General features: G+C 40.8%; 1 protein-coding gene across 2 annotated transcripts; it reads right to left on the bottom strand.

Moving 5' to 3' along the window:
• Positions 1-213: 213 nt before the first annotated feature.
• On the bottom strand, positions 214-179,094 carry KCNJ6 (potassium inwardly rectifying channel subfamily J member 6). Of its 2 annotated transcripts, XM_061453598.1 has the most exons (4): positions 178,439-179,094; positions 117,933-117,981; positions 42,487-43,407; positions 214-3,594 (listed from the first exon to the last, which is right to left on the bottom strand). In XM_061453598.1, exons 2-4 carry the CDS (start codon positions 117,955-117,957, stop codon positions 3,269-3,271), a joined length of 1,272 nt encoding a protein of 423 aa, XP_061309582.1. In that variant the 5' UTR covers positions 117,958-117,981; positions 178,439-179,094; the 3' UTR covers positions 214-3,268. The 2 variants fall into 2 exon arrangements, with proteins under 2 accessions (XP_061309582.1, XP_061309583.1); XM_061453599.1 differs by lacking the exon at positions 117,933-117,981 and having other exon boundaries at positions 178,439-179,093.
• Positions 179,095-201,907: the final 22,813 nt, after the last annotated feature.

The following is a 201,907-nucleotide window of genomic DNA, read 5'->3' as shown; positions in this document are numbered from 1 at the left end:
AATGGGTCTTGGACTAATTACGTAGCCAATTATATTAAGATGTCGCAGTATTCATCTTCCTTAAATGTGATTTGCCAAAAAATTCCCATAGGGCACTGATATTTCATAGTAATATTGATTGGCACTGATATTTCATAGCATTTCATTACTTTAGCATAAGATGAAGTTCCCAGGTTAAGTAATTTACTGTTAATGAAAACACCACTCGGTATATACGGCTTGAAAATCCATTGTTAATTAACAGCATTCAATTCTTAATTTTCTTTTTACCAGTTCAGTTGAAATCATTGACACAAAATACATTGTTAAACTGCTTAATCAATCATTGTAGAAAAATAGAGGTGTTTGATAGGGACATTCTAGTACAAAGTTTACGTGAAGCTTCCCCGTTGAAAGCTTTGGAGGCTTCTATTTTGTTTTAAAGCTTATGTTACAAAAATGAGATTTCATAAACTTTACAGTCCTTACTACATTAATACCAAAGACAATAAAATACAGGGAGGGGGGAGAGAGAGAAAGAGACAAACACACACACACCTTAAGCTTTAAGTGCCCTATTCACAAAATTATAGCTTACACATGCACATGCCCCAGTGGCGGAAAGTCTGGTTTTTGTGCTAAAGGACACAAAAAAGGTTTAATTAGGGCCCTGAGCTGCTGTTTTAATTAACACAAACTTTTGTTAAACTGCAGCAATGAATCATAGAGTGGCCCAGTAAATTACAAGAGCGAAAAGCAGGTTTATCCTCAGAGGAATGCTTTGCTCTCAGCTCATGCACCTTTTGCTAGGACAGACATGCGTGGGCTGCTGGTGGCTACCGATGCCGTGTTACCCCTGACTCCTCTGCTGTAAGGCTTCTGTCTTCCAGTGGAGCTGTGGAGACACCCTTTGTTAAAAACAGTACCCCTCATGGGTAGCCTTATGGGTGGACTGTGATGGATGAACTGGAACACCTGGCAGCTGCTGATGCTGGGGAAGAAGAATGAGCTTTGAAAGGTCTGTAGCCAGATGAGTGCTATCTCACAGATATTAAGTGTAAGTAACCTTTACCAAGTTAATGGAATCAGCCATCCTGGGTGGAGGGAACAAAAATCTATATTCTGCACCATTCCTTACATCATGCTGCTTTGTGAAAGCCTTTTAGGGAAAATATCGAGCTGAAACCATCCAGCCTGATCTGCCAGTCCCTAGTGTGCAAGCCTTTTCCCACAATCTACTCTGACTGCTTCAGCACGAAGCACAGCTAGAGGATCTGAAAGAAACTCCCACTGATTAGCCACACTCTGTGAAAATTAGAATGGGGCAGTTGTTTCCAGAAAAAAAAGAAAGAAAAAAGAAAATAGGTGTGAATTTAATGTGAAAGCTGTATCACAGTGCAAATTTTCCACCTGCCCACCAAGTTTCTCCTGAGGTTATGTTGTTTTTTTGCTCTTCTATTTTAGCATAAACGTTTCTGTACAAAAATGCTTCGGATTCTCTTCAGTGTGTTCTTTCCTTCTGGAGTAGACAGATATAAAAAGAAAAACAAAATTAAGGCTGCTGCAGCTTCTTCTCCTTTGCTGACAGAAATACTCTTTGTGATGGGCCTAAGCGAAAGCCCACCGAAAGCGATGCTTTTTCAGCAGGTAGTATTTTATGCATGCTGGGCCTGACTTGAGCGGTCCTTAGCACTGGGCAATGCCACACTGTGTGAGCAGCCCCTTAGGGAGCATGTCCGTGGAACTGTGACTGTACACCTCAGCTCCCCGCTCGTGTGAATGTTGTGTGTAAGCTATGCAAATTACCACTGCCCTGTTAATTTTAAAGTTGTCAAATGTACAGGATTTACACTGATTTACAACAGCCAAGGAGCTAACTTAAGGTGAAGAAAGTCATTAGGGAACTACTCTCCTGAGCATGGGTGGCAGGAACCTTGTGTTTATCTGAGAAACCCTGTTGAGGCATGTACCAAGGGATGTCACACCATTTGTGACTCTTCAGGACTGGCCAAGCACCGGTGCTGCCAACAAGTGAATTTCATTGATTTTGGCTTCAGATGAAACTCAGTTGTTTCGTTCGCAGCTGGGTAGCTAAAATCTACTTGCTAAGGTGCAACATTTGGTTTTCAATGGCTTGTGTTGTTCTGTGTAGCAAACTACTCTGCTGAAATCCCATAGGTAGGTGGGGAGAAGGGATTAGTTTCCCTAGATATTGCACATAAAGGATAACACCTCCACATGAAACATGCTCGCTATATTAAGAATATATAAGAAATTCTGGTTTGCCATTGAGTTTGCCACAGCCTAAATTTTAGGTTGAACTGCCAAAAAAAGAACCAGAAATGGTTTGCCTTATTTGTAAACATTTTCACAGTATATGAGTAATTTGTAATTACTAATAAATTATAAATTTATCTACCCTGCCCTCTCCCAGACCTATGGCTTTTTAGAGTCAGTGAAACGATCTGTTTGGCAAACAGTGAGGTACTCTAAATAGCTGCCAGTCTGGTACACTGAAGAAAATGTCATGCACTAGGAGAGCCATAGATAGGGGAAAAAAGTCAATGTTACACTCCAAATATTTGAAGAGAAATGCCTACTTGATTGGTAGTTAGTTTTTGCATCCCAATACTTCTAGAAGTCTGTTTCTAAACCTACATTAATTACACATCTGTGTACATTATTTAGAAGTTCTTTACTACAGTACTTTTGTACATGCTGTGTTTATTACTAAATGTAAAGAGAAAGTAATTACATAAGGCATATGTACAGTATTAGGTTGGGTTGCAGATCCTTCTGCTCACCTTCATCTTAAAGCTGCAAGGCCCATTTCATAGAGGCTTGTCACCGAGTTTAGGAAACTGTCCTGAAATGCATAAAAACTGGAACCAAGGCCCATTACTTTGATGAGCATTAACTAGTCTTTCCTTTTAAATCCCTTGTATATATTTCCATTGCTTTTGGGTTTTTTAGTTTTTGTTGGTGTGAATAAGCCTGGATGTCTGAACACAGAGAGGTGCCGAGGAAGTCAGGAGTCATTATCAGGGTGGGGATTGAGATTCCACCATAAGTAATGGGTATTGCAGCTTTAACCCATGCCTTTGCTTAGTCTGTGAATCTCTTGTTTAAACTGGGCAGGTAGATATTTCACAACTTAAGTATTTATTTTCCCAGACTTCAGAATAACAAGGAAGAAAAAAGAAAAATAAAAGGCATGTTGGAGAAAGAAAAAGGGAGCAGAGAAGGAGAAGATAAAGGAGGTGGTGTGGCCTTTATGCTTCTGGTGGTTCTACACTTTGGACTCATTCTCCAAGTTGGCCACGTCACCGTTTCTTTCATTCTGTTCTTCTTGACTCTTTTCTTCCTCTTCAGTTTCCAGCTCAGCATGCTGGTCCAGCTTGCTGGAAACTGACCATGTCAGGGGTAGTTCTGCTCGGCTGGCCATCTCTGCCAGCTCTTTGGCACTGTAAACTGGTGTGTTGGTCTCATATGTTTCATGAAAACTGTTGTAGTCTACTTCATAAAATCCATCCTCCAGAGTGAGGACAGGGGTGAAACGGTAACCCCACAGGATCTCACTCGTAATGTATGAACTTCGAGCTTGGCAGGTCATTCCTGTAACAGAGAAGGAAGAAGTGCTGTAATAAGGACCCACTGCTTTCCCAAATCTCTATTTTTTTCATAAAGAAATAGAACTGTATATAAAGACGCACATGCCAGAAAAGAATTAGGTTTGACATCATATAAGGTTGAGCTTAGAAAGCAGTTTTACAGTGTGTAACCTATTTGATGTTCTTTCCTTCTGTGCATGCACATAATCACAAGTGGTGAGACTGTGACCAGAGGTTAACATTTCTTTATTAAATGCAGTTCTGCTTTCTGTATCTCACCAATGAGTAACTCACCCTCTGATGAGTCTCAGTTTATTGAGAGATCACGTAACTTGCACCCTGTCATCCATCAGCTCCCTGGCATGTAACAAACCCATGCTGCCACGTTCAGTGCTTGCCCAGGCTAACTGAGGAACTTATACAGAAGCTTTTCTCTACTGCAGCCAACCTATGAGCCTGTGATCCATGGGTTGACTTTGCTCCTCTAGAGGTTGCGCCTGTCTTTTAGTTATGCTGCTTGAAGATTTGGGCTAGTGGCCAATGCACAAACAGTGAAACTGCTGAAGGACATTGTGATAGTGTGTGGATTCAGATAAATGGGACTAACTTCTTTGGTATCTTCCTTCACAGCTCTGCTGGACCTCACTCTGGAAGCTGCTATAGGGCAAAAAGATCTGTAAGATGCTACCTTTTGTTAAGAGGCATAGAGATAGACAGGTAGTTTTTCCAAGCTCAGAATGTAGTCCAGAGTGTCCTCTGGGTGAAGAAACACCTGGCCATGACACAGACCTGGTACTTGAAGAATCTGTCCCATCTCAGTCAAACAACTCAGGGAAGCACTACAATCATAGAATTATAGAATGGTTTGGGTTGGAAAAGACCTTAAGCTCATCTAGTTCCAACCCCCTTGCCATGGGCAGGGACATCTCACACTAAACCATCTCACCCAAGGCTCTGTCCAACCTGGCCTTGAACACTGCCAGGGATGGAGCATTTACCACTTACTTGGGCAACCCATTCCAGTGCCTCACCACCCTCACAGTAAAGAACTTCTTCCTTATATCCAATCCAAACCTCCCCTGTTTAAGTTTCAGCCCATTGCCCCTTATCCTATCACTACAGTCCCTAATGAAGAGTCCCTCCCCGGCATCCCTACAGGCCCCCTTCAGATACTGGAAGGCTGCAATGAGGTCTCCACGCAGCCTTCTCTTCTCCAGACTGAACAGCCCCAACTTTCTCAGCCTGTCTTCATACAGGAGGTGCTCTAGCCCCAGTATCATTCTCATGGCCCCTATCCATTCTCTCCATGTACTCCCACTTTGCTGACAGCATGTTTTTGCCTCTCAAATTCACTTCTCCTGACCCTTTTCCTAGTCTGCTGGGTGTCCCCTTTCACTTCTAAGCATTAAGGTAGCAGGAAACAGGTTAACCAAAGAAGTGGTGAATGGAGCATCCCTGGCAGTGTTCAAGGCCAGGTTGGACAGAGCCTTGTGTGACATGGTTTAGTGCAAGGTGCCCCTGCCCATGGCAGGGGGATTGGAACTAGATGATCTTAACGTCCTTTCCAACCCTAACTATTCTATGATTCTATGTGATGATTTTCCTTTAATTATTTGCACACAATTAATTATGTATTACTAAGCAAACTTCAGCTGAACAGTAAATGTTGAGTACTTAGTAAATCGAGTTACGTAACCCCAGGACAAGCCTGCCACACATCACTTATTTAGAAGGTAATCATAAGCAATCAAAAAAAAAATGTTTAATTTGAGGGGCACAAATGGCAGTCTGTAGAAGTGCACATTGTTTCTCTGCACTGCTGGCATCCTGGAAAGTCATACTGGGAGTCCCAGGAAGAGCAAACATTGATAGTTTAATGTCTCAGATATTTTTCAGGGCTGTGCAAACTGCTCTGGATAATTCTGCCCTCATTCTCTTGAGCTTCCTCTCCTAGCTCAGACAGCTTGCTTCTGAGTGAAAACCATTGTTTATTGGTACTCTGTCTTTTTCACTTATGACAATATGTTTAGAAAGACATTTACCAGCTTATACCATACTGCAGTACTTCAGCCCTTCTTCAGCTTTTCCCTCCACTCACTGCAGTGCCTCAGACCCTCTGGAGTGGTGACTGTCAGGGAAAGCTTAAGTATGAAAACTGCTGCACTGAACCTACCTGCCATAGCCAGGCAGAAATGCCACTGCACTCCTACTGTGTTCACTGATCTTAATTTCTCTTTCCTTATGCCTGGCAGAAATACTCAAGCCTTCATTTCTCTCAGGGTTGCAGGACAAGACATGTTCACATTTCAATTCTCAACTAATGCACAAATAGAAATAGAAAGATCTCTTTTTCTGTTCCTATCACAGGTGGGAAGGACAGAAGGACATGAAACTGATGAAACTGTATGACAGAAATAATCTCTTGTGAGATTTCCTGTGTGATTTTTAGTCTAAAGGAGATCTTTTTCTTTGTTTTTTCCCCCCACAAAATGATGGAGGGAGAGGAACTTGGCATCTTACAGAGCACTATAGATATGAGAAACAACTAGTGTGGCAGCTTTCCCAAAGGGAGATTTGCTTTTCACACCATTCTTCTGCACAGACCCAGCAGTTTGGGTGCAGTACTTGGTAGGATCTTCTCACCCTGGCAGAGGGGCACCAGTGGTCTGGGAAGCAGAGAGGGCCAGCAGCAGCCAGTGTGGCCATGTCCTCCCTGCTGCCTCAGGCACCTCCATGGGCTGGTGTCTGACCAGCTCCTTTGCTGCTCCTCGGTGCTGCATGAAGACCAGTGATTCTGGATGTGTTTCCCCAAAGGAATGTGCCATTCCTAAGACTCATGCTCCTCTAATCCCTCGCTCTGCTGCTGAAATTCAACTTCAAAGTGAGTGGAAAATTTGGAATTTTCATTTCAAGGGCAACTATATTAAATAAAGAAATAAAAAAAAAATAATGTTGAGGCCCCTTTGAAGCAGTATTGCTTTCCTGTGCTCAGACCAAGTACCCAGGGATCCTGCTGCTTTGGTTGGGAAAAATTTGTTTGACTGGTGGGAAAAAGCAGGGCGATTTTCTGCAGAAGTCAAGAAGATTAATTGAATTACGTTAGACTTAGAGCTCATTAAAAACAAACCCTCATCTGAAATCTTGACCTGTCTCCGTTTTTAATTTAGTCTCCCATTCAGGAATGATTTAATACCCATTTCTTTTCCACGGCAAGATGAAATACTTTCAGAGCTAGAATAAAAGAGTTAGGATTTTTCAAGCAAGAAAGTTGATCAAGAGAAAGACCTTAGCTGGTGAGGGATGTGTGTATGACAGAGACCTTATATGCTCTCTAAAGGCTGGGTAAGCTAATACAGAAAGAATGTGTAAGTGGATCACAAGGATTCCAGATTAAAATGTGCCACAGTTGTGCAGACCCTTGAAGTGATTGTCACTGTGCCTGCGCAGCTTTGGAAGCAAAGCAGATTAATTTCTGCATTTCTGCATGGGGCGGCTTTACCAGCCCCTGCCTGTGCTGGCTCAGACATCCTTCAGCTCCTCAAACATCAGATCTTCTTCTCTGCATTTAAGTTCTTGCTATTGTTTGCGTGTTATTGTTTCATATATTATTGCCTAATTTACATGTTTCATTGTATTCTATGGTTTTAATTGTCCTGTAAAAGGAAATGTGACTTTTTTTATTCCCTGTAAGTTCTGGACATGCTTTTGGTTGACAGGGGAGGCTGCATCTTCAGTGAAGACATTTTAGGCTTTAGGTTTTCAAGCACTGTGAGATTTATTCAGTGATTGTGTGGTTTACATGTAGCCACAGATCTGTTACACAATGGCTGTAAAAATGATTGCGGTTTGACATTTTGACTAGTGTCTCATTTTAATTGGATCCCTTCAGGGCAGAGGAGAGCCGGGGAGCCTTTGGAGCTACTTAGCTCAGCATTAATTGGACCTTTTCAAAACAAGCTGAGAAATTAAGACACCCAAATAATTCATTCTACATTAATTAAAACTATAACTGGAAGGAACGGGCAATCGGAGAAGGAGCGTCGGACTCCAGCGGAAACCTCAGGGCTGCGATGGGCAGGGAGCCGGCGCAGCGGGTGGTGAGGGAGGAGCGTTCCCGCTGGGCCGGGCAGCTGCTTGCCCCTGCACGTCCCCGCACGGCGGCTCTGCAGCTGCCTGCACCATCTGTCCCTGCTGCCTGGCGCGGTGGGACGGCCGCGGCAGGGTTAGGTTGCAGGGCCATGAGGCTTGCGCTTGCACCTGTTCACCTTGCTGTGTGCTGTGTCTTAAACACTTCGCGAGGTGATGAGACCTCCGATGGTTGCCCTTTGCTGCTGTCTCACTCCCTTAAACAAGAAGCGTTTTTAATGAGCGGTGACGAGCTTTTGTCTGTGTTGCAGCTTCCTGTTAGGTCTTAATGACAGCGTTGCTGTCTGTTTTGTGTTTGCACAGGCGAGGTAACCACGACTGAGTGTTGTGCAAATAGTTGATCGCTGGGCAAATTACCTGAGTAAGAAAATCAATTGCCATCTTACTTCACTGTAGGTTGTTTTCTTATTATGTCTGATGTTCAGTTAGATCTGTATGGGATCTACCCACACACTGTAAGAGTTGCCACTTCTCTGTGAAAGATACCCACCGAGGTAGGCACAGTTCCTATCGCTCCTTTGTTCCCATTCCTGGGTCAGAACTATGCAAGGCGAGTGGTAAACTGAATTTTGGTCCTTGTTATATCAAGAGAGGCAAACTAAATTATGGGCATTGCGTGAAGGAGGCTTTTGTTTTTAATTGAAGCAACCAAGCTAACCCGGCAACATTTTAGTTGTTTCGCTTTCAAATAGGAACAAAAAAGTTGCTGCTAACAGCGCTGGGATTAGCTGCATGTATCTCAAATCAGCAATTAGTTACTACTTTGGATAGTCTCATTACCACACAAACAGTGTAATTTAAACTTTAATTTATCATCTAAATACTTATTATTCATATTCAACAGGTGAGGAGCTGAACTGCACAGAGACATGAGCAATGCTGCAGAGTGAAGAGTGGCTTGTGAGCAGGAGCCAGCATGCCAAGCCACTTTGTCTGCATGGAATTTGACACACAGCTGGGCTCCTGCTGCAAGGTGCCCGTGCTGGGGTGGGGATGCTGTAGAGGGCTTGGTCACATATCATAGAAACACAGAATGATTTGGGTTGAAGGGACCTTAAAGCTCATCCAGTTCCACCCCCCTGCCATGTGCAGGGACACCTTCCACTAGACCAGGTTGCTCCAAGCCCTGTCCAGCCTGACATCCATGACATTATATGATGTGTTTGTTTCAGCAATAAGTCAGGACCAGGCTCTGGTTCATGGTAACATGTGGGCTGTTCCTCTCCAGAGTGCAGGCTGCAGTGGCTCCCTCTGCCTGGCTGAGGGCATGGACACTATTTTGGTGTACCCCATCAGCAATTTTCCTTGCAGCTAGAGTGAAAGGTTTTATTGAGGTTAATATCTGCACCATGCAGCCTAAGAAAATGAGAGAATAATTCCCCTAAGCTGTTGCTGATAGGTGGGTACGGTTACAACCCCACCTTTGACTGATGAGAGATAGTATCAAAGTTGATGTCACCTCCAGATTCATTACTCTTGGAAAGTCGACCTGTGCAGTTATTTTGAGGTTACAACTTGTTCATGATGTCTACTGCTGTTTAGGCTTATGCTTTGCACTTACAGTGCTACAAGGGTTTGGTGTGGTGACCCAGAGTGACTTGATGCATTTTCTCACAGTGCACTTAATTTAAGATTTCATGGTAGCTTACACAATAATATGCTGCGTCATGCACTCTTACCATATATTATTTCACTTTGTGATGGGAGTCGTCAAAAATAAAATGCTGTTAAAAGTCAGGGGGGAAAGGGTACTTCAAAATCACAGCATCTAATACATATTTGGGCTGAAATACAGTGATTTTCAGTTCCACATCAGTCTACTGCAGATGACACAGTGACACCCTCATTCAGCTTTTATTTTACTAGAGGAAGTCTTCCTTATAACAGGACTTTTTATTTTCAAATTTCACTCCTGACAGGACTGCAAATGAAATGAAAGGGGCAAGAATTATGGCGCATTGCTGACTGCATCTCTTTGGCTGACAGCCACAATGTCAGGCTGATTTCGAGGTTCAGCAATTTCCTTCTCACCCTTCACAGAATCAGGCAGACAAAACTGAATGGGATATCTCATAAGAACACTGGTTTTCAATCACTGCATGGGAAATTTCCTTCACAGTTCAACCTGGAGTAAGACTTCAGCAGCAGGGGACCCAACCGCACACAGAAAACAGTGGTGTCTCCATTTCTGGGGTGAGTGGAGTTTCACTCATGTACAGAATTTGGTCTGGGGTGTCTAGCTGGGAGCTAAGATTTCCATATGCATGTGCGATGCTCCTATTATATTTCTTTCACACTGGCTTTATTCATAGCATCCTTTGCTAAGGTATCACTAAGGTAGAGGTTTTGATCTACTTCATCAAAAGGTTCATTTTTATCATCAGAATCTTTAAAACTCAAACCAGACATGTAGGAGATTCTATGGCTCTGGAGATTAATTCCTACAGCCTCTGTGTCAGTGCTCATGATGAAACTATTTTGCTGTAGGAATTATGAAGGGGGGGGGGGGGGGGGGGGTGCTGACCTGTAGCGTTCAGGCTGACTTTTGTACTTTGCCTGAGGCGAGGGTGAGAAGGTGGGGGAATTTTATTTAAACACTGTGATGATGGTGCTAATACTGAGTTAATTAGATCAATGTGCACCTTGCATCTGAAACTTCAGTATGGGGCTCAGAAAAGCTGCAGTGACTTTTTAGGCTAGTTAAGTATCGCAGAGCAGTACACGACAAGGCAGGGAGATGGTCTCTGCCAAGATGACCTTTTGGTCTCACATATTTGGTGCGAGATTTGTCAGTCTGCTATTTTTAGATGTTAAGAGGAATGAGAAAGCAATGTGTGCTATTAATAACAACCAAAAGGGTAGGAGTCAAGAGCTCCTGATTGACACCTTGGTTCTCCTGCAGACATTGTGTGGGCTTTGGCAAATTACTTTGCTTTGCTGGATGTGTTTAACTGGCATGCCGCAAGGGATATGCTGGGATTTAAAGGCAGTAGATGTGCTTGCTGTACATCCTCTTCCTCGTTTAGACACTCACTGTCAAATTCGTACTAAACAATTCTCCCTGGTGTGAAAATTATTGCCTCAAAAAAGGGCAGAGATTTAGCACAAAATTTTCATAGTGCCACCAAGTTATTGTCAGAATCATCAGTTGTCATTGCTGGAAAATGATGCAAATACCGCAGAATAATAGATTGGTTAGGTTAGGAAGGGACCTTAAAGATCATTTGGTTCCAACCCCCTGCTGTGGGCAGTGACACCTTTTACTAGTCCGGGTTGCTCCAAGCCTTGTCCAACCTGGCCTGGAACACTGCCAGGGATGGGGCAGCCACAACTCCTCTGTGCCAGTGTCTCATAATCCTCACAGTAAAGGATTAATTCCTAATATCTAATCTCAATCTATCCTTTTTCATTTTAAAGCCATTCCCTCTTGTGCTGTCACTACATGCCCTTACTCTGGTAAGATATTTTTCCCCTCCTTTTTGAATTTAGGTACATCTGACAAGAAATCAGGCAGGTTGTTACCCTTATTTGAGTAAAAATCCCATAAATACATATCTAAACTTTCACTCAGAGCTAGCAAAGGGGAATACCCTGGGGTTCTGATAACTTGATTCAGAACACACCTGGAAATTGGCTGCTTATCTCATGCTGAGAAATGTGAGGATTTTAATGTATCTTTGCTTCAGCATTCCTGGGAATCTGTGCATGACAGCCTCGTGTTGTGGGTTGTGAACGGTGTGTGTGTCTTCTCCATGCCCCAGCTACATCAGAGCATGGCCACTCTAGGCTTTGGGGCAGCAACTGGAGAGAGGAATTTGTGTGTGAATGGGAGAGAAAGGGAGGGGAGACAGATGTTTTTGTCTTACGAGAATAGAAAGAACTAACTTTCACTGTTACTTTCTTTTTGTTTTGTTTTTCCCTTTTTAATGTTAATACCGGTTCTTTTTTTTCTTTCTTTTTTTTTTTTTTTTCTGTAAATGATTCCAGTGATTTGGTATTTCTATTTTTGTATTTCTTATTTAATCAGACCAAGAAGCTGATCACTGTATTTGAAATTCTATAGCTTTGATCTAATTCCATCTGTGAATTCTGATCAGAGGTCTTTGTGGTAGCTGCTGTCTTCATCTCACAGCTGACGACGGGACCAGTGACAAGCTTCACATCAGAAAATGTAAGTTGCCATGGAGTGGGCTGGAGCAGCTGGCCTGACCACGAGCAGTGGTAATAAAATCATATCCCCCATGGAAGGAGGCATATATTATTAGGTCATGTTTGCGTAACAGCGGATTATGCATGGGAAAGTGAGCTGATGAGAAGCCATAATTTCAATCCAGTGAGACTTTCTGACACACCAAAATCTACTTCTTTCTAAACAAGATGAAAACCAATAACAAGTATGGAAAAAATGGAATTGCTATTAAGTTAAATTCTAAATGAAGTTTTAACTTGGATGGGTCAAAGCATCTGTTTTCAGTCTGACTTCTTCAACTGTGATATCCTGTACAATGCAGCATCTAAATTAGTAAAAGATGGCCATGTTTTAGTCTTTTTTTTCAAAATATTTAAAAAAATGCACATTCCCCCTATGCCTGAAGATTTCAAAGCCAGCAAAATTATATTTTCCAGTGGAAAAATGCTGAGTTATAAATGTTTGATTTACTTGGTTCGTATTTCTCCTATCAGGAATTAAATATACTTGAGTATTTTTGTGTCTAATTTCTCGCTTTTTAAGTGCATGTAGCTTAGTCTGAGAAATGGTACACGATAAGGCAGAAAAGCTTGACTGGTTCAATCTCAAATGTGCTGCCGTGTTTTGCTAACAGTACTACATATACTGTCAATAAACAGCTTCTCAAAGATATTGTACAATTACAATTCAGCCAGCAGTTAACCTTCATTTAGCCTTACATTCAGGCCATGCCCAGCACATCAAGCTGCCTGATGCGGATGAATTTTAATCATTTTTTTTCAGCTGCACTTTTTCAGTTGGATGATGATTACATTCTTCTGTGGACTAAACCTGTGAAATTTGATACATCAAATAACACAGTATCTGATAGAGAGAGAAGCTTGTTTCAGAACTGGCACTTGGAGCCCTTGGGAACGGGAAACCCAATTCAGTGAAACTGGAACATGAAGTACCAGGATTTTGTACCCTACTCTGTGTCTGACTGTTGGGCTACATTTATAGATCCGGTGGTTTCTCAAACATTGAATCAGCACACACAAGTGCTGTATTTTTCCTAACAGGTATCCACCACAGGAGGATATAGGGAAATTTTGTCTACAAGAAGCTGCAGTACATGGTTTTATCTGTGATGGCTCTGCTTTCAGAATGCTGCAGACTTGTCATAACCTCTTAAAAATACATTGCTGTTAATCTGTGGGCTTCCTCCTGAATTCTGGCCTGCAGATGGGATGACTTCCTCTGGTGTGCAGGCAGTCTGCTCTGCAATTTCCTGCTAAATGGCTGGGAGCCGGCAGCGGGCTTCAGCTGAGCCGCCTGCTGCTGCCTCACTGGAGAAAGGTCTTGGCAGGACTCTTCACTAAATAGTACAACCTGACCCACCAGAGCAGAGGTAAGACATGGAGCAGAGGGGATCCTCAGTGGCAGGGTGTGTGAAGACCCCCGGGAGTACCTCCTGGCTAACAGTGCCGTTTATGATTTTGGACCTCTTGAACTCTCCTGCTAGCTTGCTTCCTTAACAGAGAGGATGTCAAGCCAGCAAGAATCACAGCCCTTGCAGGAGTTTATGTTGGCTCATAAGCAGCATCTTTAATTCTTATACCAGAGAAGCTCAGGAAATACATAGTTTACATAAATACTTCAGTTTAGTTATCTCAGCCTTGAAAGCACTTTGGGCTCAATCTGTTTTATGGTCTCTCCAGTCACTAGGTTCACTGCTGCTGGGGAAAAACATCTCAGAAAAGCGCCATGAGAAGAGAGGATGTGGGACTCCCAGCCACACACTGGTGGCCAGCGATACAGGTCCCCTGCCCTTTCCCGCACCTTTTGTGAATGGGTGGAGGTCCCCAGGAAGACTTAGTTTTAGATAAAAGAGGGTGAAGAAGGAGCTGCTTGAGCTGCTGCATTACCCATCTTGGTAAATAAACCAGTAGAAGAGCTTCTGTTCTTCCCTGTTCAGCATAAACCCATAAAAAGGTCTAAATGAGATCAGTATCTCCAAAGCAGGTTCCTCTCTCTGCGCTCCTTGCTGGGGAGGCAGGAGATGGGAACGGGACAGGTACAGATTACAGGCAGGAAATGAAGAAAATAAAATGCACCCTCTAACACTTCCAAGCTTCACAGTTTGATAAAGCACTATGTCTTTTTGAAAACTCCACCTTTGATACGCAGTTTAGATGGGAACTGCTTCTTCTCCAAGGTGTTCAGGCTACATTGCAAGACACACCTGATCAGATGCACCTACAGCAAGCTTCCCAGGAAGGTATTAGTAGAACTGGATGCTTTGCAGGTTGCTTGCTCGCTCAACTGTTGAGAATACAGACCCTAAATGAACTTGGCCTTCGAAAGCTGCAAAGACATTGTTTATGTGAGAGCTCTTCCAAGATGTCGTCCTCTAAGACGCATGCACAGAGAACCAATCTTTTCTGGAGAAACACAAATGACTGCTATATTGGCTCCGTTCTACATGATGCACAGCATAGGCAAGCTTCTTAAGGAACATGTATTTAGCACACAGTCATGGCTGGGGCTGAGACTAGAACACAGCATGTTTGGGCACTGCTGAAATCCCACATCAGCATTAAAGCCAAGGGGTAGCTGGGGGAAAAACCCCTTTAGTCAGAATGGTGCTTGCTGTGAAAGAAGCATTTTCTGTAACAGCTTGTACCTGCTGCACACTTGTGCTGTCATGACAGTGAGAGAAACATTTAATTAAAATAGATGTGTGATCTATTTCACCTCTTGCTGTGCAGGCTTCTTAAACATGTAATTCGAGTCTGCATGTTTGGATGGCTTTTGTTTCTCTTCTTAAAATGCTACTTACAAAGAGAACAGAACACCCAAGGTTTGCTCTATTCTGAACTTTACCGACTTAGAGCTCTTTATAAAAATGTCACATTTTACTGCGGAAATGTGTGTGAACCCAGGACTGAAGACAAACCAGTGTGACATGCAGCGTGGCATGGTGTAAAATTCAGGAAATAAGGACGTTCGCTAGCTTTTTGACAACAAAATCAATGACTCACCCACAAAGCATTCTGGTGGTTGTTTCTAGGTTTGTGGCTAATGGCATTGCTGAAGCCTGCTTTAGTTGTGAAATCAGAGGAGGAGATGAAAGAGAGTTCAGGATAAAACACTTGTTTCTGCCAGGCAGATGTTGGTGATGGTTGGAAATGCAACACAAATAAAGAGAAATCATGTTCTGTCCAAAATCACTTGGATTTTTTTGTAAGCGACAAAACATTCCAGTGGGGTTGCCTGGGCAGTTTCGTAAGGGTGCATCCTTTTAGGTAGGCTGGAAACCAAGATAAACGTGAGTAGGTGGTACTTGCTTTTAGAAGAGACAACTTGTAGAAATATTTCTTTCTAAAGACATCTGAGTTTCAGAGATTCTATTTTTGATTTATATTTCACCCAAATGAGTACCAAAAGGACTGATGTAGAGGCACTCCATGTTTTTCAGAAGAAAGCTCTAAATCCTGATGAATTTAGCTACTATTTGAGAAGGCTAGCTACTATCACACATCAGCCTACCAAAAGCAGCTAAGCATGGGGATGTGTGAGAGCTGGATTGCTTCAGCTCTGTAGCACTGGCTAATAACGGAACAGCTGCTTTCTTTAGCCAAGCAAACAAGGAAACATCCTTTTCTCTGAGCATTTTCGACAAAGTTCAGCTGCTTGAAGGTGTTGCTCTTTGGTGATGGTGGCTGAACCTGTGCTTAATTCAGCTGGCAGCTCCCTCTCTTCTCTCTGGAGGTTTAAGCACGGGCCTGCCTCTAGCCCCGTTCCCACTGCTGTGCCCTGCTGGCAATACAGCACTTGGCAGGTGGAGAAATTTTGCTCATATACTTTGAAGTATATGAGCAAAATTCCCTGGTTTTGGACATCTTCAGTGCAAGAGCTGAAGGGGAGCAGTGCTGTGGTCCTGACTGCAGGATCCCCATGCTGTACATGACCCAGAGCTAACTTACCTGCTCTGGGAGGAGGAGGAGAAATATCTGGGCTAGTTTTGTTAGCATTTCAAATTATGGGTTTTGATAGTAGACCTTACACCCTTTCATTATCTTAATGGGAGAGAGTTTAAGCAACCAAATATTTGTTCATGCTATGTAGTAGCTACTGTGATCGGTCAGCTCCTTTATAAAAATATTTTTAAGGGGAACTGTTAAACACACTAAGCTTAAAAACTAATCTGTCATAATAACAAACTTTTAATTAAAATTGAAATTAGGTTTATTGATTCAGATATTGCTATCTTTATCATAAGAATCAGCCAATCCCAGACTTCATGCAGCTCTGATTTTTGATGAACTTTTCCAGGCCTTCTAGCAGTTATGCAGAGAAAATAATCTGCACTGTTAAAATCCTCCCACTGAATAGCAAGTGGGTTTTGATTTTCTCCTTTTTTTTTTTTATTCAGTTCATAGGATGAGACTTATTAAGTTGATGCTTTCAGGTTAATAATGTTGGCTATCTGACAACTTTAGCAGCATATTTTTTGAAATGCAAGACTGAGCAAAAACTGCCTGCCTCAGGGAATGAGATGCAAAATATTTCACTTCTGAAACACTGTTTAATATTCAAGTTATGTCAAAATTTGTATCCATATTTTAGCTGCTTGGCATCCTGGCTGATAATAGGTGCTATTAATGTACCTGTTGGTAGATCAATGGTCATTTTAGAAAAATTAGTACTTCACTTGGTTTTAACTGACTTTGGTTTTATTTGAGGTGGTGAGGAAGAAGCTGATTCTGATCTTTAGTTACTGCCTAGGATTTAGCAATGAGTCCAATAAAGGAGAATAGCAGCAGTAGAGCTGGGATTTTAGGAAAGCCTCAGTACTACTCTCCTGACATTTCTGTTCTGGGAAAAAACAGAACCAACACACTTCAAGCCCAAGCTTTTTAATTCTAGCACTTTCCTCAATGCCTGAATTTGTGTAAGGGGGGGGGGGGAGGCAAGAAAACAGCAAAAAGCTCTTTTGCTCTCTTCCTTGATCATGTGTTGTAAATATTTAAACTGTTTCTGGGAAGAGCATAGACAAATCAGTCCATGACAATATGTGTCTGATTTTGCCATGAACATTTCCAACTAGTGATAGAGCAAAGAAATTCCGAGTTTCTTTGACAGTTGCACCTCATTTATGGAAGCAACAAAAGTCATTGGGACTTTTTAGCACCCCCAAATTCTCCTTAGTTTAACAATATTAAACTGGTAGAGAAAAATTGGTTGTTTTAGTAAGAAAAAAATGACGTACTTGAGAAAACGGGGCTATGTAGGAGAAAGCTACCTGAGAAAGAAAGAAGAGGGTGGTCACACTCAAAATTGCACAGTAAGAGTACTTGAGGCAGCACAGAGGAGTCTGAAACAAAATGTCTGGGCTTTCAAAACAAGAAGCAACTTGTATAGAAACCTCCACAATGTCAGCTTCTCCTGAGTAATTAATTTCTGTTCAACAGTGAGGATGGGTTTGGCGTTCAGCAAAAATGCTAAGTTTATTTGTCCTGCAACGCAAAGCGCTTGTTTGGCAAAGGGGTGTTTGCCTCAGGGTGTTGTAGCACCGGAGGAAAGCTGACTGGGTACAGAGGACATGAGCTGCTCCTGTCCTCCCTGGCCGTGAGCACTTGAAGTGCTTTCAGCTTTACGGCTGTGGGTTGTTTCATTCCTCTCTTTCAGTCATGAGGTGGCACTCTTCCACCAGAAGAGATAGCTTACAAAGAGTTTGAAATGCGCAAATATCTCTAAGAAAAAAACAGCAATGCCTGGAAAATATTGTTGAGAAATTATTGCAGCAATTATTTTTTAAATGTCTGGGCTGATCAGACACCAGCAGGAACATAGTATTTGAAGGAGATACCTTGCTGAACTCCCTTTGAGATAGAGGTTAGCAGCTTACTTGGCTTTCTTTTGACTCCCATACACATTTGAGACATTTCTGGACACCAGCTGCAGACTATATTCTTCTTCATGACAAGCACAATTACACAGTCTCTTTCTTGCAGCTTTTATTACTGCTGCCAGACCACTGCTAATTTTGAGCACTTCGTTGGTACATGCTTTGTACAACGAGCACTTGGCAAAAACTAGACATCCTTCACTCTGATGGTATCCCACCTCTCAGAAAATAAACTAGACCAAGCTTCCCATTTCAGAAGTGAACAGGGTTAAAAAAACCAAACCCAGGCATTTGTGGCCAAAGAGCTCTGTCTCTAACATCGCATATGAGTGTTTAATGTGAGGGTTTAAAAAAAATGTATGCCGTAGCAAGTGGAAAACACTGTGCTAGATTCTAGTCTCATCCATCAGCAGTTCAAACTAGCAGCATCTTCCGTCAGGACATAGCTATTCCAGACTGTGGACCTGACTCAGATCTCCGCAGTTTTACACCTCCATGGCATCCTTGCTAAGTCCCAAGCAATCTAGCAGATGTATACTTGTGAGGCAGAATCCTCCGGCTCCTGCCGTGCTCCTAAGGCACACTTAACCTCCAGAATGGGAAAGAGAAAGAAAACTTGACATGGCCTCTTTGAAACTTCACTGACCCCTTCTCTCCATGCTTCTGGTGAACCAGGCTTTGGTAGTAAGGGAGCTCAGAGATGGCTTTAAAGCTAGTCATACTTCCTTCAAATAGTGTAAATCACAGCACTTGAGAGGAATAATGCAGGAGTTTGGAGAGAAGGCAGGCTGATGAAGGCAATGTGAGTTTGAGAGTAGCTCAAGAAAGTATCACAAGAATGCTGAATCCAGCCATCTCTGTGCCATGCAGTGAGTCCTTCTCTCTCCTCCCACCATGAGAAAAAATTTCCCTGGCTTCCAAATGAAATCCACTGCCACTGCCTGCCCACTGCCTGCACTTTGTATTTACTCCAGGCAGAGCTTTTTCAACCTGAGAGATAAAGGAAGTAAAAATTCTGCACAAGGCACTTTATTATCTAGGCAAAACTGGGAGGTGCCTCTGGGACAGGTGGCAGATTGATAGGGCCACATTGGTTTCTTCCCCTTGATTCCTCAAAGAGCACCTGAGGATCTGGGCCCTGATGTGAATAAGTGTTCATCACCCCTCCAAGGCTGAACTCCTGCCTGGTTAATCTGAGATCTACATAGACAGAGGTGTCTTGAAGAATAAGGACTCTTAATCTTCAAGGGAAAGAAAAAGGAGGAAAACCCTGCAATCATTTATTCCCAGCATGCATGTGAATACTGGAAATTAAGTGAAAGATGTACATGCACCTGAAAAAGCCCAAACCCTGACATTGCACATTGGTTTAAGAAGCAGCTACAGAGCTGCCACATGCTGGGTCCTGTGTCCATAGAGCATTAGCTGCTGCTCATTTGGTATAACCTGGATTATTTGCTTCTTGTGTTTCCTATCAATTTTTAAATTACATTTTATTCTGATTTTACTGGAAATGGAGGTCAATATAAATACAATAATGCAAGTGCAGAATGTATTATGCCAATACATCTGCATCAAAACCCAGAATCACAGTGGGGAATGAATTACTGAGGCTCAGAAAGGATAGTATAAGTAATGTTTGGGTCTTATTTCCTGTGACTTTTTATATGAAAGTCTCAAAGGAAAGGAAATAGTATTATTTTTGTTTTTCCAATGGGGAAATTAAGGCAGATAATAGTGACTTACCCTAAGGCCTTGTAGAACATGTGTAGCAAAGTAAGGTGAGGATACATACATTTTGATAGTAATTTAAGCCATACTGTCTGTCTGCTGTCCTTTGACATAAACCAGGAGGATTTTCTGGCCTAAAGCAATGATTCAGTTTTCATGGAGTGCTAAAGTTTCAGAAGAGCATTTTTTTCAGGTCCTGTTGTTTCAACACAAGGCAAACTTCTGCTTATTACCAGGATCTGAGCAGAGCTCAAAATCTTTCATAAGATCAATTCTCTCCTTTGCTTTAACCAGCGCAGGGTATGGATGACAAAACTGGAGAGCTCGTTTTGGGAACAGAAGGTGGAAGAGATAAATAATGCCATAGAATGTGAACGTGTTTTCCTGGAGTCACAATTGCTCTTCCTCATCCTTTTCCTGTTCTCTGTGCAGTGGAGATCTTCTCTTCTTTTGATCATGATTGAAAAATTTCTACCATCAAAATAATGGAGATTTTGCCTGCTGGTTCTCTGATGACATGAGGCTGTGACATGCTCAGACGTACGAACACATACACAGATAAAATGTACAACGATACCGAAGTCCGTGATTTTGTGGTTCTCCTATACCCAGAATAGCAAAGCTTTGATGTGTGAGCCTTGGAAATCCTCAGTCCCTTCGAATACTTAATGGCATAAGTTGATTATCATCAAATGGAAATTACTTCTGCTGTATGATGGGAGGAGAAGAAAATTTAACTGGCAGCAGTGAGAAGACAATTAACAAACTTCAGAGAAGCACTGGGACAGTTAAGAAAATAATTGGGAAGTGATGGATAGATCAGGCTATTATAAGCATATGGTGAAACCGAACAACAAATCACCACAAAATACTGTGGTATGATGGGATTAAATCAGCAAACAATGTCAGTGAAGTTCTGTTACACCATCTCAGTGAAGAAATGCTCAAGTTCTACATTTTTGGGAAAGTATAATGGCCCTTCCTCCCTCTTCCCATACACAAAAACATTCATAGCGCAGAAAGCTTCACTTGATTTCCAGTTTGGGAAAATGCTGTACCAAACATCATAATTCTTTTTCTGCACAGTTTACCAGGGTTCCATTACATGTTTTGGCTGCAAGAAAGCACTGTAATAAATGATAGCTCTTTCATCCTTTTGGCAGTATACAGTCCAGCCATCAGTCTTGTAAATGTTCCCATAACCATTGAAAAGTTGAAATAATTTGGAATTGCGGCTTAACACATTATTAATCACAGAGCAAAGGGTTTGCTCTGACTTCACGGGGCATACTAATGCAAAAAATGCTATGATCCTCCCAGATGCCAGCTCAGGGATAAAAGCACAGCTAATCATATGCTACTCCCCTGATTGAATACAGGCTTCAAACCCAGCATTTCAGGGAGCATTCCTCAGATTTTGGTCAAGTATGAAGGTTTTAATTTAATGAATCCCTCTGTGCAGTTGGCCAGGTTGTATGCCAGTGTGGGTATGTGTCTGTGAGTGAAAGAGAAGTTGATTGATATCTTGTTTACTTTCCTGACCGATAATGAGAAAGAGAAATACGATATGGTTTCCTTGTGAATTGACTGCTTTAGCTGTGATGTGTGCATCTTGGGCTAACCAGTGATCCCATTTTTGCAGGTTTTCAACCAGCCAGCTGATGGGTCCAAAGCCAATGACAAGGTGATGGCCTAATATAAGCTTTGTAAGAGTCTAAAGTATCTTTTTGCTGCATTTCTTGGTGTTTGGAAGGGAGTGGTTCAAGTCTGGATGAGAGTTGCAAAAGTCTCTGTGGGAATGAGGATTCTCTTCAAGATCCCTGAGCTTTGGGAAATTTCTCATTTTTTTTTGTGTGACTGCTTAATCACATGAGTGTTTCTGAATCCAAGTGTGCCATATGGAGTGACAACAAAAGAACTCGTTCAAAGGAAATCAGCCCAAGGTAATGAAGCTGCTGTTAATATCTAAAATGTATAATTCAGCTCCACGAACTCTGCAATACCTAGCAACAATATCACAATAGCTCTCCACTGCATACAGTGCTATGTTCAAGCCACATCAGGCAGGCCTGCTGCTGTTTGGGTTATTGTTGTACTTTGAACTAAATTGCTGTAACAAATATCACAAAAGAAGGAGCACAATCAGAGGCCTGAAACTGCAAAACTCCTGAATAATGCTGTAGCTTGTGGCTCTGTTGCTGACAGGAGAAAGATAGAGATTAAGATGGCAGCTGCAGAAGAAAATTCACTTCACAGACTTCTTACACTGTCATATCTAAGAAAGAAAGCTACAAGTATAGCTGATGAGGTATGATGCTTTAGAGGAGGACAGTTTGGATTTGCAAGCAGCTTTGAATGCCTTGTTTTCCCACAAGTGTTGCCATCTCCCTTGATAAGCTAATTTTAAAAGTTAATAGACTAGATCGTTCCATGTGTTAATGCTGCATTGTACTGCTTCAGTGGTGTGAAAGAGCACTAAAGCAGTCTCCTTCTGTTGCTGGAGGTTTTTCCCTGTCCCAGGGAACTGCAGGGCAATATGGGTCAGCCAGAAGGGATCTTCCTGGAGCCCTGGTATGTCTGGAGCAAAGGCTTCTGGGGAAGAAGTAGGATGAGAGGTGTAACCATACACCCTGAGTCTGAGTCACTACTGCTTTGGAACTGTGGGCTGACAGCAAAAATAATTTTACAAGCTATTGATAGGCAATATATTCCCAAGACTGGAAGCGCATTGAAAGACTTCAAGTGGTGTTATGCATTGCCACCGTTCCTCCACACAGTCACGACATGTGGGTCCTTGTTACTTTGGGCTGCCTACTTGGAAGAAGGCCTAAAAAGCAGTGAGGGGTAAATGATTCCTTGCAACTGATTGCCTCAGCTACGACTGAAGAGTCAGTTCCTTTATTTTGGTGTGGGTTGCACCTTCTGGCCCATGGCTCTGGTCAATGAACACTGTGCCGAGTTAGGCACCAGCTGTTCTGGCATCTGAGGGGGATACTGACCCAGTGGGGCATTGGTGCATCTACTGTGCAAAGGGGAGACTAAACTAAAGGCTAAGTCTGTGGGTTGTAGCATCTACCCAAACCCTTCAGTGCACCCACTTACTAACTCCATGCTTATGAGATTCAAACCAGGGGTTTTGGAAGATTTTTGTAGATACCCTGGAAAACCACAGGGTGCAGCAGCAATTGTGTCCGTTAAACCAGCATCAACTGTGACAACATTTCTCAGAAAGAAGAAGAGGCTGGCAGGAGGCAGTAAACAGCTTTAGCTGTCCAGTTTTAATCTGCTGTTTGAAGTCCATCTGACTCGAAAACACGGAGAGACACTGAAGGAGGGACTGAATGGATGGAGGGACCCCTGAGCCCCACTGTGTTTGCCTTACCCTTCTAATGAGAACACAAGCCCACAGGAAACCAACATGAGCAGGGCATCTATAAAAGGAAACAGCAGTGAATAGGCAATCAGAGTGGTCACTGTTACAACTTGGTGCCATCACATAGCAATAGTTTAAACTTCCTACAGCTTAATTCTGTCATCATTCAAGAGCCTAGACAGGCTTCCTGCTCTTCTGATACAGACTGGATGTTTTCCACTCATGAGCTTAAGGTTATTGCTGTTTTTCACTTGAAGGAACCTATTTTATTTAAATTTCTCCAGATCTAGACATATGGACTGGTCTTAAGCACAGCTGATGGCTCTCAAATGGCCTGACTTTGGGCCTATATAGTTCATCTCCAACCTGGGAAATGCAATGAAGTTTAGCAAGGCATAAAACCATGGGCCAAATCTATGCTGAAGCACTTCCAGAGACACATCTTACCTATCATTTCATCTCTACAACAAGAATAAAAACCTATGCTTATTTTCAAGGTGCTTATTACCTGAGAGCAGAATAACTATAGACCATTTCCTTCCTGGGGAAGGATAGTCCAAATGGAGCTTTCCTATTTTTACAGAGGCAAGAAACTGAGGAATAAACTCCAATGACAACTAAAACTCAGTAGTTTTCATTTGAAGTGCCAGACAGGCATTTTTGACCTTGTCTTTTTAATGCAAATACAGAAGAGCACGGATCAAAGAACCAGACATCACATCTGACATACTCTTCTTCTCATGTAGAGAGGCTATAGACCACTTCTGATACATTTCAGTTGTGCTGCATAAAATCTTTAGACAATTCAGCAGCAGAGATCTGTCTGAGAATGGGAGAAAAAAGAACTCCCTGTGTAGACAGTAATGAGACCAAGAGGCAACACTTCTTCCTAGGAAAAGCATCACCTACTAAAGGAATCTTCCTTCTTGGGGCAATCAGCAAGGGCCAGTGGTACAGCGGTACAGTGCCCAGGACTGAGAAATCTGAGGGACAGAATTGCAACTTGATGGTCAAGAGCATCTTTTCTTTTCCCCTGGGTACATGAGCTGCTGGGACAGGACAAAAGTACAGGCCTGAATTTTCCCTTTCTGTTCCTTTTGCTATAAGCGTGAGGAAGCAGAGTCAACTGGGTCGCCCATGAGTGGAGTGGATGCCTCAGTGGGAGAAGCCTTCAGGGGCCATGGCCATCTAAGCACGTGGAGTGTAGGGCTGATTCTTTGTTTTGCATTAGGTTTTGATACATTGTACTGCTTGAGGGGACAAAACCTCTATGCTAACCCATAGATTGCTGCGAACCCACTCCCATGCAGCACTTTCCTGAAGGACTGCCATGCAAGGAGCAGCACAAATTGCATCCAGGCTGAGCAAAAAATCTGTGTGACGGAAAACTGAAGCTGTAGATAATTGTCTCGAATAGGAGCAGACATGCCCTTTCTGCCTCATAGGTTAGTACAGCTTCATGGTGTGTCATGGAGAACTTGAGGAAGACGTTTTGATTCCAGAAAGTATTACTTTTAAGTCTCAGTGTTTTACGGCAGCATGGAGAAGCATAACTGTAAGGGTGTACCTGTAGGTTGTCAGTACCGGAACACAACCTAGGATGTGAATAGCAATAGCTGGAAAAATTTTGAACTGTGCACATCAGTACGAGCTACAGGAGCAGAGCAAGCTTCACATGTTCAAGTGATGTGAATAAATTTTCGTGTCCTGAGCCATTCTGGTCCTGATACTGGTAACAGTCCTGCTACCAGTTGTACAATTAACTCAGCATTTTCAGGTGGTCAACTCAGGTAAATCTGTGCTGAATGTAAATCTGACCTCTGTGTGGCAGATTTGTCTTAAGGGAGGGCAGTCGGGAAGATAGAAAACTTTACTTTTTCCTTTTGTCTATTCTTTTCTCTCTTGCCTTGTCAAAAAGTGACAGATACCTGTATGTGAAACTGACACACCATCAAATATAATCTTTAGCTGAATGAAGGCTGTAATTTGATTAAAGGGCTCTGAGAGATTTCGAAACAATGATAGCTCTTAAGAATGAACCTGGAGGATTTCATTCATTAGCAGTGTAGGTACTGCATAATACAGTTTTCATAAACCTTTCCTACTGTAACAGCTGGAACTTCTCTCTGTCTACTCATCCTGCTGGATTCAGAGGGACTGAACAGAGCTGAAAGATCTTGCGAAAGGGCAGCTAATGAAGTAAACTTCAGGGAGGTTGGATTCAGCAGTGATTTGACAGCTGCTAAGTAATCTGTGTGGAAAAGAATCTGAAACCCACAAAACAGAACTGGTTTGAGATTAATTTCTCAGCCAGTAGCTCAGGTCAGAGTCACAAAATTGAAAACACCCTGTCATTTGACAAAGTCTATACTTATGTATGGGGGCTGATATAAATGTAGTTGGAACTCAGTAAAGCTTATTAAATTCCATGATGCTGTCAGCACAGGTACAAAGCTTGAGCTGAAAAGCTGTAGGTCAGAATTGATGATTTTTCACTTGTGCTTCCCCAGAAAACATTACAATTTTTTTTTTCTGTGTCCCATATGAGCGGCTTAGCAGCTGTGTAGGGATCAGGCATGTGGATCAGACATAATTGCTCTTAGCTCTAGTAGATCAGGTTCACTTGGACTGGTTTGTAGACGGGTAGACAGCATGGTTTCCAGGGGAAACCTGGGTTCATACATCGTCCAATGTCTTTAATGTTTTGGTTAGAAGACTTTGGACACAAGCAAGCCAAAATAAATTATTATTATTATAAATAAAATTATTATTACATATTAAAATAGCCGAGTATTTTCCCGTTCATCCAGCACCATGAAGGACACACAGAGGAAAGATTTTCAGTTTCTTTCTGATGGAGCCAGGGTTAGATCACTGGGTTCACTTCTTTGGAGACAGCCAAAAAATTGTGCTAAGGAAAGGTGTCTTCAGGCCCCAGACAGAATGAAGACCCAATCCTCTGGTAGAAAGGAGGGAATCTCTTTTTCGTTCCTGAAACTCTACTTCAGTAGCACCCACACACTGTTCCTTGGACTGGAAACTTAATAACTTCACTCGAAAATCATGCCTTTTTGATGGCAGTGGAAATAACATGACTTTTAAACAAGTAGAGGAGACTGTCATTGAAGTCGAGCCAGTTACGTGGGAGTCAGATGATTAAGGTAGATCAGATGTAGGAGGGAAGAAATACTATCATCTGGAAAAAAATACTGTATTTTGAACAGGTTTAACGTTCTCTTCCAGGAGAGTAAGGTTGTTATTATTAAGTGCATTACCAACATTAGATGCAGGGCTAGATTACCTCTTGACGTGCCTTCTCTGTAATTGTTCACATCCATGCAAATTGCCTGCAAAATTAGTCTAAGTTGTTACTGAGTTGTACAGTTCAAGTATAGGGGAAATGTGTGTTCGCTTTATCAGACACAAAATCAAAGAGGTAGAGGGTGAGGTGAGAGGGAGTTCCTCTCTCATCCAGGTCATGCCACTGTCTGTCTGTTGTAATACAACGGCCCAGAGATTTATTTTCTGATCCAGTCATAAGGTCTGTTTCATTCTTGTTGGCCAGACCCGAGTCCTAGCTCAAGGCTGCACAATGCTGTTCCCTTTTCGGGGTGGGGTGGGGGGCACGCAGTGTTGCTGTCGCATGGGAAACTTCCCTTTCCAGGGTTCTTGGGCTTTGAGTCATGTGGGGGTCTCAAACTGGCCTCTGACATTGCAGCCCAGCAGGCTGAGAGAGTGTGCTGCAAACAGCCCTTTAATTTATGGCTTGGCTTACGGCACGTGCTTAGCACTTACCCAGAGCTGGCACGAGTGCAGGCAGCCAAGTGCAGCAAGGGCAGCTGGAGGGCAGAGGCAGCATTGCTGGGTGAGCGCGATGCTGTGTGTGAGCTGCAGCAGCTGGGAAACGGCTGATGCTGAAAGGTCTGTTTTTCTGAAGCAGGAGAATAGAAGCTTCACCTCTGAAGCTTCAGTCCCTCTGCTCCTCTCACTGCTGCCCACTGAAGAAGTCTTAATTTTGCAGCATGGCTTCTTCACTGGGCTTGTTCCTAGTTTCTCTTTGTGGGACTAACCCAAAGCCAAAATGAGGTCAAAAGGCTTGGATCTGAACACTTTTTTCCCCCTCACATCTTATCCCAATGTGGAAGAGAAGAACAGAATGCACAGTTTGAGAGTGCAGATTTAGAGCTTGAAGTATTTATATTTAGGCTTGAAGTACTGCTCACATGGTACTTTTTTTTTTTAATCAAATGCTCTTGCATTCAATTACTCCAACACAAGAAAGAGAGGAGGAAGCAGAAAACCTGCTTTGAAAACCTAATAAATACAGTATCTGAGATAGATTTAGTGTATTATCTTATGTTCTGGATGCAATAAAATCTCAGTGTTGTGATTATGCAAATGTAATAAGCCCTGGTGACTTGACTCAAAGCAACAACATTCTTTCTGTTGATTTCAGTGGACTCAGGGTGTTCTCACCCACACTGGCAACTCCTTCCACTTAGGGTCTCAGGACTCTAAACAAGTGCCCTCTGGATGGCAGCCCATAGGGGTACCTTGAAAAAGGCTGTGTTTTATTATCAAAATTATTTTGTGCTGTAAACAAAACTTCTTCACAAGCAAATTTCCTTCTCCTTGACAAACTTATACAACTTTCAAACTGGTAGAAAAATTATATTAACTGTAATATATGCTCTAAATACTTTATGCCAGGTTGCAGAAAGCAGCTACTTTCTTTCTTAGCACAATTACTGGTCTGTGATGGAGGAGTTAATTGACCCTTAACTAATAACCAGAATGACAATGAATGTAGAAATCGGCCTCTGAGCTTGCAAGATGTTCTGTGTTAGCAAGTATATTTTGATTTGTATCAATGCCTCTGCTTTTCCTTAATCTTTCTTTCCACAAATGTAAACCCTATATCCATAAAATGAATGAAAAGACCACGTTCCTCATGTGTTACTTTGCCTGGGATTTGGGTGACCATGTATAGGTGAGTGGCCTCTGCACAAACACTTTCCCTGGTATTTATTGCGATCTTACAAACTCAGTGTTTTTTAACAATCTGTGGTTAAAAAATTGATTGAGAAAATTGCATTTCTTCCTTGGCAGGTTACAGCTGTTTTCAGGGTCCCTTTAGCACCAGGCCTTTCAGACTCATGTTAATGGAATTTCAATATGTTACAGTCTGGAGAACAGAAGCGTGCTACCCCTGTGCAAATATTACTTTTACAAGATTATCTAGGCTAAGCTTATTGTAATTTCATGACTTACATAGAAAATACAGTTGCTGTGTATTACCACTACCTGCTTGGAATATCCTTTTTATATCAGCATGGCTTCATCATTCAGTTGTAATGTGATGCTACAGGGTGTCACGATAAAGACATTATAACACATATAAATGCCAATATGGATTTATAAGACAACCTGCGATGTTTTGCTTTCACAGCACTGAGTGCTAATCTTACTGACAGTTTACCTCTTCCTGCTCTGTGTTATTTTCTTCTCCTTTTGCTTAAACAGTCTACAGGTATGTTATGTACAGGTATGTATGTTTGTCCATTTAAGTGAGTTATGTCCATCCTCAAATGAAATGGCTATTAAATTTCTTTAAAATTGAATTTTCCTTATTTTCTTAACTTCTGCATAGCTGGAATAGTGGAGATAAAGCATTCTGTATCCTATGTTTTTACATGGGAAGGTATCTGGCCGAAGTATACTGCTCTCCTGGTAGGTAATGATAGCTTTGTCCTAGCTTTTTGGGGGAAATGAGGTTGAAGGATGCTACTGAAGGGCAGACTGCAGCTGCTTCAAAGTTACCTGGGCCTCCATGGGTGATGTGATACCTCCTGCATCCCTGCAGGACAGTGCACACTTTTCTTGTGTCTTTACATCCTGCCAGGTGCCTGGAAACAAACTTAGTGTCCTGCTGAGGGACTGGGCTGCGAAGAGCGGGAGAAGTGTCTGGCTGTCTGACATAGAAGGTGTCCATAAAAATTGGGTAACATCACTCTCAATATCTGTTGAATAGACTGCTGAGAGTCAAACCAGACCTTGAAAACTTGCCTTGGGGAGGATGACAATCTGAGCCTCTGTTCTCCTGTTCAGGCTGCTGTATTCTGCCTTGCTCAGCTCCCTTCAGGTCACAAGCCATCAGCCTTTCTGTGACTACAAAACTATGTGTTTTAGCACCAATGCATTGAATGATCTGTCTCATATTTCCACCAAATGAACCATGAAAGCAGTGGTTCATATTCAGTGGAAAGAGCATTGGATATTTATACATTTAGGTTTTGGCTATTACTTTTTGCTCTGCCTTCATTTTTCTGAAGTTCAGAGGCTCTGGGGTGCTTTTAGACTAGGTAATTTTGGAGATGACAGAAGAAACAACTCATACCAGAAGCCAGTTTAGCAGAGCATGGACAGACATAATGAATTAACTTATATATTTTGTTTATATTTTCATCCAGCCATTTTATACACATGCACACACATACATATTATACCCATATTAATGTATAAGATGGGGTATTGACATAGCAAGTTAAAGGCATCGTTCATTATCTACACCTAAAGGCCTTTTAAGTGCCATGAGCCATCCCTCCACTTTGTTGCAATTCCTTACACCTGTCTTCCTCAGTCACACAAACCTCCTTTCAACTTGCTGCAAATCCGCCTACAACTTTTCACCTCTAGCTTGGCCCCGATATTGCAAACTGGAGATTTACATTAGTGTTTCGTCCCCAAAAAACAGAATGTGGTAATTTTGTGTTCCCTCCACATGGGTTTTTATGTCTCAGTGGAGCATTGCATAAAGCTGGAAATCAAAACTCACTGAAGAATGTGGGAATGGGAGAATCACAGCACTAGGTGACCATGCCCTGACTATTCTGCAGCCTGCAGGTGGAAGATATTGTATGAGTTGCTGGGTAAAAATTATTATGACTATTTATAACTTTCGTTCTGTTTTGTTTTGGTTGCTTTGTAGACATCAGTAAAACTTGGCTGCTGTCTTTTTGGCATCACAGGTTGGGCTGTTGGGCTCTTCAGAACACTGTTTGAAATATTAAGATTGTCTGCCTATTGGGTCTGCTGAAAAAAAAGTGGGAATATGAAAAAATAGGAAGGAGAAGAGCATGGCAATGCTGGAACAGTGATGTCCAGACCTCATATTATAAACAGGGCTCATGCTCAAGATAGTTCCTTGCTTCTGAAGGAAAAAGAATTCCAAAAAATTTCCAGGAGAACTCCTGGAGATATTTTACTTTTTTTTTTTCGATATTTACTTAGTGTAATGAAAAGAGTTCTGAGATAGAGCTGATCTCTGTCTTGGCTGCCATAAAGATGATGAGCCTTGATATCTGTGTGTGTTTACAAGAGTCCCTAGCTCTCTGTTCTAGTTCTGTTATCTTTTAAATGAAATCATCATGACGTATTTGTAATGGACCTGCTATACCTGATGAAACAGTAGCTCTTGGTTCCTTTTTCTGTAATAGATTATGCACTAAACTCCATATGACAGATGGAAAGTGTGGTAGGAGGCTGTGAATTTAGTACATAAGTAAGGGAGATAGAATAAGATGTATTTTAAAGGACCAAGCATTTTCATACATAGCAGTGTTTGTGTTTGCCGTGAACAGTTTGTATGATGAAATATTCAAGATTTGTTGGGGCTGTCTTTGTGGAACAGCTTGTTCCATCTGTACTCAGAAGAATGATGGCTGTGGAGAACAACTGCAGGAGTGCTGCAATACGGCATGCCTGAGGGAAAGATACCCAGTCTGATACCATCGTTCTTCCCATATGTATGGAGTCTCTTCAAATGTCATGAAGTCCCCTTTTAGTAGCCAAAACTCCCAGTAAGAGTACTTTATCTAGATCATAAACATCTGCTTCTAATCTTTCATTTGCTTTTTAATTAGTCTTAATTGCTTCTTCTCTGAGGCCATTAGGGAGTTGACAGGCATTGCACAGCTCAATTTATTCCTTTAGGGTCCTAATTCAAAGGCCGCCAGAGACTGAGATCTACTCCACAGGTTTGGGAGAGCTTTGGATCAGGTTCAAAAATATATATTAAACATTTGATACACACTGGTAGATGTTCCTGAACTAGATTTCTATCACTGATAGCTTTTGAATACTTGAACTGTATTTTATATTGCTTTGGAGGGTAAAGGAAGGCAGATGTAGCAAGGTTAAGATTCATGTCTTAGGTCTTAAACCCTGGATCTTGACTAATTTAACAGGATTTTAAAATCCTGTTTTACTTGTGTTCAAGCCCTGGGGGAAGAGTCTTAAAGAGGAATTTGAGTCCAGTTATAAAATAAGCTGCTCTAGAGCGCAGACAGGCAACTTTCATTCAACTGTTTCTAATTCAACTGTAAGTTGGAAAATGAGTAATGGATCTATTTGGAAAGCTTTCTCTTGAAAGGACTTAGACCTTTGTCTCATTATTCTCTGCTACAGAAAGGGAATTAAAAAAGCACAATTTAATTGTAAAATCGGAAAGGGGAACAGAGCAGTTGTTCTTCAGTGAAAGAACCTGGAGGAGGCCAGTTGTGAAGGGTGGGGTTGTGCTCATTCTGCACTAGCTGCTATGATACCTTCCTTGCCCTGATATCAATCCCTTTCTCTTGGTGTTGGCTGCCCTTCCTGCCCTGCCCCAAACTGTAGACTGTGGTGGAAGTGCTGTGAGAGACCTCTTTGCTGTGGTCTCAACACACAAACATACTGGTACTTCCAGCTTGTATTTCTGAAATGAATACTCTGCAAAGATGCTCTGGAAAGGTTCGAGTTGCTGTAATAAGGGCACACAACATGAGACCAGGTCAATCACCCACAAAGCCTTGTGATCAGTAAGGTGATCAGTCAGGTGCTGGCAAAGAGTGGGACAGTTGTGTTGTGAAGGCAGATGCTGGCCTCTGTTTTCTCAAAAAAGCCTGCCCTTGCCTCAAGGCAGGAAAAGGGCATTTTCCTCAGACTGCAAATCTAACCCTCCCTGCTTCACAGCTGTATAGACATGTCTACTGTCTTTGAAGATTTTTGGCCAGACAAGAATCCCTGACTGACTCAAAACCTTTGGCTTTGGATTCTTCTACACTTTTTCACAGCATCTGTCATGGTTTTATTGGCAGATAGAAAATCATTGCTGCACTTAGATCTGAAAAAGCAGCTCATTTGTTGTATTCTCACTGTAAAAAGAGACTAATGGAAAAAGAATCTGAAAATTATGGAAAGAGAAGGGGTATTTTCCCATCCTGGAGATCTAAGGGTAATAAATTAATACTTATGCAAGGGTGAAAAAAAAAAAAGGAACCTAACAGCTGATTAAAAGAAGTGCCAGCATAATTTAGCTGGACTGGCTGAGTCATAGATCTTTTTTCTTATGGTGGTGCCTGGCAGCTCATAGTCAGATTGATTTTATTCCTTTAGTGGTAAATCCATGTCTCTTCAGTTCATATTAGCCCGCATCAGCCAGAAACGTGGAATAGAAGTTGTCAGCTCTGATGTGCCTTAGGGCTTCCTCCAAAGACAAACTTAAACGTTTTGACTCTGTTGCTAGATACAAGGCTGCCAGTTGTGGTGATGATGATGATGATGGTGACAAGGATGACGATAACAATAATGATAACAATGGTAATGGAGCAATTGCTTGTAACTGGATTTTGTGTTGGCAGTGTGAATCACACAAAGCCCATCCAATGGACAAAGAGGCAGACGATCATAGCAATGTTGGATGCCCATCTCAATCTCACTGTCTAGAGGGGCAGAAAAATGTAAAAGAGAGTGACTGTGGCCAGGGAAATGGGACAAAATCCAAGACAAGGAGGGAATGCTGTGAGTTAGTGCAATCTTTGGATCACTCTTCAAAGACTGGTTGTCTGATGGAGCGCAGGCTTACAAGTTTAAAATTTCCTGTTCCATTAGACCTCCTGGAGTAAAGCTTGGTTGCACATGCTGCCTGCCTGCTGACATCAGTGAAGTCATGCTCCTTACCCAGTTCTGCCTCCCCTCTCTGAAGCAGTACTGTCTCCAGTGGTTCAATGGTGGCCACAGAGCAGCTTTCAAGTATATATACCACAATTTCTTAAATGGTGATGTGTGAGAACAATGAAAGCTGTTAGCTGTTACTCATTTTTCAAAGCCATTCAGTTCTTCACATCTATAAAATACTAGGAGGAGCTGGCTTTGAGTTTTATAATTACAGGCTAATTTAGGCTGGAAGGGATCTATGGAGTCATCTGGCCCTACCTACTGCACAAAGCACAGCCAAAGATTTCGAGTTGCTCAGGGCTTATACAGTCAAGTTACGGATATTTCCCTGGTGATCCTTCTGGGTCCCTGTTTCAGGATCTTACCAGCTTTATGGAAAAAAAAAAAAATTATTTCCTAGTGCCTAATTAGAATTACCTGCATTACAGCTTGTGCATGTTGCCTCTTGTCCTATCACCCTGCCCTTCTGAGATGTGCCAGCTTCCATCTTCTCGGTAATCTCCCACTGGGGTGTTCAGACAGCGGTAAGATTCCCTTGCACTGACTCTTATCCAGGCTGAACAGTTCCAGCTCCTGCCACGTCTCCTTGTGTGTGTCCTATGCTCCAGCATCTGACTGTCTTGGTGGTCCTGTTGGACTTGTTCCACTAAGTCTGTATCTATCTTATACTGGGGAGCCTTGAACTAAACACAGCACACAGGAGGTGGCCTCACTATTGGTAAACAGAGAGGAACAGTCACTTTTCTCAAGCTTAAGGGTATACTCTTACTAACACAGCCCAGCATGTAGCTGGCCTTATTCACCAAAAGGACTTCTTTGGGTATGTGTCATTGACTTGCTGGGTAGCTTGTAGCTGTAGCTTAGTAGTTGTAGTTTAATGAATTGCTTAGAACTGGTTTTGCAAAGAATTTCACTCATTTTACTCCAATGAATTTAGTGTTGGCAGCCGTGTTCATTGCCTTTGTGAACCTGAACCCATTCATCTTCTTCGGAAGCCTGTGCCTAAAGGCAGAGGTAGGCAGTGGTGTTCCCAACTTTTTTCCTCAGCTTGTCTTTTTCCTCCTTTATTCTCACTATCCCTTTGGTGACATCAGAGACATGCTGGCCTTTTCCAACTCTGTTTAGTAGCAGCTATGACTTCAGTAACAAATCTCTGGGGCTTTGGATCCCCTATTGGCCTTAGCCAGTGCTGTGAACTGTCCTGAAGCAGATGTCTTAGCTGCCTTGTCCCTTTCCCTTGCTATGACAGTGGCCTCTACTCACACTGACCTAACTATGCAGTTGCCCTCTTCTAGTGCTCATGGTGTGAGATCAAGACCTGATCAGGTCTGTCTGGGGAAAATACTTGTACAGTTCATGGCTTTGTAAAGTTAAACTGCTGGGAGGAGCCTGAGAAACTACAACCTGGTATCCTTTGCAGGGCAGAAAATATCCAAGAGTGTGTGTTACCCTTCCCATTATTTATTTCTGGGAGGTAGGGGGGGCTGATGCAAATATTCCCCCTGAATTGGTTTTCTAAATAAAATTTTCTCATTCCTTAGTAATCTCAAGTGGGTTTCTTATAGCCAGTGAAATTTTTTTTTCTGAGGATCTCTTTCATTTTTGCTTTGTTTTCATGTTTTGAATGTTTCTTTAAATTGAGTTTCTTTATTGGCTAAGGTTCAAGAATGGAATGCCTGAAATGTAAAAATCCTATATTTATTAAAATCCTGTTTTTCAAATGAAAGAATAATTCCATTCCACAGAAATACCAGCAAATGAAAACTCAAACCCAGGAAACACAGAAATCTCAGAAAGCATTGTGACTTTTTCTTGAATTCTCTTGAGACTGGTGGGAATGCAGAGAGAGAGTGAGGTAGCAAGAGCATGAGGCTGATCACACGAGCTGTTTGTACTTTTCGTATTTGTTATCACAGTGGCTGCCTCATCACTCCTGGAAGATCCTCTCTCTTTCTCTCTCTTCTGCCAATACAGCAGGCTTGCAGAAGTGAGGAGTGGAGTACAACCACAAAAATGAGATGTGGGTTGCTTGCCAGTTGTACAGATCGCTACAGGTGGAAATGCTTTTATGCCAAAATCAACTTTGTAATAATAAACTGTAGGTGTTCAGCATCACTTATGAGGACATTAGCACCTTGTTAAATTAACCTGAGAGCATGCTGCACTGGAATATGACTATTTGATAATGTATTCTTGGGTTGAAGCTCTGGATTGTCTTCTGCCTTTAGGGAAAAGGTCAGGCCAGCCTCTCTCCAGGTGGGCAGCAGAGATTAATGCTGCCATCTGCTGCAGCTGGGAGTGCTGGTAAATGGGTGGCTGCTCAGGCTAAGTAGTCTGTGTGTATATGCTGTAACCGGTGCTTCTGCTCCTGCTTGGACTCAGACTCACCAGTGTTGTGGTAGTTTGCTGCTTTTCAGTGACACAAGTGAGCAGCTCCCTGAGCCCTCTTTGCCTACATGGATATACTAGAGTTCAGAAGGGTGGTGAAAAACTGGCAAAGCATGTCAGTGAGTCCAAATTTGTGTTTGATTTTCCTTCAAATGCCAAGATTGAAACCGCTGAGACCATTGTAATTCTTGTAATTTGTTTCTGCTGGAACCCCTTGAGGACTTCTTTGTAGTGGCCTTGGGAAGCCCAGAAGATATGCCATAATGGGAGTTCTTAGTGCTGGCAATGGCTTTCTATGATATGTAGCATATACTTGTAAGTCTTCTCTGTTTCATGTACTTTATGTAGCCAGTGGGGTCAGCTGCAGTCTGTAGCCTTGTTCTTTTTAATCTGTCAAACATTTACTTTGAATTTCTGGTTTAGTTAACAGCTTTGCTTGCTTATTCTTCAATCTTTGAGGTCACTTTTGACTTTATAGTTACTGCTCTATTCAGTTTGGTGAAAGCTTCCTGCTGATGGTGAATAATCTATCTGCTTACATTCATTAGAAACCAGTGTAAATACTTGCAACTTTAGAAGGGCCTTGCTGTTATCAAGGAGCGTAATGCTTATCCTTTGTTACAGTTCAGTAATTGTAGAGACAGAACAGGAGGAAACAATATTATATAGTTGGAAGTAAATAAGCACCAAGGGGAGAAGTGAGATCTTTTCGAGATAATGGTAAGAAGAGTTTGCCAAAAATATTTCCAATGGCTTTGAACTGCAGGCTAGTTAAGTGTGCTTCATATCTGGAGATCAAACATGAGTGAATAAGGTAATCAACATGAAAGAATCAGTTCATTTTGGCAAAAGTTTCAGGGGTGAGACACTGCCCTGACCCAACTCAGTGTGTGCCTTGGGATTTCAGCACAGGGGCTTATTAGCAGCCTTCAGATTAGTAGCAGCCTTGGATGGCCAAAAGCAGAAGTCTAAAATTAGAAATGCTAACTATACTTCTCCTTTCAAAAAAAAAAAAAAAAGCCATTTCAGCGCTGACCCTTTGTTGACACCGTTCCAAGTGGACAAACTGAGCATGCTTCAGTTCATAGCTATTGTCTTGGAAAATGCTCAGAGATGTAAAAGGTACTTCATTGTCCTGAAGCACTTCTCAGGAGGGCTCAGAAATCATGTCTCCACTTTGTAAGCAGGTAAAAAATATTCAGTGAGCTAATACTGCCTGCGGAATCCTTTGACCTGGATAATGCTGCTGTGCCCTCTGCAGAGAATCATCCATTTGTTTTTGCAAAGTGGAGCTCTTTGTGATGGAGTCTGTGTGGGTGCTGGGGACACAGGCACTTCCCAGTGCTGCTCAGCCTCTACTTTCTTGGTTCCTCCAGTTATACCTCAATGTCTGAGCTGGATCTGGAGACCCAGCTACTCCACACTATCACCTTCACAGATGCCTTGCTTCTGGACTAAAACTGCTGGAAAACACAGTTGCTTGAAGCCATGCTGGAAGCAACAGTATTTGTTGAGTGTCTGCCATAGCAGGGTTTTGGGGGGAGTCGCCTGGTGGTGGGCAGTAAAGTCAGGGCTTGTCAATGAGGCTTCCTACTGTGCCCTTCTGCTAGGGGAACATAAAGCAGAACTTTGAGATCCTGTCACTCCTCTGGCCTTGGAGATCATGAGTCCTACAAGAGATAATGTGTGCAGCCTGACGAGTGAGAAGGATTGGTGAACCTAGATGGCCATGTCTAGCATCTAGCACACAGAGATATTAAAAATTTTAAAACAGAAAGAAAACCTAAAGACTGGAGAACCATTGCATTCTGACCATTCCTGAAATGATGATGATCCATCTTAAACCAGAAACCATTTATTCTTAGCCCTGTTTAAATTGCATTTCATGCAATGTATGTTGGTCACATGCCGGAGCCCAAAAATCAAATCTGCTTTCACCACTTGTGTTGCAGGAGCACTTGGGTGTGAGAAATCCAGGTTCTTTTTTTCCTGTGGTCTACATCCCCTTAAGAAGCAATTTGAGAGCATAAACATCTCTTCTTTGAAGAGCGGAAAAAACCCTTTAGTAGAAAATCTGTAATCGGAGCAATGCTTATTTGGAGAGAGAGCAAAATCTGTTGAGATGTTTTGAGTGGCTGGAACTGTTAACATACATGGCAGAGGGAGATATTTACTAGGTTTGAGCAAGGATAAGGGGTAAATATGGAAATTCATCCAGGAGAAATAAAAAAGACAATAGGTCAGTCAGTCAAAGGGGCTGTAGTGAAGAGTGGGAACAGCTTTATATAATGTTTGTCTAGTTGATAGCATCATCTACTATATAAGTAACCATCTATGTGAACATTTTATTATTTTCTATACACATTTTCCACAGCTGGCAAGCGTATTTGTTTGCATATCTATAAACCAATCTGCAAATACTGCTCTCAAGTTACCCGTGTGTCAGAATTATAAATGCACACTATTACAAGTTTATTTGTAACATAATCCGTATGAGCCCAGTTATATGTCTAGTTTTGTGGCTTATTTTTTGACAGTGTAGATAAGTTTCTTTCCTTGGTACTATTTCAATTTTCGTGTTTTTATTTTTGGGGAGCGGGAATGGCCAGAGCATCATCTAGTGCACCCTGCTGGCCATATACAGCTTCTCAAAGTCTGAGGGCCTTGCTGGCTTGAGTAGTTTGAAAAACTTCATATTCTTTTAATGTGTTAGAAAATACTGTTTTCTGTAGAACAGTGCAGGTTTAGAGGGGGTATTTAAATCAGGCTGCTTATGATTCAGGAAAGATGTTACCAACAAGGCTATGGGCTATTCAAGATACTTCTCTTTTTGTTTTTCCTTTTGTAAATCCCTCTCTCTGAGTGTCTCAGTTTCTTTCTCAGGTTCTGCAGATATTGTAACGTACCTCATTTTTCCACCTGATCTTCCCAGATTTAAAAGACTTACCTTTTCTTGGTCTCAATTTATTTCCTGTATTGGAATTATAATTTTGGAAGTCTTGTATAATTTTTTATAATAACTAGTTTGCTTATGATGCTATGAGATCCCTTAAAACCAAATTTCAGTAGTGAAAAAGGTTTGAGTTTGAAGCCTTTCATTAAAAAGGGGCTATTAAGTTATAATAAAAACTTCTTACTTGTAGATTTTTGTTTACAGTTTAAAACAAATAAGTTCTTCAAATTCAAGCTTTTGTGCCTGCTGTTTAGGGAGGCAGGGTTCTGGATCTTTGAGCCTAAGCTTCTTTGTTGGTCTAAGGAGAAAAACCAAAAATCAACATTTTCTCAAATTCCACCATTATAAATGTGGATATTCTAACAACTGTCTTAATTGTTCTCTAACAAATCTCTTAAGTGGTCTCCATAAAATAATATTAAAACAGTTGTGGCACTTTAAAATAAGACAACTATTTTGAGTGGCAAATATCAAACACTATTGAACTGACGTCAGTGTGTTAGCCATGTTTTTTCCAGTTCTTTTTGCATTTGTTACAGCTCTCCCCTAAGGAGTGGAGGGATGCCAGAATCCTGCTTTTTAGTGCTGAGTGTGGGACCAGAGCTTTTGCTGGTATTGGGCTATTCTGTTAGTGCCACAGCTGTAGTCTGACACTAAAAGAAGCATAAGTGCCTCAGAAATGGCTTCCTTGTTGAAGGTGAATGTTGCTCTACTTTTTGCAGAGTTAGTATAAATCCTTGCATTACACTGGAACTCCTACCTGTTGTTAGTATGGTAGGAAATGGAATGAGGGCTGCAAAACATGGAAACAACTGATGTGTCCTTCAGGTGTGGTGACATCTGGCTGGACTTTTGCCACCCGTTCATGAAGGCTCACTGGTTGCTTCATGGCAGCCTAACATACTTCACACCATGATTGGGCGTTTTGGACACTTGAGAGATGTACATCAGTATCAGCAAAACCACACGAGTAAATCTTTGCAAGAGTGTTATCCTTTGAACTCAAGGGGATATTTTTGAATGTCATTGTAACTAAATACAGAAAATTGCACATTGGAAGGATTCATAATGAACATTTTTAAAAACTAGTTTTATTCTGAGTTTTTGCTGATGCTGTATGAAATAGTCAGGTTGACTTCATGTCTTATTGAAAGTGCCTTGTTGAAAATTCTGCCCTCAAAGTAATCTTCATAGGAGAATGAATGTGAATAGTTGAAGTGTAGTCATACTTTCTAGGCTCATATTTTGCTTATCTGCTTTGGTGAAGACATACGTACTTCTTTTGCATCTCGGAAAGATATCGTAATGCTTCAAAGGAGAATTAGGGGGTTCTTGATCTGATTTTTCTGCTGAATTTAATTTGGTTAATTATTTCAACTTCAATAAAATGCATTATTCTTCATTTCCTGTCCTAACATGCAATGCAGAGTTCACTGCATTGATACTACATAAACAGCAGTGTTTCATACTACAGGTAGATATGATTTTGGAGCCCTTGAGGTAGAAAGCATAATATATGTATAAAATGATATCATCTGCTCAGTAAAAGTTTAAGCAGAATAACATCAATAAACAGTAAAAGGAATAGCAAATGTTTATACTTAGCATTTTCCACTGTATTACTTCTCATTAAAGGCATAAATATTGTCAGAGTGGGGAAAATCTGAAAATAGAGAAAGGATTGTTTTCACTGGTCAAACTTGAGAGTTGTTTTCCTGATGAATAGCATAAGTTAATGATTCCCATCTGGTTTTGACCCACGAGCAGTGATGCTGAACAGTGATATTGCTATAGCTGAGGTCACAGTTTCTTAGTCTAAGGTTTAATATTTTTGTATGCCATGACTTGGACCGGTATTGGCAGGTATGATGGGTAGCGTACCGTTTGCTCTGCAGAGCTGGAGATTGCTGCTGTAAGCAACTGCTTTTGATGCTTTTACTCTACATAGGGTATAGGAAGGAAATTTGAATGTATGATGGCCCAAGTTTGCTTTCAGCATTTTCCCTATTGTAACTGAAATTATATATCTATGGTTGTAAATTCAAAGAGGGAAAATATCTGTAATTGGTGGAAAGTGGGTCTGATTGCACCTTCAACAAAAATAAACCAATGCATGTGGGCAAAGCACAGAACAAGTGGCTACTTACACAAACATGCTTTAGAAATTGTCCTGGTAATTGACATTAATCGTTCTGATGCCATAGTTAAGTGGCATTATTTGATGCCCTCACTCATATTGCATGCAACTGGAGAGCCAACCCAAACAGAACAAAATGGAGAAGCTTAAAATGGTAAATGAAGCTACCTATCCAGTGCCAGGGTAACACCTTAGTCCCAGATGGCTTCAGTGGGCTTTCAAATCACTGCATCCAGTTTCTTTGTTAATATGGACTCTTCTAGCATTGTAACTTAAATTTTGCCAGACCAAGCAGTCTGAGAGGTAGCCCCCTTTGGTGAAGGATGATAATGACCAAGGGAAAAATGTCTTGAGAATCAGAGCAGCTAAGGAGAGCCCAGAGAGCCGTGTGAGTGGTGTGCAGGGGTGAAAACGGGGTAAGGAAGGAAGGACTAAACAATAAAGAGGAACGAGGCTTAAGACAGCTAAACTACATTTGATGCACTGCAGAAGTATACTGTCTTTTGATCACATAGGTATTTTCTGTGAGATTTTTTAAAATCTTCTACTACTTGCCAATCATTTTTCTAGAAAAGATGGAGTTCAGTAAACATGAAAATACCCACCACTCTGTGGGATGTCAGGTTCATTTAGCTGCAACTCAGAAATTTCAAATGGTTTCAGTTGGTAATTGCAAACAGCAATTTCCTCATTGTCTCACCCAAAGGTGATGCAGAAGTTTGAAATCTTGTGCCTACTGTGAGTATCAGAAACACCAATTTCATCTTGATTTCTCTCCAGTATCACCTACTTCCTGCAAAATCTGGAAGCCTTGCATTTACCACTTCAAATTCTCTGCCAAGTTCCTTTCAAATATTTTTTTGCTCCATTTTTGTCTCACACGTTTATTATATGGTGACAAATGCAGTTTTCTTCTGACACCACATAATAGATGTGTGAAACACACACACATGTTCTAGTAAAAGACTGCTCTTTATTTCCTGGCTCCAGTTGCAAAACATGAGTCAGGGTTAGAAAGGTTGTACCTCTGTCAGAGATGTGTAATCCACATCCTCAAAATTCCCTAGCTTTTGCTACAGTAGTGGTGAAAAATGGAAAATCTTGTTCTTCTATTCCTATACTGTTTCTTCCTCCCCAAGCATATCTTTTCTTCATTTTCTAATCACCATTCCCTTTCATTGATTACATTTACTCACTTCAGAGGGTGTCAGTAACAGGAAAAAAATAATTCCTAGAACAAGAATATCAGCATTCTGACTGCTGGAAATACAGCAGCCTTAGAGAACATATACTCACACTATTTTCTGGCTTTAATGCAGAGCAGAAACATTATTAGTCCCTTTGCTGTGAATTCCAGGCATTGTTTTCTCTGCATCAAGTGATATCCGATGTTCTGCTGTGTAATTTTAGGTAATGACCAAATAGCCTTTCAACAAGTCTCTGCTGACATAACATACCATATCTGTTTTTATCAGCTTTAAGTGTTCTGTAAACTTCTGTAGTGTGTAGGGTGCCTCGGTGAAATACGAAACCAGCAGATCTTTTGTGCACTAAGGTGGAATAACCCCCATGTTAGAAGTTAAAACAAAACCAAGCAAACAAGCAAGCAAAAAGAGAAAACTGAACACATTATCACTTCCTACAGGATCCAAATAGGCTAGGAATTTCACATGGCAGGCAGTTATTCTGCAGTTACCCATGGGTGATTGAAAGCAGCAGGAACTATGGTGCTTCCAAAAAACGGGGATTTGTATTGATTTTGTTTTTCTAAACCATTTTATCCCATAAGGTCCTAGTAGTTGGGTTGCTCCTGAGTAGAATGACAAATAACTGGGTGACATGCTGTGAAAAATTTTGAAAATGAGAAAGGCTATCCCATTTTCCAAACAGAGCAGAAACAACAGTAATTCCATTAGGCAAGATGGAACAGACAATTAAACTGGGCATGCTTTTAATTTTGAAGCTAACCAGATAACTGATGCTTTTTTCAAAAGTAATGACTATTGAAGTGATTCTTTTAAAGTGAAGCACAACCACTGTTTTCCTTACTAAAATTAAAGCATTTACCTTATACAAAGTATAAGAAATGTTACCTGTTGCCTCCACCATTCCTTCTAGGATTACAACAATTTCTAGCTCCTCTTTGGGCAACTGGGCTTTGGAAATCTCCCAGAAAGGACTCTGCTGGTTAATTTCATGGCTGATGATCAGTGGTGAAACCAAAAAGAGACGATCATCCCCTGTGTAATAACCTACGTTGATATCTGTCTGGTTGAGTGGTATAAATTCCCCCTCCTTTGTCTGTTTGGATTTGATCAACTTGGCTCGTATTGATGCCTCTACAATGTGTGAATTCCTAAGGTCTCCTACTCGGAACATCAGACACAGCTTTCCATCCCGCATGGAAATAACTGCGTTTGTAGAAAAAACCAAGGTTTCTGCCCTCTTCTTGGGTTGGGATATTTTCACAAACATGCAGCCAACCATGAAAGCGTTGACGATAGAACCTAAAACAGACTGCACTAAAAGCAGAATAATTCCCTCGGGACACTTGTCCGTGATGACCCGGTAACCATACCCAATGGTGGTTTCTGTCTCGATTGAGAATAAAAAGGCTGAGACAAACCCATTGAGGTTGCTGACGCATGGGGTCCACGTGCTGTCCCCTATGTGATCCATATCTCCTCGCATGTAGGCAATTAGCCACCATATCATTCCAAAGAAGAGCCAGGTCACAGTGTAAACCATGACAAAAATCAACAGGTTGAACCTCCACTTGAGATCGACTAAGGTAGTGAAGATGTCAGTCAAGTAACGATAAGTCTCTCTGACATTCCCATGGTGGACGTTGCATTTCCCATCTTTCCTAACATACCTCTGGATTTTTCTCTTGGCACAATCTTTATTTATATTTTTTGGCAGATCCTCTCTAGCTTGTTTGGGCAACTTTGGCTGATGAATAGCGACAGGGCTCTCTATGTCCTGCTCCATTGAGTCTTCTTCCAGTACGTTAGCTGCCATGAAAAACAAACAAGAAAAAGGCAGGCGTTATTTTTCTTATTATTTCTCTATGTCAACACACAGCTTCTTTTGGTAGTACCGGCATTGCTAGTAATTAGCTAGTAATCAATAAAATTATTACCCTCATTCTTTGCTCACCTACTGAATGCACAACAGAAAAGCCAAATGATGCCAAGCATCCTCAATTTATTGCTAAATAGAAATACTATGAAGGAAATGTCTCATTTCCTATCTATTAGGTCATCCTTTCTACACCCATATTTAAATTCTGCAAGATGTGTTTAAGCAGATCTTTCTTCCCCCCCCCCCCCCCCCCCCCCCTTAACAGTTTAATATATGAGATTTCTTATGCACCAAGTAAGATCTTCTAGGAGATAGCAGATATAAATGAGGAAATGGATTCACTTGGGGGCTTTAGCCAACAAGATGAGCAGAGAAAATGAACAATTGTTGAGCTGTTTTTTCTATCAATTGCAAATATAAAATAAGAAGTTTATAAAAAAAACAAGAAACATCAGTTTTAAGAAAGAACAATCCTACTCTTGTTGGAGGAAAGGCAGGCTCCAGAGTAATATATAACAAGAGCAATTCAAGCACATTTCCATAGAAAATCAATGTCTCGCTGATACTGAGACAGGGAATTGTGTGTCCTTCTCCCAGCAATGTAAAACATAGAGTACTTCATAACGTGATTTCATTTTAATTCAGTGTGCCTGTGGCCTTTGATTCAAATGTACCTTTTTCTCTAACTGTGTGGGCCTAAACAGCATTCCTCTGTAAGTGTCTTTACAAGTATTTAGAACCTCAAAATGCCTGTAACTGCGTTTCTTTTTAACTTTAGTTTCCCAGCATTTTGAGATAAATAGCTTCATTATCTTTATGTGCAAGAAAAAAAAAGAGCATACTGGGGAGGAGAGTGGTTTAATCAAATGTGTTTTGCATGAAGCTGAGGACATGGGGAGGTCTGGAGTAACTGCTGCCTTTTACTGGAAAACCTTCTGCTCTCTAGGACTTGCTCCTGCAGGAATTTCAGCTCCTGAACTCCTAATTTTTTCCTTTCTGGCTAACTGCTTCTGCCACCAGGCTGTGAAGGGAAAAAGCTTCTGCTGGTTCCGCCTAGATGCTTGACTCTGAATATAGCGGCACTGATATGATGTTGTACCATCGGTTTATGGAGATGCTCCTCCTGAGCAGTCAGGGCTTTGACCTGTGTGTTGTCAGTGCTGTGAGTGGCGACCTTCAAGCAGAAAGCTGTGAGCAAGCAACCTTGGTTGGGAAGTACTTCATTTCCCCAAGAGCTGGTTGCCTCTTGCCTGGCTGGGAAATGGAGGCATAAACCCATCAAAGCTCCTGCTTGACACAGCAGTCCTGTCTCTGGCACTGGAGAGGCTTGAGTGTGTCCACCTGGCACTGCCCTGGGCAGTAGAGCGAAATGCTTTTGCATGGAGGAGCTCAGGGGAAGCCTGAGCTCTGGTCCAGAGGGTTACACGAGGAGTGCTTTTGGTGGGTCAGTATAGCCTAAAGAACATTTTAGTCTCTGACTCTTAGAGATCTGTGCTACATAGCAGATCACCTGTGAAGTATTATAGCACCTGTAGCTTTTTCAAGATGTGCGGGCTCATCCCTGTGGAGAAAGATCACGGACCCTTGTAAAGTTTTAGGGATGACTGAAATACTCAGGAAAAAAGAAAGTGTTGAAAACTGGTTGTTTTTCTTGGCTAGCTCCATTGACAGCCAAGCTTCTCTTCAGCCCACAGCCTTTTCTGTGTTGCAAGAAGGGCTCTGGCCTGACTCTCTTAACAGTAGCATTAAAACTTGATAGCAGTACTGTGTTTTAAGACTGTGTGCTCCATCCTGTGTCATCTCTTCAGTCTGCTGCTGCCTCTAAATAGAGCATTATTCAGGCTGATGGTAGTGACAGAGCTGGAAGTTGTGTCACAAGGCAGTCAGTTCTGAATGAACTTAACCCAGTTCGTGACAGTGTGCCTACTTGCATTATCACTAATGCTATATAATGCATGACGAAATCAACACAGTAAAAAGACATTGCAGGAACCTTGTGAGGCAGACTTAAACCAAAGTCAGAAAATTTGAAGTTAAGGCTTCACACTTTACGCTTAACTCTCTATTGTGCCTAAGGGGATTTCAGTCCACAGGAGCTATCACATCACGCAGTAATAGACCCCTCAAATAATTATGAACAGCCTATGAAGGCTCTGGCTTTTGAGACCTGAATGGACTGTATGTTGGACTAGTAATGCTGGTTTAATGTGGTTCATTAAAACATTTGAATGTTTTACTTTACCCTCCCAGTTAGAGCCTAGCATGAACTCAGAGACAGGGTGCAAGCATCCCCTGTTGCTTTTGAGAATATACCTTACTTGTAACCTTGCTGTTAAAGCCAACCATATACTAGACCTCCCTGTCTGAGCATCTCTTACCAGAAACAGAAAAGCGTACTAAAAACCATAGCAGGGCTGAGAGGGGACACAGATGCTGGTTTTATTACTGGCATTAGGAGAAATCTGAAGGGACATGCCCATGCAGGGATGCCTACCAGTCACGTGCTGCACAAGTGTAGCCTGCTTTTCATGCAGCATATATTTCCTATAGAAGTACTTCCTAACAGCGAAGCACCTTTTTATTCATACAATGAATTTTACTGATGCTTTCAAAATGTTTTGTCTTGATTTCAAGCCCTTGTGCATTGCAACCAACCTTTCCCGTCTTTCACAGTACATGAGCTGACCCATAGAGAGAGGTAAGGGCCACATTTTCTCAAGTGGCCATAGGTTTTGTAGCAGGAGCAAGGAGCTGCTGTGCTCTCCAGCACATGGTGGTGGGCCGTCACTGTAAACAGGCTTCAGAGACCTGCCCCTTCCAACCTGGAAGGAGTTTTCTTAACCCTGAGAGGTCACACCAGAGCTGACTGCCGTCTGGGTATACAAGAGAGCAGCTTTCGACAACCAAAACCAGTGACTACATTTAACCAAAGTCTCTCTCAGTACAGCATCTTGCTAGCACATGTTAATCTCCCTGGGGGCATCTGACCATTTCATAAACTCTTCAGGCTCTTTCCAGTGCTGTCATTTCCTAACTCTGAAGCAGCCTCTGAGAGGGAAAATCAAGGTCAAGTTTTTAGTCTTTCTCTTTACGCAAGACTCTGTTTTACTTTTTTCCTCACCTAAGTTATCCTGCTGTGCGACTCAACAAATACCTCTATGGGGAGGTCTCTAGATCAGAGTCACGGCCTGTCACCGTCTCCTGGTCTGAGTTCTCACTCCAGAGGAACCTTGGGAGCAGCAGTTTCTGAAAAAAGTGATCCAAGGATTGTGCATCTGTGTGTTTCCATGGAAATGCCTGATGAATAAGTTTTAAACACATGGCAGGATCCCTGTTCACCACTAAGACTGAGGAACGGCTACATATTGTCAATGCCTTTGCCACAAAACACTTCAACTAATTATATTTTTGCTTGATATAAAACCAATTAGCTTATGCTGTTTATATAATTTAATTTTCTTTTCAGTTATATAATGGCTGTCATGGTTCCAGGAACAGAGGATAGCAGCTATCTCACTTGAGAGCTATTTTTACTCTCTTTGCTTTTCTTCATGACAAAAATATATACATAATATTAACCTGCACTGAAAAAAATTAAAAGAGATACCAAAGAAAAAGTCCCTAGTTTGGAACAGTTACCTCTCTCCCAACAAACATTTTGTGTGTTTGAACACACAGGTCAGGTAGAAATACGGTGCCAATTTAGGCCAATGTAGACTATTCTGATCAAAGCATTTGCTTCAGTGAGTCTTTTAGTCAAATGTTTATATGATGTATGAGATTTTAGTGACTTATTTTCCAACAAATCAAAAGGAGTGCTCCTATATAAGCCCCTGAATAGTTCACTTGTGTTTATCATAGCAGTATGTACTGGCTATGGCTATATTAACAAATTGAATGTGCCCAGGCCTATTCTTCAGCATGGAGGCTAAATGGAGGGATGCAGCCCACACTTATTATTGAACGTCTGTTGTTTTCAAAGCAGGGTAGTCTCATACAATCTGCTTATTAGGAATAGTCTGAGTCCCATGCTAACACCTGAAATGTAGCCAGAAATAGAGTGTACTAAGTTCTGCACTGGTCAAAACCATGCCAGGAGCTTTTCTAGGAATTTTACCCCACAGGGTGTTGCGTGCCAGTGCATGGGAACATTTTATTTTCCAGTAAAGATGGAACCAGTGTTGTGGCCCTGGTGTTGTCTGTTCCAGAACAGCATTGTACAGGCACAATCCAGTGTTTCCAAGCACATATTTTTATTTAGAGTCTGTCAAATAGCACGAGTCCAGTGTCAACACAAACCATGAAACGCAGAGAAGATGCTCTCATGACTTCCATGGCTCTGAATGTAACATATTGTTATAATCGAAAAGTAATCATTTTATCATTGACATTGTGATTTTTTTGTACTTTGGTAGTGCTTCAGAAATCTTGTCATCGTACTGTACAAATATAAAAGCAAAAGGATGTATTTAAAGGGCAAACGTGTCTGATTTAAATACTTGCAGCCTGTTTTCATTGTATACTGTATTAGAGTTGTAGGATGATCTGCAAAATAATTAGGATTTTCAACATAGAATATTGCATTTTATAACTGACCTTTTCATAGCAGAAACTGATATAGAGTTCAGTGAATGTTTCGCTGTACTTTAGTAGACTGATTTTATCTCTTGTAACACAGTTGTGAGTGGCTTGTATACAAATTCACTGAAAATTCACTAAAAAAATATAATTATAATCTACAAATTGTTCTCAAGGGCTTTATTGCGCATATAAAAACGTCAAGCAGACATCATTTTGACTGTGATTTCTGACTGCATGCATGTCATACCCCACTTTCCTGATAGGATGAGTTTAACTTTTTAGTTACTTGTATGTTTGCATTTGTAAGATCTGAGCTTGCCTTTTAGAATCATAGAATAGAATCATAGAATAGTTAGGGTTGGAAAGGACCTTAAGATCATAAAGTTCCAACCCCCGTGCCATGGGCAGGGACACCTCACACTAAAACATATCACTGTTTTGTGAACTGTCTTCAGTATTCACCTCTCATTTGCTGTGATTACAAGCCTCCCTGACATTGAACTCATCTGTGGAATATTTGGCAGTACCATGTGGCTGTTTCTGTTCCCTGGTGTCTCTAAGAAGTTGTCAGGCTTTGACATCAGGAGAAGGCAGCATAGCACAAGACATTTTCTGCATTGTTTATTACTGTTTTAAGTCTGTGTCTTTCTGTTTCTTTTCTTGCTTGTGATGCAAGGAGAAGTCGGAGAGAGATCGCAGACGGGTGGGTTCTGAAATGCTTTGCCTGAACTCTGGCTGGTATTAGTCACTGTTTCCGAGATTTCTAAAATCTTACGTCTGATGAGCACTGAGGGCACAGGAGCAGATATTCTTAGAATAGAGGGGGATTTGCCTGTTTGATGAACACAGCCTGTATCACTCTCAGTGAGACCAGGTAATCCATACTGCAAGACACCGTGTACTACCACTAGATATGAGGAGAAAGAGTCTTGTTTACATAAGAAAAATGGAGTCTTTTTTGACCAGCTAACAACTGTAAGCAGTCATTATCACAAAATGCAGGTTTTCTTCTGAAAAAGAAAGAAATTAAGATCTGCTCCTGTGATGTTGAAATCAATACAAGATTATCTATTCACTTGTCTGGGAATATCGTCTAGTCCTCATTTTGAAATGTTGAAATGTTCAATCAACACTGACTTGGTAAATTTCTTCAAGAGCCAAATTACTTATTTGCACCCATAGAATCATAAATATAATTTCAGAGAGAGCATGCGTGTGATTTAAATTTATTTCAGAAGCAGTTTTCACTAGAAAAGAAATGCAAATTGAAGTATGTTTCTGATTAGAAAAGAGGCTGTAAAGATGATACCTTTTTTCACCCTACCTGCTTCATCGTTGCCTTCTAACCCAACTTGATAAAAGCAATGTTCTACTATTTTAATTCTTTTCTTTTAGTTTTTAATCCTGTATAGCTGCAAAAAATCAGCTTGGGTACATTTTGCCTCTATGCAGTACAAACATATCCATTCATTTCTGATTCTTGGCCCTTTTATTATGAAGGGTGGAAAAGGAAACTGATACGTGAACTAAAAAAATCCACAACTCCGTTTTTGGTAGTCATTTAACCTTGTAGTTTTTGTCTTGAATTCTAACCAATTTTGCTACAGAATTTACCACTGAAGGCTCCAGGATGCCATTTTTACCTTTAGCTTTGCTAAACCTAGCTTCGTTTGAAGCACAGGGAAGTCAAAACAGCCTCAGCTTTGTTACATATATGGAGCAGTGTAAAAAGGCTACACATTCTGGTCGTGCAAAGATGTGGAGACAGTTAATTATCAACGTCTTTGCCTTCCTATAAGCTGAGGATCTCAAACTGGGTTATGAAACTTGTTTATTACCTGAAATCTGACTGCTTGGAGTCAATGTTAATTCAGAGCCATCCCTAGTGCAAATGCCTGTCATCAAAAATAGATTTCTAGAATAAGGAGAGTTCGCTGCTTGCATCTGATTAGTCTAGATATAAATGATATTTGCTGGAGATTTGGCTTCCAGAAAACCTCAAGAGGTTCAGAGCAGGTAGGGCTTCTCTTGAAAGCCTATGTTTTTGAGGTCAGCATACATGTTACTCATTCACTCTCTTATGTGTGTGGTGACTGTGACTGATGTTCAGAGTGTTTGGGAGGGAGCCAGTTAAGTGCAGTCTAGATGCTATTCTTTTGAGCAGAATCAGCATTTGTATGGGCTATTGCTGATATTGCACATGTACTTTGACTTGTGCCATGTTCTTACTCATCATATTCCTCTGTACAAGTAATCTCTGTCACTAGCTATATGTTAAATTAAGAATATCTTCCAATCCCTTATGGCAGATAGTCTATCACCCTTGTCTAGTGCTCACTACTTCTTCACGCTCCACCTCCTCACTTTTTTTCTCATCAGAAAGGCCACAAAAAAAAGGTGTTTTCACCTTAAGCAGGTAATGAATAAGAAAGTCTGAGTATGACAAACCAGAAGAGCTACAAAAAGGAAAGTAACAGATTCTCCACGCAGTTCCAGATAATGTTGAACAAGGGAGATTAAGTTCAACATTATGGTGGAAGCAACGGTTACACTGAAAATCATGACCTACGAGTGGAAGACTAGATAATGGAGGACTACCAGAAAGACAGAATGAAGACTCCTGACCATGGTAAGTGTGCAATACTGGCAGTAAAATCAAAGACTCTCTCATACAATTACTCATAGCAGTGTACAAAGAAGTCAAAGAGGTACTCTATCTCTTTTGAAAAAAGTGAGACCTCAGCCTTTTGCTATAATGCTCTTATCCTATTCACAACCAAGGCAGAAAACAGCTTCCTCAGATGCACTGTTTCTTCTGAGAAGCTGAGAAAGATAAAAAGGATGCATTTTTTGCACTTGGAAAATGCATAATATTGTCTCTTCTGCTGCAAGCAGTGGACAAGGTCAGTGCCAGAGACAGCCCAGGTGTCCCACCCTGAGTCATCACATCCAGCAACATTAGACCTTGGCTCATGTCTAGTATTTCCATGTGGCAAAACTACTGACAACTGCTGTAGTAGGGATAATAGGGATCATTAATGATTCACAGTGTTGACAGGCCTTAATAGCTGCAAATACTGGCCACGTGCTTGCTTTCTGGTGCCTCTGCATCAGATATACGTCTCCCTGAGCTGCTGTAACATGTCATTGTCTGATGTGCCCCTGAGAGATTTCTTTTTGCAGTTACTCAACTCCAGGTATTTCTGCCAGTTACTGTCATGTGTACTAAGCAAAAACCTTTTACTTGTCAGTTGCACCATTTCTTCAGATATTTACCAAGATCTCAGCTTTTCATCTCTATGGGAAGTACCAGGAAAATAAGACAGCATGAAGGAAATATACTCACCTGAGTGTTATCAGTTTTAAACTGGTTTACACACTCTAACTGCTAGAAATAAAAAATAAATAGATTTTCAACCTGCTTAAAATCAGAGAATATTTTGGGTTGGAAGGGACCTCTAAAGGACAACCTCCCTGCTCAGCACAGGACTAACTTCAAAGTTAGATTACATTGCTCAAAGCAAGGATGGGAGTTTCCACAGCCTCTCTGGGCCCTGATAGATGCTGTACCTCTAGCATTAAGAACTTTTGGGGCTTTTTGGTTATATACTATTGGAACTTCCATCACTGCACCTTGTTCCCATTGCTCCTTGCTTTGCCCCATGCACCTGTGAGAAGAGTATGACTTCTCTTCGGCTTTTCTTTTTCATCTGAGCTGTTGACTTACAGCCTTCCAGGACAGTTGTGTGAGGCCTGGTTAAATTCTGGTTCCTCCACATATTTCCTTCATTGATTACTTCGAAAAAAGAGTATTCTCAAGTTTTACAGGAAGAGATAAAGAGAATCAGGTCCTTCTTCACATGTTTTATTTCTGTTTGGTTATTTTTTTCCCCATTAAAATTTTCCCAACTGAAAACTCTGGAAACAAAAATTAGCTATCAGCTGACCCTTTCTTATAGATAATACTGACTCATTTAATTCTGCACCTGTAATGTCACTGGCATCAAGAGAATGCTTCTGGTTGTTTCTGGAAGCTGAAGTGTAAATAGGAGCTTGGCTGGCCTGTCCAGTGCTGATAATCTGTACTGCTAAATGTTAGCAGGCTACAAGCCCTGGCTTCACATCATGTCAGCTAATGTTCTGAGACAATACATGGGAATGATTTGGGACAACATGTGCCAGGCTCTGCTCCCATTAGGCAACATGGATAAGATTGCATCAGGTTTGGCTTCTTTCACTGTCATTTGCCCAATGTATCAGCAGACCCTGCTTCCTCAGACCTCTCCACAGGCCCTCATGCCGCCTCTGTGTCAAGCAAAGTGCACCACAGACCTTATGTTATTTCAGATAATTTGAAGTGGAAAAAAAAAATACTGTCAGTATACTTACTATGCCTTAAAACCAAGAGACATAAAGTCTACACAAGACTCAGGGCCATGTGCTCTGTGAAATGGTGTGGACATCCTGTGCCATTTTCTCTCAAGGATGCAGACCAGTCCCTGGCCTGGTTTTATTTAGAATTGTAGATGCAGTCAGATAGGTGACGGGCATGTTGCATATTCCAGTATGTGAAAAGTTTACAGATCAAGGCAGGAAACTGTTGCCTTTGTCAAAGTCTATCTGTCCAGTTATGTCACTAGAAAGGAGAGAACTAGACCCTCACAGAAGAAGTTGATACCACCTGTTTTCCCACTTTCATGTTGGCAGAAGAAGAAAGCCCTTTTTTCTCCTTACTGTTTCCTATGCCAACTCTATTCCCGTTCTTTTTAGCTCCCCTTTCTGAAGTAAGGTTGGCTTTACTTGAATCTTCCTCCTTGGGATAGACAAATACAATTTTTGCCTGCATTGCTGAACAACCTGGAGACAACTTTGTGTCTGAATATTCATAGAGCTCCTTGAGCAGGTGTTGGAACCATCTTGACTAATGCACTGACATACTCTGACAGCTTGCTTTGCTTTGATCAATGAACTATCATAAATTTAAGGCATAAGAAAAATGGAGAAGGATATTTTTGTCAGAAAGGAAGGACTTGAATCAATCAATATGCTGTACCAGTCAACTAAAGCCAGTAACTTACGTAACAGAGTAAGCCTGAATACCAAGCACAAGAACTTCTAGTACTTACCTAGAGAAATGAGCAGAAGATGCTATATATTGATATTGATCTTGTACCTGATCAGTTTAAGGTTAGGGGATCTGAGATAACTTTGAGTCCTTACTTCTTCTCTGCAAAACATCACCTAAACCGAGTAAAATTTCCCTAGGTCAAGATGGTCATTCACTGTGGAAACCACCTGTCAATGGTGCTCTGGGTAGTGTGTGTGTGTGTGTGTGTGTGTGTGTGTGTGTACTACAATGCAAAGTAGCACACACACACCCAGGCACCCAGGAGCCTGTCTCTCTTCATGACTGTTACTTTGCAGATGATTTTGCCCATTGGCAGTTTTCTTGTGAAGCAAAAGGCTTTGGGGGAGCAGTTTGAATACCACTGGTACAGACAAGGCATTTAAGCTAGAAAGAACTATCACTTGCTATGTCTGCTTTTTTTAAATCAAGAAATATGACTGCAGAGAACAGAGCAACTTTGAAGTACGGATACCTGATTCCTCCTACCGCTCAATTCTAAAAAGAAGAATGAAAAAAATGTCACAAACTTCCTTCCTTAAATTATGCTTCCCCACTCAGTTTACATGCAGCTGCACACCAAACAGGTTGCCCTCAGGTCACAGATATTACCTAAGTGTATTTATTAGTTTTCCTTCTGCTATTGCATAAAGTTGCATGAAGCTACAGAAGAAGCTGAGAAGACTGGAGAAATTGAAACAGACAAGGACTATTTTTTTTAGGGTTGTTTTTTTTTTTTTCACCTGGTAATAGAAATTTATTTCTTGAAAACTTCTTTGCAGTCAAAGGAGGATTCCAGTGGCTTTTACTTCTGAGCAATGCATGTCAGAAAAGCAAGGCACTCTTCTCTTCTGAAAATCTGTCAGGATTTTAACTTTTGCACACATTTTTGAGAAGAAAAATTACTACATTTTTTCTGATAGATGTTGTTTCACATTTCTGTGATTGCTGCCATTTGTCATAGTGGTGACTTGGTGGATGTACACAGTTTTCTGTCATTTGAGGTGAATGACATTGTCTATTTGGCTTAACATACAAAACCAAGCTCCTACATTCAAACATTGCCTCAAAGACAGCAACGTCTTAGAGACCAGGCAATTATCCCTCTTACAATTATTTAGTTTATCAGAACAGCTGTCATGTTCTTTCCATCCCACTCCTCTTCCATTTCTTACTGCAGATGATACTGGGATTCTGGCTGCTTTCTTTAAGCTAAATAATTAGGTCATCACTAGCTTCTTCCCCTTTTCCTGCCAAAAGAAGTCACAGTGAAATAGAAGGACCTACTTTCTTGCTACTGACTTCCCATTTTTACTTTGTGCATTTTATAGACTGTAGAGAAAAAAAATAACTGAGAAATAAGGCTAGAAGTGACATTTAAAAAGACATTTAGAAAAAATAAATATTTCAAAACCTCCATAATTACAGCTGGATCAATGTTTTGTTTCAGGTTGTGGTATTTTGATAACCTGAAAAAGTACAGAACAGTACTTTAGCCACGTTTCCTAAGGAAATGTGCCTTATCCATCGCTCTGTCTGGCCTCCACCCAATCACGTTTGAAACTTTGGCTGATATTTAGGTTTTTAGATTTCTTTGAGATCTTCAGTTAGATTCTGAAAGGTAGGCATAGCAGCATTTGATGGTGTGTGGATGTCTCAGAAAAGCTAAATTCCTACCAGTGTTGTGAAAACAGACTGAATTAACCACACTGTCAGGTGCTAACGAATCTATATAACAGGGAGCTGCTAGAAATGTTTCTTCTTCATGAGCGCTGCTTCTCCCAAAGCTACAGTCAAATATTTTTTCAAATAGCTATTCCACTCAATGTCCCTGTGAAGTATCTTCAAAAAATTTGCTCCTGTTTTATGTTGAGCCTGAAGGGTTGTGTGCTTTTATTTCCAGGCAGTGAGACTGCAGCTACAGGCTGGATCTCCCTAATGCTCATATCTGATAGAAAAAATTCCACATTCAGCAACAGGTTTGTATAAGTCAGAGCTTGTGGCTTTGTGTACAAAGCAAATTGAATGCAAAAAACCAAAACTGACTCAACTACTTCTTTTCAGTTTTTTTTTCCACCAATAAATTTTTTAGTTGAATTGAAACAAAAGATTGAGAGAACATGTGTCTGGTTTCGTTCAATCCAGATTTTTTTCTTAATCTTTGTTGAATTTGAAAGAAAAAACAATATAACCTTTCTGCAATAAGTATCAGCTATACAGTATTTATACCCATCTACATATAAACTTGTTAAAATACATATTCAGGCAAGTACGATATAAGACCCAGCATGACTAAAAATTGAAGTGAAAACCACAAAAAATTTTTCCATGTCAACAAATAGCAACGTTTTGTCGTGAAATAAACAATTCAGTGGTATCTAAACTACCATTTAATGTTATTTCACTTAAACTACATAATAAATAGGTCTATAAATTTGTTCAAAAAGAAGAATCAAAGACATTGCTGTGAAATTGCTGTAATTGCTATTACCTTTTTCTATAGGGAAATAGGTAACAACAAAAGTACTCTAACCACTGAAACATTTTATAAATTGCATTCAATTTAACTAACAAAATTTCCAAAATGCTGTCTGAAGGAAAAGACATTCGATTTCAGGCTTTCAAAAATGGGATATTTTGTCTATGAAATATTGAAGTTTAGGAGCTTTTAGCAACAGATTGAGAATTTAAATTTTCACAGTAAAATTTTACCTAGCTTTAGGAAGCAAAGTTGTTTGAAAGGATAACCTCAAAATTGAGGGCTTATATGAAAGACTTTGTAATGTCTATTTTGGGTGACATAGGGGTTTTATTTGTTTTTCTTTCTTCTTAAAAAATATGTAAAAGTCTTTTTGATTTGCTTTTCATTTTTTTCTAAATTTTTTTCTGATATGAAAATAACCCATCATTCACCAGGATTGTCCCATGCACAAGTCACTAGGTCACCAGTTTCCTCTCTGAAAGTAAAATACTTTGAGAGGTAACCAGAACCTTTCCGAAAGAGTAGGAAGACTTGACTGCTGAGCTCTCATTTATCACTCCTGGCTAGTTTACAGTATCCAGTTTCTGCAAATATGTTACAAGGTCTTCATGTCATTTGATTTTTAATGTAGAGTTTCATACAAAAAATACTACTTTGGATTTAAATTTTCCTTCAACAGTATGTATGGAACTTATCAGAACAGGCTGAACTGGTATTAAGTTTTTTAAATAATTGACTTTTTAGATGGTACGTTAGCCTTCAGATAGCAGAGCCCATATATCCTTATTGGAGCTAGCAAAGCTCAGCATGAGCACAAATAATTCAAAGCTTTCATAGCATTTAGAATCTTGAGAGAGAATAGTAGTTCTGCTTTTCATGTATCTCCTGATTTGCATAGGGAGAAAATCTATCCCTGAAAGGTATGAACTATCTTTCAGTGATTTGCTCATAGACATCAGAAATCCAGATTGCTCTTGTTAGAGCTACTGCATGAAACAATAAATATGCTGGAATAAAATGTGAATTCTATGTCTTTTTTAGTCAGGTGTACATAGTTGAACACACTTAAAGACACAGTTGGTAAAGGAGCTGACCTTTTAAAGAGAAAACAGCTCCCATGCAGTAAACAAAAGTATTGAGCCCACAAAAGATAGCTTTGATACATGAATAGACTGGTAACAAGAACACACTTCTTGTGCATCCAAAAGCAAAATTAAAGGGAAAACTGAGATGGTAAAAATAGAGCTTGGCTGCTTCAGAGTGGCTTTCCATGCATGAAATGAGTGGAATATTTGCAAACAAATTAGCTTGTGTATAGGGTAGGTTTCTGGTTTTCTTCTGTTTAAAACTAATTCAAAGACCATTTGTGAGGCTGAGGCCACTGGCAGAAGGGTGGTAATAGTGTGCCAGGAATTATGCAAGATTTCACCTGCCTGCCCTGGTGCCTAAGTTTCCCAGCAGCTCAAGCATCATGGGGACCCACCTGGCTAGTCCAAAGGATGTGACTAGTGGCTTTGTAGCTGCCCAGGCTTTCTCAGCAGGCACAGTTTCAAGAAAGGGCTTCCAGATCAGAGCACATGAAGTGGCAGAGATACACATGATTCATTTTTAATGAAACAACAAAAGCTTTAAAGGGCCTTCCCTAAAAGTCTAATTGTCCTATGCTGGTGTGTGTGTCAACTTGGGAGCATCAGAGGACATGGGTGTGTGGGAAAGAAATGAGGATCCTGGGATGTCAGGGGTGGGGGAATGGTAGGCAGGCAGAGTGAAATATCTGGGGACTTGCATGGGTATGTTTAAGCTGGCAGAAAAAGGAAGTGCAGGCAGCTAGTGAGAAAGGAAGAAGGAGACACTACTGCATCAGAGGTAAGGGACCAGATTTGTATTTGAGACAGTGATGGGAAAGAGTCTGCAGTATTCAGACTTGCTTGGGTTTGTGCGTAGGATGAGATTCACTTGTAGTCTTACAGAGAACACTTGTTTCACTGCTTTCAAACCTGGATACAAAACAGTCCCTTTATGCTTGAGCTTTAGCTTCCGTCTCTTTTGTCCAGGACAAATGGTGATGGGATGAATTATGATAGGACAAGGAAAAAGATGTGGCAATTCCTTTCAGTGGGCTGCCCAAAATCTGGCTTAAATCCTTGAATTTCAAATGGGGTCTTAGCTGGTAACGGATACCTCGGGACTTGATGTGCCAACTATGAAGACAGAGTAGCTGCATAGCTCCCCTGGCATCCCATGAATGGCCGAAATGAATCTTAATATTCTTTATCTGAGACCTGAGCCCAAGGGCTGCTTGGCTTCCAAACAGGGAAAATAAATAAAAAAAAGATAGTTACAGCTTTGTTTGTTCTCAGGGCCAGGAACCACCTTCTAAAACCAGGTAACATCGTATTGTACTGTGTGCATGCATGGTCCCTGGACCACAGGAGGCCATGGAAGAACTGGAGAAGGTAGCTGAGATGGGCAGCCAAAGGGGTGGAGAAGTTCCAGCATCTGCCACACAAAGAGACGGTTAAAAATAAAAGCCTGGATTCTTAAGTCAAAAGAGGGTAAAGGCCAAGAAGAATGGCATGGAGATGGAGAATCCCAGTGTTCTGTGGATCTTGCATAACTAGTAGGAGATTGTTTTTAAATGAGTTACAGGAAAGTATTTCTTTAACAGCCGGTAGTGGCTTCAGAAGCTTGTTGCCCTTGGGAGGCTATGCAGTTGGACAATATCAGAAAGTTCAAAAGCGGTTTGGCAAGCCCATAGACAATGGTCTTCAGTAGACACTGAAAGGATGGGGCAGGGATGCTCCCTCCAAGAGGTCTAACACAGGAAGTAGGGTTGTGGGGGAGTAGGTGGACTGCTAGGCTTACGTGCTCCCACTATCATGGCATAGTACAGCACTTTTCTTCTTATATTCTCTCATGCATAATATGCATGTTTCTCTTTCTGAAGTCATTGACATCCTCCGAGGTTAAGGGGCAGGGGGATGGGTTCATAAGAAGTGGACAGATGCTAAAAAGGATGTTTTATCCCTGTCCTGATAGAATGAACAACAATCCTGATGAACAGCTTTGGTGTTCATGTAAATGCTGTGATCAGTTGACATCAGAGGTGATAGGGCTTTAAGTCACTGCTATAAAACCGTTTCTGAATTCAAATACAGAGTCTTAAACTTATTTTTTTCCTTAGCCTTGCTAGTTTCCAAGGAGATCTAACCATGTAGATTCTTTGCAAAGGTGGTAATTAGCCAGCAATGAACAAGATGGACACAAAAGACTTCTTGGCAAAAATCAAAATTTCAAAGCAGTTCTTTCTTCTAATGGCCAGTATGCAGAAGCAATCTGATCTGTTCTTTTCACACTTTGAACAGGCATCCTCATTTGCCTTCAGAGTATGGTTTTGTAAACAACTGGCTTTCAGATTGGTGGTTGAACAGAAAAATAAAAAACGTCCTCAGATTGATTTAGATGGGAGATTTCTTCAGAATATCTGGCAATTAAAAATAGGATCTAACAAATTATTCTGCCTGCCTATAAACTATAATAGCTTGGATTTATAACTCAATGTTCAGAAAAATCATAGAGTCACAAGGCAGGGAGGAGCAAAGGCAGGTGTCATTCTTTAAACATGATCCTTTTTTAATGCTACTCACACTTGGCCATTACATAGGGTGAGGAGTCTTGGATTTGCCTTTGTGTAAGGCAAAGACAGGATTTGAGCTTGGGCTGTCCTTCATGCCGGATTCTTACTATGGGTGTTGGGAGTGAAGAAGGGTGAGGAATAGGTAAGAGGGGTCTTAATTCTTACTGACTCTCTTGGGAATGCAACCTGCATTTCTTTATTAATTTAACCCACAAATATAACACTGTTTTTGTAAATAATAGCTATATTTTCCTCCTTAGGAAAAATTAAACCAATATTTAGTTAAAAATATGTATCCAGTTTGGCCCAAATTTAAACATTTTCATGTAGACTACTTAAACCATAATTTGTTCAGTGAATATTTGCCACTAAAATGCCTCATAGCCAATGTTTCAATGTAAATTTCAGGCACATCTAGGTTGGTGCTAAATGAGAAGCTTTAGAAGAAAAGTTCTTTGCAATATCAATTGTGGAAAGGTCAGTATGGCTGAGAGTTACCCAGATACAACCTTTTGGTAGAAAAGTAGAAAGTCTGTCAGTTTACTCTACCCTTGTCACTTTGAGAAATAGACCGGATTGGACAGAGCCTTGGGTGACGTGGTTTAGTGTGAGGTGAGGGGGGGTTGGAACTTGATGATCTTAAGGTCCTTTCCAACCCTAACTATTCTATGATTCTATGATAACTAGTATTACAGTTTTTATAAAGACTGGATTAAGATTTTGAGCTCATCTCTGACTTTCACACCTCCCATGTATCCCACTACCTTATTTTTGTTAACAAATGCATACTTATTTCCATTTCCACAGAGTATGTGGGAGTCATGTGTGAAACTGATAATGAGGACCTGAGATACATGGAATACAAAACAATAAATATGCATTCAGGAAGAGTGGGTGATATGCACAGGAACCTCTTTCTTATCTGTATATAAACACATTTTTTTTTTCCATTCCAGATACTGAGCTCTGAAATGGTGACTAAACCCTTTGCTTGGGGCTATTACTCCCCCTTCAGCTTGTGCAACTGATATTTTGTTCTGGAAGGCCAGGGCATGAAGCCGTATCGGACATTTTTATCTGATACTTCCTCAGGCAGGCAACAGGGAGCAGTAGCAGAGTAAGCATTTCTTTCTGCCTGATGTGTTTGTTTGCTGGACCTACTGTTTTTCTCTAAAGCCTGAGAGAGTGGTGAGTTTGTAAATCAGCATTCCTGGAGGAACCTGAAATGATCAGCAGCACTACAATGAAGTAGAAAAAGCACTGCTTTCTCTAGTTAGACTTCTTCTCTTGCATTGAAGGGTGCCAGAGGTAGCAAGTACTATTTGCCTCTTCACATACACAACACTGGGAAGGTGGCCTGGATAAGGGTATTATAGTAATGCAACAAGACATTCACTCTCTTGACACATCTGTTGGAATAAAAAAGGTAATGGCATAATTTCTGTGGACTTTTGCCTAAGAAGATATATTATTCTCCTCACATTTCTCATTTTTGGGTACGTACAGGGACCTTAAAAAGAGCTTTATCTGAGGGTCCTAGACAACCTTCTTTGAGATGTGGTAAATAGGAGATTTGCAACAAAGAGACTTGCTGCTGCATAGTCATCTAACTCTCTAGGGAGTCAGTCATCACCTCCAAAACAGAAAGAATGTGACTTACAGACCTTCAGAAAGAACAAGGAAATGTATAACAACCCACACTGGGTGTTCCTTCTGCAGGTACCAAATAAGCTGAAAATCCATTTCTAAGTTAATCTTCAGTTTGAGTCTGAGTACAAAAAAGCTGATGCCCTGAACTGCCACAGGACTGCCTCCAGTGCACAACACATGAGGCACTACACCTTCACCATGTTAATATATTTATTATCACTGTCTCAGCTAACAAATCTGTCAAGCCATTTAAAACAGCTGACTGTGATAGATGTTTATTGGTTACAAGTGATTTCAGCATTTCATGGCTGACCTAAGCATAAGCAATCAGATTGTAATACTGTTCATATGTAAATTAAGTACAAGTTCCTATTGTAGGGATGCTGTGGCTAAATGGGCAACCTCTTGCTTTTCATCTGTGATCAATTTTAACAGATTGTCTGACTTGCTTGCTTTCACTTTCCTTCTCTTCCAATTACGTTGATTATTTGTTTTTATATTTAGCATTAGTATGCCTTGTTTGGTAAAGCTTCTCTGTCAAATCTATAAGGAACACTGATGTGCTGGTAAGTATGTTTGTAGGAGGCAGCAATGTATTATGTTATCTCCAGATTGGTAGGGGAAAGGCAGTGCACTTTCTTTGGCAGGCCAAACACTTTTCATCTTCTGTGGTGTTATCCTAGGAACTTTGATGCAAATAAGGGTGGTCCTGAATCTCCTCTAAGAGAAGTCATAGTTTAGTCAAGAAATTCAGGTGAAATTTCAGGGGCCATACTAGGCTGTGCATTTGATTTAGTGATTTTAAAGGACCTTTTTGATCAGCATTTGTTCTCCTCTCATAAAACTGTCACTGTTTTCATAGAATCTTAGAATAGTTATGGTTGGAAAGGACCTCAAGGTCATCTAGTTCCAACCTTCTGGAACTAGAAGAACTAGAAAGTTTCAGTCCTTCTGTTCCATTCTCTTCCTACTTGTAATAAGAAGAAACTGTTGGCTTCTGGTCAAGTGACTTTGAGCTGGAGAACAGGCCTGTATCCATAGGAGGGAACACTTACACACTGTTTTCCTATGTAAAGACAGGATCAGTGGATAAAATAGGGGACTGGCAAATCTGCAGCATGGGTTCTCCGACCTGGCAAAACACTTAGGCTTGGATCAAGTACTGGCCTCGAATCCTGCTTTACTTAAATGCTCAAATTCTTTTCAGAAAGCACAGCATGGACACTTTGTAATGGTGGCACCTACATGCTTTTGTCCAAGTGGCTGTTGCTGAAGTGGGCCTGGTGCTTTCATAAGGGGGTACAGAGAAGATACCTGGCTGTAATGCAGTGTGGTTTGACGTTGGCAACTGAGAGCCAGCAATTTCAGAAAAGAGGTAAACAGCTCTGAGCTGTAACACTCCTGGTTTGGGAGAGTATTTTTTACAAGATGCAACTGCAGAGGAGAAAGAATGTACAAGCTGTCTCTGTAATGCAGTTAAATCCAGGACACATTATTTCCTACGACTGAGGCTCTGCCAAGCTCCCTGCTGTGGGGTTATTTGGGTGCTATTTAGGACTCCTGGGCTCTCTGTGCCTGCTAACTTGAAGCAGTGCATGCAGAGAGGGTTGCCAGGGAGAAGGTGTGGGAAGCTGCTTCCCCACAGGACTAATGCATGCAGGGAGTTTGCATAGCAGGAGGACTCAGGGGAAGACAGTATTCCATTAGTGCCTGGATGCTGAAAAGTAAGGTCTGCCAGTAAGGCACAAGGGGGAGAAGGGTGGGTAGGGAAAAAAAAAATACTGTGTTGGTGAAGAGATTTTGGATTTATCTGGTTTTCCCTGTGAGTCTGTTCAGAGTCATATGTACAGATGGGAGGACAGGGGAAAGGCAGCTCACGTAGCATTTTGTGCTGGCAGGGCAGCCCAGCCTGCTTAAAGAGTGGTGGGTCTTCATTTCTGTAAGTGTTAGCCTAGAAGGGTTTTGTAGCTCCAAACCCAGCTCACTCTGGAAAAGGAAAACAAAATTTGTTGTTAAATGGTGAAAATAACTTTCCTGTATCCAGGAAAAGAGAAGAAAAGAGACCTGAAACATACTTTGTAGAGTCCTCTAGGACAGTTGGTACCTGAAAACTCCCTGCTTTTTAGCTTTGATATGAGAAGATAACGTGGGAGCCTGCTTTGGATTTATGCTTGCTAATATACTTTGTGGGATTATATAGCTTTAATAAATCCACTTTGATGAGGGCAATCAGACTTCCTGCAAGTTGCGAATTCTACAGAAACTTCTTCTATGGAAAGGAATATTAAAAGTATTGAAGGCATTTAATTTTTCTCCTGACCCTTGCAAACAGCAGTATGAAAGAAGTGTGATGATCACTCTGTTGGCAAGGGATATTATTAGCATTTGCTTACACTCATAGTTTCTGCTTTGTATGAAGTGGAGGATGTATGGTAACTCCATGGAATGTCAAAATGGGATGCTTTGAAAATGGAGAGAATCTGTTGTTATAAATGAAGGGATTCAAAGAAAAACAATAAGTAGAGTTTAATAGTTGTGGGAGATAATAATATGTTAGTTGCAATGGAATGAAGCAGCAGAGAAGACTTAGACAAGTTGTGTTTTGGGGTTTGTTTTTTATTTCTTTTCACTAGGCTTTTCATCCTCAATAACTTATCTGTCTAAAATAAAAGAGGAATACAATTAATTTCAAGGTTGTGCCGCCATGTCACTAAATGCAAAACACAGTCTGGATATTCTGTTTTCTTTTTCCCTTGTAATTTTTCTTTGCATTTTTATAGCTCTTTCTGATTTTTAGTGTTTTACAGCACAGGTTTTGGTTACAAAAATGGTGGAAAGCAGTACCATCTTATGTTTTCACAGTCTTTTCTGAATTTTGCACTATTCTCACATGTTTTCAAGGCAGTTGCCAAGGTGCCAGTCTGGCTAAAGTAATTTATCAGTACAAGCACCCTGAACACTTCAAGTTATCAGATATTCAACTTTCCTCACCAAATATGCTAAATAATCCAGCAACTATTGAGCTTCCCACTTGTGAGTAGAAAAGCACAGCTTTGAAATAGTCTTAAATTTCTGGGTTACAGACAGTGTTAATCATGAAGGAAAAAATGAGTAACAGCCAATGATAAATCAGGGAAGCCATAGTGGAGATGTTGCTCTGCATTTTAAGATACAGTTTACAACCCAGGCTCTGTCTAAACAATGTCTTTCAGCATTCAGTACGTAGCATTAACATAATTATTCACACCAAGGTAGTTGTTAAGACTATCAATATTACCTCTACTTTCTATTGTGGAATTAGTCAGCCTGTTACAGCATTTCAGATGAAGCAGTTGGCAGCTTTTTATCGAGCACTAACCTAGTGCGCACAAATTCAGTCACCTCCTACCAGCTGTACTCTTCTAAGTCATTCTTTTTCAGTAAACAAAAATAATAATCCTTTGCTGCATACAAGCTCTATCTTTTTTTTCCACCCTAAATAACATTTTCTAGACGGACCCCTCTCCCAGAAGCTCCCTTAGTAGGGATTCCTTTTGGACTGAAGTTAAACAGGACATTGTACTCAAGTGGATGTGTAATGGTCTGTTTCAGACTGGGGTGGGTACCAGGGGAGAAGAACAGGCCTGAATGCAAAACTGTCAGGAATCAGATATCTGAAAATCTTACTGATTAAATGAAAAGCTGAAAACCATGGATTTTTTTTTTTGTTTTGCTGAGATTGCATTCTGTAGTAAGCGGTCCAATGCAATGGAGAAATATTTTGCAGTTGTGAAGCCTACTGTACAGAAAGAGGGTTTTTAGGGAAACCCAAATAACTGTCTTCAAAGAAGCTGCTAGGAAGGGAAGAACATGACTTATGCCATGCAGAGAGTAAGAACTCAGGTGCACTTGGCTGTCACTGGGACACTTCCAGGCAAGAGTTGCATTTGTCAAAACCAGCATTTTTGGGAGAAAGTCCCGTGATCTGAAAATTTTCCCTAAGACTGAAGGTTTACTCAAGAGTTACTGATCATTGCTTTGCTTCTCTGATGCTTCCTCCTTCTCTGATAGCATTTTAAATATTTTTAGCTTTGTTTCGGGTGACCCTAAAGAAATTAAAACTTTCCTATTGTAAAATTAGAGAGTTCAAAGTTTTCATATTGCTACAGTTTTATTTGCTGTGACTATTTGTACATCACTTTCATATTACTACTTTTTCCAGAATTTTCCTTAAAGTTTTGTGTTTTCAAGCACATCCAGCGCTCTTCTTCTGTTACAGCTTCCAGCACTATCAGACCTGATTAGCTGTGTATATCTGGAAACACATTGACTGCAGAAGGCAGAAGGTGAACTACAATTTTCATGGCAATTGTAAGATTATTCTTGGGAATAAATGTATGCTTTTGTTGTTAAACCAAAACTTCACCCTATCACTTTTTATTCATTTGGTTTTTTTTTATTGCTTGAATTGGAGGGAAGAACTTGGGAGAAGGAGGCAGCTCAATTATGATTTCTCTTGTCTGAGGAAAATGCAGAGCTTCCTCCAGCTAGAAGATGGAGCTTTAGTGTGAATTTAATTATCACACTCCGCTCCCAAGAGCGTTCTCTCTGCAGAAGAGCAAGGCTGGACCTTTTTTTACTCTTTTTTTAAACAAGAGTACTTTTGCTTCCCTGATCTGCATATTTGAAAGTTAAAACTGCATCACTGAGAAGGACAGTCTGAAGGTTGTGTGCAGGAACTTACTTTTGAAATAGAGCATTTCTATATGGTCTCTGTGTTTTCTATTCTGCCCTTCCAAGTGTTCTCTTATAAATGGTTTTTATATGCGGAGTACGGCTTTCTGTTCGTTTAGTCATGTACTGCGCTGGCCGAGTGTCTCCTGTCCCCTCTAGTGGATGGACGGTGCAAAAAAAAAACCCCAACCCTGTCTGTAATCCATGTTTTTAATGCCGCTTTTCTAGTTTTTGCAGTAAACCTCTTATGTCAGATATTTACTTGGGCTCTTTGCCCATTTGTGGAACTTCTTACAGCTGGTAAGGAAAGCCCCAAGTGGAAAATGAATATGCAGCTGAGCCAGAGATGATATGTTGTATGAGGTGTTTTTTATTCAGCAAAGAGCTAGATTTCTTCCAAGACTATTTCAGAAAGGGAGCAGAAGATAATTTCTGGGGCAGAATTTGATAATTTCCCTTCATTTTCTACTCACAAACATCCATCTCATGAATTCTTGGTACTCATGCTGGAAAGTGTTTGATAAATATTTCTGAGATTTTCTTCCCTTTCCACTTTCCTTTGATGAACTGGTATGAGGGAGTTTGCTGGAAATATTCAGTATGTTGCATTTGAAATCTGGGCTTGGTTCTCCAGCTGGGAATAGTCACACAAATCCCACGACATTGCTGCTGTTCCATGGCTAGATGGATTGGAGAACACATGGAAGCTCTGAATTTGTCACTTGGGGCCATCAGTGTGGCTGACAGCCCTGAGGTGCATTCATGCAGTGTAGTGACAGTGACCTGCTGCATGGGGACACCAGCCTGGCTCCTGAAAGAGCTGCTGGTGTATTAGTGCAGTGCTGTGCCTGAACCCTAATCCAGGGGGACCACCTCCTGCTCATGGACATCTTGCCTTACACCTGTACCTCTCCAGCTGTGTGACACTGCCCCTGGACATCCCCTGAGAATGTATGGGAGAGCACAGCTCTCCAAAGGGATCAACCTGCCTTTGGCCTTGGAGCTGCCTGAGAGATAGTTTGTTTTCATGGATACGCCTATGAGAAACTGCACATTCAGAAGGAGAAATGCAAAGAGAGATTTATGTTAAAAATCTTGGTTTCTGAACATTGGCATTGTTCTGTGAGAGCGGGTTATTGCAAGGTGCTCATGATGCTGCAGGGTGTCTTGCTCTCGTGTTTGCCATTTTGGTATGAAGGTTAGGTCTCATCCTCTAGAAAGGGTTTTGAGAGTACTTTCTCATAGCTGTGGTGAGCCAATAAGATTCACACAATAGAGCTTTCTTTGCAGGGATATTTAAGTCACTTGACAGTGAAGCCCTTTCTGAGAAGTGTCTGATGAGTCTTTTTATTTAAAGAATTATTTCATTTGCTCTTAACATACTTTAACCTCAGGATGATGTTTGCAAAAATACAGGCTATAAAAAGGAATAACAAACCAGCTATTAACTGGTTGTAACCAATGATTAAGAAAAGCTTGCACAGCTCACTTTCAAGCAGATTATTCAATGCTCAGAATATATATATATCCTGTTTATATACAGAGTGCTAAATATATATATTTATATATAAATATATATATATGATTCTATATATCAAAATATTCTGCTGCATTTATGTATTTCCTTATATTGGGAAGATAGAATGTGTTGAATAAATTACATCAAAGATTTTTGTCTATTTGCCAAGTTCTAGGGGACCAAATGAAGGATGCTGTCGTTAACTTTATGACATTCACCTTGGCACTGCTTGAGGACCAATGTCAGCTGCCTACCCAAACAATAGTTTGAATATTGCAAGTAAATTCAACTCTTAATTCAAACAATATTACCTTTTGGTTGCAGAACTTTATCAAGGCACCTTAACAATGGATATTTTCCTAACACATAAAAATCTAGAAACATAGAAGGGTGTAAATTAGAAAGACAAAAGAAATGAAGTGAATATGCTCTGTTATTACAGATTTCTAGCAAGGTTGTTTTTTTTTTTCTGATAATGATTTAACAAATAATGAAGCTGAGTCTGTTCGAAATATTGGACAAACATGAAGAAAATTTTCTACTTTGATTCAGTTTAGAAGTAAAACCCATTATGTTCAGGTTGTTCTCCTTCTTGCATTTTGGTTTTTGAATCTTTAGGTTGCCTCTGCAGTCATAGCAGAGAAGAAACTCCCCTTTTGTATCGAGATTCTCACATAACACATGATTCCAGAAGGTGAAAAATACCTGCGGTGTTCAAAGACTTGTAGGCAGCACAGAGAAAATAGCCTTTCAGTAGTATTTTGCCTGCTTTCACTGCCTTCTCAGGCTCCCTGTGCTGAGTCATAGAAACCTGAATATGTCCCTGCCTGATGCCCCCATCTGGACTTTAATTTTCATTCATTCTGTAATATGCATTATGTGAATGATTGAAAAAGAAATAATAGAGGCGCTTCATAAAGTTTTGTTTCTAAGCATGGTTGGCTTGCATCTGCAATAGGAAGTACTTAACAGGTATCCTCTCACCACCAAAAAGCATCCTTAAATTTTAGCACGAGCTTATTGTAAAAGCGTGGTAAGAGGACTTTGAAATTGCTAATCTACAAAAGTGAGATTAAATGCTTTTCATCATATCTTTGGTTTTGTTATCCAGTTGCCTACAAAGTCAAGAAAACCTTTGAAGTATGTTTTATCATGCATTGGAACTTGGCAGGCAGGTGTAATTAACTTAGGACTGCTATCAACATACATATTTAAAATGAGCTGATTGTTTTCAAAGCTGTAAATTACAAACTTAAAGCTAGAAGCCACAGACTCCATGGAATCCAAAAGCACCTGAGTCAACAGAGATGTAAAGTCAAATGAACATTTCTTCATTTTGATTGTCCCTTGCATGCAATTGCCTGAGCAACTGAGGTTGTTCCCGCTGTCTTTGGAATCCTGTAATGAGGTGCAGTTGTCAAGGCTTAAGAAACAAAGCAGAACGCCCCAATCTCCAAGAAAGTGAAAGTTGAAAAAACAAAAGGATTTTAACACTGAAAACAGTTGAAGCTCTTATTTCAGCTCTGTGTCTGTCCTCCCAACATGGGAGGACATGGAAATGATTTGTGGTCATGATGATAGTTTTAGTAGGTCTTGTAGCTGTTCATCTGCTACCTGCCAACACAAGAATCACTAAATGTGTTTCTTTTAGTGATTGCAGTCCTGCAATCCAACACTGCACGTGGAATTTACTACAGCTGCAGTGTGAGTTACATGCCTTGCTCTTATTTGTTATGGGTTAAGCACTCTTCAATGATGGGTCAGAAAGACTCTGAAAACCACCTGACTTTCCCAGAAAGTGCTTTCATTTCAGATTTCCCAAGAGAAGTAGCCTAGCTCTAGGTATATTAGAGGCATCTTATAAAATCTCTGCAAGACACTTGTTGACTTTTGTGCACCTTTGCAGACCTCAACTTCAACCCATGGCTGTTTAAAGACTTGCAGGTCTTTAAAGCTAAAGCTAAAAAGCTAGCCAATTTGTGGGAACAATTGCAAAGGAACACTTTGTGTTTCATGACAGCTTCTGCAGGTTTTAAAACAGCTTCTGAGATTGTGAAGTTTTTCTTCTGCACTGAAGGAAAACCAGATACTTTACAGAATGCTTTTATGAAAAAGATCTGTGGAAAACATACCTTTTTGTCTTGGCAGAATCAGAATTTTCAACCTGGCTTCCCTTCTGCAGTTCCTCTGACTTGATAGCCTAGTTCAAAGCCTTACAAATCCCTTCTCAGTGGTGGTTTTCCTGAAACTGGAACCCACCTTGCTAAGCATTTTGGCTTTCAAAGAAAAATGTTTTTCAACACGTTTTTTTTTTTGTCAGAACCATTCCAACACATTCTATTTCCTGGGGCACCTGGCCTCTTCTCCACTATCAAGCTATGCGTGGAAACAATGTAAGGTATAGGTACTGGCTGGGCTGTATGATTTTTCTCTGACTCTCCTCATGCCCATTTACTTGAAGCAGGAAGCTACTACAGGAAACATAGGGTGGGATAAAGATTTTGTGCAAACTGCGTAGAAGGCACTGAAGTTTTGCACATCTCTGTTGAGCTAGCCTGGGCTCTGGGAGAAGAGCCTAAGGAGAAAACTGGTGAGGAGGAGCAAGACACCTGCTTGAGTGTGAGAAGTGCAAGTGTTTCCACAGCTTTATTTTTTTCCCCATGTCTTTTCTATCTCATATTTAATCAAGCTGTTACTAACATCAAGCTGTTTTGTCTTTTCACGTGAGAAGTAGCATATTGTACCATAGTTTTGAGAGATAGCCAAGTTCTGAGACAGGGCAGTGCTTGGAAACATTGTCTTCCATCCAGGAACTGCCAGCTGTTGTGCCCTATATCAAGACTAAACTAACAACTGGGGAGCAAGGGACTGAAGGAAGAAATTTTCTGGGACAAGTAGGCTAATCAGTCGAGAGTTGAGATTTTCTGGGTTACCTCTGATATGAGAAGGCACTAATGTGACAATTAAGCATTGAGCAGCCTTTGATCTGTGAGTCAGTTATTCAGTATACTTGGCCCAATGAGGGCACATCTGCTCCTCTTTGATCCACAGGGCAGACTCTGATCTGATGATCTGCTTTCCCCAGGGCTGCATGTCTAGCTGCAATCCGTTAAGTGGACACAAGATAGTTGCCTTAGCAAAGACTGGGAACTCTGTAAAAACATGGCAGTTTATTGACAACGGATGTATTTGCCAATCTGATTTGTTATCAAGGCTACCCAGAAAACTATAGTGTGTGCAGCACACATTAGGCATGAAATAAAGCAGAAAAATGATGTTGTTGAATGACACATGAAGTCCAGATCAGTCTATTTTCTATTCTAGCTGGGCCACTAACACTTCCCATTTGTCACATACGCTCTTTCAACCCATTCAGTCTAGGACCTGCTGACACCTGTCACATCCCTGATGACAACATTCAGATGGATTGATCTGTTTTCTTTCAGCAGATACCCACATGGGCATGATCCCACTGCGTTGTGCTGCCTTCTCCATCTCTCTTACTCTTCTTCACCTTCCTTCTCCCCAGAATAGCCCCTTTTATTTGCTCCTATGGAAAATATAGAAGTTGTTCTAAATAAAGCGTATCTAAATTTGCTCTGTTTGGTCCTACCCTTCTGTGAAGAGGGGATGAATTAGGGGTTGTTTATACCCTGAAATAAAACCAGAAGAATTTACTGATTTTTATTGCTTGTACTGCAGTGACTCAATGTATCAGGACAAAATGCTATTTAGAGAAATGAGAGGAATGGATACTTCAGTGACAGCATTGATTTTGGTCTAATGCAGACTAATATCTAATGCTGGCACAGTGCAAATCACAGCCAAATGAGATTTTCACTTGCTGCAACATAAAATTATCAAAAAGCAGGACTCATTAAATGCATTAACATGTATTAATACGACTGTGATTCTGTCTGCACTCCACAGGGCTCATGGAGAATATGTTAAACTGTCCTCTCCCCTGTCTCCTTAAGCAGACATTTCTTACTTAAAGAAGAGCAAGTAAATAAAGACCAGAGCTCCTGTTTCTAACTTCCGTGTTAAATACCAGTTCTGACTCTGGCTCCATTTGCCCAAAGCCAAAACTGGATCTATATTTCACAGTTAGTCTCGGGAAGAGAAGGCTCCAGAGAGACCTTATCGTGGCCTTTCAATATATAAAGGAGGTTTATAGGAAAGATGTAGAGAGACTTTTTAACAAGGTCTGTAGTGATGGGACAAGGCACATTGATTTTGTACTGAAAGAGGGTAGATTTACATTGGACAAAAGGAAAATTTTTTTTACGGTGAGGGAGGTGAAACACTGGAAGAGGTTGCCCGGAGAAGTTGTAAATGCCCCTTGCCTGGAAGTGTTCAGACTTAGCGTGGCTTTGAGCAGCCTCATCCTGTCCATGGCACGGGGCTGAACTAGATGATTTTTGAAGGTGCTTTCAGAACCAAACTATTCTATAATTTCTTTTCCTTTCCTTTGGGTGCTGTTTGACAGCATGTAACTTAGCCAAACCTCACCAGCCATCCATGGCTAACACAGTGTGTTTGCAAAACTAAATAAGAATCTTCCCCAGGTCCATATGAAAGACTAACCTAAAGGTTGTTTCAGTTCACGGTCACATATGCAATTCATGTGCTGTTGAGATCCAACATAGTCATGAATGCATTCTGTAATTCCAGGAAGGAATTAAAAAGGCATAATGTTAACCAGGACAGCAGCAACAGTATAACTAGTATAGTCCTGCCTTTTGACTTAAAGTCTCATACTCCAGATATAAATCACAGACTCATAATATAGCTTGTGTTGGAAAGGACCTTTAAAGGTCATCTAGTCCAATCCTCCTGCAATGAGCAGGAGCATCTTCACTGGGTCAGATTGTTCAGAGCTCCATCCAACCTGACCTTGAACCCTTCTCTGGACCCACTCCAACAGGTCCATGTCTTTCCTGTTTTGAGGGCTCCAGAGCTGAACGCAGTAGTGCAGGTGGGGTCTCACCAGAGCAGAGAGGCAGAAACACCTCTCTCATCCTGCTAGCCTCACTTTTGATGCAGCTCAGGATGCGGTTGGCTTTCTGGGCTGTGAGTGCAGGCTGCCAGCTCACATCCAGCTTTTCATCCACCAGTACCCCAAAGTCTTTTTCCACAGGGCTACTCTCAATCTTTTCATCCCCCAGCCTGCATCAGTACTGGGGCTTGCCCCGACCCAGGTGCAGGACCTTGCATTTGGCTTTGTTGAACATCATGAATTTCATGTGGGCTCATTTCTGGAGTTTGTCCATGTCCCTTTGAATAGTAAACAGGACTCTTAAATGAGATTCCTCTTCTGATCAAGACCATGAATAGCAATGATTCAGTTGGTGAAAGTGATTTTAAATTTTTGGATTCTCTAATGAGAAGTGGGTATAATTTTGAACACTGGCGTTTTCTGGAATCTGGGTAAGCATATGTGAAGGTGTTTTCTAGAGGACAGTAGGAATAACCAGAGGGGCTGAAACACTCAGTGAATTCTAGCCTCAGAAGTTTCCTGGGTTTAAGGCTATTAATGTAAAATTTCAGATTTCTGGTGGACTCAAGTTCTGATCAAATCTGTATAAACCCTGTAATCATGGGTAACAGTGACTCTGGCTCTTAGTAACAGGTTCACAGAAGCACAAGAAAAAAAAAAAGTGAAAGAAAGCAGGACAATAAAAGAAAACGGGAGAGTAAAGAAATTAAGTAGATGCTTTCTTTCTTCCTGGAGCTGCAATGTTAGGGCTTCCCAAAGAAAATACGAACAAAACAACATAAGTCCTTCATTTGTAGCAAAACTAGTCTGCATCCTAATCTCCTGGGGTTTCCAACAGACTCCCCAACTTTTTTAAAAGCCTTCTCAAGACATAGATGAATTTCTATCATGCTATACTGCAAGACAGACATTTTAAAGATTTAGGTCTCCCAGCCATTGCCTGCTTTTTTGGGGAAATCTCTCTTTTGCACATTGGTAGTTCATTGCACAGCTGGAGTGCCTTTGGCAAATGAAAGGTTTATAGTGACTCTGCTGGAGTTGTGCATTTTCTATGGCTGAAACCATGGGGAGCACAAAGCAGCTCTTAGCACTCTCCTGCTGCACAAGTATTTGCAGACTGCTGGGGTAGAGGGAGCTCCACATAGACAACTGAGAGAGGGGAAAACTGATGTGAGAGGAACCACTAAGCTCCTGCAGCTGGGAGCAACTTTAGGAGAAACTGTGGTAAGGGTCTAACTGCAGGTCCTTCACTTCCACACATGGACACTGCTGACAGCCAACTCATGGCTGTCCTTGTTGCTGAAGGTGCATATGGGGTACCACCACCTAGGAGATTGTTGGAGGAGCCCTGCCCTATTGCTGAGGCCAAAGGGGCCATGGCTGTGGTTTGAAACCTGCACGGCTGGGGCTCCGTAGCCTGGGGAGTACCAACCATATCAGCTTCAAAGTGTGGGTTCCCCTTATGCAGACCTGCTTTTTTGCACTGCATTAAAGACCTCCTCTTCACCATGCTTAGAGCATGATGCAATGAACACAACCCCCCATGTAGTCATGAAGGTATGACAGTAACACAACAACCTTTCAACCTGCTGGCCTGAGTTAATAATGGAATAAAATATAAGTAACTCTCTTGGTGTGAAAGTGTGCGTTAAGGTGAGTTAAGCATGCGCCAAAGTCTGTCATTCTTAAAAGGGCGGAGAAAATGAAATAGCATAAGGGATGAATCTCTGGCTGTTAGCTACTGTCTTCACTACAGCTCTGTTGATTTATGTTAACTAGAGATGTCATGCAAGGTATGTTGCTGAGAGTACTGTGGGAAGAAGAAAATTCAGATTTCAAGTGAAGAGAGAGCTCTATGCTTTTAATTTAAGCAATCAACAGCAGATGCTTTTAATGATTTATTTTTTTTCTGGTTCTTAAAGTTGGCAAGATCCAAATTCTGTATGGCCCATCAGCATAATAGCCTCAAATAAAGCTGGGGGAAAGGTCTACAGTCATAACAGAAATAGAATAAAATAGAATCATTAAGGCCCATGCCAGACAATCAGAAGCTATTTCCACTGAAAATCAATTCACAGTGGTACCAGAAATACTGAACATGCCTTGCTCTATCCCACTGAAGTGTGTGCAAGTTCCTGCACTGTCAGATTTACTGCCTTTGTTGTTCAGTAGGGTGCTGAGCTGAAAGTGCTTTTTTATCACAATTTAAAAAATAGACATTTAAGTACTATCTGGCATGCACCTTTCTTTGCTTGCCTTTACAAATCTATCAACGTCAGCTTTAAATATTGCTTGAATTAGAACAAATATATGTGTATATAGATATAGATCCTCTTTTATTTTTCTGTTTCATAAAAGAGGATAAAACAAAATTCCCCTGCAAAAGTGGTATTTTGAGTATCCTAAGGGCAACATGATAAGGAAATCACCTTTTCTTCAAATAAGCTAACAAAACAATTAATTTTGTGATATGAATGAGGTTTCTAGCAAAAATAAATGTGCTAATAATTTGTAAATCTGCACCTGCCAGATGCTATCATGAAATATGCACTTTGTTTAATTGAGAAAGGATGTTGCAGTGTTTGAAGAAGTACCTTGATTTTGTTGGAAGCTGACCTATGTTTTAGAAATGGACAAGAACCTGCTTTTTATCACAAATTACCAGATCCTTATGTAACTCATCTCAGCTAAAGTTATAACATCTGTATGCCAGAAGAAAGTCCCTTGAAATCTTTTCATGGATTGCTCACAGCTTTTCACCTCTCAGTGGTGCCAAGACTGAAAATAAAATTAGAGTAAAATTCACATCTTCCATGGTGATAGACTCCAGCTATTATTGGCCACTGCCATTATGATACTCAAGAGTACAACAGACTGAAGGCATCTGGAATGCAATTTGTTTCATTTCAGCAAGGGTGGTTACAAAGAGCACATCTCCAGATGTAAAAGTCAGCCATTGCTAGGTACATTTTTGGGGTGTAGTCTGAATGTTTCATGCTCGGTGATATCAGGGGAGTTCTGAATTGTGGTAAAAGGGACTCCCTTCTACCATCTTTTCTGAGTCTTTCTTGCTGAGGTGCTGACTCAGCTTCTTGTTGCTGTTTGATACCCTGATTTCTGTAATGTGCCTCTGATCCCTGTCTTTGCCTTGTGTCTGGACTGCACTACACGGACATGAAAGTCACCTATCACAGACTACATGCATTCGTGCACACATTTAATGTAAGATGGCTACACCTAGCTTGTTTGTACTGAATGCTGCCTCCTTCTCCAGATGGACAAACCTGCAGGTGACAGAAACCTGCTAGCTAAATGCTTTCCAGCCAGGTAACCATGTCAGCAGCTGCAAACCGAGACATTTGCTCGGTGGATCTACCTAGTGAAGATACACCTCTCATGATTTTTAGCCGCTTTACACAAGTGGACAGAGTGTTGTGAGCTCTTACAAACAAGGTTCGGGTTCTGTGGTCTGCAGGGTCAGAGCAGCACCTGGTGGGTGAGAGGGGAAGGGCTTCTCTGCCTCAGCAGGGTTGTGCTATATGGGGCTGGCATGCTGTATTGCACAGTACGGTGGCGAGGAGTGAAATCCCCCTCCATAGGCCAGTGCCTGAATACCTTTACGCGTTTTCCTGCTCTTGTTTTTCTCCTGATGCCAACAGTCTGATCTGACAAGCAGGCTTCCCTTTGATGTGGAGAACTGCTTGCTGGCTACCTGCTCGCCTTCCCCTATGTCTTCGCCTATGAAAGATACATTCTTCTCTTCTTTTGTGCCCAGATGTGCATACATACTCTTTGATTGCCAAAACTTTCCTGCATTCAATGGTTAGATCAGTTCCCAGATGTTTATTTGCATGTATATGTACATCTCAGCACTCCTCCCTCAACTTTTGTAAAAACATATAAATATTTGAAACAGAAAACCATGAATGTAATTTCCCCACTTTTGTTATTTTTAAGAAGTGCTTCAAATACTGCAGTGTGTGGGGAAAAAACAAAAACCAGCAGAAGCCACACTAAGATGTAGCCTTATTACTTGTGCCTTAATAGGAAAGGACTGTACTACTTTTAACTTCAAAAGGAGTTCAGTGTTATGTTCCTTCAGCATATGGAGGGTTTGTTTGATACCGACTTGATTAGGAATCTCTTGGGATCTATTCCACATCCTGCCCATTTGTTTCCTTTGACAGATATTGTACATGATGCCGCTCCCTTCCCCCTGGAAATGGCTCATTGCCCTCTGTCTGAACTGCTTTACAAGGACCGTTGTAGGGAGTGGGTGGTAAAGATGACAAAGCCTGCTGTGCATGCCAAGCAGTGGATGGTTCTTATAGGGAAAAAAATGCAGCCTGCAGACACCCTGCCTCCAAGTCTGACATCAGAAGCAGCTTTTCCCCTTATCTCCCAGCACTTACAAATATGCTGTTAGAAATATATTTTGTGTGAAGTGCTGGGTTTGAAAGCTGAGACAGGTGCAAGAAAGGATGAGATGCATGGGCAATTTAGGAGGTATAGTACACATGGGTACAAAAAGAAACAGTTCAGCAAAAGAGCCGGCTTTCTATTTTGGGGTTTTGTTGCTTTTTTGTGTCTCCTTCATTCTGAGATAGCACTTGGATGTATGTCTTCTTTGTTCATAATACTGGCAACTTTCTGGCTTGCATAGAAATCAGAATCAGAAACAAGAAGAAATTAGGGGACTGGCAAGGTTGGGAGCCATAAAAGAAACCTAAACAGGAAAAGGGTGACTTACTATTAACAGGGTGGGAAATTGTTCTTGATGTTACCCTTGCATGGGAGGTAAGATGACTTCACATTGCCTGTGGAATGTAATTATATCTTCTAATAGATCAACTCACATAATTGGGGTCAAAACCAACCAACCAAACACACACACACCCCACCGCCCCCCACCCCCCCCAGTGTTTTTAGGCTTCTCTTAGTTTGGAAATGGAGTGTAGGAGGAATGCATTAGCAAAGTAATAACCCCTCTACAGGGGTGAAATATTCTTGCAAGTATTATACAGAACTTTTGGTCTCTTCTGGTCTTAAAAGCAGTAGAGAAAGTAGGAAAAAATTTCCACTTTCTAACACAGGAGAGTCTGTATTGCTTGCTGATATAAAGGTATGGATTTATCGAGAAGGGTAAGCAACACAGAGCTGTAGCATGATCTGCACAGCACATGTGGTTTCAAGCTGGTCTTGTTGCACAAGATTCCCCTCTTTCACCTTGACCCCACCAGGGCTGCCCCCAGCCCCTACCTGCGCCGCCCCTAGCCCCTACCAGTGCCTGAATGATGCAGATCTGTAAAATTACACAAGTGTCTCTCTTTTCTGTGGCCAGTTTTTGTTTTGCTTTTTCGCCAGGATTGTTGAGGAGTTTCCTTTAATGGAAGGATGTGGGTGTCTTTGAAATTGTTTTATTTTACTTATATGGTGCGAGTCATGTGAAACCTCTTAACTCAGTTCTTGTCCTTGCTGTCCTTTTTACCAGTCCTCAGTCATTTGCTTAAAGTCCTATACTGCAAGTAAGACCCTCATGGGTCTGTATGATACAAGAAAGCAGTCTGTGAAAATTGTCTTATGGGGAAATAAGAGAGGGATGGGGTGACCTCTGTAGGCTCTTTCAGCAAAAGAGCTACAGCTGTTCAAGACTTTGCTTAGGCTTATTCAGTCACCACACCCTTGATCAAGGACGAGATGTCTTCACTTTGGTGTGGTTTTACTGTGTGATTTTTCTCATATGTATTGCTGTCCATCTGATGACATATGGCATCCTCATGATGCTTCACGTGACAAACTTGATATGAAGATAATGCACGCTGGCTGAAAGACTAGGATGTGCAGAGCAGAGCCATGGCCGAATGGGTTTGGAACATATAGACAGGTACTGTCTATGTCTACAGTCCAGAAATATATGTAAGCATAATTTCCAGAGTGGCTGGAAAAGTAACCAGTGGAAACGGACCTCAGCGTGTTAGTTTACAGCTGGCTGAATATGAGCCAGCAGTGTGTCCAGGTGGCCAGGAAGGCTAAGAGCATCTTAGTTTGTATCAGAAATAATGTGGCCAGCAAGACTAAGAAAGGGATTGTCCCCCTGTCCTCGGCACTGGTGAGGCCTCACCTTGAATACTGTGTTCAGTTTCGTGCCCCTTGTTAAAAGAATGACATGAGGTGCTGGACCATGTCCAGACTAGGACATCAAAGCTGGTTTAGGGTCTAGAGATCACATCTTATAAGGAATGGCTGAGGAAACTGTGTTTATTTAGCCTAAAGAAAAGGAGATTTGGGGAGACCTTATGTTCTCTATAACTACCTGAAAGGAGATAGTAGAGAGGTGGTTGACAGTCTCTTTTCCTAGGTTAAAAAGCAGTAGGATGAGAATAAACAGCCTCAAGTTGTGCCGGGGGGGTTTAGATTGGATACTAGGAAAAATGCCTTCACTGAAAGGGTTGCTAAGCCTTGGAACAGGCTGCCAGGGAAGTGGATATCATCCCTGGAAGTGTTTAAAAAATGTGTAGATGTGGTGCTCAGCTTAAACATGGTTTAGCAGTGGACTTAACTATGTTAGGTTTATGGTTTAACTCGATGATCTTAAAGGTCTTTTCCAACTTAAATGATTCTATTATTCTATTTTTAGAACTCAGTATCAACAGGTTGTTTGTACAGTCAAAGAAGAGAGTTCAGCACCATCTGGGGGGATGATTTGGCCTATGTGTCTGGATAATCTTTCAATGGGCTGTCTCCTTTCCTTTGTCTAAGAGGGGGATGGCCATGCTTCTTCTAATGCAGCCCCCTCTGGTAGGTACTAAAGCTATGTATGATGAAAACAGGTCTATGAGCTCTGCTTTTAAATCTACACTGCATAAGTAGAGTAATCTCCCTTCCTACCAATCTGTTTTGGCTTGCTGAATTCAGTAGGGGTTGGCATGGATGCAGGAGCCAACATGAACAGAACAATTTACAGGGTCACCACCCAAATTATTCTTGATATAGGGAAGAAGAAGATATTAGGAGGGAGGAGGCAAGAGGATGAAAAAAAATGCATGGTTTTAGTGTAATGTAACCAATTATTTTAGGATACAGTTGAACCATTAATTGCACCTGGGTGTTAACTGACAGAGAGATATTCTTTGGTAAAATAATTCTCTACTGTCATTTCTCTTTTTGCTGCCATGCTTTCAAGCCTAGCTCAGTTATCTATTATTTCACACTATTACTAAGGTCAGCCTCTTCAACAGAGTGCAAATTTCTGTCAGCTTTCTTTTGTCTTACTGTGGCTCTGCAGCAAAGCCCATGAGGATGTCAGTAATTCTGTCTGCTGAGCTGTGGGTAAATGCTCTGCAAGAAAGAAAGTGTAAAGCCACATTGGATAACAAGAATGAGACAAAATACCGAATACCTTCCAGTCAAGTGAACACTACACATATTTATGCACTGAATGAGACAAGACCCATGAAACAAGAGAAAATGGTTTTGGTAATTAAATGCTCTTCCATAATGTATGTGCTCAGCATCGGGAATGTGAAGTTTTCCTGGACCTTTGGAATAAGCACATTTCTTAATTTCTCTTCATTTCTCACTGCCACATCCAGTAAAATGCTTCAACTCAAGCTGACCCTCAGCACGGAAAATTTCAGGCCAAGCAGTTATTCTGATGGGAGTTAAAACAAGCTGGAAGTGTTGCTGTAATGGGAATTATAAGGCAACTTTAACAATAGGTGATACAGCTGGGAACAAGTAGGTTAATTTGGCCACATTGAAACCCACTGTGAAGCTGAATAAATGTCTGTAACTTCATGTCTTTGCCTGAATGCTAGATTGGGGGTTAGAATGGAAAGTCCCAATATTTTCTTGCTCTCAGACAAGCAGCAATGTCACATTTTCTCCCTCTTTCAGCCTGAAGAAATACGTAATAGCAGAGGGCAAAATATCAAGCTGTAAACAGAACCACTGAATCTTTTGTCCAATACATTATCTGTGAGCTACAAGTTAGGAAACGCCAGTGTGAAAATTTCAGCTGTCACAGCATCCTGAGTTGCCTGTCAATCTGCTGGCCTGGAGTAGCCTCTGAGCAGAAAAACAGCAAACAAGAGGCTGCTGCAGATTAGTGGAGGACATGCTGGTGGCTGGAAATGAAGAACCCTGAAGTACATGCTGTTCAGAGGGGTGATGCGGTTTGGGCTCAATCCTCCTGCTCCACTGGAATTTCATCTAACTTATACTCTAGCATTAATTAAATCCCAAAATAGCATTAATTAAATCCCTTCTAGTATCTTAATGGATTTTAAAACTCACCTATTTTGAAGTATGATCAAATCACCAAGTCAGAGAGGAAAAACAAAGTACTGTGTTGTAACACTTCCAGGGGTCATCCTGGGATGTCCCATCCCTGGGAGTGTTAAAGTCCAGGTTGGATGAGGCTTTGAGCAAACTGGTCTAGTGGAAGGTGGTGGGGCTACAGAGCTGATGGACAGGGGTAGAGCAGTTGATGTCATCTACCTGGACTAATGCAAAGCATTCAACACTGTCCCACATGACATCCTTGTCTCTAAATTGGAGAGACATCAATTTGATGGATGGACCACTCGGTGAATAAAGAACTGGCTGGATGGCTGCACACAAAGAGTTATGGTCAATGGCTCGATGTCCAGCTGGAGACCAGTAATTAGTGGTGTCCTTCAGGGATCGGTGTTGGGACCGGTCTTGTTCAACATCTTTATCGCTGACATGCACAGTGGGATTGAGTGAGCCCTCAGCAAGTTTGCCGATGACACCAAGCTGTGTGGTTCAGTTGATATGCTGGAGGGAAGGAATGCCATCCAGAGGGACCTTGACACACTTGTGAGGTGGGCTGATGCCAACCTTATGAAGCTTAACCATGCCAAGTGCAAGGTCCTACACCTGGGTTGGAACAATCCCAGGCACAGCTACAGGTTGGGCAGAGAAGAGATTCAGAGCAGCCCTGCAAAGAAAGACTTGGGGGTGTTGGTTGATGAGAAAATGAACATGAGCCAGCTTCAGTGTGTGCTCACAGCCCAGAAAGCCAACCGTATCCTGGGCTGCATCAAAAGGAGCGTGACCAGCAGGTCGAAGGAGGTGATCCTGCCCCTCTACCCTGCTCTTGAGACCTCACCTGGAGTATTGTGTGTAGTTCTGGTGTCCTCAACATAAAAGGGACATGGAACTGTTGGAACAAGTCCAGAGGAGGGCCACGAGGATGATCAGGGGACTGGAGCACCTCCCGTATGAAGACAGGCTGAGAAAGTTGGGGCTGTTGAGCCTGGAGAAGAGAAGGCTGCACGGAAACCTCCTAGCAGCCTTCCAGTACCTGAAGGGGGGCTATAGGGATGCTGGGGATGGACTATTCATTAGGGACTGTAGTGATAGGACAAGGGGTAACGGGTTAAAACTTAAACAGGGAAAGTTTAGATTGGATCTAAGGAAGAAATTCTTTCCTGTTAGGGTGATGAGTCACTGGAATGGGTTGCCCAAGGAAGCTGTGAATGCGCCATCCCTGGCAGTGTTCAAGGCCAGGTTGGACAGAGACTTGGGTGATTTAGTGTGAGGTGTCCCTGCCCATGGCAGGGGGGATGTATCTAGACGACCTTAAGGTCCTTTCCAACCCTAACTATTCTATGACTAGGATTCTCTGAATTTCTGATTCTCTGATTTGGTCTGGCTGAGATGGAGTTAATCTTTCCTTTAGCAGCCCTCATAGTGCTGCACTTTGTATTGGTAAGCTAGAAAGGTATTGATAACACACCAGTGTTTTGGCTACTGCTGAACAGTGCTCCCACAGCATCAAGATTGTCTCTCCAATTTTTTTCCTCTACCAGTAGGCTGGAGGTGGGCAAGATCCTGGGAGAGGACATAGCCAGGACAGCTGACCAAATTGGCCAGAGGGATACTCTATACAATATGATGTCTGCTCTGCAATAAAAGCTAAGAGAAAGGAGGAGGATGGAGGTATCATATTAATTATAATGTTTGTCTTCCAGAGCAACCGCTGCTTGTATTGAAACCCTTCTTTCTTGGAAGAGGCTGGAAATTTCCTGCTGATGGGAAGTACAGAAAGAAATCTTTTGTTTTCCTTTGCTTCCTCATGCACGACCTTTGCTTTTGCCTTTGCCTTTATCTTGACCCATAAGTATTTTTTATCCTATTTTCTCCCCACCCTGTCCTGCTGAGAAGGGAAGTGATAGAATGGCTTGATGGACACCTGGCATCCAGCCGAGGTCAACCCGCCACACTTGCCTATACTGTGCTCTGACATTAAGTGACCCTAAACTTTCCTTCATGATCCATAAGCCTTTTACAGGTAAGAACATAGTCAGTTTTATAACCAGGCCTTCTGTGAAAGGCACTGTCAGTGCAGCTGACTTTCTTAACAACCCTTGAGGGGGTGTTTTATTATTCAGTTTATTGAGAGAAGGTTTAACATTCTAAAAACTGTTGCTCCAAACAATAATGAATGCAATCTAGACAATGTGCAAAATCCAGAATTTAAATCTTCAAAGATATAACCTTCGGGGTATCTGAATGAGTAGTCACAGTGCATTTATCCCAAAGATGTCTACCGACACCAAAGCTATCAGATTAATAGATAAGTTTGCTGTTAGCTTTGCATTTCATTCTTATTTTTATATTAATTGCTTTTGTCTGATATGAATTATTTTGAAGGAAGAAAATTGTTTTTTGATGTTCAAGGTGTGGTTGATACCTAAATACACCCAATATGCAGGAAATGCAGGAAGAAAGAGGAAGTGAAAAAATTCATGTGATAGGAGATTTAGTTAGAATACAAGTTGCCATAAGACGTGAGCTTTCTTTTCTCCTGCAGAAATGGGAGATGAAGATAGTAAAGCTATTTTCACACATTCTGCATGCATTTAATATTTTTAATCAGGATGAATGGGCAGATGCTTAAAAATACCTAATGGTGCTGCATATTGCTCCTTGTCATTTTGCTATCAAAATAACTCTGTTTAGTGTGAGAGAATCACTGCAGTTTTATAACAGAACAGTTTGGGTTGGAAGGGACCTTCAAAAGTCACCTAGTCCAACCCCCCTGCAATGAGCAGGGACATCTTCAACTATACCAGGTTGCTCAGAACTACATCCAGCCTGGCCTTGAATGTCTCCAGGGATGCTGCATCCACCACTTCTCTGGACAACCTGCGCCAGTATTTTGCCTCCCTCATTTTAAAAGGTTTCTTTTTTATATCTAGCCTAAGTCTCCCCTTTTTTAGTTTAAAACCATTGCCCCTCGTATGCAACAGGCCCTGCTAAAACGTCTTTTTCTGTCTTTCATATAGGCCTCTTTTAAGAACTGAAAAGCTGCAATAAGGTCTCCCCAGAGAGAGACCTCCTCTTTTCCAGGCTAAACAACCCTAACTTTCTCAGCCTTTTCTCATCGGAGAGGTGCTCCATCCCTGTGACCATTTTTGTTGCCCTCCTCTGGGAGGGCAACAACAGGTCCATACACGTCCATATCTTTCCTGTACTGAGGACTCCAGAGCTGAACACAATTTTTTTGCTTTGCTGACTTAATTATTTGGCTCCTTTGGGCTTCTCTGAGCTCCTTTTTTTCCTGTCATTTTAAGATATTAAATAGTATTAAATCAATGCATGATAACGTCCAAGGCTTCATTAGTGTCTCTTGGCTTTCCATATGGTTGCCTTTTTATAATGAAGCAGCTTAAATTATACCACCTCTTCAAAATGAGCAAGGGATCTAGGCTGCTACTGTACTGTCCTGTAATGCTGTCAGCCAGGGAGCATGGTCTCATTGACTACATGCTGCTGAGATTTTTGCCTTGTTTGCTTTTGGGGTTGCTGACAGGCCAAAGGAAACATAGATGGCATAGAATGAAAATGAAAGTGTGCTAACCTAAGCTGCCAAGATGCAAAGCGATATGTTTTTCTAAGAAAAAGTGACTTTTCCCTACTTAACAAATTAAAAAGCAAAAAAAAAAAAAGGAGGCCGCGTACTCTTTTCTATTTTTTCTGTCAGGGAAGCTGCAACTCAGAGCATCGTGTGACATTTTGCTACTAGCTTATTTTGATCCAGCTATTATTGAATATTGAGGGAGTGTAGCTCTTGCTCTCCATTTTAAATTCACCCTACTCAAATAGTACAAGTATCAGTCAATGTGTGCAGAATGAAGAGTATCACAGTGTTCTGCAGGGGCCATTCCATTCTTAAGCTGCTCTGCAGTAAAGTATGAGAAGGGGCAGGACAAGACCTTTTCCTCCTGCTTAAACAGCTGCATGTTCATAGAAATCTGTGGTAGTGCGAGAGGAAATGGAGCCGAGTTAAGCACCAATTTGCTTGCTCACAGATCTTTCTTGTACCTGAGTGGAAGACTGTCCAAAGAATTGGGAAAAATGAAGGAAGAAAGACTGAAAGCCCTTGGGAAGAAGGTGGTGAGCACCTTCAGTTTCAGACTGAAAAATGCCCTGCTTTCAGGAAAAAAGATTTTGATACATTGTGGTTTTCATAAAACAGTATTTGGAAGTCTTATAGATGTGTGAATATTTCTGGTCAGGCATCCCATATGAATCTGAATTTTCTATTTTTGAAGTACATTCAGGGTTGTAGCAGAAGATACCTTTCCATGACAAGTTAAATTAACACAGAATATGAACACCGTTCCAAGCAAGGCAATGAATCTCTCGTACTTTCAGGAGTATTTTAAAGGCTTTTTCTGAATTGTCCTTAGAGGGCTTTGTAGGGACCCAGCTGCATGGAAAGAAATATGCTTAGCAAGACTGTGCTGGGGAAGAGAGGAAGCATTGGTGTGGCTTTTGCACTTGTTGTATGTCAAGCATGATCTGATTTCCTTAGAAAGCTTCCTGATCCCTCTACTGATATACTGTGCCTGGCAGAAATGTTGCTCTGCTTACTTGATGATTCCACCAGCTATGAGCAGTTGTTATTGATGGCTCCTATTTCTTTAATAAGATTTTGTTTTGTGTTATTTTGACTATTCATCATCATCTTGGTGGATTATACGGGAATTTGGATATTAGTAAGAGTTTTGTTCTCAGATTGGCTTGAGAAGCTTTTCTGTCAATGTGACTTACCAGTTTCTCATCCACAGTAACAACTGTTGAAATATCTGTTTTGGTTAACAACCAGAAGAATCATGTTTGTTAACAGTAATAATGAGAACAAAGCTTCTGTGTGTAATGAAAATACCTGCTAGTAGCACAAGCAACAGATTCTGATGTACCATGGTTTCCTGGGAACTTTATTGTTTACATATGTACTTAGGACACATTTGACTTACATCCTTTGACCATCAAGTGAAAAGAGCTCAGGATGTCATGTGCAGGTATCTTGGCATGTTCTAGATGGACTAACTGGGTGGTCATGAGAGATGGTGTGGAAGGGAGAAATCTCTAAGGCCTAAAGGACTTTAGCTCATCTCTGGTCTTATGAAGACTTTCACAGCCATCATAGAGCACCGTCAGAAATTTGCACTGTTGCACCCAATGCACCCATGTGGTCTATTATCAATCAGTCAAGTCTCTGGTGCAGCTTAGATGACATTGCAGCAGACATTTTCATGCTGCTTAGACATACAAGTTCATGACTGATATCTGCAGAACGTAAGAAAATTTGCTGGATATTCCATGACATAAACAACAGCTTAGGTTTTGATCACTTGGAGGAAAATGAGGAGGGAGAAAGGAGGGAATGTGAATAATTAAAAACATTTGACTGATGCCTTCCTGTAGCTCCAAATTGCTAAGTCTGATATAGCTGTTTAATTTCAAAGGCAACTGAACTAAGTTTCCTATTTTCACAGCAGAGCTTGGAACCAACAAGACAACAGCATGCAAGAGAAAAATGACTGATTTTTTTCCCAGGTCAGCACTTAGCACTCTCAGAGTTAAATGTTTTTTGTAGATTATGCTTTTAAATCATTTACAGCCTCACTTCACTAGTAATCCTGAAACAGGAGAAATGGAAGCCCTTTCATTGGACTAAACGTCTTAGACTCAGGACCCTTAGGGGAAAAGAAGGGTTTATTTCTGCAAAAAGCCAGAGTCTGCATAAGAACTGTGCCTAGGTAGTGACAGAGCACATACCACTTTGTACTGATTTTGCATCTACACTCACAGTCTTGATTAGAATTTGCTTCCTCTCCAGCAATGGGACTAGGGATGGAAAAAAGGCTCTGGGAACAAGTGTAAGGCTTCTTCCCTTGTATCTTTTCCAGGTTGTAACGTGTAATTCAAAGTGAGGAAGTGAGGAATCCAAAACATCTGCTTCAAGGTCATCCAACAGCTGGTTGGTTCCAGAGGCTGCCAATGTCCCTGCTCCCACAGCTCCCCCTTGGTCAGCAGAGCAGTAACTTAAATGACCAGGAGATTCTTTCACTGTGCTGATATGCCAAAAAAATTTGTCTGGTGTCAGTCAATGGACAATCCTATTTGCCATTCCAGTCAGCTTGCAAAATTGATTATATCCTCCTGTCTTTAGCTCTTCAGTTTGCTTGTGCTCTCTGGAGGACTTGAGACTGAGCAAGCTGCCATGGTTTGACACTGATATGACTAGTATAAGGAATGGGCCAGCCATCTTCTCCAAGTTTAAGAATCCTCTTCTAGATACTCTTAAACTTGGAAAGTCCAGAAAAGGGTGCCTCTCTTCAGATAATAAATGTTATGAGGATGTAGGAGATGGTCTTAACTTCTGTATTTTATTGTTGATCAGTGAAAGGAAATACTTCACAGCAACTAATGTGCTGTCTACTTACCCAGCTATCACATGGACTTCAGGCTAAGCTCATGTGCATAGAAATCAGACATTTAACCTTTCACTTATTAAAATTGCCTCTTTAGCATAAAGTGCCTGGGTGACAAACATGGAAGAGGGGACTCTGTCTTGAAATCATAGTGTAATGAAAATATGATGATAGGTGTAGACCACAGTAGTTTTGGGTGTTGAAAGGGGAAAATAACTTGGGGAATCAATATTGTCCCTCAGTTCTATGTATTCTCCTTTTAGCCTGAGAACTCTGCATCAAGCTGTGATGCAACCTGTATTATTAAAATTGAATTCCTAGCTATATGAGTCAAGACAGCTATGTCCTGATTCAATGGATGTCACCCAAAGAATGTCACATTGCATTTTCCTCCATGAAATAGTTAGAGTTATAAAGAAGTTCTGATGTGTTTTCACATGAAATAAGCCAATCTAATGACTGATGAAGGATTCAGCCAGCAGCCTGCAAAACTCTTAAAAGATTTTGTTTTAAAGGGCTCTTCAGAAAAAGACTACCAGGAAAATGACACACATGGGTCTTCCTTGGCTCATGGTGTAGGAGTCTTAGCAACTGCTATAATTCTCTCTGTATTATTTAGGTAAGCTTTCGCCAAAAATTTTCCTTATGAGTCTCTTTTATGTGGAGGGGGATGTTGTATATTAATGGGTATAGAAATACTTCTTACTATGAAACAAAACCCCAGCATATAGTCTGTGGCATTGCATTTGCAAAACATTATAAATAACCAAAAGGCTCTTAACAGAAGCGTTTTTCAGACATTTCTGAAGACTGTTCTCCTATCATACTGCATATTCAATATCACTAAAGGATGACACATTGTACAGATCCCGTGGGCTGAGTGCAGTACACTCAGCAGGCTCTCCTTGTTCCACCACTACATTTCTTTCTCCTACAAGTTTCCTACATGAGTTGGGATTTCCCTCGCAAGGCTTCCCTTTCATGCACCTGACTGGTCTATAGCAAACAACATCGATGGAGAGGCGAGTGGTTCTGTGTACTGGTTTTGACTGAGATAATTTTCTTCAGTCACTCGTATGGTGCTGTGTGTTGGATTTACTACCAAAAGAGTATTTATAACACAGGAATGTTTTAGCTGTTGCAGAAAAGTGTTTGCACAGCAGTACGGCCTTTTCTATTTCTTGTGTGACCCTGTCAGTGAGTAGGCTGGGATGCCTGAGAATGTGGGAGAGAACAGAGTCAGGATAACTGACCCAACAGACTAAAGGGTTATCCTATAACATATGACATTGTGCACAGCAATAAAAGCTGGTTGAAGACCAGTGGAAAGGTCTAAACACTTCAATCAAGAACTAAAAGCCTAGGTGGTGGATTTCTAAGCCAAGAGGGCAAGCACATGAGAATAATTCATTAGAACACAGAGCTGCTATTATTCCACCAAAACAAATTATATTTTGAATGCTTACTAAGGCCCTTAGAAGCAAACTACATATTTAAAGGTTTGGAGGTAACTTAGTAAAGGAACTTGGTTGCTCTCAAGAATATATTAGATGTAACTACCTGATTTCTTTCTTTTACTATCTTGCCTAATGCAGCTTCTTTTTCTGTCACAATAAATATGTGACTGGACAATTACAGCATGCATACATACCTCCGAATGTCCTACCTAAAAAGGTGTAAACTATAGGGTTTTTTTTTGTTTGTCCACTGTTTCCGAAACTTGTTGGTTTTGATTTGGAAGGCTAAGATAGTTTTTGAAAGAATTTTTTACCTGTAAGGGTGACATAGGCAAAAGCCAACCAATAGCTAAACTGTAGAGTGTGTAAGGACAGAAACAATACTCCCCTAACTCCTGGCTGGCCTGAGAGGATGACCTGCTGGGCCATTGTCTGAAACATTGCTAACTCTTGTGCTTTTACTACAGGTTTTCAGAAGGAGAAATTTCTGTCAGATATTACAGGAAAGAAATGACCACTCTTTATTTTAGTAAATCCATGTTTTCCTTCACAAGTAGCCATATGAAGTGTGCTCATTTTTAAGAATTATGCATGCTGAGGTGAAGGTTATTGGCTAGGATTTGTAATGTGAACATGGAAACTTACAGTTGAAATGAATACATGTATCCCTAGGCTCAATCAACTTGGAAGCTGATCTTCCCAGGTTCTTTCCATAGGCAGTGGAGGAAGAGGATATCTTCCAAAGGTCCCTAATTCATCGCATCTAAAATGGGCACTTAAATTAAGCTGTGCAGAAACCTCAGAAGGGACCTTCTTGACACAGAACTAGAAATCAGGTGACTTTCCTGATTCAGCACTGGAAATCAGATGGTATCACTGGTCGTTCTGAGGTTTCATAAAACGCACCCTGGACTGTGTCAGGTAAAGGGAAACTGCTTGCAAACTTCAAGAAAAGGATAAAATTAAATTGCTTAGTAAGAAAAAAGGGTGCACAATGCTACAGGAAAGTTTCTTGTTTGTCCATGTTTTATGGAGGCAGAAATATAGGAAGAATTGATTCTTGCAAAAGAATGATGGGCCTAAGGGACTACAGACTCAATTCTCATTTACCAGCTCCTGTATCGTGTTGAGTAAGAGCTCATTCCATGATGCAATTTCTGATGGCTGAGCTCTAGTCTGAGCTCCAGTGTTCCTACTGTCATAGTTGGTAAGAGGTTATGAGAAGCTTTCAGACCAAGCCATAGACTACAAGACCATAAGAACTGTAAGTGGAAGGAAGAAGGAATATATACACAAGCATGCTTTAGCTCTGGAATGCAAATTAATATAAGTGTCATCTTGATGATGCAATCCAAATGGCATTTAATGAAAGACTGTGTATTTTGATGTGGCAGGCTTCGAAAGGATTTCAGTAATAGTTATGAAAACAAGACATCAAAAACCACTGCAAATTACTGATCTGCATGTGAGTATCAGATGCCACTAAAATAGATGAAGATAGTCTACCTCCCAAAAGGAGTAATTGTATTTGGAAGGTGAACAAAGGAAGAAAGAAATCTAATGATTCTAAGACACAGGTTTGGTTGTGTGTTTTTTGTTTGTTTGTTTGTTTTGCTTTTTTTTTTTACCCAACAGACAAATTGCTGGAAAGTGTCACAAAAAAATACACAGAAAAAAACCCTCACAAAATGTGATGGTTGTGTTTTGTTTCTAAAGATTTTTTTCTGAGTGGCTGTGTCATTCTTACTGCTTAGAAATAACCATCATATAAGTGATGTCATCTTAGTATCTCTTGTCATGGAAATTTGGGTGTGCCAGGCTCTTTCTGGCTATTCTTTCAGCAAGAATTAGTATCAGGCATTTGGCTTCTGTTCCTATCTCTGTGCTTACCAGCTGGGAAGACTTCATGCACATCAGTCCATGTATATCTATACTTGCACTCATTTGTTTATGTGCATATATGTATTACTTTCTTTCTAGTAAAACCAGGTACAAGATGATGTTAATTCAACAGTTTAGAGTATTGAAATAAAATAGGTTTCCCGAGGAGGTTGTGAATGCTCCATCCCTGGCAGTGTTCAAGACCAGGTTGGAAGAAGCCTTGGGTGAGATGGTCTAGTGTGAGGTGTCCCTGCCCATGGCAGGGGGGTTGGAACTAGATGATCTTAAGGTCCTTTCCAACCCCAACTATTCTATGATTCTAGGATTCTATTGATATTACTTACAATGATAAGCAGAGCATATGAGGTATTTTATGTCCACTTCAGTGGAATCAGCAGGTTCTTTGATATATTTGGTATTGTAGTTTAGAGTTCAGTTTTATTTGCTCTCATGGCCACCAATTCTATTGCTGGAGCTTCTTTGCTGAACATCATAAGGTGCTTCAGGGAAAAATTTGCTTTGGATCTCTTGTAGTCTGTGCTTTAGTGCTGGTATGGTACTTCAAGATACCGGTATCTCTGCTTGTATGAGAGACATGTTTCATGCAGCTGCCCAGCACACAGTTTCATCTAGTAAAAAAAAGTCCTCTGCTTTCCTTCAGAAATATTTCTTGCTATGAGCTGGCAGTAGCAGACATTCATGACCTCTTAAATACTGTGGTGTTTTTCTAGTACTGTAGAGTAAGTGTAAGTAGGTTTTTTGCATACGCATGCTTGAGGGAGAAAGAGAAATTCTGAATCTTCCCCACATATCATCTTATTTGTCAGAGTGACTGCCAGCTGACATGGAGCTGTACTGTCTGCATTCTGAGACTTTGTACTATTTCTGAGTTGCCTTCAGAATCCTTACTCTCTGCAGAGGAATTCACAGCACACTAAACAACCCTCCCTGTACCTAAGCAGTCTTTGGGAATTCAATGAAAGAGTCACTCCAGGGCATTTCCCAGTGAAGGCAGTAAGAGCAGCTAGTCTGTATTTGGTGCTCACTGATTAGATAATGGCAGCTGGGCACATCCCTGAAGGCTTTTTCTAGCACAAATACAGAATTCTGCATCTCTAGTCTGAGAGGATCTGCCAGGTCTGTAGGTGCCGTTTCCCGTGTCAGGAAGCTGGTTATTTCATGCTGGGGATCTGTGATTCCATTTTGCCTTTACTCTCTTGCTTGAGATCTGCCTGTTGCAAATGTGCGTAGAAACCTACCCATTTGAAATATTTGAACTGAGCATGCATGCGCTAATAATGAAAAGTAAAATTAAGCTTTCGAATTGTGTGTTTACTGGTGGTTTTCATTCACAGCTTAGAGGTCAAATGGACATCATGCTACTTGCGATTGAATGGAGAGATGATCACACACAGACTCTAGACAGCATGTAAACTACAGCACTTGGGTGAACCAGACTTTGTGAAAGAAAAGGAGTTTTGCTTGTCAACCTGAAAAAATACATTTGCCACTGGGTAGTACACATGGAGAAGTCACCATTTTTGTAGGCATAATTCAATTCTACCAGCTCCCTATTCCTACTCCATCTTTCCAAATGAGATGAGACATAGCTGTTGATGAAGATAGATAAAACGTAGCAGTGCATTCCTTACTTGTGAGCTGAATAACAGGATTAGGCTCAAGTGATTAATTCTGTATTGGTTTCCTGTGCAGAGTGTGTATATGAGATTTCCTAGATTTCCTCTCAGGCTAACTGGCATATTTAGACTATTTGAGGAGCTAGCAATGAGCATTTGAGGTAGCCTGAGGTATTTCTGTTAACAACCTTAGTTACATTTGTATTGTGATGTGTCCCAGAAGACTGTACTTGTGTCAAAGGCACAGAACCCAGGAAATCTGTTCCCCACATTTCCATAAATATCCTTTGGGATCTGTATCAAGTTTTATCAGCAGATTTTTTTTTTTTTTTTTCTGTCACATGTCCACTGATAATGGGGGCTTTGGATTTTGTTGCTCCCTTCAAACAATCATGTTGCTGCTGCAGTGCACCACAGATCAGCTCAGCCTTCTTGAAAATAGAAGCCTATGTTTGCACCTCAGGGGGCACCACTGCCTCACCCTGCAGTCCTATGAAAATGTAAAACTAATGTTTCTGAGGAGCTCAGGTAGTATGGCAGTGCCTTAAAATAACTAAAAAAAAAAAAAGAAAAATAGAGTTTAGTTTTTGTTACCAAACATTCTTGGTAAACTGGCTATTTTCTTTTTGCCCTCAAACAGCTAAAAAAGTATTATTCAACCTAAGCAAATACAAATGCAAAGCAATGTGAAGAGCTTGACTCAGACCCAGAGTTAAAGCTGGAAATAATTCTGTCCTTATTCCATCCTGTAGTGCCCTGTGGTAAAATTGGTTGTCGTGCCAGAAGTCTAGTAGCCTGCTTACATCCTCCTTGGACGACAGAACTGGTCAGGGCACATTTTTACTGCAACATGCACTGGGCTTCTCATTGCAGTCCTAATCAGCTTTTAAAAGAGTATTTACAAATATTTTTATTATTATTACCTGATTGTTGCAAGACATTTCCTTGCTGTTTAAATGATAAATGGAAATGCAAGATCAGGTTGCTTATGGAATACACAAATTGATTATTTTACCCTTGCACACTTAAGAAAAGTTTGAGGTGATATCAGAAGCTTCAAACTGTAAAACTGTAGGCTCTCTAATCTTTTGTTTCTATATTTATGTCTTTTTTTTCTTTTTTTTTTTTTTTTGCTTTATTACTGAATTCCTTGGCTTGGTTAGCTTGGGGAACTGTCACATGTAGCAATGCCTAGAAACTATGCACACAATACACTCGTGCAGAGTTGGATTAGTACAGAGTTGGATTGATTTTCAGATACGTCAAATGCATTTGGTCATTGAACTCCTTTTTTAATATTTGTAAATATTTTGCTTGAAAACACATATATGATATATCTGTCCTTAGATATGTAGTAAAGGTCTTCAAAGACAAATTAGTGTTGTTATCCCTCCTTATACCTGTGGACATGAAGTCACTGGGAGAGATTGGGAGGCACTAGCAATGAGATTAATGAAAAGTGGCAGAGTAAAACTGGTATTAAGTTCAGACTTCCTGTGAGATCTTATGATTATTTTTTTTAGCAGAGGCAACACTGATGAAAATACAACGTATGCTGTGGGACTGCTGCAGTGCTTAATTGACTGACCTCTCTGAAGTTCGGTAGTAGCTGGTATATAAAATATTGGCTATAGGTGAGAGAACTTTAGACAGTTGCTGCTGTCCATAATCATACTGCCCATCATTTCATTTTATACTACTTACTGGAAAACTGGCTTGTGATCAGCTGGAGGATCAGTTAGGTACCTTTGACTCATTCTTGAAGCAGACAAGAATTTCTCCCATGTTAGCTGATTGTCTTCTTCCTGTAGTCCTGCTTATGATTTTTTAGTTGATAGGAATGAAAAAAAATCCCTGAATCTGTAACGTCATTGTAAAATAGACAGAAAATCTGGAATGGCTGCACAAAGTGACTTAATAATCAATAAGTAGTATAAGAAATAAAGCTCCAGCACTTCACTGCTAAGTTATCTCTTGCTCTGAGTTGCATAAGTAGTTTTAGTTTCTCTGATCCTGTGCCCCAGGGCAGGGATTGTATTTTCAGTTTCTGTAGAGTATACAGAACACCATGCTTCTTATCAGACAGCTTTACAAAGAAGTTATATGGCTGCTTGTGATTCTGTCAAGTTGTGAGAATGTGAACTCCTTGGAATAGTGAGTTTACTTAAGACACTGCACTTAAAAATACAGATGCATGTCTTGAGCCACATTTAAGATGTCTTTTCTAAGACTTCTGGTAAAGGCATCTCCGTGAAGGCAGCTCCTGAAAAGGTCTGGTACAGCATTTAATTAGTCAGATGGACCCAGGAAAGGAACCTGAAGGATCCTGAAGAGGAGCTCAGGACTTCAGTGGGTCAGTGAAGAGAACAACGTACATGGAGAGGTGGATCCATGAAACCCTGAAGGCTGAGCTGCCCTTACTGCCACTGAAACAGAAAGGAGCTGACTCTGCTTAGCCCAGACTAGCTACTTGAGTAATTATTCAGTTTCTTAATTGATGATGGGATACGACTGAGGCTGAAATGTCAGGAGTACTGTTGATCGTTTGCCTTAAAATGCCATGCTGTGAACTGCACTGATTGGAGAGCTGCCTGCCAAGCAGCTCAGAGCTCTGGGCAGAGCCCCTCAGGATGACCTCCATAGCAACGACTGGAAGCATCCTTAGTTTTCCCGAGACAAGTTTTTACCACCTTCTGCCAGATCTGTCGCTTTATCAGGCAGATTTTGTGCCTGGTGTGAACTTCCAGGCTATTACTTTTTTATTATGAACCAGGTCTAAAACAGCTAGTTTAAAACTAGTGGGGAATGCTTGCACAAGTTACGACCACAGCAGGGACTGCACTGCAGATATATCCTGAGGCTTCAGTTCAGCAACAAAGTGCAATGATCCACCCACACCATTTTAGCTTGTAGCATGATTAGGACTTTAGAGTCTGTTCTAGAATACCAGAAACAGTAAATGTTTATAGCCAATTAGATAAAAATTGTATTGATGCTTTCTCAGCTAATTTCTGATAAGAAGAGCTGTAATCTTATGTGATTTTCATTTCTCCAGAAACGAAGCTCTTCTCTTTAATGCTACTATGTTAAGACAAAAGTAATGTAATTATATGAACAATTACAAATAGAGAAAAGGTAAACAAGGGTATGGGTAAAAAGGGGCAAATAATAGCTATCCTTAATAGGATGGTGTGTTCCTTCACGTGGGCAACATCTGTCTCACTTTCCTCCATCCATGTCTACAACAACTAATGCTTTATTTTAGCTCTAAGGGCAGAGTCATGTTTCAAATATTGTTCATAGAGCAGTGAAATAGCCCAGATTTGAAGGGACTTTGAAAGATCATCTGGTCCAGCCTTTTGTGGTGAAGGGTGACTGATGACATTATCTAGCACCCTGTTCAATCACATCTGGAAAATCTCCAGCAATAAGAACTGTACCACATCTCCAGGAAGGTTGTTCCAGTATAAAAAAAAAATTTCTCATGTTGAAATGATATTGAGATTTTTGATTATGCTTCTATTTTCAACAATTCAATGCAACAAGATGCTCAAAAGTCTATTGCAGCACAAGCATGGACATTTGTCAGTTTGGCTAGGAAGGTTATTAGTTCTAAGGCTCTGTATTAGACTGTTTTGTTAGGAATGAAGCAAGCTTAGATGTGAAAGCTGGAATACCAAAATCCAGCCTTCGGTTGGCTATTTTAGCCGAGGGAAAAATACAAATGCATTTTCAAAGCAAAATGTCAGGCTACCCAGAGCCATTACAATTGTAATGTGAAATGTTATGGTAATCAGTTTGTGCATCTTGTTTGTTTGCACAAACCTTGTGATATATTTCAGATTGCTTTATTCTTGTTTATATAATGGATTGTTAGAAACATTCCCTTTTTTCTTCTCTTGATGTTTCCTACTCACTGTGTGCATACGTAAGTATTTTTCAACTGTAAGACCTGCCTTGATCCTGCTTGTTTTATAGGCTAGATTGAAGCTGTCTCTGGACAGGATCTGTATGCAAAGATGCCCATGTGCATCAACCTTTATTGCACCCATCAAGCATCAGTGCTCCAAATAAGCTGTCAGTAATATAGACAGCACAGTGTTGGAGGCACAGTGGTTTTGCCTTGCAGGGGAAGTTTTGGCCTTCTAGACCTAGACGTATGGCACATATCTCTACTGAGGGATACTGGATCCAGGGGAATCATTCAAATGAGAATGTGCCCTGATTTTTAGGGTATTTATACATAATTTTATTTTCTGTCAGTTAATTCATTCATAGATTATAGCTCTGAACTTGGAATATAAAATATCACAGATTGTGACATGCTGTTGCACTCACTTCCACACCAGTGACTGCCACTGCCAGCACCAAAAACCTGCTCATGCCTCCAAAGCAGTGAGCTCTAAAACAAAGCTCCCTATAGGAAGAGTGAAACCAAAGAGGCAGCTTTTATCTGCTATGTAACTTTAGCTATTTTACTGAATACTTATTTTTCAATTTTGTCCAGGGTTTATTTTCAGGCAGGTTTTTTTTGGAAGAACTCTAGGTTTTTGTTTACTATCGACATCAACAGTGCTGTCACCAGAATCTTCTGTTTCTTTGGAAAACCTGATATCCTTGTGACGTGGGATGATTCTTCTTGGCCCTTTTACCTCCAGTCTTGTCTGTGGTATGGTAGGGAGCTCTCAACAAGTGAACCAAGGACAAGACACAGGAGAGTGGTGGCTTTCTGCAGGGGCTGATACATTCATGCCAAGTTTCAAGTAGTGATGGGAGATGTGACCACCTCCTGTGTGGAAAGCACTGAAAGAGGAAAAAAGGTGATGATTCAGTTTGTATGTTCCCAGCTGAGGGCAAAATGCATCATAAGCCAACTGTAATTTCCCCACTTGTCCTTAGAAAATAGTGTGGGCATGTAATATAACTCTGTGGGCTTCCTTGGTGCAGAAGCCAGTGAGGGAACACAGACAGATGGAAAGCTATCAGAGAGGACTTGTTTTTCCTCAGAAATCTCAGTTGTTAGAGCATTGGTGCCATGCATCCCAGCTAACCTGTGATATGAGTAAAGCTACCCTGGGAGCAGAACGTGGCAGAGAGGCATGATGGGAAAAGGAAGGCACTTGTTCACCTTGTTTGTTTCTATGAAGTATTGTGATGGGCTTTTTAGGCTGAGCGAAGAATATGTGCAAATAACTTCCTATGAACACACCCTGAGACAAGACAAAGCTCCTTGGTGGTTCTCACATTTACAGCTGTAGGCTCCGAGAACCACAAACTCTGCCTGCCACCACGCTGTTTATGTTCTGCTTGGTTGCACTACTGGGAAATAATGACAGCCTGTAAATGCTAAAATGAATCTTGCAGGGGAGCTTGCAAGTGGACCTGCAGAGATGAGAAGCTGGAATATTCATCTGTTCCTTACCATGTGTTTGAGAGACAGGACCTGCAGGACCAGGAGGAATATATTAGCATGAGGATGAGGTGTCCTGGCAAACTTGTCAGGGGAAGCTTGCAAGGCATCTTTCTCAACTGCTCCTGGCTTTATCTATTGCATTTGCATTTGCATAAGCACTGAATCAGAACTGAAGTTTAAAACCTCCCAGACAGCAGCGATTGAAGTACTGCCTATACAACTTTGCAGAAATATGCATGAAATGCATTTCAGCTAATATATTATTAATTTTGGTAATGCCACACCTCTAGCAATCTCAGACATATGAAATAATGAATGTGAATATCTAGAGAATTTATCTTATGTGTGTGTTTATGTACCTGCCTGTGTATGTATCTACGTGTATGCCACATGAATGTGACTCTAGGTTTATGTAAGCACTGTGTAAGATTCAGTCTTGATGCACATTGGAGATAAAAATATTTGTGTTAATTTTTCCTTTTAACTGTTTAATTCCTGTTTAGTGACCTTTTGTTCCTAATGCATTAAGAAAATGGAAATGAGTGCTTCGCTAGCTATTTATAGGAAAAAGCTCTAAAATAATTTTTAAGAGTGATTTTTCATGGAGCATTTTATTTATACGATAAAGCTGGAATAAATAATTGCACACTACACAGAGTAACAATTCCTACTTGTCCTATTCTTACAGTCTTAATAATATTTATCACTTTTAAAAATTTAAGTGATAACTTTCCTGTACTGCCTTCCATGAAAACTAGAGTATGCCTTAGAACAACAAATCATTAGGGTGCTGCCAATGTCGCTGCAGAGCTTTCTACAAATTTCTGAGCTGTATTGGTTATATAATAAAGCTAGCAGCAAACAATAATCTTTGGTGACATATGTTCCTGCTCTTGGATGCATTTAGTGAGGTGAATATAAAAGAATGTGAAATAATGATTACAGGAAGAAAGAACAAGGAGTTAACCCATCAGTCTTCTACACTACTATAGATGAAATGACTGCTGCAATAAAATAATGCTATGTTAACTTTGTCACTTTATTCTCAAGATGGTGCTAAAGGACTGTAATCCATTTAAATATTTTCAACTGGGGGGGAACTACAAAAAAAATAAGGAATTTGCTTTGTATGACTTTGTATGGAATACAGGGTTTTATTTTAAAACCTATGTATGTACTTGGAGAGACTCCAGACTTTCCTTACATTGAAATCTAGATATCAAGACAGATTTCATAGTCCATTGTGTGACCATTTCAATATTGTTTTAAGAAGAAATTCTTATTGCTCTTCTCAGTGTGAGATAAAAACATATCACTATGCTGGATTTTTAGATGGAAACACAGTTTAAAGTCATAATATTTGAATAGTTGCTGGATTTTACCACGAATGCTATGGGAATTAGCAGCACTGAGACTACAATTCTAAAGGCAAGGGCGGCTTTTTGCTGTGCCACCCTTGTGTGAACCCACGTAGAGGGCAAATCCTCAGCTCTTCTTGAAACTGGTTTAGCAGATTTGGAGAAATGTATGTTCATTTCTCTCAATGAAATAGTAATATGGTTTACTGCTGTTCAGGTTTTGGAAGAGAATATGAAATGCTTGATAAATCACATCCCTTTTCTACATGCAATTATCTCAGGTGTTGTGCTCCTGCTTGTTGTCATACATGGCTGTAACTGGTGTTGCTCACATTGGTGTGAAAACTGGGTGATGTGTCTTGTAGGCAGCGAGAGATGAAAAATTCAAGTGCTTCTCCACTGCATCTGTAGGAGCATATTCTCAGGGATTTTTTCAGATGACTTTTTGTATGGTACGCAAAGGCAAAACATTGCCAGTTCACCTTTCTTTGATGTTAAATCTCCAGCTGGCATTTTAAAAAGAAATGCTTGCCACGTGGATTTATTTCAGTTTTTGAAGACTAATCTCTTTATTCTGATAGGACTGGTGGGCAGAAGTAGCCCAGAAATTTTACCAAAAAAATGAAAGAGGAAAACCTGGATTTTCTGTGAACACAACTGTAGTGCACTGAATTTCTAGCAGCCTTCTCCACCCCTACAACCTGTGATGCTGGGATAGCTTAATGCTTTCTCATTTTTGTGCAGGGGTATTTCTTTGAAAAATTATGCTATCTGTGACTTTTTTGCAAAGACATTTATGTTTGACATGAGGCCAGGAGTGCCTTGTCCTGGCCTGATATTAATTTCCTTTGCATTGTCTCAGTAAATGACTTCTGGTTGCCACTATCTTCCTATGGTTTATACCTTACAAAAAAGCCGCATTCCTCCAAAATCAGTGGTGACTTATAGCACTGGGGAGCATTGTGCAGCACCTCACTTCTTTTAAAACAGGCTGAACATTTCTGAGAAGAAATAGATACAGTGGTGATATCTGGTCATGACTTCCATGCTTTCTTCTGCTAGAAAGCGTTGTGCCAAAAAGGAAGAGCATTCTTCAGGGGTCTGACATTAGATACTGTTTATCAGCAAGGGATCTTCATTGAGGAAAGCTTGGTCTTGTCTTTTGGGGGAAGGGGCAGAACTGGCAGCAGAATCAGATCACAGGTTCAGAAGCATCTCCGCCCATCAAACCCACTGGCACTGCATTTCAGAGCAAACTGCCTTTTTCCTCTTGAGTATCCTGATTGTGTAGCACAACTATTGGTACTACACACCTACTGCTATTTCAGTGTAATTTAGTTCTCTAATGCTTGGTCCAAGCAGGGTGGGAGCTGCCTTCTGATGCTTAATCAGTTATTTCTGGGCCACAGGATGGGGGAGGGAGTTTGCTGTGCTAGAGTGGGATCTGTATTTTAATCTGCTACTGATGGAACATACACATGTATTCCATCTATATCCCACGATTTTATCATGACAGGTAGCTTCCTATTCCTTTCAAAGAGAGCTGGTATGTAAAATAAGCTGTATTAAAAATCTTTTAAAAGCCACAATGTTAGCAAAATTAGGACGTGAGTACTTATAGTATGATCTGTAATTATGTTTTAGTTTTTCTTTGGGAAATCTCCACCTGCAGAATGAGTGGTGTTTAATGTGTGAATCAGGGATATGCAGTGAAAAGGTGGCTGGTTGTACGTCTACTTTCTTTTCCACTTCTAAAATTCATAAATATAAATAATGACTTTGTAAGTAGATGGCCATTTAGTTCTGACTCTCATTTAATTGTCCTTTTTGAAAGCTTACGAAAATACTTAATTAAAGTCATGTTTGGCTGCCATTACAGCCACATTCTCTTAAATTTCTGGGTGCTCAGCTCAGACCTGGATATCCTGGTTTTAATCTCGCTTACCAAACCTTTGCACCTGACATTGCTGAGGCTTAGCACCTTTGGCAGAAGGCCGACTGAGATGCAAATGCACTGGGGCTTGGAACATCGCTAGCTGTAGCCCTCATCCCTCATTTCTCTAGTGGCCTTAGTCAGGTAACTCTGAGCCATCTGTTTCTTGTCTGCAAGGCAGAAACATAAATAACTTCCCTTATAGCCTGCAAAGTACTTGGATATCCTGTTAAAAGTGAGCGAGTGGTGTGACCTGGATATATTAGTAGTGATGGGGACAGAATATGTATTGAGACAACTGCTTTTTCCCCTGCTCATACTCTCATACATCACTGTCATTTAAGATCAGCTGTACATAGTTTCTCTTTCATGTTGCTGGCAGTGTAAGGTTTAAAGCCAAAACAAATTCTCACCCAAGAAGTCAGTCCTTCACCACCTCCTCCAATCTAATCAAAGGTTGTGTAAGATATATATACATTTACGTACACACAAACCTGTGCATATATGTGTGTGTGTACGTACATCTATTGAAAATATTTAAGAAACACATCATGCACATGAAAATTACTGTATTTTAGAGGAAAAAAGAGTCAGGTTTTAATCCCTAGTACATCAAATATTACCTCTAGTTATGTGGCAAGACAGTTGAGGAGGATATTAAAACCTAAAATTACTGAGCTGTTTACAGAAGTAGTTAGAGAATGTGGGCAATAATCTGTTGTTTAAAAAACAAAATCCCCAAGGATTTTGAGTCCATGTGATCTGTGTGCAGGCATGGTATGTCTATCTAATGGATTTTGCAGACCAAGAACAATTTACATGGCGGACTGTAAATTATAATGGCTCCCAAACCAGCCAGTATAAATGGATTCTAAGGAGCGTGAATCAATAACAGATGCTTCTCTATATCTTCCTCACTGCTGGTGGGAGACAAAAGCTGTTGTTCTGTTGCCATCTTGGGAATGCCTGACCCTATGTATCCCATCCAGATCTTTGTTCCAGTCAGTGTTTTTTCATTTTCTGTTGAAAATCTTGGCAGGGTAACCTATAGCCCTCTGTGGAAAGTTAAAATCCTCACTGTTTATGCCTACCCACATCAAACTTGTATAAAACAGGTGTACAGCTGGTGTTTATTTAAGCACAATGTCCCATTGGCTTAATAGCTAGATGTGAGGAATGGGACACTATGGTTTTGTGGGACACATGGTTTAGTCCACAGTGATAAATTTCAGCAACATAATGATGATTAGGTAGTTAATACTTCTGAATTGCTAAGAACTGATCATGGAGACACACTGTGGCTAAGGATTTCCAAAGCAACAGAGTCCACCTCAGATAACTCTAATTCACTGCCTTTTCCTGTCACACCTATAAAACAGTCACTTAAACTACTCCTCTGAAAGTGCTACTGCTTAGTTTGCTAATAGCCTTTTTTATTTGTTCGTTCTAATAAAGAGTTCATCAATCCCTGCTATGTTTTTGTAGACCTGTAATGAATTTTATGTTCTCTTTCTGACTCTCGGACCCCTTGCACTTTCTCCATGGATCTCAGCCATTTCTGAGCTCCTTTAATTTCTTCCTTTTTTTTACAAGCTCTTATTCATTCCTGATGATTCTACTATGCCTTCTTCCATGACATGATGCATTTTTTCATTCAGTTTGTGTAGGTTATTGGTAAAGAAACAGCCTTCCCTTCAGAAAAAACAATGCACCACAATAAAAACAAAACCAACCAAAAAACCCAAAGGCAACTCCTCCTTCCCCATTAATCTCTGATTCAACAGCTGTGTGGTTTATATATATATATGCATATGCACATATATATATATGTGCATATATACATGCATATCTGCTGGTGATAGGAGTGAAAGCTTACCTCCATGCCTCCCACCATTGCTCACTTAGCCCCACTCCCATTAGCCTGATCCCTTTGTCCCAGTAGTCCTTCTACTTCTGATTCTTGCTAATTGTTTCCCACTCCTCTGCATGGTAATTTTGAACTGTGAGTTATGTGAGGACCTGTCTTCTAGTCCCTGTACTTTCATGGAGGTTTGGATTTTATGAGGTTATACGGGTGAAAAAAGGATATTAGGATTCTAACCTTTCTCTCCCCCTCTCCCATCTTTTCTCTGTTTTTATTGAACTGTAGTTAATGCTCTGATTTCTAGTTTAATTTTCTTAAGGCCTACCTGACAGCTGAATGTTAATATGTCTAAGAAAGGTTTTTTTTACTCTCTTCATCCCTTTCAAAAAAAACTCTCTTGTTTTCATTCCCAATTCTAGTTATTGGTGTAAACAGAGGGCTCTGTCTCCATAGCATTTCATCATTTCAGTATTATCTTTTATTTCCCTGGTTTTCCCTTCACTTCTTCAGTACTTGTTTAAATGTTTTTATAATGATCTATGCCTCTTCTATCTAATCACATCACTAAAACTGCTGTAATACACACTTTGTGTAATATGCATAGACTGAAACACAGTCTGTAAAGCTGCTGCTAAGATTTCCTCTTCCTCCCTTCTGCACACATACTTTTACACCCCATTCCAGTGTTCACTATTGCAATTGTTACCAATTTTTTTCTGCCTCTCTGCTAGCACTTTTTCTTTCTTTTTATTAAATTGAAGCTTCTTTTTCTTTTCAGAACACACAAGAAAGCACATCCTGTTTACAGACCTGCTTTCTCTCCTTTGCCCCTCCACCCTTAAAAAGTGCATTTCCTCAGGATGTTCCATAGTCAGGACATTGTCAGTCAGTTGTGGTCACTGAAATACAGATTCCTTGTTTTGCTCTTCTTTCTTGTGTGAACTTTCCGGTGCAAGAGCTGTGTTAATAATTTGCCACAGATTGTCTTTTGTACAGGTCAGTGCATATGTCTGATACTCTTTAGAGTAAAAACCATAATGGTTGATTGGCATGAAAAGGAGAAAGAAAGAAAGAAAGAATATGTGTAGGGGAATGGCAAGTGAATTAACACCAGGGACTGTTAAAGCTGCTTGATCTGTCTTATTGGAGTAGTGTCCTTCTAAGCCTCAGGGCAAATGCTATAGATTGCTTCACTCATTTCTGTGTATAAAAGGGATAGTAGATAAAAAGAGGAAGAAACAAAATAGCCTTTTTTTTTCCTCTGCAGTAATCCATAAATGCTTGGCTGAGATGGGCTAATATTAAAATGAAAGCACATTGTCACACTCTTCCCACACCTCCGAGCAACAGACTGAACTATACATAAGAGACAGTACTCCCTAACATCTGACTGAAGCACATTGCTTTCATTGTGCCAAGAGGAGGATGGAAATGGTATCAACACCTTGCTTTAAAAATGTTGTGAGCAAAGATTTAAAAAAAAAAAAGAACAGAAGGTGGCAGCTTATATTTGGAGCTCAAATTGTGATTTACACAGATAATTTCAGTGGTAAGCAAGTCCATTGTTTTTCTGTTTTTTTTTTCTTTTTTTCTGTTGTTTTTTTTGTGTGTGTGTGTGTTTGGTTGGGTTTTGTTTTCTTTCTTGTTGTTTGTTTTTTTGTTTTATTTGCTTTTTCCCGTTTTAGAGATTTTTACCTCTTAACTCTCCCTGAAGCTATAAACCACCTCATGCGTAGTAAACCAAGAGCAGCTGTAGCTTTCTTTTAGGCAACACTACCTGTTCTACTTTGTTGGCCTCCCTGCCCCTAATATCAAGGTGTACTATGAATATGTGATCTAAGCACCTTTTCCTTCTTCCTTCCTTCCCTGCTCCACCCCCCTTCCCTCCCTCTGTATTCTTTGCTTCCCTCCCTCTCCCTTCCTCCCTCCCTCTCTCCCTCTCCCTCCCTCGTTCCTTCTCCTTCCTTCCTTCCTTCCTTCCTTCCTTCCTTCCTTCCTTCCTTCCTTCCTTCCTTCCTTCCTTCCTTCCTTCCTTCCTTCCTTCCTTCCTTCCTTCCTTCCTTCCTTCCTTCCTTCCTTCCTTCCTTCCTTCCTTCCTTCCTTCCTTCCTTCCTTCCTTCCTTCCTTCCTTCCCTCTCTCTTCCTCCATCCTCCCCTCTCTCCCTCCTTCCTTCTCTCCCTCTTCCTCCCTCCCTCTCTTCCTCCCTCTCCCTCCCTCCCTCTCTCCCTTTCCCTTGCTCCCTCCCTCCTTCCCTCTCTCCTTTTCTCTCCTGCTTCTCTTCTCTTCTCTTCTCTTCTCTTCTCTTCTCTTCTCTTCTCTTCTCTTCTCTTCTCTTCTCTTCTCTTCTCTTCTCTTCTCTTCTCTTCTCTTCTCTTCTCTTCTCTTCTCTTCTCTCTTCTCTTCTCTTCTCTTCTCTTCTCTTCTCTTCTCTTCTCTTCTCTTCTCTCCTCTCCTCTCCCTCTCTCCCTCTCTCCCTCTCTCCCTCTCTCCCTCTCTCCCTCTCTCCCTCTCTCCCTCTCCCTCCCTCGTTCCTTCCTTCCTTCCTTCCTTCCTTCCTTCCTTCCTTCCTTCCTTCCTTCCTTCCTTCCTTCCTTCCTTCCTTCCTTCCTTCCTTCCTTCCTTCCTTCCTTCCTTCCTTCCTTCCTTCCTTCCTTCCTTCCTTCCTTCCTTCCTTCCTTCCTTCCTTCCTTCCTTCCTCCCTCCCTCCCTCCCTCCCTCCCTCCCTCCCTCCCTCCCTCCCTCCCTCCCTCCCTCCCTTTCCTCCCTTCCTCTCTCCCTCCCTTCCTCCCTTTCTTTTCTCTCTTTCAGCAGACCCCCTTATGCCTCACCGATATGTGGTCTATTGCGATTCTTATAATTCTTATAAATGTCAGTCCTTCCCCCGAGCCTCCCCCCACCAGATTCTGCTGTTTCAGTTCTCCAATATCTCTTGCTATATATAGCCAATTTGTCTAACTGAGTAGAAGAAAAAAAATCCTTTACTTTCTGTAGGGAATACCAGCAAAGCAGCAAATATTTCCATGGCAACAAGCCTCTCAATCCATCAGACTCCCGCAGTATCTAATACATAATCTGTAAGGCGGAGACTAGTGTTGAAAAATGAACACGGCATATTGTCACTTCAGGATTTAATATCCCTTCTCCATGCCCTTAATTAGCTCACCTTATTTTGGGTAATTATTCATGTTCTGATAGAAACTTCCATTTTTTTAATTTTTTTTTTCTTTACTGAGGAAGCTAATGTGTGATCTGTCTTCATTAAAATGCAACTTCTGACTTTTTCCCCACAAACATGCCACAAAATGGGAGTTTCTATAGTAACACACAATGCAGACTTAATTTGAAATTATAATCTCTTGATAAAGATGAGATTCCCTCAGCCCCCTTCTCAGTGTATTTTCTTTAAAAGAAAAAAAAAAAGGTTTTTGCCACAGTGGTAAAACCTTGCTTCTGTTCCAAAGGAAGTTTGAAAAGTGTTTCTTAAAATTAAAACCCATCATCTAACAGCAGTGCTGAAGTTAAAAATACACATTCTCAGCACTCATTTTCCTTGTACATTATAAATTTTGCATAATTTGGTTGCTTTTTGGCCTCGTCTTATTCTTAAATTATTAAGTTCTTTTGCTATGACTGTTTGTTTAATGCCATGGAAAAAGGGTAACTGCATTTAAACCAACAACACTTTCAAGGGTTACTGGAAAGGCCTTAATCAAGTTTAATTACAGGCCTTGGATCTTTACCCTAGTTTTCTAAGACATATACTATTACGCAGTCTGTTCATTCCTCATTCAATGTGATAATGTAAAAGAAATTTAATCCACTGACCAATTTCAACAGCATTTAAGAGGCATTTCCAGACCTTCTACTGTTGAGTAGGAAGGTGTAGGTCTGAAAGATCTTTTGAAAAGGATTTGGAAGTGGAGGTGGGAGGGAGAAGGACTTGATTACAGTTGGCTTGTCCAAAATAGGAATGAAATGTTTCATGGAGAACTGGACTTTGCTCATGAGTCAGAAGGAGTCAACCAGCTGATCCTAAACAGCAGGGCATTCAGGGAAGGAACTGACACTTACTGCAAATGGCCCAAGCGTAAATGGTTTGACGCACCAACTCTTACAAAATCAATTCCACAGAATGAAGCCTAAATCCCACTGTTAAATCCTTCCCCCAACAATGTTTCTCCAGGGCTTCAAATCAGGATTGTCACAGCCAGGAAGTCTGACTTATTGATTCAAGTTGCAAAAATGGCCATAGAGACAGACCATTGACTCCTTCTCCTTTGCATCTCCGAGAGAGGGACTCTAAGTTATGAACCCCTAGCTGTTCTTCATGGGCATTTGTACAAATCTGCATAGATCTTTCTGAACAGTGAACAACAGAGTTGTGCCAGCAGTCAGACTCAAGCTTTGGTACCAGTCTACCTATTTGCAAACAGACTTCTACATGGTTGTTTCAGATCTACCCCAAAGGAGAAGAAAGGATAAACATTTGAAGAAATGTACTTTAAAACTAGACCATTTCAAGCTGCTTTGAAGTGTGGTTGTTTAAAATGTTGCTCTTACACCTGCAAAGCAGCAGCCTTTGGGAGTTCTGTAAATGTCAGTCAGCTGCATGGCAAAACCCAGAGCAGAATGTCTTTCAGTAGGGTCTCAGAATGAACCAAGACAGCACTGGGTTTTAAAAACCTATCAATCACATGCTAAAGACATGGCAGCACAACTTTTAACACCTTGACATTGTCAGTCTCTCCATTGTGTGGACCATTCTGCCTGACTAGCAGTCATAGAGGTCATACCTTAATGAAGGGGGCTACCTGCTCTAAGTTACTGACATAAAGAAATCATTTTAATGAACTCCTTCCTTTTCGTGTTAACGTTATGGGAACCTTTTCAAATCAGGGAGGCAAAAAAACAGTAGGAGTTTTCCTGTTGTCTTTAATGGGTCTTGTATCATGCTTTTCATGAATTCATTTTTAAACATTACAGCCCAGCACATATGATTGAATGCATACTAAAAATACGCAGCATTCATCCACAAATTAGTACAACAGCATGAGTTACTTGTGCCTTAAATAGTAATACTCTCCTAAATAATAATGTTATCACCAAAAAGACACTCAACCACATGCAAGAGCAATATGCCATAGGAAGCAAACTGACTTAGCAGGAGGTCTGTAGATAGTTCTTTTCTGCCCTATAAAAAAAAATAAAAAGAAGAAAATGTACACCAGCACACAGTCCTATATTTCAGTAGGGTTCTTTGCCTATCATTAAAATAACTATTCAAACAATACTAGAAAACAGAGCAGAACAAGATATTTAAACTGCCTCCCAAATCTGTCAAGTGAAAGTATAGGTTTTCTAAACTCAACAAAAATGTGCCACTTTTAAGAGCAAGTAATCATGCTATTTATTGTCCTTTCAATTTGCAGCTAGGTTAGCAAACGTTTCATGACACGTGACATGACTCCATTGTGTAAGTTCCTGATAGCAACAGAGGAAACCTGTGATGAAGAGATAGCAGGCTATGCCTGACAATGATAAATATGTCAGATGATGACAATCATTCTGTGAATATAGCTCTTGTGAATGAATGAAAATGGTAATTTCAAGTGTCATGATTTGGAAGCATAATCATCTCTGTATCAGTCATTCCCAATCAGTTGTAGTAGAATAAAGCCTGATATTTTTCCGTACATAAAGTGCAAGCCATGTGAAGACATATGGATACAGATTTGGAGTCAGACAAGAGTATCAGATCTAAACTGATAAAACAGCCAATTAAATGCGCCTAATCACTTGCATACCACTAAAATGTGACAAGACATGATGGAGATGAGGCAGCAAGTATGTGTTTATACAAGTCAAATATATTGTGGATTTTGTCTGCAGTCTCTAGGCACACCTTCTCAGTCCCTCTGCTAGCTGGATGAGGAAGAGCCCAGCTGGGAAAGGACAAGGTTCAGTGAAAACCCTTGTAACAGTGGCCAGCGACTCTTCCAGCTTCAGAAGTGTAATGGATTTTCTGTCTCTTTGTAAGCTGCTCCTTTGCCTTTGGGAATGGAACAAACAGGATCAATAAGGTCTTGCAACCAAATGGGAATAGTTGTGTTTCCATACTTGGAATTCCTACCACTGCTCAAGTCAACACAGCTGGCCCATACTGACAGGGGATTAAAAGAAGCCCCTGCCTTAGAACTATAGTAAGACAGGGAAAGTTATCTTATAACTGCTGATAGTCCTACTGTGGGGCTGGTGGTGGTGATGGTAATAGGTGGTGTTCATAGGTGATGATAATGGAGAAAGATAGAAACCAATCTCTCCAGCAAACTGATGTGACGTTCTGTGAAACCATCTGCAGATGTTTTTGCCGAGTTTTACTGGTTATCGGATCCTTTCCTTCTAGCCTTCCTCTCAGTGGTTCATCTTCTAACTCCTTATATTTTCATGTCAGAGTTACTAAATTGCATGTATATAACTCAACAGCCCTCTTTTAAACTCTTTATCTTCTGTACAGTGCTTTGTGGCAAAGCATTTCATAGGCTGCATGCTCTGAAAACTATTTCCTCAGACATGATGGCATTAAGGCTTTCTGATACCAGTCTTTTGCCATCTTTCCTCTCCATAAGGCAGTGCTGTCAAGAAGGGTGAATAGAAATGCATCTAGCTAAGGTACTATTCCATCAGCTGGGCCAAAATTACCCTTCTTTGTCCTGAGGAAGCACAGGATTTTATTTTGGGTTAATATTGATTTTGATAATTTCTCTTAGCTCAACAAAGGTCAGTGATAGCGGCTTTTGTGTGTTTGTGTGAAGATCTAAGATATTAAGATAAACTAAGAACAAAAATTCAGGTTTGGGCTCCAACTCCAGGTTGAAAGAAGACTTCCAGAAGAAAGGGCTTATACCAGTGCAAGAGCTAGGCTTCTCTAAGTAATTTTGCTGCTGCTGCTTCTGTGCTGAGAGTGAAGTGAGTGAAATACCACATTTCATGAGCATTCTTTTTCAATTGTCAATTAGGTGAGTAGGAGCTGCATGCCTGCTTTTGCTGCTAGCAGGATTCTTTTTCTTTTGTTCAAGCTTTTCTGTTCTCCATTATTTTGCTTATAGGTATGTGGATTAAGAAATGTGCTTATGAAATATGATGATGACAAAGTGGAGGAAGTTCATCAAAGAACAACCAGGACTGGAGGCCTTGAATGCTGAAGTGGACTATAAAATCTAACCAGTTGATTAGACAGGGGTTCTCCAAACTGGAAAATATTTGAAGAGGGGAGATAGGGGAAATCTTTGCAGGAGGGATTATACTACGAAGAAGCAGCAGTTATATGGCAGAATACCATGCAGTGCACAGTGCTAACAGCGAGCATCAGCAGCTGCACACAACTGTGCACTCCCTTTTCTGCAACATGCCTAGGCTAAGACAGCAAAGGGAGGAATGCTGAAGTCTGGAATAGACTGATTTTGGGGTGCAGAACAGCCTTATTGAACAATCACTGCTATTCCTGCATCTGAAAACAGTGCTGCACTAACTCAAAGGAGAACAGGTCCTACCGGTCTCTTCCTTCTTGTTGGTTTATGTTTTTACAGCTCTCTTACTGTTGGCAATGACTCTCACTGGAGTCTTTTTGGTTTTCTCCTTCATGTACTTCAAGATATTTTATGGTAAAAGGAATAGTGGTAAATAAAGTTAGAAGAGTCTGAGCTATGAGAGCAGCAGTGGTTCAGAAATAGTACACTTTGAATTAATGTGTTCTGTGAACAAGAGAGATTTTGACTTGTAGGCATTATTTTGCCTGTAATATGGTTAATATTGTCCCTATTATCCCCTGTAAAATGTTTGAAGAGCAATGGAGGCAGGTGAAAAATGCAGGGAAAATGTTGTCTAGCTTTAGGGATTAATTTAATATCCGATTATAAGGCTTTTAAAATACATCTGTCAAAACACCATGACGAGACTTTTCTCTCATTATTTGTGTTGAAAAAAGCAACTGGGCCTTATTTCCACTGAAGTAGGGGTATTTCTCTTTCACATCAAATACTTTATCCTACCATGGTCTACAACATTTTGCATTCACTGCTGGATCCCTTTGCTATTTAAGAGTCTAAGGGTTTCAAAATCCAATACATTTATGGCACTACCTGTTTAACAGCTGTATTTGTACATCTCAAATACCTTTCTTTTCTGGATTGTTTTTCTCTTAACTGTTGACCATCATTCTTTACTATTCATCATGCTATGCGTATTTCCTAGAACTAGAATCCATTATGGTCTCTTATCTGCTTAATAGCTCAATAAACCTAATCCAGGTTGGACAGTTTCCTACAGCTTTCAGAAACATTGATCTTTTTTTCATCATTTAATTCAACTCATCTGCTCCCTGTGAAGACAATTGGTTAGACATTTTTTAATGACTTCTTTATCTTGAATGAATACAAACTTCCTGCTTTTAGTCTATTCAGTGTGGTCTTTCAGCACTGCTCACTTCTCCAACAGAAGTCCATTGTTGGCTAATACCTTTAGAAGATTTAAGTGCCTGCTAAACAAATAAATATAAAAAAACCTCTGCCTTATAAAAGCACTGAAATTGTGAAAGCAAGCCCCAAATAGCTGGAAATACACAGTTAAGGGTGCAATGCTAAATGGCCCAGATGTGAGTATACCCATATTATTCAGGGTATGATGAGAAAATGTTGTCTCAATAAAAGCTTTAGCCAGCTAACTGACATTTTTGGCAACTAAGTCCCATACTGAGGTCCTCTGAAAATGGTTCTTAAAATCTGAAGTGACTTCGGCTTTGAATATAAATTTTCTGCACGTTTAAACTAATTCCAATCATGCTGAGAAACACCGGCATGTATTTCCCCTCTAAAGACAATCTTATACCCAAATGTATGTCAGACCAAGTCTCATACGCATTCACAATTTTGTGCTACTGCTGATCAGAAGATGTTATTGCTATATGACTGTGGACTGGGCTCTGTAGAAGGCAGTGCTGTGGGAGGCTGTGAAGGTGTTTTATCTAAATAGATGTGTCTAGACCACTTAGATTTAGTATAGAAGATGAGTGCCTGATCTGGGAAGCATGTGACTGGAAAACTCAGCTTTGCTGTGCCGTGGACTATAGCGATTCAAAAGAAAGGCACTGAGAATTCTTAACCAGTGTTAGCTGATGATACTCTTTTTTTTTAGAAATGGGTCTATCCTGAGCTAAGGAGAGTAAGGGAGTTACTGAAATACACACCTACCATGGAAAATTGCAACCTCAATGAAATAAATGTTGTTAAAGGTACAAGTAATGGGAAATACTGTGTTTCATTAAGAAGCAGTACAATGAAGTCTATAGGTAATAAAAGTTCCTAACTAGAAACAAAGTTTTACTTCATTCATAATTCAGCTTTTGGTTACCTCATTCCTGGTATTTTGAGTTTAATTTTCACAGAGATTTTAGCTTAGCAAAGTAATACAAGCAGTACTATAAAAATCTAATATGTTTTTGAAAAATCTAAGATTCTAGAGTCATATGAATATATGAGGGTCTTTGCTTTCATTTGGGAAAAAACATTTCTGTCCCTCACACTTGCAGAGAGAAGTTAAAGACAAGACCCTTAAAAGCTGACAGAATGCAAAGCAAATGCTCTTCACATTGTTATATACCGAGGACTGGATATACTGTCAATCAGCTTCCTGATGAAGACAAGTTTCTTTTGTTTCTTATTGCATATATAAGTTCATAGTTCTTCTAAGCCCCTTATAGAGTATCACTGAAACAATAGAACTTGCTTTCTTGTATAATTAACTCCTGTTTTAGAATTTCTTTCTTCTCTCAAACCTGGACTTTATCATGAAGAATAGACTGTATTTTCCTTTAATGATAATAGCATTGTTCTCTCTGTTCTTTCCATTATATGCATCATCTAATTTCTGCTGAAATAATAACAAGAAGATTATTAGTAATAATAACAACACATTCTCATTACTTGTAATTTAAATTTGACCAAAGATTAAGGAGTTAGTTTTGAAATAAATGTTATCAACCTATATATAAGGTATCAAATCAACAGTAATTAGATGTTTCACTTAATAGAACATGTATCTCTATGGCTTAATATTTGCTACAAAACTACTGCCCAAGAAATCACTATCACAACACAACAATCTTCTTACTCAAAAGTAAGAAATGATGAAAATACATTGTGGGAAAACCAGCCTTCCCATTCTGCTCTTGGCACACCCTCATAAAAAGGCTATCCATAAAAGAATAACTGGGTATCTTGAAAACAAATGCCTCTAACTTCCTCAAGCATGGGGAAATGTCTTTCTTGAATGAGTTTTCTGAATGCTTTGGAGTTTTTGCACTTGAATTTTACACTGTAAAAAGCTGCTTTTTCCAACAAATTGGTCATACTTGGTATCAGTGGGAAGTGTTGAACTGGATATTTGTACTTCTTAGAAATAATTTAGTTATATATAATATATATAACTATATATAACTATATATATATTATATATATATATATAATATATATAATCTCAGTTTCCTGAGACTGAAGAATCAGTATTCTAGACCAATGAGATGGAAACCCAGGCTTTAGGATCAGTTCCCAAAGTCCTGATTCTGTGTATGTACAACTGATGTTGTGTTTACACAAGTTAACATATATGTGTGCACCACCAACTTGTTATGTGATAATAAAAAGGTTAGGTTTCTGAATAAAAGACAAAGAGAAATGATGTAGTAGGAAAAAAAAAAAAAAGTTGAAATAGAAAAGTCATAAAGTCCTATATCAAGAAAGAATATATTGGATATGAATTTACTGTAATGTACCATCAGTTTTTCTTACATGTAATGAAAAATAATTCAGAATAATTGGAATTGCTCAAGAAAATCCAGATGACTACCCTGGCACATGGAAATATGAAAACTCTGTGACTTCTACCTAGCTCAAATCAGAAACATTTTTCTTTTTATAAATCCTCTCTACAAGTATGAGAGAGCAGTAGGGGCACTTCAGATTCAGACACTGGAGGCAAGAAAAAGAAATCTTTAGGGAAAAGCATTCCATCACAAAACAGATCCCTCCTAGGCTTTGCCTGCTCATTAAATTATTTCAGGTTAGCTTGATTTTTACTGTTTTTTACTCCCCTCTGAGTAAAATTCATAGCATCCATAATTCAAAATATTTTACCTGGAGTCATCTAAGGTCTCAGTATTCATTATTTCACTGTCATTGAAAGTAAATTTACAGACATTTGGAGTACACATTTTTGTAACAAATGAAGGAACATCAGTATTTTAAACCAGCTCTTCTGCCTCTGGCTGTCCTCATGCAGGTGTACCATGTGGCTTAACTGAGTGGGAGAACAAACACAACTGTTTACTGATGTGCCCTTACTGCTGGAGAATATCTTAATTGGATGCCCCTTTTCTTTGTAAATGCTTTAGGGCAGCCAGCCTTGCCCATTTCATTTTCTAGCCTGTAGCAAGTTCACACTGCTCATGTCACACACCGATTATACTGAAACCATTGTATGGCACAGTAGATCCACACTTCTGCATAATTCAGAGCTGAGACCTTGGACTTCCTCATTACCTTAGGGAGAAGAGTTTATACCGACTTGTCTGTACATCACTGACCTGGAAACCTTAGAGGTCCGACTGGATAAAAGAGAAGGGACACACTCATATTCTCACTTCGTCTTCAGCCAAAATCACATCTCTGGCAGGGTGTTTAGAAATGTCTGGACCCTGAGGAGAGCTTTGCAGGTGCTCTCCAAGCTGGCAAGCCATCATGTTGCAAGAAGAGCAACCAACTAGCCTCTGACATAAGGAAGACATCCCACGGATACCAATTAGGGGTTGTAATGTAGATAGCTCTGTTTTACCCAAAGCAACTCAGGAACATGCTGCACACCTTGTCTACCTGAATAGCAGGAGGAGAAACTGATGGAACTAGAGAAGAAATTTCTTTCAGTGTAACACTGGACTCCAAAAGGACTTTTCTAAGGAATTATCAAGGCATCACCATATTTGGTTACTTACTAAATGTCTTGTAATAAGTTTTTAAAATGGTGATCATTCCTAAGGACTGAATAGGTCTGTACAGGATGCTTCTTTGAATATCTTGGTTTTCAAATTGGCCAAATATATCAGGCTGAATGTCTGATACCTTCCTCTACTCTTTAATATTTGCTCTCCTACCCTGCTTGCTGTCCTTCAGCTATTTGCAGACAAGGTGATGGCATCATTTGGGTTAACAACGACCACCAGTTCATGGAAAGCATGCAAACAACAGGGAAAGATAAAAAACAAAGCTCATAGGGAAAATAATTTGGTTCTGGGGTTCATTTATATGCTCAGTTTTTAAGTATACTGAGACTATATGAGGTAAATTGCCAAACTCAGGCTATAAAGAAATTTCAAAATGCATATGGACTTTAAGGCAATATAAAGGAATTCTTGGACAGCTCCCTGAGGCTCAATGCAATTATGGTGGTTTTCTATTAATTCTGTGGAAGTGTTGTAAAATAATAACTTGGGGCAAAGAGTGGTCTTGTTTTGTATCCATTTCTGCTTCTCTATCATCTCTAAGGGACTATCCCCAGAAATTTAGCACAGCATTTCTTTCTAGTTTGCACTTTAACTGTTGCATTAAAATGATTTTCCCTCTCTCTTTTTTTTCCTTTTTTTAAACTTTCAGATCAAGCAGTTCTCTCAACACACACAAGTACAGGGCTCTGTCATAATACTTCATATCTTTACATCATCATAAAGGTCCTACTATAAATAGGACAGCAAGTATTAAAACATCTTTTCCTTACCAGTCTTCCTTACAATGTGACAGGTCCTCTGAGAATGGAAATAGAAAATATGACAAAAATACGGACTGTTATCCCTGCTGGCAAAGATAATGGGCTTGGAACAACTACTGTATCAGTGTTCTCCCAGTCTTCCTCTTAGGGCACAATGTGACATGAATCTCAGGTATGGGGATTTTCTTACTGCAGAAACATCCAGAGAATTTTTATGGAGAAGAAGGGGCAGACAGCAGTGCTTGGTAACTTCATCAGAGCACTTTGATAGAGAGAAAAAGGTAGAGCAGTGGTAGGAAGATGATTGATTTTTTCTGGAACTGTGAAAAGATGTGAACAGAGGAAAGAGACGAGAAGCACAGCTCTTGGGTGAAACTGAAAGGCAAATAATAATTTTGTTATATTGGTACCATGATAAAACTATTTCTTGTGACCTTTGAAACCCTCTAAGGCCTCAAAGGCCTTTCTTTATTTTTCTCAGTTCAAAGAAAAAGGCCCTGCAGTCCAAACCAGAGACCCAGCTTGTTGTTTTCCCATTCCTTTCATTCCCTTTTTATTGGCAATTGCTTTAAAATGAACACTGTTGTATGTTCACTAAGAATTTTCTTTCCAGCTTGCAATGCAGTTTATGATTTATTAAAAATAATTTAAAATATGTCACAAAATCATCTGAAAATTTCATAAATGGCTTGCATGACGTATGAACAAATCCTCATAGAAAGCAGCAATAAATCCTTTTGAGAAGCATGCTATCTTAAAGAAGTCACGTAAAAGTAATTTGAAGACAAACACAAATCCTAGAGGGACTTCACAGTGAATTTTTTAGCTCGCGCTCCTGATCAGTTGGAAGGTTTTATAGAGGCCACTTCTCTGACTCTTCCTTCAGAGTCTATTTACTTTTCCCTAACACTTTTTGGTGACATTCCTTCACCTTGTTTCAGAAAGGTTGTGCAAAGCCCAGCAAGTACCTAACACATAGGTCACACACTACTTATCCGCTTCCACCATTGATAACAGGTTCCTCCTTTGTTCCATCCATCTTTCACACATCTGTCAAGATATAATTATACAGCTATCCAGCATCCAGTAATGCCAGAGAAATTATGGGGTTGCAGGATGTTTCTAAGAAAAACATTGTACATCCACTGAGATTTAACGGAGCAAAAGTGGTATTCTTTATGCAGAGAGTTTCTGTAGGGTCTGGTATCATTGTTCTTTTGGGCCTTGCTAAACTGTAATGTTACAATTTCCACTATTACCACCTAGGCTTTGCTGCACCATAGAGAAATACCTCTTTCTACTTACGAATACTTCAGGAAGTCGAGGAATGCGGATCCTGTTGGTAACTCAAAAAATTGAAAATATCACCTGTCAATCTACCTTAGAAACTTGAACTTTGCAAGGTCTTATGAGATGCAGACAGCTGGGGAGAAGAAGTGGACAGAACAGCATTGATATAACAATGCACTCCTCCATAGCAAGAAACCTATCAAGTACTCTTAGTAGAGTTTAACTACCTATCAGTAGGCTGCCATGTATCATATGCCATTGCCTATAGTCTGGTACTGGTTAGCAATGCTCTGCCAAGGAGCAGAAGAGCTCTCAGGTTGATGTCTGCATCCTGTATCTGTGCACGAAGCTTTAGGAATAAAGGCCTTTGCTAATCGATGTGCTGCTTCCTCTATTGTGTCTCCCAGGTCCCCGGTGCCTTTTTGTAGGATAGGCTGTTTCTGATACTGAAATAATATTTTATAGCTAGTAGCGTTGCCTCTGCCCTGCAATGGCATATGTAAAGAGATACAGAAAATGGTTTCAAAAGGAAAGAAAGTGAGCTGGGAGAGCAAAAAGGCAGGCAACTGCTGCCCTAGGAACAGTCCTTTGGTACACAAAGAGGAAAAATTAACTGGAAACAACTTTCTAATGTAAATGAGTCTTATGCATGTCTGTATTTGTCTTCGATAGTCTCTGGTTAAGCAGAGTAAAAGATTTCTCCCATTTAAAAATCATATTTAAGCTTGCACAGGCTGTGCAGCTAGACAAGTTTTGGAAAAGAGAAATTGTCTCAAAATTTGGTCCAGAAGTAGATTATACCTTTTGAGTATCTTATCTACAAGTGTTTATAGGCACTGCTCCATTACCTAGATCCCATATTATGGCAGAAGTACAAGCTACCTCTCGCTGATTACAGATTTAACACAATGCAAACCTCTTAGAAACCAGTGAAATCAATGGAAAGCTTTTCACATACATCTCTGGGCATGATTCCTGTTGGATGAATCTGGCACTGAGTAATTGCACTGGATTTAGTGCAACCTTTTGTAAACTTGTGAAGGAATGTATGCACTAAATGAATCAAGCAAATTAGGCACTCATTAAATCCACAAGTAGTTAAATTCTATATAAGTAAAACTCAGGCTCCTGAAGTCAAACATGTAGTAGCTCCAGATACAGGTGATTTAAACAGTGCATGAAGAAAATAGGAGTCCTTGTTTTGGGGGGTCCAGGGTTTTTTTAGGAGTTGAATGAGTTGCAATGAAGTTAGGTGTGAAGACAGTGCTGGATGAGATCCCTGAATGCAAGCACTGTTTTCTGGTTTTGTGACATGGAAAAAGAAAGTGGTTGAACTTTCTATTTGTACTCACTCATTGACTCTGTCAATTTGGCCATCTCTCTTTCTCTTTAGGGCTTCTCCTGGGGGAACAGACAAAATAAAAAGCAAACATATATATATGTATAATATGTATATGAATACAAATACACTTGAGTGCAAGTGACAATGAGAGGAAAGGACATTAATCCTTTATGTATTTCTATTTTATTTAGAATTTTAACTTTACTCCTAAAGTAAAAGCAGAGCCTGCACCTCTGGGGTTGGGTTTGTTTTTTTTTTGCGTAGCCTCTGGATTGTATCAACTATGAAGAGTGAAATTTGTATTTTTTTCTCTCTGTGTCTGTGTATCTAGCTGGAGTAATTGAAGATATTCAATATAATGGAGGAGGAAATCCTCTGTTTTTCACTCTGCACTAAAATTTGCAAGTCTGTTAGGGCTTCTTGACAAAAGATATGGAAATGGCCATCACACAGAACAGATACACTGAAGGAAAGAAGGCGCTTATTTAGAAATAAATAAATTTCATATGGAAGCCAGAGTGATTGGTATAGTACTAGGTCTGACACTGAGATGAACTGCCTGAAGTACTATTTCATTTGATACAAGAGGGACCCCCAATGAAACCTGCTTGTCTTTGTTACTTGCCTGGGGCAACATTTTTTAAATCCAGTTTTGTTTTCCCATTTCATACACTTGTAGCTGTTCTAACTAAGCCTGTTCTGGCAGAAGGCTTGGTCAATCAAGAGCCCTTGGATTTGGTGGATTTCCCCTTACCAATGCCCCAAAGCATGCTTCAGCCAGAGCAATGAAGGCTGAGTCTAATCTCCTGATTTCAGAGCCAGAGTTTGGGCTGAATTAAACATTCAGCCCTTCACAGCCCTTTAAACCCTAATTATCTGTTTTTGAGGAGATATGGTGGGGCTGCTGTCACCGTTATGACCCCTAAAACTGTATAAGCATCTTCTGTGACAGTCCCAGCCCTGTGGGTAAGCAGAGTTAGCAACTACCCGTCCTTTACCCCACAGCTGTCTTCAAAATGCAAACAGCCCAGCTGTTCATGTGTTTTAACCACAGCTGACACAGTCCAGTTGGAAAAGCCAAAGGGAAAAGGACCAGATGTCAACACTTATTAACAATTGGTGTGGGAGCCTGCCTCCACCTCTGTCAAGGCTGCAAGAGAGGGTCTTGGAGGCCATAGATGTACAGATGGCAGCTCTTGATCCAAGCAACCTTTTTTCCCTAAAAACCTCAGCAGAGGAGAGCCTTTGCTCCAAACTATGACTTTAATGTGCAGCAACACCAAACAGATACCCCCAGCCTCCTGCATCAGCTCTGGGAAAAAGCACAGGTTTCTGGTCAGGGTGGTCTGCAGTAGCTGCTATGTCTGGGGACCAGATTCAGCATGGTGGCATCAATCTTTGGCTGGGTCTATATCAAAAAACAACAGTGAGGCAAGCCATGTGCTGAGAAGGGTATTAGAATGGTCCCTGCCACGCATTATTTGACAGTATAGGCATAGTTTTCCAATGCTATTTAGCTATGAAATGAGCAGGGCCTGTTGCAGAGCTGCTAGGCTGTCACAAGAGCTACCCTTCCTGCTTTATTTAAAAGAGTAGGATCACCTCATAACTTGAAAGAAGGTCTGTCCATCTCTGTCTTATCCCAACACTGGCTTTACCTAGTACAAAAAATCTAATAGAAATATTTTCTATATCAAATATGCTACTACTTGCACTTCAGAAAGATAGACTTCTGCTAAAAAAAAGCTCATATTTCATACTAATAGGAAACATTTTAACACATGAAACAAGCAGATAATGCTTCAAAACTGTATGCATAACCCTTAGAGCATTTCATATTAAGAGGAAGGTTTAAGGTTATGTCCTGAATCTGTAGTGAGGTTAATGCCCTAAGCCATGCTGATAATGCACCATTCAGCACCAGATTCATGCATTACTATGAAAAGAAAAAAAGAAGGAAAAAAGTAGTACAACAGTACAAGTTAAAAAAACCCAAAATATCCTATATGGCAATTTCTTGCTCAGTATTAATCATTAAATGAATGCACAGCACTGTGAAAAATTATCAGTAATTTGTGTCCATATTGCTTTATAGTGTGACCCTAAACTACTTCTTTTCACTGAAGAACTTACAGTTTATCAAGAACGAACAGTTGGGGAAGATCAGTGTTGAGCCCTGAAGAGGGAAGGTTGGATTTATTAAACTAATATGAAGCTGTGATTTTAAATATTAATATTTTGCTCTTGTATATTAATAAATACTTTTTAATAATTATGAGGTCTATCATAAGGACATAGACTAGAATGTAATTTCCTTTTACTGTGAAAGTATTAAGTATAATATATAAGGAGAAAATTAGAAGATTATAAGTTTTTAAACCTCTGAATCAAATACATATCAAGCTAATAATAAAATATTTGTTTTGAAGAAGCTGGTAAAGGCAAGCATTAACAGAATGTACTTCTTCCTCCAGTAGCGGACTGAGGCCACTGACAGGTAGGCACAGAAACTTTCACATGTAAGGAGACCACATATCTTCACTGCATCGGTTAGAGCACAGCAGATTAAAGAAGAATGCTGAATTTCTATGTTTAGGATACTGTCACCTGTGTTAGTTTCCCTGTCAGAGAGATAACATGAAATGGCAGACAAGATTCAACTAATTCCTGCATTTGAAAATATTGAAAGAGTTTGGTTTACTTTCCCTAAGAGAAATGACCAGGGCTGCTGAAGTTCTGCTCTTTCTTCCTTGGAAGATAAAGGTATTCTTGTGTGAATGTCATTTTTCAATAGGACAGGTTAAAAAATGACATCCTATTTTCCAGGTACTCTATTTAAAAAATAAATAAATCTTTTTTACTGCTATCACTGAAGTTTAAAATCTGTATGAAATTATTATCTCAAGTTTTGCATTTTTCCCTTTCTCTAATGGTCACTAGTATGTGCATATATCCACACGATGAAGTCCTCCTGGAAACTGAGAAAATTTTTCTGCTTGTCTGTTTTATCAAAATGGCATATTTTGCTGTAAGAAATTTGGTTTTTGATAGCAGATAAAGAAGGAATTCCTTCCTTTCTGATGGAATGAGTTCTAACAGATTAACTTTGGAAAAATAAGCATTAAAACATAACATATTTTTGGTCATAGCATCAGTAGCTGTGATTTTGAATATAGACTGACAGCAGAGAAAGACTTGTTGTCATTTTTAAAAAAACAGACAAACACGGTGTTTCATTTCAGAACAGAACTTGCCTTTAAGGGTAGACTGTGGTAGTGTTCCCTCTGGAACACTGGGTAAACCAGAAGTGCCACCTCAGAAAGCACATAAAGAAAAACAGGCCTTTTTTTTTCATGCTTCCTAACACAGTGAGGTTCATTTTTATTCCCCCTTCTCCTCCTCTTCTTTGTAGCTACGTAGTCAGCATGGAGTGATTTCTGCAGAGGTTTGAATCCATGAGCTGTTGCTGACTGTGTACCTATTCTGGGGCCAAGAACTGAAATCTGTCACAACCTGAGGGGAGCAGCAGATACAGGCTGCTGTGGTAAAAGACTGGATTGTGTGCAGACCTGTGCTAGCAGCCACCCTTGCATACCTGTGTGAGGCAATTACCATCTTCCTGGGTGCATAAAAAGCAAGAAATCCTGCTCTTCATATTTTAAATGGTATGCATTTAAAATGCAAGTGATATATTGTTTTGATGCAGGAAGGGATGTGTGAAACATAAATCGGAATTGGTATGTGAAGCATGCTAACTTCAGCTAGCAAAAATGACTATTTAAAATGCTTCTTTATACTTTTCGTACTGTTGGTAAGGTCTTTCATTCAGCTGAGGGTGTAAGAAAGAAGCTGCAAACTCTACTTTTCTAGTGGAGTGGGTTTTCTTTTTTTCTTTCTTTTTTTTTTTTTGAGATATTTCCTTCATTTAATCTTCCTTCAGACTAATGAACAGTTGCCCAGTCCTGCAATATCTTAAGACTGTGGTGCTGTCTTGCACTGAATTTATTCTTGAATTAGTTTAATGCTGTTGCAACATTCATGGGTTTACTGTGATGCTCTTAAGTACAAACACAAGAAAGTGTGGCTTTCACATCACTTTTTCCCTTCTCAGCCAAATAAAATCAGGCACCTTTGTATAAATCTCTTTTTGCCTGACTTCCCATACTGCATGGTCTGACGTAGGCTCTGTCAGAGGATGACCAAGATAGGTGACAGTAATGACAACAAGGCAGTGCAGACTTAACTTTTTCAGGGTCATGCATGAGTGGAGAATGAAAAGTGCATCAAATTCCAGATATGAATCAAAACATGGAGTACCCAGGTCACTTGTCTTGTAAGGAAAATTCTTGGGCAAGAGAATACATTATATTGTAATTTTCCTAATGGAAGGACATGGTCACATCCTGTAGCTTCCTCTTCAGTGGCTGTTAGCTTCGGCTGGCACAAATCGATGAGTTTGCTATCCTTGTTTTGTTTGTTTACTGCATGCCTAAAACCTTTGCCAGTTCACAAGTGCAGAGGTGCACTAACATCCTAGGAATCTATTGAAGTAGTTATGGAACTTCGGCTAAAAATTTCCAACGGTATTTTGTCAGTCTGATAATAGCTGAGCTATGGATCAGAACTCAAACACATTATATCCATTACACATACTTTTTGTTAAGGTTTGTCACTTTTGAAAGTCATTCAGTAACAAATCCCTAGTAATTTCATTGATATATCCTTTAAGGCAATAGCTATTCAATCACTAAATGCAAATTCAATGAGCAAGATGGAAAAGAACCTTTTCTGAAATATTAGCTTAGAGTAATCTATCTTGGGATACCTTAAATTACTTTTCAAAGTACATGGAAATGGTGTTATGTTGGAAACACTATTAAATGAGAATTATAGAATTTCATTTTATATAGTGTCTTTCATGTTTGTGACATCTTCAAATGCTTTACAGTAATGAATTAGATACTGGTTGTTAGGCAATGGTGTGTAGGCAAATGCTGCACTCATTATGTGTTATTCATTTTAGCAATAGCCTACAGTCGGCTCTTAAAAGCATAGTTTATTTTAGGTGGAAAGGGATTGTTGGAGGGAGTTGGAGCTCTTCCTTATGAAAACTGCCACAGGAACTTTAATTTCTATCAGCACACATATCCAACAAAGCTGAAAAAACCTTAATAGCCCATCTTTACAACCTCTAATAATGAGATGTGTTATTGCATTATTTTACTATCAGTAAAATCCAAGCTGTATGTAAGACCTGTCTAGATTTATGGGAGTTGCTTTTTGTGCCTCCCTGTCCCAAAGCTAAAAAATATAGTGCATATCTTGTTTATTTTCATTATTCTGTCTTGCTTATCCCAAAAAAGGTGGTTGATGCAAACAGCTTGTTTTGACTTGTCTTCTAGAATTAACTCTTGTGGCAGGGACTATAATTACTACATTTGTGCAGGACCCAGCACAGTGTGATCTCAAGCAAATTGGCTTCATCCTCAGCTTTAAAGGTGAGAATACTAGCAAGCAATCTTCATTTCCTTGCAGTGATCCCAGAGTTTGAATTGCTAAGAATACATTTCAAAGGATTATCCTGAACTTGCCACAAGAGGTGATTTCAATTTGCACCAGTTGGAATGAGTTTAAAATACAGTATTTGAATAGGTGGAGTCAGCAGAGTTCACTAAGAGTGTACCTTAGCTCCGTTCATTAGAGTTACAGATCAGTAGTGGTGAGTATGGCACATTAATGTGTTCAGATGTCATAAAGCACTCTCAGTATTTGATATAAGATGCTTTACATGGAAGAAATTCACATTAACAGCAGGAGGAACTGAATTTATTTCTCTGGGTTTATATTTCTCACAGTTTTTAGTTAACTTACTCATCATTCACACTTGGTCTGTGAAATATGTATGGAAAAATTTCTGTTTTTTTCCAGGCAGAGAATCAAGCAGCAATTCTAGAGAAGCTTGTCAACTCCCCTCAGACTGAGGATACAAAGCTCACAGTCATGTATTAAATCCATTGCAAATACATTGTCATTCTCTAACTAGGAGGAACAAATATGCACATATTAAACAGGAGGATGGTGTGTGATGGTTCTGAGTGTAGAAAATCTTTCTAGGAACAGAAGCAGCATAAATAAATGTTGCTGACTGCTACTGAGTATGTATGAATATTTTTTAAATGTACTTGCACCTGCCAGAACAGAAATAAATAAAAATCTTGTTTAAACAAAATGATAAAGAGAAAAAAAATAATCTGAGCGTTTTCAGGAGCAAGAATACTTATGTTTATGAAACAAAGCAAAGCAAAAAAAAGAAAAAAGGAAAGGTGGAAAAGACTTTATATTTTCACATTTTAGGTCATCTAAGCTGCAGTAGGTCTCAGGTTTTCAGTTTTTCTTAAATAACCTAAAGAACTTTATATTTTTAAATTATTAAAATTGATTGCAGAGAATATAAAACTAAAAAAAAGAAATTAAAATCCTACCTTTGGCAGCAAACCTCAGAACGATGAGCATTTAAATATCCTTAATTTGTTGACCCAATGGTGACAAAAGATGCAGATTATTTTGCTAACAATTCTGTGGGGTTTATGCTGTTAAGTACTTTTTGTTTCTGCTGTTAACTGTAGAAGAGTCACTTAAGCATTAATATGAAATGGCCATTAAGGAACTAATAGGAACATTACACAGTGATAGATTAATAAAGAAATATTTTGAGTATCTAAAGGGCAAAAGGGGTAGGTGTTAAGTAATGTTGTAGTACTATTATGTGATTAAAGGCAGGTATATTTTCTTAGTTTCTTTGCTCTAGAGGGTAAATTATGTCATGTTAATTTTCAGCTCCCATTGCAAAGACCCTACAGGATATCTGAAGATTTATTTGATTCCCTGAGATCCCAGTGAAAATACATCTCTTCTAAGATAATGAGTTATGTTGATTAAATACTAGGAAAACTTCCATGTCTATACTTTGACAGCCAGTGAACTATATGTGCTGCTTGTTTTTGAGAAGCTCAGCTTGGGTGTTCCAACAAATTATGGGTAAATGTAATTGCAATGGAGTATTTAAGTCTTTCATATATCATTTGTAGCCTACATTGTGAAATTAAGCAATTGTAAGTATAAACTGAAAATCAAGAATATCCTAGCAACAAAGTGATGTGATTCTATACTAAAAAGGTTGGAAAGTTTTTTACTTAAGGTTATTAAAACTACATCGGACAAGCCAGCATAAATTACATATCAGCAAACTTTCTTCAAGACAGAGTGGTAAATCTTATGTATACTTTGTCATTTAAATCTTTAGACTGCAGGTTGGGTAGCCTGTGTGCAATTAATGCATGGTGAGAAGCTCTATAATCAGTGGAAGTGTTCTTATCAATTCAAAGACCTTTGGAGCAAACTCTTAAGAAACTGCTATTTGCCTTTTTAAGGCACAATTCACTTACATATTCTGAATCAAAATAGAAGAAAAGCAAGTTTTCTTGAGGTAACAGCAGCTACCCTATTTAAAAAGTTGGTAGAAACCCAAAAGAGGAGATTGATTATAGAAATGAGACTTAAGGATACTTATACGATCATTTCCACTGTTAATAATGCATAAGTTTAGGTTTTATGAACTCATTGCTTCTGTGGCCCGCAAAGGGAAAATCTCAAGTGGTTGTTTGTGTTCTTAGAGCATTAAATTCCAGATTTCAGCAAGAGCCACTTAATAAATATTCACAGGCAGGGATTTCTACATGAAAAATTATATGTAGAAGCATGCTTGAACTAGAAACTATTATTTAAACTATTTAAGAGACTAATGATCTAATCAAGTAAGCTTTGTTTATTATTGTATTACTTGCCTTGATGCATTGTAAAAATAACTCAGGACTGAATAGAATAGATCAAACATTTCAAAACTGAACCTATTTCCTCAGGTACCCTGTGAGACTTCAATGATGAACTTATAACTAGGGGAACTGACACTTTTCTTTGTTTTGTGCTATGATCATGTTCATTCAATGAAAGTTCTTAGACAAGAACTGTCTTCGATGTCACATTTGGCTCCAATTGATTAATACCAAAGTATCTCACACAGTTTCCAATTTTAGCTGCTTTTTCTTGTTAAATATATTTAAAAGGAAATCTTCAAAAGCAGATATGTTGAAAAAGAACAAGTAATGTGTCAGATGATCTAAAAAGGTTAATAATGAAAATACCTCCCTGTCTACCGAAAACTACCTGAAATACCTCCCATTTACTACTTACTCCCTGACAGAAAATTGAATTTTTGTTTATGCTGATATTCAGGCTAGCTTATACAGATCTTTCTCAGCTGAACTGCAAAAGCATTAAAAACCAGAAATGCTGAGGTAAATCAGCCTTTCTGAATTTAAGAAATAAAGACTTTGTTGTCAATTTGCTGTCTTCCACACAGAAAAATCAGAAAATGAGATTGTAGAACATTCCATATGACTACTTTGTTATCAGTGACCTTTACACCTTAGAGTGAAACTTCTTCCTTCCTTAAATGCCCTGAGTTACAACCCTGGCCTTCGATCTGACAGTGGTTTTAGTGTTAATGAAGATGATAATAGGAGCTGTAGCAGAAACAGTCAAAACAGGGACCTTCAGCCATATGGCTTTGAGTTCATGCCACTGAAGTTCAGCCCACTGAAAAATTGTGTATACAGTCTAAGCAGGTTATACAGAGGGAAACCAGCCCCTCCAAAGGCAAATTAGCCAGGTGCCTTGAGTAGATGAATTGCTGGTGGCAGTGCTCAACTCATGAGAAATACATAGAGTCATAGAATCAACTATGTTGGAAAAGACCTTTAAGATCAAGTCCAGCCATTACCCCAGGACACTGCCAAGACCACCACTAAATCATATCACAGAGGGCCTCATCTACATAGTTTTTGAACACTTTAAGTCACTGCAGTTTCTGCAGTTAGGCTATCATTCATTCTTTGTCTGAAATGCAGCTGTCTGTTTTTTTTATCTGTGACTAAATCGAACTACTTACTTGTGATATGGCCAAAGACAGGGGGTATGAAGCCTTCCGTTGAAATTGCTGTGGTATTGACTATCATTCTTCTGCTGTGCTAAGGGTGTGCTCCTACCTTTCATCTCCCATTCTCCTCACCTCACATGCTGTTTCTTCTTCTTGTTCTCTCTTGTCTTATCCAGCCCATCACCTTTCCTAAAATGCTCTCTCCCTTACTTTTTTCTCCATCTAACTTCATAACTAACCTTCCTTCTCCCTCTCTTCTCACTCTCCCACGCATACAAAATGATTGTGAAACTATCATACCATTTGTTGCTTTCACAGCATGCATGCCTCTCTCTACCCCTCAAACTCACATGTACTGTCTATCTATCTTATCTAAATAGACTGTACATCTTTATGGCAGGTATTGTCTACTGCTTAAACTACGCAGGCTCAATCATAGCACCACCTCAAGTCTTCAGACTCTGTGGAGATATTATTATTTTAATAATGAGTACAATATATTATATTATACATGATCATAAATGACAGAGAAGTATAAAATGTTCATTAATAAAAATGCAAAATGGGGTGAAAATAATTGCACTGCTGCTCTCCTGGTACTTAGACCAAGCTGACAAAGCGTTCTGACTGCTCTCAGAGATTTGTGCTTGTTATCAGCTGAGGCAGAGATTGCATTCATGTTTATTGTTTTAAACTAAAACCAAAGGCTGTTTTCTGTAAGGGAATGCCAGTTCAGTACAATGCAAGGCTGCCTAGAGATCCCCAAGCAGCTTCCGAAAGAACGGTACCTGTCAACAAGTAAATTAGTCTGCAGAAGCCTTTCACTAATATAACTGTGTTGCTAGTACTTTGAGTTAGCTTTTTACCTAGATGTGTTTTGTATTGTGCCATGTAGACATCTGTATCGTGTCTTGGGGATTTGAAGACATTTTAGCCGGAATATCTGGACAAACTGTGTGAATCAGGCTAAATATTTACAAGTCAGACACAGCAAATCTGTATTTTTCTCAGATAGTACAGCTGATAGCACTTTACATATAGTCTACCATATACACAGTGCCATATAATGGAGAGGTTTCAAATGTACTAGCTTGAGTTCTAAGTTGACCACCAAAAATAATATATCTGATGCTAGTGATAAGAGGTCAGCTCATGAAGCTAGGCATTTCTGTTGCTTTTGATCTAATTGTTTAAAATAATAAAATATTAATAGTTACTGACTTCTAAAAGGAAAAATATATGCTCTAATGGAGATGGCATTGGATAAAGCATTTTATTCCATTACAGAGATATCAAACTGTACCATTAGTAGATATATCTTCTAGGCTGCTCTGTGGTACTTTGATGTCTCAAAGAAGGCTGTCCATCACTTCCTACATGACTGTTCTTTCCTATGCATTCTAAGCTCCTGTATTGTACATCCTTCCCTCACTATTGCTCCAAAGGAGTCCCTGCTCCTTCAACATTACAAAGGTCTGCCTTTTCCTTCACCTGAGCACTCTTCCCACTTGTCTGGGATGCCTCTATGTATAAAGTAGAAGCAGCACTATAGTGAAAGAGCAGCCTCTGGAGCTGTCCACGGAGCTGCCCATGGAACATGCCTTCTGTGAAGGCTGAAGGCTCCTGGTGTGGATGAACATCTTTGTACAATGGTGCAGAGAGAGCGGAGGGCAGGAGTATTCTCAGGCCCAGCCTACGTATGAAACAGTGAGATGCTCACCTTGCCCCAGAGCTGCACTAGCACAGCCAGCACTCAGAGAGGGCAGTGCCAGGCAGCAGACTCACAAGAGCATCAGAGCTTTATTGCACATCAAGCACAAACTGATTATCAGCTGAAAATTGTTCTTGGTTTCTGTTACCTTGAGTTCATTTACCTGTAAATTTAAGACACGCCTCATCAGCACACCAGCCACAGTGCGGAGACGTCCTGTCTGCCGCTGATATACAGCTGAAAGAAGCTGTGGAGGGGTTAGGCTGGGAAGCTGCATCACCGTTAACACTGTGCTCTAGCTCATCAGCTTAGCATGACGGCCACTGGCATGACTGTAGTGTGTCCACTTTGTGAGGTAGGACAGTTCCTGATCAGCTGGATATAGCTGCACCATGTTGTACTGGATGGTATAGAAATTAGAGGTCTCTAAGGTTATTTTGTCATTTTTCTGGTTATATTATTCAAATTTGGGGGTTTCTTGGTCTTAGACTTTTTTTTGGTTTTGGTTAACAAAGGTTTTTGAGAAAAAAACATTACAGTTATCTTTTTTAACTCAAGGAGGGGTTGACTACAGCTGGATGTCAGGTGCCAACCAAAATTACTCTATCACTCCCCTCCTCAACTGGACAGGGGAGAGAAAATAGAATCAAAGTCTTGTGGGTTGAGGTAAGAACAGGGAGAGAGCATTCACCAATTACTATCATAGGCAAAACAGACTCAACTTGGGGAAATCAGTTTAATTCATTACCAATCAAATCAGAGTAGGATAATGAGAAATAAAAACAAATCTTAAAAAGCACCTTCCCCAACCCCTCCCTTCTCCTGTGCTCAACTCTACTACCAAATACTCCACCTCTTTTTCCCCAGCAGTGCAAGAGGATGGGGAATGGGGGTTGTGGTCAGTTCACCACACATCTTCTCTGCCTCTCCTTCCTCCTCAGCGGGAGGACTCCTCACACTTTTTCCTTGCTCCAGAATAGGGTCCCTCCTATGGAGACAATTCTTCATGAGCTTCTCCAATGTGAGCTCTTCCCATGAGTTCTTCCAAACTCCTCCAACATGGGTCCCTTCCACAGGGAGCAGTCCTTCAGAAGCAGACTGTTCCAGCAAAAGTCCCCTGTGGGATCACAAGTCCTGCAGCAACCCTGCTCTAGTGTGGGCTCCTCTCTCCATGGGGCCACAGGTCCTTCCAGAAGCCTGCTCCAGCTCAGACTTCCCACAGGGTCACAGCCTTCTCCAGGTATCCCCCTGTGTGGGGGTCCTCCATGGGCTGTGGGTGGATATCTGTTCCACCACAGACCTCCATGGGCTGCGAGTGGATGTCTGCTCCACTGTGGACCTCCATGGGCTGCAGGGGACAGTCTGTCTCACTATGGTCTGCGCTATAGGCTGCAGGGGAATCTCTGCTCTGGTACCTGAAGCACCTCCTTGCCTCCTTCTGCACTGACCTTTGTGTCTGCAGAGCTGTTTCTCTCACAGATTCTTACTTCTCTCTCTGGCTACAATTATGCAGGGCTTCTTTTTAACTTCTTAAATCTATTATCACAGAGGTACTACCACTGTTCCTGCTTTGCTTGGCATTGGCCAGCTGTGGGCCCATCTTGGAGCTGGCTGGTATTGGTTCTACTGGACACAGGGAAAGCTGGCAGCTTTTTACAGAAGCCACCCCTGCAGCTCCCCCTGCTACCAAAACCTTGCCATGCAAACCCAATATGAACTCCATTGTCTCCTGCATTTTAAAATTATGAGGAAGCTCAATATTACTCTGAATTATATAAGAGCTAAGAGCTGTTTTGTGAAATTTTAATCAAGAATAATTGTAGTCCGAAGAATTTTGTTTTTCCTCCATTTTTTAAAACATCCTTATTTCCTATTTCAGTGGTATCTTTCCTCCTTCTCAAGTTCTAGATTGTGCCCAACATTCATTCAGTTATGTCTAAATCTGGCTAATAAAAAGATAAGCACATGACAGTTCCCATACTGTCCTATTAACATAAGCATTCTGCCACTGTGCAAAATAGATGTGATACATAAAAATCTTCTGAGTTCTGCAACTTGACTTGATTTTGATGTCTGCTGCATAATTCTTAAGTGCTTAGCACTTCAGAAAACTCTAGGTAACTTGAGGCTAAATTAATCTTTACTCACAGAAAATGGGGACAAGATTTAGGTAAGATGTTTCATCATTTTTTAGTATCTTTTAGTTTTTGTGCAATTTTTGGTTTTTTTTTTTTTTTTTCTTTTTTAAAATAAATCTCTACTTTTAGTCATTCATGTTACAACAGATCAGTTCCAGGCTTTCCTAACCATTTGATGGAACAGCTCGTTCTGCTGTGCAAAGCCTTGATGTGCAGCTTTCTGGACTATTTTTAATCTCTTTCTGTTTTTCTGTTTCTTTCCAGAGCAATTTCAGCTGCAGAATCCTGGAGAATGTTTTCTAACATAGGCATATAAGCTCTGATTGCAAAATTAAGTACAGGCAGACCTGTTATACATCTTCATGAAGCTCTGCTGGATGTGGTCAAACCATAGGTAGGCTCAGTCTAGACAGAGATGGTCCAGTGCAGGGTCAGGGCTTAAAGGCTCTGACTTTATCCCAGGCTCTTCTGTAGCATTTGAAAAGATCCAAATGAAAGTGACTACTTTGGTTTGCATTCTACTGGAGATAAACCAATTTTCTTTTTCTGAGTATAAAGTAGTAACAAGATATCTTAATTTTTCTGTCCATCCTCTGAAATCAACCCTGATCATACAACTCCTTAGATCAAATGATTTTCACTTTGTTAAATTGATTGCTATGTAATTACTAATATGATACAAGCTGGTATAAATCATGGCTATTAAGGGTTTCATATCAAGCAACTTAAAAGAACATGGTATTTATCATAATGATTATAATAACAACTGGAAAATTTAAAGCAGGCACTGCGAACACTTAGGTGAGGGAAAAATTACTTGTTTGGGCTTTGTGAGGTGGTGTGCAATTGTTCCTGCTACTGTTCAGATAAATCAGGTTTATGGAACATCATCAGAACAACCCAGATCTTCCCAGGTTGCTATCACTCTTTTCTGCAGACAGCTCCACAGTACTTTGGAGCCCAGAATGGTGTTTCAGTTTTACAGCCTTGGGGACCAGTATCTTGTGAAAGGCTTCATGCAATACTTCTGAGGATCTGGATAAATTACACCTGCCTTTTCTGTATCATTCCATACTTGCTTACAATCTGTGCCTGTGAAAAAATATAATTTGCCTTCAAGTTTTCCAGAAACTTTGTAATTCAGTTTTCATATACTATCTGAAATTGTGTTTCTGCTACTGAAGGAAGTTGCTGATGTGTGTAATTCCCAGGACCAACACTTATTGCTGCTTGGGTTTTTTTTGTTTTTTTTTTTAAGTCATGCAAACTGAAAGAACATTTTCTCTTCGCACTTCTCTGTATTTGTCATTTATTATCAAATCTTTTCTTTTAAAGTTTGGTGTTGCTTTCTATTATGTAGATAGTCACTGCTTTCTCACAATTCTTACTTGGCAGTTTTTGCACTGATTCTTATAATTGTTACTTGCCAGTTTTTGCACTGAAATTACAATGAGTGTCCAAATTTTCCAAGCTACCAAAAGTTTTCTGATCCCATTAAAGGTGTGGGTGATGAATACCTTTGGAAATTAGGCCTTGAGTGTTTTAATAGAGTCATTATCCCTGTATGTTGTCACAACAACTAGACCCTTTCAGTGATTCAGATCTAAATGGAAAATCACATTCCAAATTACAATAAGTGTGGGTACATGCAATTACCATCACAGAAGGCACTTCAGTTTCCATGCTCATTTAGTCATGTTTTTCTCAGCTGAGCCTACCCACAAGGGTACTAATTAATGTTTTTTCTTATGTGGACACCTGCCCATTAGGAGCTACCAATTCTTTGTATACAAAGAAAGCTGTCACATGGTAATCAACTTTGTTTTCTGCTACTCAGGTGTCCAAAGGAGAAGTTTGTCACATTATCAGGCAGGCATGAGAGCTGCACCTCTGGATGTTTAATTCTCTGCTTAGGAGGGGTTCCTTTAGTTGGTGGTTTGTTTGTTGGGTTTTTTCCTTATTTATGGTCTGCGTTTGACCTTATCCACAAGGTCACATTCTATCCAGAATCACTTATTTTGTGATTTTAGAGCAGTTTTAGATGCAAGAGGAAGAAATTACCATATTCCTAAACCAGTCCAGAAAATTACTTTGGCATAACTAATGGTAGTCAAAAACTACTGGATTTATCACATCACAGCTCCACTTCCAAAAATTTGTACAGAATATTTAACCCCAGCACTTTATAGTTATCTTATGCTTCTTTATTTGAAAAGAGAAACACCTCAGTACAACTCTTTAGGGAGTAAAATCTGTCTTATCGCTTTGAGACACCTGGGCTGTATTCTTCAGCACAGTTATTACTATGATTTCTTCATTCTGCTTAGCACAATACTGTACATTCTTTTTTACAGAAGTTATACACAGCATCTTCATTAGTGAAAGTCATTACAGCAACCTGAGCTAGACTAGAGAAATCAGAAAGAGCCACAAGCCATCTACTAGCTCCCCACCCTGTCTTTCCCCTGGCCTTTCTTGTCAGAAGTACAGACAAATATGGAACCATCCATGTTTTGGTTGTATATTTGTTGAAATGCACCATGATTTATACCTGCTTCCCTTGGCGTTTTCTGATTCTGAAGGTCTCTTCAGAATAATGTGTTACAATACAAATAATGTGTGGTATCTGAAGTATACAGCTTTTCCCTCGTTACCCTTTTCCTTCTTTTTGATGCTGATTTTAGTGAGCTAAATCTTGAACTCCCTTTTCAGGGCCAGTTGTACCAAACATAGCCACACTGAGGGGTACCTTGCTCCTCAAGAGATTACCAAGGTTGCTTTCTGTGGGAAGAAACATCAGAATTTGGCTTTCTGTATTTAACACTAAGAAAATCACCTGTATTCAGCAGAACAGCTCATGTTGCATGAATAGAGGGGAGTGGGACAAAAGGAGAATAATACCAGATAGGGGAAAGGGAATATCATGTAGGGATAGAAATGATTGAGGCAGCTCAAAACATGGAAAACCAGGAGAAACCCATGTGAGTTATGCAAAACGGGGAGGGTTGCACAGTAGAGCATAGGTCTGGTTTGGAGACTGGAAGCAGAATGGCTGTCAGTATGGCAGAGTAGCCCATCAGCCTGCTGAGAAGCAGAGTTTATTAGCTTGGATATAGTGCTGTGCTAACATGGCTGTACTGTGTGTCTTGAGCAACTAGTGCAAGATGGGCTATGTGAGGAGTACCAGTCTACTTCAGATCTACCTCAGGAGACTGGACACTGTTTGATGGGTTAGTGAATAATGTTTGAGGAAAAGGTAAAAAAAACCTAGCTTTTGGAGTTTAGCTTTAGACCCTGAAGGTCCAAGATGCTTCTATGTGTTTGATGGAAGAGCATGAAAACAGCTTAATAGGGAGAAGAGCTGAATAATATCAGTCCAGTAAGAAGATAATCTTCAGTTACATGGACATGTGCATCCAAGTAATTTTTATTTATTTTTTCTTTTCCTCAGCCAAAGCAGCAGCAGTAGGATGGATGAATCACTGGTCTTTTTTGGCAGTGCTTAAAGAATATTTATACTGGTGACTTCTTCTTTGCACTTTAATGTACACTACTCCAAAGATTGGTATTCAATGTGACTGAAACAAATGCCTGATTTCTTCTGTTTGGTGGCATTGATGTTAATACCTTTTTTTTATGCCAACTTCTGTGGGGTATTTTTTGGGTTGTTTTTTTTTTTTTGTGTATGGTTTTTGTTTTATATATATATATATATAATTACAGATTACCCAAAGGCTATCATTCTTTTTTATTCTGGTTTCCTACTGAAACAAGTCTGTTCACTATGATGACTTTTTTTCCTCTACTAAAGCATTTCAGCAGTTTTGAGATCAGTTTCAACCACATTTGTCAGAGTAGTTAGAGGTTTCACATTAATTTTTTGGAAATAATTAATCATATTAATTTGTCGGAAATTTTTTGACAATTGGCAGCTGAGCCGGAGCCATTGTTTGGACTGAATTTACTGCTAGGCAGTGGAGAATTCATGTGGGACAGAAGTTCTACATGAATTTGTTCCATAAGTTCCACATAATTTTTTCCACATGTTCCACAGGAATTTGTGCCTTTTTCTGCCCAAAGTATTACCCATAGATCATGCAGAACATAAACCTTCAGCTGCCGAAATGGTGACAGTTTTGTGATTCGTTAAACTTAAGTAGTTTCCCTGAAGGTCTTGGTAAGCTGTGACAATCATTATGTTTTCTTCAGGACACAGTTTCAGTTCTAGAGTAATAGTTGTTTTGGTGTGTTTGGCTAAATTACAAATTTCTAGGTATGAGATAAATATTTTAATCAGGGGGCAATTTATATTTATTGCACACAAACTTGCTTTCACAACTTTCTGTTGCTGTGCATTTCTTTGTATTTCTCAATTTGCTATAGCCATACGGCTTCTCAGAAAGATGCAAAGTTACGTCCTCCTTATTCCGGATGTGATAGGTCTTGGAGAAGAACTCACTGTGTAACTCTCCTGACTGGAATGAATTGTCATTTTATCTTTTTTAAATGCATGTCTCTTAGATTTTACATCACACATGAAAAATTAGTTAGATTTTTCATTTTATCTGTACTCAAGTGAAGTAGTTCAGTAGAACAGGTGTACCAGTTTAATGTAAAACATACACTAATTAATCCATTTTAGAAATTAATTTAACACTGTTTTCTCCCTTCTTCTGCAATAGCATAAGTTCCTTTGTTCCAGCACTTCCTGAGATGATCTACTGCTGACTGTACAAAGTACACTTAGTGCTGCAGTATTTTTGGCTAAGCTGAAAATTATTGGTGGTCTAGAATTCTTGACAAAGTCTGTTCATCTGCTTGCCAGCCTTCATCATGGATTAAGGTGGTAATACTGCAAAACCTCTCTAGTTAGGAATGCAATTGCACACCTGTTTAAGCAGATGGTTAAGTGCCACTGAAACTGTTTTTTGGTGGCATAATGGAGAGGGACATGAGGATTTGTATTGATAGAGTACTTCCATTATGGATAGTTGTTCCTGAAATAACAAGCTTCCATGAAGTTAGTAAGAGCATGTGCAGATGGGTGAAAAAATGGATGAGGAGAGCTGGGGAACAGATACCTTTGTGTTTTTCTCCCATGGTGTGCCTGTCAGTATTTAAAGATCAGTCCATTTTATTCTGCATAAGAATTAGTAAAGGGTGATTAATTTTTTTACATCATAGTTTGGATTTTTTTCTGCTCATTGGGACTGCTTCAGACAGATTGTGTGATGGCAATCTTATGTGTGCTGTTTGAATATATAATAGGAGTAGAATCCAGCAGCATGTGCATACATGGTGCAGAACAAAATGTTCTGTAAACCTTGACAGAAAAGTATATGTCCTTGCCAGAAATACATACCCTTGAAAGACGTAGAAAGCTGTTAATATGTATACAGTCTAGCAGGAATGGAAATTGAAAGAAGAAGGTGAGACAGGGGAGATTTTGTGGCCTTTATTGCTATTTATCACTTTTTTCAAATGGACTGTAACCCATGAAGATACCCAGTCTCCTTTTAGGAGTACCCCAGATTGAATTGCTGAGCTCCCTGCAAGGAATTAATTCATCTGTCTGCCAGTCCTTGTGAATTATTTAACTCCTCTGGGGCTTCCCAGAAGGGTATTACTTTCATTTAGCCTTATGGGTTGCACTGATGAGAAAAGGCACCTTCTATTACTTTCTATTTGTGGTCTTTTTTCACTCATCTATCACACACTGCCACTCGGGGAAGCACTGTGTCAAATAATAAAATCATTGATTTGTCTAAAGTCCATATGGAGACTAGACAGGTGCTGACACGGAGAAACGAATGGGAGTAGATGTCCAGCCAGCTCTGAAAGTATTTTGTGGGACACTTCTACTTATTTTGGCATCTAAATAGGTTAGAAAAACCTGTTATTTTCTTTTTCCTTTTCATTTTTTTTTCTGTTGCCTTTTTTGGTGTTTTTTTTTGTTTGGTTGTTTTTTTTTTTCTTTTTTTTTTTTTTGTTCCCCCCCCCGAAAACAGTAAAGATGTGTAAATTAAGCTATTCCTAAATGATAATGTGTAAGTACCATACCAGGGTTGTATTGCTACTCTTGTTTACTAGAAATTCTAGTTCTTCAAAATGAGAGCTATACTCTATGCTGCAAGTAACACCAAGTGTGTACTTGCAGCGTTGAAAAATGGTTTTGAAATGTATTTTGAGAGTTTTTTAGGACATTGTTGCATTCTATGTGTTACATATTTTACTCTAATAACTATGTTTACATGAGGATCTCTTTACTGCTATAAGAGTACTTTCACAATTTCATAGAAAATAGCTCCTGGAGTTGTAGTAAGAGGTGGTATCATGTCTTTGACAATTTCATGTGTCCCAAGTGAAATAATGTATCATATTATAGAACTGTGTTCTTGTTAGAGTGCATATGCCTGTGCCAGGAGGTCCTGCTAAGACAGCTATGTCAACAAATTGTCAGGTCTCTAACCAGTGTAAAAATAGCCAATACAAATGATGATGCAGCCTTGACAATGTTGTTTGCTATTGTAATTTGGCACGTGTTAGCAAAATTGTATCCTGAACACCTGTGTTTATCATTCCTTATCAACTGCCCAACAGTGTATTCTATTATTTTTCTTGCTTGTTGAAAAATCATTAGTTTGAAATACTGATTTTTTCAAGTTGGACAAATTAAAATTTAATAGTAGAAAATGTCATCAATACTTCCTACCAAGCAAAGATTTCAGAAGTAACATGGATCTTTGAAATATCCATTTTACTTTTGCCCAGAAGTAATCTCCTTAGGCTCTGAGCCAAATATACAAACTGTCTAGTATAGAAAACAATCCATACAGCTTTTCTATGAGTGCCCTAAGATGTTCAATTATGTCTAAAAATAAAGGGGCTGATTTTGATTATGGAAAAATATGTTCAATTTGGATAAAATAAGGACCTTGCCTTTTCTAAATCTTGGGATATTTTTATGAATCCTAGTCCAAAAGTGATTGCACTGAGACATGTCTTCCATCCCCCAAAATCTTGTATCAGTCTTCTAATCAGAAAAAGGGAATACTTGTATCAAAGATTTTTTATTTTTTTTTTTTTTTATCATTTTGGATGCAGTCAGAAGCATAATGCTGGAACTCATCTAAAGAAGTCTGTCTGTTTGATTTTGTTTTAAACAAATAAATTGCACAAGCATCTGTACGGAATCTGAAAAACTACCTATTTGCAATTTCCCTATCTTTGATTTGGGGAGATAACTTTTGTCCTGGGTTCAGCAGTAGCGGTCATTGTTTCTCCTTCTTAGTAGTCGGTGCAGTGCTGTGTTTTTGACTTTCGACCTGGGAACAGTGATGATAACACCGATATTTTTAGTTACTGCTCAGTAATGTTTACTCTGACCAAGGACTTTCTGACTCTCATGCTCTGCCAGGGAGGAGGGGAAGCCGGGAGGAAGCAGAGACAGGACACCTGAGCCAAACTAGCCAAAGAGGTATTCCATACCACAGCACATCATGCCCAGGATGTAAATTGAGAGCTACCTGGAAGAGCTGGTTCACTGCTCAGTCGGGCTGGGTATTGGTGGGTAGTTATTGTATTCTCTTCCCTTGCTATTTCCCTTATCATTATTATCATTGGTGGTAGCAGCAGTGTTTTGTGTTATACCTTAGTTACTGGACTGTTATCTCAACCCATGGGAGTTACAGTCACAGAATCACAGAATCCCAAGGGTTGGAAGGGACCTCAAAAGATCATCTAGTCCAACCCTCCTGCAAGAGCAGGGTAACCTAGAGTACATCACATAGGAACTTGTCCAAGCGGGCCTTGAATATCTCCAATGTAGTAGACTCCACAACCCCCCTGGGCAACCCATTCCAGTGCTCTGTCACTCTCACAGTAAAGAAATTTTTCCTGATGTTCACATGGAACCTCCTATGCTCCAGTTTACACCCATTGCCCCTTGTCCTATTACTGGACATCACTGACAAAAACCTAGCTCCATCATCCGGACACTCACCCTTTACATATTTGTAAACATTGATGAGGTCACCCCTCAGTCTCCTCCAAGCTAAAGAGTCCCAGCTCCCTCACCCTCTCCTCATAAGAGAGATGTTCCATTCCCTTAATCATCTTTGTGGCTCTGCACTGGACACTTTCAAGCAATTCCCTGTCCTTCTTGAACTGAGGGGCCCAGAACTGGACACAATATTCCAGATGCGGCCTCATCAAGGCAGAGCAGAGGGGGAGGGTTCTTGACCTACTAACCACACCCTTTCTAATGCACCCTAGGATGCCATTGGCCTTCTTGGCCACAAGGGCACATTGCTGGCTCATGGTCATCCTCCTATCCACCAGGACCCCCAGGTCCCTTTCCCCTTCACTACTGTCCAGCAGGTCAGCCCCCAACCTGTACTGGTACGTGGGGTTGTTCTTCCCCAGATGCAAGACTCTACACTTGCCCTTGTTGAATTTCATCAAGTTCCTCTCTGCCCAACTCTCCAGCCTGTCCAGGTCTCGCTGAATGGCAACACAGCCCTCTGGTGTGTCAGCCAGTCCTCCCAGTTTAGTATCATCAGTAAACTTGCTGAGGGTACATTCAGTTCCCTTATCCAGGTCGTTGATGAAAATATTAAACAGCACTGGTCCCGGCACTGACCCCTGAAGGATTCCACTAGTCACAGACCTCCAGCTAGATTCTGCCCCATTAACCACAACTCTCTGCCTTCTTCCTTTCAACCAGTTCTTGGTCCACTTCACTACCTGATCATCAAGCCCACACTTCCTTAGCTTATCTATGAGGATGCTGTAGGAGACAGTATCAAATGCCTTACTGAAATCAAGAAAAAACACATCTACCGCTCTACCATCATCCAGCCACCTACTTACTTGCTCATAGAAGGCTATAAGGTTGGTCAAACATGACTTCCCCTTGGTAAAACCATGTTGGCTGCTCTTAACGACCCCCTCATCCTTGATATGTCTAGAGATGGTGTCAAGAATAAGTTGTTCCATCACCTTTCCAGGGATGGAGGTAAGGGTGACCAGTCTATAATTACCCGGGTCCTCCTTCTTGCCTGTCTTATAGACTGGCATGACATTTGCCATCCTCCAATCCTCAGGCACCTCTCCTGTTTCCCATGACTTACCAAAGATGATGGAGAGTGGCTCAGCAATGACCTCCACCAGCTCCCTCAGCACCTGTGGGTGTATTCCATCCAGACCCATTGATTTATCCAGATTACTTAACTGATCCCTAACCCAATCCTCATCCACCAAAGCAAACTCCTCCTTTATCCTGACTCCTTCTGGGACTATAGGAATCTGGGTCCCCTGGGGAGAGTCTGCAGGAGTAAAGACAGAGGCAAAGGAGGCATTCAGCACCTCTGCCTTCTTTATATCCTCTGTCTCCAGGGCACCCACCTCATTCAGCAGTGGGCCTATATTGCCTCTTGTGTTAGTTTTATCCACTATGTATTTGAAGAAGCCCTTTCTATTGTCCTTGACCTGACTTTCAAGATTAAGTTCCAAGGAGGCCTTAGCTGTCCTAATTGCCTCCCTACATCCTCTAACAACTGTCCTACATTCCTCCCAAGTGGCCAGCCCCTCCTTCCATAATCCATAGATTCTCTTTTTCCACATGAGTTTGCCCAGCAGTTCCTTGTTTAACCATGCTGGTCTCCTGGCTCCCCTACTTGACTTCCTACCCATTGGGATACTCTGATCCTGACCTTGGAAGAAGTGGTCCTTGAATGCTGACCAACTATCTTGAGCCCCTTTACCACCTAGTACCCCTTCCCATGAGACTTCCCTTAGCAATTGATTGAAGAGGCCAAAGTCGGCCCTTCGGAAATCCAGAATTGTGGCCTTGCTAGGTGTTCTATTCCTCCCACACAGGATCCTAAACTCCACCATCTCATGGTCACTGCAGCCAAGGCTGCCATTGACCATCACCCCTTCAACCAGACCCTCCTTGTTGGTGAGTACTAGATCCAGCAGCACTCCTCTCCTAGTTGGTTTGTCCACCATTCGCATTAAGAAGTTATCATCAATGCACTGGAGGAACCTCCTAGGCTGTGAATGATTGGCTGTGTAAGTCTTCCAGCAAATATCCAGGTAGTTAAAATCCCCCATGAGGACCAAGGCATGTAGTCATGAGGCTGCTTTCAGTTGCCTGTAGAAAGCCTCATCAACTCCTTCGTCCTGATCAGGAGGTCTTTAATAGGCCCCCACAACTGTATCACCCGTACCAGCCTGTCCCTTAATTCGTACCCGCAGACTTTCCACTTGGTCCTCATCTGTCCCTGGACAGAACTCAATACACTGTAGTCTCTCTCACATAAAGAGCAACTCCACCACCTCGCTTTGCTGACCTATCTTTCCTAAAAGAGACATAGCCATCCATGACCACATTCCAGACATGTGAGCTGTCCCACCATGTCTCTGTAATTGCCACCAGATCATAACTTTTAGACTGCACACAGACTTCTAACTCCTCCTGTTTATTCCCCATGCTGCATGCATTGGTGTACAGGCATTTCAGGGAGCAAGCAGAGCACGCTAGTGGCACCCCTGGGAGGCGGGAGGCCTTCTGGTCTTCATTAATACTAGAACAATGCCCCACTAGTTCAAACCCAGCTACAACCCCCTCACACTTCAAATCTAACCTAAAGCTCTGTGAGTGAGCTCTGCTAACTCTTGCCCTGGTACCTTTTTCCCCTTCAGGACAGGGTCTAATCAACTATCCTTTCCCTCAAATGAAACAATAGATTGAGAGTCCTCCCTAGTCAGCCATCCTTCAAGCCCTAGCATGTTTCTCTTGGGCTTGTCCCTAACAGGCCCAGGTATCTCCCCTTCCCCCTTCATATCTAGTTTAAAGCCCTGTCAATGAGCCCTGCTAACTCCTGCCCCAAAAACCTTTTCCCCCTCTGGGACTGGTGTATCCCACCTGCTACCAGCAAACCAGGTGTCTCATATAGCAGCCCATGATTGAAAAACCCAAAACCCTGCCTTTGGCATCAGTCACGTAGCCATACATTAATCTGCAGACTCTTCCTATTTATCTCTTCACCCTTGCTTGTAACAGGTATGGAGGCAAACACCACTTGCGCTCCAGACCCTCTAATCAGCCATCCCAGGGCACTGAAGTCTCTCTTCATTGCCCTTGCCCTCCTTGTAATAATTTCATCACTGCCAACCTGAAAAACCAGCAGCGGATAGTAGTCAGAGGGCTGCACCAGATTAGAGAGTTTCCTTTTAACACCTCTAATCTGAGCCCCAGGTAGGCAGCAGACTTCCCTGTGGGATGGATCTGGTCGACAAATGGGCCCTTCTGTTCCCCTCAGAAGGGAATCACCCACCACAATTACTCTTCTTTTCTTCTTGGTTGAGGAAGTTCTAAGGCATGGGGGTGAGTGACAAGCCCTAGGTGACTCACTAGATAGATCTACCCCTTCTATCTCCATTTACCTGCCAGTCTTTTGATTCTCCTCCCCATCCCTCTGGGAGTGAGGGTAGGGAAGAAAAGTGGGGGGGAGTAGACTGGGTGGTTCTGATTTACAGCCTGGGCTTAAACCACGACGGTCAATTAGCTGTTTTTTTTTGTTGTTTTTTTTTTTAAATGGTGCCTTATGAACACTTATTGAAAAGTTCGTATGTATTTGGAGGGAGGTATTTTTGTCACTGTGAAGAAATGCCCTGTGCCTTTCTGTGGAACCAACATTTTGAAAATGAAGTTCTCAAAATATTTTCTTGCTAGCATTTCTTTTCTTTTTTTGCTATGGTTCTCTTTTTACTTTCACAAGGAAGCGAAGCTCAGGGAAGAGGTTTGCATTGACCATGTTGAGTTTGAGTGGAGCTACCTAAACACAGAGCAGGGTTTTGCTTGTGCTATCTAAACCAACCACCTGCAGCACAGGTTTAACATAAAGATTCCTGTCACATGCTTCTTCACAAGGAAACAATATATATACACATATGGATGTATGTGTATATATATGAATATGTCTCTCAGTCTATCTATATATCTTTTTTGTAATGTGACTGTTTACTTAACAATATCAAGGCCCAAACTTTATTGCCATCTCATGCAGAGCAATGGTATGATTCATTCATTTATTACTAGGCAAGGCTGGATTTCAGTTGATGATGATAAGGTACTGGTAATGGTGACATCATATTTAAGGGTGCTTTATGTACCCATTTTTTAAGCCTATGAGGGTAAATCACTTTGCCAAGTGAGATAGACATTTTTCTTTGGTCAAAGTAACGATGCATCAACTCAGGACACGAATTGCTTTTTGTATGAAAAGGGGAAAATCTCTTCCATTTTGTTCTAAAGACTTTTACTGGTTTTCTCTTTATTAAGATTTTGACTATCTCTGACTTTTCATAGTTTTACATTTCTTTTCCCCATGTTTCCCTGAAACTAGATAATCTTATGGCCCTTTCCAACCTTAACCATTCTATGATTCTATATTTACTTTTTTTTTCTTTTCCAAGAGAAAATGATTGGTTTTCAGAGTTAGTTAGCAATAGAATGTTGATGAAAAAGAAAAAACATGTAAATTAGTACCTAAGGAGCTACTCTGAATAAATTTAAGGCAATCCTATGAGTTAACCTGGAGGAGACACCTACAAAATCAACTGCAATCTCAAATCAGTCATTTCTTCTACCTAGAACCCATCCTGTAAAAATCAGCTACTATTGATTATATCTATTTTCCTGTCAGGGTCAGTTTAGTCTTGTGCACATACTGCACATTTGTAAGGCTGGGTTTGGATTCAGCCATACCATTCATTAACCAATTGGTAGATTAAAGAACAGAAAGAAAAAAAAAAAAAAAGATACAGTTTGACCCCTGGTTCTGTTTTCCCTTTTTTATTGGTCATTGGGAAAGCTGACTTTTTACCCAGCTTGCATAATGTGTGCTCTTGTGTGTTTGCCCCTGTTTTTATTTTCTGGTTGGAACTGAGGATATGCTTTTATTTTGATGCGAACTAGAGATCTACAGAACATCTGACTTTACTGGCATGTGGAATTCCAGCATTTCAGATATGTAAAATATTTGCCATTGCACCAGTTTACTAATTTAACTCCCTTCTTCTATCAGGCTGAAGAGGGTGTTAAAAAGTTGGCAGTGTATTACTTTACATTAATCTGGGTAATAGCAGGCCTGATTTGGTAAATAATTTTGATAAATTCTTGTTCTCTGCCTACTAATCTCCATTTGATTAGAAAAGAACATGCATTTTACAACTTAGAATTACTATAGTGATGGAAAGAAGATACATTTTTTTTTCTAGCCTGGATAGATTCTTATGTGGCTGTTTTCTTGCTGATTGAAGAATTAAGAACAGAACAAACAATATTGTGTGGTTTTTGCTCATATATGAGCTGGGTTTCATTTTTTTCTTTTTTTGTTCTTTGTTTTTTTTTTTCTTCCTGGGTGTTAGCATATTACATTACATTTCTTCTCTAATTTACTGACTTACAATACAAGTTAGCACACACATGTTGCATGGGTAGGCTTTTATTTCTTTGTGTTTTGAGGCAGGCAAAAGGTATGGCTGCTCTGAAGCAGCTCATGCAAGAAAGTCCCCAGATGGTTTGAACTTACGCTTTTAACAAGATGCAAAGAAGAGGACTAACACAGCTTAGACCACTGGAAATCAAAGGTTTGGTTCTCCATTCTCTTATGCAGACTGCAAAAAGCCTTTCCAACTAATTGGATATTTTTTTCGTATGATATTGATGCGTCAACTTTTGTAGTTAGCTGTGTCACAGCCTTTACAGACTGACCTTAGAAACAGGCATATGAAGACTATGCTACAGGTCAGCCCACACTAGTAAACTGGTGAAAATATTTTTTCAGTAAGAACTAAACAACTGTACTATAAATGGCTAAAGACTTGAAAAGAAGAATTTGTAGAATCTAAGGACTAATACGCAACTACAGATATTCCATTCTCCAGCTTAGCACTAAGCTAGCCAGGAATCTGAGTTAAAAGAAAAAATAAGTGTTATTTGCTTATACAGTCATTAGCTTTCAGTTCTTACAAATCAGCAGTGGCTACCTAGTTCTTAGAATCATAGAATCGTTAGGGCTGGAAAGGACCTTAAGATCATCTAGTTCCACCCCCCCTGTCGTGCCGTGGGCAGGGACAACTTATGCTAAATCATATCACCCAAGGCCTCATCCAACCTGGTCTTGAACACCACCAGGGATGGAGCATTCACAACCTCCCTCGGAAGCTAAACAGGGTTGGGCTTGGTTAGTACCTGGATGGGAGACCGCCTGGGAATCGCAGGTACTGTAAGGAGTGGTTGCAGCAATGGAAGCAGAGCAACTGGCAACACAGAGGTAAACACATCTGGTCTGCTGCACTGTTGCAAGATATCGCTGCCTGGGTGCAGAGCCTGGTGGTGAAGGTACGTCATGTAGATGCTCAGGTACTCAGGAGTCAGGCAACTGAAGAACACCAGAACAACCAACAGGTGGATAAAGCTGCTAAGACTGAAGTGGCTCAGATGGACTTACATTGGCAACATAAGGGTAAATTATTTTTGGCCCCGTGGGCCCATGACACCTCAGGCCATCAGGGCAGAGATGCAACATACAGATGGGCTCATGATTGAGGAATGGGCTTAACAATGGACACTACTGCCCAGGTTATTCATGACTGTGAAACATGTGCTGCAATTAAGCAAGCTAAATGGTTAAAGCCTCTTTGGTATGGAGGACAATGGCTGAAATACAAATATGGGGAGGCCTGGCAGGCTGATTATATCACACTCTCAGCAACCCGCCAAGGCAAGCGTCATGTGCTTACCACGGTGGAAGCAACCACCGGGTGGCTGGAAACGTACGCTGTGCCCCACGCCACTGCCCGGAACACTATCCTGGGCCTTGAGAAACAGATTTTGTGATGACATGGCACCTCAGAGAGAACTGAGTCAGACAATGGGACTCATTTCCACAATAACCTTATAGACATATGGACCAAAGAGCATGGCATTGAGTGGGTATATCACATCCCCTACCATGCACCAGCCTCTGGGAAAATCGAATGGTACAATGGGCTGTTAAAAACTACACTGAGAGCAACGGGTGGTGGGACTTTCAAACACTGGGGTACACATTTCCTGAAAGCCACCTGGTTGGTCAACAGGGCTGGCCCAGCCCAGTCAGAACTTTTACATCTGTAGAGGGGGGATAATGTTCCTGTGCTGCACATAAAGAATTTGCTGGGGAAGACAGCCTGGGTTATTCCTGCTTCAGGTAAAGTCAAACCCACTTGTGGGATTGCTTTTGCTCAGGGACCTGGATATACTTGGTGGGTAATGAGAGAAGATGGGGAAGTCCGATGTGTACCTCAAGGGGATTTGATTTTAAGAGAAAACAGCCAATGAACTCAATTGTATGCTCTTGCTTGCTGTGTAGCACTTTTATAGCCCACCAACCAGGTGCCTTTGAGTCACCAGCAACTGGCCCTGACTTTCCTCCGAGCATCATCCCAACAAAGAATGAACTTTGACGAAACCAGACGAGCTCAGCAGTGACCAGACGAGTTCCACGGTGTCATCAGCAGGCAACAGTCCAACACTGCACACAGTCACTCCTGCTCTGAAAGACTGTTACAAGAGATGGAGCCCAACATCATGAACCAGACGAACTCAGCAGCTTTATACGGCTTGGTCCATGCACTAAGGAATGATATCTGTGTGTGTGTTTGTGTGTATATATATATATATAGGGAGAGAGAGAGAGAAAAGTGATGGGGTATTGAAAAATGTGGGATCTGAGCATGACATGAATGGTACGGTGTAAGGGGTGGATACTGTCCTGGGTTCAGCAGTAGCAGTCATTTTTCTCCTTTTTAGTAGCTGGTGCAGTGCTGTGGTTTTGGCTTTCAGCCTGGGAACGACGCTGATAACACCAATGTTTTTAGTTGTTGCTAAGTAATGATTACTCCAACCAAAGACTTTCTGAGTCTCATGCTCTGCCAGGGAGGAGAGGAAGCCAGGAGAAAGCAGAGACAGGACACCTGACCCAAACTAATAAAAGAGGTGTTCTGTACCACAGCACGTCATTTCCACTATATAAACTGGGGGCAGTTACCCAGAAGGGCTCGATCACTGCTCAGGTTGGGCTGGGTATCATTTGTCGAGTGGTGAGCCAAGTGGTGTTCTCTCCCCTTGTTATTTCCATTATCATTATTATTATTGGTGGTAGCAGCAGTGATTTGTGCTATACCTTAGTTACTGGACTGTTCTTATCTCAACCTGTGGGAGCTACATTCTTTCGATTCTTCTCCCCATCCCTCTGGAAGCAGGGGGAGGAAGAAACAGGGGAGTGAGCATGCAGCTGCATGTTTCTAAGTTAATGACTGGGCTTAAGCCATGAAACCCCTTGACCCTTCTCTAAACAGACCCTTCTCTCCCAGCCTTTCCTCATAGAAGAGATGCTCCAGTCCCTTCATCATCTTTGTAGCCCTTCATTGAAATCCCTCCAGGGTGTCTATGTCCCTCTTGTACTGAGGAGCCCCGAACAGGACACCATACTCCAGGTTAGGTCTCACCAATTCTGAGTAGAGAAAAATCCTTTCAGAGCTACTAATTTCTTCTCTTTCAACCAACCAGTGGTAGGAGCAGCACCAAGCTTGGCTCACCATGCATTTTCTCAAGGCCTTTCTGTACCATTTACTTTTCTCAGATAAAAAGTAACTTTGCTCAAGATCTCCTTTTTGGAGTAGTAAGCTTTGACCCCATGAAGCTCCTGAGAAGTTTTGCGTCAGGTCTGGTGCCGCACAGGATAATGCAACTGAAAGCAGACATAGGCTCATCACGTTTTTCAATGCAGTCATATTTACATTCCACACACTTAAAGCTGATTCAAGGCCCATAGAAAACAGTGGGAGGCTTTCCCTTGGCTTCAGTGGGTCCTTGATCAGGCCCTTAATTAGTTATACTTCCATTACTGCTCAGCAGGAATCTGAAGGTAGAACCTTGTATATTCCTGTCTCTGTTTTCTTGAGAACACTCCTGTTACTGAAATATGATGTGATGAAGTTCCCTAAGGCACAGTAAAAAGAGCTTTGGTTTCCCGGTCCCCCTCCCCACTTTGTGTTTCACAGAAATCCACAGATCTTTTTGTTTTTCTTTTGTTTGTTTCCTCCCACACTAAGCACATTAATTACCTGCTCCTTCAGCCTTTCTAGTTTCAGTTACTGTAACCTTAGTGGAAAGGTCTGGTAATAAGCTAGACTTCAGGATCCAGACTTTAGTTAAAAGCAGTTTAATATATAAAAGCATGTGAGTGATATAGGTTCTGTTATCCCACTTTGAAAAGTTACGTTGATACTTACGAGCCTAAAATTTACAGTGCAAGTCTGTGGGTGTTTGGAGTGCAACTCAGGCTAGAAAGTTCTAGCAGAGTACAATCTGCATCACTGCAATCCCACACAGTCTGCAAAGCTAGCTCCAGGAGTAAGGATTACTTTTGAAAGAGGTTTGGAAAGGCAGAAGTGAAAGCCTCCCAAACTGCACTGAAACAAATAAACATTAGTAATTCCAGATATGAACATAATAATATACAGGCTGATGGACCTTTTCTTCCTTTTTTTTTTTCCTTCTCATTTATTGGGCTCCCAAAGGGTCAGACTGTGGTTTGCTTAGACTAGATGGGTCTCTATGGGGACCTTACTGCATGGTTTGCTGGTGCAAGCATTTACAGGAGGCTTGCTATTAATACATTGTGTGAACATGCTTAGAAGAGCGTTCACCTCGCCTCACTTCAGCCACCCACAAGTTAAGTATCTATTTCTGTGGATCATCCTGTCTGTCACTACAGGTAATTGGGAAGAAAAGACACTGCTTTGGTACCTCCTAAAGATGGCAGGGGGAATCATCCTCTGGAGGTGTCTGTCTCCTTTGATTGGTTAGAAAAGATAGCCAGAAAAGGGGCTGAACCTAGAGCTTTAACTTCTTGGTTAGACAAGTCCTACTTCGTTTCATTGGGTGCAGTATATGTTCTCCACAAGTCCAAAGCACATAGCTTACTTACTTCTGTTAAACATGGTCATGTTCACACTGAAGGTACGGTTCAGTATGGGCAAGTGTAATGCAGGCTGTTTAGAGTAAACATAAAGACAAAACTACAGATAACAGACACCTTTGTCAGTAAAGTGTAAACCTGTCATCTCAGGGCTTGGAAAACTCCCAGTTTATATCTATGGCATTATCAATACCAAAAGGCTTGGGTGCAAAGACTAGGAGTACATTTCACTCAGAAGGAAAGTCACCTCACACACGAAATACATATGCATCGTTGTATTTGAGGCATAACCTGTGAAAGCAGAGAGAAATCCATCTGTCCTGCCATTTATGGGCACTGCATTTTTACTGTCACTTTTAAAAAAGTTACGTTAACACCCACCTCCAGGCTAAGTCTTTGCGTATGCAGCTCTGTTCTAAAAACATTCCCTTTCTCAGCTGGAGAACTTGCTCCTGTTTTCCCCATCTGTCTAGCTATTCCTTCATGTTGCTGGGGCAGGACAAGACACTGAAAACGGCTGCATAGTATGTACGGGTATGTCTTCAGGAAAGGTGAGGAGAGGCAGCTGCTGCCTTTGCATGACATAGAAGTGCTTTAAAAAAGATTTTTATGACACTGGCTGAATATGGGTGGCCAACACATGAAATTGAAACCTGAAGTAAAATTTATACAAAAAGGTAACTTCTGGTAACTGTATGCAATTTACTTAACAGCCATGCTGAAGTATTTTTTATATGTGACATACAATACATTTTCAAAACTTAGACTTAATCATCTGGTACTTCATCTATCACCCTTCATATCAGTTGCTTTCAGTCTGATTCCATCTAGTTTGCTTTCCATAAATAATACACTGCTCTTTTCTAGCTGACAAAGGACAGTAGTTCTTAAGAAAGGACTTTCTTGCTTCTCCTTATTTGATAACACCACTGAGGATTCCTAGATGGAAAGAAACAATTTTTCCTATTGTTAAGCCTTAACAATATGCAAATAATTCTACTGCAGTAAACTCTGCTATGTAAAACTGTGTACCTGAAAAACAGACATCTATCTGTATTGTTAGGCTGTAAGTTGCAGTTTGAGTTGTTTCTTTTTACAATGAATGACCAGGCATGGGAGACTCAAGGACAGAAAACAGGCTGAAAGTATTTCCCCTGACCCACACTAAATTTTTCATGTTGGCAATGATCTTCAAATCAATTCCCTGATCTTTGAGGGATATGGCTGTTTCCTCTCCAAATATGCAGTCAGACACTAGCTGTTGAATAAGGTAAGAAGTCACAGAAGCTGAGCTCTGATAACTGGAAGAGCTAATCAGGTCAAATTCTAACATCTGAGCAGAAAATGAAGGATCTTAATTGGAAACACATACTGGGGATTGGTATCTTCTACATTTTCATTATAAAGCACATTCAATGGCAACAGCACACAAGAGTTCAACACCTTACAAGAATGAAATACGCTGTATTTTTAAAAGCAGGAAAAATTTTTACTCATCAACTGGGCTTATTAAATTTCCCCTAACTCAGGCAGATTTCTGAAAATTCAAAGGTTTTGCAATATTTGTGCTTCAGAGGTGTATTGTTTGCTTTTTTATTGAGGAGGTAGGAGAATGATCTGTTTAGGAGAACATGGTGGCAGCATTCCTTTCCCTCAGATTTACTGTAATTGCTCCAAGGAGTGAGGAAATCAACCAAGGCAGTGAAACTCTGAATCTTGCAGTCTGCTGTGCTGGAGGAATCCTGTGAGACTTTGAGTCCCTAAGGTTATTCTTCCTCTCTATTATCTCTGTATCTCATGTTTTTGCCCTGTCTTCTAGAAGCACACTGGTGATGGACTCGTTCATCTTTATGAAGTATGCATGTTAAAACTGTATCCTGAACATTGTCATGACCAGACACACGTGGGCTAAGTTCCTTTTGAGGAATGCTAGGTGGATGACCTGTTCTATTGCTACTACCTGAGCTCCTATTTCCAGTTTGAACATATTTGCATGTTATTTCCTGCTTCTTTGCATACCTCTGTGCTGTGCTATCACCTCTTCACATAGGCAGATCATACACATACCAAGCTATTGACTGTCACAAGAAAGGTGACTGTTGCAAATTAATTTACAGTAAAGGTATTGAATCAGCTGTCCCTTCAAATGCACCTTAGTCCATGAGTGTACAGACATAGCTCTTTGAGTGCTCACGTATGTAAGCACGTGGGCATAAATACACATACTCTCTGCACATAATTTAATTTTACTACACTGATTTTCCTTGTTATTCCTTCCAGTGATTTTTGATGGACTCCTTTCTTCTCTTCTTATTGATTCCTAAATTCCCCTCATGGCAAATTAATAGAAAAGACAATATATGGAGAAAGAAACTGAGGAAAATCCTTCTCTCCAGACAACAATGTACATTTCCAATGCATGCTATATGTTTTACTCAAGTAGGGTACCTCCAGTATGTTTGCAAGGGATGTTATTCTGACAAAACCAGGACATAAGAGTGATTCACAGTGAAAACTGGTGAGGGAAATTTGTTATTTACAGTCAAAAAAAGTCCTCTGCAGACTTCTGACTACATAGCCTTTAATAAAGAAAAACAGTTAATAACAGTTGCTTGTAGATTTGCAGTGTTGAAGCAGAGGCATGGAATTGCATACATAATGGCATTGGAAAGCTTTTATCACTTGCAGAACTGACAAAAATTGTAGATATTTTAATATTTTATCCTGGCTTATTATGAGCTCGCATTTCTCTGTACTTACTAATAACTGAATGTATTGTGGCTTAAAAAACTTCAATGCAGCCTACCTGAAGCTGGATACAGCTCACTACGAAACACTAGAGGGGAAGGGAGGTTGTTACAAAAGGCAAATGCGTGGATATGGACTAATAGGTCATATAGATTAGAAGTACTAACATTTTTCATAAGCCTGTGGTTTATGCCAAGATTAAGCCAGAGTGCCATATGTTGTCTATATGGAATTATTTCACAATTTTATTCCAGTTCTGTAACTAATCACTGTTCAGGTAGTACTATAGATATCTCTGAAGTGGTGGAGGAAGGTGTGTGTAATGGGAAACAACAGAGGAAAGTTAAAGCCAGAAAAATAGAAGCACAAATGGTTAGTAATGTCTGCATAATAACCTGTGGGTTCAGCTGCCAGGTATGACATGGATTCATGACTTCTTGAGCTCTCATTATAAGACCTGTTGTCCTGGGTTGAGCAGCAGCAGTCATTTTTCTCCTTCTTGGTAGCTGGTGCAGTGCAGTGTTTTGACTTTCAGCTCGGGAACAGAGCTGATAACAAGGATGTTTTGGTTTGGCCAAGGACTTTGTGAGGCTCGTGCTCTGCCAGGGAGGAGGGGAAGCCGGGAGGAAGCAGAGACAGGACACCTGACCCAAACTGACCAAAGAGGTATTCCATACCACAGCACGTCATGCCCAGGATGTAACTGGGAGTTAGCCGGAAGGGCTGGGAGACTGCAGGGCTGGAGGAGGTATCGGTCGGAGCTTGGTTGGGCTTGGGGGGCGAGTTATCGGTTCGCTGGTGCTGAGGTGTTGTATTCTCTTCCCTTGTTATTTCCTTTATCATTATTATCATTGGTGGTAGCAGTAGTGATTTGTGTTATGCCTTGGTTACTAAACTGCTCTTATCTCAACCCGTGGGAGTTGCATTCTTTTCGATTCTCCTCTCTGTCCCTCCGAGAGCAGGGGGAGGGCAAGAAAGGGGGGGGGGAAAGTGAGCGAATGAGTTACCTGACTGGGTTTAAACCACGACAGTTCTTTTTGGCGCCCAACGTGGGGCACGAAGGGTTGAGATAACGACAGATCTGACTGGATTAATAGTCACTCGTCGCAATGCTGATTTATTGGCTCTCAGAGCTGTTCTTGTTGATCTCACAGCTTCAGAATGTTGTAACTTACGTAGAGCCGGTATTTGCTGTGTTGGTGTTTATCAAGTGTGGGGCCTGGGCTAAGGTTCTTGTCTCACTGTGCTTTATGGCAATGGCTTGTAATACGGGCGGGCTCCAGCTGCAGGGCGGGACGGACGTGGCCGTGGACTTGTACCTGGCCGTCCGGCTGCTCTTCACCGTCCTGGCCCTCACCCTACTCTCCATCTTCGTGAGGCTGCGGGGAGCCGAGGGGGAGCGGCCTCGGGAGCCGGCGGCAGCCGAAGCGGCCCGGGAGAGCGGCCCCGGGGACCAAGCGGCGGCGGGAGCGGGGCCTGAGGCCGCGAGGGGACGGCTGCGGGTGGAGGAGGTCGGGGCGGTCGAGGAGCGGAAGGAGGCGGCTGCCGAACAGCGGGAGAAGGCGGCGGAGGAGCCGAGCCCCGCGGCCGAGCCGAGCCCGGTGGCCGAGCCCAGCCCCGCGGAGGAGCCGAGCCCCGCGGCCGAGCCGAGCCCCGCGACGGCCGAGAGCATTCCCCGGCAGCCGCCCGCCGAGCCCCAGGAGGATGCAGGAGACCACGCAGCATTTCCCAGCAAGGCAGAGGAGGAAGAGCTGGACTCAGGAAGAGAGAAGCCGGTGGTGGGAGAGCCGGCAAGCACAGCAGCTACATCAGCCCCAGTGACAAGTACAGCAGCATCAACTGAGAGTTCTGAAGGCTCTGAATGGCCTTTGGGTATCCTTGGGACCTGCCTGCTGATTGTGATGGGGATCAGCATGTTGGCACACACACAGGCTGTGTTCTACCCACAACCATTTTATCTGATCTCAAAAGTTAAGCAGAGTCAGGTTTGGGTCTTTTCTGGGATTAGACGACGATATAGGGAGACCAAGAGATTTTCCCCAAGGCTGGACAGTCATGAGTGGCAGGGTGTGTGGGACAGTATGGGCAAGTATCTAGTCCACTGGGCCCCTCCAGTGCTTTGGAAGCATTGGAGATGGAAGGCAGCTGTATGGAGTCCCCAGCAACAAGCTGCAGAAACTGCTGAAGGGAACAGTGAATTATTTTGAGCCTGGTGGGCCCATGGCACTTCAGGCCATCAGAGCAGAGATGCAACATAGAGATGGACTCATGATCGAGGGGTGGACTTAGCAATGGACACTATTGCCCAGGTTATTCACAAGTGTGAACACTGCACACAATCTCTCCTGCTCTGGAAGACTGTTACAAGAGATAAAGCCTGACATCATGGACCAGATGGACACAGCAGTTTATAGGGACTGGTCCATGCACTAAGATAAGAGTGCACCGAGATAAGAGTGATGGTATATTGAAAATGTGGGATCTGAGCATGACGTGAATGGTATGGAATAAGGGGTGGATAATGTCCTGGGTTCAGCAGCAGCAGTCATTTTTCTCCTTCTTGGTAGCTGGTGCAGTGCAGTGTTTTGACTTTCAGCTCGGGAACAGAGCTGATAGCGATGTTTTGGTTTGGCCAAGGACTTTGTGAGCCTCATGCTCTGCCAGGGGGGAGGGGAAGCCAGGAGGAAGCAGAGACAGGACACCTGACCCAAACTGACCAAAGAGGTATTCCATACCACAGCACGTCATGCCCAGGATGTAACTGGGAGTTAGCCGGAAGGGCTGGGAGACTGCAGGGTTGGAGGAGGTATCGGTCGGAGCTTGGTCGGGCTTGGGGGGCGAGTTATCGGTTCGCTGGTGCTGAGGTGTTGTATTCTCTTCCCTTGTTATTTCCTTTATCATTATTATCATTGGTGGTAGCAGTAGTGATTTGTGTTATACCTTGGTTACTAAACTGTTCTCATCTCAACCCGTGGGAGTTGCATTCTTTTCGATTCTCCTCTCTGTCCCTCCGAGAGCAGGGGGAGGGCAAGAAAGGGGGGGGGGAAGTGAGCGAACGAATTACCTGACTGGGTTTAAACCACGACACCTGTACATAGCCTAGAGAAATGTTTTTGCCAAAGACAAGCTACTAGTCTAGGGTTAAGTGGTAAGTTCTGCTTTTACAGGAGTAAAATCAAATGAACAAATGATGACCCCTACTCTTAAAACAATAGAAGATCCTACCTGTGAGTCATGTTATTCCCTTGGTTTACAGGCTCTGCCCCCCAAAAGTTAGAATTTTAGCTAAAAGCTTAACAGACCTCAGAATAAAGCACTGGCTGATATTAATGCATGGGCTATGGTTCATGGGAAACATGGGATTTGTGTTATCAGATATCTTAGGGACTTTAGTTCTCTTTGACAACAGTTAAGCATCTTTCTGTAGGTCCACATTCAACCCAGAAGAGAAACGGAGTCCAAATAAATTACTTAAGTTGAATAACCTGATTTTAATGAGAATGTTTTAAAGTGTATAACTGTAGGAATGCTTAATGCAATGACAGCTTTCTCTTCATCAGACAGCAGTCCCTTCTGTGCCTTTGGTTGATACACTGTTATTTTTTCAACTAATCACCTCTTCTGTTAAGTAAATATATATTTTTATAATTCTACCCATCAAAAGTAAAGTTCTTGGTTTGGTACTGAATAATCTATTGGAATGATCTCCAGTTTCTAGGGGCTTGAAACGGTGTAGTTACTCAGTATAAATTTGAGTTAAATTTAGATTCAAATCACGTGAAATCATGCAGTAATCTAAAAATACATCCTGCAGAGTTTTGTCTATGTTTCCCAAAGACATATAAATAGCATTTACAGATATAGATCTATTATTGGTTTTTCTATATTTATTAAAAGAATATTCAGGTTTGGTATCCATGTTCAGTAATCATTCTCTGTCTTACACACATCCAGTAAAACCTGGAAAAGAATTAGTTATAGCATCTCCTCATATCAGGACCATTTTACTTCAAATTCATTCCATAAAGCACAATTTTGCCTGAAAACCTTAGAAGCAGTACAGGCAGATATTTCACAAATGATCCATGATGTTACATTGAATGTATTCCCAAAAAATGTTTTTTAAAGAACTGTTTTATCACACCATTCACCCTTGAAAATATCTACTCCTTCCAAATGCAGAAGATTGTCTCTTCTGGCAAGATCCAGTGTACTGAACAAAGGTTAAAAGCCAGGAACTCCTTAATACTAACAGCAACTTGCTCTGTCCCTTTAGTAACAGGTTTTTTTCTTTTAAGGAGGATATCCACCAAGTTAAACTTTCGGTGGAATTTTCCATGCAACCATGTTTCTCATAGATAATATATTCAAAAAGCCTACAGAAACTAAAGAAATCTTAGGTGGCAGTTGTGGAACTCATTTCACCTACTTTTTCCTTCTTAAATGATGATGCCCTTTCTGCTCCTTCTGTACTCAACTGTTGCAAAAATAAGGAGGCAACAAGCAGGTACTTCCAGAGATCATTATATGCCACTGAAAACAGGATTTGAGATAGAAAAAATTAATTTCCTCTTCATTGACAGACTGCAGAGGGAGCAGTCCAACTTATTCCAGATGCCTGCGTTTTTGACAGCTATCATGACTGAGATGGCTGATTATTATATATACTGGAAATTATAACAATTTTTGACCATTGCATTATGCATTCTTGATCAAACAGTAGCACAGAGCAGTTGCATTCTTCTTTCCAGAATCAAAGTGTAATAGTTGGCATAATACAGATCAAGATGCTGCTACTGGTCTAGGGCTGTGTGGTAAGTTCTGGTAAGCATCTTTCACCTCTGTCCTCCAAGGTTCTCTCTGCATGAGTAAGTAAAAAAATGCACATGAAAATAATGGTTACTGGAACCCAGTTTTCTGTAATTCTGAACTGTTTGAGTGCCCATGAGCATAGTTTTGGCCTATGCTGACTGGCAGTCTGCCACTCTCAGGTATTATTTTGGAGTTAGTAATGGGCTAAAGCCTGCTCCTGACAAGCTATTTGGACGTAACTGTGTTTGGACAAAGTCTGGGACTCTGGGACAGTTTGGTATCAGTGCGTCAGAGGATAGTCCCAGCCATCACTTTATGACTACAGTGGCTTAGTTAGCTGTGCTCCCTTGCTTATCTTCACTTTTACCATTAGTAAAGCCTTTCTGTTGGGATTGGTCACAGCAGCTCTGCATGTTCTACAGAGACCAGGGTTTTGAGTGGTGTTTAGATTCTAAGTCATATATAATTGCTTTTGATATATTATGAGTATCCTATTGGTTCTGTCAAGCTAGCACATTGATGGCAGCCTATTACATCAATGTAATTGGAAACTCAGTTCACTTAAGAATCTTTTAAACTCTTTTTTTTTCAGTTTTTAACTTGATGAGCAAAAATAAAATGCCTACAGTACTGGCTACATAAGATGTCATTTATCTGAAAGGTATCTATCTATTTCCCAGCTTCATATAAAAACACTTTCAAGAGGTAACATCTGAACAAATGCAGTCTTTCTACAAACATTATGGTAAAAACCATTGAAATGCTCAGTGTTGAAACACTGTTCCATTTAGCTTTCCCCCTTCTCCCCTGAATCATGATTTTTTTTTTTCTAGTTACTAAGTATATCTCCCATTTTACTGCTGGAACACCCACCTATAGGATTTACATTATATAGCAATGTCTAGTATTTTATTGTGTGATCTTACAACTCAGAGTGTAGACTGCAGAAGTGATAAGCTGCAGATTGTTTTCTTTTGGACTAATATTTGCTTTCCTAATGACAATTAACTAAACCAGAGGCAAAGTTATGTTTGTTGTCAAACCAAGTGTATAGTAATTCTGCTTCTTTATATTGTATCAGTGGTACATTACAAATTTTGTACACTTGGCCGTGTGCAAAATAATTTTTGGTTGGCTTTTTTTTCCCCTCCAGATCTCTGGGGCTCCTATCCTAGACATCTCAGATAGGAGCTAGGAGCTTTTTGCTTTTAGCAAAAGAACTACAATCTATAAGAAATACATTTTCTTATCCCACCTATCAATTCTGGAATTAACAGTGCTCATTCTTCAAATGTGCCAGTGACTGCCATTTCAACTTTTAAATCATATGTCTAATGTCAGAAGTATTCAACATTTTATGTGAAATTATGTACTTATGTTAGACATCCAGGTGACACCACACCGAAGTCTGTTTATCCTGCTTTACTGATCATGTGTTAATTCAAAAAGACACTAAGAAGTTAAAGTGCAAAGATAACCTTCCTCGTTGCAGTGGAAGTTAAATGAATGTCATAGATGTTACAGATTTTTCATCTATTTTTCATCAAAGTTTATGGTATAAGGTTCTGTGAGCACTGGGGAATGACACATTTAAACAGGGGGAGTGGAAGGGAACACTGCCAAAACATGGATTACAAAGCAACAAAATCTTAGGCCTAAAGGTTATTCTGAATGGTATTGTGTAAGTAAAGGAAGCAGATCTGCTGCCCAGCTGCTCCAAAGATGCCAACAGTTGTTTTGATCTTGCCAGGGGGCTAGATGCCAATGACAAAAATTAACATAGTATAACATCTGTTTTTTGTGATTTCCACCCAAAAATGAGAAAAGAACATTCAGTTGCTTCAACACCCATGACTGAAAAGGACATAGTTTTTTTATTATCCTCTTTATCAAAATATGCTTTTGTGTACTGATGCTTTTCCCAGCCTCTTCAATGCGTGTCACATGTTTTACAGACTTCAGATCAATGACATTTTAGGCCTGGCATCAGGGCTCCTCCCCAGTCATAGCTGTTCATGGGGTCCTGAGTCCAGGGTGTCTCGGTGTTCTGGAGCTCTTGGTAAAGGCCTCCTCTCACCTCCTCCTCTGCCAAATGTCTCAGTGAGGCAGCCAAGCATGCTTAATTCTTTCTCAATATCTGCTCACAGGGCAGGATGCTTCTGGCAGACACAACCAGTCTGTTGTAATTTACAGGCAACCTGATAAAACAGCTGTCCTACATTTCTGGAGTGCTGAACACCTTGAAGAAACATTTGGCTGGAAGCAATGTAAAACAACTTTGAAGCCATTTGAAGCAGAGGCTCCGTGGAAGCAAAGCATAAGAAAGAATGTAAAAAGTCACCAGGCATGATCAAACCTAGCTGTTAGATCCTTGCTCTCAGGAGCAGAATGCACTACTTCTCTTGTGCCTAACTCCCTAAACTAAGAGAGAATCAGATGTTTCAGGATGGAATATAAAAGATCTAGCATATTTGAGAAAGGTATATCATTCTTCAGTTGTTTCCAGTCTTTTTTTTTTCCTTTTGCAGCCAATTATTCTTGGTTTAGAGGAATAGCCTGTGTTGCTATTGAATTTAAATCTGGTCTTTCAAACCTTTTCTTCACTTTGCCAAGATCCTTTTGAATGCTAACCTTATCTTCTAAAATACTTGCATTCTTTACAAGTGCAGTTAATTCCATGATTCAGAGCACTGATGCATTTAAGATTGAATTGGACATGCTACAGACCCAACTTGATGCATCCTTCTATGCTGTCAGTGAAACACTGATAACTCTCCCCTGGCACACTTTTACAATTAGTTTTGTAACTGTGGCCAGGTAATTTCTTCTAGACCAAGTTTCTCTGCTTCCTTTTTAGAATACTGTGGCAGATGTTATAATGTCTTAATAAAATGAAATTATATGACCACCTCAGCTTCTTTTGTAGCCTGTGCTAATCTAGAGCTGAATGAAATTAGACTGGCTTGATGCAATGTGCTGTTGATAAGACCATTTTGGCAGCTCTCAGCTTATATTTTCTGGTGCCTAAAGATGTTTCTATTTTTTAAAGAGCTTACGTTAAGGTGAGTGGTCCATAATTCACCAGTTTCTCTTCCTTTTTCTGGCAAATATCCTTCTTGTTAGAGATGGGCACCACACTTACTCTTTCCAGTTTGCTAGAAGTTTTCTTATTTCCACAAGGTAGCATTGATGTTGTCTCAGACAGTCCTTTAATGCATTCTTCATGTTTAACTGATTTGAAAACATCTAGCTTTATATACCCTGTAGCCTGTACTTTCCCAGTTAGTTAGAAGGTAAGATTTTCCTTCTTGATTTGAACAGTACTAGTCCCTTGCTCACCACAGGCCTTTCCTGTGAAAGCTGATGCAAAAAAACCATGTTAAATACTCTTTACTCTACTGAGTATCATCTGTAGCTTTCCTTCCTATTGAGAAGCAGGCCAAGATTCTCCCAGCTCTACTAATCTATTTATAGACTATTTTCTTGCTATCACTGATGCATCTTGCAAGCTGAATTTCTTTTTGTTTCTTGGCTTCCAGAGTCAGCCCCTATTTCCTTCAGCAGTTATTCTTAATGCTATGACATAGTTTGTGTGTATTTCCTTCTTGTAAAGTCAATGTGAAATTCACAAGCTAGCTCAGCTGATCTCTTACCACATTGCTTATACTTCATCTGGATTTCTCTGTGTGTGTGTGTGCCTGTGTGGGTGTGTGCCCTTTCTCTGAAGGACAGCTTTCCTTAACTGCTGCAGTTTTCTACAAAAATCCCCCAAATCCCTATGACCAGCAGCTCCTGCAATCCATGTGATTCTTCTAATTACCCACAAAAGAACTCATGTACTAATCCTTCTAGTTCACTGACCTATTTTAAACCCCCAGAGTATTAGCACCTTGTTCCTTTCCTCTTCAATTATTAACTGGACACTTGAATCTAGACAGTCCCTCCCTATACATAATATGGCTGGATAAACACTGGGCAAACCTACCATATGAGCCACCTCTTTAAGCCTCTGTTGCACAATTAACTTGTTATCTTGATCATCTTGTAAGATGTCTGTGCTAATGCAAGAAAGACAGGAAATAAAAGGGAAATAGGTGGACATCTTCAATGGAAAGACTCATTAACTCACTTCACACTTTTATGACTTTTCCATAAATGGCACTATGCATGCCTTTGAATTTAGGTTCTTGTCAAAGTCATTGGCACTTACACATATCTAAAATCATAGAATTGTTTAGATTAGAAAATACTTTCAAGACCATTGTGTCCAACTGTTAACCTAATACTAAGTCCACCACTAAACCATGTCACAGTATCACAGTATCACAGTATGCTAGAGATTGGAAGGGACCTAGAATGATCATCTAGTCCAATCCCCCTGCCGGAGCAGGAACACCTAGATAATGTTACACAGGAATGTGTCCAGGCGGGTTTTGAATGTCTCCAGGGAAGGAGACTCCACAACCTCCCTGGGCAGCCTGTTCCAGTGTTCCGTCACCCTCACTGAGAAGAAGTTTCTTCTCAAGTTTAAGTGGAACCTCTTGTGTTCCAGTTTGTACCCATTACCCCTTGTCCTGTCATTGTTTGCCACTGAGAAGAGCCTGGCTCCATCCTTGTGACACTCCCCCTTTATATATTTATATACACTAATAAGGTCACCCCTCAGTCTCCTCTTCTCCAAACTAAAGAGACCCAGCTCCCTCAGTCTTTCCTCATAAGGGAGATGCTCCACTCCCTTAATCATCTTAGTTGCCCTGCGCTGGACTCTCTCCAGCAGCTCCCTGTCCTTCTTGAACTGAGGGGCCCAGAACTGGACACAATATTCCAGATGCTGTCTCACCAGGGCAGAGTAGAGGGGAAGGAGGACCTCTCTCGACCTACTAACCACCCCCCTTCTAATACACCCCAGGATGCCATTGGCCTTCTAGGCCACAAGGGCACAGTGTTGGCTCATGGTCATCCTGTCGTCCACTAGGACCCCCAGGTCCCTCTCCCCTACACTGCTCTCTAACAGGTCGTTCCCCAACCTATACTGGAACCTGGGGTTGCTCCTGCCCAGATGCAGGACTCTACACTTTCCCTTGTCCCTGTTATGGCCCAATCTCGCAACTTTCCTTCATGATTGTAATGAAATTCTATTAAGTGGCACATCCAGTGCCGAGTATCTTTACCCTCTTGATCTTCATGGAAAGGGAAATACAGTCCTTGCAAAAGTACTCCAAGGCTTGGGATGAAGAATTGTCCTCATCCTTAGTGATGCAGGTTGACAATATTTCAGAGTCAAGATAGTTCTTGTGGAACTGCCTGCACTCATCACTGTTATGTACATTGTGATACTTGTCAACACCTTATATTTAAAACTCCATCCTGAAACTTGTGTTTAGTAGCTCTTTAGAGCTGTTGGTATAGTGGCTTACCGACCTGTATGCCTAGATGAATTCTGCTGCTTTGTTGTAAGGAAACGCTGAATCCTGTGGTGAATTAATAGTGGGACATTTCATTGTATGGCATTGCTAACTTAGGTTCTAAATGTTGTATAGAAGCGTTAGCATGGTTGTGTGCCTGTGCCTGAGGAAGTTCTGCCTGTTGATAGGAATAATTCTCCAGAGAGCAGCACCACATTGAACTTTTGGATCTGAAAATGGCTCAGCCACAGTTCAGTCTCTGCACTGCGTTTTGTGTCATGCTTTGTATGCCCAGAATGAAGCTTAAGGCCTTATGTGCATCTTGAATAGTGGGATTTCAGAAAAAGTAATCAGTATTGCTACTCATGAGATTTGACCTTTATGTTTTCTTTAATCTCTGTTCAGGCACTTTGGGAGAAATTCACACCCTTGCTGAAGGAAAGATTAAAACTCCTTCATTGAAATGTTAGCGAGTTTAGAAAGGTAATGTGTCCTCTTGGACTTTACTGTTAAAACATCATTCTCTGCTCTCTCCATTCCACCACTCATTTCTTTTCTATTGTAATTTTACTACCTTTATCAAGAGCAGACCTGATTCTCCTGTGCATCATGCCCTGTGTATGCAAATGTTGCACATGCAAATGTTGCACCTTTGGGAATTAGTCTGACTGAGGTGACGGATTTATTTTACCTGATGATAACATCAATACGCGGTTTTGGAGACCTGTTTCTGCATGCTGTTCACTCTTGCAAAGTGGTTGTCAAATCCTATCCTGATTTTCTCAGGTATATGTGTGACTCTCTGGAGGTCAAGGCAGGGAAGAATCACACTTATGACACTTGGACGCTGTTACATTGTAGTGGGACCTGGTCAGCTGAGAGTTTGTGCTTTTCTCCAAATAGATAACTGAATGTGTCTGTGCTGTGTCGAGCTTGGCTTTTAAGCTGGGTTTGCATCCAGCTTTTGCACAAGGCTGGTTATGTAATACTGCAGCAGCATGGAAAGACAAGAATTACTTGATGAGGAAAGTGACAGTGGAATGGAGCGCTGAATTTCATTATAAAGGTGAACAACTTCAGTTTGTGAAAGCTAAGAGAATGAAGTTCTTCAACACGGATTATTTGGATTAGAGGATAATTGTACCAAGCAAAATGTCCATCTCTGTGTGTATGTAATAAACTGGTGTAGCCCATGGATTTAATTCAGTGACCTGATAAAAAGCATGCATAAATACATACTTAGTATTTGATCTATGATTCCTGTGATCCTGGTTTGGTGAAAGTAGTTGACCATTTACAATAGTTAACCATGGCATTCTTCTGACATTCAGAAATCCCCAAGTAGGCATAGCTGTGTGATCATTAGTAGCATGTGGAGATTACACTGGAAGCTTTTGGAATCTGATCTTCATTCATGGCACTAGACTGAAGGCACTAAGAGCCAGCCAGCATAGTACAGAATAGCTATATTGTCTATGTCAGCAAAGAACCTGACCAAGACTGGGAAAACACTCTAGTTCATCTGTGGGTCAACTTCTTGTGCCTTGCCCACCCGTTCTGAGGAGCTAGCTCTGTAGGGATACAATTTCTGCCTGGTACAAGATTGCTATATTCAGCAGGTCTCTGATGTTTTTGTCTTCTGGTGTATAATCCATTCTGTCCAACACCAGAGAGAATGCATGGCATGCAAATCAGGAGTTACTTTGGCCTGCATCTCTTTTCATCATACCTTCTTTTTATGGCACTGTCAATAATGTAGAGCTGTAAGATGCTGCGTGCTGCATTTACTGTAGCAATGCTAGGCTTGAAATGTTCTTTCTGTGGGAGTTGCTAGAGGCAGGAGAGCTTCACATTGAGATACTCCTTAAAAGTTCAAAGTGTTAATAATTAGGAGAAACCATTATTTTACTGTAAACTGAATGTGTCATCTGAACACTCAGAGTTTTTGATGAGTCTGAGAGAGAATAAACAGAGCCCTACAACATTGCTCTCCCAGTCATTGTCCTCACAGTGCTGCTTTGCTTCCTAAACTGAAACTGTTTTCTGTTTTTTTTTAGTAAGGACTGTGTTCTTTGATCTTATCCCATTGCCTGTAGAAGGAGTACAGGTTAATAAGGGCTATAATTGCTTTCTGCTTAGAAAATGGAGTACCCTGTCTCCTTGTAGTTGGTGCTCTGAAGTGTTCTTAGCACTTCTTAGCACTTCACCCCTGCATGCTCTTGGGGATAAAATATGTCATTCCAATAGGAGACGGAATATATCATTCCAGTGGGAAAATGAAAACCATTTCAGTATTAGTGAGGGCATGTACTAGGAGATAGAGTTTATGCACTTCTAATCTGGGCAAATTAAAATTTGCCTACTCCTCACAACAGGATAATTGGTTCACTTTTCAACATACCTTTATACCCCTGAGCTTTCTCATTAATATACATTGAGGAAAAGAAAAGAAGACCCTCAGGAGGAATGTGGAAAGTCCCTCCAAGTGTGAAGGGTAACTGTGGCACATTTTCAGAGGACCAGTGGGGATAAAAGGCTTTGTTTAGCAACCTTGAGAAAATGAATGAAGAAAAAATGCTTTTTACTACAGATATAAGGATCAGGAGAAGGAGCATGGGGAAAAGAAGAGAGAGAAAAATAAGCCACTTGAAGGTGAGTAAATAATGAGTATTTAGTTTATTTCAGTACCTGAAACAGGTCTGGGGGCCTAGGGTGTATCCAGACACACCTGGGTTCATGAAGTTAAGAAACAAGCTGGAGAAAGAAGTTTGATCAAAACCAAAGCAGTGCAGGGGTATATTTGTTTCAGAATTCCTTGTAATGCTCTTGTTGTGCTTTTATTAGTAGACTGAACTGTCAGTAATTTAATTCAAGTCACTACTGAAGCAGTGTAACTCAATCAGAAATTATACTGTCTTAGAAAAAAAAACCCTGATTTTGTGATAGTCAGTGCAGTTGATTCACATTTTCAATTATTATCCCACAAGGCTATGTCTATGAGGAAAATATCACTATGCTAAAGCACTTCCACAAAGATTGATATAGGTTGACAAAATTTAATTGTTTCAATTTATTCCCACTGAAATGAGTGGGAAAACTCTCATTCACTTCAAAAGCAGCAGCTACCTTTTATGTATGACTGGCATAAAAAAAAATACAGTTGAAAGTATAAGAAGAAAACAAGCTAATGGTAAGGACTCAGAAATAACCAAACCAAAACCCTTATGCACCTATATCCTATATATGCCCAGATAGCTCTATGGACTTCAGTAGTGCAAAGCTACTCATAGAACAAACATTTGCCAAGTGATCGATTAAACATTTTTAAAATTATATTTGTTTTGCTGCAGATGAGTTAAAAGTTTCTCCAAATTAAGCAGCTTACCATTACAGTGCACATGCACATGGAAAGAATATAGCTAAAGTATTTAGCAAGGGTAGGAATTTTACAAAGGTAACATCTTATACAGGAAAATTCCAAATTCATTTCTGGGCTACTTTCTGCAGGAGAAAGCTTTACAAATGAAAAATAAAACTTCTAGAAATATGACACAAATTTGAAAAAGGTTGCCAAGTAATAATTTTATGATAGACTATTCACACAGAAAAATCAAGTTATACCCTGAGAATCATCCAAGTTAGCAGCAAAAGACAAGGATATTCGAGGTGGAAGGAATAATGAAATTTAAAAATGAGAAGAATAAACAGAAGAATATTAAAAATCCAAATACATACAAAGTTTCCCTATAATTGTAAACAGGAAAATGATACACCTTCCTTTTAAGAAAGATAAGAAAGTAGATGTAGGGAATCACAGTCCGATTAGCCATTCTTCAGTCCTTAGGAAAACTATGGAGGATACTCTCAAAAAAGCTATTTGCAGACACACAAAAGACAAGAACATGATCAGAAATGGTCAGCTTGGATTTACCCCTTGGTAAATCATGCTTGGCCAATCTGACAGACTTTTACAATGAAATGACAAGGTCTGTAGATTAGGGGAGAGTAGCAAGTTTTAGAATACTTTTGACACTGTACCATAGCTTCTGCTAGGCAAACAAGAACAAATGGGCTGTATGGGTGGACTGAAAGAAGGGGTGGAAAATTGGCTAGACCTTTAAACTTGAAGGGTCAATGGCTCAACATCCAGCTGGAGACCAGTAACGAGTGGCGTCTCTCAGAGATCGGTGTTGGGACTGGTCTTGTTCAACACCTTCGTCGCTGACATGGACAGTGGGATTGAGTGCGCCCTCAGCAAGTTTGCCGATGACACCAAGCTGTGTGGTTCGGTTGATATGCTGGAGGGAAGGAATGAGATCCAGAGGGACCTTGACACACTTGTGAGGTGGGCTGATGCCAACCTCATGAGGTTTAACCATGCCAAGTGCAAGGCCTTACACCTGGGTTGGAGCAATCCCAGGCACAGCTACAGGTTGGGCAGAGAAGAGATTCAAAGCAGCACTGAGGAGAAAGACTTGGCGGTGTTGGTTGATGAGAAAATGAACATGAGCTGGTTTCATTGTGCGCTTGCAGCCCAGAAAGCCAACCGTATCCTGGGCTGCATCAAAAGGAGCGTGACCAGCAGATCCAAGGAGGTGATCCTGCCCCTCTACTCTGCTCTTGTGAGACCTCACCTGGAGTATTGTGTGCAGTTCTGGTGTCCTCAACATAAAAAGGACATGGAACTGTTGGAACAAGTCCAGAGGAGGGCCACGAGGATGATCAGAGGACTGGAGCACCTCCTGTATGAAGATAGGCTGAGGAAGTTGGGGCTGTTCAGCCTGGAGAAGAGAAGGCTGCGTGGAGACCTCATAGCAGCCTTCCAGTATTTGAAGGGGGCCTATAGGGATGCTGGAGAGGGACTCTTCATTAGGGACTGTAGTGACAGGACAAGAGGTAACGGGTTAAAACTTAAACAGGGGAAGTTTAGGTTGGATATAAGAAGGAAATTCTTTCCTGTTAGGGTGGTGAGGCACTGGAATACATTGCCCAGGGAGGTTGTGAATGCTCTATCCCTGGCAGTGTTCAAGGCCAGGCTGGACGAGGCCTTGGGTGATATGATTTAGCGTAAGGTGTCCCTGCCCACGGCAGGGGGGTTGGAACTAGATGATCTTAAGGTCCTTTCCAGCCCTAACGATTCTATGATTCTATGATTCTATGATTTCAAGTCTAACCCCCAAGGTTAACAAGGTGGTCCATGGGGGCTGATAGCTATTGTGACCAGCTCTAAAGGCTTCATCAGAGACCCGGACAACAGGACTGAAGATATCTCAGCCAGCCTCCAGATTACACCAAACTGGAAGGAGCAGTTGATGCACAGGGAGGGTAAGATGTTCCTCAGAGGGGTCTAGACAAGCAAGAGGAATGAGCTATCAAGAATCTCATGAAGTTGAACAAGGACGAATGCAGAGTCTTGCACGTGGGGAAGAGCAAGCTATGCATATGTACAGACTGGGAACCAACTCGCTGGTAGCAACACTGCAGGATAGGACCTGAGAGTTCTACAGGAGGCAAGTTGCACAAGGATCAGCCATTTAACCTTATGGCAATGAAGGGTGAACATATACTGTGATGCATTAGTGACAAATCAGCAAGCAGGTTGACTGAAGGGATTATTCCCTTCTGCTTGGTACTGGTGAGATTTAATTAGAGACCTCCATAAGTCCCTTCTAATCTATGTTTTCTATAATCCTGTGAAATGATTTTTTAATACTTATATTCAGTACTGTTCATTAGGTTTTGTTCTGAGTTCATTAGAGGTCCATGATAGGGGTTATATTAGAGTAATAACTATACTTGAGCAAGAGTCGTTTTACATGGACCAAGATCCTGGAAGTTGGTCGGACATGGGAGATGAGGTCTTTTATTAATGGCACAGAGGAAATATTCATAGGCAATATAAAGGTAAGTTACCTCTATACACACTTTTATTTGGGGAGAGAAACTTTTTAAACATTTCCTTTAACTTTTAGTTCTAATTTTGACCTCTCTACTAATCTTTAATACAGTTTATCTAGCTGCATCTGAACTATACTGTTCTCCTCCTCTTTGCTTCCTATGTTGGTGTGTAGGATTAAGCAAAAGTGCTAATTCTAGGTTATTTAGCATGGCTTTGGTAATTACAGTTATAAATGGAGAGTAAGGTTTGAAGTTTAGCTTTGGGTTTTGTGGTGAGGGTTTTTTTGTTTGTGGTGGGGTTTTGTATTTGGTTTGGGTTTTGTTGTATTTTTTGGTTTTTTTTTTGTTTGATGGCACATCTTTAGCAATGATGCTCATCTGACTATGAAGCCAATCAACAAAATCCAGTCTTTAAACTATGGCTATACTGAACTGTGGCTTTGGGACCAACCACACTCAGCTTCAGATTTCACTGAAATTAAAAACTGGCCTGAAGCCAGAAAACTAGTTGTTGTAGAAAGTTAAAGGTCTTCCTCTATGTAATTTGCAAAAAGAGAAGCCCTATTTTTCTCCCTCTACTGTTCATAAGGGGTCCACCTGTGGCCTTTTTTTCAAGAACGAAATGAAGGTTTCTTGTCATGTCAGTTGCCAGTGTTTGCTCTCACCTTTCCCAACTGCACAGCCCAGCTCCTTAGGTTTACTTTGTCTTGAACTGTATGAGGTAGCCTTGCCTATGTATTTGGCATTTTAATGTGCCTACTGTTCAAGAAAATATTTTTTCATTAGCCTTAATCTAATGTTTGCTTATGACTGAAAAGGTTCTCTTTACACAGGATTTAGTCCAGCATTGATTACAAGCCATGATATCTCTTTCAGGCACAATACAGTTTCCTCTCTCTCAGTTTCTCCTTCAGCATAGTGATCCTTATAAACAGCTGATCTAAACATTTTTTGCTTTGCTTTTAAATTGACGGAATGGATAAACTTTTTGCCATAAATTGATACGGATCTGATCCTGCACTATTGTTTATGGAAAACTCAAGGGAAAGTAGCAATAGCATACATCTGACTTTACTGTGAACTTTTAAAAAGAATTATGGTATTTCACTGCTTGATGTGAGGAAATATAACAGATGACATTTTTTATGATTCCAATTTGACCATTTCAGCTGTGCTCACCTTGACCGCTGTTGACTGACATCACATGCAGGTTGCAACAGCCATTAATTTTAAAATAATGTGCTTTTAATGATATTTTAATGTTTATTCACAAATCCATGCTTTGGAACTAAAGCAGGATGATCTTTATTAAAGGTCAAGCAGAAATACTCAGGCTCCAACTCCTGGTAAATGTTTGAGTTGATACACAGCCATCTCTGTTGAAAATATACCATGTGCTTGCATTATGGCAAAATGTGAGAAACTGCATCTTAAAATCATCATGAAGGAAAATTATTTGGAATATTTGTAGACATTTCTAGAATATGTTAGTTGATCCCTTTCCCCCTATCTGCTGGCCACACCCTTGCAACTGTGTAGCATAGACAGGAACAAAGTTTAGGCTGGATTATGCAAAGATTTCCAATGACAGTTTTAAGTAATGAAGTCCTCCTGTGATCTACTGAGGAAGCTGTATGCCAGACCTCTATCTCCTATATACTAGCCTATTTAAAATAAATTTACATTTAAGATCTGATATGAAACCCATTGAAGTTAATGGAAAGATTTTAATGTTCTTTGATTAAAATGCATGTAAAAGATCACATATTTTCTGTGATTCTATTTCTGTTACAGCTTGGCAAGATTTACTATGCATACATATTTCCAGCAAGGCTTCCTCTAGGGTTTTTTTGTTATTATTATTTCCCCTCATGATAATATCATACATCTTTTCTTTTCAGCATCTCTAAGGTCCTACCTGATTTTCCTACTAGCCAGCAGCTTAATTCTCTTCTAAGATGTGAGCTGTGTGTGACTCCCCAAACCCACCAGTTTGGCTTCTGCATGCAGCTGTAATTTAAAACAAAACAACAATCAAGCAATGGCTTCTGAGCTTTACAAACTGTTCAAACCAGAATTTATTCCTAATTCTCTCTCTCTGCTTATATATTTTTTAAAAGTCTTTGACTTTATAAAGTATTTTAGTTTAAATTCGGGTTGGAGACGTATCAGTTCATATCTGCTGTTGTTACGTCTTCATGAAAGACAAAGCTATTTCTTGCAGCAAACACTGTTGGAAGGCAGTGCAACAATAATATATATTTGCTATTTATACACAATGAATACTATTTCTTTTCTGGATAGAAGTTTAGAATAACTTAGTAATTATTTTTCTATATCCAGAAGGCAAAGGCTTTGGTAGTGTTAAGTTACAGGATTAACTGCTGTAGCTTCCTGTGAAATGCATTTCTGAGCCCTGTGATCTGGCAAGAGATGGATTCGAAGTAAAACCATGAATTTGCTAGTTGGAAGGTGTAGAGATAAGGGAAATAGTGATCAGCAACATCTAGATGTTGCAGATCAGCCTGGTTTTCAGTGAGCCACCCCAGAACTGTGCAATGGACTGTTCCAAATATGGGAGTGTTTATGGGCCTTTGTCCTTTCCCCTTTTTGAATGTCTTTATTCCTTTTCTCTTGAGCTCTTTTCCTTCCTACCTGTTCCAAATTTTGGCCATCTTAAATTTTTGCATAGTTTTGCAGTCTCTGACTAGCAATGAAGAACTCAGTCAGACTAGAATTTGGCACTGGGATGGTTTGTGGTGACCTCTTAAAAGTTCGAGTCCAGTTTTAGAGAACAAAGTAATGGTAATGAATGCCTGGAGAGCAGTTACATGAGAGCCATGTTCTCACACACTGCATGGCACTCACAAGTGCAAAGTCAATGCTCATTAACAACTACCACAAATTCATATTGTAAATATCCTACATGTAATTACAGTTACCATCACTGGAATACTGCAGATACTGTAGGAACATTTTCTTAGTAACCATGATCTTCTATTTAATTGGTTTCCTTTCTGATTCAGTGGTATCTTTGGTATATTTCTGGAAAGTAAATTAACATTGCCTTGTTTGTAATCCTGAAAGACTTCTGATGCACTTTATACTTTAATGCAATTATGCCTAATAGATGGAATACAGCGGCTTCGCAGAGATTGTATATATCCCTGCAGGATACTTGGCTGAGATAAACATGTATCTAGTTTATTTAACATGATTAACTACTTGGAGTGTTAGAATTCTTATATAGTAATTCACAACAGCCAGGGATTGCAAGATTACTGGAGAGACACTGTGTTCTACAAGACAGCCCCAATTTGATGTACACACCACACTGGGTAATGCTGATGGGCTGCTATCCAATAGCTTCCTTTCTCCTCCTCCCCTGTAAAAATGATGGTGGGTGAAGATTTGATAATCCCTGTTCCAACTCAGTAAAGGATAAATGACACATTTTATTTATTTCCCATCTAACTGATATACTTTCCTGCATTTATACCAGAGAAAGCAAGCAGCATACTAAGGAGACTACAGCACTAGGAATCTACCAAAGCTGGCACAGTTTACTTTACTTTCCTCCCAGTTCAACCTCCTTTCCTCTCTGCATTGACACAGAGGTCATGGTTCAGAGTCCATTGCAATTGATAGCAATCTTGGTCCTTAAATAGCCACTGTTTTTAGGTATTAAGAAAGGTTTCCTTCCATTTCCTTGCATAATTATGTTCTCCCTGCTCCTGCTGTTGGTTCCAGCTCTGATAGTCTAAGGCCACATCTGAAACCAGGAAGCACTGAGCTACTCCTATGTTGCAGCTGGAGAGTATCAGAAACAATGGGAGAAAAAAATAAGCTTGGCTTCTACATAATCTGATATTTTTATAATCTACCCAGGAAGACAGTGATGTAGGACCATGCAAATGAAGAAGTTTAGTGGGTACAGTTCTGTGTGGGAGCTCTGAAGACAGGGATTCATCTCCCACACCTTTTGCATCTGTAAATTGCCACATTGAATTAATTACTTGAGATGCAACCCCTGAAACTTAAGGCACCAAAATTTGACATCTCTTCTAGAAGCCTATTGAGATCTTTTTGGTAGACTAAAGTTGCCCTTTAGAGTTGCCCGTTATCTTTTCACAGATGATATAGGGATCCCAGGGATGTTATACTTCCAAAGCAGGCATTGCCTTTTGAAGATCTTTCTGTGAAAATCTGGACCTATGGAAGTCAATGGGGAATTACCTTTGCATGTCCAGACAGCTATTGAGCTGGAAGAAGAAGGTTTTTCATTACAATCATTTAGCATAAATGCTTCTTTTCAGGAATGGGAAATTGATCTGACAAGCTGATAGAAACTGCAGACTCTGTGTATCAAGGAGGGGGAGAAAAAGCAGGAAGGTAGGAAATATCACTATTTTCTCATTCTTCAGGTTAATACTTTGAGGAATAATTTGGCAATTGCTTGTTGTTCTAATGAGCCCCTCCTCTTTATTATGATAAATACTAAATTATATGATAATTCCTCCTCTGCTTTCACTGACAAAGTTGCCTGTTTTGACAAGATACAATAAGATTATTTTTTCTTAAATGGGAATCAAAAAGCAGAGGATTTCCTGCAATGCTGTAAAGTGCTCTGAAATGGTGAGCCTAATGCAGGGATGCTTATGATAAAGCACTGCAGAACACAGTTGATTAGAGCATTGAATTAACTGTGCTCTCATGCAGTCTCTCTCTCATCATCTTCTTGATTCTTTCAGCCTCTTATTTCACCCTTTCCATCTGCACGTTATTGTTTTCTTATCCAGAAGTGTTTTCTTTTGAGAATTCAGCACAAATGCCAGCACTTGGCTTTCATCAGAAAATAAGCCCCAGCTTTCTGCTCCAGAGTCCCAACAAATCCTGCGCATGGTGGCTTCTTCAGGTCAGGCTACAGCAGTCTATGTAGATTAAATGAATTTGGAATAATACAGAACAGCTGTATAAACCTATGATCTTTAGTGTTTATTTGCCTATGAAATACTGTTGCTGCTGTGACAGTAGCAATTAGTACTAGGACTTCTTTTTCTAAAGGCATGGTTGAACTTAAAGACCCAACATCATCAGGTCAAAAGGTATGAAGTGAAATCAGTCAAGATTATGGCTGTTTCTGTAGGCCTGTGACAGGATGTAGAACCATATCCAAGCTTGTGCTAAAGCACCTTTCCCCACCCATACTGTCATCAACCACTGACTTTAGCCATGGGGCATGTGAAGATCAGGTGGCACTGCCTCAAGGCCAAACAGCAAAGATCACATCTACATTTGTGCCAGCTCCTGCAGTCTCTCTGTTAGAATGAGTCAGATACTTCTTCAGTTGGAAGACTTTTCTGAAGGCTCAGATGTCCACGTACATGTCAAAGTCTGAAGCTGAGGTCTCTTAGCATGAACCACTCACTGTGCACATGACAGAAAGGGTAGGTAGGTCATTTACAGTACAGATTAATAGCAGGCTTTCTGGCTTAAATATTTGAATGAGACTTCCCTGTCTGCACTAATACTTACAGTGCTATTAATGCAAATGCTCTAAAAAACTTAAATCTCTGTGGAATTGTAATTTACTCCCATGAATTGCAAGCTACAAGTGAAAACGTCAGAGTTTTCTGACTGCAAGGCTAATTCTCCCTCAGATATACTAAATACTTTTCCTACCAAAATGAGATAAGAAAGTAAATGTTTCTTGGAAGAAAATAATATGAAACCAAAGAATGGTTTATATTGTGAATTTACATTTCCAGCCAGATACTTCCATTCATTTTGCAGTAGTGCAAGCCTGATAACACGAGTCTTTCATTTCCTAATACTAAGGTGATATTTATTATCAGGATAGGGCAATGTGTATTCTGAGGGCACTTCTGATCTTATTGTCAATCAGACCCACAGTAATATTATGATTTCTAGTCTTGGATGCTTATATCAGGAATACCATACTGTACCTCAAACCTGGGTCTACCACTAATGTCTGACCCAAAGTTGTAACTGGCAAATAGCAGCAGGGAATCAATGGGCTTTTATCCATTTTTAATCCAAATATCAATTTACTAATACTGTAGAGCAAACTTCTGTTAGTGGCTCTCCTCATTTGTGTCAGAGCTTCTTCAGCAACCTTATGGCATGAATTGGGGGTTCTTCAGTCAGGACTGTGTACAGTCCTTGTACTCATTCAGATTTTCACTGAAATTACTGGGCATTGTGTGATTCCGAGGGTCCATTTGCATGAACTGCTGGTAGAAATTGTCTATCTTTTAAGACATTTAAAATTTACTCCTTTTTTGTCCTGTATCTGAAGACAGGATGTTCTGCTGGTCATATGTAAAAGCTTGTAAAGAGACTGCATGTTACTAGCTAGCAAAAATTAATTCTAATGAGACCTTAAAATGTAAACAAGATGTATTTCCTTAGTTGTCATATTTCCTTGTCCCTGTGTGGTATTCTGCCAGGCAGGCCATGGGTGATGAGTTAAATGAGGATGGTGCTCTGAGCCTCCTTATGGTCATGATTCATACCTGCAGCACAGCACCTTTGCAGCTGCCATACTAATGTATATGATTGAAAAATTCTAGTCTCAGCACATGACCTTTGACTACAGAAGTTTTCCTTCTCCAGCCCCTGCACTGACAAGCCTGCTCCCATTCACCTCCTGCAGTATGCTGGGTGGGGGCAGTGGGGGGTGGGGGTGGGGTGGCCTGCTATGTGTCTTTTTTGACAGAGACTCCACAACAGTGCTCCATCAAAAGGCTTCAAGCTTCCACGACAGCCAGCATGCTTGGGCACAATTCAAAATTGCAGCAGTGTGTGGAAAAAATGGAGTTAGTAACCTTTTATTTTTTTATACTTTTATTCCAGCTATTCAAAACACACATGTAATAAAATTGTATTTCCAATAGCAATAGCATTCCAGGAAAGCATCTGATGGCTTTTTTGGGGGAAAAAAGGAAAAAAAAAAATCTTCCAGGAATTTACTATCAAGTGAGAATGAGATTAAAACTATTTTTCTTGTGTTTACTGTTTGGTAAATTTAGCATTCATTGTTTGGGAAACATCAGTCTTTTTCTGCATGATCAATATTTAGATATTGACACTTAATATACTAGGATTATTATTCTCTAATATCAAACTGCCTCCATCAATAAAAATTGTACATCCACATAAATGTAGCAAACACATTAACCTAAACAATATCTCTTCTTTAAAACTGCCAGTGTCTAATTGTCCCAATTAAAAAGCAACATTCAGTAGCAAGCAGATGAGGAAAACACTGAACAGAGCTCCCAAGCTTTTAACAACAATGAAAATAAATATATATATATATAAAAAAAATGTTCTCTATTATGCTTCAACCTTATTACTTAATTTATGTGGGACATAGTTTATGTGGGAAAATGCTATTATGAATTCTTTTACTTCTTACTTTTATAGAAGCATGTAAACAACTCCTGAATAGAAATCTGCTTGTATAAGTAAAAATACCAAGAGAAGATCATGACAAACTCAGTAACCTTACACCAACAGTGTCCAGAGTTTCTAAGTACTTTAAAGGTGAAAAAAACAACATAGAGCTTGTATCTGTGAAAAATTTGAATAAATCCCTTGTGATGGATGTTTTATGAAAATATAAATGAAATTCTATTTCTCTTGCATACTCTGAAGGAGAGATCTTGTCTTCCTTCCAAAACACCATGTTTCAATGCAATGAATATAAAACAAGGCTACAAATATGTGCTTATGAAAAACAAGCGTTTTCTGCAGTGAAATTATGTATCTTTTGAAGCTCATATTGAACATGATGTAAATGCACTGGCAGTAATTGTACAAAAAATTCTGCCTTTTACTAAACTGATTGAGGTTGTAATTGTGGGATTTTCTTTTGATTTTTCTATGACTTTTTTCTTATGTTGCTTATAAGGCTAAATATTTTTGTAATTATCTGATAAAATTATTCTCACACTGCAGGAGTATTGCCTTATATAACACAATCAATAGCTTCAAGTATTATAAATGATCTAGCAAATGCCCTGAAGAGTTGTATTCTATTACTTCTCCTCATTTTCCCACAGGAAAATAGCGAGTTTCCAAGCCCATACTTTCAGTTCTGTCCTTTATTTTCATACTACCCGTGATATAGGTCTGAAAATGTGAGGCCTGTCACTGAGAAATTCAGGTCTCCATTTCCATAAAGGCTTAACTCATTGGTTCACTCGGCTTGTTAAGAAGTGTAGCTAGGGCAAAATGTGGATCTACAGTTAAAAAGTCTTCAACTTTTTATTCTTAAAGATGAATTTGCTTGGAGTCACTGTATAAGCACAAATCCTGACAAACGTCCATACTTGAATAGGACTCACCTGTGTGGTTGCCACTGCTTAAGCTAAGACTTATTTGAAACAGACAATTCATAACAAAGAAGGAACCCAGTCGTTTGTGTGATTTGACAGCTTATAGTTAAAGCCTAACCTGAAAAGGCTGGGGATTTGGTCTCAAAACCCAATAATTCTACATGTACCTATAGTTTACTGCCTATCAGGACTGAGGCAAGATTAAATAAATCTTGTTTTCTTAATGAAAAAAGAACATCCTGACACAGTGAACACATAAAAGTGACTAATCCATCTCTACCTTCCCCAGTGAATATTATTCATTATGCTGTTTGCTTTTCTAGATTTTTTTTTTTTTGGTAGTCTGAAGCAATAATTGCATATGTAACTACTAGCATGAGATACGTATAGGAAAACCAAGCCAATAATTTACAACCTATCAGTGCTTTTGTTTTTGGTGAATTATCACTAACCTGAATACTTTCCCCCCCAACTTTGTGTAGTGCTTTAAACTGGTCACCAAATGTCTAAGGAGAACAGTTCTTTAACAGGAGGTGTTTTAATGATTAGCTGATTGTGTCTGTCTGACCAGCACAAACTCCAGCTCTCTAATCTTGCACCTCAGCAATAAGATAGCTTCTTAAGCTAAAAGTGCAATTCCTTCAAGTGAAATTTTGCCAAGTGCAATTTCTCAACAAGTTTTCTTAAGGAAAACAAGTCAAGAGCACATATTTTTCAATTTCTGCAGGACATGTTTTATGAATGTCATGTATGTGAACAGTCCTGCTGGGGAACCAGTTAGCCGTAACAGAGAACCCCTGTGAAAGAGTCTTAAGAAGCAACCTCTGGGAAAGAGTTGTAAGAAGCAACCTCGAGCAAGTTCGTGTGAAAGATGTTAACATTTGTTAACATGTTTGCTCTCAGCTCCTCCATGCATTTGGCTCAGGAAAGTTTCGTGGCCCGAGGTGCGGCTTTCTCTGGCTCCCTGCACCCAGTGGGAAGCAGCACCGTGCTCAAGGCGGGCTCTGGCAGAGAAAGGCAGCCGCTTCTGGCACGGGGACAGCAGCGGGTGGTGCCCTCAGTCCTCCCAGCGCAGGGCCCCAACCCAAAGACCCTGGCCGGCTTCCTGCCCGCCGTCAGGACTACCGGCCTCGGCGCTGTCCCGGGTGCTGTTGCCACTGTCCGCGGTGCTGAAGCAGGGCCGCAAACAAAGCTTCCGCGGGTTGCGGTGTACGGAGGGGCCTGCAAACTGGCAGCGGGCGGCTGGGGGCATGGTGGACACAGCGGGGAGCAGCAGTGGGGAGCTCTTCCCGAAGCAGCTTTCTCCTCCTGCCGCGACCGGACAAAAGCCTCCAGGCGCAGCAACTCGGGGGCACCTGGGTCCCCGCAACCGCGGTTCCCTGAGCCGGATGGGGCCGCCCCTTCCCCATCTCGGTCCCCCCGGTCCATCGCCACCCCATTTTACCACGAGAGAAAAGTTTTGCCTGTGGTGCCTTGCTCCCCACCTTTGGGACCTGACTTGGCAAGAAGGGGCAGCGGCGGGGGGAGAGAAAGGGGGGAGTTATCTCCTACTTATTTATTTATTTAGCTCTTTCCTCCCTCAGGTCGCCATGGTGATACGGAGCTCGCTCTCCCTCCGATCAAGAAGAGACGGGCACCCCTTCATGAACATCCCTCCTCCCCACCGTTCTCGCTGTCTCCAGCGGAGGCTCTCCTCTCCCTGCCTACCCATCGGGGTCGGGGCCGCACGGATCCCTCAACCTAGCTCAGGCTCCTCTCAGCCTTGCCCCGGCAGCCCTCAGCCCAGAAAGACCTCAACTCCCCGGCGAGCAGCGGCGGGGCCCCAGTGCCCTCCCAGAGGAGGAGTGAGACGGAAACAGCCAAAAGAGCATCTCCCTCCGAACCCCTCTGAAGTTCTTTCCGGCTTCGGCGCTGCCGCTGGAGAGCCGCTGGAGAGGGGGCGGCCAGGCGGGACGTCGTCTCCGGTAGCTCCCGCCCTCCGGTGCCCGCGGTTTAGTCCCGAGGCTCGAGGAGCCCGGCGGAATCCCGGCCCCGTCGCGGCGGCAGCGCTCTGCCGATGGCGTGGGGCCGGGGTTCCCGGGCGGGAGGCTCCCGCGACGGCAGCTGGAAACGGCGCTCCGGGGCCAGCCCGGGCACCCTTCGTGTCCCCATCGGCCGCGGCTCCACCTCGCCGCTTGCCCAGCGGAAAGCGGCCGAGACTGCTCGACCCCCGGTTACATAAGTAACGCGTCCCTTGACTCCCGGAACCGCCGCTGTGGCTACCGAGGGGCTTGAGGAAGGGCGTTTCTAGGGAGGCGATAGAGCTGAAAAAACGCGGCGGCAACGATCCGTAAGGGTAAAGGCATCAATACACAAGCCCCGATCCCGCACTTCTTCCTCTACCCTTTGGGTAACCCTTCCCTCCTTACCTGGCGGCCACACGCTGCTCTCACTCCATGCCGGCTCCCCTTGGGACGGGGCAGGGCGGTGCTGCCCGGCTCTGCACCGGCTCCGGCTTCGGGCCGGCTGGTGCGTGTGCGCGTGTGAGCGCTGCTGCTGTCACACGGCCTCGGGGATGCTGTCGGGCGTCTCCATTCCCCACGCCGCTCGCCCACTTCCCGCGCCGCTCCGCCGCCGCGCAGACGGGCACGCCGGGGCAGCGGCACCAGCTGGCTGCGGAGCTTCGCTCCGGACCGCTTCGCACCGCCAGCAGCGAGCGCGGGGAGTGCAGAGAGCGACCGGACGGCCGCGGCAGCGCCGCGCGTGCCCGCGTGTCCGTGGATAGGGGGGAGGCGGCGCGGAGCCCGCGGGGCGGGCGGGGGAGGCGCGGCCCCTCGGAGGCAGCCGCGGGCGGGCCCAGGGGCTGCGGCCGGCTCCGGGGGGCTGCTCTAGCCCAGCCGGCGCGGCGGCAGCTGCGGCGGCAGCTTCGGGTCGGAGAGCGGCTGCCGGCAGCGCCACCTGCGGGCAGCGCGGGGCGGTGGGGGCGGTGCGGTCCTTCCGCTGGAGGGGGTCCTGCCCGCTGCCTGCACCGCCCCCCGGCCCGGGCAGGCTGCCTCTGGGGCAGCCGAGGCACAGAGCTGTCCCCGGCGGAGGGCTCCGCTGGTGCCCGCGGGAGTAGATGACACGGCGGGTGTGGGAGGGGGCGAGGCCCCGGCTTTGCTCCCCCCACCCCCCTGGCAGTGCGTGCACTAGCTCTCCCCCCGCCGTCTGCCGCGGGACCGTCCCGCCTTCCCAAGGTGAGTCGTCCCCGGCAGGGCGTCAGAAGGAACCACAGGTGCATCCAGGTGACCGGCGGGGTCTGGGATTTTGTCCCACGAAGCTTCTTGGCGCGTAATAAGGGCCGATCCGGCAGCGCAAACAAGCCTCTGTCTCCTTTAGGGCCCTTAACAGCATCTTTTGTACGGGGCTTTCAGCAACCTGATCTAGTGGAAGGTGTCCCTGCCCACGGCAAGGGAGTAGATCTAGATGAGCTTTAAGGTCCCTTCCAACACAAACCATTCTATGTTTCTAGCACCTTTACACACACTCCCTGCTGATTCAGTCTGTAGGAAGGGAGTATCTTTGACACTACTTTTGAGCTCTCTGGTTTGATTGAAATTGGCCAACATATTCCTGAGAAGGAAGGACAGCTGACAGGCAAACCAGCAGGTGCACAATATTCAGACATTAACAGGCACTTGACTTAGGCCTCATTTTCCTAGAAAACCTAGCTGAAAAGTAGAACTAAGAAGTCATCTGCTAGACATTATCCTTATCATTTTTTTTTTGTGTAGGATGCATCCTTTCCAGACAATTCCACCTTATACTTTAGCTTTTGTGTCTACATTCTGTCAAATTAGCCATATTCCCAACTAATGTACCCAATGGGAAGCAGAATGGGGTTGTGGCTTTTCAGGTAACATAAATAGCAATCTGCACTTGCACCAGTCATAGCAGTTTCTCTGTATTTTTTTTTTTTCCCTGAGATTAGCTGCAAACCCAGCTCCATAGCTCATCCATATTCTGTGGCCATGGATCACCAGTGATATTTTTTTCTCCTTCGGAGACAAAAGTAGTATTTTAAACCAGCACTGCTTTAGCTTGTAAAATTTCCTTATTTGCAGTTCCTTTCTCACCTCACCCTTCCTCTTCACACCTTCCTACATTTCCTAATGTATTTATGTACTTTCTGGGAATCTTTTTTTTTCTCTGTCTAATCTCCTCTGAATCCATGTGTTTGTGTTAAGTATCTATTATATCAAGCTAGTGTAAAAAATGGCTGTGTTCTACTTTCTTAGGCTTTTTCCATAAAAGGGAACCTCACTGAAAAGAGCAATATGGGGCCTCTTCTTCCTTGGAGATTTGCATGCCTATTTGTTTCTTCTTGCAAACTACTGTTGCTTAAATCTCTTCCCTTGTGCTAGGGGCGTATCTACTGGAACAATATCTGTTCTCCAAGCTGAAGCTGCTTTTCTAGAGCCTGCTCCACTTGTTATTCATTTTTCATGCTTTCATTTGACAACACAGCAGGAAAAGTGGGCATATTCTAAATAGAGAAAGGGTTTCTATGGAACAAGGAAGGATATGTATGAGCTTATCCTTCCTGACTTCATGATCCTGACACAATGTGTTGTGTGATAGGGCCTTTTATCTCTATTAATTGTTAAATATTTCAGGAGTAGCAGCATACGGGTGCTTACATTGAGCTTGGAACCATAACATCATTAAATTGCACAAACCCTCGTGCTTTCCAAATGGCACACAAACTAAACCAGCTCTTGAGCAGGTGCACAAATAATTATTTTATCCTTAGCCTGCTGTCCCCCTTCAATCTGTTTGTCTCAGTTGCAGTTTTTTTCTAAACCAGCTCCATGAATCTCACTGCAGAACCTCTCAAAGTCTGTTAATACTTAAGCTAGCACATACATAAAAGATGCCGGCTACTTTCTTAAGGTCCCAGGCAAATGCTTGGCTGGTACGTTGCTCAGATTTCTTTTTCCTTTCTGTTTCAGTTGAAGGACAAAGCAGTGCTCGAACTGGCAGTCTGTAAATCCATGTTGCTTGTTCAGTGTGATTTCAGTTAATGGGCTTTGACTCAGAGATCCCCTCCACTACCCTTTGGATGGATAGTTCCAGAAACAACTTGACTTCACCAGACTCGTGCTTTGCCCAAAGGAACAGTCTGTGTCAGGATCCAAAGTTTATTTCAGCTTGAGGCTTTTGGAATTGGTTTTAGACAGTACATGTTTTAAACACGAGGAAAAGTAGAGGATAAAAAGTTGATAAGTGGTAGAGGGGATTGTTACATCCTACTTTAGATAACTAACCTTAGGAGTTCACTTTGGGAGTCTGTTTTACTTGAAGAGAGGAGCCCATGGGGGGCTACTCAGTGCACCTGGAATAAACTTCAGTTCTGAATTTCCCTCTGGAGGGTTTTCTCTCCCTTGCCTCCTGGTAATTGTAATTGTACATGGATTGTCCAGAGGTTGTGAAGAGATTATTTAGAGAGACTAGCTGCCTAATCTAGGATCTGATGCATGACTATCCCCCTCTAGTTTTCACTTTGCCAGTGCAACATGGCATTTACACATGGGGAAGTCACCTGCCAGCACCTCCTTATGAGTGATTTTGATGTATGCTTGCAGCTGGAGATACTTGTATTTCAGTGAAGCTACAGCTGCCAGTGTGAAATGTGAACACACGTGTTATTCCCATGAATTTATCCTGCAAGCTTGTGCAGCTTTGTTTTAACATTATTTAATTCACATCCATAAGGTGTATGCAATGCCATCAGCTTGCTGTCTATGATGTAGTTTCTGATGCGCTGGATCACCTGCACCAATCCTACGTGTATGGATTTTTGTTTGCTGTGTGCATTTTGCGAATGAATCCCATGCATGACAAACAGCATTGCATATTTGAAGTCTGATGAAATTGAGTCAGAGGTATTGGTTCTTCCCTTCAAGTTCTGAAATGTTTAATTTTGTTGGTATACATCCCTGCTTTCATCTGGAAGGGGTTAGTAGATGAATAAAAAATGAGCCTACAGAGGAATTTTGGCCGCAGAATAGTGTTTCATACATAAACTCTGAGTTTCAATTATTTTATAGTCAGTGTTTTTTAATGTGCCTCGTTGAAGGGTTGCTGTTTAGCTGTAAGACAAAGTTTGTCCAATGTTCTTCTCAAAATTATGACACCTGGAGATATCAAAACCACTCACTCCTGAGCACGAGAAAGCATCTAGTTTTATGACAAAGATGTACACTTTGACATCCAGATGGCCAGCTGACCGTGACCCACAGCTCTTAGACACCATCACAAATGAAAATCATGTGAAGATCAGGCATGGGAATGTTTTAATGCACAAAGGAAACAAATCTGTTTCCTTCTCCAATCAAAGCTTTGGAGAAGCCACTTTGCCTACAGCCTTCTTTGCTCCTCCTCTTGTTATTACGTTTTTTTCTCACTGGCCTAGGAAGTGTAAGTCTAGATATTGCTTCAGACCATATGGCAACACTGAGAGCTTTTTTGCACAACAGTAAGAAAAGCTATGGTTGGAAATATCTGCTTAAAGATCAGCTAAACAGTTTTGGTTCACACAACCTGATAATATTGACAAAGGGTCAAAATTTGCTAATCTAACAGTAATTTTAAATCCTCAGTAGGTTTTATGGCTTGTTGGAGCTGGGGAAATTTTGCAGAGCAAGCCATTGGAAACTGAAGGGGAGATAAGGAGAGACTAGTGGGTGGAAGCTGTCTGATTTTGTTTTCTGGCAGGAGGAATACCAGAGGGAATTCTCTTTCCCAGCCTACCACCCCCATTTTTTTTCCTTATTTACACATCAATGCATGATTTTTTGGTGTCTAACATTTCCATAATGCAATCTGGTAAACCTAGCACAGCTGTTTTGAAAACCTGCCCGATACTTAAGATTGCTTTACTGTGCAAAATCTCCTATTTCCCTTGCTATCCTTCCCATTTCTAGATGTCAAGATAGGGAATTGCTATAAATATGGAGTTAGGTGTCAGAGTTGCCAAAGTGTATTATGGAGAGGTTTGCAATAACCTTCTCCCCTTTGCCCTTTATCTATCTTCTGTATTCTGCAGGGTAAAGTCCATCTTTCCTCATATTTTTTGATAGAACCTGACACAATGAAGCAACTTTCCTGTCTACAATCAAGTACTCTTGTAATAGGAGATTAGGGGGGAAAAAAAAATACTCCAACCTAAAGCTATTGATCTGCATGGAGCGTTATAAAAGCTGCTTATGTAAAGCTGTTTTGCAACCATCACAGAAATGCAATGGCAAGCTTGGAATTTTGCTGCATGCAGAAGCAAAGTCGCCCCATCTTTCCCACAGTATCCCAATTTGATGTGCAAACCATCTTCCTGGATAGTGTAGCTTCATGGTTGGACAACAAATATTTTTCTAAGTATTCTTCTTTCTTTGTGAACTGCAGGACACATACCAACTGTGTGAAACTGTTCCCCCCCCCTTACAAACAAATTTAATTAATCAAGGCTTGTTTAATTTTAATCCCCTTGTGTTCCTTTTGAGAGTAATTATTTCAACTCTTTAAATCTCAAGTGACTCCCTTCAGCTCTCTTGTTTGGATGGGATTTCTTAATCAACTCTGAATTTTAATTTTCAACAGGTAAATTTTTGTTACAAAGGTTGGGCTAAATAATGCATTTGTGGTCTTCCTTATGCTTATTATAGAGCAGTCCATCACTGCTTCTTTGCCGTTGCATCTGTCTTTCCGTTTCCATTTCCTTTGCTTCCCATTTCTACTTCAGCTTCCCATTTAGAATCATAGAATGGTTTGGGTTGATAGCGACCTTAAAGAACATCTATTTCCAGACCCCTGCCACAGGCAGGGACACCTTCCACTAGACCTAGGTGCTCAAAGCCCAGTCCAACCTGGCCATGAACATTTCCAGGGATGGGGCCCAGCTTCTCAGGGCAACGTGTTCCAGCACTTTATCACCCTCACAGAGAAGAACTTCTTCCTTTTATCTAATCTAAATCCACCTTCTTTCAGTTTCAAGTTAAATAATGTAATCCCCTCTTATTCTTTATGTTTCTAGGTTGAGCTAGACCAGTTCTTGCTATTTGTCCCTTCTACTCTGAGCTCTCCATTCTCCTTATCAGCCTGTTGTTCCCCCACTGTACAATATCAGTTTAAATTTATCTGGTGCTGGAGACCAGAATTGTGACAGTTTTACTGTAAAGGGCTCATCAGTGTCATGTTCAACAGAAGCAATATTCCCTTCTCCTGACAGGAAGCATCCTAGCTGATGTGATGTAGGATCACATTTACTTCTTTACAGTTACATTGCACTCGTGGCCTTTTTATCCTATGACTGAGGAAGATACCAGTCAATTCCTTCTTTTTCCTTGTCAGTCCAAACACATTCATACCCGAGGGCAGGGGTTTCTGTTTAATTCATGACTCCGCACTTTGTACTGTTAAATCTCATCGCATACCTGTTACTTCACTCTAGTTTTCAAGGACATGCAATTCACTGTGATATACCCAGTCTTCCTGTTTTGCACACAGTAGTGCCTCAATTTGTGCAATTAACACATTTTGCAGGTACTTTCCCACTCTGCAACATAAAATAGTTTTGGCTGTGTGTGCCCTCCTCTTCTTAGTGAATTACTGCCTCACCCAAGTAGGAGAAAGGAAATAACCTACTTCAAAAGGAGAAAGCTAAAAAACAGATGAGGAGTCTGGTTGTTCAAAGTCTAAAGTAAGGTATTGAAAATTATGGTGGATCCTTCTTGCTGCAAAATCAGAATGATTCTGTGGTACTTGCTCTGATTCTGGAGTCATTTCACAGCAGGGCTGACTGGTTGTGTCCAGAAGACACTCCTCTGCCACCGACCTCTCCATATGTGCAAGAATTCACTACCACAGACTCGAATAGCAAATTGGTGTTACTAGGGAATAGGCTGCATGTTGCAGGAAAAGGTGACTGAAGGTAGGGGAAGGTCTGTGTTTGACTGTGGGTGAGAAACAAAGCTCAGCACCCTGCCATTGCGACTGGAAAGATGATTTGTTGCTTAGGGTGAATCCTGCCAGTGTTATGAAGGGTATTGAAACTGAAAGGGCTAAAAAGCTTAGAAAATATGATCAGCTATAAAAGCAAAGAGGAAAACTTGTGTTTCCAAAATGATAATTATAAACTGCTCTATTGAGTAAACAAAGAAGTAGTCAAAAAAGCCAGCACTGACAGACATCATGGTCACAATCAAGTGCTGCTAAAAAAATGGAGGTGAACTGGTTACTCAAAGTAACAGTCCAGACTGTGAGATACTTCCCCCTTCCAGCTCTTCCATATGATGCAAAGTGGTATTGAAAGCCTTGGGTGAGCTCCTGGAATTCCTCACCTGGCACATCTCCTGAAGAGTTTGCCCTAAATCTGTCCACAAGGAAGGGGAGATTGCACCTTCTTGAGGGAAGCTGCAGGGCCTTCTCAGGGGACCAGGTGCCAGAAACTACTGAGTCAGGGAAGCAGAGGAAGCAGGGAGAAGTTCCCATCATGGTGCTCAGGGCTTATGGTTAGAGGACAGCTTGAGAAACTGCTGAAAGAATCAGGAAGGACCCATCTCCTGGGGATGAGATACAGCAAAAAATGTGCTCCTGGAGCAGGAGGATAAGCCAGTGTCTGCCACCACTCCCTGAGTGGGTTGAGGCCCTCCATTGAAGCAAGGAAAGGATCAGGGGTGAAAGCAGGAACTAAGTCCTTTCTATTTCTGTTCTGTCTTTTTTTGTCATATATCAGCTTTTACCATCTAAAAGTCCATTATCTTAGTTTGTGCTCAGCAACATCCTTGCCTTTCAAAATTTGAAAGTGTCTTAGGTTTTTGTGGAGTTTGCCATGAGGAAAAGGTACTCAGCAACCTGGGCAGCTCAGGATCTGATTGCAGTAAAGATGAGAGAAATTATCCCCTGTTCGTATTTCCTTCTCTGGAGTCTCTCTGAGGGATTTTACAACAAGTGTAGATTAGATACCTGCACCAGAACAGCTAGAATTAGTTGAAATGAATCCTGTCCTGTGATACAATGGACTGTGAAGACTGAAAGATGACTGACTGGAATGGCTTCTTGAGAAGCAAGAGAAGGGCTGAGGTGGCAAACCTGGAAAAAGGGTTCCATTTCGGTTCAGTCAGAAGGAGGTCACCAGCAAGTTGTGTGGGAGCAGATGTGTGGCTATGTGAGAAAAACCGAGAAAAGTCAATGCAACCCAGATGCAACTTAATGTGAAACTTAGCAGATGTTAAGAAAAGCAGTATTTTGGTTACCTGGAGCAGATTTCCAGTGGAGTTACTTGTATTTCCATGTATGCCAAAGGATCTGTAGTCATTAGCATCACTGAGGGATTTGCCTTTGACAGAAAGTGCTTAAGTGAAAAAAACCAAACAGGTTAATTCCTTAAAATTCATAGATCTAATTCCATGTAGATGTTAGAATAAGCAAATGAGTGAGTTAGGAATGATTATATCACAAATTTTACATTCTTATTTTTTGCTTGAAAAGCAACACGAAGCTACATATATCTTTCTTCTGAGAAAGCCAGAAATTACACACACAAAATAATAAATGCTGCATTAAAAATAAGGCATTCACAACCAGTTTGCTTTTATATGGTATCTACAGTCAAATCTTACTAGCCAATGTTGTAGATTTATTTCCAACTGAGAAGGCCACTTAAAGCTCAGTGACTAACGTGATTTAATAGAACACAGAATAATGCACTCTTACTTTCATTTTACCAAGTGAATATTAATCTCAGAAAACAACAAAAAACCATGTAATTACTCAAGCATGCTATTTTACACATAAATTATATTTAAACCAAAACTCATATTTGGTTTGGGAGACTTTTATTTGGCTCTTACTGGTAGCTTCAAAGGAAGTGAGAATCTCAGGAATATTTCCATAAGCTTCAGTAATGCTGTGGGCAGTCTTTGCTGCAATCTTTGCTTGACAGTTAATATGTAATCCTGGTTCTCTATGCAAATGTAACCACACCTATGCAAACACACACAAATATATAGAGTGAGATCCTGGCTTTATTCATGTCAACAGTAATTTTGCCTTTGCTTTCCACAAGGTTAAGATTTTACTCAGGGGGTTTATAGACTCCAGTGCTTTCCACTCCTAAGTGGTGATAAAGGCTTATAATTTTATTTCTGTCCAAGTAATAATGTCTGAGGTACGGAAAAGCCACTCTTTTCCCCCAGCACACTTTTTTATTACACAACACGCTCATAAATAGAATCCTAAATAACTGCAGATCCAAAAGCTCTCCAAACCCAAGAGGCCTGTGCCTGTCTCCTGAAGTGTTGGCAGCCTGTGCCATTGAGGCTGGTTATGGTACAGCAGCAACCTGGAGGTGTCCTGCCGATGTGCGAAGAGTGGCAGGCAGGCAGCCAGACAAGCAGCCGGCCACCCACACATCACTGCAGCATGCCTGCCCTACAACGTGTGCTTTCAGCAATCTGCTTGGATGTTTTTAAGTTTTAGCTTTCTGCTTCACCTTTGATTCATTGGCTTTCTGCGGACAGTGAAAGATGTCTGAGTGAGAGCAAGACAGATGATTTTAAGTATTAAGGAATCCTATGCCTTGAGTGACACTGGTGGAAACAGTTGGGTTAGTAAAACCAGACCTACGACCACATGTGGAGCAAGTAGTGGGCAGGAGCACAGTAGCTGGGGTTGGCTGACAGGCAGCAGGAATTGGGTAAGGGATGGATCCCTGCTGTTTCATCTAGGCCAGCCACAGAGCTGACCTGGTTTTGTAAACGGATCAATATCATAACACAACAGAAATGCAGGCAGAGGGTTGGCACAGACTCCTCATAATGGAGAAGACCTGACATTTTTGATGAGTCTTCTCATTTTAATTCTGGCATGAACTGAGTTAAAACAAACAAACAAAAAAAAAGTGGGTATGGAAATATTGCAGCAGCAGTAGTAGGCAGTGTGAAATTGCCCTCTTACTGTAAAATGTAAACAGTAGGCATCCAAGTTTGCCAGTTTTATTTTGTATTACACAGCAAAGAGAAAGCTGTTTTTTTTTTTAATCGAGTCCTTCTCTAGGACTTCATGTAAGGTAATACATAATATATAATGTTAACAGGGGGAAAAAATAGCTGAAAAGAGTAAGAAATGAGCTGGCAACCTTTTTACTTCTAACTTGCTGGTTCAAATCCAGTCCATGTTGGTACTGATCAAAACTTGCTACCATCTGTTGTTTGTCGGCCTTCGTGGGTGAGCTGTATTGCTGTGGTCCCTTGGACAGGTGTTTCCATAATGACACCATTGCTACACTTGGCAGTCACTGGTAACCTTGCTGGCAGCCTCCAGAGAGAAGCCAAAGACTCTATAAACCCAGACACAGAAATATCTTGTTGTTCCCCTGTGCCATGCCACGTGTGGGCTGTTTTCAATGCTATGACCCATACAGGGAAGGTCCTTTTGTACGTAGCTTGGTCAGCCTGTTTCTGGTAGAATTCCATTCTCCCACCCAGGAAGAACCATGTCAGAAAGGACTTTGCCTGTTGGTATCCATGGGCCTATTCCCTGGGCACTCACTCATGTAAAACTCTCAGAAGGGCTTCTGGAGTGGCATCTGGAGGCTTCTGGGGAAGCTGGTTATTTTTCCTTCAGTATCCTCTTCTTACTGCTTTTGCTCCCTAACTTTACTCTTGTTCTTGTCCCTGTTGACTGTCCTCTCTCTTTGGTGCTATGCCACATGCCTTTCTGGCTTTGTTCTGCTTTGTAGGATCCTTACTCTTCAGCAAAAAGTCTATAAGAAGGTCTTACCAAAAAAGAAAAAAATAAATATATATATAAATAGGATAGCTGTAAGTTAAAAATCTTTTAGTCGCCTTTCCAAATGGTGGCCAGTAGCCTGAAGCAGTCAGGGCTTCTCTAGCACTCTGTAGTTTAAGCTGTCAATAATTTGGTGGATTCTTCCTGATTTGCCAGGGTCTAAATTCATTTCCACCTACTGTAGCTCAAGCACTGAAAAGCAGATAGTTTATTTTCAAACAAAGAAGGAACTACCACTTGTGGGGCTTAAACATCAAAATGTTTAAAGAATTTAGCATGGAGTGAAATACACTACATTGACATAAATTTCGGCATTTCTGGTTAAATAACAAAAGTACAGCTTCTGTAATAGGAGATCATGAAGACATTTTCACTGGAAACACTCTTTAATTTCATTGGGGTATTTTAAAGGAATACAATTTCCACCTTAATGTGGGGGATCAAATAGAAAGAGTTGGTGCTAATGGAGTCTTTCTGACTTAATACATTTGGATCAGGTACTTTGAGAGTGCTGATGTTTTTGAGAGGGTGTTTTGAAGTCTTTTGGCTGAACAGCATGTCTGTGTCTTTGAAGGATGTGGGCAGGCAGGATTGATGGACTGAGGCCAATTGTATGAGGTTTAAGAAGGCTTGCTGCTGAGTCCTGCACTTGGGTCACAACCACCTCATGTTGTGATCCTATAGGCTTGGGGAAAAGTGGCTGGAAAGCTTCCCAGTGGAAAACAACCTAGGGGTGTTGGTTGACAGATGGCTGAACATGCCCAGGTGGACAAGAAGGCTAAATAGCATCCTGGTGCATATCAGAAATAATGTGGCCAGCAGGACTAAGAAAGGAATTATCCCCCTGTACTCAACAGTGGTGAGGCTACACCTGGAATACTGTCTTCAGTTATGGGCCCATCACTCCAAAACAGACACTGAAGTGCTGGATTGTGTCCGAAGAAGGGCAACAAAGCTGGAGAATGGTCTAAACCTCAAGTATTGTGAGGAGCAGCTGAGGGAACTGTGGCTGTTTAGCCTGGAGAAAAGGAGAGTCAGAGAAGGCCTTATTGCTCTCTACAACCTGAGAGTAGGCTGTAGCAAGGTTAGTGTCAGTCTGTTCTCCCAGGTAACAAGTGATAGGATGAGACGAAGGGGCCTCAAGCTGTGCCAGGGAAAGTTTCGATTGGATATTAATAAAAATGTCTGCTCAAGGAAGTGGTTGAGTCACCATCCTTGGAGGTGTTTGAAAGATATATAGATGTGGCGCTTAGGGACATGGTTTAGTGGTAGACTTGGCAGTGCTAGGTTAATGGTTGGACTCAATGGTCTTGAAGGTGTTTTCCAACCTGAACGGTTCTGATTCTGTGTTTCTGTTTGACAGTCTTGCTTTACTTATGTATAAGATTTTTTTGAAGCGGTGGCATTTGTTCTGCATAAAAAAATTGGCTGAAAAGAGACCTATTTGTACATAGCAGATGCTACAGTTGGGATTTTTCCTATCACCACCATTCTGTCTGTGGGCTAGTAGCCTGCCACACCTCTGGTAGTAGCCTGCAAAACCTCTGGTGCACCACAGGTTTTAACTCCACCCCTGTTGTGCATCCTGTGTCTGTGGCATGCCTTGGGAGATTTCAGTGGCCCACCTCACAGTTCAGAACAGGGCCACTGGCGTATGAGAAAGACTGGATTTTCATGATAAAGCTTCAAGTGGTTTTCCTTTACTAGACAAAAGAAAACTTCTCTAGTAGTCAGCTTTTGACAAAAGTAGGTGCTTTTCTGTTTGCAGTAGATAATTTTAATGAGATTTTGCTTACCCAAACACCAAAGTTCCTGCTGAAAACCGGTACTGATTGAAGCATGTTCAGGTAGTCTTAGTTTGCCTCCAGCTGACAAGGAAACCTAGCTTGGTCTGTGGACAGGCGAACTGTCCTGTTTGAGTTGTAAGGTTGTGTAGGAGGAAACACTTCTGATTAGAGGCCCCTCTGCAGTTCTGACTCTGTGGGGAGATAAGTGTAAATTGACTAGATTATAAATCCCCAATCCTGACCTCAATGATCCACTGACTGAAGGTTGGATCTGACACTAATTAAGGTATGTTTGGAAACAATTGCATGACATGCAGTGTGGTGTCATTTATATCATACAAGACAACTTTGTTTGCAGTCATTAGGAAAAAAAGACTGATGGTCAACTTATGGAGTTTATTTTTCAACCCACATTTATTTGTAGCAACGTATTAACTCTTCTAATTATCTGGGGATAAAAAACCTGTCACCTGTAACAAAAGACCATCTCACTTGCCTCGGGAGATCAGCAGAACTTTGCTGTTCTCACTTTGCTCTGGCTCTTCTTTTTTCTGAACTGTCAAAATTTATCCTCACACCCTATGCGGTCATCTCTTTTATAGCTTATATTGATTCATTTTACTGGTTAGCTGTAGTTAAAAAATAACTAAACACTTTAAAAAAGGTGTTTCTTCAGTGGGGTTGAGATGAGTTGCTCATTTTCTCATCTGTTTCTTGGAAGATTTATGTAGTATTTTATTGCCTCAGAAGTACTCTTTTACTTGTTCATCAGGGAAGCTTCTCAGGACACTGGGTCTTGACTGTCCATATTGTTTGTTTTTTTTTCCCCTCTAACCTAACAGTTGTTATGGACTGCAGTAAAATGGGTTCACAAGTTCATCTGTATTTTATGTCTCCATTCATGATAAAGAAAGTAGGATCTGCTTAATAGAAGAAAATATGGTCATGAAAATATGGTACTATATAGTAAAATATAGTTTACGTACATAAATTAAATAACACAAGTTATTAAATGTTAATATGCATAAGAATATAATTGTAGCATGTATTTGCATTCTGATGTATAGATACATGAAATCCACACCTCCTGTTCATGTAAGTAGTTAGTTCTTTGATTCGCTATAAAACATTGTAGGTTAAAAACTGGCTTTCAGTTCTTTCAACTCTGATTGCTGCTGCTGTAGTTCACAGCATTGTTTTTATTTCAGTGGAAGACATTTTGTTTCCTAAATGGATTTTGGATTTTGTACCGTGGAAATGCTGACTTTTACATTTCAGACTTACTGCTGAGACCTGAGGTGTCCGAATAATGTTAAAAACAAAGCACTGACGTGGAAGATGAAGGGAAGAAGACAGCTTGAACTTGTGTGCACCTTCTGTGCTTGTGACACCATGTCCACCCCGCGAATAAACGACAGTAGCTTACTCAGCACAGCCAGCACCCCATTTTATTCTAGTTGCACCATTTTCTGGCAACCAGTCATTAAAATCAGCAGGGCTCTAATGACGTGCTGAGCTGCTAGAAACATGGAGACAGAAGATGTGCAAATATTGAAGGAGTCTTAAGTAATCCTTTCTAAGAATGTCTGTTCATTTAGAAATCAAATTTACACTGAACAGTGAAATACTTCTCCTTGTCAGCAGGATTCTTTCCCTGAAGACTGACAGAGACAGCCTCATCTCCCATTGTGGCTTTCTGTCTCTATTAGTTATAAATTAGGATACTTTGATCTGGGACTCCTGAATTCTGCTTCCCACTCTGTCAATCATTTGATATGTGACCATGGGAAAAATCACATCTTTCACATAGGAATTGCTCAGAAGCAAGTCTCTGTACACAGTGATGCAGGCTAACATGCAGCTTTATGCTCAGATGGCTGATGAACCCCTTCAGACCCAGCTTTGTCGGGCAGGTAGTCTACGGAGGTTCAATCTGTCAACAAATCCCATCTGCTCTGCCAGCAGGTGGTTCTAGCAGCCATGGAGGAGGGACACTAACCCTCTCATTTGGCTGGTGTCAGGCTTGTATGTGATAACGTTGGTGCAGCAGATGGGATACAGGCAGATAGCTGGGTTAAGCAAAGCAGAGTGGAGCTTGTCTGCTCAGCAGGCAAGGGCATGTTTGTGTGCCCTGCCCCAGTGTTGGGCAGAGGTGGAGTTTGCCTCTCAGCCTTCCTAACTGTTTTGCACTTAACTTGTCCCTGAATACATTTCTAAGGGCGAGTGATTTATTTGTAGTTTATCAATTTGCTTTTCAGCTTAGCTCTAAAGCCACTTTTAAGTAACCACAGAGACGGAGTCCTGCTGCTTTATGGTAATGCATCTTAAGCGCTTGTATGATCAACTCCCACTTACAAAACAGGCAATACAGTATAAACTGCTTATGTGTGTACTTATAACATAATGCATATTTTCTATGCATATTTTAAGCAGAGTGTTTTGAAAAGATATAACTTGCAAAGCTTTGTGATTTATATTCAACATTTTAAAGTGCAAAAGGTTAGACAAAAAACATTACTGTTTTCACCTTCACTGGACAGGTTTGCAAACAATCACATATGTTTAAGGCATTTTTGTGCCAGCTGTAGTTACACCAAATGATACAATATTTCATAAATAAACTGTCAGTTATTCAGCATCTTTATTTAGAGGTGCTAAACAAGAGCCTTCTCCCTGCCTAGTGGAACGAACACACATGGAGAGAAAAATGTAAGCAATCTAACCCATGGAATAATTTTAGTTCTCAGATTTAGTTACAGATACAGTCCTATGGCCAACCTTAGTGATTCCTAGTGCTTTTAGGAGACCTGCATGAATATCTCAGGGTGGAATTGTGCTCTGTCTATGGGTAACAGCAGCTGGAGTGAATCACTTGGAGGTTGAGCTTTAGTTCATCCTGTGATTGCACATCTTCTGACCATGACTTGGAGAAAACAAGACAAAATGATGCATTTGTTTTTACAAGTCTATATATAAATATAGGTGTATAATATGCAGAGTATGTGTACATCAGATATCACAGCTGGTATGAGTGTTTCAAAGGTACTTGTAGAATCTATGCCCCATACTATCATATATATATCTTCATAGAACAGGCTGCTTGGTATATGATTTTAAAACTATTTTAAAAATTAGTTTTCAAGAAATTGAATGATGAATGTAAGCAAAATAAACTGTATTAATTCTACTCAGCATTGAGTAAAAAACTTGAATTATGAAAAAAATTATGTTCAGCCTGTTTTTTTCTGTTAATTACTTTTTGCATATAACATGAGAGCTATTTATGAGTCAATTACTCACAGGGTCGCATTTAGTATAAACAGAGCTCTAGCAATTGAATTGGTACACACTGCCACAGCTTTTTGCCTTTTCTTTCCTTCTCCCCAGCTTCGAATTCCTCTTCTTGCATGCATAAGGCTTTATGGAAATCTTCATGTCCCTCTGGTGCTGAAAAGCCTCTATGTTCTGGATTGTGGAAAGATGAAATGCTGCAATGGGAATTGTTACATTAGAAAAGAAGTTTTCTCCCTGTCACTATTGTAAAAGTTCTTGTGAATTACATTCATTGTAAGAAGACTAGCTCCACTCTGGATTTAAAGCTGTAATTGTAACCATTGCATGTCATCTGAATGGAGTCTGTCTTGAAATGCAATATGTGAGAAAAGTGATGCTTTTCATCATGTGATGGCAAACCAGTGAAAGAAAAAGCATTTATTCAAAAAGCAATTTCTTGTGTAGTATCCACTACACAATGGCAATGTTCTTTGTGATACAGAGTAATTTTCTGGTTTAATGCCTGCAGAAGTTTCAAGTTGAATTATCATGCAATCGCTCTAGAGAGGATGCTAGAGTAGCAAGTTTGTGTAGTCTCTCAGCAGGGTCTGGAGTGATGGACGTAAGTGGTGTAAACATGATCTGGTTATGAGCATTATTAGTGATTAGAATGTGTGACAAGAAAAATTAGAAAGTACACAGATGGAAAGTAAATGGTTCAATAGTTATGTATGACACATGTTAAAGATTCTTTCTCTCGGGAATTCAGTATTTGGGTTTGATTTAGTTTGTGTAATTATCTCAGATACTTCTGAGAACATGTATCTGTTGGCTTGGACAGAATTAGAAATACCAGCTGTGATTTTGTGATCATTTGCACATGCACAACCCACACAGTGTTGTTCCTAGTGATAACAGCCTAATGGTGGTTTTTTAGATCCACTGGTGAGATGAGTCAACATTTTTTATGGCTGTCATTTTTTCAAGATTAACAGCAAAATCCTCCAGTCTTTGTTGCACTTAAGGAGTTATGGGAAATACGAGTCTGCATCCCACCAAAAAGCCTAATTTCATGAAAATCCCAGCTTCAGTGGTGGATACCATTTGTAGTAAAGCTTAAATTGATTTCACTGGAGGTAGTTATTTAAATAATACCAAAGGGAGAAAAAGCCATAGGCATCATCCCTAATATTTTCTTTTACTGAAAAAATGGATCTTAAAGGTCACAAAATAAAATTGTAAAACCCAATACACAATTAATTTACTCAAAAAGTAGCATCTCTGCCTTGGTTTCTGTCTCTAGGAAAGGACTATTGTCAGCTACATTTGGTCCATGAATACCATGTTGAGATTTTAAGGTTCAGAATGATCACCCAAATATCTAATATTTCATCCTTCAAAACTTTTATCAAAGACTTTTGCCCAGGTTTTGAATCATTTTTTAAAGCATATATTCCAGATAACTCCCCTCATCCTCTTGTGAATGAAAAGCATCATGGTATTTTTCATATGATTAAACACAATTCTGTTAAAAATATGTGCCTTAAATCTGGTGTGAATTTATTTATCATTCATAAGGCACATTTGCACTAGACTGAAGTTTCCTTTATTATCAAGTATTTTCTCGTCTTCAGGATATTTCAAACAGTAGTTGGGTTACTGTGCTATCCTGGTGCATTAAACACTGTATAACTAGCCAGTCAAAAGAGGTCATTATCCTGCTGCATTCGGCATTGATGCAACCTCACCTTGAGAGCTGGATGCAGTTCTAGGCCCCATAGTTTAAGAAGTGTCTGAAGGTCCTTGAATGTGTCCAGAGGAAGGCAACAAAGCTGGTTAAGGAGCTGGAAGGAGGAACTAAGGACTTTGGGCTTGTCTAGTTTGGAGAAAAGGAGGCCGAGGGGTGACCACATTGCTCTCTACAGCTTCCTGAGGAAGGGATATAGAGAGGTGCCAACCTCTTCTCCCAAGTATTCAGTGACAGGACACATGAGAACAGTTCAGTGCTGCACCTGGGGAGGTTTAGACTAGACATGGGGAAACATTTCTTTGCTGAGAGGTTGTTCAAACAGTGGAGCAGGCTACCTAGGGAAGTGGCTAATGCCCCAAGCCTGTCACTGTTTAAGAGGCATTTGGACAATGCCCTTAAGAACATGTTTTAACCTGATAAGCATTGAATTGGTCAGATAGTTAGATTACATGATCATTGTAGGTCCCTTCCAACTGAAATAGTCTGTTCTATTCAGCTATTCTTGTTAACTGTCTCATTTGGTCAAATCTCCATCTCTCAAACTGTACATTGGTTTCTCCAACCATTGAGTATATTTGTTTTTTTTCCTGTAGATCTCTCCCATTTTTAATTTATTCTTTCTGGAATGTGGATTGTAAAGCTGATCGTAACAAAACCATATCACTCTTGCCACTGCCATTATAAAATCGTGTTCTTGCTACTTCTCCCTGTGGAAATACAAGCACCATGTTAACATATATTTTTTTGCTGAGCTATGTGACTCCTGTGACTTTGAGCCTGTTGTGCAGACTCTGCCAGTCAAGACTGTGGTGTCTATTCTCAAGGTCTGACAAGTTTTACCAGCTGAAAATTACAAGGTTTGCTCCTGTAACTTTGATTTTTCTACTCTTTACCTGCATAATTCTTCAATATGTTCAGCTTAACAAGCATTTCACATCACTTTGTATAACTGATCAGTCCTCAATATTATTTACCATTCATTGTGTCCTCCACAAACCTCGTAATTTTGTCTCCCACTTTCACTACATCAGTGAGAGCTGAGCATGCAGAAAAATATAGTCTATGATGAGCATGAATTGCAGTGATTCATTTGTAGGGTGCGTTAACACTCCTTTGTTATTTCCCTCTGCTGATTTTCCAGCTTTTACATTTCAGAGTATTGTGCTGAAATCAGTAATGGAATGCAAAATACATTTCACAAGCAAAAGTTGATTTTATTTCAGTCCAAATCTATCGTTTATATATCCACTAAATTCCACCAATACACCATCTGGTAAGGAATTCACAGGGGTGAATTACATGTAATGCAATTATAGTGTGAAAACACGGTTGTTTCTGTTATTCATTAGATCGTATTACTAAAATACTTAGCGAAGATTAGAATATAAACTAATAATACTTTTCAGTATGCCTATAAAAAGATCTCTACAGATTTTACAGTATATATATCTCTTAGGAATGTGATTCAGTATTGACTGAAACAATATAAGATTGACCAAAGCAGAAAGTGTTTTGAGCATCATTCCTGAAATGTAGCTTCCTAACCTCCTTTCTTGCTTCCCTCTCTTCCTCCTACACTACGTTTTTAATTTTAATCCAGTCATTTTAATGATGTATCTCCTGAGTATCATCCCTGACACATGACACTACATGAAACATAGACCTCATTATTTTATACAGAAGTGACAAAGTTTGAAGTTTATAATTGGAAAGAAGTTGTTTGAAGGTATTGATCAAAACATCTCGGGCTTCCTGGTGCTTATGCTGGGTGCTGTAATTTGCAGCACTGTCTTCTCCTTCATGGCTTTTTGTAATCAAATAATTAGTGTACACAGATACTCATGCAATTTATGCTGGGTACACTTGTTATCTTGCTCTACGCTTTAAAACATGCCTTGTGAGATTATTCTCTTGTTATGCTAAACTGAATTTTCCCGTGGTGTATCAGACTGGAATCTGGAAAACTGTATTTTTCAGAGGATTTTCTTCAGCTTGTCAGAATTTTGGACAGAAGAGTATTACGGATTTATGACCAGCTGTATGCTTAATTTTTACAGGTATTTTTCTATATTCAGAACACAGTTCTGATGTGCAGCTGTGCTGTTATTCTTAAAAGCTATATATTTCAGTTTTTGTCATGTTTATCATCAGCAAATCCTGGCTGCACGTCAACCAAAAAACAATGTCTATTGCTCAGTACCATCTTCGACAGTATCATTAATGCAAACTGTCCTAAGTATTTTGCCTGTCATGCTGACAGTGTGCAGATATTTACTAGTAACAGAGGAAAAGTGACTGATTGGGTCACCAAAGTGACCCAAGTATGGAACATATATGTATTTCCACATATTTATTTAATTTGAGAAGAGCTGTGTATATGGTAAACAAGTGAAGATTATGTAAACACAAGATTGATAATAGGGAAGCCAGACATCCAACATATTAATGGGTTTACTTGTTTTTTGCCATGCAGGCAGGTATGTTTGTATAAGCTTGCATCCGGATAAATGCTACAGGGAAGTCCTGCGTTCCATTTTTCCGTATTTATTCAAACCTGTAATTATATATATATATATATATATATATATATATATATATAAAATCCTTACCATAAGTGTACATATTTTATTAGGCTAATGTGAAATACAGAAAACTTAGGTTTTATGAATTAGATTTTAAACATGCAGGGATTTTAAGCAGTGATAAATACATAGCTCTGAATATTTAGTAGAAGGAGTCATGGTTAATATCCATTTCAGCGTTTTCATTTGCAAGGGAACAGATTTCCTTGCTAAAAGAGACTGTAACAGTGCACATGAGTTTACACTATCTTGCATAGGATTTACGAGTGAGATTCTGACAAAGAATGGAGTTTGTTTTCTCTGTTCCTGCCTGCTACTGAGAACAAAAACATTAGATGTAACTAAAAAATAAACAATGGGAAAGCATATTGGATGGAATTTTTGGTGGTTTTGATGATTTCCCACTCTCCCTCCCTCCCCCAAATTAAAGTTCATTTGTAGATACTTGAATATAAAGGGAATTAGTGGAGTGGTGAGGAGGAGAGGAAATGAGAGGTACATGCCTTGGGACTGCTGAGCACTGAGTCTGGATACCAAGCTGGTCACCTGTTTTGGTTTTAATAATATTTTGCAAGTTGCTGAGAGGTGACTTGCTTTCTCTGTTTTTGTGTACAAGGTCCTTTTAGACTAGATAGACAGACTAACTGATATAACAGTTTACTGAAGTGATGGTCAACCATAATTGCTGGCAACCTTGCTCAAGTTGCTTATTTGGAGTTGAGCAGGTCAAATTTTGCTTCCTAGATAGCTCTTTGCCTACACATCCTATTCATATCCTCAAATAGGGGCCATCTGCTTTGAAGCAGAGTAAATGACAGTTGCACAGTGAATCCAAGACTGCAAGAAATGGCTGTTGATTTTGGCCCTTCTGTAGTAAAACCTGCAAACACCAGACCTCTGCAATTCTGTCAGAGGACACAGAGCAATGAGCATGGAAGACTGGACCTGAATATATCCTAACAGTTATGACTGCGCTTGGTAAGAAAATCTCAATGTCATTTGGTATGTTGAGGAAAATAAGAATATATAGTGATTTTCTTCATATGACAGGGTATATGGAAAATATAGAAAGCTTTCTAAGACGTAAAATCAGAATGCTTCTACTAGTAAAGAAAGTCTTCAGATCCATGCCTGATTTTTTTCTCCCTAAGAAGGGTGAAAGCCTAAGGAGGGTCTTTTCATACTGCAGTGGTAGTTTTTTCCTGTTTTAATGGATTCACAGAAGATCCTAAGGTGGCAAAAACAAAAGTACTTAGACTTAGCACTATAATATTCTTGACCTGGAAAGGGCAATGTTCTCTTTCATACGAAGGAGTTTGATTTTTCAAAATACAGATGTCTCATTTTAGTAGACTTTACCTGGCTATATCTCACAAGTGTGAAGTGGCTCTTGTTTTGAAGGGCTTACCTGTCTGAGCCACATGCCTACGTCATCCTTCTGTCTATGGTCTTAATTTTCAGCAGCTGAGGGATAAGCTTACTGAATCTGTTCTCGTTACTGCTGAGGTTAAATTATCAGAAAATAAAAATAGATGTAAACTTTCATAGAGAAAAGCATATATTTTGTTTAAATTCTGCTAAGGTTTTTAAGTCTTAAGTATTGCTGGCCTTGCGAATGAGCTGCATGGGAGCAGAATTTCTCTGTGTCCATATTGCCTGCAGAATAACTGAAGATGATGTATTTTTCAAACTTCATATCATCAAATGTAAATGAAAGAAGCATGGTAGAATTCATTATCTTGGCTACAGACAAGGCTTATTTTCTTTTCAGTGTTTTTCCTCAAGCTTTATGCAAATATGTAAATGAAAGGTTCATATGGAAATTCTTGTCTGTTTTTCAGCTTCCGCTGGGAATGTCATAATTGTGAGCCTCTTTGGGTACACAGGTCCTTGATCTCTTTCCGCCTTCTTCTCTCCTTTCCCCCTCCCTTTTTTTTTTGTCTTCTGTATGCATAAAACATTAAGACCAGAAGTCCAGCCTTTCTTTGCTTCCCTGGCAATTGTTACTTGGAGGAAACACTTGTGTTCACAGAGGTAAGTTGTTCACTACCTTAGTTCCAACCTTTTACCCCTTGCTAACTGCAGGGAACCTGGTTGTTAATGACAGCAGTGACCTCGGTAATGTGGAGGACCTTTTTCTATGACGGTTGAACCAAAACTGCCAACTTCCTTTATACAATAATTTGAAGAACCAGCATTAACTTGAAGTCTCCGCTGGTCTAGGAACAGAATCACAGAATCCCAAGGGTTGGAAGGGACCTCAAAAGATCATCTAGTCCAACCCTCCTGCAAGAGCAGGGTAACCTAGAGTACATCACACAGGAACTTGTCCAAGCGGGCCTTGAATATCTCCAACGTGGGAGACTCCACAACCCCCCTGGGCAACCCATTCCAGTGCTCTGTCACTCTCACAGTAAAGAAATTTTTCCTGATGTTCACATGGAACCTCCTATGCTCCAGTTTACACCCATTGCCCCTTGTCCTATTACTGGACATCACTGACAAAAACCTAGCTCCATCATCCTGACACTCACCCTTTACATATTTGTAAACACTGATGAGGTCACCCCTCAGTCTCCTCTTCTCCAAGCTAAAGAGTCCCAGCTCCCTCAGCCTCTCCTCATAAGGGACATGTTCCACTCCCTTAATCATCTTTGTGGCTCTGCACTGGACACTTTCAAACAATTCCCTGTCCTTCTTGAACTGAGGGGCCCAGAAATGGACACAATATTCCAGATGCAGCCTCACCAAGGCAGAGTAGAGGGGGAGGAGGATCTCTCTTGACCTACTAACCACACCCTTTCTAATGCACCCTAGGATGCCATTGGCCTTCTTGGCCACAAGGGCACATTGCTGGCTCATGGTCATTCTCCTATCCACCAGGACCCCCAGGTCCCTTTCCCCTTCACTACTGTCCAGCAGGTCAGCCCCCAACCTGTACTGATACATGGGGTTGTTCTTCCCCAGATGCAAGACTCTACACTTGCCCTTGTTGAATTTCATCAAGTTTCTCCCTGCCCAACTCTCCAGCCTGTCCAGGTCTCGCTGAATGGCAACACAGCCCTCTGGTGTGTCAGCCAGTCCTCCCAGTTTAGTATCATCAGTAAACTTGCTGAGGGTACACTCAGTTCCCTCATCCAGGTCGTTGATGAAAATATTAAACAGCACTGGTCCCGGCACCGACCCCTGAGGAACTCCACTAGCCACAGACTTCCAGTTAGATTCTGCCCCATTGACCACATCTCTCTGCTTTCTTCCTGCCAACCAGTTCTTGATCCACCTCACTACCTGATCATCAAGCCCACACTTCCTTAGCTTATCTATGAGGATGCTGTGGGAGACAGTATCAAATGCCTTACTGAAATCAAGAAAAAACACATCTACCGCTCTACCATCATCCAGCCACCTAGTTACTTGCTCATAGAAGGCTATAAGGTTGGTCAAACATGACCAACAATGACACGGAATCAAAAGATTTTTGCACTGGTACCCTGACTCATCCTGGCCCTTTGCATTTTCATGCATGCGTTTTACCTTCAATTTTTGAGGGGTGATTTTTCACTCAGTCTTTCAGAAGACTACTTTACCTAGCAACAGTAAATAAGTCAGATGATGAACAAAGCTAAAGTTACTGCATAGGTTTTGTCATTGCTTCCATGCCTCCTAACAGAATTTGATGGG

The sequence above is a fragment of the Pezoporus flaviventris genome, unplaced genomic scaffold, assembly GCF_033815535.1.
Source record: "Pezoporus flaviventris isolate CSIRO_AGI_PZ_B2104156 unplaced genomic scaffold, CSIRO_AGI_Pfla_v1 ptg000015l, whole genome shotgun sequence".
Lineage (NCBI taxonomy): Eukaryota > Metazoa > Chordata > Aves > Psittaciformes > Psittacidae > Pezoporus > Pezoporus flaviventris.
Note: the sequence above shows the minus strand (reverse complement) of the source record. Positions and strands in the feature narration are given on the sequence as shown.

Bases quoted from the DNA above. Each gene is read 5' to 3' on its own strand.
- KCNJ6 (XM_061453598.1), bottom strand. From the start codon at position 117,957: ATGGCCAAATTGACAGAGTCAATGA. The intron at 43,408-117,932 runs GTGAGTACAAAT...TTTTCATGGCAG, and splicing joins CAAATTGACAGAGTCAATGA to CTAACGTACTGGAAGAAGAC. The intron at 3,595-42,486 runs GTAACATTTCTT...TCTCTGTTACAG, and splicing joins AGGAATGGTGGAGGCAACAG to GAATGACCTGCCAAGCTCGA.